This window comes from Melitaea cinxia, chromosome 2 (assembly GCF_905220565.1).
Source record: "Melitaea cinxia chromosome 2, ilMelCinx1.1, whole genome shotgun sequence".
Lineage (NCBI taxonomy): Eukaryota > Metazoa > Arthropoda > Insecta > Lepidoptera > Nymphalidae > Melitaea > Melitaea cinxia.
This window is the reverse complement of record NC_059395.1, coordinates 6271737-6482404: the sequence shown is the minus strand read 5'-3', so window position 1 is coordinate 6482404 and position 210668 is coordinate 6271737. Positions and strand designations below refer to the sequence as shown.

General features: G+C 32.9%; 3 protein-coding genes, 1 long non-coding RNA gene and 1 pseudogene across 4 annotated transcripts; 3 read left to right on the top strand and 2 right to left on the bottom strand.

Annotated features, from left to right (window-relative positions):
* Nucleotides 1-81069: 81069 nt before the first annotated feature.
* On the bottom strand, nt 81070-179740 carry LOC123659016 (division abnormally delayed protein). Its single transcript, XM_045594300.1, has 9 exons — nt 179566-179740; nt 123176-123319; nt 110516-110862; nt 110117-110328; nt 106780-106948; nt 82109-82356; nt 81848-81974; nt 81379-81544; nt 81070-81194 (listed from the first exon to the last, which is right to left on the bottom strand). Exons 1-9 carry the CDS (start codon nt 179738-179740, stop codon nt 81070-81072), a joined length of 1713 nt encoding a protein of 570 aa, XP_045450256.1.
* Nucleotides 179741-179768: 28 nt separating this feature from the next.
* LOC123659006 lies at nt 179769-185764 on the top strand. Its single transcript, XM_045594291.1, has 2 exons — nt 179769-181199; nt 185759-185764. The coding sequence occupies exons 1-2, from the start codon at nt 179769-179771 to the stop codon at nt 185762-185764; spliced, it is 1437 nt and encodes a 478-aa protein (XP_045450247.1).
* Nucleotides 185765-185896: 132 nt separating this feature from the next.
* LOC123659996 lies at nt 185897-186166 on the top strand. Its single transcript, XR_006744118.1, has 2 exons — nt 185897-186027; nt 186096-186166. It is a non-coding gene; the product is annotated as an uncharacterized LOC123659996 (long non-coding RNA).
* A 15-nt stretch (nt 186167-186181) lies between these two features.
* On the top strand, nt 186182-186959 carry LOC123658993 (putative nuclease HARBI1). The gene is made up of 3 exons (XM_045594281.1): nt 186182-186251; nt 186367-186523; nt 186619-186959. Exons 1-3 carry the CDS (start codon nt 186182-186184, stop codon nt 186884-186886), a joined length of 495 nt encoding a protein of 164 aa, XP_045450237.1. The 3' UTR covers nt 186887-186959.
* A 607-nt stretch (nt 186960-187566) lies between these two features.
* LOC123658982 lies at nt 187567-188864 on the bottom strand (annotated as a pseudogene).
* Between the last annotated feature and the right edge of the window lie 21804 nt (nt 188865-210668).

The window sequence follows — 210668 nt, the reverse complement described above, 5'->3', positions numbered from 1 at the left end:
GCCAAAAATAGCGTGAACTCATGTGTGTTGCCCATAGTCACCACAACGGGTTGGTGACGCTGTGCAGGCGGGTTGATGACCGCAGGGCTGGCTTTGTCGCACCGAAGACGCTGCTGCCCATCTTCAGCCTGTCCATTTCAAAGCCAGTAGTTGGATGGTTATCCCGCCATCGGTCGGCTTTATAAGTTCCAAAGTGGAACTGTGTTATCCCTTAGTCGCCTCTTACGACACCCACGGAAAGAGAGGGCGTGGCTATATTCTTTAATGGCGTAGCCACACAGCATTAAAACAAAAATTTGACAATTTTGACCATGTCCAATGCATTTTACAGGCTGAGTTACGATATATTATGTTATCTCAAGGTAATATTACATGTTTTTAGTAAGTTTTTCACTTTGTATAAGGACGGATATCTGAAATGTATGTGCGCGCGTAAATTTCGAACGAATCAAACTGAAAGAGTCTTTATTTTTGTATTCTTTATTGTCATGGCAATGTTTATATAAAAGATAATAAAAAAATGATGCGTTTACCATACCATACCCAGTACCTATAGTATACAATAATAATTATTAAAGTAAAGACAGACGCCTGTCAAAAATTAAATGCAAATATTTGTTGAGCTCGTATGCTGCATCGATTTACTATATTTTATTACTAGATGTGTCTGCGACTTCATTCGCGTGGAATTGAATAACAAAGCTATTGTTCGGTTCGTAGAGAAATAAATAAATTTCTAAAATAAAAGTAGCTTAAGTTACTCCTTACTACATCAGTTATCTGCCAGTGAAAGTCTGTCTCTTTGTCTGTTTGTCCCGGCTAATCTCTGAAACGGCTGGACCGATTTCGACGGGACTACGCTACGGGGAAGACGCTACTGCTCGTCTTCGGCCTGTGTATTTCAAAGCCAGCAGTTGGATGGTTATCCCGCCACCGGTCTGCTTTTTAAGTTCCAGGGTGGTAGCGGAACTGTGTTATCCCTTAGTCGCCTCTTACGACACCCACGGGAAGAGAGGGGGTGGCTATATTCTTTAGTACCGTAGCCACACAGTACCGTAGCCACACAGTACATAGATCATATACGTATCTCGTATATAGTTGCAGGTAATGTTAGCTGTAATGTTATCTGTTACTTGTAAAGTCTAAATATCTCTACCGAGTTAAACATTTTCACTTATAAGTAAGTATGTAAAAAATGTTACTCGTACATGTTGATGTTGTGATTAATTTATAATGACACATACATTTTTACTGAAAAACGTTAATTAGACATTAGAGCAACGTCAACGGTTTAACGTAGAAAATTAAGCGGTATTTAATTAACCCTCTTTCAGTACAATATGCTTAAATATTTGCCGTGGTACCAACATTAAATTAATTAAAACGAAGGTACAAATAGTTGATTACAACGTGATAATACCTGCTATGTGTGTGTGTGATGTGTTTTTAATTATATAAACATTTTATTAAAGGTAATTAATTAATTACCATAGTTAATAAAAGCTAATAAATGTTAATATGGGATAAATCCATGTATAGGGACAATGCCATAACTAAAGCTTACAAAATTCTGCTTACTTTCTTATTCATCTGATAGCATTTTCCAGGTGAATAAAAAAAGAAGGTTACATTTTAAAGATTAAAACCAAATTTAAAATTTACGGTTAGATATTAAGCTAATTTTCTTTACTAGCTGTACCCGTGCGAATAATTCGCACTAAATAAGTATAATAATTATCACTTTACAAATTTGCACAAAAGTATTTATACGTGAGCTGATTTGAAATTGAAAAAAAATACCGACCGTTAACCCTGGCAGCATTGCTGTATTGTGTCTCAATGTATTCTATATAATTTTAATAATTAATTAATTTACAAAAACAAAACTAATAATATTTTTTTTAGTTGTTGATGCCGGTAGAGATAGCAATTACTTATAAAATGATATATCTATAATTTATGTGGAGTAAATGTGAGGTTTTTTTCTAAAACGGGAGGCAAACATCTTAACCTTAGCGTATATCGAGTAGGTACAAGTAAGCAGAGTTTTTAGACCAATCCGGAAAATTACATGTCAATCCAGAAAAAGGAAAGGTTCTCAATCCTATTGTATTTTTAATGTATGTTATACCTCAGAAATTTTCCCTGGGTATAAGCTGATGCTTGTCATGTGGTCCCATTTAAATTTGATCGATACCTGAAGACTACTTTTTGAGTACCTAATCTTTGATAACGCGTATTTACTTGACTATTTTTCGCGTACCTACGTAGGTATGTACTCGGTGTATTACTTGTCGATGTAATTGAAATCGGTTTTTTTTCGTTTGCGAGAAAACCCAATTATTATTTATAATATTGTCTTGAATGTAACTCAAATAGAACATAATTGTCGTACATAATATTACTGTGAACAAAATTCTGCAGTCATGGACAAAGTTACATCTCGATGTACTCATTTGTCTTCAACTAGGTCATACAGCGTGTACATGTAGGAAATGGGATAAAAGCTGAAAAAAATTAATAATGAGATTCCTTAGCATGTTAATCTGCAAGTATGTAATGAATAAACTACGAAATTGCTATTCAGTGAACACTTTTGAGACTTCTAACAAAAATTACCTACTTTTTGTATTTTTAGTGTTGCGAACCTCAAAAGGAAAAAATGGAACCCTTATAGGATCACTTTGTTGTCCATTTGTCTGTCAAGTCCCTTTTTCTCAGGAACGCGTAGAGGTATCTAGCTGACTTCATATTAAATAAGTCTACTGTTACTTGAAGCTGTGAAAAAATCAAACTTATAAGCCAACGCAATCAAAAGATACAGCCTTCATTTATAGCCTTTATACATAATTTTGTAGTTACATAATATAATAAAAACATTTTCAGTAATTTTGTTTATCGGGACCCTCGGTGCGCGAGTCCGACTCGCACTTGGCCAGTTTTTTTATAAGTGTACGTATTTACCATAGGTTAAAATAAAAAATTAAAATTCTTGGCTTGTTTGTATTAATCATAATTAAAAACAAAACAATAAAAAAACAATATCATTAAAACCGCTGTTTACAACTCAAACTGTGAGTACCTATCTGAAATTTAGTCGAACGTTACTGGAACCATAGGTTAATAGTGTGTACTCTTCGTACACACGCTATAATTGCATTTACTTGCAAAAGCTGTAGTACAATTAAGCTGAGTGTGCATGTGCGATGCACTGCGACGGACAGGATGTCTGTCAGCAGCGCGGGTCGAAGCACACAACGCTTATATTATGTTGCGTTCATAATGTATTGCGAAATTAAGTGAGCGTGGTTCGTTGTTTGTAGTACATTGAAGAATATCTAATCTATACAAGAATATCTTACGAATTTTTGTTGGAGTTTACTCCTTAAGAAACGATATAAGGTCCGTGGTACGATAATATATAGAGAATGTAATCGTATGAAACAACTAATGTTGATGCTAAGCAACGCTGAGAGTGACTTTTAAAAGCATTTTAAGTTGTGTATGTAAGATACAGGTCTAACAGTATACCAGCATTGTGGTTACGGAAGTAAATAATATAGCCACCACCTTTCTTCCCGTAGGTGTCTTAAGAGGCGACTAAGGAATAACAAAGTTCAACTATCACCTTTGAACTTATAAAGCTGACCGATGGCGGAATAACCATCACACTGCTAGCTTTGAAATACACAGGCCGAAGACGGACAGCAGCGTCTTCGTTGCGACAAAGCCAGCCCTGCGATCACCAACCCGCCTGCCTAGCGTGGTGACAATGAGCAAAACACATTAGTTCGCCGATAATGTCCGGCGCGAGTGGGGAGGCCTTTGTGCAGCAGTGGACTGCGATAAGCTGTAGTGAGTATTTACTGTACCGATACGAATAGCAAGCGACAATTTTTATTTTATTTTAGTGTTCTAATATTTAAGTCTTATAATTTGATTAATAGAACAGTCGCGTACCGGCGTTGTCTTGACACTTCTGCTGTAGGACGGTCAATTAGGTAAAGTGATTGTAAAAGTTCCGTTACTTCTGTTCTTATTTGTTTTTAGACATGAGTCTTATCTCTAGGGTCCCCGTTTCAAAGCTTCCTTAAAGCCAAAACAAAACTTTGGGTTGGTGTTATGATAGAACTTATATTGATAATTATTTTATCGATAATAAATGAAACCTAGTGCATTATTCAGCTAGCAGCTTTCACTGTCCCAGATTTTCTGAATTAGACGGGTGTCTTAATCAGCGTAGTAACTACAACGGTGACAAAAATGCCCAGCTATAGGGAGTAAACCCTGAAGGGGCGCAGAAATAATGAGTCCAAGACTACTAAGAACAATTATTATATTTAGCAGATGCAGTGATAAATGCTTCACAATTTTTCTACACTTCTGTGTCTTACCAAGGGCTTGTTACATAAATATCCTTACTAGTTTCATATAAGCTTGAGTCATTTTTCTAACTTTCATCCACTAATTTTAACTTCCTTGCTTTAGAGATAACTATATGAGTTTGAGCTTAGTGCTGAACTGAGTAATTGTCAAACGATATTTAACCAACTAGTCCGATGTAGGTTAGTAATACGCCGGTACTGGTCATAAAATGTCTGGTAAATATTGTCACCCCTGGCAGAGTTAGGCAACATTGTAATTATATTATTGTTGTAAGCTTTTTTTTTAATACGAAAGAATTTGATCCGAGACTGTCTGATTTATTACCCCAAATATACCAATTTAAACACACGAATTAGGCCTATAGAGACCTTTGTAACTAATATACCCAAAAACCTAGGATTTTTGAAAATATTACCTCAAAAGTATTTAGCTAATTGTATGTACAAAAAAAGTCCATTACTTTTGTAATTTGAAAATATATTTAAAACTTCTTGATTACAAGTAATGGGTTATTAGAATATTAATTCATTCAACGAAGACAAGTGTAAATTGAAAAAATCTATAAAAAGAAAATTATTAGTAGTTACTATGCAATGGAAAGCAAACATCACACAAATGTCTTACTAATGTAGGTCTGTTTATGACGTCGATATTACAAAGATTTTGTGACAGTAGTTACTATAAAATAGTAGGTTGTACAACTCTATAACTTTCCCAAATCTATAGAAATAAATAAAATTGGTGTCTTTTTGTAATATTAAAATAACCGTTTTTAGGGTTCCGTACCAAAAGGTAAAAACGGGATCCTATTACTAAGCCGTCTGTCCGTCCCTCCGTCCGTCTGTCTGTCACCAGGCTATATCTCAAGAACCGCGCTAGACAGTTGAATTTTTCACAAATTATGTATTTCTGTTGCCGCTATAACAACAAATACTAAAAACAAAATAAAATTAAAAATTAAGGGGGGGGTTCCTATACAACAAACGCGATTTTTTGCTTATTTTTGTTCAAAATCAATAAAAGGTAACAAACAGGTAGGCACTTGAAATATTCACAAAATATTTAAGTGTATATTTTAATAATAAATAATAAAATTATAATAAAAAATATTGGGGGGGGGGGCTCTCATAAAAAAAATGGATTTTCTGCCGCTTTTATCTGATATTAAATTCAGCACTAGGTAAACGCTTGAAATATTCATAAAATATTAGTTTTATTTAACATTTAAATATTTTATAGAACATTTATTTATATTTAGTTTAGTCAATGGTATCTACGGAACCCTTCATGCACAAGTCCGACTTGCACTTAGAAAAGTTTTTACTAGATGCATATGGATGTATACATGATACATATTCCAAAATAACATTTTTTTTACAATTTTTGTCTGTCTGTCTGTTTGTTCCGGCTTATCTCTGAAACGGCTGGACCGATTTTGTTGGGACTTTCACTGGCATATAGCTGATATAGTAAAGAGTAAATTAGGCTTTATTTTAAAAATTTATTTATTTTAAAACTCTGCGGACTGAACAATTACTTTTTAGTTAAATTTCACGCGGACGAAGTCGCGGGCGCAGTTAGTACTTTATAAATTGGTTTTACTCATTGTTTCGGTTACTTGAACATGGAAGAAGGAAGAAAATATAGCTCATTCTACCTGGAATTTTCCATTCCATTCCATATCTGGAACAAAACGCACGAGGTAAAATTATTCAATTTTATTCAAATATGACCAATAGGCCAGGCCTATAATGTTGAAACGTTTAGCTCACAATCAACCTGGAACTATAAATTCACTGATTTTATTAAAACTCTATGAATTAATCATTTCCATTCCTAATTTTACTGGACTTGACTGGCGGTCGCGGGCTCGATCCCCGCTCACTACAAACATTTGTATTGGCTGTATAGATGTTTGTTGTGGTTTGTGCGTTTGTGCTTGTGTATTGTGTGTGTGTGTGTGGACCCCCGACACTGGAGAAAATCCTACTGAGGGCTGTTGAGTGTGAAGCGTTTATTTATTATTTTTATACTAATAAAAAAGTAAGTAACGTAAATATACCTCCTTCTCCTACATGGAGAAAGCGGCCCATGCCCAGCCGTGGGATGTTACAGGCTGAATTGTGATCGTGATCGCGAATAACAAGTTTTTTTTATTCAATATTTCTAACCGCTATGGAGGTAAATTTTATTTTAAGAGTGACGCAATTTTAATGCATACGCTGCCATTTTTGATTGATACGAGTACATTTGGTCATATATGTTATGTATACGTTCATATATGTATGTGCTTATGTATACGCTACCCGTATTCAGATGGAACACTTACGTAATAAAACGCGGATTTCGTTGTTTTTGTGCGAGGTCTGTAATAGGGATATTAAATTACATTTTATTGGCATTTTTATTAATTTTTATTGTGCTGCCCGCATGTCTGGCTAAAGAAATATGAAACGTGAGCTTAGTGGAGCTGTTTTAGTGGAAATAACAATAAAAATATTGTAATAAAAAAAAAATTAAAACGTAATGAGTCTGATAATATTGAATTGCTAGTAACATAATAATGTTAAATAATAGAAATTCCTGAGTTTATTAGATTTAAAGAAAGTTTTACAAGTATTACTTGTTTTGTGATGTGTGAGTGATTATTAAGATACCTAAGTTACCTTAAGTTCGCCGGGTCAGCTATTAGACAGAAAAGTATACGAAAGGAATTGAAGGAGATCACAAATAAAAAAAGAAGGGACTAATTAATCTTGACCATACTTTATTGTATAACAAAAATTACATTACGTGTTACTTAATCATAGTTAAAATCATACATAGATTAATTAGAGAAACAAAGCGGTGCAAGAACTAATTAACTGTAGGGTACTTACGGCCAGGTCTCCAAGGCTTGACCGCCTAATCTGATTAGAGCACCTCGGAGACTCCCATTGGTCTAATTTGAAGTCGGGAAACTAAGTGTGATCAAGTTTTGAATGTTTGGAATATAATGACAATCGTGAGTTAATTTACAGGTGAATAGTTTCTAAGTAAGAAGTTTCTAAGTAAATTTAGCTGTACTTTATATAGATATACATTGAGTTCATTGTGTTTTTAATATAGTTATTAAAGGATGAAAGTTGAGTAAAAAATGTAATGACAATTCGTAGTTATATACATACCTTTGTGTAGGATTTAGATTTTGTTGAAGGTAGTATGTTAAAGACCGGCAACGCGCCTGCAACTTCTCTGATGTTAGATTATGTTTGCGGGTAGCAGTAACCACTTAAAATCAGGTGGAGCTGTCTCCTATCTTGCTATTTTTTACATGTAAAAATAAATTAACCGAAGGCATTAGTGATTACTGAAAGTTGACTGGAAAAGTTACTGATTTACAAGCGTCAATTACAAAAAAAAAAAAAAAAAAAAAATAAGATCATCTTGCATATCAATATTTTTGTATAGCACATTTGGAATATTATTTTTAATATAAACTTGATCGCAAAGAAAAAGGGTCGGTTAGAAAATCTTCAACATCTTCAAAAGGATCTGACCTAGATTTATAGAATAAGGACTAAATTCAAGAATATTTAACACCACATACATTTTTTATTTATTTTTGATAATTGTATAAAAACTGGATATGTAGGTATAATAACGGTCGTTTTTCAATTTAGTAACAAAAACTACAAAGCAGTTGTTTTGCATTTGTTTTACTTTTGCAATAAAAAGTTATAAATATGCCTTATAAATTTTATTATTCTGAAGTCATCACGTCGCCAACGTCACAATGCCACAGTCGTAACCCTTGAAGTATGTACCAGGATCCTGACAATGCTTGATGATGGGCACAGTCAGCGAAATACAGCGAGGACTGTTGGTGTGATTCTTTCTATAATTCAGCGAGTACTCCAGTGTATATAATTATTTATTTTAATTGAGGATAAACACTTTCTCAATCAATAATTGTGTTTGCTCGCAAACGAAAAAAAAACCGACTTCAATTACATCGACACGTAATACAACGTAGATCGACGAAAAAATAATCAAGCAACTACGCGTTATCAAAGATTACTCAAAAAGTAGTTATCAGATCTCGATAAAATTTATATGTGACCACATGATAAACATCAGCTTTCGATTAAATTAAAAATTATCAAAATCGGTGCACCTATTAAAAAGTTATTGCGGATTTTCGAGAGTTTCCCTCGATTTCTCTAGGATCCCATCATCAGATCCTGGTTTCCTTATCATGGTACCAAACTAGGGATATCCTCTTTCTAACAAAAAAAGAATTATCAAAATCGGTACATCCAGTAGAAAGTTATGCAGTATAATACAACGTAGGTCGACGAAAAAAGCGTCAAGTAAAAACGCATTATTAGATATAACTCGAAAAGTAGTTGTTAGATCTCAAATAAATTTAAATGGGACCAATTGGCACACACCACCTATCGATTAAAACAAAATTTGTCGAAATCGGTCTACCCGGTCAAAAGTTCTGATGTAACATACATTTAAAAAAAAAAAAAAAATACAGTCGAATTGAGAACCTCCTCCTTTTTTGGAAGTCGGTTAAAAAGTGAGAATAAAGGTGAAAATAGCACATAAATGTAAAACAGTTCAGGCAAAGTACAACAGTTGTAGAATCGATAAGTGATTCGAGCTAAAACACAAGTTGGGAATTGCATGAGAAGTTAATGGGCAAGTCTAGTCAAAGTGCTATTTACACATCGGGACGTAATTGGCATCTTGTGAAGTTTCCTCTAAGGGAATGCTGTATAGATTCCATCGCGCAAACTCGTTTCGAAGTGTGAACCATAATATTATTATACTCCGTCTTGCAAATGTAACAAGGTGGCATGCATAAATCTTTAGCGATAATTTTTAAAATTTTATTAAGTGTAAAGTATATAGTAGTATATAGTAAAAGTCTTTTTATGGTTCTGTATCCCAAAATGAAAAAACGGAACCCAGGCTCACTATGTACATTCTAGGATAGTAGGAGTTTAATTCGTCTCATGGTTACATTTTGAGCTGGCGGATAATGTCGAGGTCCGTAACACACAATACAAAAGCAAAAAGCCACATATTCCATAAATATTTGTATAGCTTTTATAAACGCGGGGATCGAAACCGCGACCGCTAGGTAACGCATAAGACATTTATTCTGGTCAATGTCCAAACTCGTCAGCTAAATTCAAATATATATATATTTATCTCTAAATCTGCTTAGCATATTTATAAATTGAATTAGTAAATTTAAAAGATTTAATAAGTAAAACCTGACATCTATTTCTCCTAAGACGTAGCCGAATTTAAAATACTTCATCGACCCAAGTGTATAAAAGTATAGAACGGGAAAAGTAATACAGCTCGCTACTCGTTTATCACGAGTCACCTAATGCAGATAGAGGATCTTTCTTTAATATATGTGGTTTGTCAAGGGAATGAGATTTTCTTTTACGAAAAAGTCCGGTGCGAATAACTTGTGGAGTGTATTAAATGTAATGACGTAAATTACATTTTTTGTCGCTTATAAAACGGCTGCAAATTTTTTAATGTCAATACACGCGTAAATATACTTACTGCCAAGCAATTATTTCTGTTCTAATTAATTAATTTATAACATATTCGGCTTATTGAATGGCTATAATAAAATTATTATTGAATTTAACATTAATTGATATCCATGTTTCTAGTTAATTATAAATATTATTAAAACGATTATTGACACTATTATTATACGGATAATTATATTTTTTAAAATGAAGACTGCCTTTTAAATTTATTATATACATTTGTAAAATCATACAATGTTGCTCTGTCGGTCACGGGATTGAACCTCGCTCATGGCAACACTTTTTTTATGGTATCGCAGGGGAACCCATTTACGGGTGATATCCAGGACGCCCGGTTAAGCAGTCCTAGACCGTATCCTTTATCCTAGTCCTTTAGCACTTGGGGGTGCAATGCTGACCAAACACCTGCGGGAGCCTTCAGCCGCTTTAATTGGAGGGTTCCGGATCTGCAGGCAACAGGATCCCTCCAGCGACAGGCTGGCCTCGGCGAAAAAGCCAGACTCCTCCTCCATCGCTCATGGCTACAGGCCTTACAGGTGTTAGTTGTTTTTATGGACCCCCGATACAGGAGTAAATCCTAAATTCATGATTTCCACATAAAATAAGAAGGATATTCGTTGAAGTTAAAACGTAATAAATATATTTCTAGACAAAGGAAAGCCGTAATCTTAGAATTCTTAGTTTTCCTTCGAAATAGTTGGAAATTACCGATATCGTGGCAATGTCCTAAGCATATGGACTTTATACTTTTTATCTTCATCCTGAATATGTATTTACCTAATGATAGTACATGAAGTTAAGTTTGCACTATTTACAACGCTTTTATTAGGTTGGATTGTTTGATATATTAAATGTAACAATTATTAATAACTTAAATTTTATTATAATTTTATTTTGAAGTAATTAATTATGATTGATTGTTCGATCTTCTGTTACTGTAATATAAACTCTTTGTAATTAAAAATTATTTTTTGCTTTTTAGTTCGATTAGCTATAAACTTTCAGTTGGTTTTTCAGTTTTTTTTAACTATAATTTATTACTGAAGTCTTCTTACGAATAAAAGAAAATATCCATTTTAACATAAACTTCGCTTCGCTTAGTTGCCGTTTTATGTGAAATTAAAATAATTATGACAACATTAATGTATGTGTTAAGTGAAGTATACAAATATTGGACAAGTAAATAAATATTGTAACGTAGTTAATCTTTATCTGTAATTTTTTGTCAGGTGCTTCGTATACATATAAGACGGTTTACGGCAGATTTATCTAAGTTGATGACGGTTTCATTTGTTTCATGTCCAGAATCGGTAAAATATCGTTAATATGAAAATAAGCAGTACTATAGATACGATCTGTTACTGTAAAATAAGAATAAGACTAAAACTTTCCATCTTCATTAACTTATATCTCCCTCTAAACTTCCGTTGAACTCACCCGATCACACTTTTCCTAACGCATTCGTCACGCATTCACCGGCTTACTCCCCAAGTCAAAAAGTTTTCCTTAAAAAATATTCTTAAGCTGAAAAATAGGTCGTATATTTCTTGAATGGTAACTTTAGAATGTTATTGGGCTAATTAGAATTGTTTTTAGAGGTAAAAAATTTGTAATATCCTGGATTTCCGAATTCGTATCCGTATCCGCGAGTGTCCGACGAAATAGAATGATCTGTTGTCGTATTTCTAGGCGGATCTTATACGGATCTTTTGTAAAGAAAGTCAAAATAAAAATAATAATAAGTCTGATAAAATTAGTTTTTTTCTTCTATATTATATATTCTCGTATACCACTAGTCCAAACCATTACGCTACCATTGGAGCGGGAGAGTGAGATAAAAATATAAAGGAATATAAAATGGCGCAAGTCAATTAGTAAATATACAAGAATTCTTAAATAAATACCCGAAAAAATGTTTCTCAGTAACAAGAAAATTGTATTTGTCCTCAAATATCTTTATTGTGGTCTTGTTCAACAATTTTATCGTAACGATGCCGCCAGTCTCACGAGACCTCAGTTCTTTTACAATTAACTGACAAAATTCTCTTTGTATTTTTTTTTTTTGGTTTCTTATATATTTTTATCATTGTCAAATAATAAACACTAAAATTACATTGACAGAATAATAAATAAGAGAAAATACCCACACCAAGGATATTTTGTAAGTTGTTTGTTACAAGCAATACAAACTTTTTTTCGTTCGGCGCTTACTCCGTGAGTTTTTTAAAGGGCCCGCATTTCCTCATACCAAACGTACATAATTCGGCTCTATCAGTCAATAAATTCCTGCCCTGTGAACATCTCGACTCTCACTCGTGCATCAGTTGAGACTGCTCGTTGTATCGATAACAAGGCAATCACTCTATTACGCAAATTAGACCCTTTATTGCGTCTAATACGACAATTTCGTTTCTCGATATTAACGTTTTCTCATGCTGATTAATTTTGATGATTGCATGGTAATTGGATTTGTTTGGGAATAGTTACTGATGTAGTAAGAGGATAGGGATATCTATAGGTGAATAAATAGTAGAAAACTTGCGTTGATCTGTGTTTTATCAAACGTTAAAAAGGAAAGTGTATTAAATATATTGATATAATAATTACACTTAGACTGTCAAAATCATATATAAATAAAATTCATTATTAAATTCTAAAATGTATTTAGAATGCTCAATAAATATCATATTTAATTGAAATAAGTAATTTGCCAAATCTGCTAAATCTCACACCCATCTCCATAGGTGGTCTGAGAGGTACGTTAATGTTTCTTGTGCCATGTTACAAAAGACTAAATTCGCAATGTCAAAAGTTTGTTGACTCTTATTTTAAATTATTTGCAAAATAATAACCAAGTTTTTAAATCTTAATATAATACTATCTTGGGAAATGAATAGCTTATTAAATTGTACAGAAGTTACAAAGTTTAAAAATGTTTATAATTCAAAGGTCACACTGGTGTTGTTGATTTTAATATAATAAAAAAAATCTGGTTGTTATAAATAACTACCTTAGTTTTTCTATAAATAATTATTACGATTACAATTATAAGAAGCTTATATCATTGTACTAGGAAGGTGAAGGCAAGGGAACAGCTAGTATAACAACAGGAATAGCTATAAGCTTAAATACCTTTAGTAGCGACGCATGATTGGTTATTATTTGGATCGTATTTGAGTTTCGCAAATCCAAAAATATATCCGAATTTTTTACTGTTTGTTCAAGAGCTATTCATTTTGCCTCTACTGCAGTCTACACATTGTGTATTCTATAATCTAACTAGGTCTATACTTGAATAACAAATTTGAATTAATTGGATATTATAGTCCGGTATTACTATCGTTCGGGAGTCTAATGATTCGAAATCATATTTGCGTTGCAGGACTTGCAGGTATTATTATAATTAATTGATTGCCGGATTAGTTTATTACTTGTCCAATATAGAACATCAATAAAGTTTATTTTTGTGCTTATGTTCAGTCCACACTTTTTATAACGGTCGCTGCTTAGCCTTTTAGTGTTGTAACGAGATCGTTTGTTGTTCAGTAATATAAGATGTTAACTATTCATTAAATATTTTAAGATGTTTCTTTCTTCAGACAGTTAGAGCATAGTTAAGTAACTATACTAACCTTATACCCATTTTCCTTAAGGATTAAATATCGCCTTATGTTCAGAATGATCAGGATCACACAAACATAGATAGAATTAGGTGATGAGATAAAAAATTCCTTGTCGAATCAAAATGATGGGATTGAAACAAATCAAGAAATGATGCAGAAATTTGCAACTAGTCATCAGCGTCTTACATTTTAGCATCAATCGAACAATGTGATTGTGTGAACAACCTCGAGGCGTAAAAGTATATGGCGAATTTTGTTCTCAGATGAAATAAATTGACGTGAATTACATATTTTTTTATAATCACACGTTTTTTATAATATAAATATATTAATTATGTACAATAATATAACACATTTTTTTATATTTAAGCTTGTGTGTGATTTAGTAGTAATGAAATTCTTAAGTAAAATTAATACATTAAATTACTTAAGAATTTGAATACATTTACAACCTACGATTTAAGCTTTGAAGTGGGTTTCGAGTGCAATGCGGTATCCACGCTAGATTTATTTGCAACTCGTAACGGCTGGACCGGAAAATTGGCTTGAAAGGTTCACATGTGGTAATCAAATTGTTTTATTGATTAGAATAGTTGCAAAACTGATACAATTATGTCTATGAAACAGATAAGTTTTAGAATATTATTGGGATGTTTCCTATATAATATAGCTCCTATTGTCATCTTTAAGAGGAAAATAATTGTTGAAATCTATCCAGGGTTATTAGAATTTATGAATAAGAAGCAAAAGATTCATTTCATATTAGGGTTCCAAGTTGAATATGGAAATAAAGGGTAAAACACAAAAATAGCGGGCGGAACCATATTAGCCGAAAGGTAAAAAAAAAAACAAAAAAAAAAATCGAAATAACACAACTGTAAATTAGAGTACGTATACTTAATATTAATTTATTTCTAGCAAAAAGTAGTATGAATGTAATGGCGTGGAAACTGTCGTACATGAGAACAATTTCATTACAATATTAGTAAATATATATTAACATAGGCTTTAAATGTTTGTCATGTCTATGGGAGGCGAAATGGATGAGGCAAAATACATCAAGTTACCTACGTAATAAAAATGATGAACAATACACATAAGTAATTACATCGATTAGGATCGTGTCTCAAAGTTATCGGAAGTCAACAAAGGGAGTGGTCAATGAGATGGAGCTATATTCAACCGCTCAATACTTACTATTATTAACATTTATAATGATATTTATGACGAAAAAAAACGTTCCTATACTACATTTACTTTAAGAAAACATGAGTCATCGCTGTCACTAAGCTAAGCCAAGCCCCTTAACAAAGTAACTCGTAGCAAATTAGGACGTCTGTCTGAAGGGCTTACTATAAATTAAACACACTCTAACTTACAACGATTTAATTATTAAGGGACGTATCTTCGCAAGTGACAGCGATGAGTCACTGTTTTCTTAACGTGAATAGACTAAACTGTTAATTAGAATTGCCAAAAAAGTTTTAAAAACATATTATACCATGTACTGTGTGGCTACGGTACTAAAGAATTTAGCCACCCCGTCTCTTCCCGTGGGTGTCGTAAGAGGCGACTAAGGGACATCACAGTTTCACTACCACCTTGGAACTTAAAAAGCCGACCGGTGGCGGGATAACCATCCAACTGCTGGCTTTGAAATACACAGGCCGAAGACGGGCAGCAGCGTCTTCGGTGCGACAAAGCCAGTACTGCGGTCACCAACCCGCCTGCCCAGCGTGGTGACTATGGGCAAAACACATGAGTTCACGTTATTTTTGGCGTAAACTTGTGGAGGCCTATGTCCAGCAGTGGACTGTATAGGCTGTAATGAAGATTATACCATTTACATAATACCAGTTTATTTCGTTTTCATCATTATCTCAAAAGATATATTAGCGGATTTAAGTAAACATGTTGTTCATAATGTCTAACTTTAATCTAGGAAGCTTAATGATAGCGCTGCAGTGTCGTTCAGCGGTGCCACGCGGTGTTTGTAAGCAGATTTATTTGCGTGTTGTGCTGAACAGAATCTAGGACGGTTGGAAATATGTTAGCTACGGGAAGTGTAAAAAATGTTGTGAATTCTAAATTTGAATATAAGTTTTGAAATTAATATGTGATCATTACTGGCAGCTACATGTAAATAAATATAAATTCACACTTCATTAAGTTGAGATTAATACAAGTTTTAATCTGTATATCTATCTATAGTCTACGCCTGTTTGAAAAGCTTACTTTAATCGGTCGATTTAAACACAGCTTTCTAATTTCGCTTCAGCCTGTAATATCCCACTGCTGGGCATAGGCCTCTTTCCCCATCTAGTAGAAGGATCAGAGCTTAATTCAACACGCTGCTTCAATTCGGGTGGCGGATATATATATCCCTACTGTGATTAACTATCGCTATCAGGATCGCTTTCTATTTTACAAAATTTTATTAGTCAAGGGACTAAGCCAAGCAAAGTGACAGATATAAGTCAGAAGGCGCTATGTTACAAAAACAATATTATAGCATATCAAGGAAAATGAAATTAATAAAGTACAATGATTTAATTAATTTAAAAGTATAGGTATCATTTACCTTAAATAACAATATGGTTTCTTTAAATTAAACTTCTAAATCTAATTCATTATTCCTTTTTTTTAAAAACTATTAATTTATACGTATGGTAATATTACAAGGAACGAGAATTACATAACAAAAAACCTAAATCAAATATCTCGACGCATGATATGAATATTGTTGATAATTTATATCGCACCTTTAAAGTGAAACCGTTACTAAACGAAATTATGAAATTTTACAGGAGAGCGAATATTAGAATAAAGTCACTGTTTTTTCTCAATAGAGTCTGAGTTCGGGATTCTTTAAGATATTTAATGAGATCCTATGATAGATCTCTGTTTATATTATGACATGTGATTTAAAAAAGTATTTTTTTTTATTTACAGCATTATTTATTTTGATTTATATTATTATAGTAACACTTTACAATTAATTTTATTTGTTCATTATGGTATAATATTAAATAGCAACCACTCTGGTGTAGTGATGCGTGTAGTCGCCTAAAACACCGATGGTGTGCGGGTTCGATTCCCGCTCGGGATGGATGATTTGTACAAGCTGTTGGCATTAATGCGGTGTTATAATATTACTAAATAAATTTAAATAAAAACTAACATTTAATTAATAATGTTTTATTACAAAATAAAGAGAGATCCTGACAATCACTTGGAATAATAATATCAATCAGTATATATCCTTGGGATTGAGTCTATATGCTTTTTTATGCTTTTAATGATATCTAAGCTGACTTTGTTGTGTTTCCCATGTTTACCCCTTAGTTCTTCGTCAACTGTTCCCGATTGGTTTTTTTTGATATAACAGTTGCGATAGGTCGATTACTAATAGCCAATGTGTTTTTAAAGAAAGTTTTACATACACGGCGCTTACAATTATTGATCTGGAATGAAAATGAATGTTTAGGTCCTCTATTACTGTAATGAAGTTTTTACTGATATCTGGGTTTAATAACCTCAATACATTTTGCAATATAATTTCTTTGTCTAGATATGTCTCCCATTTTCCAAAAATTGTCAAAAATTATTTCTCGGTCTTCCTGTTTGATTATTTCGCTGCACTTTAATCTACATTTTTCCCTACATGGTGGTCCTATCTGCTTCTTTGGCATGACTTTTTTATACTTGGAAACTGAAGTATATTGCTGACCACTATTACGAAGTTTTTTAGCATCTTGCATCACTGATAGTTTTTTAAACCCTTTGCGACTTCGTTTTTTCGGAGTTCTGTTATCTTTTGGAGAACCCAAATTATCCTTTTTTTTCAACTAACAGTTGCATAGAAATACTACTTTGAGGTGTTGGGCTAAATGATATATGCCTAGGTGGGGTTGCCGGTACGTAATCAGGATCGCAATCTGCTTCATCAGCGGAGAAGTCCTTACCCGATTCAAATGAACTAGATGAAGATGATGAACTTGAACTTATTGATGATGAACTCGAAGATGATTCTGAGCTAGTTGAATGGGATCTTGTTCTACTGCTAGGACCTTGTACAATAAGATTTTCTTCTCGAGTATCGGATCGAGTATTGGATGAATTGCTTAAAAATAAAGGTAAACTGTGATTTTACAAACTGTAACATTTTATCAATGAAATTGAATTATTAATTGCGTAATTTTATAACACGAAAACTGTGTCTAAACAAATAAAAACACTATACCTATTTTAAAAAAATCCACAACTTACCTTTTTTGTGACTTGCAGCTGTGTTTATACAAATAATAGCACTGTTGTTTTAAAATTTCGTCGTCACTCGTCTACGATCGTGTTTTTACTGGTAAAGACACAATATTGTATTTAATGAGCCGATCATAGCTCGGTTTAGTAACGCTTTAATTTACCGCTAGATGACGTAAAATACGACATTTTTAAGAAAAGACAAGCTTATCTTGTAGTTTAAGTCTATTTTAGATAGATGGCATTGATAACTCAATTCATGAAAATTTTCGTTTAGTAACGGTTTCACTTTAAAGGTGCGATTATGGTCGATAAGACCGGGATAAGTAATCCGAGACTTGAACGGGACAGGTGTAACAGGTAGGTATACTTAAACATTATGATCTTATGACCGATATATTATGATCTCAGAATTTTACTACACATTTTGTATGTACATATACATTAAATAATATTAAAATTGGCAAATAAACTTTCTTATTTAGCAAGTCATTAACAAATGTAAACTTGTTTAATTAGTAACTTTCTTAAGACATAAATCGTGATTAGGTTTAATCAAGAAATTTCTAGACAGATTTAATAGAAAGGTCTCTAAACCTGAACTGAGATTAACGTAACACTCAAAAACTATATATCTTACTAGGAAAAGTTATTTTTTAAATAAGTTAATAATTTTACGTGCTGTGCCCTAATGTATTAGAGCTTGGAATTATGCAAAAAAAACTGTTTTTCCGTTAGTGCTAATAATACCAGAAGAATTTTTAATAGGACCTAAAATCCTGAGATTATATTTAAAGATAAAATCTGTTTCGAAATTTATCGTTTTATATAGACTTTAATTTAGTTCTTACTTTACCTTGTGATTCATCAGCAAAAAGAAAAATAAAAATTCGAAACCAAACACGAACAGACGTGTCTCGAAATAAGATTGACTCTTATAAAGGAAAAAGAATTAAATCGAATGTGCTCGATTTGAAACTAAATAAATCTCCGAATGCCACATTTGTACAACAGATAAAAAAAACCTGTATCTTTTAACTCTAAGGACGAAATATTTTGTTCTTTACAATTAAAAGCGAAGCAATCTGATGATAAGCAATTTAAAGTATAACAGGACCGGTACGTTTAAGATATATTGCAACATTTATTGTCAGAATTAATTAATACTGAAGCCAAAACTGTAGTTTTTAATTTTTTTTTTTAATTTTTTCTGTATTTTATCCGTGCATTATAGCGAAATTATTAAATGAAATTGAATGAAACAATAACATTGTGTAAGTCCACATTGTGAGCTAGGACATTGGATACTTTTTATTCAGAAATTATCGTTATACTTCTAGCAAGGAGATGCGAATGTTTAAGAGATGGCGAACGAATACGGAAGAGATCGCAAGAGAGGGTATAAACGTTGGATACAGCTAGTTAAAGTACAATAATTTGAATAGAAGGAGGTATATATATTTTAGCTAAACAATCCATCAAGCGCAAAATTAATACCAGGGCGCGATCTCTAACAAGCTCAATTATAAACGTCTAGACTTAATCAGTATAAATATATATAAGATTTATCTGAAATTCTTAATGAGCAGACGGTTTTATAGACGGGCGTGGGCAGCGGAAGCTTTTATGTTAAATACTTTTAAAATGACAAAATACTTCGTAACGAATCCGCATTGTATGGGCATGGACCAACATAGTACAGGTCAAACATAGCGTAATTTTTATTCGTTTAAAATTGTTTATCATATTTTTTAAGCGATTTAAATTCAAGTTTTGCTTACATCATTATATGTGTACGTAAGCTGGTATTGGAAAATAATCTTTTGGTATTAATTTATTTGAATACTTTCATATGTATAATATCATGTATTATAAGTAGTTTTAGTAGCTGTGCTAAGTATTTTACATTGTCAAAAATATATTAACACTTAGTGTTTTTAACGACATAATATATATATATATATATATATATATATATATATATATATATATATATATATATACATGGTCGAAAACAAACTTCTTTAGGTGGTCGAGTAATAGGTCGAGTAGTAGAAAAACCATCAATATTTAAAAAAAAATATTTTTCCGTCTATTTATTAATTAAATTTGTAAGTAACCTATACTTTTGTACGTTTGTACGTGTAATAAAAAAGTTGAACTGGTCCTGTTTGCAAATGAAAGATTACTATATTTAAAAATAATTATACAGTATGATATATATTAATCTTTGAGTATATAGACATGTCTGTTTATTTGCCCGCGGGTTGAGATGAAACTACCAGTTACCGAATTTATTTGTTTTTAAATTAAATTTATAACTTTAAACTATTAATCATGCTACGTTTTCCATTCATGAGTTATTTTCTTATAAAAATATTTAGACTTTGCTATTAATTGTCACAATTTATTTTTACTTATACGGGATTTACAATTCTCATTTTGAATCTGGGCGTTTCAAGGTTTAAAAATTTGTAATTTATTTTGTTACTAAATCATCTACTGAATCGTGCTAGCTGAAAATAATATTATTAATATATATACGCGTCTGTCCTTATGCTAGTATACGAGTATACGGCGAGTCAATGGCAAATGAAAATGATTTGAGCTTTTGATTAGTTACATAATTAGCTAACATAATTATACGGGTGCAAAAGCAACTTTATATAGATAACTCCGTTCGCTTGTAGACTAAAACATGAAGAGATTAAAATGAGGCTACTCTGGGTATATTAAAAATAATAATTATAGTTTTGACAAAAAAGTGTGTTATTAAGAATCATCTCGAAAAAAGTATACTTATTTTTTATATTGACCATTCCATGTACATTTTTTTATAATCGCTACATTAGATAGTTGTAGTTAATTAAAATATCCACTAAATTATATTAAAATTGACAAGATGATTTAAAATTAATTTAACTTTTTGTAATATTGAAACCAGATAAAGGTAGTTAGACTGTTTTTTCCTTTAATTAAATATTCCACACGCAGTTTGTTATTAATTTGCCAGTTCATTCCTTAATTGTTATTGTCTTAATTAAACCTGATACGATTGGATAGAAAGGTTCTGCATCAAATGCATGTATATAGTTTAGATGGACTGTTGTATATTTTTCACGCAATTTTCAATGTTTCACTTGCTATCTCATTCCAATACCGAGGCTATAGACTCGTTTTGTTTATAAAGCATCGTACTTATATTTATATTTAATTTGTCGAACTGAGTCAGTTAACTTTTACCTACACAGACGCAGATTATTCCATTTATTTGTACTGAATCAAGCGCTATAAAAATGCTCCTACTGTGACAAAAATTGAATAATTTAACGAAATAAATTTCTAGAATTTTTGTCAACATTTTCAAGCAAATTTAACAGTAAGATTTGAATTAGTATACATAATGGTGATTAATTTAAACAAAAAAATAAAAAATTAGCGTAACGTTATAAGTTATAGCTTAAGCGGTGATTTATACAATAATAATTACTGTATATTTCCAATTCGACTATAAATGACTACAATATTCACTGGTCTGTTTCACCTGATGACAGTATCCGACGGTAAAATGTTTTCGATTAATTATTGTTTTCTACCATCGAATTCTACTATATTTATGAAATATTTCTACAACTTAAAACTGCGGCATTTTTATTTAAAGACATACCTTCTTCCCTGTTAGGTACGCACGATAGTTTTACGCTAATACTTAATATTAAGTTTAAGTTAAGTAGATTGTTAAGAAATAATTTGTCATGTTTCAAATTAACCTATTTAAGGAGTAAGTAGGTGATTATAAATCCTTGCCGGTAATAAGAGTAAAAAAAGAATGTTCAAAATATTAGTAGTGTAAAAGGTAAACGGCTTATTACGTTTCGTAATTTTTACGAACAACTACTTACACTGCACACGGCCACACACAAAATTTGCTGATTTTGTTAAATCATTAAGTGGTTTTATTTCACATAAATTTAATGTGTGCATACAAACCTATTATTATACACCAAAATTGTAGAGTTTGTGTTGCAATGTGACATAGCAATCAGCGAAATTACAGATGTGAAATATAAGGGTATCTTTGATCTTGCTATTTATGTCATCATATCTATGTCTATGTATCAAATTTCATAGTAAAGTATAATAATAATACAGCACAAATTATAGTTTGTTTTGTAAAGTATGGTGACCCATTTGTACGTTTGCCTAGGTCGCTCTTAGACACTGCTCGACCTAAAAATACACATTTCGTAAAAAACTATTTCATATCGCTCGCTTTTATTACGCTTAAATCCTCTCTTTTCACATCGTATGGCGAATAAATCCGTTCTTGAGGACGATCGTATTACAATTTTAAATGACCCGTCTTCACGGATGCGTTGATACCTTTTTACGTTGACGCCGTTTTTGTTCGTAATAATAGTATTTCAAATATGAAATTCGAAATGTATTTTTTGTTGCCTATGAACATTTGCCCGCCTCGTTATTCCACGTGATAGCTGATAACTAGTTTCATAGTAAAGTTTCGAATACACTAGTCGTTCACCTTACTTCAAACTGACTACACTACTACAATCAGTGGTAGCAATAAAATATTGACTACGGGAGTTCTTTTGCTATAATTTTAAACACACGATGCTTATCGTTTTAAATTAATAGTTTTAATAGTTAAAACCCAGCCAAACTTTGCAATTACATTTTTAGTTTCATAATAACTCTAATGTAAGCTAGGCCTTAAATATAGTAAAAACCAGTTGCGATTCGCTTGTAACTTAACGACGTGGATCAGAACTAAGAAAGGCGTTACACTTCGTTATACTTTTGATTTATATAAATAGTTAGTGTAAAATAAGGTTTTCGCAAGTAAAGAGAACGTTTTCCTTTCCCATTTTAATCAATGAAAAGCAGTATCCATATCTATCGACAATTTTCTCACGATCTACTGGTTAGGAATGATAGAATGTTATTGCTGTGCAAATGATTCATTGAGTTACTAACTAAACAAAAAATTAGAAGTACTAGATAACTAATATTTTTAAAGTCGATAGTGTATTTATTAAGTCCATAGTAATTATTAAGTTACATTTCATTTAACCTAATAAAAGAAACTTGCTTGCCGGCTACAAAATGATTACATCTGTTTCCAGTTAGACTAAGTTAGTCTAGACTAAGTCAGTAAGTCAAAAGTTAGTTTATTCAAATAGGATAACTTGTAGTGTTTGTAATACAAAAATAATCTTTTACATAATGAACAACTTACACGGAATTTGTACTAAAAATGATATACCAAACATTATTTTGCTCCAGATGACTGACTATCATGGGAATATGACGTAGTTTGATAGCAGCAAAAGTATAAGAACTTCAAACCACCGAGGGCAATATTTAATACTGTCCAGCTTATATAATTATGAAGAAAAATAGTTTTTATTTCGCACTATACTTAATTATTTATTAAATTGAATTAGCAGTAATATCTTTAGATACAAAAAATGTAATTGATGACATAAAAACTTATATAATAATAACTTTGTTGTCTGGAAGAAATGGTGAAATGGCCATAAGTCTGTCCATTGTAGTCTTTAAGCTCTGTTTATAATATATTGGTGGTTTGCAATAAAGCAAAAATAAGGAAAATAAATTGTTATAGACCTACATTAGACCTAAAGATATCAAGATAAAATCTTATATTTATTTGAAAATCGTTAAATTACACATAATAGACATTTTGAGCAACTCAGTACGTAGAAAATGAATAGAGCAAGTCAATAACACTAAATGCTGCTTGTATGGAGCTAAGGGCTTTGATAAAGGGACGGAAATGGCCTTTTCAGAGGGTTGAAACGCACAGCCGAATTAATACGGGAAATAGGTAATCACGACCCCGCCATTTCTATTTCAACTCAAATGTGCTGTGGAATCTGTAATAAAAAGGTTATTGGAGAAATCGGATTCATTTTCCACATTCCATTTGTAATATCCGACGTTTCTTTTATTTGTCCGTCAATATATAAATGTTCAGTGCCATTACTTAGTTATTTTGCCTCATAAAATCAGAGAGCTTATTTTACGAAAGGTATAATAAACCATGATTTGTACCTTTTATTACATAAGAATTATAAGACTAGTTACTCCTCTCAGTTGCATCCACGTAATTTTCGATCCCGTGAGAACGTAGGGATACAAAGTTGCCTATGTGTTATTTTGGATTTCCAGCTGAGCAGACGGGTAGACAGGACGTAAGAGGCGACTAAGGGGTAACACAGTTCCACTACCACCATTGAACTGCTGGCTTTAAAATAAACAGGCCGAAGACGGGCAGCAGTGTCTTCGGTGCGACATAGCCAGCTCTGCGGTCACCAACTCGTTGTGGTGACTATGGGCAACACACATGAGTTCACGCCATTTTTGGTGCAAACTTGTGGAGGCCATGTCCAGCACTGGACTGCGATAGGCTGAATTGATGATTGATGAAGTTTCATAATAATCAATTCAGTAGTTTTCATGTGAAACACTAACAAACCTACATCCTTACAATCTTTCGCATTTGTGAGTAGCATTTTTGCTTATTTATTTGAAAGAATACTAATACAAGCAGCAGTATATATACAAACCGTTTGTGCACTAGCTCTTACTAACTGAGCTTGTTTCGCCTCGGTTCACTTGACTTGAGCCTTGCAAACGGCTGTCGAGTGCTACGTTTATATCTTTAAAATGTCTCAAATATTCCGCAAAGGACACAGATTAACCTGCTTTTTTAATTTTATACAAAACTAGAACCGGTGAAATTTGTAGCGACACTGTTTTGGTCCATATGTTTTTTGTTATTATTTATTTTATACAAACCTTGTGTTGACCATAGTAAAAAAATAAATAAAAAAGCAATTACCCAATTTGGCACAGTCGTTCGAAAGATTTGCGCGTACATATATTTCGGAGATTCGTTTTTATGTACGTTGCATTATCTTGATCCTTATTGGATGAAAATCACGTGGAATTTCGCATAATTTAATCTAACGAGCGACACGAATAGTGACACGAATATATCGATATCAGCTTATTTGGCGCCGTCTCAATAATCGCAAAAAGGAAGACTAAATGCCTTTTCGAGTTGAAATTCAAATCGATTTTATAAAATTCGGTCCGGTTCAGCACTCACAAAAACACTCATACCAATACATTCGACTGGAATTGAATCGACGAGGCTAATGACGTCCAGGTGCCATTTTTTAGCCATTATACGAGTTTCGGTGTACCTCAAAGATTATATCGAAAGGAATCTTGATATCGATATGTTGTATTATTATATGATCTCGTATTTTAAGCTGGCAATAAAAAAAAAACTGCACCTGCGTTTTGTTTTTAAATTTTAATCGATAAGTTACAAAACAGTCGATTAAAAATTAATACCCAAATAATAGTTTTTATTTAATTGAAATTTTCACCGACTTACAGTAATGTTAATTACTTTTGCTGTCAATTGGTGTATCCAATAAAAATAGATGTAAATAATTAGTTTCATGTTAATTTTAGTTAAATTGAATATTCAAAACACAATTAATATTAATACATTTTTTAGTTGCAATATTAATGAACTGTTGCTTGTCTGTCAATTGATGTTGCCAATATAAAAAATGAAATGTTTCAAAATATTAATACACTATATTTCTTTAATTAGTCTTAAGAGAGTACTAAAACTAACTACACTACGGCGCGGCATTAATAAGCCCACACTATCAATCTCCCACAGTTAAAGAGGAAGTCCCAAGTTAGTGTCATAGAATTAAAAAGATTGATAGTGCTCGTCGATAGTTGTGACAAAAAAGTTAAGATAAATACTAAACGAACTTCCTTATTAGCTGAATATGTTAATGTTTGTTATGAAATTGAGCCATTTCGATGTAAACTGCATTTTGTTATTACAACATTGATAAATTTAATCCAATTTATTCATTTCTGTAGCGTGGATCTCATTTTAAGTTTATAGTCTATTTATGTTAAGAATATGCCATATTCATATAAACCAAATGAAGCAAGCCGTTTAAGCAGGCGTTTTAATTTAGTGCGATTTAATTTATCCAGTGGTTTGGCTTAGGTGACTAACAGTGATGATAAACTATTTTCTTAGCGCGAATCGGGCATAATGTATAATATATATTGTGATAAAAATATTTTAAAAAATCGGAAAATTCTCATACGAATTATAATGTAAAATATATCATCAAATTTTTTTATTTGTAATTCACATATTGTCAAAGATATGCCCAACAAATAAGTATAACTTCCCTTACTTAAATGTAACTTAAGCACATGCTATCTTGGAAACCTTTTCTTTTTTTTTTTTTTTTTAAATATATAGACTAGCGCTTGACTGCGATCTCACCTGAAGTCAAGTGAAGATGCAGCCTAAGGTGGTGCGCGCTTGCCTAGAAGATGCCTATTCACTCTTGATTTAAAGATACCCAAGTTATAGTTCGTTGGAAAAACGGAAGCCGGAAGGGCATTCCAAATTTTTGCGGTGCGTATTAGGAACGAGGAAGCAAATCGTTTAGTGCGAGATCGTGGGATTTCAACCACATAGCGGTGCAGATTCATGCGATGCCTTGCGGTTCGGTGGTAGAAAGGTGATGGTGGAACCAAATTGTATAGTTCTAGAGCATTTCATACGATAAAATCGAATCTTACAACTTATACGTTTACTTCATTGCTATTTCCCACAGTTTCAAAGATTTTATTAACCCACTGGGAACTGTCGGGTGGAAATAGGTTGTATTATTTAATCCGGAAGCGATAAATGTTGTTTTATACGAATACCGTTGAAAGCAACATTTCCATTTTATTTATATTACTAAAACGAAATTTGCTTATAAAGCAGAATATCTTTTTAAACCTACTACTTCTTTTATCCCTAAGAAGCTGCATGCTAATAACCTTTTTATCATATACAAACTGCGCTTCGCGGTTTTTAACTGTCAATTCGACATATATATTTTTTATGTATGTTCGGGGATAACTTTATTGTTTATGAACCGATTTTGATCATTCTTTTTTTTTGGTGGAAGGGAGATATCCCAAGTGTCCCCATCATGATAAGGAAATCAGGATCTGACGATGGGATCCCAGAGAAATCGATGGAAATCCTCGAAAATCGTGGTGACGACTAGTGCCTGTGTTAATTTTTTTCGTCTACTTACATTGTATTACTTGTCGATGTAATTGAAGTCGACTTTTTTCGTTTGAGAGCAAACACAATTATTACGTAGTTGGGATAAAAAGTAGCACGTAATTTTGGATCTCTAACTATCACCATACCAAGTTTCATTACAATCTGTGAAGTAGTTTTTGCTTGAAAAAAAGCAACAAGCAACCAACCACCCTTACGAACTTTTGATTTTATAATATAATTAGGAGAATATAAATAGGAAAAGATTTATAGGAAAAAAATACTAGTAGGATGTATTTTACGTTAGAACGTAAAAACGTAAAGTCATACAAAAACAAATTAAAAACTAGAAAAAATGGAAAGTTTGTTTCTGAATGTTTTTTTTTTATTAAAAAAAATACTGGCCGTCAACATTTAAAAAAAAAATGGTACAGAAGAAAAATAATTATTTAATTTAATTAAGGCAACAATGCTGCTCTGAGGCAGTATATAGCCCCTCTCTTTCCGTGGGTGTCGTAAGAGGCGACTATGGGATAACACAGTTCCACTACCAGCTTGGAACTTAAAAAGCCGACCGATTGCGGGATAACCGTTCAACTGCTGGCTTTGAAATACACAGGCCGAAGACGAGCAGCAGCGTCTTCGGTGTGACAAAGCCAGCCCTGCGGTCATCAACCCGCCTGCCCAGTGTGGTGACTATGGGTAAAACACATGAGTTCACGTTATTTTTGGCGTGAGCTTGTGGAGGCCTATGTCCAGCAGTGGACTGCGTCATGCTGATGTGTGTGTAAGGCAATAATAAATTCAGGAACGAAAAATTAATATTATATGTAATATATTAAGAGCCATTTCACAAAAATCGGTAACAATCCGCGAAATTGTAATATTTTGACGTCGTTAATCTCAGTGTTCGATGCAATAATGTAATTTATATTCTTGAAATATAATAAAGCAACCTTTGTTGTAGTCCATAGTCGGATCAGAATTTTGATTTATATTATGTGTATAAAATTATTAACCTTTTCATCAGCCTCATCCCTAGGTAAACGGTCGCAATGTATACTTTGAAGTCCTACTTTTCAATAACCTCTACGTTGAAACCATTTTAAAAAAATATCATAATATGTGGAATATAATTTTGTTGCACACTATCATAGATTTTTATTCCATTTGTATCTCTATTAAACGATAAAAAAAAATTAAAGTTACGAATATTTTCCAAATAAGTACAATTTTAAAAGCGATATTTCTCTTAGAAAACTAAGAAATTTTAACGAACTATCTTCATCAAAGTAAACTTATATCATTAAGGAATACAGAAAAAATAATTAAAAGATGTAATTATTTTTAATACATTTTGTATTAAATAATAAAAAGATAGTATATATTACCACGCATCAAGCCCGGTAAATCAGTCGAGCGCTAGCGCTCTTAGAGGTAAGGTCCACGCCAAATTCTGCGCAGCCGTCTCTTTCGCTCACACGCGCCAAACGCCTGTTGTTATAGCGGATAAAACGCATTTGATACTTTCATAATAAAATATAAATAAAAAAAAACATATTACGAAAATGACTGTAAAATAATATAATGATAATTTCTGTAAACAAATGTATAATTTAATTTTCTTTTCTCACACTATCAATACAAATAGGCATTTCAATCTGTTTGTCTTGTTATTTGTTAATTAATATGCTTGTCGGTGTCGATGTCATAAAATGCTATTTTATTCATATCGCAAATATTAGATTCATTCGTAAACTGAAAAAACTAATTCAATTTTTAAAAAATTGTTTCATAAAATTGATTTTTTATTTTTATTTTAAATTTATTGACTGTTGTTATATAACATACTTGAAATTTTTAACAAATTAATTATGTAAAAAACATTTTATACCATAGTTATTAATTTTTATTATACATTAGACAATGATCACGATGGTCTATTGGTTGTCACACTATACTTACTAGCACAAAGATCGCGCGGCTCGTACGATTCGCGCGATGCAACCAAATTTACCTAAACTTGCAGAGCGTAAAATTGTGAAATGGCTCTTAAGTTATATTTCAAAATAATCTCCAAAATAACAAATTACATTTTATATACATTAAGCACTTTCTATCATATATCATCTACTCAAAGTCACTCTCAAAGACAAATCCTGTCAGTTACGAAAACCGTGGGTTAAGTTTCATTATCGGTAAGAAATGAGCTAAGACAATTATTCGTTGAGATTACCCATTGTTTATGGTGTCTGTTGATCATATTTGTGTGGGTGTGAACATTATGAGAAATCATCTTCAATGCATAGGAAGTCTTACTACCCACGTGCCATAAGAAATTATATATTCATGATCATTAAAATTGCATTTCCCTGTAGTGTAGCGCTCTTTAAGTATCAATTTGGTTTTCAAATCAAATTATCTGTAACCAAGTTTTGTACAATAGCTTGGTTATGAGTAAGAAATAGTTCTCATTGGTAATTTTTGTCGTCGTGTAAGTAAGTGGCTGGCTACGTTAATAATCTTTATTGGCTCGAAATCAAATCGTTTTACATTAAAAAAAAATATGTCCAAAGTTTCGAGTCAGTTAGTAATTTAGTCTTTGAAAAAGTTGTAATCTATACCCACATATAAAAAATGATAGGAAAGTCAAAACTGTACATTAATTTTTTTTTAAAAGAATACTTGGGGTGTGATGTACAATCGATACCGAAGAGAGGGGGTGGCTATATTCTTTAGTACCGTAACCACACAGTACACATACATACATATAATAAAATATGATCTATATTATATGGATATGATCTATACATACATGTAATAAAATGGTAGGAAAGTCAAAACTGCGCATTGAATATTTTTTTTAAAGAATACTTGGGGTGTGATCTACAATCGATACCGAAGCCAAAAATATAGTTTTTAAAATTTTTGTCTGTTTGTCTGTATGTATGTCAGGGATAAACTCAAAAAGTACCGCATGGATTTACTTCAAATTTGGCACGAATATTATTAAGAAGTCGGGTCAACACGTCAACACTGCAACACGCCAATGCGCCAACACGCCAACACGCCAATACGCCAACAATTCAACACGCCAATACGCCAACACCTCAACACCCCAACATGCCAAAACCCCAACACGCCAATATGCCAATGCGCCAACACGCCAACACGCTAATGTGCCAATACGCCAACAATCCAACACGCCAATACGCCAACACCCCAACACCCCAACATGCCAAAACCCCAACACGCCAACACGTCAACACGCCAACACGCCAACATGCCAATACACCAATGCGCCAACACGCCAACACGCCAACACGTCAACACTCCAACACGCCAACACGCCAACACGCCAACACGCCAACACGCCAATACGCCAACACGCCAATACGCCAATGCGCCAACACGCCAACACGCCAATGTGCCAATACGCCAACACCCCAAGACGCCAATACGCCAATACGCCAACACGTCAACACGTCAACACGCCAACACGCCAATACGCTAATGCGCCAACACGCCAACACGCCAATGTGCCAATACGCCTACATGCCAATGTAATAATACGCCAACACGCCAATACGCCAACACGCCAACACGCCAACACGTCAAAACTCCAATACGCCAACACGCCAATGCGCCAACACGCCAACACGCCAACACGCCAATACGCCAACACGCCAACACGCCAATACGCCAATGCGCCAACACCTCAACACGCCAATACGCCAACACGCCAATGTACCAATACGCCAACACGCCAATACGCCAACACGCCAATACGCCAACACGCTAATACGCCAACACGCCAATACGCCAACACGCCAACACCTCAAAACGCCAATAGGTCAACACGCCAATACGCCAATGTGCCAATACGCCAACACGCTAACACGCCAACAGTCCAACACGCCTACATGCCAACATGCCAATACGCCAACACGCCAACACGCCAATTCGCCAATACGCCAACACGCCAATGTGCCAATACGCCAACACGCCAATACGCCAACACACCAATGCGCCAACACGCCAACACGCCAATGTGCCAATACGCCAATACGCCAACACGCCAACACGCCAACACGTCAACACGCCAACACGCCAATGCGCCAACACGCCAATGTGCCAATACGCCAACACGCAAATACGCCAACACGCCAACACGCCAATGCGCCAATGCGCCAACACGCCAATGCGCCAACACGCCAATGCGCCAGCGTGCCAACGCGCCAATGCGCCAACACGACAGGACACCAACAAAAATAATAAACCTGTTTAATAACGAACCGTTATTTATGATATTATGTCTGTCCAGGTCCGGAAGAAGCCACTTCGCCATCTAAGGACATCGTGGCAAGTTTGCCGGGAAAACTTTTTGACTCACTGATTTAAACGCGGGCGAAGCCGCGGGCACAGCTATTTATGTTAATAACCATGCTATATAAGCTAGCTTCACATTATAAAAATCACGCAATATAAGTAACTAAGCCGATAAACATGATCAAATGAATATAAGTAGAGAAGACAATTTTAACGCAGCGCCATCTACGAGATTTTTCTGTAGATATGAAATGTAAAGAAGAAACGGGTAAATGAATTTTATTTTAAAAGGTATAACCGTAGGTATTTTTGTTGCTGCATAGCGTTTACGCAGACGACGTCGCGGGCAGCAGCTAGTTAAAAATATATATAGATCTACGTCCTGGCGGAGGTTTTTTAGCCGACTTCTAAAAAAGGAATATTTGTTTGTTTGTTTTTTTGTATTGTTACTGACAGCCGTAAAAGACGATGAAAATATTGAGAGAGAACGTGTACTACTGTTGTTCAGTGCAAACATGCTAGAGAATAGATTTGAGCGCTGCACTGATACTGTTAAGCTTACGCTTTTGAAAGCTCATTGTATTCGTGTAGTCTATGGGCTAACTATATCAAAAAGGCTTACAGTGCCCTACGTAGTCTATATAACAAAGCATTGAGGGCATTGTTGCGGCTGCAGCACTACTGAGGCGCATCCACGTTGTTTGCACTGGCAAGCGTGGATTTTTTGATACAATAATCCGGAAAAAACCGTGTCATTCCTAAACATAGTGCGTGGCAGCGGCCACAGTGTGCTGAATGAGATTGCCAACAGTGAAGACTGTCCGGTGATCCTCCTGCTTAGTTTCAAATTATTAAGTATTTAAGAAAACTAACTACTAACATAGATTTAAGTTTTTAATTATTTTTGGTTTCCTACTAACAATTTTTATGGATTCAAGTTTTCCAAAATAAACTATTTTTTTATGGTTGTTAAACTGGTGAAAGAATTTTGTAAATCGGTCCAATGAATTTGTCAATTACAAACAAACAAAAATCAAAACTTTCCTCAAATATAATAATATTACTATAATATATTATTATAAATATCATATATCAATTATAAATAATTTGAAGTAAATGACTTGGTAAACTAAAAGTACTGAAACTAGTTTTTTAATTGTTTTTATCTACACTAATGTTTTAACATTCTACTTATGTTTCCAATACTTGACTTATAATTACTACTGTTATAGCGCAGACAACAAAACACTCAATTTAAGCAATTTCACATGATGGTATAATATCCATATCGATATCGTAAAATCTCATTATAACATCGCGCGCATGCGCGCAGCTGCGCTTTCATTGGTTAGATTTTAATGGCGGCAAAATCACTGTGACAATACACGTACGCGTGAATTTAATTTAATAAATTAAAAGTTAAAAATGGATAGCGACGATGATACGCCTCCGGATATTCTAGAATTGGCAACAAAATTAACTCACAATCTTTTGCCAGAAAAATCTAGAAAATTATATGAAAAAGAATATAATAACTTATTCCGACTCCGTCTACGAGCTCTACTGCTTGCCCCGCGACCGCTACAGCTGCTGGATCAATAATTAACATTAACTTTCAAAATTGTACCATCCGAAATTTGAACAATTATTATAAATAAACTATTGTCAGCTTTTACTCTTGTTGTTTGATTAATTGCATTAGTGAAGATAAAGTAGTGTATGCAACTGCATATAACACGGGTATTAAAACACTCGTTACTATTATGAAACTCGCTGCGCTCGTTTCATAAACTCACACTCGTGTTTTAATACCCTTCATTATATGACAGTTGCATAAACTACTATTAAATATTTTACTAGCAAAAGTTACGGCAGCGAATTCTCAATTCGTTTGGGTGGAACTTATTTGCCGACTACCGGTCTAATCAATATGTGGGCGTCAAACTTTGTTTATCTATTGATGCCACTTATAAACATTATATAGATAGAAAGTTTTGACATCAATTAAAAAAGATATTGTGTTTAAGTTGTTTATCAGTATATAAGTGTATAATCTATGGTTGTTTAAAGAAACGTAGTTGTCATTTACTTTTTTGATATGAAAAATAATTATGTTTGCTCGCAAACGAAAAAAAAAACCGACTTCAATTACATCGACGAGTAATACAACGTAGATCGACGAAAAAATAGTCAAGTAACTACGCGTTATCAAAGATTACTCAAAAAGTAGTTATCAGATCTCAATAAAATTTATAGTGACCACATGACAAACATCAGCTTTCGATTAAATTAAAAATTATTAAAATCGGTACACCCAGTAAAAAGTTATTGCGGATTTTCAAGAGTTTCCCTCGATTTCTCTGGGATCCCATCATCAGATCCTGGTTTCCTTATCATGGTACTAAACTAGGGATATCTTCTTTCCAACAAAAAAAGAATTATCAAAATCGGTACATCCAGTAAAAAGTTATTGCGGATTTTCGAGAGTTTCCCTCGATTTCTCTGGAATCCCATCATCAGATCCTGGTTTCTTTATCACGATACTAAACTAGGGATATCTCCTTTCCAACAAAAAAAGAATTATCAAAATCGGTACATCCAGTAGAAAGTTATGCGGTATAATACAACGTAGGTCGACGAAAAAAGCGTCAAGTAAAAACGCATTAATAGATATTACTCGAAAATTAGTTGTTAGATCTCAAATAAATTTAAATGGGACCAATTAACACACACCACCCTTCGATTAAAAAAAATTGTCGATATTGGTCCACACGGTCAAAAGTTATGATGTAACATACATAAAAAAAAACCAGTCGAATTGAGAACCTCCTCCTTTTTTGGAAGTTGGTTAAAAAGAGATGCGTTTGCTGTTCTTTTAATTACATGAAGTCTATTTATACGCTCGGAAATTAATATTTTATTTTAAACTAGCATCCTGCCACGGCTTCGAACGGGTATTTAACAAAAAACTCAAAATATTTTTTCCCAAATTTTTCAAAAAATATAATATAGCCTATGTCACCTATGGATAATATAGCTGCCGAACAGTAAAAGAAATTTTTCAAATTGGTTCAGTAGTTTCGGAGTCTATTCAATGCAAATAAACAAACAATCAAATCTTTTCACTTTATAATATTAGATTTGGAAATATACAACATGTTTCTTAACCTTGTATTATACTTTAGGCAATTAATTATAGGGATTTCAACTACCTGATTTAATTTGTATTTTAGGGTTATTCACGATTCAGCCTTTGATATTCTACTGCTGGGCGGCCTATGCCCATGTAGGAGAATGATCGAAGCCTAATCTACCACGCTGTTCCACTGCGGGTTGGCAGATAAATAGACCCTAATGCTTACTAGAGCTCTATGCTCTAATATGACTAACGATTAGGTGTTTACGATAACAACTGGGACCGACACCTTAACGTGCTTTCCGAGGCACGGTGGGGAGACCCAGTAGGACTGACATCCAAACCGGATAGAAATATTTATACATATTCAAATATTCTTCTCGAGCGAAAATCGAACCCGCAAACCGTCCGTGTTTTAGGGTTGAGAGCTTTGTTATCGTTGTTAATTTAGAGAGATCAAGACAAATTCAAAGTTTAAATAATTTTGTACATTATTTACAACTTTTATAAATCAATTTTTCTTATTATATTTCTTCTTATAAACTCTTTTCATTTATTATTTACCCGTAAAACATTTCAATATTTAACAAAAATCACTGGATATGAATGTCAGTAATTCAAATGTAGACCGAGAATATGTAAAAATTTTAAATAATTCATATCAATAAATAAACTAGACATCTTATGAAATTCGCTGTCGAATTAAGTTACAAAATAATTATTCAAAATATAAAATATGTGTATTTCATTTGAATACAAACGTTCAAGATATCTGACAGTTTCTACAAAGTAATCGCTCGACCGGAACTGAGATAAGAAACTGTTAAATTTAATAGCATGTCATAATTTTCCAAATTATCTAAAATTTAAAACAAAAAATTGTTTTTTTTTTTACTTCGAATTTCATATGTCGATTTGCTATATTTTATTGTTTTAAGTAAAATTTAAAGTAATTTGAACATATTTTAATAAATAAAATAAACAAAGGAACGCTAGACTTCAGTCCGAAGTGAATCTTGTCTTGTACGTCCGGAAACACATAAACTCAAATTTCTTAGCAGTTTCTCTGTCTTCAGGTAAGACACAATAAGTCGGCGTTTATACGAGTATATATTATTTGATTATATTTTTTTGTACTAAGCCTACATCGTAGTAAAGATTTTTTTTAGCAAATTCGATTTAAGCTTGGCAGATTTTTATATTTTTAACTATGCTTTATTTATGTAAGACAATTTGCGTCTCGAATTACATTTATGCATAGTAATGTAGAAGCTAGCTTTTGTTTTGTTAGTTTTCGCTATCGTAAAGCGCCCGCGGATCTAGACAAAGTTACGTAACGTTGACGAGCTTATATACCTATATATATAACCTGTCCCTATGTCTGAGGCGTAGTCAAAGTCACGTAGATTACTTTGTCGACTAATTCATTTGCAGACGTGAGCAAGAAACGTGTTACATAGGTACGAATGAAAATAACATTATTACATAGTAAAACCGAGTAATTTTCGTCAATTTGGAAAATATAGGTTTATTAGTTTTAAATTTTTGTTACTTTTAAGAAAATCGTATTGTCTTCATAGTACAGCACTAAATCCTAATGTTTATATGGGAGAGTACCAATATTATTATATTTAAGTAAATAGGTAAATGTTGATTTTTACATTGATTACTCGTAGGTATACATACTTTTTTAACTCGGTTTCTTTTCCTAGCATAAAATAAAAATAAAATAAAATTATGTTACATAAAGTATTGGAAACCTCACGTGAAATAAGAACTGCATATAAATACCTGTTTTATCTTTAATATTATTTATTATAGAGATGACCCACGTTTTACATTCAATATGTCATTAAATGTAGGTCAAAAGGTTTCGTCGAGTTTGTTAAAAAAATTCTCTCAATGTTAGCGGCGAATAAGATACCCTGGGAAAACCTTGAAATCACGTAAATTTCGAGGGATGTTTAGACATATATGTCTCAGTGGTATTTACATATTTAAACATAATTATTTCTTACGTACGCACATGCTGTTACCTGTTTCAATTATATTTTTAATGGCGTTTAGTAATAAGATATTAATTTAATTATTTTAATAAATAAGTATATATAATCTACCTTTACTGATCCACCTTTCAATAGAATTTTGGAATAAGCCTCAAGTCCCAGTCTTACTCCTTAACACCTTTACTTAACAGTTGTTAACAAAATTTAATTTAGATATAAACCTCTTTTATATTTAACCTAGTCTAAAAGAATAAACTGTCTCTACGAATTAAATTTTATTCCTATATAATATTGTTATCTACGAAGTTCTTAGCAATGCGCAGACTGTTATGGCTCTAATTATAGTAGAGCGAGTTCAGTTTATTCGCAGTAAGCTGCGGACTATTGTTGATAACTGTTGCTATTGTAAAAAAATATAGTTTAATAAGTATATACTACAAATTCTTCTAAAACCGCTTGTGACTACTTTATAGTCAGGTCTTTAAATGGCCCCTACGTCTAATAAATATCCTTTGGTAGGCTTTTGGTGACCGCAGGGTTGGCTTTGTCGCACCTAAGACGCTGCTGCCCGTCTTCAATCAAATCAAAAAATCATTGTGAAAACAAAATCACCGCTTGTATCCTTAGTATATGGAAAAATAATCAATAAAAGACTGACTTTATTTTAGTTTTATTGGTTAATCTTATTCTTTATATATTTGCTTCTATATTTATGAATGAAAAGTAAATTTATTTATACTAAGATTAATTATTTTAGTATTCATGCCTTTTTCAATTGCCTTTTACAATTTGACCGCGTATTTAGCGTCGCGTATCTTTGCGTACCGTGAATGTAGGATCTAGCAGAAATTGTGAAATGAAGACCGTTGTGTTCGATGCTATAATGTCAGGTATCTGTGTAATTATCAACACAGGAATAAGAAGCAAGCAATTCATAATAAGGTTGTCGTTTACTATAATGTATCTCATTCTTCTTATTTCTTCTTTGAAGTAAACATGCCTCTCCTCATAGCTCCTACTTAATTAGGATCGAAAAAAGATATAAGAATCAGACTTGATGGTTTGAAAAAAGGTACCTAATTCCATTTTCCACTCATATGAAGACGCATGTAAAAACTAGTTCACGATCCCAGCGCGTTCTAGCTTTTAAAACGTTGCATACTTATAGCCCAGACGTCTGTTAACAAAACATGGCCCTTGAGTGCGGCGTCAGTCCACGAAGCTTTTACGCACTCAGTCTGACCACGGCATTAGCGACGGCAAATTTAATTAAAATACGTCTAAGACTAATGAGGACGTGTTAAATAATTTTTTTCATTGTTAATTACAACTAACATAAATCTTTCGAAAATATCAAATCACTCGAAATTCCACACTGGTACCTCAGTTAATTTTTTAATTAGCTTAGAATGTTCCTCAAATTACTCGTTCAATATATCCAACACAAATGAAATCTATTAAAATAGACTTACAGATTAATGTTGCTATAGAAATTGTATAAAAATAACTGTTTTATTTATTATTTGCACATTTGACAGCATGTATCTTTAACCGATTAAGTTGAAATTTTGTATACACTTTAGGTTTGGATGACGATATATGTTTAGCTATGTGACGTCATTCTAAATCCAACATGGCGTCCATAACCAAGATGGCGGAGTAGTTATTTTAATGCATTCCTACAATTTGGATATCAAATAAAAGAGCTTGGTAAGAATAGCTTGAAACATGCAGTGACGTTACTTTAAATATGACGGACTTTTAATGACTTTAAAGAAGATTAATATAGTATAAAAGCTTGTCACAAGTTAAGGTAAGATTTATATGGTATAAAAGCTGGGCGCAAAATTTACCTATGTAGATAAACAAGGAAATTAAGTAAAGTGACCTGATTGATTTTAACTTTTAATTTAAAAACACTTTCAATTTTCGTAATTTAAAAAGTATACAGATATTTATTTATCTTTTCATTGTCGATGCTAAAGCAAATACATTTATAAATTTACAATATTTTAATATTTTTAATTCAGTTAAATGGCTAATATTCCCTCGCTATTAACCTCGATCCCTGTAAACTTTGGAGTCAACAGTTTATATTTCAAAGCCTTTTATTATGGATAGTAATAGTGGGCCTGCTTTACCAGTTTCCTTTAAAATTATATGACGTATGACGGTACCGAACAAGTTTATGATGTATCAATATATTAATACGTGAATCTAAGACTTTGTAACCCTTTTTACGAAAATTGCGCAGACGAAGGAGTATGAAATTTCGCACACTTATTGTTTATATAGAGAAGAAGTGCAGAATTCAATATTTTTTTAATGTATGCCTAAAAAACATTACACACACTACCATGTATTTGACACACACACACTCATATATACTCTTTTGTTTATTATTATAGAAATGTAGTTTTTGACAACAGAACCTTAATAATGTCCAAACTTATAATTTAAATTAATTATGGTCGATTCTTTTTCGGCATCGAATTCCACTTTACTTACGGCGTATTTAAATTCGCTACCTGTGGATCTAAAATTGTAGTTTACTAATTGAAGTGAAATAGGCCGTATGTCTTTTTTTTTACCTATTGCTGTTAAAGCGTATGTGTAGCTTGGTGTCAGATAAAATTTACCAACAAGTGGTCAAACAGGTCCTAAGAGCGACCAAATCAAATAGCTTCTGATTGATCGTTATATACAGTAAAAACAGTTATGCTAATTTATCGATATTTTATAGACTTCGGTGCTTCGATGACAATGGATCGCTTACAAAAGTTGAGCCTATAAATGTAATATGTAGATATAATGCGAGCGCCTCACCTCAGGGTCACCGTTACTTTTCTTTTACAGGTCTAACTTTATGTTAATTGCCGCGAGGCGACATGCTTTTACGATACTAACAAAACATGCATTTGTACTTATTGACGGCCAAATAAATTTTTATTATTTACGTAAATTTACTTGTAATTTATTTGATAAGTTATGTCCGAGCTAAATTACTAAGGGCCTGATTTTCCAATTGTGGATAAAGTTTACAAATAAGTTACGATTATACTTTAACAGCAGGATGTAGAATAGGCCATAAGGACTTGTGTCTCCTCAATAAACTACAACTTTTAAATTAATATTATGAAAAGAAATATATTATAAATTTAGTGGAATTTGATAAAAAGAGATTAAAATATCAAAAACTTTCATCTGTTGGATATCGTCATCCGTCAAATCGCGTCATCCACAACCATTAAAATAGGCCCTAAGACTGAAGCTATTAGCACGGCTTGTCTAATAAGTTAATATTATAGTTCTTAGTTACCATAAATTGTTCTTCTATAACAAGTATATACTTAATGATCAACATTGATATTTTCGTAATTGTCGATCGGCGCTCGTGTTCGATTATGTTAATTGTAATCAATATATAACTACCGTTTTTAATGTTGCATTTATTATTAATAACTTCCTTTTTCCTTTAGTATAACGACTTTCAATAGTGCCAAGACTTCACAGATGATTTCGTCAATGTTACGTAGAATGGAGATTAGACGAAGGAGATTGTTCGGTGAGATTCAGGTAACAAACTTCGTTTAATTACAAATAATATGTATAAAAAATAGTAGCAAATTACTTAAAAGACCTCTACCCTCCTTCATCTAGAAAAACGCAGGAATTCAAATTAGTAATATAATTAATATGCACATATAATTTAAAACAATATATATACATTAATATTTTATCTGCGGAGTGTACATCTGATTACAGAGCAAAAGCCCTTATTCTTACCAAGAAAATCGGTTTCCGCTAATTCAAAGCTAATTTGACACGCTGCACAGTGCAGTGAAATGTATGGCGCGATGGACAAAAATCATAACACAGTTTTAATGCTGTAATAAACTATATTTCGTACATAATTTTGTTAATGTTGTCTAGTATAATAATTTTTAGCTTCTTTAATCTAATAACAATATTAAATATAAAATTATATTTTTTTAATTAAGGTAAAAAAACACAATATTCATTCTAACTTAATTCTCTACCAAAATAGCCAAACTAAATTATTTTAAATTAAATAATTATTTAAAATAATTTAAATTAAATTATTTTAAATTAATTAAAACTTTCTGGCAGGCGAATCTCCCATTGTAGCCAACCTCCGTGGCGTTGATAAAGTCTTTGGCGGCTACGACTAACTTTTTTCCACTTATTGCTCATATTTAAACAAAATAACCGACGAAAAGAGAACAAATTCTCTCAAATACAGCTGATTCTCGACCACTTTTTTCCGTTTCAAACCGTACTTCTACCAGATTAGCCGGAGTTTTTGATAGATTTCCTTCTCGCTGAAAAAGATATTATAAAAAAAAGTCGCAAATGGAAGCACTTAAACTGTACTGAAAATTAAAGTATACCAATGTAGTAATAATAAAATGTTACAAGTATGCAATGTTATGCAATGTTTTTTTTTAAACCTTCTTCAAAGTTTTAAAATGCACCAAGTTATACTTATTTTCAATAGCAACTTTGGATAGATTCATACATAGTTAAAGACAACGTATAGACTCAAAAACTATAATAATTTAAAGTACATACCTTGGCCTTTAATCTCCATAGCTGTTAGTTTATAAAAACGTTACACTTTCTTTTAACAATGCACTTTGCACAACAGACGATTTACGACTGATAAGGTAGTTAGCGGTATTCATTCAAAGTGAGACATTCAAAGTGTCATTATAAGCGAATAAAAACTATCCAGCTAATAAAAATTGGTGCTCGTTGTGTAGGAACTCATTATTTTTAAAACGGCAATACCGATTTGTAGGAAACCGAAATTTGTTTATTTCTTTTTTGTCCTAGACTCACAGCACTGTGCGCTGCTCCAATGCCATTAGGTGGAACGGCATACAATTAGCAAGTAATACATACATTGGTAAGTATCTCAATTATTTTTTAAAGAATCTTTAAAATATTAAAGTATATAACATATCTTCTTTAAGTTTGGCATATATTACATTGACGCGTTGTATCAAATTGAAAAAAAAAAAACGCAAAGAAGAAAAAACACAGACAAAAGTCTTAAATATTAATCCGTTCCGTAATTATAACAATTAAATGTAAATTGGTCATACCTTTACAAATAGATATACACATGTGTGATGAACGTGTCGAATTTGCTCCAAGGTTTTGCGGAGTCGGCTAATTGATTGAGCACTCGGGTTCATTGGCCTTTCAAAGTCATATCGATCAATTTCATGCCTAAACGATTGCGATGCGAACTTGATACTAGACTTGTATTGAATATATATCTTGTTACATCAAACGCTGTAATTTATTTTATTAAAAATAATGTCGATACCCAATATTTATTGCTCAATTTAATTTGCTTTGTTAAGTAATTATAGTTCTTGTCCAGGCAAAATAAATAAATCTCTTGTAGCAAAAACATTATTTAAAAGTAGCTGATCTGGTGACCTCGGTACCGCCATATTTTTTACTTAATAAATTGATTTTGTTTGTTTTCTTTGATACAAACATTGTCATAACAAACACGAACACAAAAAAAAAACTGTATACTGTATGTATTATCCTGTTTGAGCAGTTATTTATAAGGTTTGCGATACGTATCGGCGATTTAATTTTATTTATGTATATAAGTCTTTTGGCGACTATGTATTATACTCACTTTTCTGTATAATAACACAAATAAAGGTATATAAAACATTTGCATGTAAATATTATTTAAAAGGTTCTGTTCTTAGAGGGAGAACAAATTTTCTTGTTAAGTATATAATATTCATGAAAATTAAAAAATTTGCTTTAACCAATAATAAAGATCTGAAAATGGAAAGCATACGATTTTAAGTCTTAACATAATACAGGAAGATTCATTATTGTTTTTCATTTATTCATGTGTCGTGTCACTTCAATAACAATAAGTACAGTTCTATGTTGTATTGTGTCAGTTTGTCAGTTTTTGCTGTGGCGAAATTAATTGCCGTCTGTTACTCTACTTAAGCTTCGTTTAATACACTCCGTATAGAATTAAAATAAAATATTATAAGATAAAATATAGGTAATTCGGTGGTGGTATATAAATTATGTAAATTTATTCGTAGCTCCGCCAACCCGCAGTGGAGCAGTGTGGTGGATTAAGCTCCGACATTTATCCTACATGCGCTCCGCAAAGCAATGGGATGTTACAGGCTGCATTGTGATTGTAATACATAACTATTATTTCAAAGATGTATTTATCTGTATGTATTTATACATATAGCTTTGTTTCCATGTGTAATATCAATTCTCGATAGACCAGGAGATCCCGAGATGAGTACGTTCAGACAAACGACAAAAGACAAAAAAGCGACGCAGTTTTATAATTTTGATGTAAATTGTTGTATGCACACTTATAAAATATTTTCAAACATTAAGTGGTCAAAAAATAATATAAAATTTTCAGATGTAGACGGGTACACAAACTGTTGTCGGTTATAATTTTTTTTACCATGATAAGGAAACCAGGATCTGATGATGGGATCCCAGAGAAATCGAGGAAAACTCGAAAATCCGCCTCACTTATTACTGGGTGTACCGATTTTATTGATTTTTAATTTAATTGAAAGCCAATCTTTATCATGTGGACCCATTTAAATTTCATCGAGATCTGATTACAACTTTTGGAGTGATCATTGATAATGCGTATTTACTTGACTATTTTTTCGTCTACGTACGTTGTATTACTTGTCGATATAATTGAAGTCGGTTTTTTTCGTTTGCCTGCAAAAAAAAAAAACAGAAATTTTAAATATATGTATACAAATATTACATCCAGATCCAGGTAGGAATCGGACCCGCATGCATCCCGAGGAGCAGAAAGAAGGGCCAATATAAACTGCGCGAGTCAGTATTCTGATGTCAATTTTTAACAAATCGTTGAGGAAGGTCACTGCAGGAAATATCTGATAATTAAAGCGGCTGAAAGCTCCCGCAGAGGTTTTGGTCGGTAGTGCACCCCCAAGTGCGAAGCCGACATACGGTCTAGGAATGCCTACCCGGGCATCCTGGATATCACCCGTAAATGGGTTACCCTGCGATATCAAAAAAAAGGAAATATCTGATATTTATAATTGTGGTTTAAAATGGACGAATTAATAAACTACTTGAATTCAAAATATTAGAGTGACACATCATACACGTTTTCAATCATCCTAGTCGAGACTAGTTAAATTAACACTAACGCATTCGTTACAGACTATGATCATTTAGTTATTATAAATTTCACGGTATTGCATGTGTACTATTGTTCTACCAAATGCGTGCAAAATTGCATACAAAAATAAATACAAGCAATAGTTATTTACCAAAATGTAATGTTATTAAAATTTCGTCTCACTGATTCACGGCTACAAGTTATAACTACCTATTGTCAATCTTAAGTTAAAACAAAAATATCTATTAAACTGTTAGGTTGGATTATTATTTAACAATTTTTAATTGTAGTTTAATATTTTTCTTATAAATTTATTTACAAATAAGTTCATAATCTATATATGCTGTATGTGCATGATTTGACTTCTTTAAATTTAATGATTACATATAATGAAAAAAAAGAGTTCATATACTTGTTTAATTATTTCGTAATAAAATAACTTCATCGGTATACACTAAATATTGTCTAAGCTTTAATAATTCTGTTACAATAAAAAAAAGGCTTGATAACAAGATATATAAATAACAATAATAGTCACGAATCTCTGCGACTGCACGACTATTATTATGTTACAATCTAGAATAGTAAGTTTGAAATTCGGAATTTATATTTTTTTTATTGTTTTATAGTTTTTTTGTTAGCATATACTTACAATAATTATATTTCATGACAAAAATAACCTTTAACAATGTTTTCATTGAAATAGTTATATTTTAAATTAATAAGAATTTGCAAACATTTTGCAATTTAAACAAAAGTTTTAAAATAAATAATTACGCTCCATATTTTAAAAGACACTTCTAAAAGAAAAAAGTTCCGGAGAACAAATCTAGTCTTGACGTCCGTCCGATCGTTGACCCTAGACTGTGACTCTACTTCGGTTCCGCACTGCCCGCACTTCGTGCTAAGTTTGAAACGTGAATGCCATCGTCTAAATTTTCAGACAGACAAAAAGCTCTAAAACCCTGTAACATGTACTTTGAGGGAACCTGGGCCTTTGACCGTCATTATTTGATACATGCAAAATCAATGTATATGCATATTTAATAAATAATTGCTCATAGATTTTATGTAATCCCCAGGTGATCACCAGATATCCTGGGGATTGGGACTAATCTGTGGAAACTCGTTAATATGACTATCTATACTATTTTCGGGGGTCTTGGAATAATTTGTGAAAAGTTATTTCAGTCTGTTAAATAAATAAAATCAGGTGAAAAATATTTTTTCTCTTGCATGTAAAAAGTGTAGATATGGCTACAAATTCTAATATAAAAAATATGCAGTAACAGTCTTCTTCATCAAATATCGGGAGGTTCAAAATAAAAGTCTTGGCAAATTCAATATAAGTAAAAGCGGTGATAGCGGCCGTGAAAGCTTAAAAAAAGTATTCAGAATGTAAAGTTTTTTAAAAAGAGGTCAATTTGAATATTGCGGAAAAATAACTTTTTTTTTAAATATATGGTACTAATAAATTTATATATGATTTGAAAGCACTTATAGTAGATCCGAACTAAAGATGAACTCCACCCATTTAAAAATAATTTTATATTTATTTTAGTACATTAGAAAAATTCTTTAAACACATGATGCATTTTTAAACGCCCCGTGCATTTTTAAATAAAAATAAAATTATCAAGTTTAAATTAAATATAGCCTGACCGGGAATTTTTCAGCTAATCCCTTCGCCTTTATCTTTACTTATTATGGTTATTATTTAATTTTTATCCATTAAGCAGATGGGTGAAGATCGCGTCTAGTTCGGATCTTAGATTATTGATTGTAATTATGTTAACGCCATATACGTCACATATTTAAAAGAGTTAGTCGTATTTCTAGAGCTTGAATGGTAGCATTACGAGGTAATTGAAGTCTCAACTACAATAGCGCCGCTAATTACTGTCTACGAGCTTTCGTCACTTTTTCTTATTTGAGCTTTCGAGAGAATGCGAAGTGCGTCTAGTAAAACGCTTAGTCCATTGGCGCTAATTAATGTTAATGAGGGTAAATAGACGTTGAGCAATGCTTCACTGTTTAACAAATCAAGATATAAGTGATTGCTCACAGCACGAACTTCCATGTGTAAATACATTATTAATTTGTACGTGTAATATATGAATGTGTTGATAAGCAATTATTGATATTTATTTCTTTTAATATTATCTTTTGAGAGTAATTTATTTTAATAATTGTATTTTGATAAGATTGTATATTTCTAATTCTACATTTATCATTATTTTCTACGTTTGTTATACCTGTGTTTTGCGGTTATTTATTTTGATTGACTTACTTGTGTCTGGAGCAAAGCTCTGTAAACTTGTATGTATGAAATAAATAAATGAGAAATTAATTTAACGATTATCTACGAATACGAGTGCATCAAATTCGTTAATTCATTTTCTTTGTTTCCATTATTATTAGGAGAAGGTTTGTATAAATAAAAAGAAAAAAAATCGATACATTCTAGAAAAAAAAAATGGCAGTATAAATTTAATTATTTATTTTATATGTCAATAAATTTCACAGGTTTTTTGTTTAATGATTTGTCTGTGTTCTTATTCAGTTTGCATGATTCAGTTTACTAATATAATTATTTTAAATAAGATGTTAACTAAAAAAATATCAAAAAACTGTTTTTATTGCTATAGCAACACTTGCGTACAAATGTTGAAACTGCTTCATTAATTACTTATTTTAAATTTCAAGTAATAAACTTTATGGAGGCGTAAAAATCACTTACCTAAATATTTTACCTCCAATTCAGAAGTCTTGTTTATTTACATTTTAATGATTTTGTGAAGAATAAGTGACTTTAGGTAATATGAGATAAATTTACATTAAGTGTAGCTAGCATTAGGTGTGTCTTCTTAAGTGTATTTCAAACGATGAAACATTTTAAAGACAAGAGATTCTCAAAATCGTTGTTGTTTGCACTTAACGACAGCATAAAATCATTTCTGTTCCTTAACACAATGTTGTTTTGTCGTTGTGCAGTTTCATTGCTTTTTCATTTGAAGAAATGTTGTGTCAGGCGTCATGTTGCAATGCTAATTTGAAAATGTGTGTCAACAATATTTAATCTTTCATATCTTGAATGTAATATGAGCGGTTAGTAATTGTTTTCGATGCAACGAGACACTAGACTAACATTTTAACCTCGCAGCACTGCGAGAAGGAGAGTTAATTATGATATTTTTCAAGTATTTTGAGACGTTTCGGTGCTGGAATTTTACTTAAATTACTTACGATTTTCCATTCAATAACTGACCTGAATATAAATTATTTTCATAATAAGTTAAAAAATCGTTATAGCAATTGCAAAGGATTATTATGGCTATGTTGTACACTTATCAGTGATGTAGTTGATAATAACCATATCCATCATCCATTAGACCATACCTACTATTCGAAAATGAATGGCTCTTAATAAGATCAACTATTTTTTTAGTACTAAATGTTCTTAAGCAGGGTATTTAGACCATAAAAAAGAAAATATTCGTTACATATATAAATAAACGCTTCGCGAGAGAATATCATCACTATATAATAGCGATTGTTATTTATTTATATATGTCTACCTCAAAAACAAATTAATGATATCAAGTAAATAAATATATTGCTGTGTGGTTATGGTAGTAAAGAATATAGCTACCCCCTCTCTTCTTGTGGGGGTCGTAAGAGGCGACTAAGGGATAACACAGTTCCGCTACCACCTTGGAACTTAAAAAGCCGACCGATGGCAGGATAACCATCCAACTGCTGGTTTTGAAATACACAGGCCGAAGATGGGGAGAAGCGTCTCGGTGTGACAAAGCCAGCCCTGCGGTCACCAACCCATCTGCCCAGCGTGGTGACTGTGGGCAAAACACATGAGTTCGCGCCATTTTTGGCGCGAACTTGTGGAGGCCTATGTCTAGCACTGCGATAGGCTAAAGTGAGTGAAATAAATATACAAATGATAATCAGTTACTTAATAAAGGCAAAACAGAATATAGTTTGTATTCACGAACATGTCATTTTTTACTCGGCATATCTCTAATACGTTGTCTATTACGAAGGTGGTTAAAATTTTTAAAGTATTCTACAAATATTATAAAAAATATAATCTAAGAAGCGTTTAGTATGAAGATATCTTTACGTGGTTGTTATGTAGTATCATGTTACGAACACTTTCGCTTCCTCATTCAGATGATGGTCCTCAGCGGAGCTTTAGACGCTTAAATGATTGCTCATAACTTAACACTTGGTGCTACTCTCGGAATGTTAATTTTAATTATTCAAAGGCGACATTATGACGCGTCACGTTTCGTCACGTCAATATAGTCTAAGTTTATAGAATTTACTTCCTATTAAGAACGAAATTTCATTAACGTTGGAAAATTAATTTGATTACATATAATTAAAGTTTTAAAATGTGGTATGAAATGAACTTAATTCAAGATTCCATCCCTGTAACAGCCCTTTGCTATTTACATTAAATCATTATATAGAAATTAATATATTTTATTACAAATATTTAATTCTCGTTTTCTATCTACCAAAAAGCGAAAGGTACTTCGTTCAGACCGAGGGTCATTAGATCACTCACGCCAATTTTTTCTTTGTTTTGTAAAACATTCTTTAAAATAAATACTTCTAATTTATTTAGTCAATATCCTCAATAATCCTCAAATTATTCGTCGGTTTTAACATCGAACATTGGATAAGTCATTTTCATTGTTTAATTTTCGTTAGGAATGGCATGCCATGTTTATTTTACTTCATTTTTAACCGACTTCAAAAAAAGAGGTGGTTACTCAATTCGACCGTATATATATATATTTATGTTCGGGGATAAATTCGTCATTTATGAACCGATTTATATAATTCTTTTTTGTTGGAAAGGAGATATCTTAAGTGTGGTACCATGATAAGAAAACCAGAATCTGATAATGGGATCCCAGAAAAATCGAGGGAAACTCTAAAAAATCCGCATAACTTTTTACTGGGTATACCGATTTTGATGAATTTAATCGAAAGCCGATGTTTATCATGTGGTCACATTTAAATTTAATCGAGATCTGATTACAACTTTTAGAGTAATCTTTGATCATGAGTATTTACTTCACTATTTTATCATCTACCTACGTTGTATTTATTACTTGTCGATGTAATTGAAGTCGGTTTTTTTTTCGTTTGCGAACAAACACAATTATTATTTTTAAAAGTAATTATTGTACCTCTTTATTATTGCATTTTGTATGTGCACTTAAATGTCAAGTTAATTGTTAAATCTCAAAATTTTACTGAAGTAAATTTTACACAAGTATTTAAATTAGTTAAAATTAAAAAAAACATATATATTAAATTTCACTTTTTTAATAAATTATTATCTATACTTTATAACATACAAAATGAAACTATTTATTTTTTAAGAAAGCCATACATTGCTACGTAGGTGAAAAATGTAGTCTTTCAAGTTTTACAAGCAATCTAATGTTCAACTTTTCCTTATAAGACGAATATTTTTATAACTGTAGGCACTGCAACTATAACAGTTTGTATCTGTGGGCGAAAACCTCGTATTTTACAAGATAGCTTTTTTGGTAGGGCACAGCAGGAAATTTCCTGCTCGAAATACGGAGCAGTCTTATTGGGGTAGTACCTCGACTTTACAGGAGATCACAGCTAAATGTTGCACAGCTGTTTTCAAGCAGTGTTGTGTTCCTGATGGTGAGTAAGGTGACTAGAGCTCCGAGGGAGAATCGGGAATAAGGTCGGCAACGCGCTTGCGATGCTTGTGGTGTTGCAGATGTCTATAAGTTACGGTAATCGCTTACCATCAGGTGAGCCGTACGCTTTGTTTGTGGACCTAGTTATATATTATACATTATATTTATGTAAGCTTTTATGTATATATAAAAGCTTACATAAAAAATTAACGAATATCAAAAAACGATCTCCCGATATTCCCACTTTGAAGCCACGTATTTTATTCCACGCCATCCCGAACCCTACCCATCCTGACTCCCGAAATCCCCAGAAGTATAAAATCTCTGAACTATGGTTATGAATATTTAAATGTACCATACAATCTACATTTAGTCAAAATTTAAGTTTATCAACTATCGTTCGGAAGCATCTGATTTACATTTCAATATAGTTGCATATGCACGACAATATTATTCATCAAATGACGTATTGATCTGAGCGGTTCGGGCGGTGTCACGTCCAATTTCAATATGTAAAAGACCATTCAAGTTAAGACGATGGCACGTAGCCCACTTAGTGTGGTCCTATTGCAATGTAAATACGTAAGTCGTGTGATTTTGAACTTACGATTTGCTCTGCAACACGCATTTACGATAGAATTTATCGATAAACCGTCATCTGTGACGCTCGAACATAGTAGTGTGAATGACCGCTTTACACGTGAGCTACAACTCTACATGAATTATGACTAGATCAGAACTAGTGATTTCAATTACTGCTTTTATAGTTTCCAATATTTCGGTTAGAGATAAACGTGTCTGATAAATGTTGATTGTGATTTATTCCACTAGTAAATAATATTTTAAATTGCCATATTCATTTGTCTTTCCCTAATTGGTATATTTGATATGTTAATCTTATTTCTTATTTCTTTATTCTTATTATTGTACTGAAGAAGTATATTAACATATCAAGGGTTAGTAAGCAAGGGATAGTATATAGTTAAGACTATAAAATTTGGCCTTACGGTTATAAGAAGAATGACAATGTCGACATCCAACCTAGTCATATAGATAGTGTTGTATTTTAAAAATTCTTTCGGTAACTACACATGAAACACTATAATGAAAAACTTATTGGATTCCTCCCGTGACCATGGTTGCTATATAGTATCTGAAACGTCGGGCATTTAAAAAACTTAAGAAACCGCGATAAAATCCGTTTCTTTATAGTGAGTGAACTTCGCGTAAACATTAGAACACACATAAAACACATTAATTAAATACATAAAAAAATTCAACAAAGATTTGGCTTAAGCATTTGTTTCTTTTCTTTTCATTGTGGTAGGGCACATATGGAAAAAAAATTTTTTAATGGAAAGTTTCACATACAAATATTATGGTTTTCATGTAGTTATACTTTAGGGTGCGTTGTGACGATAGCGAGTTTGGTTCCGCAGTGCGGTTGTAATCTTCTTGGCTTGCAGGCGACCACAAACTATGACTATACTACAGGCAAACCTACAGGCTTAAAAATCTTAATTTTTATATCAATTTAGATTGTATACTGACTTCCTGTAACCTTAAGCAAGGAGGATACGGATAAAATTAAGCAACAACAGACATTTGACAACAGCACTATTAGCAAATTGGATTATTATTTTGAAAGAAACACACATTCGAAACATTCGAAATTAATAGAAAATATATCGCACAAAACTTTTATTGTATTTTATTCAACGCTATTCTTAGTGCGTGAGATCGCTAATCCCCTTATTCCACAGACGGCGCAAGGAATACTACTTGGAATGTAGGCTTACATCAATTTATTCTCGATCGGTAAGCCTTTGACAGGCTTGATTTATAAGGTGGCACATAGCAGCTGTACCTCCTGTGTCCAAGATATATGACAGAATTGGCAAGTCACGCACAACTAATTGTGAAGAATCGATATACAGTTACAGTCAGATCTACCTAAGGTATTAAAATAATTTTATGCGTATCCAAGTGTGTCAAATTATTCAATGTTTTTATACATATATAAAAAAAATGTTTTAAATTAAATTTTCAAAAATTCAGTTATTAGTGTAAGCTTATGATTTATCAAGCTATGATTATATTTATGGACACTTATGATTTATAATTATGTACTTATCATGTTAACCATTTTAAGTCATCGATATTTTGGCGCTATTGTAAGCGCCATGCGCCATGGGTGGACTCAGAGTGGCGGGTGAGCTCAAATTAACAGACAACAATCATGGAAACTACCCCATAAACGAAAGATGCAGCCTGTTTACATCCCACTGCTTGGCATAGGCCTCTGTCTTATCGCAGAAGAAAGATCGGTGCTTAATTCACACAATGCTTCAATGCGGGTTTGCGTATATGTATATAGGTGTCGGTAAAACTCTGTAAACCACTGTCAAGTATTAATATTTCTAAGATATCGGTTTTATATGTATCTTTAAAACAATTAAAGCTAATTTTATTATGCAACTCATTAAAATCGTGTCAGTAAAATAATAGGAAAACGTAATTACAAAGAAATATATTACCATACTACAAAACATTTTAGGTACTGTTGCATTTATATTTAAAATATATATAATATATAATATTATATTATATCATACTTGCTGACCTGGCGAACTTCGTATCACCTTATTTTTTTCTGAAATATAATAATAACATAATATATCAAAATAAAATATAGCCTATCTTTTAAGTTGGATCAAACTGCACACGGTGTGCAAATTTGACTAAAATCGGTTAAGTAGTTTAGGAGTCCATTGAGGACAAACATTGTGACACGAGATTTATATATATTAAGATTTATATTAAAAAAATTTTAACACTCCAAATAGGTTGTATTTGGAATAAATTGGTTTTTTAGGTTTGTATTTCCAAAACCATTTTTGCACAGTATTAATGATCTTTAAAAATTCTAGGTCGAGCATTGGATGAGCTACGATAACCTGTGTCAGTTTTTCACAAAATAACATACTTTTCGTATTTTCAGTAATCCATTTTGAGAAGTTTGCCAATATTTTTTGGCTCGCACGTTACTTTGCAGAACACTGAATACAGCGCGTTTTAATTAAAGTATTCAGTATTCGTGTTACGTATTTTTACATTCCCACCTGAATGTCGATTTAAATATTGAAATGCTCTGTGTTTATAACACATTTTTATATTTTATTTTTTATCTTGTTTTAAATAATCCATGGCTATCAATCCGTTGGATTTCAGATTAAGTATTATCAAAACGAGAAATATAAGGAGAACGAAACTGAAAGACGTTTTAATTTTTTTACATATGTTCATGTGAAGAAAGAAAGAAACATTTCCAGTATAATGTAAAGAACTATGTACAGGAGGTGGTCTTATCGCCAAACGGCGAAGTCTTCCAGGTAAATCAGCCTGAAAGAGATAAATATATTATACTCCTATTTAGCGACTTTAAACTTGTGGACCAATCCCTTCGTCAGTGTCAACATCTCAGCTCCGTATGTTAACACAGGCAGGACGCATTGTTCGAAGACTTTTGTCTTCAAGCATTGTGGAATCTTCGAAGTGAAGACTCGACGAAGCCTGCCAACGCCGCCCAGCCCAATCGAATCTTCCTATCGGCCTGCTTTTCGAAATTGTTGCAGCCGGCGTACTCACACCTCAAGTTTAAAGTCGCTCGACGTAATGGAACGGGCTATGCTTGGGGTTTCTCTCAAAGATAGGATTAGAAATGAGACTATCCGCGAGAGAACGAAAGTAACCGACATAGCCCACAGGATTAGCAAGTTGAAGTGGCAGTGGGATGGTCATTTGTGTCGCAGGACCGATGGCCGTTGGAGCAGACGGGTCCTGGAGTGAAGACCGCGTCTTGGCAAACGCAGTGTGGGACGTCCTCCAGCCCGTTAGACCGACGATCTAGGATTGCGGAAAACCGGGATGTCTGGCGCTAACTTGGGGATACTTACATCCAGCAGTGGACTGCAATAGGCTGACGGACTGATTACTAGCTGACTCAGCCACGCGTTGCTGTGGCTCAATAATTATAATTTATTAAAATATATCTAAATTCTATATTCAAATGCGCTATCTATAATCTAGAAATAGAAATACGGCGCCATCTACCGGATATCTGTGCAACTTAGATGTCAAACCGCCATCTATTAGGATTTTTTAGATAACCGAATAAATACACACTAAAGTCGTATAACAAACTTATATAATTTCCAATAACAAATATTGAGATCAATAATTGAGATAAAAACTACTCTGTCTGCCAAGTTGGACCAAATTAAAGATACTGACAATATTTGATAAAAATTGGTTCAATAGTTTCGGACTTTACCGCTAACATACATCGTGTCACGAAATATTTATATATATAGGTTTATATTTACATAGGAAAAAAATGTAACGTACATGGTGTTGGTTTCCTATGTGATAAAATAAAAAAGTAAAATAAAGTGATAATGTGAAAAAACGCGGAGATGGTTCTTGTTGTAACTATTACATTTCATTATACTTAATTTATTATATTCCTTTTTTTTAAACCCATTGTTTATCTTGTTATCTTTGAACAGTAGGCGCTTTTTTATGAAAGCTTTTAAATTACACATATTAATTTAAATAAGCGTTCATGCTCTCTTAAAAAGATATAACGAAATCACGGTATCAACACTTCCATAAATTAGCTGTAAGCCTATAACGACACTTCTTAAGTGTACGATAAAGTAGAATCAAATATTTAACGAAGTCCCTCTAGAATTTCGCCGTCAACAAGCGTCGTACGTCGATAGCGGCATCTTAAATTTATTGATAAAGTAACCCGGCACGAGCCTCATTAGATTAACAAAGGCATTAATCAGTTGCTTTCACACGAGGTTAACGTGAAACAAATTGTAGATCGGCACGTGGGCGGCTACGAGACATGTTTACGAGCCTGAAATCGTTCTTACGTTGAAACCTTGTACGTCAATTAACAGCTGAGAGGGCTAGTATTCGTCATGCGAGTACCCAGCTCCGCAACCCACGTTCTCCACGAAACCTTATTGATTTCACCGAAGATTAAGCGTTATCGTTTATTTATTCATATTACGTCAGCGAGAACGTTATTTTGTCTTATTTATTGTGGTGTCATCTTATATTTAAAAACTTTAAATTATCACCGTTTCGTCGTCTTTATAGAATCCATCAATCTTCCACTTAAGTTTGTTTAAGTTAGGGTATTAAGTGGCCTTTATATATGTGGAATGTAAGTGATTACAACTTGTTTATACGATGTAAATGATTAAGTTATAAATTATAATGCTTACGTTTTCTTGTTATTATTATAAGTAGTTTTAGTTTAATGACGAATAAAAGTCGTTTATATTTTGTACTACTTTAAAAAGTATACCTACTTGTCAAATGAGCTATGAATTCATTAAGAAGCACTTTGTTTATATTTTCTACTTCCTTTCGATTGAATAAAATAAAAGATATCATTAGAGAGTTGTAAATAACTGTACTTTACTAAGTATTGTATAGCGAAATATGTCGATTAAGGCCTGAAGGTACAGTAACTGGCAACATCCCAGGTCGCGTGGTGAATTCTAATGACAGAGTGCTCCGTGCACACGTCATAAATTATAACATACAACCTGGCTGCGTGCACTACCGGACTTTCTGTTAACCACAAACTAGAATTACCTACCTTTGATGTTAGTTTTTTTTTAATTATAATATACGGTGTAATCTTTTCGAGCACTGTTTTAGGAAACATTCATATTTGAAATTCTTACAATTAGGTACGTATATAAGACAAATACTTCGTTTTTATTAAACGGTTTTATTTAGCTCACCCCGTTTGTTTTATTTTTTATTCTTGGGTCAAATTTAGTAATTCAAATTTCACCCTCTTCCTGTCAACCGATTAATCTGAAATTTTGTATACACTTTGGATTTTGGTGACAATACAATTATGTTTATTCATTATCATTATAAATTCAAGATGGCCGCCGCTACAAAATGGCGGATAATTTATGTTTTATTAATCCCATCAATATGGGTATCAAATGAAAGGGCTCAACAAGCAGAATACAATATACTATAAAAAATTGAAATCCAAGATGGCGGCCGCTACAAAATGGCGGATAACGTAGGTTTTATCAATCCCATCAATATGGGTATCAAATGAAAGGGCTCAACAAGCAGAATACAATATACTATAAAAAATTGAAATACAAGATGGCGGCCGCTACAAAATGGCGGATAACGTAGGTTTTATCGATCCCATCAATATGGGTATCAAATGAAAGTGCTCAACCAGTATAATCAATGTACTATATAAAATTAAAATCCAAGATGGCGGCCTCTACAAAATGGCGGATAACTTAGGTTTTTATCAATCCCATCAACATGGGTATCAAATGAAAGGTCTCAACAAGTAGAATACAATTTACTATGCAAAATTGAAACCTAAGCTGGCCGCCGCTACCAAATGTCTGATAACAATTTTTTATCAATCCCACCAATATGGGTATCAAATAAAAGGGCTTGACAAGAAGAATACAGTGCACTATACAACCTCAATATTTAAGATGGGCCTTGCAATAATGAAGCACTAAATGAATTAAACAGAATGCGAAATAAAAACTAAAAACTAGAAAATAAAAATAGGTAAAAAAACTTTTTAAGTTGAACGGTTTTATGTTAAACATACATTGCAATGTTTAAGATAAATGTACTAAAAACCAAAAAATAATAAAATAGATACAGTCGTGGGAATTATAAACATATGCATAGACTAGACTAAAATAAAACCGTGGGGCACGTCAATTGTCTACAAATTATCGACTTAATGTGCGATAGAAGAAATTACTTACTATTTTCTTGCTCATGGAAATTCCAATAGTTATACACTCCATGTAAATAAAAGAGATGTTTCAACTAGTTTATCGTTGGACATTCACACTGCTGGCTGGCGAGGAATCGTTTCACTGCTCGTAGTTTGTCTTTAATCGACAAAACATATGATAAAAATACTACTCGCTCACCACTATGAAACCCTAAAACTCGCTTATAATCGAGCTTGCTAGCTTGTTTCCACATTCTAGCCCTACTTATCACACGTCCATCGTTGTCGGTTGAACAACTGCCTAATTATAGTGTAACATTACAAAACAAACATTTTAATCAACGATTGTAGACAATTGACGTGCCCCACGGTTTTATTTTAGTCTAGTCTATGCATATGTTTATAATTCCCACGACTGTATCTATTTTATTATTTTTTGGTTTTTAGTACATTTATCTTAAACATTGCAATGTATGTTTAACATAAAACCGTTTAACTTAAAAAGTTTTTTTACCTATTTTTATTACTAATGTCAAAATAGATTTAATTTAGTCGTTTGTGATATCGTGTGTTAGTATTAATTTTTAATTTTCATAAACCGTATAATAAATAATTGTCAATAATTATATATAATTTTCCAAACTTTAAACAGCCATTTCTAGTTTCAATTCTACGGGACTTACCGCGATTTTGTAATTCCTGATATTTCGCCGTCGTTGCAGGCGCTATTGTCGCGGGAAAGTCATCCATAGAATCAAGCCAATCTATGAATCAATTTTATAATGATTTAGTATGCGACTTTATCTACTCATCATTAGACATAAGTTGCGTATTTGTAACTTATTATTTACTATGAAAGTATCATGTTACCACACATATATTGTCACCTTTTAAATACATCTTCCATAGCATTTTTATTTCGTAATAATTTAGTTATAAATAACTTAATTACAAAACACCTATCGTTGAATCTCAGTCATAAATTAAATTAACCGAATTAATTGTCCAACATATACGATTCATTTGATAACGTATCAAGATTAAACGATAATCTCTTAGATAGATTTATATACCTACGTTTTAATATTACAAGGAAAATATTTCGTTATTGTGGACTTATAAAAATAGTTAGTATGCGAGGCGTTTAACCTCACGCCGTAAAGCGTAGGAGTCGATATGAAGTAAATGAATCCCGGTCATTATAACTAATGGCTTGATAAGCGTGCAAGACAATAGATTGCATCTCTCGTGGGTGGTTGGTACCAGTTAACGGTGACCTGGGTTGTAATTAATTTTGTTCTTTTATTGCTGTGGCTATATGATTACTTATAAGGTTTGGACTTTTGCTAAAGAAATAGTAATAGAAATAGTAGTAGTAGAAGTAGTAAGGTTAGCAACTTCATGCTTGTGTATACGTGACAATTAAATGTTATCTATACAAATAAATAAAATTGGAGTGTCTGTTTGTAATATTAAAATAACCGCTTGTTACTAAATTCATATGTATGTATACACGGTACATATAACAAAATAACATTTTTTATAAATTTTGTCTGTCTGTCTGTCTATGTTTGTTCCGGCTAATCTCTGAAACGGCTGAACCGATTTTGACGGGAATTTCGGCAAATAGCTGATGTAATAAGGAGTAACTTTGGCTACTTTACTTTTTGATTTTTGATTTTAAAAGTCTGCGAACTGAACAATAACTATTTTGTTAAATTCTACAAGGAAAAAGTCGCGGGCACAGCTCGTAGCTAAATATAGTTATAAAATTAAAGTAACTGTTGCCTAAAATACCTGCATGATCACAAACATCTCAAGCGCTCCTTACCTCACATTTGGTCTCCGTTCCTATTCGCATTCCGCAGTTAATAAATAACATCAACCCCAAGAGTTCAGATTTAGGTTAGGGACCTTAGGTTTTACAGGACATAAGTAAGGTAACTATAAGTATGAACAAATATATATTATACGTATTATAATATTGATTTAATACCATTTCTTGGTATAAATAAAGAAGGTAAATAATAAATAAGAAAAGTAACTGAACAATACATTGTTCAATCAGCATTCCTTTCGCTAAATCTAGTGACATTATAGATGGAACGTATAAGCACATATACATTCATACACAGGTAGATAATATTAATAAATACATAATTCAGTTCTATCGAGCTGATCTGATTGAGTTAAGTAGATTGTAAAGGGAATTCAAATCCAAATAAATTAGTACTTTATTTAAGATGGCATTGATGATTTATATGTCTAAATCATTGATGAAAAAATAATGAAATTATTGATTGACAGTACCAAATTGAAGGCACACTATATATGGGCCGATAATAATTCAATCGTGTTCTTGATAATTAAAAATATTTATTTTGTAGACTATTGGCAAAAAATCCACTAAACCAATTTCACTTTTCTCCATTCAAAAGTTATTACGAGTTAGTTGATCAGTTCAGGCGATTGCCGACTGAACTATTCCGTGGCTGTAAAAAGCAGGAGCTCCAATCCAGCCGTCATTCACAATAAATACATACGTAGGTGTTTGATAAGAAACATTTTAGATTACGAAACAATCTTTTCCTTCTTAAGATACTTATCACTTTTGTTAGAAAGCGTCTTAATGTTTTAACAAACATCGTTATGTTGATGTAGGCGTCTTAGTTTTTAGTGAGATTTATTTAATGGTACTTCAATGACGTAATAATGTGGCTATGAAACCGTAGGTTCTCTATTTTTATACAATTTAAAGTTTTAGTAATTATCAAATACAGTTTATCAAATAAAAATATTTTTTAATTATATGATCGTTGTCACATGTATTTTTGTAATAAATAATTTTGTATAAAACAGGCCCGCTAATAATGTCTTCTATTATAGTTCTAGTAGTTTCCATTTAACTGTTTCCAGACGATAATTTAACGCTTTACGTAAAATTTATATTTAAGTAAATATCTTTTAAAACACACACTCTATAGTCTGTTCTTAAGATAGGCAACTGCCAGTCATAGGTAACAGCTGACTGATAGATATAGCTAAATACTTTTTGTTAAATCTTATCTATAAATATATTACACCCAGACTTGATGCAAGAATTGAACCCACAATCTATAGTAATGAGCAGGGTCACTGCAAACTTCGGCGGCGGGCGAGTCAACATAGATTTCTTTGTATGAAGGGTTGATTCAAAGTTAATTGTAGAAACATCATTCAATTCAACAGTAAACAGTATCGTTACGTACGCTCGTAAATCATAATTTGGAGTAGTAAATCAATATAAATAATTAAAACAATTGCCATTGTTATTCGAAACGGAATGTTTGTTATTTAATAAATTCATATTTAACACATATGTAATTGATGGCGATCGTTGGTATAAATGAATTTGCCCTTCTCACACTATGTACTACTAAGGTTCGATACACATTAATGTTAAAATCGCGTAACTATTTGTTATAACTAACTAACCCGTCACATTGTGTCCGGTCAAATACACGCAGTTTACTCGTAATTGTTATGTTTTTGGAATTGTTCAGTTTTTTGAACAATTGCTTTTTTTTTTTGTAAGAAGTAAAAACTTTACTTACTTTCTTTACCCAAGGAATAAGATAATAGTTAGTTTGTTTAAAATAAAGAAAGTCGAATATAGACTAAATTATTTGACATTCATACATGATATAATTATATGTATAGGTAGAACAATTTACACATTCACAGTTCTAAGAAATATGCCGAACAGTGTTCTCAATAAAATATATATTTTTTGCTTTACAATCATTTTATTAAATCTAATTGTTTCTGCGTCAATGAAGCAGTTTTTAATATCTGTACTTTGATTAAGAATTGAACGTAATCAATGGAAATCGTATTACACTTGCATTTTAACTTATTTAAGAGCCTATGAATGGATTTACTGTGTAAGTTAAATTAAGCAACAATTCGATAAAAATACGGATAAAAATAACTTTCTGTCCGCGGCTTGATCCGCGAGCATTACGCGATTGTGGTAGTTCTATTCTTCTCTTGTTAAATATAGTCTGTTTTATTTGGTGATAGTGTAGATTTATATTGGTAAAAGAATTTTCAAAATGGGTCCGGCTGAGTTTTTTTTTTATTACAAACAAACAAAAAAACAAATCTTTCCTCTGTGTGACATAAGTATGACTTTAGCGAAATACAAATAACATATTGTTCAAATCGCACAAATTCAATTTGCGTTAGCGAAGTGATATGCGGCGACATTTAATTAATTGGCTATGGGTTGGCGTGTGTCATTGTTGTGAAATATTAAATAGTGAGTGTGAATATTTGCGTTACTTGATATAAATCCTGTATGTCTTATCCCGTATAAATTTATCATATCAAAGAAGAAAATATGAAATACACTATCGTCTACCCGACCCTAGCCTGCACTGGATTGATTATTGGATTTGTACGTATATCTTCTTTTTCGTCCCAAAGTACTCTGTCATAATAAGATATGGACAATGTCAACTTCTATTGAATCAGAAACGAGTTATCTTTACCTGACAAGTTTAAAAATCGTATTATCTAACCTTAAGATCATCGGTCATTGCACGACTGTTGCTCTCATTTATGTAAACCGATGACAAAATATTAAAAATGGTCATTCGTTTCCCTAATTACCTTATTTGATTTTATGTATTATCGATTCACAATGCTTTTGACATTCTCTTATCCGTCCTCATGTGTATCAATTTCTCACCCGATAACGTGAAATGATTTGACAGCTGTTGATTTAAACTGGTGGCGTATGTCAGTACTAAGAAAGAAATTTCGGCATAATAATACTAATAAATAATATTCACAATTTTTTTGTATTCTTTAATGCGGAATTCTTTTTCATACCTCTTCTCAGCGATTACTGACGACTTACAAAATGTGGGATTCATCGCAAATCAATATTGTTGATTCTACATTTATCGTAAAACTATTCTGTTCGTCATTACATTATATTCACATATATGTGTTTGTGTAACTGATTTGGTGATTTCTCATTTATGTTCTTCCATACACCATTTCATTAACACAAACCTTTCTTAAAGAATAGCAAAAAAAAAAGCATGTTTATATCTACTACTAGCTATAAGCATATGTTGTAACAATAGCATTTATTTTGTCGACCGAGAAGAGGACTTCAGTAATAGAACTGGAAGACTACAGAGGCTATATTTCTTTTATAAGTAAATCTATTCCAATATCCAGTATAGTCTCGTGTCCACGATTCTATTCGCATTGTCGTATATGGAACAAAAGAAATATTTATCGACTGCCTCTTGGCAATTCTTTTGTTTTCTTAGATAAAAAGAATTCTAGATAGAATCCGATAATTAATGTTAAAATATATTTATAGTATTGTTTAAAAGCAGTGTTTTCAAACCCTTTATTAACTTGTGAAGATCTGACGACCTTCTAAGACTAGGCTCAAAACTAAAGGTACGACATATTATGTCAGTGATTTTTAATTTTCTTGAGTTGACCTAAGAATAATTCGCATTTATCTGCGACCCTCTAAATAAGGTTTCGTAAACACGCCGGGGGAGTCGTGACTCACAGATTGAGAAACAGGGTTTTATAACACATAAATATAATATAAAAAACCCCATCAAAATGTCATATTTATGTATTTTAAATTTATAGTATTTTAAGTGATAAGCTAAAACGCATATAAGCTCATAGTAATATGAACTGAGCCTTATAATAGCCACGTGGGGTAACACTATTAATAATTGTTGGGCTGTATAAGTAGCTAGGTACTATAGCCATAAAAGGACAAATCATAAGCGAGTGTTATATGTTGTTACTAAATGTGCTTATGTTTATACATATATTGTTTTACATATTACGTACAAAAAGATGTTAACTCTTAACAGAGATAAGTCTAAAAAAATATGTTTGTGTCTTTCAATTCTTTTCTTTATTCTTAGATGTACTATTAGACTTTTCACTTACTAGACTTTTAAGATTACTGCTGAATTCTTGTAACTCACTCTGTGCTATTTTATATTTTTCTAAGCTAATTTCTTAGGAAATTAGTGACCTTAAGTAAATGATTAAACAAGTTCTTGGAAAAGTCCTCGTTAAAGATTCTTATAAAAATAAGATAATAAGGCAAAAACATTTGATACAGGGAGATATCTTTATTAGATAATCATAACAAATTAACTTCAAGAAGAGGCAAACTTTTGCAATTGTTACTTTGTTACTTTACTTAAAAAAATCTTCTGCAGAACAGATTATTGCGCTGAGTAGGAAAGTTCTGTGCTATAAATTTATTTTCATGTAAAAAGGGCATTTGCGAAACGTAATGCTTTATGCTTTTTAATTTAAAATAACGACTATTGCCTTTTACGAGTTTACGAGCAGCCCTCGAGTTGTTTAACCTTTAGAGTTATAAGGCGCAATGTATATATCTTCTGCTAAACTAAGTGTCAGAATTTTTTGCATAATTTATAAGTTCATGAAATCTTGCTTATTTATGGTATTTTCATTTTCATTACTGATGACCCAGAGTACATCGTCCAGTGATCGGAGTATGTTCTTCTCTGTCATTAAAATGTTATTTATTTAATTATATATTTAACAAACCTCGTGCTTACAATGCACACAAAAAAGGTTTATCCATTTTGATGTAGCTACTTGTTCAGAAAATCAGAACTTTTATGCGGACGTACATTTCGTGTATATGAAATCATAATACAGAAGTCATACCTATTAAGTGTTAACACCTAAACGATTTATTGATATTGATGAATTTCGTTTATAACTTCAATAATTAAATATACCTTAAACTTTTTTGCCGATCCTTCCTCCGCTAATAACACATCACGTTGGAGCTCTGACTACCTTACTCATCACAGGAATACACTACTCGAGAACAGCATTTATAACTTATTTTGTTATTTTTAACCGACTTCCAAAAAAGGAGGAAGTTCTCAATTCGAATGTATTTTTTTTTATGTATGTTACTTCAGAACTTTTGACTGGGTGGAACGATTTCGACAAAAAAATTTTTAATCGAAAGGTGGTGTGTGTCATTTGGTGCCATTTAAATTTATTTGAGATCTAACAACCACTTTTCGAGTTATATCTAATAATGCGTTTTTACTTCACTATTTTTTTGTCGACCTACGTTGTATTATACCGCATAACTTTTTACTGGATGTAGCGATGATGACGATTTTTAATTTAATCGAAACCTGATGTTTATCATGTGTCACGTTTAAATTTCATCGAGATCTGATAACTTCTTTTTGAATAATCTTTGATAACACGTATTTACTTGATTATTTTTTCGTCGACCTACGTTGTATTACTTGTAGATGTAATTAAAGTCGGTTTTTTTTTCGTTTGCGTGCATATACAATTTTTCTGTGATCTTTTGTACTCCCCCAATCTCCCCTGGTTAACGTGCATGTGCTCAACCAGCCTCACCTCTGTTTTTAAGCAAGATATTTCCTGCTGTTCGCTACTCATATTATATTAGGGTATTGGTTCAAATTTATATTGTTGTTTTTTTTTTGTTTAATATAACTAGGTCGGCAAACAAGAGTACGGCTCGCCTGATGGTAAGCAATGACCGTATCTTATAGACGTCTGCAACACCAGAAGCATCGTAAGCACGTTGCCGACCCTATCCTCAATTTCCCCAGGAGTTGTGTTCACCTTATTCATCAACAGGAACACAACAATGCTTGAAAACAGTATTATTTTGTTGTGATCTTCTGTAAGGTCGGGGTACTACCCCAGTCGGGCTGTTCCATATTTTGAGCAGGAAATTCTCTCATGTGACCTACTTCAGACCACAGTAAAACTACTCATGTATATACTCGTATAACGTCTTAAATCGCGTCTGTAAACCTCCTATTTTATTTTACATAATAACAACGTCAAATTGTGAATATTAAATTTCATATTACGATGGTACTTTTTACTAAAGCAGTTGTTAATAAATATACATATATCTGTATAGGCTTTTGCGAAATCATCGAGCACTCAGTTGTCTGCGGTTTTAATAAGCGCTGCTATTTGAGATAATGTTTTTGCATTAATTTCGTTTAGACATAAATTGTTTATTAATGTCTGACAATTAACTTGTTTCGACACTTACATTAACACAGAATTAATTACTATTGTTACTGGCAATGTAAGGTGTGGTGCAAAATATACGTTAACCCTTTTAAGTCACAAGGTAATGTTGATATTATAGAATTTATGATATTAATGAAATATAGTTACGGTCCTTCTTTCTGTGGCAGATGATTTATTTAGACAGCGTTGATGCTACGATGATGATGCACTGGACATATTTCAGAAAACATAGGGTTCCCCGAAACCTATATTACCGTCTTGATTTTCCTAGCAAAACGACCAAGAAAGACTAGTCTGTAGGTCAGACAACCATTTTCAAGCCCTTTTTTATACCTTACTGTTGGAGTTCCATACTGGGTGTAATTTCGAAGTTTCTTCATCTAGGTGCCGACCAGGGCTAATGACTCTCATAATACCTCACAAGTAATATCTGACTACTGAGGAAATATTATTTGGCTGATGTACGCAGCTCTACTCCTGCGTACTGCTCCTCTACTTCTCTACTGCCTATGAGCAATTCGTCTTAAAATATCTCCAGAGTCACTACATATAATAACTTTGTTAGAAAAAAAGTAATCACTGCTTCTTTATGCTTGTATTGATTAATATGTACTTAGCACATACCAATTTTAGGACCGATCTTTAAGATTTTTTTTATCTCAAGATTGACTTAACGTCTTCATCAAGTATTTGGTATAAAATAATAATAAAAATTGAGCTTTTAAAAGATACCATTTCCAATATCATTTCCTTCCAACATTATGACTACAATTTTATCTGTATCACCAGCATTGATACTATTATTAAAGTAGCCACACAGTAGCTACACTAGCTATAGTTTACGCATTGTGGTTTATACATATGTATATATACGTTCGTGTTACAACTCGTGGTAACATTTAATATTTCCGCGATTTATAAGCAACTTATTTGTAAACTAAGTTATAAACATAAATACAATGACATTTTCTTCGACTCCTCCTTTTTTCGAAGGCGGTTAAAAAATTTTGTTACATAGATATAGACTATGTAATAAAAATCATTGTTATTTTTTTATTGTATGTAATCTTTTACAATTGTTCTAGCTTTGGACAAAAATAATTTATTGAGTAAAAAAGTTCCTATCATTTATTGTTTTAAAAGTGAACGTAAAACATCTTTTCTTATGAAATATTTTTGTACCAATAACTGTGCGTCATAAAATACTTCTAGCTGAAATCGTAAATTTTACCATCTGGAAGTCAGTAGAAACTTTATTGGCTATTCGCTGCATTATCTGAACATTTCAAGAAATTTATAAGTTTTGATTTACTTCCTTGCGGACTATGTGTGTGGATAGCATGATAAAGAGTTTATAAACACGATAAAAGTTTAATTTTTCTAAAAAATGCTGTGTTTGATTATGGTACAGGTACAAACAACATTTATTGATGACTAGCAGACCCGAACAGACTTCGTTCTATCAGAAGTTATTAGTAATTTTTTTTTTGTGTATGAAAACCTTCCTTAAGGACCATACAAAAAATAAATTAGCCGAATTGGTCGAACTATTCTCATGTGCTTAGCAATATTATTTAAAAAAATATATATATATATTCTTGCTCAAAAATATCTCTCTTAGGATACTTTTCAGAAGTTTCACTTCTGCCCTGTGTGTTATTGCACACACACACATACACTTTCTTAATTCGTGACGCTATTTTATGTTGTTGATTTTGAGATAATATTTTTAGTCTTGCGGCTTATATTGCAATTATTTTTAATAACGAAACTTAATCACGCAAAATACCTTCAATAAAGAATTGAAAACTCGGATTCGGATTTTTTTTAACATCTGGCAAAGAGTTACTGAGAATACGTGTTTGTTAGGTTTCTTAACACTTTTATATGATTACTATTATAATATGTATGCGTTTGCAAAGAGATTTTATTTTTATATCTTTCTTGATCTGTTAAGACAACCGCTCTGGTGTAGTATGTTCCGTGTAGGCGCCTAAACAACGAATCGAAAACTAAGCGAATCAAACCAGTTCGTGCTCGAGATAAGTATTTGCGTTTGTACAAATTTTCTTTCGGACTCCTCACCGTGCCTGGGAGAAAAGGTAAACCCCTCGGTTTCAATTGGTATCATATAGATACATGTTAGTAATAAGCAAAATTGGTCTTGCTTTTCGCAAGCATTTGATATAAAAATGTAATCGTCTCTGATCTTAGGTAGGTATTTGTTAATTTAAAGTTAATGTAGTAATTTGAGATTTGCGAATAATTTACTTTTTAAACGATTATTACACGATTTACTGTTACATGGTTTAATAATATTTGAGTTGTTTATTGGGTGTAAACTGGAGTTAATAAACACTGACATTAATTACAAGTCCGTTAAGAAACTTGTTCCCTGAGATAAATAGCTGTAAGGTGGACTCTAAAATATTATGATTGAGAAATGAGGAATTAGATAAGTAAAGAGAGATAATTAAAATGAACTGTTTGTTTGATATATTTTTAAAATAAATATTTTTACTATTAGAATAGAATATATATTTATTTTTTGTTTTTTTACGATATGGAGGACTGGGATGGTTGAAATAGGGGCCGGTTGAAACAAAGTTATTTCTCCCAAACATTTGTTATTCTTTAAAAAGTATTTATATTTTGTGGACTAAAACTGTATATTGATTTTTTTTTTATTAACATATAAATTAAACAAAATATTACACTTGAATTTGGAATCTGTCATTCCAATATGATTGATTATTGTTTATTCTCATTTTCACGCCAATACATTGTAAAATATTTTGTGATATTAAAATCGAAGCGAATCGCTTTGATTGCATCACACAAAGTAGGTATGCAGCCAAATACAATTCTTAAAACACTCCACACGCTTGATATTAGTCAAATGTTTGTGTACCGACCTATTGATAGGTACAACAAGTAATAGTTTTAATGCTATGTGCAACAGAAAAAATGATTTTTCTTTGTAACTATATTTAGGGCAAGACTATGTAATGCTAAATTGCGAAAGAATAATTGTGTTTGCTCATGAACGAAAAAAAACCTACTTAAATTACATTGACAAGTACAACATAGGAAGACGAAGAAATAGTCAATACGCGTTATCAAAGAGCGCTCAAAATATGGGCATCAAATCTCGATCAAATTTAAATGGGACTACAAGACAAGTATCTGGTTTTGATTGAAATAAAAATAATCAAAATCGGTATATCCAATGAAAAGTTATGGGGTATAATATAACGTTAGATGACGAAAAAATAGTTAAGTGAATACGTATTATCAGATATAACTCCAAAAGCACTTGTAAGATCTCAATTAAATTTAAATTGGACCAAATGACACGCACTACCTTTTGATTAAAAATATCGGTCCACCCAGTGAAAAGTTCTGGGGTAACATACAATTTAAAAAAAAAAACGAATTGAGAACTTTCTCCTTTTTTGGAAGTCGGTTAAAAAGCAAAGTGCACAAACAGGCTGCCTCGATTTCAATAAAGATTTCTTCCAGATAACCTTCATAATTTTCATCATTATCATTTCAGCCTATTGCAGTCCACTGCTGGACATAGGCCTCCACAAGTTCGCGCCAAAGATGGTGTGAACTCATGTGTGTTGCCCATAGTCACCACGCTGGGCAGGCGGTTGGTGATCGCAGGGCTGCCTTTGTCGCACCGAAGACGTTGCTGGAATAGGCAGAATAACCTTAGGGTTGGAAAAAAACTAGTTAATTGTCGATGTAAGTCTTACAAATTTGCGTAGTAAATGCTTTATTTAAATTTAAATGATTTATTTTTACATTAAGCTTTGATTTGTTGTCTAAAAATAATTAGATAATTTACTGTCGGTTCATTAGTTCACTTTCAAACATTTTAAAGTGTGTTGAACAATGTTACTTATGAGTTGATCAATATCACGATATCATGATTTCTATAAGGCTGTACGCACAATATGTTGGCGTAGATAATACTTAGTACCTGCGTGACAGAGCTTAGCTCGGCTTTAGTAAATCGTGCTTTTTGAAATCATATTTAAATACGAATTACATATTGATAAATTATGAATAATATTTTCCGATTTTACCGACATAATAATAAAAAATATGAACTGGTTATTTAAATAAAAAAATTATGAATGCAATTAGAAAAAAGGAACAATAATCGATCTGGAGAAATGGGGATTTGAACCGTGGTCTTCTCGGTCGATCCCGACCAGCCGATTTCCCACCTGAGCTATTTACAACTTTATTGACAAATGAGAAATTTAGATTCGTATTCTAACGATATTGTAGAACCATTTCTTCATTGCCTTAAAACAGGGATAACTTTTTAAAAATAAATCCTAGCTATATCGATTTATTGGCCCCGAAATCCCCTGCAAACTAAATTTCATGAAAATCATTGGAGCCGTTTCAGAGATTTTGATTATATATATACATACATATATAATTTGGCTAACTCGCCTGGTGTCGCGAATGCCAGGAACCTTACTTCCCGTACATGAGTTTAAGGTTCGGTTCCCGCACCGAATCTGTTAGCAATAAATTAACAAAAGTATTTGTGTTAAGCATTTTTCAAAAATTTATTAATTATGACAATTTCAACGTTTTAAAATATATTTTCACTACATTATATTCTATAGAACAATAATTAATAAAAATATAATAATGCGTCTCTTTCACCTATAACCCTCAGACATTCACTTACTACAGTGAAATCGTTAGAAAATAAAAGTTGATAAATAAAAACAGTTTATATAATTATATTTTTACGAAAGGAATACTTGCCTAAGTGAAAAGTCCAAAAGACTTTTCTAAAGTACGCTTTAGTATATCTGTAAATATACATACAAAAATGAAATATACGCTGATATTTGTGTATTATTTATTGCCGTCATTTTGTAACACACCAAAAGGGTGTTGTGTCGCATTTTTCACAAGAATGCGAAGTACATATATTAATGTAATATTATATTTTATTATTATTTCCTTTCTTTTATTTTCGACATTTTAGACGCTATAGAGTTCAACAGTACATGCATGTTTTATACAACCACCTGGATGGTAAGTGGTTACCGTAGCTTATAAATGCTTGCAACACCAGAAATATCGGAAGCGCGTGGCCGACCCTGCCTCTGACCCTCCTCAGGAGTTCTGGCCATCTTACTTACCACAGGAACACAACACTATTTGAAATCAGTATTATTTAGCTGTTATCTTCTGTAAGGTTGAGGTGTTTCTCCAGAAAAGTGCGAAAAATAAGAAGAAACAAGTGACTTATACAGCCACCTGTTATTATTTTCGACAAAAAAACTAAACAACTTTACGACTAATATAAAAAGTTAAAAAAAATATAGTTTTTGTTTCAAATTTTTGTGATTATAATAGTTTGAATGTATAAACGTCGTAAAGATAACTCCAGTATACCTAATTACACTATAATGGGAAAAAGCTTCATTTTCAAGTAGTACATCTTTGTTTTTTGGCATCATTAAAAGCTATTAAATTAAATGAACAAATTAACGGTTCTATCTGGATTCAGGATTTTTTTTAGCAAACAAGCGTATGGTTTACCCGATGGTTAGCGGATACCGTAGCCGATGGACGCCTGCAACACCAGCACCATTGCAAGCATGTTGACGATTCTATCCCCGATCCATCCTAAGCGCTGTGGGTATCTTATTCACTATAATAACACAACACTATGACCCGTATCTACTATTGGCGATAATTTGCTGTAAGTTAAAATTCTTTAGTTAAAATTCTTAGTTTAATATTCTATGTCAAAGTGTATTGTAGTTTTATACAATACAATAAATATATTAAGTTATTATTCATCACACAATTGTAGATAACTAAGTGTGTACACAGCTCAGTCTCGACATAAATAATTCGTATGTCACGAAGGTGACACGACTTGACACGGTGACCCTACCAGAGTATTCAGTTCACATCCCCGCGTATTGAATTGTAATTTTTAAAAGACACGATAGAAGCAGATATGTGCACGTGAGATTAATTTCTAAAACGATTATATATTTACTATTTCTTTTTTATTTACTAGTTTACAAGATTGGTGTTGTCACGTCTTAAGAACTGTCAAACGGGTAAAGTTGAAATAACCGTTACATTTTCTGAAAATTTCCAACTTACTTTTTCTAGATCAAGGCACATTTGATCACATTTTTTTCTCATGCCCAAAAAACCGGTTTTTTTTTCGATTATCTCCCTCCATCGATTCCCCGACCTATCGAAATTCTCGTGTCATAATATTTCTCATGTACTATACTCCTCCGAAACGGCTTTTTATGAAATTTTGTGTGCATATCGGGTAGATCTGTGAATCGCCCAACATCAATTTTTCATACCCCTAAGTTATGGTAGTAAGGTGGATTAAGGGGGTTAATAACATTTATGGCAAAAAAACGTATGCTGGGTCAACTAGTATTTTAGTACATTAATACTTTTAGAATTATCAAAAAAGGAACATGAAAATATTCGTGTATGAATATCTATATATCTAATATATGTAGATCTCTTGAAAAAAATCTATAACTATTGTTACCAACCACTAACACTTACCTATAGTTTCAAATATTATCTGTACTCATGTCAAATATAGCTACGTGCTCTTCATTTCGCACGGTGTGTGGCGGAGCCGGAAGCCAACTTCCCCCTCTTTCTCCATGCTTCGCCCTTACATCCCTATAGCCAGTAACACATTTGTGGCTGCTCTGGAGCATCAAGTATTCATGAATGACCGTGATTGTGGCGTATTAGGTAATCTGTCTTTCCGGTTACTGGTTACTTCCATAAAAATGTGCAAATTGTTTTTTAATACAGTTGCTCAAAAAGTGGCGTATTGCAGGGACGTATAGCGTTCGGGATGTGGGCTATTACATACTCGTGCTTTTTTTTTACCTTTCCCGAACTCGTGCGTTCTCTTTCCCAACTGTCAAAATAATGTCTATTAAAAAGAAAAACCAACCATGAAGTTTTTACTAAAAAAATTCATAGAAATTTTTATGATTCATGCAAATACGTATATTTCTAAAAAGAAGCTACTCATTTGTTTCAATATCAGATTTAATGATTTGATTGAATGAGTTTGGTTAGGTTTCATTTCATTTCATCTCATTAAATTTCATTTTCATTTCATATCAATATAAAACTTCTACTGAAGACTTGGCTGTATGGGCATAGTTCCTTTTGCCTACCCAAATGGGTGAAGAAAAAAAAACTCTGCTTATATTCTACGGTTACTACATTTTTCAGACCGACCAATCCCCAATCCCCCCCGGAGCTCTGATCACCTTACTCACAAACAGGAACACAATACTGCTTGAAAACAGTATTATTTTGCTGTAATCTTCTGTAACGTCGAGGTACTACCCCAGTCGGGCTGCTCCATATTTTGAGCAGGAAATTCCTGCTGTGCCCTACCTCAGTAAAGATCTCTTTTTATTATTTTATTAAATTGCTTCATTTTTTCGCAACTGTATTAAAAATAGTCGTTCAGTACACGTGCGGAACCGTCATTGCAACTTGTTCCGACTGTCAACCCTCGCCTTCGGCTGCGCCTCGGCTCGGGTAGACATTTGTCGGAACTTTTTGCAATGACAGCCTTTCCACACTTGTAATGAAATATACTATTCCTAATTTTGTTTTCTTTAACTACAGTTAAAAATATAAATTTGGATGTGATGTAAAATAATGAGAATAAATGATATGATACAAATGTTTTTGTTATGTGTGTGTTAAAGTTTGAGTACTAATGTAAAAAAACTTCAATGAACGAAGCTTGCGGTCCGTTGACCTCAGATTTGTTCTTATAATGTCACTTGTCATTAGGGATGTAGTTTTATAAAAATAGTTATTTGGAAAAGTTCAGTTTTTTATACAATTATCAAAAATAAATAAAAATGTTTTATACATTGTTTTATGTAGACTTAAATATTCTTTAATTTAGTTTTTACTTCATAAAGCTAAGTCGGGTACTTTTGAAGATATTGAAGATTTTCTAACCGACCCTTTTTCTTTGCGGTTCAATTTATTTAAAGTCTCGAATTTAGTTTCATCTTTTTGAAGTGATTGCCCGTGAAGTCTCTATTATTGTTTTTAGTAAATTAAGATGAACGCTAACAACCATATTACACTACAGTTAGTAATTTTTATTAATAATTAGTAAAGTTACACGTTTGAACATTGAAACACTATAGCATCATAAATGATTGAACAAAAATTTCCATATTAATTAACTAATTTGATATCTATTAATTATATTTCATTAATTAAATATTAAAAGTTGGCAGTATATATTGGCATGAATAAATTGTTATTAATTAATATAAACAAATAGATTAGCTGTTGATTAATGTGGACATTGTACCTATACGCTGTGTGGAAACTCGAACATAATACGATTCGACACGCTGACCCTAGTTCTATTGACTCTAATTCGTGTGGAATAAACATATACAAATAGTAAACTGTTTCTTAATATTAAAACAAGTTTTATTGTATTTAATATTAGACTTGCGACCTCTGTCCGTCCATATGTTTATGCGATAAGTAATCATTAACTTATGCTACATCTCATGATATAACTATTATTCCGATCGGTTCAGTAGTTTTCGCAGTATAATTAAAAAAACCGGCACTCCATTTATTACTATACAGTACCTGGGTGACCGAGTTAGCTCGGTATTTTTAATAAATCGTGTTTTTTGGGAATCATATTTAAATACGAATTACATATTTATAAAATATGAATAATATTTTTTTTACCGACAATAATAAAAAATATGTATAATCAAAATAAAAATAAAAAACAATTCGAGATTCAGACTCTCTATATATATTATATACAAGAATTGACCGTTTAATAGTGTTAGATTTTATAGTTTTGATTTAATTTTACCTAAAAACAGTAATTTATTAATTTGTGGATTAAAAAACACACTTTTGCGGTATGGCATCTTTTTTTTAAATATTAACTACATTAAAAATAGTAGATAAAGTGGATTTTTATAATATAACAAAAAAATACATATTATAAACTTTTATCTCGTGGTTATCATTATATTTCAGATCATCATCATCATCATTATCATTACAGCCTATACAGTCCACAGCTGGACATAGGCCTCCACAAGTTTACGCCAAAAATAACGTGAACTCATGTGTTTTGCCCATAGTCAACACGCTGGGCAGGCGGGTTGGTGACCGCAGTACTGGCTTTGTCGCACCGAAGACGCTGCTGCCCGTCTTCGGTCTGTGTATTTCAAAGCCAGCAGTTAGATGGTTATCCCGCCATCGGTCGGCTTTTTTAAGTTCCAAGGTGGTAGTGGAACTGTGTTATCCCTTATCCCTCCCTCGCCTCTTACGACACCCACGGGAAGAGAGGGGGTGGCTATATTTCAGATAACTAAATGGAACAACCTATTTATTACCGGTTTTGATTACTATATTTACCATTACGACACAATAAATATTACCTACAATTTAAAGTTAGAATTTTGTCAAGAAAACCATCCATTTTAAAGATAAAAATATCAAAAAACGCAACAGTTTTAATTAAAACAAACAATATTAACTTTATTAACATAACATGTGTAATTAATTTTTATTTCGTATCGTTTATTCGATATAACTTTGCAATCAAGCCTCGTGTATGTTACTAGTTAGTTTAATTGGTGTATTAAGATCATAGTGTATAATTCTAGACATTTATCCATACTAAAATTACCAACTAAACTCTTAATCCGATAATATTTACACAAACTAAGTAAGCAACAATTATAGATAAGTAAAGTTATTTTATCTGTGCAATGTAGTAATTTGAGTTATATTTAGTGCAAATTGTAAGTATAGTTTGAAATATCATTTATATTAATAAAGGCAGTTATCCGAATAGTGAGTTTGCGAACAAAAGTCATCAAGAAGTCCACTGTAATTTTGCCGAACGCCAATCAATTCCAACTTTGGAAATCAAAGTTGGCGAGTTTGACTTACTAAATAAATTGTTTGCTCTTGAGAATATGGTTAAATATAAAATATTTACATTTATTATTGAAGTAGTCAACTGTTGCGGTTTTAACTGTTTCGAAATTAAAGATATTAATAAAATTATAAATAATAATCATATTATTGGCTACATATTTTACAAAAATCAATTTAGTATTTATGTATATGTATTATATTTATTATTTTATACCTTTAAAAATACCGTGTAATACAAATAAATAGAGGAATGGTCTTGGTTACAATAGCACAAATATTCTACCTACCAATAACGTTTCAATGTACGTAATAGGTTCCACTATGATTTTGTCATCCACATACGTGCGTGATGCTGCACAACATTTTATATCTTTTTTAACTTTTGGTTTCAATAATATTTACATATACTGGCGAGCAATAATAACAGTAAAGTTAGATAACTAGATTATTTAACACAGACTACTAGAGTTATTATTTATTGACCCGTGCGTTGCGTGTCTAATCGCGAAACTAGGGTTCACACGCAATATCGGTTTTCAAAAAGGTTTTACTTTAAAGAAATCGTAAAGGAAAGTACGATGGTATGCAGTATCATGTAAGCAATTGTATTAATTGGAACGATTGTGGGTAGACGGAGCCAATGGCGCGTGAAACGGTCTCCTGATACGGACCCGCCTAAGTGTAATCTTTAGCTCAATTGCTGGATACAACTAAACTAGTTACCCCTCGTGGTTGCGTTCGTAACATTATTATTTATTTTTTTATATTTTAAATGTATTTTTAAAAATTATAATTCACCATAAGCTAAAATTAGTAAATTTATCGTGACTATTTATTTATATGTAAATTATTTTAAATAATGATAGATTACAAACAACGCGTTGGCGCAGTGTAGGGTCGGCCTTGTTGTGAGCGAGACCACCCCACCATTGTGCCGGGGCCCGGAGGCTTTGTCCGGGCCTACCGCCGGGGCGAGGTGGCGAATGCTAGCGCGACCCCATCTCGCCCTACCCAGGCGGACCACTGCTCACACGTGGTGGTTTTTTTTGTCAGTAGGAGTCTGAAATAACCCTCTGGCGCCCTCGTGCTGGAGGGTTCCCATGATGGATTTTCTCCACGTAAAAAAAGTGGTCAAAGAAAATAACCGATGTGCCCGTTGGTTTGATTTCCGAGTAGTGCATTTGAAGGTCATACAAAAGTTAATAGGGTTGTTGTCTGTTGTCCGATCTCCGATACAAGATCCTCATCTTATTGGGAGCCGTTAAGTGTAAGGCGTCATTTATTTACTACATAGGTATTTAATACACTCTCTTGCTACCAATGCGATGGTTTCCTGGTTTACAAAAGATGCGTCTATTGTAACAAAGTATAATAAAAATATTTTGGTACTTTAAATATTAATTATCTTTGTAACATTAACGGTGAAGAAATTTTAAAAGTATATGAGCAGGATATCGATATCTTTATTGAGATGTTTGTCAACTTTATTAGCCCCCTGGAGGCTTTACGGTAGAATGTCCGACCGACTTCAATTATGTATATCGACAAGTAATACAACGTAGGTAGACGAAAAATTAGTCAAGTAAATACGCATTATCAAAGATTACTATAAAAGTTGTAATCAGATCTCAATGAAATTTAAATGTGACATGATAAATATCGCCTTTCGATTAAAATAAAAATTATCAAAATCGGTACACCCAGTAAAAAGTTATGCGGATTTTCGAGTTTCCCTCGATTTCTCTGGGATCCCATCATCAGATTCTGGGTTCCTTATCATGGTGCTACTACACCAGGAATATCTCCTTTCCAACAAAAAAAAGGAATTATCAAAATCAGTTCATAAGCGACGAAGTTATCCACGAACATACATATATATATATATATACGGTCGAATTTAGTAACCTCCTCATTTTTTGAAGTCTGTAAAAAAATTAAAGGTTGTAATTAAAAGTTTATCATTATTTATTTATGTGTATATATTATTTGTATTAAACCAATCATTTTAATTTATTTAATTTAGAATATAACATATGTTTGCAAGGCAAAATTTGAAAACAAAGTATTTAAAAATAATCACTGGTCCTCGTCTCCAAATGCCTAGAATAGTGTCAATATTGCGACTGTATTTCCCTGTTGAAACGCAAGTCCTATTTTCTGAATGAAAGTGCACCAGCTCTGAGGGTGCAGCTTTTCGGTCATTAGCGGAGGCCATGAGTCAATTCTTTTAAAGACTTTTGTGAGCTGTTACTGTAATAGCAACACGTTTTGATTGAGAACGGCATAAAAGTAATTTGATAACGATGCGATTTTTAGAATTAATTAGTTTATATAGGTACACACAAATTTCAGCGAAAATATAAGTTGATCTCATTTTATAGGATGCAGGCCCGAAATTGAAGAAAATGTTATTTCAATATTTTTTAATTTAAAAGTGAAGCACTATCATACCTCTGTAAACTTCCTTTCTAATTATTTGATACTTTATTATAAATGGCTTCTGTGTGAAATATTATCCTCTTAATTCTAATAGTTAAGCGTGTTCGTGTTACTCTGAGTTGGAACTTATTCAGTTAATATTTTGTTAGTTTATCACATAGTCATTAAATTAGATTGTATTAATGTATTTAATTAAAGAGACATATTCAACAAATAAGGTAAGGTAGGTAAGCAAAGGTCTTCTGAATCTTTATGCCTATAAAGATTCAGATTTATCTACCAGTTAGTCCATGGACTAGCAAGTTTTACAGTAGGTAATCAAGCGAGAGCAAATATATATTTTAAGGAAAGATTTTTAACCGACGTCCAAAAAAGGAGGAGGTTCTCAATTCGACTGTATTTTTTTTTATGTATGTTACATCAGAACTTTTGACCGGGTAGACCGATTTCGACAAATTTTGTTTTAATCGAAAGGTGGTGTGTGCCAATTGGTCCCATTTCAATTTATTTGAGATCTAACAACTACTTTTCGAGTTATATCTAATAATGCGTTTTTACTTGACGCTTTTTTCGTCGACCTACGTTGTATTATACCGCATAACTTTCTACTGGATGTACCGATTTTGATAATTCTTTTTTTGTTGGAAAGGAGATATCCCAGATTTAGTACCATGATAAGGAAACCAGGTTTCGATGATGGGATCCCAGAGAAATCGAGGGAAACTCTTGAAAATCCGTAATAACTTTTTACTGGGTATACCGATTTTGATAATTCTTTTTTTGTTGGAAAGAAGATATCCTTAGTTTAGTACCATGATAAGGAAACCAGGATCTGATGATGGGATCCCAGAGAAATCGACGGAACTTCTTGTAAATCCGCAATAACTTTTTACTGGGTGTACCGATTTTTATAATTTTTAATTTAATCGAAAGCTGATGTTTGTCATGTGGTCACATATAAATTTTATCGAAATCTGATAACTACTTTTTGAGTAATCTTTGATAACGCGCAGTTACTTGAGTATTTTTTCGTCGATCTACGTTGTATTACTCGTCGATGTAATTGAAGTCGGTTTTTTTTATGTTTACGAGCAAACACAATTATTTCCTAATATCTTGAAAATTTTAAATATACAAAAGTGTTTACGAAATGTTGAAACATGGTGTTCTAGGAATCACTGACTAAGAAGATTTTGAATTGTTTTTAAATTGAAAATTGATAAGTGAGACTTAAATAAAGATACTTGCCTTATGGGTATATAGTTATAAACTCATTATGAAGACTTCTTAAAACGTCAATTTATGTTCAATACACAACTGTGCGCAGCTAAGTCATATTCAAAAAATAAGTTACGTCTTATATAGACAAAAATGAGATGTTACTTTTTGTTTTCATTATTTTCATATTCATTTATTAACTAAAATTTCGTCTGTTATAACGTTTATGGCTATTAATGAGAAGTTCCAAAATTCTAGAGTAAATATTATTTAAGTTTGAATAAAAGATTCACAGAACAGACGGAACTTCTGTCGCTAAATGTGTACTTTGCAAATTGTGAGATGAAAGCCAACATAATTATGTAGAGTAAAAACATTAATATAATATTTTTTACATTAAAAGGAACGAGAGTTCATACAATGTGTCGTATGAATAATATATCCTGAAAGGAGGTCGCGCACCTTTGTCATATCTTTATAAAACCTATCATACAAAACAAAAGGTGAAGCACGAGATATTTTTCCATATAAATTTTTTTTAAAGAAGAACACTCGAATTCTTATGAATACTCTTTTTGAAACGCTATGAATTCTGTCTATCGTATTATATCATTCATTTTTATACTCTGCTACCTGCGTCTTCGCTTGCGTGGACTACACAATATATACTATTCCGTTTGACTAGCTGTCTTAATGATGAAATTTTTTTCAAATCAGCACTGAAGTTTATCCATTACAAAAACAAACAAAAAATTAATATTTCCTTTTTGTTTTATTAGTAGGTGTTGATTTATTATAAAGGAAAGTATTAAAATTGAAATAAAACCAATAATGTATTGTACAGAGTTTATTTTCATAATATAAACACACTATCTGACCAATATGTACAAAAACCAGGGATCAATTTCTTGTTACCACGGATTCAACTGTCGTTTTAGCAAATATACATTTAATAGATAAAGCACTTTATGCCTTAAATTGAGGAAATAAAGTGTTATTTCATGTGGCTTGAGTTAATGTACAATTTGTCAAGCGGCTAGTAGGTAAGGGTAACATTGAAATGTAAAAGATTCCTTGCATGGTCCTCACGCATCTTCAACAATTTTTATAATTTACAACGCATTCAAAATATCTCTTAGATCACCATTATATGGCGATCTTAAAGCACAGTCAATATTAATATGACTTTCTAATATTTACGTATTTTTATTGCAATAAGTCGGAATTTTAATTAAATTAAACTCACTCTAAGTTGTCTACTAACAAAGAGTTGTAACGAAAAAGTAATTACGTTATGCGTGATGCAAATCACTAACACATAAGTAAAAAAAATGAAAAGTAAAATAGAAGTATCGGTAGTCTATAATTATTTTCAAAAAAAAAAAAATATCATATCAAATAAAGTAAATATTTATCAACTTATCATTCAAAGGTAATTTCTTTTTTTGAAATATACACGTAATGACTTTTGACTATTTTTATACATGTAAGAAAGCAGATAAAATAGTACACAAAGCCGGACTTAAAATGCTAATTCTCTAAACTACTTTAAGCTTTCAATTTCCGAACGAGAATCCAATTACGAATTTCCAACTCCTTTAAATATGTCTTTGAAGTAGGCCATTCTAATTCACAATTACATCTATTTCTACAATATTTCCAGTATTCGATTTATACTTTATTTGTATGCACATTTTATCCGAAATTATATAAATAATGAAATATTTCGCGATAACTTAAGCCTAATAAATCTGTATCACATAATATTAGATTAATTTATGACTTAATGATATTAATTATAAATAATAATATTCGTAACATTAATATGGCAACAAAACATGTTACTACCTAAGCGTCAAAACCAGAAGGTTTTTATGTATTTACATGTCTGTACAATTGTTTCTATATATTTTTTTATCACTTTTGTCTAATCGTTATACTTTTCTAATATATTTATTGCCAATCAGCTAGTTTTAACAATAATATGAGATTCTTTTTTTAATTATATTATCGTGTTTAATGTTACACGTGTAATAAACAGTGCTAATATAAATAACACAATATTAAAGACACAGTTCAAACATTTTACATGGACACAAAAACATTTTGTTCCTAGTAGATATGTTTTATCATCTTTGCTTATACCTATAATTTTAACATTTGAAAAATGTTTCGAAAATGAAAAATCACGATGACTTTCGCTTTTTATACTAAAAATTTATCCCAATCGCGACAGAAAAAAGTACATTTCAATATGATTTTAATAAATCTAATACATCCCGAATATATTTACAAAACGAGTAAACATTTTGATATGCTCTGTACATTACGTTTTAAAATGATATATTTTAAATGCATATTGTATCAATAAACTATTCACCGTAACTCCGATACTATTATACTTTGTAGTTAATTTGGAAACTTGTATTAACCATTAGTTTGAGACTAGCTACACAGGACACTTACAAATTACTAAACAATAATTTATTTATATTTTTATTTAAATAATACCAATTTCTCGTATCATTAATTGTCTTTTTAATATTAACCGACTACTCTTTAATAAGCAATGTAAACATACAAAAGAATAGTCTCATTAAATCTGCTGCTACAGAATAGCACGCGAGAGATTCGCCTCAGATAATATATCATAACATGCATATAATATATCATACATACATATGCATCAATCAGGAAAAGTAGGTAATCGTAGTAAGATTACGTTATCAAGGCTTATTTGCCTTACTTTATCGCAAGCTGATTAGGGACACATTATTAACAATTTAAGTAGTAAAGAATTCTTTAACTTTAACGATAAATCAAACCACTTGTGCATATCAAGTTATTACTAACTTTTCTTTAGCCAAGTGAGAATCCTGATAACATACATTTCAGTCGGGTGTTTATAACAGGTCCCTAATAGCAAAATATAGCTAAACCTCATTACGAATCCTGTAATATCCACTACTATGTAGCTTGAGTCTAATCGTTCGCACCTCACACACCACTGCACATAAATGATATGAGTACGCTAATGTTCACTGAACTCTGGAATTAATTCATGTTCGGACTAGTTTAGGTGAAATGGAGGTTAGCGCTGATCATCGCAAGACCGATGAGGGTTATGAATGGCCTGAATGCTGTAGCGGAACTCGTTTTTGGTGGTGATGAATATGTCGTCTCTTCATACGCTCTGCTTCCTGTTGGAAAAGATATATAAAGTTTTATTACGTTGAAAAGAAGAACTTTTGCAATTGTTATAGGTAAATCTTTGTAAAATAATAATACTGAAATAATAATTTTTTAAATTGTAGATGTTAAACGATTTCAAGATATTATAGTCTCAATGGCGGTTTGTAAAATTTAAAGAATATTCTATTTTACCTAAGCCTTCTACTCCAGAGCCTTCCTCGCCAGAGCCTTCTGCGTCATAAGCTGCGTCATCATCAGTGTAACTTCTGCCTGATCCTGATCCTTCATCACCTGCTTCATCTCCTTGCATGAAAGCCTCGGCTGCTGGAGTCGATCCCCAAGAATGGGATACTAGCAACTGTTATAAAAACAGAAAAAAAATTCAGACAGCAAATTCGTTTTCCGTTTTATTCGTAACGAATCCGCAAATTTGTATTTTAAAAGCTATAAAAAGTCTTTTGATGTCGAAATCATAATTGCAATAAGAAAATTAATCTTTGAAGTCTTTCTCGGAAGTTCGCGTCATGATACAGTTGAAATATTAATGTCCACAAAGTTTTGTAACACAAAAACTCGTACGGTTTTCACTCAAAACACTCATTTATGAAGTGTAAAAAAAGGGTAAATGATAGTGATATCTAAATCTGGATAAGTCATTCACCTGTCTAGCTTGTCGCAACCTGTCGCCTAGAGCCGCCACTCTTGAGTCTTGAATAGAGGTCGCCGTTATCTCTGGATTATATTTTTGGTCACTTAGCGACGCCGAGGCGACGAGGGCTTTCGTGTACCTTAATTAAATTTTACATTTAATTACACACTCATTATTTATTTACTTGTATATTAATATAATTAGAGATATAATTTGGAACCTTATCGTAGAATGAAAAATGGCTTTCTTATTATGTAGTATCAATGTACTCACTCTCCAATTGTTTCTCCATTCCAGCAACGATCATTTCCTTCATTCGCAAAGTCAGGTTCATCGCACAGTCGATCAGATATACCACTGAATAATTTCTTGCTGTCGGCAAGGGTTGCCGCGAACTGGAGCAGTTCCGTATCTGGTGGAGGAGCACGGAGAGCATCTCTCCTCGTCGCACCGGGAGTCGGTCGTGGGGAAGTCAAGTTGGGAATATCTAATGTGGAAGGTGGACCACATTCTTGTCGAACCTGGGGCAAAAATAGAAATTTGTTACTTTTGTCCGAGTTATGATAATAGCGTGTTTGGTTTATTACCTGTCGCATAGTAATAATAAATATACGATTGTAACAAATAGACTAAACCTTTTAATACAAAGGCATTACTTTATTAATGTTATTATAATCAATATAATAACTTAAGGAGGTGGTAAAAGTATTTGCTTTATGCTTTGTGGCTACGGCATTAAAGAATATAGCCACCCCCTCTCTTCCCGTGGGTGTCGTAAAAGGCGACTAACGGCCGAACCCAATATTCAATCTAAAGATAGAGATAGGTAGTTATCATCGACTGCTAATAACTAACTATCTATCTTTTGTAGTTGTCCCAATAATTCGCATAGGGGACTACTATCTCCAGTTAACTGTAGATAGACCGGCTACCTGAGCTCTTCCTTACATTCCAGTATACACAGCGTCACAGACGGCCTCAGTTATGTTACACAGATGTTTTATAGTATTTAAATTTGTCATACAAATTTTATTCATATTAAAGTAATCTTGTTTTATAAAAATATGGACAAATTAATTTTTACATAGACTTTTTAATTTATAATAAATGATATTATTTTAATATGGAATCCATGGTAAATCTAGTAACGGAACGTTTTAACACGACACGAAAAGACGCTACGACACCATTACGCTTTATTGAATCGTCGTTTCGTTTGTATTTTTTTTTTACAAATCAAAATTCAAATTATACAAATCATTGCAAATTATACAATCATTCACCAAATTTTTTGTTTTATTCACAAGATGAGTAAAGTAAGTATTATTTCACAAGAAACTTATTATTTTTATTCAATTAATTGTTGCAAAAGAGCAATATCACTTGAACTACTACTAAAACTTGAGTCTGCCATTATTTTTCAATCGAAATTAATTTTATTTTAAACAAAGAAAATACTTTTTCAATTAATAAATCTTAGTTATCCCCCGAAAACTATAGATCGGATATTGTTGTTACTAAAGATAACCAACGCTACTGACAGATAGAACTCTATTATTATTGGGACGCTTACACTGTCATTTTCATACGATCCTCTATCATCATATCTCTGGTAAGCTATCCTCCCTCTCGTCGATAGACAGCTTTGAAGGATAGGATTGCCTATCGTCGACAAGTTTATTGAGTCAGTAAAATGAATGATAGATAGATATTTCTGTCTCTAGTAGGACATAACCAGAGATAGATTGAATATTGGGTTCGGCCGTAAGGGATAACACAGTTCCAATATCACCTTGGAACTTAAAAAGCCGACCGATGGCAGGATAACCATCCAACTGCTGGCTTTGAAATACACAGGCCGAAGACGGGCAGCAGCGTCTTAGGTGCGACAAAGCCAGCCCTGCGGTCACCAACCTGTATGCCCAGCGTGGTGACTATGGGCATAACACATGACTTCGCGCCGTTTTTGGTGCGAACTTGTGGAGGCCTATGTCCAGCAGTGGACTGCAATAGGCTGAAATGATGATGATGATGAAAAATATTTTATAAATCTACTTAAGAAATAATTTTAAATATTTATTTTTATGTTACTTTTTAAAACTGCGGCGATATTAAAATAGTTCGCAGTAAATTGGCACAATTTACCTTATAGCGAGCCTACAATTAAACGTACACACTAGAAGAAACTCTCTTGGGATTTTATGTTAATTACAGTAGCAGTCGAGTCAACTCGCGTTCTGTAAGTAAAAATACGTGCCTGTGTTGTAAAAAGCTAAATATATCGAATTATGAGCGCAATAAAAAACTCTAATTACTTTTGCTAGAAGGCTTGCATTTCTAATTAGGGTTTTGCGTAGCGTTTGCGTTGATATTGTTTTATGTTTCATATTTTCGTAATAATGAGATTTATATTTCATAGGGATACGCCGATGCAAATCTGTCATTTTTTATGGATGTAAAATTACATCCTGAAAACTTATAATTATAATTTTATAAAAGATGAACTTTATATTTTTATTCACATTTTTGCAAAAGTTACATACGATTTTGTTTGTCCTTGGAAAACCATATATTAACCTTTTTAATTTTTTAATAAAAATGATTGGTTCAGCCTTTTATTTTAATTTTATAAAAAAAGTAGATATCTATACTTTTTAAGCATTTAATATATTAAGTTATTAACTAAGCTTTACAAATCCGTTACCTTTGTAATACGTGTTAAGTAGTGAATATATTTCATCTAAGTACATGATATTATCGAATGAGTATGAAGACGAATTACGTTTATCGATATTCATATCATTTGTCAGTTCGCAATGCGAATATCTCTGACGGCACTCGTGCGGAAATAGAAGTCGTGTGAACGCCCTAACCGACGCGCGACAAACGCAAATAAACTACGACGGACCTCTGCACCGCAAATAGTCGCATAGCTACAACAATCTGTTTATTGCTATCTAAAAACTGCACAAAATTGTGCATAATGAACTCGTACGCGGTTTAGAATTGCACGATTCTGCGGACAAGGAGATGGTAATCGTATACCGATGTCACGTTCCAAACAGTAAAATTGTTCAATATGCACAACAGATAAGCAAAATAGCTTATTACTTAAGATTTAACATATTTTTAAATATTACGTTGCAGCTATTATTAATTAATTTATTTTTGGTTGTTCATTACTTTGTTAATTTTGTCTTTAAAATGTGTTCATAATAGTATAGTCAAAATAAGAGAGGGGTATTTGTAAGATGCCATTAAAATGCTTTCTTCTTAACGTAGTAAGGAAGTGTATAACAGATTACAAAACCGTATAAGTAGGTAAAAGTTTATTACAAATAAAAGTTTTTAAACTTCCGCTTTTTTCGATAGCGACTTTCCAGATAATTCTTTGCATTAAAAAGTAGTTAGTAATAAACATATATTTGAAAATTATCTGTAATTTTATTAAAGTAAAAAGTTAACATTTAAAATTTGTTCAAGAAAATAGTTTTGATTATCTCATGTGTAGATATGAGAGTTTTTGTGAAGACGTGTCTCAAACAGTATACTAATAATATTTTTTAGAGCATTCTAACGAATGAAGAGCGAGACGCTAAAACCAAATATAATATTTATAAGAGCTTTTATTTTCTTCTACTTTTGTCTGCTGGTAGTGTTAAAATATTAATAAAAAAGGAACGAAAGCGACCTTTGTGTTCCTCGTATTTTCAATATTTATTAGACATTCAAGATGCCTTTACTTATTCATATGAATTGCATATTATATTATGTACTTAATTCATTTTTAATATAACATAAAATAGAAGTTAAGGTTCATATAAAAAAAAAAAAACTTACTTTTATATTACATCGCACACACAAATACATACATTTTAAAATTCACATATTGCAGTTTGTTAATAATTTATACTTTAAGTCAACTCAAGTTAAATTATAAATAGATTACTATACTTTATTTCCTAATTAATTTTCTCATATATTATTACACGTCTTACAAACGGGATGAAATTGCCTTACGATTATTACTGTGCAGTCAGCGTGCAGGATAAAAATGATTACTCGGCCGTATAATGAGACTACGGGCTACTCGTTAGCACGAAAGCAAATCTTACGCTCAACGTGTTATTGTATTGTCCTTGATGGCTGTCGGAGGTTAAATGGCAATTGCTGTGCGTGAAAAAAGTGATAAAATGTCGTCCGTCTATTCAAACATTTGTATAGTTGTTATGTCATTAGTTAAGTTATGATTATTTAGTTATTTATACTTTATTCATCATTGTCATCATCATTCCAGCCTATTTGCAGTCCACTGCTGGACATAGGCCTCCACAAGTTCGCGCCAAAAATGCGTGAACTCATGTGTGTTGCCCATAGTCACCACGCTGGGCAGGCGGGTTGGTGACCTATACTTTATTATATACCATAAATAGATTTTCAATAAAGCTAAGAACTATTTATTGTACAAAGCTCAGACTTATGTATATTTAACCATTTTTTTCCAGACGAACCAAATAATAATAATTATATTAAATTATCCTTAAAAATGCTACTTTTGTAACTTTTGTTTATCTTTATATATTGAAATATTTTACATGAAAAATATGATTAGAAAAAAACGTACAAAAAAAGATCGATGTGAAGTGAAAATGATTATTTTATTACATACTATTCCGAACTCAGAGCGCATATTATAAAACCCATAATACAATATATTATTGTCCTCATTGCAATGCGGCCCTTAACACATATTTATATTTCATATTGTGTATTATAACATACATATACATATGTATACGCTTACTACAGTTGGGTCTTTTCATATTCCAAAGCGTTTCATTTAAATATCTTGAATTAATTTTGCTGTACTTTTTTTATAAGTTGAAGCAATTTTTGGAGTTATGTCGTAAACTTAAAATAAATTATCATCAAAATACAATTATTCTTTATAGCCAATAATATAATTTATATTATGACTTAAAAAAAATTGTGAATTAAACAATAATTAAACTACAAGATAAAAAAAGAATAAAAATTAAAAAAAAATCTATTTCACTTATCATGTTAATTTTTTTAGCAATGACAATCAAAACAGCTTCATGCAAAAAAAAATAGTTTAAATAAAATATACTAGCAATACCCTTGCGAATAATTCGCACTAAATAAGTAAAAAAATTACCGACCGTCAGTCGTGTTGACGTTGTTTCAAAATTAAAGCCGTTATATATAATTTTAATAAATAACTAATTTACAAATATATAAGCAATAATTATTCTTTGACGGTTCGCAGTTTATGTCCACTTTCCTGCGAACCGTCAAAGAATACTTATAACAAATGGACACAACGATAAATAATAAGACATAATATTTTTTTTGTTGTTGATGCCGGTAGAGCAAGCAGTAGTCTATAAAATGATATATAATTATGTGGAATAATTGTGAGATTTTTTCTAAAAAGGGAGGCAAACATGTTATAACCTTAGCGTATTATAATATATGTATATGATAAAATATATTACGTTGATGTCATCTTCGTGTTATGTAATATTTGATAACTTCATAACTTAAGGTCTGTGCTTGTAGGAATATCAATTCAATGAGATATCCTTTCAAGGGAATCGTGACTAACCTCATTGTTCCAATGTTTAATTATAATAATTGTAACACCAGGCGTCTTTGTGCGTCTTTATACTGACTCATGCATGCATTCATTAAGACAGCGTTTGGAATGGATTTACTGAAGAATACATAATGCATATAATACTACAAAAAAATAGTTAGGAAGAAAATAATTTTGTATTGAGTTAAAGTCAGAGACATTAACGTGTGTTACTGTAAGTTGATTAAAAATATCTATTTAGCTAAAGTTCTTTAGAACTGTACATCTAAATGCTTAAAAATATAGACTTTTTTTCTGTTTTATACTATTGAGTTTACAAATAAGCGTATCGTCCGTCTGGAAAGCTGTTATCTATAATCTATCTATAATATATATAAACGCGAAAGGTCATTCATCACGAAATCTCCGAAACTATAAAACCTAGAAACTTAAAATTTGGCAGGTAGGCTCCTTATAGGACGTAGGCATCCGCTAAGAACGGATTTTACGAAACTCGACCCCTAAGGGGGTAAAACGGGGGTTGGAAGTTTGTATGAAAGTCCTATGTGTTTGAAGTACGAGACTTGAAATTTAAAATGTATGGTTTATAGATGGTGAGATGGTGTCCAAATAATGTATCTTTAGAAACCAACTCCCTTTTGGGGTTAAAACGGGAGATGGTAGGTTGACTCACTCATCACGAAATCTCCGAAACTATAACACCTACATACTTGAAATTTAGCAAGTAGGTTTTGTATAGGACAAAAACTCGACACCTAAGAGGATAAAACGGGGATCGGAAGTTTGTATGAAAGGCCTATGTTTTTAAAGTAAGAGACGAAATTTAAAATGTATGCTCTATAGATGGTGAAAAGGAGTGCAAATAATGCATCGTAATCTATATATATATAAGTGAAAGGTCACTGACTCACTCATCACGAGAGCTCAAAAACCGCTGGCTGGTCCATCCATCCAGGATGGACAAAGATGAAATTTAGCAGGGAGGTAGATTATAGTTAGTAAACGTCCGCTAAGAACGGATTTTTTGATATTCCACTGCTAAGGGCGTTTGATTGGGGTTGATAGTTTGTATGAAACATATACAGCAGCTATAAGTTTGCCTGCTAGGTTATTTACACTGCAGCCTGAAAATAAAACTAAAAATGTGGTATAGAGAGGTTTTATAAAAATAACTAATAAATTATACTAAATTGTGCCTTCTAAAAAATTACTCAGCGTGATAAGCATTTCAAGTGACTGAAATAAAAAAATAATTTGCTTAAACATCTTTATAGTAATGCATATCTTCATAACCACGCGAACGTAGTCGCGGGCAACAGTTAGTGTATTATAACAATAAATCCCCAAAAATGTATGTGATCGATTCCCTCAAAATTTACTGAACGGCTTTTCATGCGGTTTTATCAATGGAGAGAGGGCTTCAAGAGGAAGGTTTACGGAACGACTAAGCCGATTTTGATGAGATTTTGAGTTTCACTGAAAGTTTGCCGGGAAAACTTTGTGACTCACTGATTTAAACGCGGGCGAAGCCGCGGGCACAGCTAGTAATTATATATAAATATATTGTTATATTGCGGAAAACCGGGATGTCTTGCGCGAACTGAGTGAGGCCTTTGTCCAGCAGTGGACTGACTGACTGACTTGATATAACTCTTAAACAGATAGTCGATTCCGTGTTCATCATCATCATCATCTTCACTTTAGCTTGATACAGTCTACTGCTGGACATAGGCCTCCGCAAGTTCGAGCTCCTCATGTGTGTTTACCATAGTCACCACGGTGGGCAAGCGGATTGGTGACCGCAGGGCTGGCTTTGTCGCACCGAAGACGCTGCTGTCCGTCTTCAGCCTGTGTATTTCAAATCCAGCAGTTGGATGGTTATCCCGCCACCGGTCGGCTTTTTAAGTTCCAAGGTGGTAGTGGAACTATGTTATCTCTTAGTCGCCTCTTACGACACCCACGGGAAGATAGGGGGCGGCTATATATTTTATTGCCGTAACAACACAGATATTTTGTCCAAATGAAAGTCCAGTAATAAAATAAAAAATAAATAAAACAACTACCGCAGGTTAGCTGGAAGAGACTTCTTCTAGAGTTATCTCTACCGGCTTTCTACATATAAATTATATAATGTGTATAACGCCTGACTGAGCGCAGTAGTCAGTGGTCGTCGTCCGGGCTACATCTGACGCCCGTTAGCAATAGTTTTCATTCATTAGTTTTGATGCATATTGGAAAATTACTAAAATCGGAAACATCGACATTTTTTTTATTGTCCGCTAAACTTAAACACGCCAATACGCCAACACGCCAAAATACCATAACTCCAACACGCAAACACGCCAACACGCCAACACGCCAACATGCCAACACGCCAATACGCCAACACGCCAACACGCCAATACGCATATACGCCAATGCGCCAATACGCCAACACGCCAATACGCCAATACGCCAACACGCCACACGCCAACACGTCAACACGCCAATACGCCAATACGCCAACACGCCAACGCGCCAACACGCCAACATGCCAACACGCCAATACGCCAACACGCCAATACGCCAACACGCCAACACGCCAATACGCCAATACGCCAACACGGCAACACGCCAATACGCCAATGCGCCAACACGCCAATACGCCAATGTCCAATACGCCAACACGCCAACACGCCAATACGCCAACACGCCAATGTGCCAATACGCCAACACGCCAACACGCTAATACGCCAACACGCCAACACGCCAACACGCCAACACGCCAATACGCCAATACGCCAACTCGCCAATACGCCAATGCGCCAATACGCCAACACCCCAATGTGCCAATACGCCAACACGCCAAAACGCCAAAACGCCAAAACGCCAATACGCCAACACGCCAACACGCCAACACGCCAACACGCCAAAACGCCAAAACGCCAACACGCCAACACGCCAACACGCCAACACGCCAACACGCCAACACGCCAACACGCCAACACGCCAACACGCCAACACGCCAACACGCCAACACGCCAACACGCCAACACGCCAACACGCCAACACACCAACACGCCAACACGCCAACACACCAACACGCCAATGCGCCAACACGCCAACACGCCAATGCGCCAACGTGCCAACGCGCCAATGCGCCAACACGACAGGACGCCAACAAAAACACCTGATGGTAAGCGATTACCAGAAGCATTGCAAGCGTGTTGCCGACCTTACCCCAAATCTCCCCGAGGAGCTCTGGTCACCTTACTCACCACAGAAACACAACAATCATTTATTTATACTAACCTATATAACCATTTATCCATTCCGTACTCTCATTTATTTTATGATATTGAAAAATTAAAACGAAAAAGGTCCAAAGAAAAAAAAAAAAATACATTTAAGTTGTTACATAGCGAGCAATGAACACTTTGTGACCGTCACAAACAAAAAAAAACTGTGTATTTATTATTTTATTTATTTATTGACAATTGACTTATATATAAAATTCTCGTGTCGCGGTGTTTGTAGTTAAACTCCTCCGAAACGGCTTGACCGATTCTCATGAAATTTTGTGTGCATATTGGGTAGGTCTGAGAATCGAACAACATCTATTTTTCATACCACTAAGTTAAAAGGGGGGGATTAAGGGGGTTAATAAAATATATGGCAAAACAACGTTTGCGGGGTCAGCTAGTAATATATATAAACGCGAAAGGTCATTCATCACGAAATCTCCGAAACTATAACACCTACAAACTTGAAATTTGGCAAGTAGGCTCCTTATAGGACTTAGACATCCGCTAAGAACGGATTTTACGAAACTCAACCCCTAAGGGGGTAAAATGGGGGTTGGAAGTTTGTATGAGAGTCCCATGTTTTTGACGTAAGAGACTTGAAATTTAAAATGTAAGCTCTATAGATAGATGGTGAAAAGGTGTCCAAATAATGTATCTTTAGAAATCAACCCCTTTTTGGGTTAAAACGGGGGATAGTAGGTCGGCTCACTGATCACGAAATCTCCGAAACTATAACAGCTACAAATTTGAAAATTGGCAAGTAGGTTCCTTATAGGGCATATACGTTTGCTAAGAACGGATTTTTTGAAACTCGACCCCTAAGGTGATAAAACGGGGGTTGGAAGTTTGTATGAAAGTCCTATGTTTTTGAAGTAAGAGACTTGAAATTTAAAATGTATGCTCTATAGATGTTGAGAAGATGTTCAAATAATGTATCTTTAGAAATCAACTCCCTTTTGGGGTTAAAATGGGGTATGGTAGGTTGACTCACTCATCACGAAATCTCTGAAACTATAACAGCTACAAATTTGAAATTTTGCAGATAGGTTCCTTATAGGGCGTAAACATCCGCTGAGAACGGATTTTACGAAACTCGATCCATAAGGGGATAAAACGGGGGTTGGAAGTTTATATGAAAGTCATATGTTATTAAGGTAAGAGACTTGAAATTTAAAATGTATGCTCTATAGATGGCGAGGAAGTGTCCAAATAATACATCGTAATCTATATATATAAAAGAGAAAGGTCACTGATTGACATCACGAGAACTCAAAACCGCTGGATGGTCCATCCATCCAAGATGGACAAAGATAAAATTTGGCAGGGAGGTAGATTATAGTTAGTAGACGTCCGCTAAGAACGGATTTTGCGATATTCCATCGCTAAGGGGGTTTAATTGGGGTCGATAGTTTGTATGAAACATATACAGTAGCAACAAGTTCGCCTGATAGGTTATTCATACTGCAGCCTGAAAATAAAACTAAAAATGTGGTGTATAGAGAGGTTTTATAAAAATAACTATTAAATTATACTAAATTGTGCCTTTGAAAAAGTTACTCAGAGTGATAAGCATTTCAAGTGACTGAATAAAAAAATTATTTGCGTTAAGCATCTTAATAGTAATGCATATCTTCATAACCACGCGGACGTAGTCGCGGGCAACAGTTAGTGTATTATAAAACAAAGTTCCCAAAAGCGTATGTGACCGATTCCCTCAAAATCTACTTAACGGATTTTCATGCGGTTTCACAAATGGATAGAGGGCTTCAAGAGGAAGGTTTACGGAACGGCGAAGCCGATTTTGATGAGAGTTTCACTGGAAGTTTGCCGGGAAAACTTTGTGACAAACTGATTTCAACGCGGGCGAAGCCGCGGGCACAGCTAGTATTATATAAGAACGCCAGCAGCTTCGGACTAACATTATCACGTTGCCGATCTTATTCTAACAGTTTTATTTGATTTTGATCCTTTGCAAGACTCCAGTGTGGCTGATATGAATTATGAGCAACATATTTCTGTTATACCCTAAAAGGTTCGGTTTGCACAGTTTTGGTACGTACGTATTTAATTTTGTATTTTAGTTTATGTAAAAGCTTAATAAAATTATAGATCTACACTATTGATAAGTGAGTTGGACTCCATTTCATGTTAATCTCTTGATAATGATGCAGTGGGATTATTCGTAAGTAGCTCGTTTACTTAATTTTTTATGAGCAATAACGTAGTCATTAAAGACGGTTCTTTTCAAATGTAATAAAACGTCATGGATGAATTTACGATTTAATAGTTAATTTGATGACAATGTTTCCGAAGATTACCAAATCTTTTAATTAGAAAAAAATACTTATACAAGGTACGTTAATTTGAGATATTATATTTATACATTATTATTGATACATGTATCAAATACGCAAGACGTTTGCCTAGTAAGATATTCCATAGTTAATATTTCAGATTCGATGAGGATGTCAAAAATATGTTTTTATATTTTGTTGAACGCATATCAAGAGTTACGTGTTGGTGGTCAATAGAGAAAATATGTGGAGGAAAAATAACAAACTTTTGACTCTTTTTAATTTTTAAATGACTGCTTTAGTCCGTGTTATGTTATTTTGTAAGAAATATAATGTGTTATGTTTTATTTTCGACCGTTTTTAGCCTCTAGACTAATAATTATTGTAGGCACCTAGCATATTTATTGACCCCACTTGTATAAAGTACAAATATTTATCATAATCAAGTTTTCGATACAGTAACAAAGTAATTGGTCATCTATAAATGATGTTAGTAGATTGAATTAACTGATTTAAAACAAATATCGGTCGCGTGGGCGTACGATATATAATTAAAACGACCGTATGTATTGTATATACAGTTGCGTCCGGCGTTGCGTCAGATCGATCAAATGATGTGACAAAAAATATAACTGAACTTATTAATGGACTGTCGGATATTCCGTTTATATTGGCTTCGTATTTTTAATGACGCGCAGTCTAGATAAAACTTTATTTCTGCTTCGATTTTGAAGACAGTTTAAAACTAACAAAAAAAAAATAATAATAATAAAAGCCTTCTCCATTTCGAACCGACTTCAAAAAAGGAGGAGGTAAATGGTTCGATAGTATTTTTTTTTCTTTGTTATGTACATTACCTTAGAGCTTTTTACTGGGTGAACCGATTTTGATGATTCTTTTTTTTAATCAAAAGGTGGTGCGCGTCATTTGGACCCGTTTAAATATACTACAGATCTTACAAGCGCTTTTCGCGTCATATCTGATAATGCGTATTTACTTGACTATTATTTCGTCTACCTACGTATTGCTACTGGTCGATGTAATTGAAGTAGTTTTTTTGCTTGACGTTAATTCGTAATATTAGACATTTCTATCGTAACGGCAGTAAAAATAAAAGATAGTATTCGTAGTAAGAATCTCAAGTCAAATGTATATACCTATGTGATGTGCTTTGCCACGTTTAGTTTATAAACTACCAAAAGAATTTATCGTTTTATTTTCTTTGTTTTTTAACCGACTTCCAAAAAAGGAGGAGGTTCTCAATTCAACTGTATTTTTTTTTAATGTATGTTATATCAGAACTTTTGACCGGGTAGACCGATTTCGACAAATTTTGTTTTAATCGAAAGGTGGTGTGTGCCAATTGGTCCCATTTAAATTTATTTGAGATCTAACAACTACTTTTCGAGTTATATCTAATAATGCGTTTTTACTTGACGCTTTTTTCGTTGACCTACGTTGTATTATACCGCATAACTTTCTACTGGATGTACCGATTTTGATAATTCTTTTTTTGTTGGAACGGAGATATCCCTAATTTAGTACCGTGATAAGGAAACCAGGATCTGATGATAGGATCCCAGAGAAATCGAAGGAAACTCTTGAAAACCCGCAATAACTTTTTACTGGGTGTACCGATTTTGATAATTTTTAATTTAATCGAAAGCTGATGTTTATCATGTGGTCACATATAAATTTTATCGAGATCTGATTACTACTTTTTGAGTAATCTTTGATAACGCGTAGTTGCTTGACTATTTTTTCGTCGATCTACGTTGTATTACTTGTCGCTGTAATTGAAGTCGGTTTTTTTTTTCGTTTGCGAGCAAACACAATTATTTAATCAACAGTATGTTTGACGTCGACCTTATCCAGAATTATTATTAACATAATAATAGCAACAAAAAAATAACTATATTAATATTCTAAATATGGAGTTAAAAAGATAATATAGTGAATAACGAGGTTCGATGTCTGATGATCGGATTATACCTCCTGCTCAGTCGATTCATCACGACTAATACCGCCAATAAGCGCATCCGCTGTGGAACACCAAATATATTAGTTTAAGCCAGATTCGTGATTCATAATATTATTGGTGGCATTATCAATTAGTCTATCGCCAGATTGTGTGAATTGAAATCGATGATGTATATCTCTATATTAAATCGGAAAATGAAATGATATTTACGATTGGATTTCAATGATATGTAGTTTTTATTTTTTATATTTCATCAATATTTTCATTGATTTAAATTTACTTTTGGCTTATTTCATGTCGTAAATTTTTTGCTTTATCACGAACATTTATTATGAAATATACTGTATATCAACAAAGTTTAGACGAAATTAATAAATTTATAAGTAATGTTTTTCGATAAAAATAACTATTACTTTTGAAGCCTACAAGTAAATAAGATTAACTCTTGTAGTTGGTGTTTCTTTACATTGTTCGTAGACAGTAATGACATTAGCTTACTTACTGTTCGTGGTGAAACTGCAATATAAGATAGCTGTAGCTGTATTAATACCTGTAGTTTAATGATGTTTTTAGCTAATATTACATAGGATGGAGAATACAAGAAGAAGATTAACAAAAAACACTAATGAACGAACATTAACTTGAAAACTACCAGTAAAATACCGATATAATAACTAATATCCGCTAACTTTCACCTTTGATCCGAACTGGAGAATAAAAAACCGGTCATTTTAAAATCAGTAGTGGGCTGAAGTTATCATGGCCATAAAGAAACTATCGAACGTTAATAAATACGTGTGATGCGGCCGTACATCAATAAATTGCGCGTCGGTTTCGTCAAGCCCGGCGCCTACGCATCTCATGACCCAAGGCACGAGCTTAAAGCACGTACATCATTCATAATTTATTTAATCACGTTAGTCTCGAATTCTATTTTCGAATATATTTTCATTCGCATCTAATTTAATAAAAGGATTAATTGTTGTTTTGATGTTGAATTTTAATTTTATTTCAGTCTGGTTTTGTTAATTAATACTTAAAAGTAAAATACAGTCGAATCTCGTTAGTTCGAAACTCAGGGGACTCGAAAAATATTACGAATTATCGAGTGTTCGAAATATCAAATGGTTCGAAATTTTTGAGATAAAATAAATAAAACTTCGAATTATTAAGTGTTGATCAATTATTACATACAAATTTATTAACTGCTATTCTTTAACAATGACAAAAGTCAACTTTCTTCTCACCTCCCTCTACTTTTTAGATTTACTTCTTATTTTCAGCAATCGTCAAGCATTTATACTTTTTAGGACTCATAACTAACACAAAATTTTAATCTGTATACAAACGAAAGAGTAACAGTAACTGGAACATAAGTAAACAAACCAATTCGTGCGGAAGTGTGTATCAAACTAATCATAATAAAAAAAAGACTCGTGTACGACTATACAAGTATTAACAAGTTTGAACTTGTCTCGAAATGTGCCTACTTACAAGCTTTCTGTTTTTTTCTTTCTGCAACTTTGAATTGCCGAGTGCTTGACGCCGATGACGTCGTTTTGTTACGTGGCAATGTTTTTTTTTGTTCAAATTACCAAGTGTATAAAAATGTATTGATTTATTTCGAAATATCAAGAGATTTTATAGGGAACTCGTGATGACTTTAAATTATCGAGAGGTTCGTATTATCGCAGGTTTGAATTAACGAGAGTCGACTGTATATTGTTAGGAAAGGAAAGCTGAAAACTATAACAAAGGATATACAATAATATATATATTTTTTTCTTATCGTGCATGGTAACTCACATTATAACTTAAATATTAATAGTTGCATTGAATCCGATTTGCCTATAACTCGGTTGCGGTATTGTATATAGAAAGTTAGCACGTGGGCGGGCGCTGGCGCTACAAACTTGCCTGACGCCGCAGTGCCGGAGCCCTGATTGCTTTTTAACTTGTACGTCGCACGGACAGTGTCAACGACTTTTTAATATCATTTTACAAAATTTAGCATATTTCTTCTCTATAATATTTTGATAAGTTTATTTTTCATTCAATATAAAGATTAAATGTGAATCTGTTTGACCCTCGCTATCGAATGTCAGAACATTAAAACTTATCGTGACATATTGGATTTCAATAATCAATTTGTTATGGTTTAACGGTCAGTGGGATGAAGTATTTTTATTGGCAATAAAAACTGAACTAACGGTTATAATAAAGATAACATTCAATGGATAGTACCTATTATTGTTATTATTTTATATGCAATCTCTATTGAAATTATTGACTACTAGTGGTCGCCCAGTGGTCGATTTTCTACCATAATTAATTTAAATTATAAGTCTGACCATTATTAACCCGAGTAGAAATTTTTTCGTGTTCCTTAGAAGGACCGGACCGGGCATGCCTGATATGGACCGGATATGGTATGTAACGCAGAATATTTGTCTGGACCTGATCAGAATGAGATGAAATTGCCTGATCGGGTCTAGATCAGAAAATCTCATTTCATCCTGATCAGCCGGTTCGGTTCGGTCCGGTTTTAAAAAACACGAATGTATATTCTTGAAAAAATTGTTTAATAAAAAAAAGCGAATTGATATTATAAAGATGTTACTTAATATAATCATTATGATATTTATTTCCGTTTATTATTTCCAATGTATTATTTATTTATGTTCTTACTTTAAATATCAATTATTTTAATTTAATTCTATATTATTAATTAATTATTTAATTTATTAATTAAATTTTATTTATTATCTTCTAATAATTAACTACTAATTAACTATTTCCTATTACTTACGACTGCTCCACTTAGTAGAAATGGACATCCTGCTAAACTGTTCTGATAACTGTATATATACTAAGTGCGTTTAAAAACACTGATAGCGCGATTCAGGCTCAGTTCGCGTAATTTCTTTCAGGCTATCCTGATCTGGACCGGACCGGGTCCTGATCCAGTATGCCTTACCATACTTGATTATATTTTACATCAGGCTGTTCTTATCTGGACCTAATAGAGCTTGCCGGATCTGGCATGCCGAATTATATCCTGATCCGGTCCAGATACATGATCTGATTGAGCCTGACCTTTTTTCTAGTCGGGAAGGTTTTGTAGTCAAAGACTATACTTCTATAATAATAAATAAGAGAATATATGTGCGTATGTGTGTGTGTGTGTGTGTGTGTGTGTGTGTGTGTGTGTGTTTGTGTGTGTGTGTCAAATACATAGTAGTGTCTGTAATGTATTTTATTGATTTAATATATCTTTATGCATAATTTAAAAAAGTATAAGCATTCTGCACTGCTTGTCTATATAAACTATAAGTATGCGAAATTTCATACTTCTTTGTCCGCGCAGTTTTCATAAAAAAGGGTTACAAAGTTTTTGCTTCACGTATATAGAAGATTCCAAACGATTGTGTCATATACTACAATTTTATTAGTTTTATTCCACGAAATAGAAATGATGTTTTATCTAAAAATCTAAGTAATGCACGTTACAAGAAAATAAGACAAAAATTTGTTTCGTTAATTGCGATATAAAATTTTTTGGTCATTTAATAAATTACAAATTCGGTACTAACAGTAAGCACATGGTACCTTGATAGCATTATATTAAGTATGGAACTCTCATTATACATTCGTCGGTAGTAAGTTCATCGTTAATCACCTTGTGGTAAGCGATTGCGTCCTTTGTCAAACGGTTGATCAAACATTGTGATAGTATTGGACGTTTGATTGACGTGTTTCTGTAACATTCTACCTTTTCGACGTGTTGATGGAAAAGTTGTTTGATGGTATGTATGACAGTTTCGTCTTAGAAGGCAGTCAAGTCAAACAAGAACTCAGTTGCTAAATACACGACATTAAGAATAAACAAACAAAATACATGTTCGTCAAATTTGATTGATCTTGCTTGATCAGTTACAACGTTGATCAAATCGTAAAGTCAGTAAATGTATTCCACAATTTGATCGTTCTTAAAAGAGTGACTGCGGGGTTTCTTGTTATTTCTTCTATACTGAATCTATATTCGGTGGTTACTTCACATTAACTGCAATCAATCAATGACGATTAAAAAAAAAGTCTGAAGTCTACTTGAAGTATTCTTTTTTTTTTAATTATACAGACATGACTAAACGTTATACTGACTATTACAACTATTGCTATAGTTTTAGTATAAAGCTATATAACTAGCACAAGCCTATCAAACACAACCTCTACACTGACTTGTGTGACGTGTAAAATGAATTTCTTGTCTACTGTAAGATTCGTTTTTGCAACTGCATAAAACTTACCACATTTGAAAATTGCGGTTAAACTGTTAAAACTTAACTCAGACTTTAAATAAAGTTTAACTGTCTACGCTTTAGTAATGTAGAGGCGTGGGGACACAAAATAAATTATTGTTACAAACTATGAATGCTTATGGGACTTAATAGTTTTAAGTGGAATGTTTGAATTATTTTAATGTTTACTTTTTAGCAAATTAAACAAGTAAATGTGTAATTAATTTACTTATGTTCAGATTTTTTTTTAAGATGTGTTGTGTGTTTCTGATGTATGAGTAATTGGAGTTTGTGTCTGTACTGTATTTACGTACGTGATGTCTATTAGAATGAAAATCCTGTAAATAATATTAACACATATTACATCAGTTATATTTAGTCACAAAAAGAACAGTATGTCTCTGGTTCCCACACTAGGATTCCCTGTGTCGTGGGGTCCAGTCCCTTCCATTAGCTTAATACGATTCCGTTAGTTTAAACAAAAACAAGGCATTTAAAGTTTATAATTTAAAAAAAAATGTATCTCTAATACATTGAGTAATAATACGTATTAATAATACGTTGAGTGTTAAGTGTTTATTTATTTATTTATTATTATACTAGCTGCCCGGACAGATTTCGTTCTGTCAAAAGTTAATAGTAAAAAGTATTTTTGTATAAAAAACCTTCCGTGGGCCTTAGGGAACATACAAACAAATAAATTTACCGAATTGGTCGAGATATTCTCGAGCTATGCGCTTAGCAACATTCATTTTTATTTATATAGATTATATATTATGCCTACTTATAGAAAAAAAACATAAATGCTAGTGGAAGACTATACATATGATATTTTTTGTATTTATTACATATTATATCGTATAGTAGTAGTATAAATACAGTAACGATAATAAGAATATTTTAGAGCATAAAAAGGCAAATCATAAACAAAGCATCTTTTACATTAATTATGATAAATTCAATAATAATAATTCATAACGTATATGTAGTGCCGTCAACGATGATTCATAGCAACATATTTTTTGAACTACAGACAGATTACAAAACAGGTAGCTTAAATATTCGATTAAGAATAAATTAGCAAGTTATTATCGTGTACGCTAAGCTCCATACAAATCACGTTTTGATTCTCTACTAGTATACAAATAACTTTACATGTTTATTGTGGGCGTGCAAGATTATAATTATTTGATTCTAAAAGTAGTTCTAAAGCATTTCTTTTTCACTCTTTCAAACGCGTGCTCAATGACATTTTCCAAAAGTTTTATTTTAGGACTTATGATTATCAATGGATCACTGATTTAGGAATGACTGCCATTGCCATTTTTATTCGTTAGTAACACATAATTATTAAAATTTTATTTCTAATTACGTATAAATAATTTCTATAAATAAATACTAATCGTCGAAATTTATTTATGCATATCTATATATCGAACGACTACAAAATTTTGTTAATTTTTCTTTTTTTAATAATGATAATAACAAAAAAAAAAAAAAAACGACAAGAAATCCAGAATTAAGGTTGCAGAAATACAGACAATAAATGTTTTAATTTAACGGACTTTAAACGAAAAATGTGCTTTAGACCACACGACTGAAGTAAAACTTCTTTAGCTCCTACAGTAATAAACGAATTACGAAACGAAGCACAAAGCGTCCGTAAAGAAGTTTAGCTTTAAAAATGTATGGAAAATATTTTTAACGGAAATTATACTTTTGATAATACACGACAATTACATACTGAAAAGTTATAACATATATCAAGTTTAAAATAAATACAATATAAAATGAAAGCAGCTGAATCCACAGGGAAAGAACCTGAACCGAAGCTATTACCATGAAAATTGAAAGTCAACATTTCACCGAGACTTCGAGCCTTTTATAATAAAAGCTTTTCTGAGCTCGTAAAACTGCTTTGTGATATAAAACTCATTTCTATAACCCTGGTTTTATATCACATAGATCTGGTTTTATGTTATGGTATTATTTAATTGAATTATTGAAATGGACCATTTCAGTAAAGTTTGTTGAACACATCACATCCTACTCATAAAGGCATTATATAATGAATTTATTGATAAATATACAGCTGGTTCTTTTTAATAAAACTTAAAAAGACAGTTCAAAACTGAACTTTTATAAGCGCTTGTAACATATTTAACACACTCCCTTTTCTGTGACTCCGAAAGTCCTGATTTTTCTTATATAACAAGAAAAACTTTACATTATTCTTACACTCTTCTTATCTAAGAATAAATACAATCTTTAAAAGAAATTAAGTAAGGATTGTCACTAATATTACATCTGTGCAATAAATACAAGATAATAATAATTGATTTTGACATCTCTACTATTTTACTAATTCCGTTGAATAATCAGAACAGAATGTCCTTCATAGAACTAATAATAAGTAACATTATTGGTACATTTTGCACGTTTAGAAAACAATACGTTTTCTTACAACCAGGTCGGCAAACAAGTTTAAGGGTAGCTTATAGACGCCTGCAACACCAGGAACATCACAGACGCCTTGCCGACCCTATCCTCATCACCCCAGCTCTGGCCACCTTACTCACACAGGAATACAATACTGCTTGAAAGCATTGTTAGTTAGCTGTGATCTTCTGTGAGGTCGAGGTACTTCCCCAGTCGGGCTGCTCTTAATTTTGAGCAGGATATTTCCCGCTGTGCTCTACCTCAGTTAACTGTTACTGAATAAATATCACTATATCAAAACTGAACATTATGAAGTATGCAAATCTGTTTTCAAAGAAAAGAATATAATAGCAGAATTCGGACTAACAGATTACTCATTAAAATAAGTTACTTTATATCTTAGAAATATACGATTATATACAGATACAAAACCGTAGTGTATACCTATAACGGTTTCTATTTTTGCCCAAACCAGTAGCAGCGATAACAAAATGGATGGAAGATGATCGTGGGTCATGTCGCAACGTGTTTAATTTTTATAACTCTATTCTTGGCTATTGTGCATGAATCATAAAAATAGCGTTCCTTTATAGCGTAAACTTGTTGAAGTTGTGCAAAATGCATCAATCTTTGTTTCTTGTTAATTCTACGTGACTAGTGACCGTGACCAGTAAAAGCCATTATATGCTAAATTATATAAACGAAAATAAGACCCCGAAATGCATAGCCTTCGAAATTATATAGCACCAAATTGTTATTGTAAGATTTATAAAAGAAAGAAAAAAATATCTATATATTCAGGAGAAAAATGGCGGTACAAAGTTCGCAGGGTCAACTAGTTATTAACAAAAATTCTTTTGTATGAATGTTGATGAGTGTTATTATAGGAAGTTGTGACGAATAAATGGTGCCCCGGAATTGGTGTCCTTGTTAAATAACATAACCGTAATGACGTGTCAACTGATGGCTGTGTTTTGTCTGCACCGTCGCTAATATGACACCATTGTCTTGGGCATTTGATCTAGGGCATTGTTAGTTCCAATTTTTTATTCATTCGTTATTTGCCAAGTTATGTTCAAAGTTATATTTTTGTTTCAGTATATTCATATTACAAAAATATTTAAGATACCATACATATATTAAGTATATATTTTTTATATTGTTTGTGTAGTGCAAAATACTACACCTATATATCATTTGCTTGTTTAACAAAATAAATTTGTACTTTTAATCTAAAATCACGTATTTCACACTATTAAAGTTGAAAATAATAAATGTCTTTTTGAATCAATGGAAAGGAACACATCTTACTCAATTTTTCATATTTTATTTAATGACTAGCTGTGCCCGCGACTTTGTCCGCGTGGAATTTAACAAAAAAGTTATTGTTCGTTATAAAACTAAAAAATTTCTAAAATAAAGTAGCCTGAGTTACTTCTTATTACATCAGCTATCTGCCAGTGAAAGTCCCGTCAAAATCAGTACAGTCGTTAAGGAGATGAGAGGGAAAAACAGACAGATAAACAAAAATTGTAAAAAAAATGTTATTTTGGTATATGTACCGTGTATAGATCCATATGCATTTAGTAAAAAGCGGTTATTTTAATATTACAAACAGACACATCAATTTTATTTATTTGTATAGAATACTTATAGTCAATTTATATCAATAAAGGTTTTAATAACACTTCTTCAGCAATAATATAACACCATACTATTTTTATTTATTTAACAAAAAATTAAAGTTGAGATGTAAACACGTTTTTCCCTTTTAATTATTATTCTTTTGTCACGTTAGTAACTGAATTATAGGTGAGAAGTTGAAAGCTGCGTCAAACAAGTAGATGATGTAATTCCTCAATGAAATGCTTGTATAAGGAATTAGTATAGAACTAAGGCGACAGAATGGCTACGTAATACCGATATGAATGAACGACTTGAATGACTGAGCGAACAATGAGTAAGTAACATTATTAGAGGTCGTTTCAGTTTGAGACAATATGTCGCTATCGTTCTCCTTTGTAGATGACGAATGTTTCCTTTTGAAATAATTTATTGCCTAAGTTTATATTTAAATTTTGTGTATTTCCGTCGTCTTTGCGTCTGCTGTTTTGAAAATGTGCATTATTGCAATGTTACATGGAAATTTTAAAGTCTAGTAATTGAAGTAGTGGTGAGTAGGATCATAAATATCGCTTCTAAGAAAGCCTGTAAAGATCCACTTTTGCAAAGATTTTGTTTTCCTATAAAGGAGAGAAGATTAGATTCTAAGCTATCCTACTCCACTGCATGTTGACGGATAATTTTGGCTACCAGAAGAAATGAGTGTTTTTATGACCTGATACTGTTAACTTGCACTGGGACATAGGGGAGAGACTCTCCACGATAAACACCCAAACCAGCAATAAATATTAGTACCATGACCATCAGTGCAATAGAATTTTCAGGACTGTACTAGAACAGTAAATTCGAATATATCTTTTTTCTTTGTTTAACCTAAATCAAGAAAAAAAGAGAATGTATTCGTTTGTAACATTGAGATTTTTCGTATTTTGTCAAACATCTATAGAATATTTCGTTATAATGTTCGTCTTTAAAGCCACATTAATTCCGAACAATAGATTATAATACGAATTTTACAACTAGGATTATACCTTCTTTTAAAATCTTCAAGTATGCAGTACGAGTATATGGGCTCGGTCGACCCGCGCCCACGTTGACCCGCCTCGCCTACGACGATTCATGCCATCTTTATGGTCTCATAACATCGCGTAAACTTAATCTAAAGAAAGATTCTAAGTTTTACGACCGCACGATGAACTGTTCTAGCTTATAAAATGGCATTTCTGTACCGATGCGCTTTATTGTCTGACAATACAATCGATGATCGTGACATAGAAACGTTGGAATGCGATAAAGTAGTCGGTAGAGCTATCTTTATTCGTGTGTATTCTAAAAACGGTTGACAACTTTATAGCATCTACAGTGATAAGCTTACAATAATTTCATTTTAATGCTACCTTTTAATACCCAATAGTTCCCTTTTTTTTCTCTAATAAGGTCCAGTTTAAATTTAATAAATTAAATCCTAAAAGATTCAAACCGAAGGCTTGAGAGTTTCATAGTCACGAATAAGAACACTCGTATGTAGTTCGAGTGGACTTTAAGCGTTAACTTTAAAATAATTGAAATGTTCGGTTGAACGGAATTCTCTTTCTATGTGGCGACCTGCCAAGTTCTGGAAAGGCAACAGTGTGAAACGCTTGATAATTTTACTGCGGACACAGGTCGATGGTGCCACATTTTTGGAGAATGACTTCTATGCAATCGTAACAAGCACCACCACAACTCGTGTCTAGTCGTTGCAATTTCACGCTAAAATAGCGTGCAAAATATGGCACTCCTATTAGTTTCCGTTGGAAAGGTATATCGAGTGAAATTATAGTGAGGATCATATTTTATCGTGAATAAAATTATCTCATTCAACACGAACGAAATATACTTCTAAACATTAATGTACCGAGTTCGGAAAGTTTATTTCTCATTGTTGCAACGTAATTAACAACCGCAAATGAATTTAGTTGAAAACTAAACTTAGTAAGTTGGAATAGCAGTTTGTTACTAAACTACAATTTATAAATTCTAGCAAGAACGTTTAATTAATTGTTTAAATTTGTTTTAAATGTAATCTTTAAAATTAGATACCATTGTAAAGCACTCTACAGAATTACAATTTTTAAATTAAATAAATAAAATATTTAAACTTAATAGTAGAGGCTAATTATCATACAAAAGGATCTAAAATAATAATTTTGATTACGTGGTAAGAGTTTTGTTACTAAAACGTGAGTAACGTAACACTTGGAAACATGTCGAGCATTTGCAAATGTATGTGAGAAGTGGTGCATAAATTAAAAGTTCCAAGTTGTTTCAAGATCCAACGCTGACTCTGACTACACTACAAACGTGTTTTGCGTCTCAACGAGACATTCTGAGAAAAGTTTCGACGACAATTAGCCACTTTCTAGAACAATCATTTAACAAGTAATTCTCTTAAATTTCTACATAAGAAGGGTTTTTCAAAGTGAAGTTATTTCTTGTTGGAATTCTACTCTTTTCTTTAATGATTTGACAATGTTGTGAAACATTTGAAAACGATGCATGTATTTCAAGTCAACGATGCCGAATATTTTATGGTCATTATTTGTAATGAAAATAAGAGTGACAAAAAATTATGGTACTAATTTATTAATAATAGTAAATATTGCTAAATACTTTATCATATTAGATAAAGATATTGGTTCGTAGAAAAACTTTTTTTGTGTTTTATATAGAAATTCAAGGTTAAAATTTATATTAAATTTATTTAGATTAATTTATATGTACCATTTTATTTGATAGCTTGCCGGCACGTAGGTAGTGTCAAGACTTCGTTTTTATAGAAATTTTGAGACTTCTCATTAAAAAACCGCGAAAAGTAGTTTTGACAAGCCTCTCTTGATGTTAACTTTACACTACCTAAAGAATTCTGAAGAGAACGAAATAGATGGAAATCTGAGTCTAGAAATCTCTTTAAAAATATTATTACGTCTTAAGAATCTCAAATAAGTACACGGTCCAATAGATTTCTTTCAGTGAGTTCATGTGGCACCCATATTTTGTTGTATAGCCAATTTTAAAATGTACCGAATTTCTTCATTGGATTCACCCATTTTGGGGGACAACAAATCAAATGAAAAGTGGCTGGAAACTGTTTTTTACTTTTTAAGTCCATTTTTAAAATGTCACTTTTTCATGGAATCAAAACCAGCAAGTTACAAACAATACAACCAAAAAGATTCTATTGCAAGTTTTTAGCAGAAAATAAGAAAATACTTTTTCCTCGACCTATTTATTACGTAAACATTTGTCTTGCTTATATCATATTATGAACAGAGCGTAAAAGAACGAGGTCAGCATTTTACCGAAATAGTTTATAGGCAGAAATTTATTGAATAAAGCAAGTTATGTCATGAATTATTTACTAACCTTTTTCTCCAATATCACGTGGTTTTCTAACGCGTGCATGATGGCTTCTGAAACTCTTGCGTCAAGGGCTCTCAGTGCAGCATCAGCGTCAGCCCTCGCCAGCCGCTCCACACCCTCAACGTAACCGGCCCAAGGTGCGTCCAGTTCAACCACTAATGAACCTATGCACCTATTAACAAATAGCCAAAAAAAAAATCAAACAATGTTTTGTGACGACTTTTGACAAGTTATTTTTATTTAGTACTAAGGAATATTTTAACTTGTAAGTTGCCTCTGGGAAAATCGGTACAGATACAAGGGAAAAAGGTATACCTACTAAACTAGAAAAGTGTACGAGCGATACATATAAAAGGTAAAGGTACCGTCCGAGAACGTCATCTTTATTATTTTATGGAATTGATTGAAAATTTGATCAAAATATTCACAAAAAATTGGTTTGTAAAGACTTTTAACTGCTTTTTTCGTTCGATATATTTTTACATTACTCGGTAAAAATTCTACACAAATATTACACAATACAATATAAAAATAAAACGTAGCTTGCGAAGGCTTTATACCAGGCTTTAAAGATAATCTCACAGTTTTATAAAAATTAGTCTAGCTTTTCCGGGATTAATACTTACGTACCAATTAAGTATAGCGGTAAAATTAAAAAAATGGTATTTACTTAAGTACTTGAAGCTTAAATATATCTTTATTATTTTATGAGTGCTAATTGACACCCGTTAAAATTTTCCACAATTCATTAATGCTGACTTATGAAAATATGAAATGTAAGTCATAATGTAGTAATAATAAAATACAATAACGAAGTTACGTTACGGAACTGCGCAACGGATTTTGATGCGGTTTTCTTTAGTAAATAGAGTGGTTCCAGAGGAAGGTTTATATCTATAATACATGTATAATATAGAAGAGGAATACTGATAGTTCTTGCACCCAGGCGAAGCCGGGGCGGGTCGCGAGTACAAAATATTACACAATTAAGATACAAAATAACGTATATCAAAACCTGATTATTTAAGTAAGTAACAAGCTAAAAACGAACATAATGTTCTTGGGTTATTGTTTTTGATACAAGTGCTCAAGTTAAAGAAAGTCAAAGTAAATAAATATATGTACTAAAAACAAAACAAAAATCATAACAATTATAATGATTTACATGCTTTTACATAAACACACACATACACACACTTCAGCCTAATACAGTCCACTGCTAGACATAGGCCTCGACAAGTTCACGCTAAAAATGGAGTGAACTCATCACATAGTGATCAATAAATATTATGATGAAAACCTTTCAATTAAGAAAAATATAAATAAACGTAAAACATAAATATTGATACTACGAAAAAACGCTTCTGAAATATTTCGTTATGTATATGGATAAGCTGTAAGCAATATTGAAAGTAGGTAAGATGCATTTCCATCTCATTGGAAAATAAGCATCTCGAAAATACGTTCTCGTTTCAATGTTCATGTTTAAACATGTTTTAATACTATTTTATAGTCTTGTGCGAGTAAAAGAGTTCAATTACTTTTTAATTATTATTTTAGTTGATCAGAACTTAAACACTTAAATACTTTATAACTACATCTATACATCTATATCTAAAGAAATAAATAAAATTGAAGTGTCTGTTTGTAATATTAAAATAACTACTTTTTACTAAATGCATATGGATGTATACTCGGTACATATAACAAAATATTTTTTTACAATTTGTGTCCGTCTATCTGTCTGTTTGTTCCGGCTATCTTTGAAACAGCTAGACCGACTTTGACGGGACATTCACAGATATATAGCTGATGTAATAAGGAGTAGCTTAGGCTACTTTTATTTTAGAAATTTATTTATTTTATAATACTGCAAACTGAACAATATAGCTTTTTGTAAAATTCCACGCGGACGAAGTCGCGGGCACAGCTAGTTATAAATATGCATATCAAACGGCTGTTACCTAAAACATTGGCATTACGAATACATATTTAAAAATATATATATAATTATAAAAAAAATAAAACACGAAACATACGCTTAACACTTAACGGTCCCAAGTAGGATATACTTCTGTTTCAGGGTCCGAAATAAAAAAATATTAACAAAAAATAGTTAGTGCTGATTGATTAAAAGCAGCTCTCTCTTTGAATATGTGTTTGTCATTAAAAATATTAAAAAAAAAAAAAAAAAAAAAAACGGAAAAGTGTAGGATTACGATCAGACATAACTCAAGATCTTCCAATCAAATTTTAATCCCGAGTCTGCCGTGGTTTAATGCTTAGATATCGAGAGAATTTTTCTTACCATCAAACGATTTTCCGTCCCAATAATATTGCGATTTTGTATATACTTTTAATAATTGTGTTTGCTAGCAAATAAATAAAAACCGACTTCAATTACAACAACAAGCAATACAACATAATTAGACGGAAAAAAAAGTTAACAAACGCACTAGTCGACAATACGATTTTCGAAAGTTTCCCTCGATTACTCCGGAATTCCATCATCAGATCCTGGCTTCCTTATCATGGTACCGTCCTTCGGATATTTCCTTTCCAACAAAAAAACAATTATCAAAATCGGTTCATAAACGACGAAGTTATCCTCGAACATACATAATATATATATACGGTCGAATTGAGTATCCTCCTCTTTTTTGAAGTCGGTTAAAAACACGTATAAAATTAAACGATAGTACAAGTGCTTTAATAATACAAAAATGAATTCTTTTAAGAAGTTGTTAAATTACTTGTCTCTAAATTTTAGCAATTGATTAAATACAAAATAAATAAATAAATAAATAAATAAATAAATAAATAAAAATAATAAAATAATTGATTTTAGGATTCTGTTAATAAAAAACGATTTCTTTAACTTGCAATACACCGTAGTTTACTTTAAGGAGTACAGATGTTTGTTTTGAACATAGAACAAAATACCCATTGCCCTAAAAGTTGAAACAATGAAAATATCGAAATAACCCTTCTAAAGAACACTCAAAGCTTTAGAACACTTATTCACTAGCTGAGAGCACGCTACTCTTACCAGTTACAGTAACGAATGAACCACTTTCATTCAGTATCTACTATATACTTTTTTTTTCATAAAAAACCTCATCTAAGATTTCCTTACCAGCAATTTTATAAAGTACAATTGGAACAAGCATATGTATTAAGTATATGTATCTTGTCCTTTTACATTTTTCTGTCCTTTAAAATCTTAACCGTACTTGGTGATTAAAACACCAATTTTGAACTTATCCCTCTTAAGTGTCATTCATCAAAAGCAGCATTTTAATTATTTTCAAACGATTTTTTAAGTTTTAAAGGTCCTTACCCTCTAGCGATGTTCAGGCAGTAGTTCCTGCACGGGCTGACATCGTGACCCTTGCAACGAGAACAGCCGCCCAACCGTAGCAGTTTAGCAGAGCACTCTTCGATAGATTTAGAGAGCACTTGCTCGCTCGCTGCAAGCGCGCCCGCCCCCACCGCCAGTACTTGAAGCAGCGCACGTGCCGCTTCCAATGACCGTGACAATGATGCCCCTAGCTGTTTGAATTATATGGATTTCATTAAATATCACCATATATAATTTATTTTTCATATATAAAATTATTTTGAACAGCTTGCTGAATAAGTACCTTAGAAAAGGATTGACTTTGGTAATTTCGTTTGTATCCCTGGTTGGAAAAAAAGGAAAATACTATAATTTTATAAATATGTGTTTTGAATTTACCTGCTGTGGTACTTCTCCAAAAGGTTGAACAGCGTCGTACGCGTCTTTTAGGCAAGCTTCGTATTCTGGGGTGAATTGTTTTGTATCTAATCTGAGCACGTTTTGGTAAGCAACAGGGAACACTTCTTGAAAGAATTTCTTTGAGCTCACTGACATATCTTTAGGAGGTATTGAGCTTAAATCATCTCCACTACTGCCGTCTTCTGTACCTGGCTTTAATAAAGTTCTTATGTCGTCATAAAGGGCACTAAGAGACGCATGGGTTCGCGTTGCGTGACTTCGGTACAACTGCGTAAAAAAAAGTGCTGTTTTGTTCTGCGATTGATAAGAAAGCGCCGTCAAATGCTCTGAGGACAAAAATAAAGTAAAATTAGTACTTGAACAAATAACGAGACGTATTTTAATGTAAACACGAAAATATACACATAATTTAATAACTTAGTCCCAACAAACTTTGTCGCGTTCAACAAACAGAGACTGTTCCTACAGAACTGTGGTTTCAAATAAACCTAATGTAAATAGTCGTTAGGAAACATCCTTTGGTATTTGATTATGCGACACCAGGTGTCCTAGCGTAATACTGTGTTATCTTGTTGGAATGCAGGAGCGGGACTAAGGGATCAACGCCTCGCCACATTCCTACGTCGAGATACAAAATTCATTTCAAACACTTAAAAGGACCTTATCCAGCCCACCGACGAATAGAAAGCCACCTAATTAACCCCACCGGCTTATTCTATTAAATTAAATAGTCTTATATGATCTTCTGCCTTAATGCGTGGCAGATAAAGACTGCGTGAAGGCAGTGGTATTTCAAAACATTTAGAGGGTTTGAAAGCTTTGAAGTCTGTATCTAACGGGTTCTTTGAGAGGGCGCGTTTATGATCATTTTACAGTGAACAATTAAACCCGTGAGATCAAACTCACGAGTGTATGCCACCAACCACGTCAATAAAAAGTTATTAAGATATATCATCCTTGCTGCATATCCATATGTGTATATGTACATTTTTTGTGTATATACAGATACTATGTAGATTTTTTTCATTATTATTTTGAATGTGTTGTGATTAATCTCACCGCTTAGTGATAAAATTCAAATAGTAATCTGGAACAAGACTGCGATAGGCTGAAGTGATGATGGTGATTTTTTTCTAGCGCATTTCTATTACATCTATCCCCAAACCATTGAAACCAAAAGTTGTAGTTAATTAGTTGATGTAAGGACAACTGGTAAAACTGGCCTTCTTGTAACTCAGCGACGAAAACTTCTCAAATTCTCAACAAAAATATTTATAACATGTCCGCATTTCTTTGCCCATGTTTTTATAGTGCTCAGCATTAATCTTAGCACGCATTTCAATCCACGTATTCTCTGTGACACGAGAATAAACTTCTACATTTTGTTTTACGACAGGCGGTTCGATAAATAACAAGTGTCATTCGTCTTTTCATGCGAGACCTCCAGACGCCCTTCGCCGAACGAATTTTGTTTCAATATAAGGGTTTGGCATATAAAACGTGCTGTTTTTAGACATTGTATTACATAAGAGAATGTATCGTCTTATATACGTACAATTGTTACACAGTACAAATTAAATTGTCATGTAAATTCCTCGTTGAAGACAAATCACAGTTCTAATTTACGAGTACGTACCTATATTACCAGCAAAGAGTGTAATTTTTTACTTTTCCTAGACATTTATTATTTATGGTTACATATGTAGATTGCTTAATCATTCATTAGTCATCATTCAGAGTCATTCAAGTATTACATAAGCATCGACAGGTCTTAGGGGGGTCTTTGTTTTGTTAATTTTTGATGATGGTAGTTATGTCAGTAATATTTCTTTATTATTTCCAGTTGCCACACCATTCAATTTAGGCTGACACAATTTCGAGACGGAAGCTGATATGAAGATTCGGTTAGGCTGGGCGGCGTTTGACAGGCTTAGTCGAGTTTCCAATTCGATGACTCCGCAATGCTTGAAGGCAAAGTTCTGCCTGTGTTAACATGTGGAGCGGTGACATGGACACTGACGAAGGGACTGGTCCACAAGTTTAAAGTCGCTCAACATGCAACGGAACTATGCTTGGGGTTTCTCGCAAAGATAGGATCAGAGCTAAAACTATCTTCGAAAGAACGAAAGTAACCGACATAGTCCACAGAATTAGCAAGATGGAAGTAGCAGTGGACTGGTCACTTGTGTTGCAGGACCGAGGATTGCTGGAGCACCTCCTGGAGTGGAGACCGCATCTTGGCAAACGCAGTGTGGGACGCCCACTACGTAAGATTGCCGGTGGTCGCTGGATGAGGATTGCGGAAAACCGTGATGTTTGGTGCGAACTTGGAGAGACCTATGTCCCAGAAGTGGACTGCGATAGGCTGAAGTAGATTTTAATTCAAGCAAATATGGCTGCATAGATACAAGATAAAGAACTATTGGAGTGGCTGCTGGTCGTGCTAAGGAATTTATGTACAAAATACAAACTTCAGACGTACATTCAGATGTAAAATGATTTGAAAAGAATGATATCGATATCCTGAAAGAACATGAAAGTGAACATACACACAATAAAGAACCGAAAACATCTAAAGTCTTCAAAAAATCGGAGTCATAGATTCAAACGCCATGGACAGAGAACAATTAATTTTGATCCATTAAATAGAAAAAAAATTCGTGCGTGCAAAGTACACATGTCAGAAGTGAAACTTCTTTGGCAGACTAATTTTTAAGTTTCGTTTATATTTATACAAATCTAAATCTTTAGATTTCCTTTCCAGCGCCATCGACAAAAACGTTGCCGTTTCACCAAAACGTTGCCGTTTCATCCGTAAAAATTTTACCCTCATGCGCCTAAAGAATCATCATCATCATCATCATTCCAGCCTATTGCAGTCCACTGCTGGACATAGGCCTCCACAAGTTAGCACCGAAAACGGCGCGAACTCATGTGTTATACCTATAGTAACCACGCTAAGCATACGGGTTGGTGACCGCAGGGCTGGCTTTGTCACACCTAAGACCCTGCTGCCCATCTTCGGCCTGTGTGTTTCAAAGCCAGCGGTTAGATAGTTATCCCGCCATCGGTCGGCTTCTTAAGTTTCAAGGTGCGCTTAAAGAAGTTTCACTTCAAAAAAATTATCGTTTATATATTAAAAATCCTATGTTTTACTGACTTTTGCTGAGAAGGTGTAGGAGGGGGTAAAAGATTACTAAAATTCTGCTTACGAATACTTGAATGACGCCGCAGATGAAGTACGAAATGTATAATTTTAAATTTTTCCATCATCTGTTTTTTCCATAAATGCGCTTATCTCCGAAAAATATCTAAATAGCTTTAATTCAATTGCATCATAATTTTAGTCGTGTAAACTAAACGAAGTAATACTTTCCAATATAGACTAGAAAATAAAAATATATTTTGGGTTTCAGTTTGTATCATAAGAGTACCCACTAAAAATAAATTTTAAAATATCTACAGCATACAAAGTAACAGGATCATTAATGTTTTATCTTAAGTATAAATTTGCATACTCTAACATTTTTAATCCGCGCGGGTATTGTAAACAAAAGTGCTTAAAAATAAATCCGAAGTGGTGTTCATAAAACATGGCGTTTGCGTTATAATTTTATTAATGTAATATTTACGAAGGTTGGAAGAAAACGAGATAGGGAGCGTATTTCAAATATTTTAACTTTACGAGCAAAAATATCTTGAAGTTGAATAATTGTACAAAATAATGAAATTTTGGAGACAAACGAGAATTCTTAATCATTTGTCTGCATATATATCAATATTATAAAGAAAAATATTTCATTTTGTTTGTTATGGATAACCTGAAAAAGTACTGGAAATTTTTAGGGATCATATCCAAATTATAAAATCGACACTACCGATAAATACTGCTTATAATACACCATTTCGATTCGTCGTATTTTACAGATATGAGCTTGTCACAAAAAAGTCTATAATAAATAATTAATCGACGACGCATTGGCGCAACGGTTACAGCACTGGTTTGTGAATGTTGCGCTGGTTGGTTCAATCCCAGCACATGGTAAACGTTTGTATTGGCCATGCATTGATTAATTATAACCAAATACACATTTACTTTCATTCTCTCTCAAAAAATAACTGAGTAAAACTTTAGAATATAAAGTACCAAGTGTCCCAGCACGTAGTATGAAATCAAATTATGTCCAGTTGCATTTCAATTTATTACACAGACTGACAGACAAAAATAAAAAATATCCTTCAGCATCCGAATTATGACATAGAATGTCCTCAAACATTTTCAAAATGTCTTCAATGCGCAGAACACACGTCAAGTGTTTCAGATATATTATAAGTGTAGATGTGACAGCGATTATTTTAAAAGATATGTCAACAGTCTGTCTCTACGTTGAATATGAAGAGTTCTTTGATGAATAGTCATGTAAAGGGCTGTATTTTAGCGTAACTTGTCAGTAGCGACACAAAGGTGAAATTACTCTTGCGTCGTAATGAGGCACTGATGGTACTTTGCTTCGTCCCCACACAATACTTGTTCCACGCTCCTACCTTGTTAATAATATTTGTGTTTCTACTTATCGAATAAATCCAGACACTTAAGTGCGCTTGATCCGTTTTCGTACTGGCATAAATATAATTATCATTATATCTTCTGTGTGAAAAAAAATCGGATTTTTTATTGCAATATTTTTAAAATATGTATGGATTTACACTTGAAAATAATTTTGCTGAGAAGCATAGATGATGCTCAAGTTCGCTTGACTTGAAATGCCTATTCAGTATTCTCTTGAAGGTCAACTTATTATTATATCTATATTAATTTTTAATTAAATATTAACTTATATAAGGGGTCATTTATTAATTACGTAAGGTTGATTTTGGCAATTTTTGATCCCGTATCGCGTAAATTCTTATGTAAGATTCCATTTCGTTATTCAAAATAATAAAATGTTGTTAGAAAAGGATGAATTACGCTAAAACTCCCAGTTTATTTTTCAACATATAAGTTATATTTGTTTCTTATTATATTACACACACACACACACACACACACACTTCAGCCTATCAGTCCACTGCTGGACATAGGCCTTCCCAAATATGACGCAAACTCAAGTTTTTTGCCCATAGTCACCACGCAGGGCAGGCGGGTTGGTGACCGCAGGGTTGAATTTATCGCACCGAAACGCTGCTGCCCGTCTTCGGCCTGCGTATTTGAAAGCCAACAGTTGGATGATTATCCCGTCATCGGCCGGCTTTTTAAGTTCCAATGTGATAGTGGAACTATATGTTATCCCTGAGTCGCCTGTTACAACACCCATTGGGAAGTGGGGTGGCTGTACTGCCGTAACCACACAGATATAAAATATTATCAGATAAATATCTAGTCTTTGTAATACCAATTATCAGTAGTTAAAAGTAAGTTTTTAAATAATCTTAAACAAAAATTAGTTACAAAAAATTAATTAAAACAAAACTAAACAGTTAAAAGATCAATTATACATCACGTAAGAAATAGTTTGATCAAAGTAAGTCAGGGTGTGTAGAGATTTTTCCACCCCTCTCCCCCTCTGAACCCTTACGTAATTAATGAATGACCCCTAGGACAAATGAAAGGACAAATTAATCTTACCATTTCATTGCTATATTTCTCATACGAGAGAATGCTTCTACAATAATACTTTCTCAATTTCTTTTTTCTTAAAACCATCAACCGGTATACCCACTGGAATTAGTTGTTACTAATGGTTACTAGTAATTGTTATTACTTAATTAATGATTCAATAATTGTGTTACAATTATTTATTTATTAATATTTTTGGGTGAGCTTAAAAAAATCAGCCACTTAAAGTTATTAAGTAATTGAAATCAAAATTTAGATATTTTATATTATTTTACTACTCTTAAATAAATTATATCTCTAACGTATTACGTTTTATAAATTTATAATTTCAATCTGACAACACATGTACATACTAGAAATAAACTACAAATGATTTATATAAAACGCACATGTGTGAATCGTAAATGCTTGAACCACTACAATTAAAAATCGTAAACAATAGTTGAAGCATTTTATCTACAACTTGAACACTATCAAGCTGATTTATCGGTTGGCGCGAAACAGCGCGAGCGTGGATTTGAAAGGGCTCACCACTTATTTCCTCTTACTCTAACCGAGGGTGAGCTCGTATTGTTCTGTACCTGCTCATTATAGAGGTCGTTGCACTTGCTAATGTTGTGTCGTCAAAGACGAAATGGACCTATTGCTAAATTGTAGCAATTGAAATTGTTTTTCTTTACTTTTCTAAATTATTATTATGTTAGTGTTAACATTACGTTAGCACTATTGTTTTTTATTATGTACAAATTGATCTAGTTGGTAAAAATAATATTTTGAGTTAATAACAATTTCTAAGCAAAAGCTTTTGAAAATCTTTAAACTACTGCTTCATATCAATACTTTTTTATCTAATTTACTTGAGATTATAAAAATACGAAGACACTAAATTGAATTTAAATAACTGATTTTTGGCTGGTAAATAAGTTTTAGTCTTGACAAGTATTTATTAAAATGCCGGCATTAGATATTTCGTATCGTTAAAAATATTTAGCTTTGTAAATAAATTCTTAGTTTAGTTTAATAAATCATCAGCTTAAAACTAAAACAAACATTTCATTATTAATATAAATAGTGTTACCGTTTAATAATATACAACGGGTATCATGTTTTATTTCATTTTCTTTTTTTTTTTTTATTCACGAATCTCTTTGTAAAACACAAGAACAAACAATAAGAGGCATTTGATAGCTTAACGACACTGAACTAAGTCGTTGACGAGTTAATAGCTTCAGCCATTAAATTTTATGGTATAGGTATATAAATTCTGTAAATAAAACTGATTTGTTATAGGCGGAGGAGCTTCGCATGCCCCCATATTTAATAACATGGCAATAAATTACATTTATGCGAAATCGTTTACATTTTCCGCATTCTAACGCATAAGAAGAAAATAAAAATTGAAAATGTATTAAATATGCTCTTATCTTTATGAATTTATATCGAGTAAGTTTTGTAATGGAGTGAAAGATATTTGGGTGGTTTTATTTAAGTGAAAATATTATTATTGCTTGTGATATCAGCTTATTTATATTAACAGTAGCTGTGAACAGCGGTTTCGCCCGCGTTAATTTGAGGAAAAAATGTACTAAAATATTTTTAAAACCTTGCTGTGCAACGCGGTTACGGTGCGACGCGGTGACGTTTCATTTGATTTTACATAATCTCTTAAATTATGCGTCCAATTAAATGTTATAAAAGACAAATTTTATCTTCACAAAATTGCGTTCGCGCCATTTTTGGCGCGAACTTGTGGAGGCCTATGTCCAGTAGTGACTGTGATAGGCTGATGTGTTTGTGCGATGTGTGAATAAAGTATTTAGTATATCGAGTCTATTAAAACACCTTCGCAAATAGTGCATTATTTTAGGACAAACTTAATTACCATAAAAAGGTTATAATGAGTTAACCTTAAGAGACATATTATGTTGTCATGGACTTTTTTAGAACTTTTAATATCGGCTAATTCCGTCATACATAGTTTTTGGGTAGGTTTAACCGTTAAAGCAGCGTATCTACCGCTCGCAAAAAGGACATTTCTCATGAAAACTCAGCTCCTATTGGTCGTAGAGTAATGCTATTAAGCCTATAGTCTTCCTCGATAAATGGACTATTCAAGAAATTTTTTTTTAATTCCAACCAGCGGTTCCTGAGATCGGCTCGTTTAAACAAACAAACAAACTCATCACCTTTATAGTATTAGTATACATTTGTTTAATGATTCTTTCTTTTACTTTTTTTATATTTAAATATTAAATTAAAATGAGTCGAAGGCCAATCTTTGTTTCAAAACAAAATTATAACTGAATCTTCAGGTTATCTTAATATGGTTAATTGTTATTTTTTATTATATTTTGTAAACACATTAAAGAATTATTCATTTCTATTAAAACTGTTATTAAATATTTGTGTGTGTATGATATACACACACAAATATTTTATGTGAATTATATTATTGCAGATAAATTGCGAACACTTTTAGAACTTCGTCAGAATTTTAGTTTCAAATAAATGTCACTTAACCATTACGCTTTACCAATAACGAGCGTGTAGTACTTTTTGTACATATAATAAAGAAATGACTTTATACCTTTATCAATAAACACAGGTCTGTGTGAAGCCGAGCAAAATAAGTTATAGGCATGTATAACGACCCCCATAGCCTAATATTTACAATAGTAGAACGGTGTCGCAGTACACAGAACGCCCAATTTACCGACGCTCCAAGTGTTTGGTAAACAAGTATCGTTACGTCCATCCCGGCTCAACTATTTATTGTTCTTTCATCCCTTACAACTCTATGATATTGTACACGGAAATATAGCCACTATTACGTACACAAAGGTCATACATTACCGTTGTAATATTTTGTCTTCATTAATCTACGTCGTCGGCGCTGTACGTTATTGCGGTAGGGTTGGTCTGATCCGTAACATTTGGTTATTGCTTGCAGCGATCGCTTGTTATTCAAAAACAAACAGAGTAAGTTTAATTGAAAATTATTGTATGATGTTATAATTACTTCTATTTCGAAACTTACTTACACACGCTTGCGTGTTTAAGTTTTCCGTCAACATCTGTTTAAAACTACTGAAAATAGTATAAACTATGGTTACTTATGGGTTGAGTGTTTTAAATAAATAGATAGAAATAATACCTCTTAGGAATGAATAATTTTGTGGTTGGCTTGCTTGTACTGTAGAAGATGTTATAAATTATTAAGGATTCTCAAATAAATACAACGTTATTAAATAATATATTGAACAGAAATCCATTTGTACTTTTAAGTTAATGTAATTAATAATAAACAATAATAGTATACATGGAGAAACACCAAAGAAATACGCCTATGCTTTGATGTGGGATGCTACAGGCTGAATCGTATCGTATCCTAATAATATATAAATATTAGTTTTTGAAAGAAATTTTTTTTTATTTCGAATTCCATTGCTTAAAAACTTAATATTTTGTTACATAATTTAATAATAACATTTAAATAAAATATTAAAAATTCATAAACAGAGCGCCTCAATTTGAATATTTTGGAGCAAAAACTAATTTTCATTTTATTTTAAAGAAATCTTTCTCGTGTACCAAAATCTGTTGTTAAAATATTTGCTGCGCCCGAATTTCATTAAGCCGCGCTGAGCTAGCGCTAGGGGTTTTATATTTTATCAACGTATTATAATACACTGTTAAATTTTATCGTATATTAAAATAGAAAATTTACATAAAAATAGTCTAAAATACACAATAACAAACTACATCAAGACAACACGAAATCATTTTAAATAAGTTAAAAAAAAAAACACAACATCTTTTAGTATTAATTATTTTGTCAGTCCAATTTTTATTTGTATCGTGGATGAACGGAATACCGAAATTTGCATGTTTTAGTAAAGTATAAAAATTGTGTGAAAGATTTAAATTGGGTCAATTTGTCTCTATATACAATTTTTTTTAATATAAATAAACAATTTTAATAAAATATTTCTTATGTATGTTCGGGGATAACATTGTCGTTTATAAACGGATTTTGATAATTGTTTTTTTTTTTTTTTATTAGAAAGAAGATATCCCAAGTGTGGTACCATGATAAGGAAACCAGGATCTGATGTCTGATGATCTGATTCTTTTTGAGGAAGTAATAAATAATTTTTTTCGTTTTCTACTTTTTTCCATTTTTTCTAGAGAGTAATTGGAAATTGTGTTATTTTGACCCTCGATTACTTATTGGTATTTAATTTAAACCCTCGCATGAGACTTGCTCCGATTTCCCCTTGTGATACAGTGGTGAGAACTCAAACGTCAATTAAACTATTATGCAATTTTGTGTCACCAGTTCGAAATTTAAAATAAACCTTAAAATATCTTCTACACGGTGAAACATTCCTATGCCAAGCGTAGAGTATTACAGGCTGAATAAAAATTCCATGTAAATAAATATACTTACGTGTTAAATTACTTTGGGTATAAAATTAATTTGTAAATATATTTTATGATTTTTCACAAAAAAGTACATATACAGATTAATAAAAATGTTTGGGTACGTAAATTGTATTTTAAAGTTTTTGTTTTTCTATTTTAAAGGTTCGCCTACAAATAGCTGCTACCTGTACTTCTACAATTTCCAAATTGTAACATCAAATGCTGTTCAATTATCCACATTTTGCGTTTCATAATGTGAAAATAATTGTGCAATTTCACTAAGTAAAAATAGTAAAAAAAAAAAATTGTAAAGTATTGTTTGGCAGGCTTCGTCGAGTCTTCACTTCGAAGATTTCGCAATGCTTGAAGACTAATAATGCGTCAATGTGTCCTGCTTCTGTTAACATACGGAGGCGAGACGTGGACACTGACGAAGGGACTGGTCCACAAGTTTAAAGTCGCTCAACGTGCAATGGAACTATGCTTGGGGTTTCTCGCAAAGATAGGATCAGAGATAAAACTATCTTCGACAGAACGAAAGTAACCGACATAGCCCACAGAATTAGCAAGATGGAAGTAGCAGTAGGCTGGTCACTTGTGTCGCAAGACCGAGGATTGCTGGAGCACCTCCTTGAGTGGAGAACGCGTCTTGGCAAACGCAGTGTGGGACGCCCACTACGTAAGATTGCCGGTGGTCGCTGGATGAGGATTGCGAAAAAACGTGATGTTTGGTGCGAACTTGGAGAGACCTAAGATTTTAATTCAAGCAAATATGGCTACATAGAAACAAGATTAAGAACTATTGGAGTGGCTGCTCGGCTCGGCTCGGGAAGTAATTTTATACGCCTTTGATACCTGGTATCTGCCAAAGTAACCACGAGCTAAACTTCATATTTGGCCATTACTTCTATAGGTGTTGGGAGCATGCAGAGAGATTTTCAGCTTTTGTGAAATCACGAAAGTCTGGTCCTCCTGGGCTCTCGGTCTATAAACAAAACAGCACGATACATAGCGGTTAGTCGCATAATATCGACAGACAATACCTAAGTTTATAGAAGAAAAGTTATGATTAAATTTTGATCCCTCTGTATAAGATGTCCTTTTTCCCGACCGTATTGATCTTTGTAATTTGCGAGATGGGTAAAGTTAAGAAATTTCTACGTCCATACTCTATAAAAAGCCTTAGGATACAATGAAGTTATTATCTTCATGACTGTAAACGTGTCATTTTATTTAACAACAGTTTACGACAAGACGGCTAATGTATTTTCGAGTAGTAGTTTTGAAGTATGAGACGTCCATTACACTTTGTTATTATGAATTTTAAATAACTAATTTTCATAAAGTTACTGGCTGAAGATATTCCATAATTTTAGCAATTTCATTTTTATATTTTTCAATTAAATTATTTATTTATAATATCTTTACATTTCATAGTATTTGAAATCTTTTTGTTTTAAAACAATATTGGCATATCTTTATATTTTACACAGTAAAACTATGTATATATAATATTTATCATATCTGCATGTGACGCTATCGTCCACGATACGACAGAAATGTTAAAAATACGGTCATGGATTTCAGTCGCTGATTGGTTTTGACATCAAGCTTGTTTTTAAACGCTTCGTAGAATCCAAGCCTTTATTCGATAAAGGAAAAATTCTCTGGAATATTTTGTTCCAACAATATCCGAGCAATATTTTTTTTATACATTACGTAAAAAAAAATAGGTGCGGCATTATCATAAAAGCTTAATTAATAAGAGTGCACTCAATATAAGATAATATTTTTAAGCCGTTATTCTTTCTATTGCCGTTATTTTCTAAAAACGGTAAAATCTTTAAGCGCAAGTAAAGTTTATTAGGCAAATTATTTATTGTTCATCATCATCATCATCATCACTTCAGCCTATGGCAATGCTGGATGCCAAAAAAAAAATAGTTTCGTTTTTTTAACCCTTTCTTTATAATATAGGGCAAAAAGGGTTTTAAAAAAAAAGCGCAGTCGGACTTTATTCATACTATATTATTAAAATATTTTTATATTTTTATTATTTACAAATCGTCTACTTTTTCAAAATCACTTACTTGTACGCTTAAAAAGAAGAAATAACTGTCATTCAATACGATTTGTCATCCCAAATTACTTTTAAGCATAAAATATGAGAATATTTTTCGTAATAGTTTTTATTCCTGTCGTAGTTATTATACTAAACTATTTTCTGATTTTAAAATAATGAAATAAAAAATTTCTACGTGACATTGTAAAGAACGCAATCTGCCATTTTGATTTATTAAATTCTTAATCTACAAGTAGCCAGTGACAATCTCGTTTCCAAGGCGAATCTAACAAGAATTTAGTCACAAAAGAATTTTTCATAAATTTAAAGAAAAAGAAAATAATGAAAACAATTAGGAAGTATTTAATAACACATTCTTTACAACTGGGGTGGGCTAAACTGGGTACTCAATTTTTACTCTAATCTGATTTGATATCATAGCTAGTTGATGCGACTTTGTATAATAAATAGGATGAAATCTAAGTTTCAGAATGTACATATATACTTATAAGTATACAAAACAACGCCCAGTTACCTTGAAGCGTCCTCTTCGTTGCCAATAACAGATCTGTGATAGGCCTGGTGGCGCTTAATACACGCAGCGTTGCGGTTTTCTTGAGGACAAGCTGTGTATTTGTTTCTCGACCCCTTCCGCAGCACTGCCCACCACAAATTGAACCTGAAAATAAAATAAATCTTACTAAATATAAGAACGGTGTATTACTATCCACCCACTTTAACTAATATGATCTCAAAAAAAAAAAAAATTGCATGAAAAAAGAATCCGTGAGTCAAGCATTAATGATTCAGATTTTCTATATTTTTACGATCTGAATTATATTTGTCGCTTAATTTCTGTAACTACCAGATTATTCAAAGAATCCATTTTATAAATTTAGGATTTACATTATAGTTTTACTAAACATAAACTTTTACGACTCAATCTAAAATTTCTAAGAGGTCCCAAAATCGTGATTGCTCTGTCTAAGAAGGTCATAAAGGATTAGGAATGAGAGGGTTCTATAATAAGTATAATAACAGTGAAGGCACGTATAAATATGGCCAAGTGGTTCGTATAAGTTCTGTGACAGGTGTTGCTGACGGGGGTTAGCACTAAAAACCTTCGAAAACTGCCCTTAATCACTTTCACCCTTGACTTTCGATGATTTTATGATTGAATTCTTAAAGTACTAATAATTTTTATATTATTAAAAGAGAACACATAACTTCAGCCTATCGCAGTCCACTGATGGACACAGGCCTCCCCAAGTTCAAAGAATACAAACGAAATATATATTGAAGAAAAAAACTAAAAAAAATAGATCTGCGTTAATATGCTTTTGGATTTTGATTAATATCCAATAGTAAATAAATTATACGATTATTTTTCATGAATCACAAAACGAAAAGACATTTGATAATAAAATAGTATAGAAACGTTGAAATTGCACGCTCTACGAAGTATGAGATGGCCGAGAATTATTTATTTGAGTATTTTGGAATTCGGCCAAGAGTAATCAGTGTTGAGAGACAAGTGATTTTTATCCGTACAAGCCGCAGTTAGCCGCAACAATGGACGTCAGAACAGTGAAATTCATTTGTACATATAGTAATATATCATAATTTTAACAACAAGAATAGGTATACTTTTGTTAAAAAAATGTTTAAATTTTACGCATATCCTGGTCCCTAAATCAATAAACTTAGTACCTAACCGTTGTTCTACTGTCCATATTAAATCGTTTTAAAAAATAAAATCACTTGTATAATAAATTTAAACATAGCTACATTTATATCGACATAAAATACTATTAATATATTACTAATTTACTCTTTAATGTTTAGAGATTTGGCACATTGTCACCGCTGTGAATGCCCGCCCTGGTTCAAGGCTAAGCATTTGTTATATAAATCACTTATTTTTTACGATTTTAAACTTTATTACTCAGTTATAAAGTCTAAGCTTATCTTATTTTTTATCAACTTGAATCGTGTCTATAGACTTCTGTCTGTAGTATTATAGCTTAGTGACCATGCAAAAAATATCTTAATATACCTATTACTTCAATTCAATTAACATACATTTTGACAAGTTCGAAGCGAGTTGTATTATTCACTTAAACAAATTTTATTATTGCCAGTGTGGCGTACTAATTTACTTGTTTAACTGACTTCAAAATAAGGATGAGGTTGTAAATTCGACTGTATTGTTTTTTTAAATATATGTTACCTCAGAAGTTTTGGACCAATTTCGATGTTTTTTTTTTTTTATCGAAGATGGTGCGTGTCATATGGTCCCATTTAAACTTAATTGATATCTAACGAGTATTTTTTACGTTATCGCTAATTATGCGTATTTACCTGACTATTTTCAAAAAAATCAATAACACCTTCACTACAGCCAGTTATAAAGTTAAATTTTATTGTATTTATTTTAAAAGTGTAATCATATATAAATTATTTTAGCTGTTACTTTCTTTTTTACTTATTTTCTGCTATATACATACATACGTTATATTTTTACGAAACGATTCAGTATCAGAAAAGCTGTGCCACAGCAGGAAATATCCTACTCAAAATATGGAGCAGCCCGACTGGGGTAGTGCCTCGACCTTACAGAAGATCACAGCTAAATAATACCGTTTTCAGGTCCTGTGGGTGAGTAAAACGACCAGAGCTCCTTGAGAATTGGGCATAAGATCGGCAACGCGCTTGCGATGCTTTTGGTGTCGCAGACGTCTATAAGATACGGTAGTCGCTTACCATCAAGTGAGCTGTACGCTTTGCTGACCCAGTCATATAGAAAAAAGCATAAGTTTTACTAAGAAGTAATTACACTTTCGTGTTTGTACGCCACGCTGCGATGGAATATAAGTATACATGTCTTTTTTTTTAAATTACTTTTTTAACTTTCAGTTGCATAAAAATTATTTCACTCACTATTTGTAATTATAAAGCTTAGGACAACCTTTAATTAAAATAATAAAATGACCACAATTGTACAATTTTAAAGTAAGATCGCATGTCTATGCTTGTTTTTATAATTATTTCACTTTTATATGTCATTTGTACCACGCAAATTTATTCGCACTGCAGTTTTAAAATAATTTTAGATCAGTAAAATGTTTCTTACCATTGCGTAAGTCGCGGAAGTGGAGTCATATTGGCATTTAGTTACAAAACTTTTAGAATAAATAATGTTGAATAATGACATTTCAAAGTAATAAGATATATAAAAATTTGACATCCCTATCTAACTGATGCTAAATGAGAAGCTCCAGCCTCAGATATGAAGTACGAAAAAAAACGTACCTTCTATTTATGTAGGGTACGTCAGCCCTTGACATTTATATTACGTGCCCTTAAAACGTTTTTATTAAAGTCTGTATGATAGGTGTCTGTGTCGGTAACCTGCGCCAAGGTCGCTATCGTAGACTGAACGGTGCCCGTTCTCTACACGACTTGCTTTTATAAAGCAAGTTAAATATAGGTAGTAACTTTGGCAATAAATGTAGATCATCTCCACACAACCCTCTACTCTACCTGTCTTTTTCTTTCTTTTTTTATTTCTCTCTCACTTTATCTATGCGGTAATATTTAAATTGATCCAAGATCAATGGAATAAAATCAACAACACTGTTTTTAAAGTCTAAATTGAAGAGCTACTTGGTATACAAATAATTTAAATTTTAATAAATGTTAACGCTTTCAAATTCGTATTCAAGTATTTTAAGTTAACGTTTACTACTACTAACTATGTCAAAAGAAAAAAATATAATTTAAGAAACTTTCCGAGCCTTTTATGCGTAGGTACTTAAAAATTTCCAAACTAGAATTTAGGGTTGAAAATGCTAAAATAAATACCACGTGTATAATGGACGATACATGTATAAGTATATAGTTCAGTTACATAATTATGTAATTAGCGGTAAAATGTGATTTAAACTTACATGATACTCGATATAAACAAAAAAAAAATACAAATTCGTAGTTCAATAAAAATAATTGTTGATAATTATTTATTTATTACTTTTATTTTATATTTTTATTTTTAATTAAACATCAAATCTTTAAAAAAGCAATGCAAAAAAATATGTAAAAAACCAACTTTTTCCAAAGTAGCGATTTTATATTACGATCATAATGTTGAATACATTTTATTAAAATCGATTAACATTCAGTCGAAAGTCAAGATTACTTTATTATACACTCAAAAAGGCTTTAATAGAAGTAGGATTCGTGGCAATAAAACTTAATTCAGAAATGTGATTCATATCAAACGACATCAAGACAAATGCTCGAGCATGCTTATTTACGCCAACGCAGTGATTAAAATAATTTACTGTGTTCAGAGAGCGATCTAGGATTGAAACCGGTAAAGTGGGAGAGTCTAGAAGTGTTCCTTTATTTATCTGTAATTGTCCCTTCATGTTGATAAATTGAATCGTTTCAGAGAAAATACGCAAAACAGTCTCAAACGGCAATTAAAAAGCACTTAAATATTAATATCTTGTAGGAAAATATGTAGATTTAAGTTTCTGCGCAGTTCATTGATTTTGAATATTCAAATACCTATATAATAAATTCTGACTTTCTACATTAGAAATATATATTAAATTAACGGTTATTTTATTATTCAATTAATGATTTTGTATTGAACTCCAAATTGTATTGTAAACGTGGATGGTTTTAGCCTTTAGAATGTTTAGAAAATAATTTTATTGATCACATCCAAACAGCGATAAGAACAAAATTTACTATCAACAGCATACTTAAAGTTTTACGATTATTCAAAAGCCCACCAACGCGTGGCCCTAATGTGAATTTTGGTGAACATCCATAAAACTGTGGTTAACATAGTTTTTACTACTCAAGGTATCTTGAGTAGAAACAATTCACGATATTGATTATGTATTCACGTTTCAATAGACTGAACTGAATCTAATTTACTTCGTCATAAAAAGAATGTAAATACAGATAATAAACGGAAATCTTGAAATAATAATGAATAAAAACGGTGATAAATACTTTAGTTAGTCATCTATTTTTTAGACTTGCTGAAATATAATTGTGTTTGCTCACAAACGAAAAAAACCGACTTCAATTACATCGACGAGTAATACAACGTAGATCGACGAAAAAATAGTCAAGTAACTACGCGGTCGAATTGAGAAATCCTCTACTTTTTTGAAGTATGTTAAAAAAGTGTCTGTGCTAGCTTTGAGGCGCGAGTTGAGTCAACTCCCTAAAAAGGTTACCGTGATATTTATAAATTAAAACGTTTTATTAAATTAATCAACATCTAATTAATTATAATTGTGTTTGCATCCAAACGAAAAAAAACCGACTTCAATTATATCGACAAGTAATACAACGTAGGTAGATGAAAAAATAGTCAAGTAAATACGCATTATCAAAGATTACTCCAAAAGTAGTTATCAGATCTCGATAAAATTTAAATGTGACCACATGAGCTTTCGATTAAATTAAAAATTATCAAAATCGGTACACCCAGTAAAATGTTATTGCGGATTTTCAGGAGTTTCCCTCGATTTTTCTGGGATCCTATCATCAAATCCTGGTTTCCTTATCATGGTACCAAACTAGGGATATCTCCTTTCCACCAAAAAAAGAATTATCAAAATCGATAAATCCAGTAAAAAGTTATGAGGTATATATAATACAACGTAGGTCGACGAGAAAAGCGTCAAGTAAAAACGCATTATTAGATATAACTCAAAAAGTAGTAGTTAGATCTTAAATAAATTTAAATTTGACCAAATGACACACACCACGGTTCGATTTAAAAAAAAAATGTCGAAATCGGTCTACCCAGTCAAAAGTTCTGAAATAACATACATAAAAAAAAATACAGTCGAATTGAGAACCTTTTCCTTTTTTGGAAGTCGGTTAAAAGCCGAACAAAAGAAATTCGTAGTGTTATTTCGTTAAAAACAACTGAATCTAAAATTAATTGTTTTAGTCTATTTAAATGTTTTAATAATAAACGATAATAACAAAACCCTTAAAAATCATGCAATATAAAGAATTAATACATTATCTTTTATTAACGTATCTACTAATACGTTACGTAAATAATAGTACAATTATTGTATCCGGAATAACTGAAAATGTGACGTCACTAGAATCCAATATGGAGAACGATATAGTCAACTAATAAAGTCTGATTTTATAATCAAATCAATATTAAATCATAGTAGTCAATATTAGTACGTAACACGTAACTGAGTAGGCACTACTTTATTTTGTTACAATAATTCTATTTATTCTCTATGATCCTTCTCCTTCATGGAGAAAGAGGTCTATCCCTAGCACTGGACTTACAGACTGAATCGTTATTCTATTTAATTAAAATTTAAGGCATTAAAACTCTTTTCAATAACATTAAAATAATTCTAACTTCACACTCCACTAGTGACTAATGAGAAATAGTAAACATTTCTGGTTATACGAATAAACGTGCAGTACTAAATACAGTGCATGTTTAGTCTCTCGACTGCATTTACTTGTAAACCACGAATGAACCTGAGCACTCTATTTGCGTGTAAGGGGAATTTTATTTATTATTCAACATAGCTGTTTACGGAAAATGTATTATTTTGTACGTTTTAACTGGGCTGAACAGGTTACATATTCAAGTTACATATTCAAGTTACATATTCAAAATTCAGCTGTGTATATTCATTCAGATTAAAATACATCTATATGTTAATTGAAAATAAAAATATTTTCGTTTCAATAATAGACTAGAATTGATAGTGTATGTGTTTGCCTATTCATATAAGCTGAAACAACAGAAGGCAGAGACGTAAAAGCGTACTGCGTTGTATTATATCAAAATGTTATGGATTTAAAATATGTGTTTCAGTTATGACAAATAATGCATTCGAATGGAAAATTTGCAAAAGCATGTTAATTTTAAAATCAGAATACGTTTCCGAACGTGCATCTCAAACCTAGTATCTAAAAGCGATTAAAACCATGTTAATGTGTACCCTCACGATTAGCGATTGCAAATAATTATTGCGAAGGTTTAAATCATTGGCGCGAATGCGGAATGCGGATATGTGTGAAATATCAATGCGGATTTCCACACCGACCCCAATTTCACTTCAGCGGCTATCTGCGTTCCTATGTAGAATAGGAATATTCTGCTTTCCTATTTTATCTCCAGCAGCGTCGGAGAAACAACAAAACCACTTTTGGCTCAGAAAATACGGCATTTTTGGTGCCAATGTTTGTCTCGTGATAAAAAATTACTCAAGATTTTTTATTGTGTATATATTTTGCAAGTGATAAATTTATATTAATCAAACGTACGATGACTATCATTATACTAGATACATCTATCCAAATAAATAAAATTGGAGTGTCTGTTTGTAATATTAAAATAACCGCTTTTTACTAAATGCATATGGATGTATACATGAAACATATAAGTACCAAAATAACATTTTTTACAATTTTTATCTGTCTGTCTGTTTGTTCCGGCTAATCTCTGAATCAGCTGGACCGATTTCGACGGCCCTTAATAGGCAGATAGCTTATGTAATAAGGAGCAACTTAAGCTACTTTTATTTTCGAAAAAAAATTATTTTATAACTCTGCGAATTGAACAATTTTTTTTTTTTTTTTGTTAAATTCCACGAGGACGAAGTTGCGGGCACAGCTAGTTGCGCATAAGAAAATGGTACTTCACTACATCTTATTACATATGGGTAGTTTTTTAAGGATTGTGTAGGCAAAAAATACTTGAAATAATTTATGTGTTAACTCTAATAAACTAATAAACTCTATCGAGCAATTTGTATTTATTTCGACTTTATAACGTCTTTACATGTGTCATTATTACGGTAGGCATATTAAAGATTAATGCGATTCAATTTTTTTAAAGCTTTTTCGCCTAAAATTCTTTTAGTAGTTAACTGAACACAATTAGGTACTGCTGAAACAAAACAGTACCCTTTCAATTCCATCGGTCGTAAACAACATGAACCTTTTTCAATCAATGCCTCTGTTTTTTGCTTTAATAGATACTATACATATAGTATCGGTACTTTTATATATTTATAAGGTATTTCTTTAAAAATAGAATAATAGTGTTGCTCTGAAAATAGAGTCTTTATTTCGTTAAATTTTAATTTACATTGTAAGAAAAATCACTTAAATCTATATAGACACTCTCACCTTAAAATAGAAAAACAACAATTGTTTATTATTTCTAACTCTTAGTTTATTAATTCTATTTTATTATTATTATCCGTCTTTATTAATTCTATTTTATTATTATTATCCGTCTTCATCAGCCACCATATTTTTTTATATTTAGTTTAATTATTTTTCTATGTCATCTGACAATGACACTTCAAAACACTAAATGTACATAAATATTTAAAGAAAGTATACTCTTCATATATTTTTAAAATTACAAACTTTACCTACAGTTCAATCCGCTTAGATTAGATTAGATCCAATACAAACTTAACAATTATAAACTATAAAATTTATGAAGCACGCACACGATCGGAACAGGTCAACTTACAAGCTATTAGAAGTACATATCTTATATGTAAATCCAGGTCTTAAACTACCTGCAAACTTGTTTATACTAGAAATGGTTTGGTGATTTTAGAATTAAAGTTTAACAAAAGTATATCTGTCTCGCGGTTTCACGTGCGTATTTCCGATCTCATGGAAATGTCGGAATAAAAAGTACTTGTGTTTTTAGGATTTCCAGCTATACTTACCCGATTTCATTACAATAAATTCAAATATTTTTGCGTGAAAAAGTTTCCTTCCATCCATCCATCCTCATAAACTTTCACCTTAATAATATCAGTACATATTAAAGGTAAAGGCGTGATAAATAAATAGCTCAATATATCTAGCGCGTCGACGTGAGATCACGGACGTTTCCTCTCGACTCGAACGAGATGAGACCTAGATAAACTCGAATAAAATCATATTTCTATTATGTGTTCCGAACGTAAATTTATTATTTATTATATGATTCTAACGTTTATTTGACGTGTAATGCTAAGTTAACATAAACTGTGACTTTATGAGATTTTCGTAAGTATAAGTCTTATTGGAACCCATTTTGACTGTATTAGTATAATTTTTTTTTGTTTTCGAAAGAATATAAATAAAATCAAAGTAACGTCCGAAAAACATTATTTCATTAGCGTTAGGTTTCGTCCTTGCAAGTTTGTCTAATAAGAAAACGATTAATGATTTTAGGAGAAAGGGTTGATTATTCAATATTAACCCTTTTAGTTGTAAAGTTTTAAGCAGGATTTCTAATCCCATAAAAACCAATGTTAATTACTAAAAATAATTAAAATTCATATTTATATGCAATATCAGATAATCAGGATCATTCGAAAGTGAATTTCACTATTCCACAATTCCACGCGAGTGGAATTTTGAGTGTTAGAGTAGGTTTTTTTTTCAATAGAGGTAAAATTAAAATTATCTTTACGGAATTAAGATAATTTTAAGTAAATATATTAGATTGAGTTATGTTAGATTCAATTTTAAAGAATTCGCTCTTTAGCGCAAAAAATCGCCTTGGTTCCTCTTTATTCTGTATCTTTCCTTTGTGTCTGTATATCATTATATTTTTTCAAAAAAAAAAATTTTTTTAAATCGTACATAATAAGATAAATAAAAAAAAAAGTTAATAATTAAAGGAATTAAATCAATTCCAGTTTTCAGTACAAGCATGTTAATTTTTTTTTTCAGTTTTTTAATTTCGAGATGACTACTTTTGAAAATTAATTTGGATAGTTAGTGTTAAGTAGTTCTATATTAATTACAAAACACGTATTTAGTTCACGATAACACGTGAGTTAAACGTCTTAACGTTTCGTAATCGTTTCAGGTAAATATTTGTCAGATGTTGCATAGGAAGTACGAAGCGATGCAGTCGAGCTACGAGTACCTCGGTGCTAACTACTGCAATTTATACGCGTTAAAAAAATAGTGACACATCGCTTTGACTCAACTTGACCAATTAAATCGTAGTAAATTAGAACGTCGTAACGTAAAATCTTCAGACTGACGCTAATTTATTACTAATATATAAAAATATAATAACATAAAATATAAAAAAACCAATCAAAACTTTTTTACCAAACTCTCATAGACTCTTTTTTTAATTAACCAGTAAATACACATAATACTTTATATTGCTCTATTACAACACATATGTATGCATTACAGTCTGACACGAATATTTATCTAGCGTACCATATAAGCGAGTGCTAACCACGTGATACAGATAATTGATTAATTACCGCTACATATGTAAACTGCCGTTTACTAATGCACTATATATCATTATGTAATTAAATTCGCAACTAACCATAAATAGTGTGTACGTATTACGAGGTTAATGTTTATAAATAACATAAATTTAATTACAAATTGGGGCAACATGAAAATAAAATGAATACAACTTTTGAAGTCTACTTGAACGATGAAAAAAGATTTTAGATATTTTTCTTAAGAAAGGAATTTACACATTTAACACTAAACATGCTTTTTATTACTGTTTTGTTGAATAGGTAACGTTACTTGTAAATGTCAAAAACAGTACCTCTTTGGCTGAAGAAACATGGGTGTGCTTAGATTAAGACTCTCTTCAACTGCCCCAAACTACTCCATCCTATCTATGACATCCTTCCCTGTGAAATTCCTCGTCCTATCAATGTTAAATGTTGGTTAATGTTTGTGTTTAGTCCCTTTTGTACATTTTTGTGTATATATATAAACATATATATAGAAATTAACAAAATTAAGTTATAGGTAGACTATGTGAACGTCCTGTTTTCCTTTTCCTAGTATATATAATATAATTAAAACATTAGATTTACTTTTAATGTTATTGTTTGTTGTTTCAGGTTGTGGTTTAACAACGAAAGCCTGACTATTTTTTTTGACTGTAATAATCAAAATAGCTTACAATCTCAAACACAATGACCATTCTTCTTCGTGTGTTTTCTATCCCACGTGACATTCGTGAAATCGATGATGGCACAGCTGAAAGCCACTAAAGCCCAAAAATTAATTAATTAGATTAAGACTCACAAATTGCGTTGGCGGATACACTGTGTATTTATTTAACATCTAGAATTCTAGAATATATTAGAGTTGTATAATAAACAATTTTCAAATCAACCATTTATTTTCGAAACTAAAATACACTTTCCGAATTGTGTAATTACTTGTTTATTTATTTTAGCTCTTATTTATTTAACATGTATTTTAGTTTCAAATATAATCTCGAAACACTTTATTAGACAACTCAATTATATTCTGGACGCTAGGAAGCAGGTGATATCAGCTACAGGTAGAAATTGTTTATCAATTGACAATTCAAACAAACAAACAATTAAAGTTGCTTTTAGTCGAATTTTTAGGTACTATACAAACTAAAATTAGTTTGTTTGCTTGTTCATCCTAATTTAACAATAATAAAACAACGGAATATCATCACACAGGTATTTATGAGGGAGAGAAAAGTACATATAGTATGGTTAACGTCACGGATATTGAGCGCTGACCTACAACTTTATTTCATCATTCTATAGATATTTAATAAGAACTAAATAGTTTTAAATTTTATTTATTATAGTAACTAAACGTAACTAAAGTAGAGCAAAACTATTTTGTACAACCTATACACGATGCGCAAAGTGACCGCCACACTCTTGCAGAGCGCTGAAAATCCGTGCCGATACCTATACCTAACTTTAAATTTTGACGAAAATAAGTACCATGCTATTAAATATAACCTTCGATTTTATATAACGTCAGCATTCAAAAGATTAAGCGGAAAAATACAAGGCAAGGTCAAGTTTCAAGCTGTGCATTTCCGTCCTTGAGACCTAAAGTTCAAATGTCAGTCGTGCCTTCATCACACTTAAGCTCTGCTAAGAACCGACAATAGGCCATCATGTAAATGGAGTGGAGTTGACAATCGATATACATAATTGTTATGTAATTTACTGGTACCTTACTGGTCTTGTGCTACTATTTTAAAATTGACATAATAAATAATAAAAAATAAAAATAAATTTATTTCTATTTTTTTTTGTGAAACATAAATGCTATATATTATATAAGTTTAACTAATTTGAAGATTATGAAAAATAACAATTCTTTTTTTCTAAAGAATGGTTATGAAAACGATAATGTGAAAACGATCAAGCGGAACTCTCTCGAGTTTCATTTTTTACACGAATGTATTGACTCACTGAAATATTTCAAATTGCGTTCACTATTAACTTCTCTATTCTTCTATTCTATTACCACGAAGACAAAATATTTGTGTGTTCGTCAATATTCTCAATAGACAAAGGAGTTTTTTGTAGCATTTACATTTTTTACATTAATCATCAACTATTTATTTTGACTAAATTTTATAAAGACTGTAATAACGTAATATAAAAACATTATTTATATTATTTATAGGAGCCGACCTGAAATGTTAATCAATCTGACAGATGTCAAAACTAACCACAGATGAGAACGTGATGGAATTCTAGTAATATACAGAAAAAAAACCTTTTTCTTTATTGTTTTCTAATGTTAACTTTCTCTTTATGTGCTTTTACCAACCTGAGAATTTATTTGAATATTAATAAAATAATAAGAAAATATGTCAATCTCAGATTTTACCAGTTTCAATGTAATTTTTACTTTACACTGTTGTTTATCGAGACAAGTTATGGACGTTAAAATTTTATACGACATGAAAGGAACGAAGCAATAACCATAAAATCAAGTAAAACGGCGCGGGTCGTTTAGTACTCTTGTAATTTTAATATTAGTTACGTCTACCTAAATATTTTAAACCTTTTAGATGATTATTCCTTAAAGACGCACTTTGTTATCAAATAACTAGATTCTGAGACTTTAATTACTATTTCAAATGAAGGCAATTTTACTATTGTCAATTAATGAAACGTAATTAAAACCAAAAACGGAGTAACGGAGAGACTTAATAAATATACTTTATCGTATCATGATAAACTATACATAAAATGTATTATTTTAATTAATTAGATGTTGATTAATTTAATAAAACGTTGCAATTTATAAATATCACGGTAACCTTTTTAAGGAGTTAACTCAAGTCGCGCCTCAAAGCTAGCACAGACACTTTTTTAACCGACTTCAAAAAGGAGGGGAGGGGGGATTTCTCAATTCGACTGTATATATTTTTTATTGTTCACGGATAACTTCGTCGTTTATGAATCGATTTTGATGATTTGTTTTCGTTGGAAAGGAGATATCCCCAGGGTGGTACCATGATAAGGAAACCAGGATCTGATCATGGCATCGCAGTTAAATCGAGGTAAATGTTCGAAAATCCTAGTGGGGACTAGTGCGTTTGTTATTATTTTTTTTTTCGTCTACTTACGTTGTATTACTTTTCCGTGTAATTGAAGTCGGTTTTTTTCGTTTGCTAGCAAACGCAATTATTAGATTTATCAAGACAAGAACAGAAGCAAAGAAATAATAATTAAGTTTTCTTGCCAACGAAAAAACCGATTTTGTTTACATCGATAAATAAAACAACGTAGGTAGTCCAACAATAATTAATTAAATGCACATTTTTACGGAAAACTATAAAAGTACATATGGTAAGCACCAGCTTTTAATTAAAAGCGACACACATAACAAAGAATTACAGTCGAACTGAGAACCTACTCCTTTTTATGAAGTCGGTTAAAAGTAAAAAATAAGAGTATGATGAGAGGTTAAAATTATCCTATTTGATACTGTCACTATACATACATATTACATCATACACTGTACCCCTTTTAACTCAATTACCCCATGTATGCATCAATATTCATTAGAATATTATCAATCAAGTCAATCATGAACTCAAGTTGATCGGTAGTACATTGAAACAAGTTGAAATTATTACGTAAAGGCATTATACAGTATATAGAGTTATATACTGCACAAATATATGAAGTTTTCATTTTATTAATTGCAACCTAAATAGTTACAAAGTAATTAATTACATATGTGAGTCCTAATATTATGCGTATGAAATAAATGAACACTAATCTATACAAATAAATAAAATTGGAGTGTCTGTTTGTAATATTAAAATAACCGCTTTTTACTAAATGCATATGGATGCATACATGAAACATATACCAAAATAACATTTTTACAATTTTCGTCTGTCTGTCTATTTGTATCGCCTAATCTCTGAAACGGCTGGACAGATTTTGACGAGACTTTCACTGGCAGATAGATGATGTAGTAAAGAGTAACTTAGGCTACTTTTGTCATAGAAATTTATTTATTTTATAACTCTGCGACCAGAACAATAACTTTTTTGTTAATTTCACGAGGACGGAGTCGCGGGCACAGCTAGTAATTATATAATATTTTTATTATTATCTATTATAATACATCATGTTAGGCTTCGATCTATTTAGCATAATTAATTTTATACATACTACAGTTGCCCATTTATAAGGCTTCTAAAAAAATATTTTTGATTAAAATGCCAATATAATCCTCAACTTTGGTATTACGAAAAATTATTTATAAGAGACATAGGGCATGTCACTTGAACATCCTCCATAAAGTCCAAGGATCTCGCATATGATTATTTAGCTCCTTCTAACGCATTTTACAAAATTTACAGACATATATAAATAATCTTTAAATATTCATAAATGCTAATACTAAATAGAAAAAAACCGGTGTGCCTTAGACCACACGACTGTAGTGTAACGTAAACTCAACTCTAAAAACGTAACTCTCTCTCTTTCTATCTTCACTAACTTATATCTCCCTTTCAACTTCCATTCGCCTAGCCAGGTCACACTTTTCGTAACCTCTCGTCACGAATTCACCAGATAACTACTTTTACCCTGAGGTTGTCTGGAAGAGATTGCTTAAAGTAATAAGACCGCCTTTGCATGCTGTCATTGTAACAACTTTTTGTTTAATTTTATTTCTGTTCTGTTTTTTTTTTTTCTTTTTTTTTTAACTACGTAAAAGTGATTATATGTATGCAAGAAGTAATAAATAAATAAATAACTCTCCAAGTCAAGAGTGAAACTTCTTTTTACTTCAAAAAGATTTACTTGTTGGTAATAAAGCAACAAACTGTTATACAAATTACAATAATTATTTCAGCTTTAGTTAGCAACATTATTGAAAAGAAATATTGGCTATAAAATATTATAATATGACCTATGTTATTAATAACAGCCATGTAAACGCTAATGAAATACCGAGAGGTCTATTAAAATGTTTACATATTGATAGCATATATACGCAACGATAACGCAATTCTTGTAACTTATAACGATGGCTCTAGGTAAGGTTTAACAAACAAGCTCCTAATGCACGTTTTACAAGGCTCACGAACACATTGTAACCCTACACTTAAAATGGGAACAAATTGCAGCCAGCTTGTGCGTCGCAACAATATATTATATCGTTGCGAATAGGGTAAGCAGAAATTTACTTCTGGACTACGTAAAAAAATATATCAGAATTTAAAAAAAAATTAATCCTAACCAAATTATAGTAGAAACTAATATGTCTAATGCTTGAGAAAATAACGTTTTAAAAGTTTAACAATTTCCCATTAAAATGTTTTTTTTTTTTTTTTTTTTTTTGTAAAAAAGTAATTAGTCTATAATTGCAGTATGCGACGCATTTGCATTTCAATCCCACTCCCTAGGAAACTGTACAGAATTTAAATATCAAATATACTTACCTAGTTCACCAGCTCGCAGTGTGTAAAACATACCAAGTTTCATTGAAATACATTCAGTTGTTTCCGAATGTTGTATGGCTATAGGACAGACTAACAGATATACCTACAAATATAAAATAAAATGAAAATACAAAAGACTTTTGTCTGAAAGTATTACAAATTATATAATGCTCTTATATATAAAAAAGATCAGTATTGAGGTAGTTTGATTTAGTTTATTTTACGATTTTATGCCTGACATACTTCATTCAACCCTAAAATGTTATGTTACTTTAAATATTATGCAATAATTTAAATGTAAATCTCGTTCACAGTCTTAATAATAAAAAAGATTTTCGGTTACCCTACTCGCTTTGTGAAGTAGCATCTAAGTCAATGTATGTTAAACACGTAATTTAAAGGCAACATTAACACTTAGCTCGGGATAACAGCCCGTTCTAGCCTCGTAACCATTCATTAGCATAGCAGATTTTATCCTGTGGCTTAATAGCGAATTTAAGAATAAAAATATGAAGATAAATAGTAGTAGTGCAAAAAAAAAATCACAATATATTTCGTATATCAAAATATGGGTTAGATTTAATAAATGTAAGTTATATTTACGTTTTAAAAATACTAAGCTAAAAATTCAGGTAACTATAAGTGCCATTGTAAGTCTCATATTATAATTATAAAATAAAATAAAATGTTGTTCTACTTTTAAATATTCAACACAAAAAATAAATCTTCTTAAGCGTTTCATTTAGTAAAACAACATATTAAATTGTAAACCTACACATACACGCAAATCTACGCTAAAATAATTAAAAACTTTATAATATCATACGTTGAATCCATACGGGCTTGAATAAATAATGTTGAGATATTCATTTCGAGGATAATGAAGCCCTCAGCGGCGACGGGTTAAAAGAGTTATTATGAAAGTATCATATGATCCTTTGACAAAGCATTAAGGATGATTCACACTATACTTTAGGGCCAGGCAGAAAAAAATACCCACAGATATTTTATCGACTCGATGACGTCAATACAAATTTATTTTACAAAAAAGTCTTTTGTACATGTTTGGTCGTGCCCCAGGCGTCTCTAGGGCAATTCAGTGTAATGTGAATCATCCTTTACGTATGTGCGAAACCTGAGACGCTTTCTCGGGGCATTGTATGTCAAAGTACAAAGAAAATGCAAACCCTTGCAAATATTTTGTACATGCGTTACTGGCTTAGGATATCACTATGTACGCATTTTAGGTTTATTGCACTTAAAAAATATCGATTCAATAATAATTAAAAATATATATTAAGAGAAATTTTTGATTACTTTCGTCTGTCTATCAGTCGTAAGACTCAGTCGATTCATAATGTAACTACCGAATGCCGATATATGCGTTGCTGTAGGCTACGAAGGGTCTTAGGCCGATCGATTGTATCCTTGCATTCCTTGATGAGGCGGCAAGTAAACGAACGGTCTTCAATCAGAGAGGCAGGCAAATATGTTATTTTTATATCATATGTATATAAAATAATAGCATAGGATAAGTATAGGATAAGGATAGGCTAAGGACATACAATTAAGATCGAATGTTAAATAGTATATATAAGAGAGAATTGGAAGAAATATTAAGTTGTAAGAAACATGTTAAAGATAAAATACGTCTAAATTTTTAGTAAGTGAATATAGAATAATGAACCTATTAATGTAAGAAAATAAGAATAAAACCATGTCAACCATACAGTAAACCTAGTGTTAGTAATTAAGAATCAAACTATGTCAAAGTAGATTAAGACCCTCTATAGTAGTAACTACGAAACAAAAGTTTTATTAAAATAAAATGGAAAATTGTCATAATGATAATAAATATCATTATTAATAATTAGCAATAAGTATTAGAAACAAGGAAAAAACAAAACCTGTAAAACAAAAAGCTATAATCCCAAATGTGCAAATTTATTTACCCCCTTATATCACATAAGCTAAGTTAAGGTAGCCAAAGTAGACAATTAGGACGTAAATAGAGGGAACCCACCCTGTGCGAGAAAGGTGATGGATGTAAGAAAGATCAAGTATGAGGCATGAAAGTACGAGAGGCATAAAAGCGAGAACTGGTATGAAAGAGTAGATAGCAAACAAAGCCTCCGACCCCTATATCGGAGGGTTAGAATATAAAAAAAAAAGATATATGCGATCTCCTTAACTTAAATATATACTAAAGTCTATCTACTCGTATGTAGGGTAAAATCGGGATAGATCTCACTTTTTGATATAGCCACCTAATTTTAAAAATATGATTTTTATACGAATAATTTTTATCAATGTAGCTAGCTCAATCCTTTATGTTGAATTATGACTACTTTTTTTCAACCTAGCCAATGCAGATTAAGCAGAAATTAGCTTTTCGTGAACCCTTTTTTTTGAGGATAGATGCCTACCTATATGGATAGTTGCCTCACCATGAAAATAGTGAGTAGGATAGATGCCCTTTAAACCGTGTAAACGAAAAACCAAAAACCAAATGTTAGGTTAGGCTACTCCTAAAACACCGATTGTCTCCAAGAAACATGGGCCATAGCAATGACAAAATTTTTGTGTTTTTTTATATCTTTTAATTGTTATAATTAGAATATAATTTTTATATCACACAGATTACTATATATATATAAATTTAATTAAATTTTAAACAAAAGTATAATTTCTTAATTGTTGGTCTAAAATATTCATATCAAGTATCAACATGCACATTGCACAATCATACTTTCTCATCGAAAGCTGACTGTAGGTTTTCTATAGTCCAAGAACATACTCGAGCTCGCATTTCTTCCTTTCTTTTATATTTTCGTGGCATAGTTCTGCTAGAATCAGTAAAACATCCAAACATAAATATACCTAAATACATAAAAAATATAACAGACACAAAAAAAATTATACATATAAACTTACTCTGTATATGGTGAATGAAGGGATAGATGCCCCTAACCTAACCTAACCTATACCTCAAAAAATCAGGGCAACTATCCTTTGTGATTGGGATAGATGCCCACGTATTTTTTAAATAAATTATAAACAAAATAGCATCTATTTACAACTATATGCAGACTCAATGACCCAGTATATAGACGTGATAAAAAATATAACGGAATTTATTACTATTTATAAAATTATACAACCTTAAATACTAAGCTTTAAAACTTTGACGTGTTTGTAAATTTCGCCACGGAGAAAATTACACACACGATCCAAACGCGTCCTTGCCACACGAATATCTGTGGATATCTGAGGTACGGGGTGTCTTCGACTCCTACTTATGCGATTAATTTTTATTTGTGAGTTCGGGATGTTAGGTTTTTAGAACATGAGGCATCTATCCCACTGCGGCATCTCTCCCGGTTTTACCATATATATCAAAATGGTGAAGGCTTAAGATTAAGGGCTCGAGTTTTTTTTTCATGCAATGATGCGTTTATATATATATATATATATATATATATATATATATATATATATATATATATAATCTGAATCTCGGAAATGGATAGGATGGGTATAAGACTACTGAATTGACTGTAACGAAACTGTATGTAGGCTATTTTTTCTGACGAAATCATAACTAAAACTTTTACGCACGCTTGACTTGCAGAGTAAGCTGGTGAATGCGTGATGAGAGCGTTACGATCGAAAGTGCGATCGGGCAAGGCGAACGGAAGTTGAGAGGGAGATATAAGTTAGTGAAGATGGAAAGAGAGAGAGTTACGTTTTTACGAAGTTTCACTTCTCTCGTGTGGTCTAAAGCACACTCATTTTTTTCCGGTTTGGATGTTTGTCCTTGTGGAACTCCCTACCGTGTCTCGGTGAACACGTCAAGCTTCCGTTGCCAGTTGTTATCATGAATACCTAATAGCGATCGTTACTCATAGTAGAGAATGTATACGCTAACTCGCAGTGGAGCAGCGTGGTAAACTAAGCTCCGATCCTTCTCCTGCATTGAGAAAGAGGTCTAAGCCCAGCAGTGGGATGTTACAGGCTGATTTATGAATCACTACTTCCCTTGTCACGCCATAACTTGTGAATGAGATTACTGATTTCCTCCATCTTTTTTTTTTCAAATTTAAAAATACGTAGTATTTAGTTTTAAAAATTAATAACAATGATTAAAGAATTATAATAAAAGGTAATTTGATTCTGTATTGTTTTGTTACGTTTATTTCGAATCGAGTAACAACTGCGGTGTCAATGAACTAACAATGCAAGTTAGCGTTTTTTAAGCCATGTGCGTATGTAACATCAGTAGGTATTTTCCATTCATTTCAAAACAATATTTTGTGGAGGATAAAAAAAAATATTATTCTCAAGTTACTAGTTCATTGACTACATTCCTAAATAAAATTCACTAGCGGTGTTAATATTAGAAAAGCAGAATTCAAAACTTATAAATGCCAGATTTACGTCATAATTTAAATGTTACCTTTACAAGAAAATTTAAATAAGTATTTTAGGTTCAATAGATTCCACGCTAAAATCGTGGTGCTTCGTAACAATTTTGTCTCAAAATATGTCACAATGTTGAAAATAGGAATACTTTTATTATATTTTAGTAGAAGACGGTATAATAATAATAATAAATACTCTTTATTGTACACCACAAAGAAACATTACAAAAAAGTGATACATGTAAAGAAAGATGTACAAAGGCGGTCTTATCGCTAAGAGCGATTTCTTCCAGACAACCTTTGGGCATAGGACATAGCGAAGAAAAAGAGAAGCGGTAGGGAAGTATAGAAACAGTTGATAAAGAATTGGCGTATAGTTAACAAGCAGTATGATATTAACAGAAGTAAATATACATATACACATACATATACACACAATATACATACACATACATATATACAAATAAATATATACATATATACTACATAAACAAATACTACATAATATATATATTTATCTTTTTACTCTCCTCATCTTAGGCTTACACTAAATATAACTTCATGTCATGACATTTCTTCGTGTGTTTACTTTTGTTTGAACGTATTTTTTTTTCTCTTTTTTTTATATATTTTGTTTGTAGTATGTATATATGTATATATATAAGTATATTTATGTATTTATATGCGTATGTTTATTTTGCTTGTATTGTTTTATAATCCTACTTCAACACTTACTTTTACTATATTTTACGCCTTAAGGTTGACTGGTAGATAAGGCTGTACGGCCTTAAGTCCGCCTTTTGCGCAACGTGTTATCTTGATGTGTTGTTATGTTGTTTTTTTTTTTGGAGTTGTGTAATAAAGTTTAAATAAATAAATAAATAAATATTTATGGTATACAAACTAATTATAATATAGCTGAAGCTAAACTTCTTTACGCACGCTTGACTTGAGGAATAAGCTGGTGATTGAATGTCGAGAGAATAGAGTTAGTGAAGTAGGAAGAAAGAGAGTTACATTTCGTAAATCTGAATCACTGAAAGGTATTTGGGCATATTCCAACTAAGTGTATATAACAGAAAATGTTCCATCAAAGTACTAAATAAGAATTGATGAGATAGCAGATTACCGACATTCGATACGGGTAATAAAATTGATGAACGAACATGACTGTTTCAGAAATATGATAATAATAACAAGGGTGGGTAAGGTGCTTCGCGTTTATTACGTGAACGTAAATACAAAATAACCGTAAACTGATGAAACAATGTACAAGCGAATCAACTATTTCATGTCAAGGGTAAATGTAGAACTGCAGTTGAGTTATTGTCAATTACAAATATTAGTTAAGTTCTTGTCTCTCGTTTATAATAATAAGTTTTAGATATATTTCTAATTTTTTTTTTTTTTTTTGATATCGCAGGGTAACCCATTTACGGGTGATATCCAGGATGCCCGGGTAGGCATTCCTAGACCGTATGTCGGCTTAGCACTTGGGGGTGCACTACCGACCAAAACCCCTGCGGGAGCCTTCAGCCGCTTTAATTGGAGGGTCCCGGATCTGCAGGCAACAGGATCCCTCCAGCGACAGGCTGGCCTCGGCGAAAAGACCAGACTTCTCCTCCATGGGACTGTCCGGCTCACCTCTGAACAATCCCGACGACGCCATGTCTAGCAGGACCGGGTTCCCATCCCGGCCCGACATGGGCACAGGGGCGTTACTGGAAACGCATTAAGTAGCGCCTCCTACACACCCCCGTTCGTCGCCTGCGGACGGAGGCCTCGTCGGCGGCCCCCTCTCTCATCCGCTCGTCGTTCTCCTTCTGGGACATTACTGTCTCGCAGAAGGAGACCATCGCCTTCCAGGACTCGTCGTCGCCGAGCATCGCGGTGATAACGCTCGGCAGTGACAAGTCCCCTCCGAGGACTGTCGTCAGATCGCGACGTAGCGCCGCCCATCTCGGGCACACCTCGAGGGTGTGCTGGGCAGAGTCCACCGCTGCGCCACAATCGTGACATTCAGTCGTCGGCTCCCTTTGGGTCGTCCGACACAAGTATTCACCAAAGCAGCCGTGCCCGGTGAGAACCTGCGTCAGACGGAAGGTGAGGGGTTTGCGCTTACGGCGCATCCACCGCTCAAGGACCGGGCGCAAGGCAGCCGTTACGCGTGTGCCATACGGCTGCTCCGCCAGGTCCTCCCCCCACCTCCGCATTAGTGCTTCTTGCCCCATCCGGCGCACCCGTAGGATCCCGTCCAACGTGGGGTTCTCACCGAGAGCCCTCCTACCCGAGACGTATGAGTAGGTCTCGGCAAGGACCTCCGCCACGAGTTCCCACGGGGGATCGCCGGCTAGAGCAGTAGCTGCAGCCCACGATACCGAACGGTACCCCCGGATCACCCTCACCGCGATGATCCTCTGCGCAGACCGCAGCGCGGCCTTATTCCTCGCAGTGAGGCGATCCGCCCAAACCGGGGCACCGTACGTCGCCATACTCCGGCAGACTCCGGAATATAGCTGCCTGCAGGCGGCGCTGGGTCCTCCGAGGTTCGGGAGGAGTCTGCCCAGTGCACTCGCCACCTTCACGACCTTCGGTCCCACCATAGCGAAGTGTGGGCCGAAGGTCCACCCTCCGTCAAGGATGAGCCCCAGATATTTGATTTGGGAGCTCATCCTGACCCTCCCCTCTCCGATCTGCAGAGTAGCCCCCGGTGGGGGTCCCTTACGTCCGGTCCCGCGAAAGAGGAGGGCTTCGGTCTTGTCAATTCTGACCCGAAGCCCCAAACTCTTTATGCGGCTGATCACGAGGTCGAGTCCGACCTCGGCCAGCCGCGCCGCCTCCTTGTAGTCTCGTCCCCGAGAGTAAACGAGGGTGTCATCCGCATAGCAGATGACACCCATCCCGGGGAGGAGACGACCTCGCAGGACCCAGTCGTAACCAATGTCCCACAAGATCGGGCCCAGCACCGATCCTTGCGGGACACCACAGCCGACTCGCCGCCACTCCACGGACCCCGACCGATTCTCGAGGCCTACTTTCCGATCGAAGAGGTACGCCTCCAACAGCCTCCCTAGATACGGAGGCACTCCGAAGAATTTCAGTGCCTCCCGTATCACTGCGTGCGGGAGGCTGTTGAAGGCGTTCGCGATGTCCAACGACACCGCGACCACCACCTCCCTCCTATGTTCCGCCTCACCCGTCACCGCCCGCAGGCGTTTGAGGGCATCGATTGTCGACCGGCGTGCTCGAAACCCGAATTGAGATAGATATATTTCTAATTACTTTAAAATTGCTCAGGCGTTTTATTAGCATTTGAGCTAAAGTTGTCAGTTTTAATAAAAATTTATCTATGACACGATAGTTTGACGATATCCCTTACCTTTAAAAAAGCTTTGTACTAGAAACTATACAAGTTTATAATTCAAATAAATAAATGAAATAAATGAACTAAATCTATAAATTAAGTTTTGATAGGTTCTTTCGAGTTATACAAACATTGTTATATTTTAAATAACAAATTCCCAACAAATTTCCTTTCATTCAGCATACTTTTGTATCCCGGAAGTGTGTTTGGGTATAAAATTATTATTGGAGCTAGTTATTTTAAAATAGAATATAATAAATTGGGAATGTGATTGATAAGAAACTTACTTGTGGTTACGTGTGGTAACTTTTACAAACAAAACTTTCCTAATTAAAGCTTAAAGCTCATTTCATTTAATTTCCAAAAAAAGACTACATTATTAAACGACAATGACGACATGATCACATCATTATAAAAAGAGTTTCGTTGTAAGAGTAGAGTCCATATTTTGTATATTTTAATAAAGATCGGCGGTATTCGTAATTTTTTATGTTCAAAATAGAATCTTAAAAAGTATTTTAAAATTACGTGACGATCTAAGAAGTTATTTAATATCTTTATATAAATATATAAAATCTTTAAAATAATACTTTAATTTACCCGTTGACACATTAATACATTAAACCACGGGGACATTTAATAAAATGTCACTATGATGATAATAATGTTACAATTTATTTAAATTAAAATTTTATATTAAATATTAAAACGTCTAAAATGTAACGGAAAACACAAGAACTGCGATAAAATAAATAACGAAAATTTAATGACCGCTATTATCAATGTTGCAGCGGTGATCCGCCCACGAGAGATCAAAACATTAAATCCCATCTAATTTATACGATAGCTATCGATTTCAAGTGATAAAACCATGACATAAGGTTTAGTTTTGTCCAACTTCTGGATCAAAATTAACATTTCTAGATAAAATTAAAACAATAGAAATAACTTAACGGCTTTTTTTGAATTTCATTATCTCATATTTAATTTTTTATAACAGTAGACGAAATTGAATGTTTTATGTATATTTATGGGGTCAGCCGCTCGAGTGTAGGATATAATAAATAGCCCTGCAGTAATAAACGATTGTATCAGCGTCGGGAATATTAAAGAAAAGCTCTTAGCCCATTCCTTGCAGCTGTACTGTTTCTCGGACATCGTATAAGAGTTATTTATTTAAGGAAAATTATTTTGTTTTTATTCTTTTATCTTTTTACTCAGATTTTTAATAAAATGTTACGTTACTCAAAAAATTCTAGAAAAAATAGTAAGTAGATAATATTTCATAAGCATAGTTTTTAGCGCCAGTTTTATTGTTTATCTTGTCAACCATAATTTGTACAAAAAAAATGTGCCTGGTACAGAAGTATAATTTAAAAACAAATACAATAAAAATAAGTTATTTATAAATATATACACAAGTATAAAATCTTTTACCTTTGAAGTTTTATGGAGTAAGTTCAAACCTTTGAGTATTTTGATTTTCATGTCGTGTTTGTGTTAGTCGATAACTTTACTTCGAATATAAAATACGTTGTGACGAATTCGTGATTTGCGTATTAAAGTGTATAGGTACAAATATATAAAAATTTACATTAGAATCGCATTCTAATAAAAACAAGCAAAAATATTTTTAAGTTAAAAAATAGTTTACAAATATTTACGTATATCTACGAGAATTTATAAATTTGTTCATGTTAAGTTCTTTTATTTCATTTACGATCAGACAAAAAAGTCGTTAAAGCTGTCCAAAACTGCGCACTATCTTCAGGATTCTGACAGAGAGGATTTATAGCATCATTAAGTTCTTATATTACCTACAGATTGAAGTAGATCAAATTACTTGTAACACTATACAAAATACAGTATTTATATAACAGTTCTACGATTAATTTTTGTATAGTAGTATCACCTTGATAATTAATATATCTATGTAGTTTATTTTTTATGAAGCAAACTTCTTAATTTGCATTTTAAAATCCATGCATACGATGCCAATTTGTGTTACTAGGTTTGTGATAGCTTATCTAATTGTAGGTAAATGAGGTTATAGATGTCTAAATCACTTCAATAATAAAACGAACAAAATCATTTAAGTTTTTTAGATATAATGTTTGCCAATAAAATGATAAGTTTAATTATTAAATAATCTTTTCCAGTAATTTTACTACATTGGCTGCAGAAATTGGCGCGTAATTGGAAACAACTTTATCGGCCATCGCCATCTTGTTTTATCAGAGCCGGTTTTGATCAGGGTGTGCATTATTTTATTAGGTGTTAAATACGATGATTACAGCGTCTCAACTAACTCATTAGGGTATTTATAAGCAAAAATGAAAGCTGCTTCATTGCTGCCCTTAAAATCCTAAGGATCAAGTTAGATAAACATTTTAGGATGTTGAAATGGTAACTTAACTTAAATGTTTAAAAAAAATTATTAATAGAACAATAAGTAACCAACAAGAGATCGTTACTCATAGTAGGGAACATATCCGCCAACCCGCAGCGGAGCAGCGTGGTGGATTAAGCTCCAATTCTTATCCTACGTGGAAAAGAGGCTTATGACCAGTAGTTGGATGATACAGACTGAGTGCATAACATTCTGTAGAATTAATGATATTAAAAAGAACATAAAATTTTTATAACGAAAAATACGTTAGAGGACAATATAGCTATTGTATAGTCAATAACAGAGTAATATACTATTAAGGAAAAATTTCTTGATTACTATTTTTCGTTAGAAAAAACAAGTACGGTCACGCCAAACCGTCGTCAATAGTACTTATATGGTAAAACACTTAAATAATTAACAAAAAAGTATTAACAATTTTCTCAACCTCTCAGAATCAAAGCTTTTGACGTTATCCCAGTTCCCGCACATTTCATAAAACTTTAAATGCGAATAATGTTAAAATTCTTAACTCGAGGCTTCTCATACCTCACGTGTCCGATGTAAGTAGTGACAATAAACCGTGTACAAACTATGCCGACGAACGTTCCATCACATCATATTCCTCAAGGAAGTGTTGTTATTGCTTTCGTCAATGACTTGTAAAATATCATATGTGACAATATCTATAACGTTTTTTATGAAGATGACATTGATAAAACATGACATTTTATTTGCTTGCATGAAAGCTACTTCAGATTTAGTTCAAAAATAAAATCTAATTAAGCTTTCAAAAAATAAAAATCAATATTTCAAGATACCTTCATTTCAACAGTGTAAGTTAAGCCAACCATTATTTCCAAAGTAAAGCCTTCTGCATCATATAAATTGCTCTCGAACGTAAACTGAAACTTCGTACACTTTTCGCAGAATTTAATGAAAACCCTCACGCAACATTGATCATACCATTATTATGGTAAAACAGCAAACAAACAACTCACTACTACAGTTGAAATACTTGTTTCAATATAACAATTAAAGTATGTTTTCAACTATGAAAATGACATAGTACCTACACATCTGTTCGACGAAAGTTCGTTGTCTATTCAATTTTTGATTACATGGCTTTTTAACTGACTTCTTGTTGTTTATGTTCGTCTTACTACGAGTAAATTTGAGTCTTCAAGAACGGTGTTTTTACAAATAGTGTAAATCAAGTTGTTGAAATGCCATTATATCTAAACACAAACTTTGACTTTATTATTAAAATGAGTTTCTTTATAAGACTATTTTGTAGTCTCCAAATAATAATTGCTAGGTGTTGGAATAGTAGTTAATTTTATAATAGAAACGTGATGTTAATACATGACATAGAATAGCTTAACTTAGGTAAGCGTTTTACATAATAGACTTTAGTTACATAATTCTTCTTACATAGGTATTCACGGTCTTCATTATTAATATTAAGTAAAAGATTAGTAAGGAAATATTTAAAAGTATCTGCTGCTGATAAATACTGCTAACATTCCGAATAGATATCAGTAATGTTAAATTGCGATAGAATTTCTCAAATGAGAATTAATGTTAAGCTGTTGTAGAGGCGGAATCGATCGGGCAGCGCCACGGGCGCTTCCAACCCATTATTCATGCAAGCCCGGGGTAAGAGAACAGCTACGCTGCCTAAATAAATCATTTCAGCTTTTAACGCGACCTCCTTTTAGATTTTTGATGTCCTTTAATTGTCAAAGACATGATGGACCCGTGAATAACACCGATAAATTTTGACTAACATCATACTTTTACTGTCTTGATATTAAACAATTTACTAAATAAATATCCCTAAAATGGAAGGCAGCGTCACTGTCAAACATAGAAATGATCCAGTCAGTTTAATTTATTTTAATACAATGAAGCAAACAAACTTTCTTGTAACGATTAACTTCAAATCACTAACACACATATATTACCACCCATTACTTTAATTGAAATTCACGATAATCACGCATTCCATATACACAAAACAGCAATAAATATTACTTATACAACTCAAAGCGGTTAAACCGTATATCGTACTGGCGATTATTTAAAATAAGTGCGAAAAACTCAGCAGGTGCTGCACTAAAACGGCGCTCACCATGTATAGCCCGCGGAATGCCTGTTACATGACAGACACCCACCGAGACAGACACAACTTCGCGATACAAGTGCGGCTTTATTACATCTTACTTGACTTTACCCATTCGAAATGCGGAAAGTACTTTACATTAGGTACAGTCTGCCTCGGAATGAGGTTTACGGTGATTAAGAGTGTGTCTTCATGTTTGAAGAAACTTTGTACATTACAGAATGGGATCTTTTTTGAACGATGAATAAGAACATTCAATACATATATGTGTAACATATATGTCAGAAAAAACAACTTTTCACACTAACAAAAATATTTCTTGATAAGTCTTTCGTTTTTAGCGAATAGTATCAAATTATCTAACGGAAAAAAATACTTACGCGGAGTTAGAACTTTGAAGATAATTTTGATCATCAGCCTATACAGTCCACTGCTGGACATAGGCCTCCACAAGTTTACGCCAAAAATAACGTGAACTCATGTGTTTTGCCCATAGTCACCACGCTGGGCAGGCGGCTTGGTGACCGCAGTACTGGCTTTGTCGCACCGAAGACGCTGCTGCCCGTCTTCGGCCTGTGTATTTCAAAGCCAACAGTTGGATGGTTATCCCGCCATCGGTCGGCTTCTTTAGTTCCAAGGTGGTTGTGGAACCTTGTTATCCCTTAGTGGCCTCTTACGACACCCACGGGAAGAGAGGGGGTGGCTAAATTCTTTAGTGCCGTAGCCACACAGCACATAATTTTGATAATATAATTTAATTATAAAGGCATTCGCCACCTCTATCTAATAGTACCAGGCTATTCCTAATCCGCAATAAGACAGTTTTTATCACAATAAATATTATTTTGACAAATTAGCAGTAATTAATTTGGCATCATGTAACAATATACAAACTGGTTTGTATATAAATACTACAACTACAAAACCTCATTCTTAAACTATAAATCAAACCTGTCTGAACAATCATTCATCCGCATGACGTTTGCTAGTACCTGAAAATAAAAAATAAAAATACTGATTAATTACATAATGATAGTTAACAACCAATCTATAATATAAAAATGAGTCGCTGAATGTGTTGCTAAGCGCAAAACTCGAGAACGGTTGGACCGATTTTGCTAATTCTTTTTTAAAAATATTCCTTGAAGTACGAGGATGGTTCTTACGAAGAGAAAAATTCTAAAAAAAAAAAAAATTTAAATTTCCTGAAAAAGTCTAAAAACAACACTTTTCTATACTCCCATACAAAAGATTTGTGATAATACTTAAAACTCAATTTGAACTTTAATACCATACGATAAAGTTTGTGTTAGGCGATACGAAGTTCGCCGGGTCAGCTAGTAAAATAATATATGTACATTATTTTTAAGTTAAATCATTTTTATAATACTAAATTTATTTATCTTTAATAAATTTTCTCATTATTTACATTTAGGCTGAACAATTTGTTTATATCTCGGGGTCGTTATCTCTTAATCTCGAAATCCCAGCATCAAAATAATGGTCGGGAATTATATTTCATTGTGATTATGACTCACCTTTTTAAGCAAACAGTAGAGACTGCGTGTCGAACGCGAGCCATAAGGCTATCAATTCATCTGACACATAGCTCTAAGCTGTAATCGCGTTGACGAGAAATATATCCCTTTCAAATTGTTATTTATTATCCATCTCGTTCATTCCATCAGATTAAATCACTGGAGTGAAGGAAACAGCGTTTGGGCGTCTAGTTAAAACGAGATGCATAAAAAATTCATTCGTTACGAATACAGTAGACGATCGGTCTAATTCTAATTCCGTCTCTTGGGCGTGCATATTTGCAACTCCCTCGTGTCATTACCCTGGGACTTATTTCTAGAATATATCATTTGTGTTTACACCGCAAATATTAACTTACCTACTGTTTTCTTTTTAGTTTTTTTTTTTACTTCATTGTACCTCTAAAGATAGTATACAAATTAAGTAGTACGATCGGGTTGGGAATGTTACATCACTTTCAGATAGCTAAAAATTAAAATAATTGTTATATTCATGGCCAGTTAGGCAGCTAGTTTTGATTTTATATATAATATTAACAATGACAGATAACAATACAAATGTCAACAATATAAAATAAGTCATGTTTAAATATATTCGTAAAATATTTCGAAAAATTTTTGAGCGGTGCGAATTAATTTGTCACATGTCATGTCATTAAAGCCCAATAAATTATGAATGGTTTGTGTATTCTAGCAATCGATAACATACCTGGTAGCATATTGTACAAATAGCCCCAATTATCGTAGAATAGATGTAATATAAATAAATTTATTAAAAAAGTATCTCTAGAATTTTTATGAACTTTTTGCTTTCTTATAAAAGTCAATTTTAATGATAAACTTTCTTTACAGTAAGTTTTTTGATAACACTCAAACTAATATTTTTTACGTTGCGTTAAGGCAGAAAGCAATTGGGTAGAATAAATTAATTTCGGAAACAGAAACAACCGTTAATTTTCTGTATATTTTATATTACCCCAATTATGTTGACGCGAAGTTTTAAATTTGAATATACATTTCAGATTTTGTTTAAATATTATTATAGGCTATTTATTATATATACTTATTTATACGTCGATATTATAATTACGTCGTCGATTATTCTGGAAGTAATGGACATAGAGAAATGTAAAGAAGTAATTCTTAATTAAAACATAAGATTCACGCAATTTTTAAAAAAAAAAGAATATCTATGTTTGAGCCCTTATTTAATTATCTCTATGATATACTAGTAGCGTTCATCGGCGTTAAAAAAACATGCAATTCTAAACTCTCAACAGAAATGAAATTCTCTTTTTGTGAATTACTGAACAACCGGACCGAGACTGGACACCGGATCGACTCATTCGATACAAGTCGGCGGCCCTTTTCGATGATCGAACACTGCGCAAAAAGTCCGTAAAGCGACACAAAGGCATTAGCAAAGGAGCAACAAGAGAGAGGACGAGCAGACAAGAAACGAGTTTCGTGCGTGAGAATGCACGCTAATGTATGCGCCATAGGACAATGCGTCTACCGCCGCGCCCGCAGCGTCGCCGCCTCTAGTGACTTATGAGTCTTTACAACCGTCATACAAGAATTCAGAGCCTATACTTAGTATACCATTCAATTTCGCAATCATTTAAATACCGAACACTCCTATAATGTTTACTCGAAAACAATAGACTACTTAAGAGCGAACGACAGCTGCGCGTCGAGCCGTGTGTAACAAGACCTCGCTTCGTTAGAGTTGCAGATTAAAATAAAACTTCGCAGTGAAAACAAAAAGAGACTCTTATGCGGTACGGAGTACGCTTGACCTGCAAATTGAAAGGCCATGACTGCAATATGCAAGTTCGCCAAAATGGGCGCTCCGTCGCAGCTGGAGGTATTCATTTAGCATACGACGACACTCTATTTTGCATCTATTTCTCCTCCGCCGACCTGATGTTTCATTTCAATTGTCTCTGCGGGTGCCCTACTTCGAGAGCGAATCGAATTGTTTACCGGTTCGATGCTTCACATTGGCTCCATTGAACTTATTGAAGTAAAACTTCTTCACGCATACTTGACTTGGGGAGTAAGCTGATGAACGCGTGACGAGAGCGTTTAGAAAAATGTGATCGGGTGAGTCGAACGGAAGTTGTGAGGGAGATATAAGTTAGATGTAACTAAAGAAGTTTTACTTCAGTCGTGTGATATAAAGCACACTCGTTTTTTTTCGATTGTTAAAAGTGTTGAAATTGAAATTAATTTTTGGGAATAGGTCTCCTTCTCTATTTAGGAAAAGGTTTGGAACTTAATCCGCCACTGCTCTATCGCAGGTTGTCGGATATATTACCTATAATGCATAACCATCGCTATCAGTTGTCTATGATAATAAAAGTGACCGACAGCTTAACGTGCTCTCCAAGGCACGTTGGAACCACCAAAGGGACATATCTAAACCGGTAAGAAATATTTTTATGAATACAAATATCCATCCCAAGCGGGAATCGAACCCGTAAACTATCGGTGTATTAGACACGTACCCGGTACACACATTATTACACCAGAGAGGTTGTTATTATAATAAATAAATAATTCGCATTAAATTATTTTAATATTTCTGGCTATGAATTTTCCACGCAACACTTTCTCGATTTATCTTTAATATTCTAAAGTAGAAATAAAATATTTTTTATGCATTAAGCAGATGGGTGAAGATCGTGACGAAAGTGAAAAAGTAAATGTCTCTCTCAAACAAAGAAGATGTCTAAATAGAGGAGAGGAGGACTAACTTTAGAATTGAAACTGTTAACTTTTATATTACAAAGATATCTTCATTTAAAACTATAAATGAACAATGAAATGTCTTGGCATTTCTCTATCCCGGCCATTAATCAAAGTCGCAGCTTGTACGACCGTAGATTATCAGAACTAAACGTTCACAACTTAATTGTGACCTTGTGACCTATTTCCCACTCATTGAAATTTATTGTTATAAGACAAAATTAAAGCAAACTTAATAAACGTTAATCGTATAAAAAGTCGTCTGTCTGATCGTTGATGAAAATTAGGTTTGATTGTGTATCAAGTTACTCCGACGATCGCCATTTTCAACTCAATTGGTAAGATTTGACGGTAACAGTTAATAAAAATAGTCTCATTTCAAAAATATTTTAATTACGTTTTACGACTACTTTGCGCTGTTTTTTTAATGCTTGTGATCTATGTTAGTTTAAGCTGCGTAAGTTTCTATTCATAAAATTAATTTACGTATATATTAAATACTATATTTAATTTTATTTATTGTTTATTTAACTATTATAAATTATTATTTATCTTTTCATATACAATTTGTGTTAGAGATAAAAGATCGTGCGATAGAAGACATTAAAAGAAATAAAGAACAAAGTGACGAAATAGGAGATACATTAAAAATATATTATTACATGTCGCCTAAAAGCAATTTTAATTCGAATAGATTCTTATAAAGTAACACAAATGGCTTTAAATCAGTACATTGAAATGAGCTCACGCCCGAGCGAATTGTTTCCATAAAGCAGTATAATTAAAAACAAACAACTCTGAACGAACAACGAATTTATTTCAGCGTTTAATTCGCTATGCTAATGACTTATCAGCAGATTTCGTCCTTATTATATTTTATTAAAAATGATATTCACGGTAAAATTCACGTAGTATAGAAAAGAAATTACAGGTCTGAGATGTACACTAAGAAAACTTTTAAATAGACAATCTTTATTGTACTTATACTTGATGCAGAAATTGATATACAAATTTAGATAGTGGTGGACTTATCTCCGGAAGAGATCTCTTCTGGCTAACCCGTGGTAGTTTAACTAATTTTAAAAAGCAAACCTGGTGTTGTAGATATTATAATGATGATCAATATACTGATACTGTGCACACATATACTTAGTACTTCTTACATAGCAATCATATAAGTAAATATATTTTTAAATTATCCAATCATTTTTAAACAATCGAATGAATTTTAACGTTGACTAAAGTATTACAAATCAGTGAACGCTTTTCTCTGACCATTAATTATTTTTTGTTAACTTCCTTAAATTTATTTTCGTTGCAACGTAAAACGTCAAAACAAAAATGCAAATAGTTTTCATGACACCGTTAACGAACCGCTTATTTCAACTCGGATAGTTCGAATACCTTTCGTGTCTCGGGATATTTAATAAATCTTCAAGCAAAACAGCTCTTAAGAACAATTTCATAAAAGTTAAAATTGCTTGAATGTAATTACTTTATTGAAAGACATTCGTTTCTTCGACAGAACCTGAACTAATCATGCAATGACTTCAAGAGACTGTCTGGTCGCACCCAGAATACATTTTATTTGCAACGAGTCGATATTATACGCTAAATTATAAGAAATTGCTGTTTCGCTTGGAACTTGTACTACTTACCCTAGATCTGCCTCCTTATCTTAAAAATTCTTATGCCAAATAAGGAGTTGACGGTTTAAATTAAATTTTCGGTTCTTGCTTTCACCGAATAATATTTGAAGTGATATGAATGACAGTTTTAAGTAAATAGAATTTATTTATAGATTAACAATTGATCAATAAGCCTGATACCTATTTTTGAAACCTCAGATATATCAGCTAGGGTGCAGACGCCAATAGTCACAGATTAGTCGACGTCGTCGAAATATCGGGACTTTCAAAATGACAATCGCGGAAAGATGAGCTTAGAATCTTAAAAATACTACTACTTACTGAAAGCAATGTTTTGACACTTATAATTTCACGTTGAAATATACATGAAGTTAAAATATAAGGTACCACTTCGGTTAAATACAACAAACTTAGCCCATAAAGTGAATTTTTTATGTGGTTGGAAGACGGCAGATGGTGAGAATCGATTTGCAATTAGGGGCAACCGTACTACATCTATAATTTTGCTTTTCATTAAAATTTCAATCTTATTCAATTTGTTTGACCTATTTATGTAATAACCACGTAGGCACCTTGTGGTATGAAAGTTCTAGTTTTACGTCTAAGCAAATTATTTTTAATACATGTAAATTACAATAATAGTGTCTTGCAAATGCGTAAAAGTAACATAGAGAACGTTTATATCTTATTAACGTATAAAATACGAAGTGTATTTGTATCATAAAATGTAATAAGTCTGACTTACACGCCGAGGTGTAATCTCCTTTAATTTTACCGTATGTCTCAGAGCTAGGTCATTTCAAATGTCTAGATGGTGTCGTAAAGGTTTATTAAATCTTAGCGACGGCCGGCATAATGCGGCGGCCGCAGCGCAATAACATCACCGTTAGGGTATTAACTGGAAGATGAATGGAGACTTCGAATATACTACATAATTCGAAAACAATTGAAAATTTGTATTTCATCAAATATTTATGTTGTACTTTATATTAGTATTTTTATAATACTCGTGGTCGCCCAGTCATCGAAATTTGACCACAATTAATTTGAATTATAAGTTTGAACATTATTAATGTTCTGTTGTCAAAGACTATATTTCTATAATAATAAACAAGAGTATTTGCGTGTGTGTGTTAAATACATGGTAGTGTGTGTTTTTTTATTGATTTAATGTATTTTTAAGCATAATTTTTAAAAAATATTAGCATTCTGCACTCCTTCTCTATATAAACTATAAGTGTGCGAAATTTCATACTCCTCCGTCCGCGTAATTTTCGTAAGAAGGGGTTCAAAGTTTTTGCATCACGCATCTTATTAGTATAATGTACTCGACCGTTATTAAAAACCAATGAACTGAACTTAATCAACCCAAAAAAGTCCCACTTCCGCTACATTAATTAAAAAAAGACAATATTTATGATTTTATTAAACTAACCCGACCGACGTTGTCTTGTCTTGCAAAATGTCAAACTTATTTATTTTCTAATTTTCGGATCATTATTCTTTATTTATTATTTCACAAGAATCTTCTGTAAACTCACAAAAAAGTAGCTGAATTGATCATTTAACGATTATTAATATCAAATCCCACTCTCTTCCTCGTACGCAAATGCATCAAAAGATATCAAAGTTACATATATACCTACATACACAATTACACACATTTATCTATAACAAATAATCAAACCGCGGTCTTTACAGGTGCTCTATCAGTTAAATGCTATCCACAACTCAAATATTCTAATTATACTTCCTTAATGCAAGGGCTTTTGTTTAATTTGTACAATACATAACCCTCTTGGGTTGGACAAACAGCCCGACTAAATTATATAAGGGCCCATTAGGGGCTACGCCACTGTTGTTTAAAATTTTACGTTTTAATTCTCATTAATCTTTATTATGTGATAACTTCATAATGTAATTAAAATATTTCTTCATCCATTAATACAATTCTTTACTTAAAAATAAATTTAAACGTCCATTGTAAATTTACAAAAATTAGTCGTTTTTTCTTATTAGAATTAAAATAAAATACTTAAATCTTTCTTAGCTTATTTCTATTTTTAAAATTAATAATAAATACTAATAATAAAATAATAATAAAACAATTATTATTATATATATTATAATAATAAAATAATTTTAAAATTATTACATAGGTACACACAAGGTCTCTTGTTCGTAAGGTACGCAATTTAATGTCTGTGTTTATTTGCCAATTTTGTATTAAATGTATAAAAATAAAATATATCATACACTAGCTGCGACTTGGTCTGCGAAGGATTAATAAGTATTTCGAGTAGCTTATTCTCTTCTCAATATCTATCTTTATACCAAAATTCATCAAAATTGGTTCTGTGACATAAAAATCAATTTGTTACCAAATGTGCACTAGAAATATATTATCAATTTTTATTGTATTTATGGTTCACTGTTTTTATGCTGTCTCGGACTTTTTTGTAGTACTAATGAAGATAAACATTTCTCTAATACATTATATACGTGTAAACTCTACAGTTTTTGCAGCGTACGCCAGAATAGCTCGCAGGTGGAAGTTTTTTTGCCGACTTACTTGACAATTATCGTTAGCTTTTGGACAATTCACGTACTATATTAAAAAATTATAGACTATATTATTGTAAACTTTCGATAAAATCCATTCGGTAGTTTTTGCGTAAAAAAGGAACAAAGAAGGAGGATGGATATATCCATACATCCATACATACAAAGTTTCCCGTTTATAGTATTTATATTAGTAGGATATATAAGTAAATATATGATACACCCAAACTCCGGGCGAGTATCGAGTCCAGAACTCCTAGAACAGAAAGCCGATGTGCTAGCAAAAAAAATGTCTATAAAAACCTTGTCATTTAAAAAACTAAACACCATTTTTAACTCGAAGAGTGATAAATGCTCTACAGGTATTATGGAATACTGATTTAACTTGACGTTAAAACGAAGCTAATAATATTCATCGCGTATGAATTATTTAACACCATTTGCGAAAACGAGGTTTACTTAAGCGTGTAATTTTAAAAGGTTAGATTATTCGTTAAAATTTTACTTAAATAATCTACTTTAATTCGATTTAGGTTGATATTTATAAAATGAAATGTTAATACGTTATTTCATGAATAGGTTAATCTATTGCGTAAGCTGTTTTTCTTTAATCTTTAATTTATCGAACTTCATGATTTAATGAGATTTGATAGGACCCTGACAAAATACATTTTTATAAAGTCCAACGTAAAATTTATATATTAATACGTGAATCAAAAACTTTGTACCCCTTTTTAGGAAAATTACGCGGACGGAGGAGTATGAAATTTCGCACACTTATAGTTTATATAGAGGAGTCCAGAATGCTGATATTTTTTTATTATGCATAAAAAATACATTGAATCAATTTAAAAAAAAAACATGACACACACCGCCATTTATTTAACACACACACACGCTTATATACTATTTTGTTTATTATTATAGTCTTTGACAACAGAACCTTAATAATGTTTAAAATTATAATTCAAATTAATTATGGTCGAATTTCGACCACTGAGTGACCACTAGTACATATAATTACGTAAACTATACTTTATATTTAGCAAAACGCATTGAAAATTTAAGAAAATGTATACACTTTCGCTAATTATCTAAATTTGATGAAGATCATAATAAAAACGTATTTACGTATTCTCAGACATCACAAATGATCTTGTAATACTCGATACTACTTACAAATTGACCACATACTCGTATAGCGGTGACCACAAAACATCTTACATATCATCTACCACTATTTGTTTACATAAACAGGACATTAATGTTCTAACCATCTCCATTATTTACTTTCTGTTTAAGTAATACGATAAATAACGAAAACGTGCAACGCAATTGAAAACTTGCAAGAAGTTTAAGAAGCGCGGGCAATATTTTTGCTTAAAGCGGTATTTAATTTTGCAGCTCGACTTCTTGAGTCGAAAATTTATTTACGTCAGCTTCAGACAATGGCACATTACGTTGAAAAAGCATTTGGATATTATTTATCTTGGGAAATAGCAAACGTTTAGTTTTCCGAAGGTTTCGCTTGTGAGTTGACGTGAGCTGTTTTTGCTTAACGTTCTTCACTGCAACTAAGAGTCTTTTGCAAGGTGATTTCCGAAATGGTACAGCACAAAAATAAACTCAATCAAATACCTTTTTGAAGTGCAAACTTCTTTTAGTGCACCGCACACACATTTTTTCGTAGGTAAGCTATGCTGATCCGTCACGCTCTGAGGTGAAAGGCTCGATCAGGTGAACTCGGGACTTATTGGTTATTGCTTGATTGCGGTTGCCGATGAATTTTTCATCTCTGCCGTGCGATCTTAAGCAAACACTATTTTTTTAACCTGATATCTCCGTTTATATTAGGGAGACTAACAATACTCGCCAACCAGAAAATAAATATATATATTTGTTAAAATACAAATATCAGTTATAAGCGAAGACTTTACTTGTGACCGTCGGCATTTCTAGAACTGTCATAACCATTGCGCTATGTCATACTTACTTACTGCCATTATCATACAAATATGTTTCTGATTCATAAAAATTACTTAATATTTTGTATGTGTTTTAGCAGTATTTAAAATCATTATTAAATTTAATATCGTTATACGGTAGACAGAAGACTCATTAGGATGCAGCGCATGTCTTCAGCTGTGCAACGCAGCAATCGGTGCTTTGTGCCAAGGAAATTGTGCATGAAGTGGCATTTCAAAAGATCGCAATCAACGATAAAATGTATGCATGACGCCGTGGAACAAAGCTCGCCTATATGTATTTACGTCAAAAATTATTTTTAAACGTATATACTAACTAGTTGCGTCTCGTGGTGTCACCTGCGTGATTGTATCGTATATAATAATGATATATATTATATTTTCAATAATTCCTGTGGGAATTTCTGGATAAAATGTGTCTTATCCAGAAATTTTATCTTATAAACTTTGTAATGCTTACTTAAATTTAAGAGGATTATTTTTTAATATTTTTTTTATAATTCACTACTAATGTTATTATGTTCTAATATTTATTTTGCAAGCACTTCGATATTTAATCAAGTCTGCCTGAAACGTCAATAAATATTATCTAATATATAAAATTCTCGTGTCACAGTTTTCGTTGCCATACTCCTCCGAAACGGCTTGACCGATTTTGATGAAATTTTTTGTGCTTATCCGGTATCTATGAGAATCGGCCAACATCTATTTTTCATCCCCCTAAGTAATAGGGAAGGGGGGGGGTTAAGGGGGTTAATAACATATATCGCAAAACAACGTTTGCGGGGTCAGCTAGTTAAATGTATAAACACTACACAGTTTTAAATACTTATTCACTTTTTCGTACTTTAATGGTTCTTGGAACTCTATTACTACAACTTAGCTGTCTGTCCATCTATTCGAGGACCCTGAGAATATAAATTTCTGATTACATATTAGATTATATCAAAGACTGATATAATTATAATAATATAATTGTTTTTGTTCTCAACCAAAAAAAAAACGACTTCAACTGCATTGACAAGTATAGTATAATGCACATTTTAGAATCATCAAAATCGATACACCCAGAAAAAGGTTGTAAGCTAACAAACGTTAAACACAGTCAAATTGTAAACACTTCTATTATGAAAAGTATAAGTAAGAAAAAAAGTGGTGAGAACGAAAATATAATGAATTAGCCGAAATGTCATCACTCTACAAATTTTCACTAGATCAAAAATATGACTACGACTCGCTGTCTGTGAAAGAAACATTTTATTAATGAACGGAAAGTTCCTTCGCTATTCGAAGTGTAAACATATAATGATATATTAGTAATAATAATTTGTTTATGCTGCACCCACCGGCGAGTACCACCGGTCAACAAATAATGTAACAATACACTTCACACTTCAGACTATCGCAGTCCACTGCTGGACATAGGCCTCCCTAAGTTCATGCCTAAAACGGCGTGAACTCATATGTTTTGCCCATAGTCACCACGCTGAGCAGGCGGGTTGGTGACCGCAGGGCTGGTTATGTCGCACCGAAGACGCTGCTGCCCGTTTTCAGCCTGTGTATTTCAAAGCCAGTAATTGGATGGTTATCCCGCCATCAGCCGACTTTTTAAGTTCCAAGGTGATAGTAGAAGTTTGTTATCCCTTAGTCGCCTCTTACGACACCCACGGGAATAGATGAGGTGGCTGTATTCTTTACTGCCGTAACCACATAGTAAAATATAACATATTTATAATATAACTATAAATAATAACAATATATAGTACAACTAAGACATCTATAAAATATTGTTTTAGTAATGGGGAAAATCAATAAAAGAAAAACATGAGATCTCATCTGTTTATATTATCTCATTTTATTTGCTCCCGGAAGTCAATAAGCTACGCAGAATATATATTTTACATTGAAAGAAAAATAAGTTCTATTGATAGTAAGTAAACACCGTTGATGATGAACCATAAGTTTAAGCATTTGTACCAGACAATCTGATATTATGACTGTGTTTATTAATGTATTTTGTCGTCTACTATAAAGTGTAAATGAATATATATTCTTTATCCTACGAAATTTTAATTTTTTTTCACGCGGAACGTGATATATTACACCTACAGAACCCATATTTGGAGGAACGTAGTTAGAAGTTGAACAACCTATATATTATTGTTTTCTAATTACTTTCAGAATCCAGGTTGTTAAATAAAAAATATAATATATAAATAAATAAAACATAAAAATAAAAAAAAATCATAATTTAAGCTTCAGAAATGACATTAATAAAAATTTCTATATATAAAATACTTTGAAAGCGGTGCTATAAATAAAAAAATATCTAAAAGTGTAAGTAATTCCTAAGTCGTAAAATAATGATTCTAAATATTATTTATTCTATATAACCCTTGATGCAGTACACAAGCGTAGAACACGTCAGTCGCTTAGTAAGCCAGATTTTCGAAACCCGCAACCCGCGTTTCCAAACCAAAACATTCAGTCCTAGGACCACCGTTATAAAGTTACAAGCGAAATATGTCAAGGGCCAAGCTCAAAGGGTTCATGAAATCGCTCTTACATTCAGAAGTGAAGGCGTGCCATTCAGCTTTGTGAGAGTCATCAAAGAAATGACATCTACATAATGAAGGATGGTGGCGTCTTATCTGTTTATACTATGTTCTTATAATATGAAAACAACAAAAAGTAGATGAAAATTCCTAATAATATTCTTTGACGGTTAGCAGGAAAGTGGACATAAGGTGCCAATCAAACCACCAATTGCAAATTCATGCGACGTTTCGATCCTTTATTGGACCATCATCAGGCATCTACAAAATACAAACATTGAAGAAAGTTGTACAACCAATTAATCCATAACAACAACAAAACAAAAAGAACCACATCATCCTACATCCATTCCTAATAATTATAACCTTCAATTTCATTTATAGTGTAAACTTAATTACACCTTCTTTTAGTTTTCAATGCTGGGTAGTTTAGGTAATTTGGCTAATGTCACATAGAATGCAGTGTAGTAGAATAATCAGTGCTTTCTAGGTTATACTCTTCTAAAATCAAAAAATGCAATAGACAATATTGATTATTTAGTTGAAAACCTTTCGCTCAACTCTCTTTCAACTACCAACGTATCTTCCGGTTGCATTATTTTGAAAAAACAAATATTTATTCGATTTTTACATTTTGGCAAATATTTTCACGCGTAAAGTAGACAAGATTGATACGAAAACATATACAGACGTATAACTGTTAATGAAACTTTTTAATTAATAAATCATTTAAATGCCAAAATACAATTTCATTGCATTGCTAGATCAAGTCAATTTAGTTACGACGCTTAGGTATTATCTAACAGGCGTAATCATGAAACACAATGATACCAACTATTAAGCAAACAAATTATTTCGAACTGGTTGATAGGCGATGCCAAGTAATAATTGAATATTAATTGAACACTCAACTATGTAATTGTTACGTTGTCACCGACAAATGATTGATAGCATCCTGTGTCACATCAAGCTTAGGCTAACGTAATAAACGAATTTTGATGTATCGTCTGATTATACTTTACAATTAATATCTTAATTATGCAGATGTGTCACGGATAAAGATGCACAGGCTGCGTTGGTTAGGCCTGCCATTGATAATAATGATTATGATATGCATATTCATATTTCATGTCTTTGTTATTCTCCTTTGATGTGTTTCAACGAGCGAGACAAAATGTAAATGGTTCAAATAATAAATTGGTTATGTTATTATAATACCTTGAGAAATATTGTTTATATGTATTTATGTAGTCTCTATATTTACTAAATCTGTTCAGTACATCAAAGAAATAGGCAGTCAGCTGGAAGCTCGATCGATTTTATCTTAAAATATAAAATAGCATTGTATACTTTCTCTCAAGTGTGAGAGTGATATTTGTGCAATATTCAATTAAAGTTTGTAATAAATTTATCATGTGTACAGTATTCTAAATGTACAAATTATACATACAATTTTGCATAATTATATCATTTCTATTTTCACACTTCACTGTAACAGTTCGTTGCGGAATTTTTTAATTCAAAATGTAAGAACTTAAAGAACGCGGAAACAGGGTCCCGTGTACTCTTATTATTTCGCTCAAAGCAAGACATGCTGCATTTTGCTCAAGACACTTGACATGCAGCGAAAAGCTAAAAACGCCTCTTAGAAAAGGACTCGACGAGGCGGTCTTACAATAAAATAATAAAAAGAAACCCTTTTAACACACTACGAGACTACGACACCTACTTTGTTCTTGTAAAAAATGTTACTTTGTAAATATTTAATACAAAATTGAATAAAAATGTGATACGTTGACTTAGCTTTAGACTATTAATTCGCGGTTTTGTAATTTTGAAAAGAAGGAATATTACGTTACATAATTGAGTTTAAGACCTACCGAGCCCAACTAATTGGCAATCAAAATTACTCAAGTTAGAGAAAATCAGAAATAATTAATTATTATCTGTCTAGAACTGTTCTAAACATAATCGGGTGCTAGGATTATTTTTTTTATTTTTAAAATTTATGATATAAAAAATAGGTTCTATATAAGGTTTTGACTATTTTCAAACAAATATGCTTATAAACAGTAAATCATCATCATCATCATTACAGCCTATACAGTCCACTGCTGGACATAGGCCTCCACAAGTTAACGCCAAAAATAACGTGAACTCATGTGTTTTGCCCATAGTCACCACGCTGGGCAGGCGGGTTGGTGACCGCAGGGTTGGCTTTGTCGCACCGAAGACGCTGCTGCCCGTCTTCGGCCTGTGTTTTTCAAAGCCAGCAGTTGGATGGTTATCCCGTCACCGGTCGGCCCTTTAAGTTCCAAGGTGGTAGCGGAACTGTGTTATCCCTTAGTCGCCTCTTACGACACCCACGGGAAGAGAGGGGGTGGCCATATTCTTTAGTACCGTAGCCACACAGTACTATAAACAGTAAGATTTATTAGCAATTTTGTTTACTTTTACATTAAATACCTACTGGTTGTTTTTTATTAATGGCAATTTACTGTATCCTAAAATCAGTACCAGAAGGCTAATTTACGCTATCATATAATCAACACCAGATATATATACAAGAGGTGTTTTCGAACTGAGGACTTAAAGTTATAGTATGGTATAAGCACGTATAGTGCGCGGGCGCTTCGACTGCATCAACGACGACCTTAGCATACATTCCCTATGTCATGCCTCTGTCATTCATCGCATTGCATATTAAATAGTTTCTTTGAAGACATCTCCTGTTCTCGCAACCTTCTTGTAGAGACCAAGGGCCAACTGAGACTTATGTGTTTCCCGTGGAAAACGTATTCGGACTTTTAAGAAGGTATTCTCGCAATTTTTACTCTTTGATGTCTCTATAGAAATATTTATAAATTATATGCAATACGAATCAAATAAAAAAGCTACTTTTAAATAATAAGTAACTTATAAAAACGTGAGTATCTCAATCAGAAACGATTTTACGATATTTTTATAATGTAATTCTAAATTTTTTTTCCTTACGAATATATTAAAATACGTCAAATAAAAATACCTCTGGACCGAGGTTCTATATTAATATTTTTTGTGAATGCATTATATTTTAATAGTGCCTTGTACATACCCACGTTCATGACGTCACCGTTGTAATTAAGAGTTCCGCGAAACAAGATCGACATCTCTATTACAATCGCCAGTTTTCCTGTCACGCTCTGCATAGAGTCCAATTAGCCACTGTTACGAACAATAGGTACACATACCTAAACATAAAACATAAAATGAAATGAAAAATTACAATATCTATTATTTATACGATAAAACTACGTTTTATACGTTTTTAGTACGTTAGTAGTTATTTTTAGTACGTTTTGTGTTGGTTGTGTCCCTAATATTTCGGCACTATTGCAAGCGCTATTGTCATGGGTGTACTCGCACCGTGTGCAAAATTGCTCAACAGAAACAAAAGTTTAAAAACATATGTATTTAAAAGGTGTATTATTTTAAAGTTTGTGTGAGTTATTATTAGTCACTTTGAGTTTTTGACATTTCAGCATTGTGGCAAGCGCCATGGACACCTGTGGTGCACATAAAATGCCAAACAAAACATAATCAATATATAATATATTGACTATGTTTTGTTTAAAATTTTACGTATAAAACATATAGTTAATGCTCAGGATAGCTGAAAACTTATATTTTAGGCTGTACTATAAAGTCATGAGTTTCTTGGGGTTTATAGTTTAGTCTCCGTGTCATAATTGTTATTAATAATGACCAATAGCTCTAATGAGCCAAGATGGTAAAGATTTCATCCACATCAATACCAGAACAGATTTTGCCAATGTCACGTGGAATGGAGAAGACACAAAGAAAATTTATCGATATTTAAAGTTACAAACTCAACAGAATTTTGAAGACCATTTTCATCAAAGTGTGAGTCATAGGGTCGGAACGGTCATCACAAATGCAAACTCAGGCAAAACTCAGGTAGAATCAGGATTCCCCCAGGGGGTAGTTACAAAAATATTTCGTTTTGCTATTGTTTTCATCCAAAATTTTTGTCGTCGCTTTGACAATAGTTGACTCGAAAGTGAAATTAAAAATAATTAACTGGAATTCTTTTTATAACGTTAAAAGTACAGGAAATCTTTAAGAAGACGAGACAACAATAATATTAAGTCTATAGAGAAGGATTTTCTTATAAAGTGAAGAAACAAAGGAGTTTTTGACATATTATTGTTTAGTTAATTATTACAAAACACGTTAAAGACGCGATAGCGCAGCGGTAATAGCAATGGGTGTTGCGCTGGCGGTCGTGGGTTCGATTCCCGCTCACGATAGACATATGTATCGATCATATAGATGTTAGTCGTGGTCTGGGCGTTGTGTTTGTGTATTGTATGTTTCCGGACCCCCAACACAGGAGAAAATCTTACTGGGGGATCCGTTGAATGTGAAGCGTTTATTAATTCTTAATTCTTAACATGTAAAGTGGATAATAATATAAAAAGGTAAAACTTATTTTTTATTTATTTAAAGTAAATACTCCCACTAAGATTATTATGGTGTTAGCAAAAAAAACCACCTCTATTTTTGCGTCTCGTCTTAATTAATTAAGTGGACGATACGATAAAATTTTATCATACCTAATCCTTAAATCGAATGTAACTTAGGCGCCACTGTCGTAACATCACAAAATGCCCTGTTACTCACACTTAATGCTCTGGTACCTGTGAGAAATTTAAACAAAAAACCTAAAAACGATCACAAGAGGACCTATTTGCATAAAATTCCAGCAAAATGGAAAGAACGCGAGGTATATGTATGCACTCCTCTGAGCGTCGGCGACGGCAGATATCAGATTAAACGTATATATGAAGTATGTGCAGATGACGAGGGTCCTTTATTTAATTCAAAGGCTAAGCCGCCGCGAATAAGAAAATAAATCGTTCGCAGATAATGACGAGTGATAATTCACGCCCGGACCGGACCGGGCCGGGCTCGGTGAACATGTCCTACCTTATAAAGTAATCATTATTACGCCGGAGGCACCGAGATTGTTATGAACTTGTTTTCGTAATATTAAAATTAATAACATATATTCTATAATAGACGTTGATGTAAACATTACGCTTCGATTAGAATGATAATGGTAAGGAAACTTTTTAATAACAGTAATTATTGGGTTTTAATATTCTTACAAACACACGTGTGCTTATTTGATTTGTTACATAAAATTGATAAGTTAGAAAGTTTTCATTTGAAACAATTTTTAAATATTGTAAATGAATAGGAACTAAATAAATAGCTATTTTAACTAAAAATACACTTACTAAAGATATTGAATCAAATTCCAATACATCAACATCGCTTATTTTAATCTTATATCACATCACAGTTTTAACATTAAAATAAAATAAAATGTTTTAATAGAATCGACACAGTTAACTATATATTGATACTTTAAATTGATAGTATCGTATTTATTTGTAGCAAAACTTGTTAAGCACAGCAGTCAAATCTTGTTCAAAATTTTGAAGCAGCCCGACCAGGGAAGTACCTCAACCTTACAGAAGACGACGTCCAAGGAATACTGTTTCCATGTATTGTTTTATTCCTTTGGTGAGTAAGGTTATGGCTATACCTCTTGAGTAGGGTCGGAAGTAGAGTCGACAACCCGTATACAATGATCCTGGTGTTACGGGCGTCGTAGCTGCGGTATCCGCTTACCTTCAGACTGTCCGTAAGCTTTTTTTTTGCACTAGTAGTATAAACAATATATCTTTTCATTACGTATCGTAAACTATCCTTGAATCGATAAACAAAATATAAACCTTCATATCGACGCAAAATGCATATGCCTTTTTTTTTTCGTTACATGAACATGCTTCAGTTAAGTACGCAAACTAAACTGTCTCGACTTAATGCGGAAACCGACAATGCAATGTAGCAATAAACATAACAACAGATTAAAAAAGGTTAATTAGGGTTTCGGCTGATGAGGCCCGCGGCCCTGCGATGATTAAGTCGATAATGTCAGGAGGGTCGTTGCACTCGTGTGGGAGGAACTAAGCCACTATCTAATGATCGGCAACCAAATGAAGTCGTAAAGGTAAATTATGAGGTATAATAGGTCACCTAGAGAACTATAAACATATAAGCGGATTATTTGTCTGCGTGTGGGCTCCATGGACAAAGGGTTATTGTTTGAAAGCTGGGATGTGCTTGCAAATTTCGTAGAGTTGCTCTCTACTTATACATATAACTTACACTATTATATGCTTAAGTAATAACTATAATATACGAATACTTGTGTGTATTTTGAATATGACTTTTCGTTAGGGCTAAACAGTAATTTAAATTTTTGTCCGTTTATTCATCTTATGGTATTGAATTTTAACATCTTTAACTATTATATATATATATATATATATATATTTGTTTACTTATATATAAGCAAACAAATTAATACGAATAAGCAAATTTTAAAATGTACTTTACCGACTTTAATGCAACTAATTGTGAGTATAATCACAAGTAAAAACTTGCTTTTGTATTAGGCTATGAATCACAAGCAGATTATGTGTAAAATAAACAGATGAAATCAGCATAGTATATATTTCTAAGTACAAACTTGTTTTAACTAAACCCCATTATTTGTAAAACGATGTCAAAACGCTTTAAGCGACTTCCAGTAACACTTACTTATTTTAATTGAAATTGCACAGTTGTAGTATAATGACGATTATTAGAAATTGGAGAATAGCAATTTTAAATATTATAGATCTCGCATTTCAGTTATTCTGAGAATAAACTTCGGATTTTTGCTAGATGGTTAAACAAGAATTTTGTATTGACGAACATTTTTTATGATAATATTGCATTCGCGAACAACGAAACAAATTAATATATTCAATCAAATCAAATATAATAATAATAATAGAAACTATGGCAAATAAATAAGAATATATACGCAGGTTTTACGAGGTGAAGAATAGTGTGCAATTTCTTTAACACTATTTTGTAACCTATCTATTAGAATAAGGTTACATTAGATGTAAGTAGTTTATTTTAATTGTCAAAATTCTATTTGTAAGATGTTAGTTCCGATAGCATTCTTAAAAGTAAAATATATACAAATAGAATAGTCATAGAACTCTAGCACATGTTTAGTATTCGGACCTAGTTACTGCAATAAATAGGACAACGTGATCACAGAAATGAGAGCATTCATTGAAGTAATGCAAGACAACGATGCGTCTTAATACAGGAGTATCTTATTAATTTTGTAGTGGATAGGATACCTACTTTATTTTGCACTAAAGATCTATTTTATCTGTTGCTGATAAAGATACGTGACGTATGATACTGGTATCCAATAGATAACGTTTTATGTTATATTTTTTTTCTTTTTCACCATTAAACGGCATCTCTAACAGATATGTCTATTCGCAACGATTTCATTTAAGAATTTAAAATTTTCAGTTTATCAATTGAAGTCACAGACCACAAGCTCCTGTTTCACCACCTGATAAAGTATGAGTATATCAGAAATGTATATGCAATATAAAGTCTAAACAGCCCTTAATTTTAATTTCTATTCGTCAATTTGTTTTGTTAAAAAATAATTTTCCATTTAAGCATCAGTTAATAAACAACTAACCAATTAATATTCGAAGATAAAAGCCTTTTTGTCCCTCAAATATTTGTATGTAACATACATCCATATACATATATTGACCTTGCAAGTTCAATCAAATAAGTAACTACCTTTAAATTGAACTAAAAATAATCAAGATCACCTTAAACGTCTAGAAGGAAAGCAATTTTTGCTTTAATCCCGGAATCGACCAAACACGTCCACTTGAAAAATTCTCTCAATATTTCAGTGAACGTGAGACTCTTCTTATAGTCCTTAAATCAGACTGTTTGTCATGCGTCTTTATCCTTTCTACGTTTTGCTTGCCTTCTGGTTTACAATTGTACACAAGTTCCTTGGCATAGTCCCTTTATACAAAACGTCCCTAAGGCGATTCGTGTTTACATGTGGGACTTTGGATCGTTTGCCTATTGTAAACCCTTGTTATACAATTACAGAATCTATGTTGATTGTGTTATTCTTATGTCTGTATTAATAGTATTAAAAAAAATGACATGTGTACCTATCAAAAGAACCTTAAATCTATATAACTCTATTATACTAATTTAATTTCATTATCAATAATTTATTATTATAAAAACCTCATTGACTCTCAACTCGTTATATATACGTATTTATATCAAATGTCTTAGACATTATTCTCCAAAGTGGAATTGAGCATGTTTAATACTTTTAGACACGTTAATATCGTATACAAAAGAAACAATAACATCTTAAAAATTTATATTGAAATTCACCATTTTGTACCTTTTTAAGATTTTTACTTAAACCAAGCGCTCTTGTAAGAATTGGGTGAGAGCCTGAGGCCAACAAAAAAACGAAGCCGTGCCCGAGTAATTAACAACCTAACATAAAGAGTCATGAACGTAGAACTCATTTCAAGCAAGTGAATATAAAGTAGCATACCGCATCATATATAGATATATATGTTTACTGTGCCCGCGACATCGTCTGCATGGAATTTAACAAAAAAGGTATTTGTTCAGTTCGCAGGTTATAAAATAAATTTTATAAAATAAAAGTAGCCTAAGCTACTCCTTGCTACACAAGCTAGCTGCCAGTGAAAGTCCCGCTAAAATCGGTCCAGCCGTTTCAGAGATTAGCCGAAACCAACACATAGACAGACAGACAGATAAAAATTGTAATTTTTTTTTGTATATGTACCGTGTCTATATGTATTATTTTGTATATGTACGGTCTCGTGTATCCATATTCATTTTGTAAAAAGCGGTTATTCTATTATTACAAACAGACACTCCAATTTTATTTATTTGTATAAAGTACAGATAGTCTTAGAACTTTCAGAATGCAGACTACTAAACAGCCAACGCACTAACCTAAATTCAGTTTTCAGGCAGACGCTTTTATGTCCGCGGTACGGATAAGCGAACATTATTATAGTTTCCGTGATAAAACGTGAATTATTACAACTACATTGCGATCTCCACACAAAAGAGCAGAACCATTGCGGAAAGCGCGTTTTCATCGCTTCAGAAAAATATTCAAGTGCTTTATTAGCTTAAATGTTTATTCAGAAAATCGCAAAATGCAATTAAGCCGCTTTTATGATAACTGTTTTAACGTAGATTATAATGGTTGTTGAATTATTAAATATAAATCTGTTAACTGAATCTCAATTTGTAAAAATTTAAAATATGTTTAAAGATTTTATAATTTTAGCGAACTATTTTAGTTTAACCTACATTTGGTTTAGTACTTTAATTATAACTCGTAGATTTAAAATTTAAAAGAGACTGCTAAAAAAGTAGCATGATTTACTTGTTCTAACAAATATTTTTAACGAATTCACTAAAATATTTATACATAGATACAGTTTTAGGAGCTGTATCTAAACTTTAAACTAACAACCGAAGCCGGTACAAAAGCAATATGGATATAAGGTGCAAATTATGGTGTTATGTGCTAATGATATGACACGCTATAATATCAGACTCGATACGTTATCAATGCAAATTAATATATAGAAACAATGTCCCCGCATAATGAGCGCGATGTTCAAACGAAAACAGATTACAATAAAATGTTAACGCATCATGAGCGCCATTGTTCCGCGGCTTATGTTCGCGAAACACGATGAATATTAACACTTATGTAAGTCGAACTCAACTATCATTTAAATACAACTAAAACAAAGCCATTAAATAATTATTACAAAATTTTAGATAAACCACATCAAAATGGTATTATGGTGGCTTATCTACTCTAATGTCCTTGTCATCCTTGACTATGATGAAGTTAAATTTAAAAATGGGCCAAATTTTTTTTTAAGTGGAACGTGATCTAGTGAATATCGAACAGACTTTATAATTTTATAACGTATCGCTTCAGCCTGTAATATCGCACTGCTGGGTATAGGCTTCTTTCCCCGTGTAGGAGAAGGATCAGAGCTTAATCCACCACGCTGCTCCAATGCGGGTTATACTCGTATGTGGGATAACGTATATTTTGAGAAAATTGTGCAATTATTATATGTTATTTTTGTGTGTAGACAGTGAATGAAATGTATGTATTCTATTCTCCAGCGGTCATATCTGTGTGAATTAAAAGATTTTGACTGCTAAGTTTTTTCCATATATCCTCAGTGTTAACATAGCTTTTCAACAAGTAAAAGAATTTTTAAAATAATTCTTGTAGTCTATAAGGTTATCCACTATAAACAAACAAAAAATCAAATATTTTTTCTTTATAATATTAATATATCTTTAGCAAAACATACTAGTGAGTTAAGAAGTCGCATATGTATTTTCAGTTCTAAATGCTCCATACCGAAGATGTCGGCTGTATTTAAAATTGGCCAGGTTCCATCATCACGAACAGTTCTTACGAAAGGTCATCGGCTTGTGTTAATAGTCAATAGTTTTGTAAAGATATAGAACGGTGACGAACTGGCCACGTCTATACCTGCATACCTTTAATATAATTATAACTATTTCTTTTTTTACCGGTATAGGTTGGATGAGGATTGCGCAAAACCGGGATGTCTGGAGAGAACTTGGGGAGGCCTATGTCCAGCAGTGGACTGCAATAGGCTGAAATGACTGACTGACTGACTTTTTTTACAATTTTATAATAATAAAGTTTTGTTGGTTTACGAGTTACAAATATTTGAAAACACCAATTTCGTAAAACTACGTTAAAATATCACAATAAGGAGTCGTTGTCTTTACCCACTTTTTAACTAACTTCACAGAAAGGAGGAGATTCTCAATTCGACAGTAATTTTTATGGGTGTTACCTTATAACTTCTTACTGGGTGGACCGATTTCAATGATTCTTTTTTTTAATCAAAACATTACGTGTCATGTGGGCACATTTAAATTTCATCGATATGTGACAAGTACTTTATCTCTAATATAGCGCATTATTTGATTATTTTTAGTCTACCTTCATTGTATGATTTAAATTAATGTTTTAAACACTTTCGTCCTTTTCATAAATATTTACTATATATTATAATAATAATTAATATTATTTATTTCTCTGACACTAATATATATTAAATAAATATATAATAATTTTTTAATAAATATATAATAAATTCTTAATAAATATATAATAAATTCTATAAAATAAATTCTTTTAAAAATAAATTTAAAGCCAAGAAGAACCACTTCTCTTAGATCATTGACATTCATACAGACAGATCTCAAGAAAACGTATTTTTAAAATGGAACTGTAAAAGCTATTAGGTATTCATTATCACACTTTCAATCCATACAAGTAATATTTACTTATGTCACTCGAAGTGACATGGTTAAAATGGAAAAAAAATGTTCTCACAGATACAAAAAACTCATAGATACATATTTGAGCGCCAACGAAATCGAGGCCGTAAGTAATCCATCCATATAAAGGCAAGGTGCGTAGGCGCAAGCCATGTGGGAGATCAAATTGTAACAATTTCGTATAACCGACGGATAAAAAAGCGTAAATACTTTTTTGTGTACACTTAAGCGTCTAATGCATTTATTAATTATATAAAACTTGCTTACCAGGAGAACTTCGCAATAATTATTTGTTAAATCGGTTTTATATCACATGGGACGGAGAAAAAATAGAGATTCGGTGCGGTTGAGAATTCTGTTTTAATTCGTTTTTTTAGGCATTAAGTAGTGGGAATTTCATTGTTTGATAGAGACTTCGTACTTTAATATTATTGCTTAAGATCCTCATTAAACATAATTAAGGTTTAATGTGTGATGAACTTATATTGTCATGATTAATTCAATTGCCACCGAATTATGTGAAAAAGTTTTTGCTAGAAGTGACTTCGAAACATAACAAAATTTTCACAAACGGTGGTGGGGTCAATAATATCAACTGTCAAGCAATTTAACAAGTATTAAAACCAGTAAGATAAAACATTAATCCTTAATGTCATTACAATACTTATTAGTTATCGCCCACGCGCTTTATTTTATTACTTCATATTAGCATAACTGTATAATACAAAGTTGTTTTTTTTACTTCGATAATATGACTTTTTATTTAACACTTTTTAGATATCATGTGACTTTATTATAAACTTTATCATAATTAGTACAATTACAATAAATAAATATTTGTTTTTTCATATTACTACAGTATAGACGCTGAACCTTTCACTATAGGCAGATAAAAGCCTCCTTGGCATAATGATAGCCTCCATAGTAGTACTAATAAAGGAATTAATACTTTTCTTTCAATAAAAGCGGATCGAGTACCTTTATCTAGAATTGTATATGATTGCTTTAATCCTTATTACTATTATCTATAGTAGGCACAGTAACAGTATACCTACTGTTGAAGTTTGTAAGTGTTCAACTGCAAATGAGATTATTTACCTTCTACTACAGAGGAGAACAGTTGAGCTAAACACGCTATGCTGTTCAATTATTTGTTACCGAATATACGTCTTAGAATTTCAGTATTGGACCATCTTTAAAAATGTATTGTTTTTTCAATTTTTTTTTTTTGGTCATACCAACTCAGAAACCTTTGTAGGCTCATGCACAACTTATTAATGAAGAACATGACATGATCAAATGCATAGCTTACGATTCTATAAATGATAAAAACATTCATTTTTATATATTACTAGCTGACTCGGCAAACGTTGTCTTGCCGCTAAACGCTATTTAAAAATAGGGGTTGGTGGTAGAAGGGTGAAAATTTTGGGTTGTATGTATTTTTCAACGCCAAATCACAATAAAATAAAGAATTAACAATTTATCTTAAAATTAAAAAAAAATTTAGAAGTGGACTACCCTTTACATTATTATTATATATACTTTATTGCACTCACAAAAAATACATGTAAAACAACATTAATAAGGTTTATGGCAAAGGTGCACTTATCTCTGAAAGAAATTTCTTCCAGTCAATCCATAGTCATGAGTAAGTGTTTTTAAAGCGAGGCAAACAGTGCAAGAAGCATTTACTAAGAACAACAAAAATAAAGTAAAATAAGAAAAAATAAAAGATGATAAATTTATACTACATACTAACAAATACATATAAAGATAAATACAAAAATACACTTGTACACATACATAAACACATATATACTCACTACAATACATACGTAAATACAAACATATTCTATACAGATGATTACACATTAGCTAGTGAAAGCAAGTGTTTCTTTAATTTATATTTAACATTTAGGGGGATGAAAAATAGATGTTGTTCGATTCTCAGACCTACTCGATATGCACACAAAATTTCATGAGAATCGGTCAAGCCATATCGGAGGAGTTTAACTACAAACACCGCGACACGAGAATTTTATATATTAGATATGGATTTAGAACAGAAAACTCAGTAGTACTTTACCGGAATGAACTTGTATTTTCTTTCAACACAAACGATTAAAATTCATTATTGCCACAAAAATTTACTATTTTTTAATTTTAGTTCAAATGTTTTTTTTTTTCAGTATCTGTATCTCACTCAAAAGTTAAGTGACCTGGCTCCTCTTAAACTTTTTAATGGCAAAGTTTCCCAGCGCAAGCTTCGATTGTTAAAACTCGAATGCTACAGTAGACTTGACGATTCTATGCATTCCTAATTGACATACAAATGTACAATCACATGTACATATTTAATTTATATTTGTTTAAACTTCAAGTACAGCTATTTATTTAGTGCCGTGAGATCAAAAAGATATTTTCGTTTGGTAAAAAAATATGGTTAGTGATAGGTGTTTGAGGTTACAATAATTAAAAAATGGGTAACTAAAACTTCGTCATGTGTTTTTTAGCATTACTGATGAGGATTCTGATCAGTCACGTGAGTAATAAAATTATTTGAAATAAATAAAAAATTAAGTATTATTTAGCCATAGGGATTATTGTTATAATAGTTAGAACCCTTTTTATTTCAAAGTTCACAATATTATAAATAAGCAATATCCTCGAACGAAATAATACTTATCGTTAGTTAAAGATGAGATCACCGACATCGTCCGTAATCTAGCAATCAAATGTAATCGTTGATATCTAGAGTCTCATCTGGTCGCTATTCAACCGCGGAGTTACGTTTTTTGTGCCACATAAAGAACATTTATTATTACATTTAAATGTCTCTAGAGCAACATACTTGTAAAAAAGCAGCTTATTTTTCGCTGCCACACGGCGTCTCGTATTCGGCATTTGGCGATCATTGACACAATCTGAATTGCCTACTTAGACTTTTCTGTAAGGGAATATTTATAATAGTGCGCAACGTTTTATATAAATAATAAAAATATATGCGTTTATAATAATTTGCAGCGAACTTTATTTTCCTTTATTATATAATACTAAGTACATTCACTCCAGTTATCTTTTATTTTTAGATATTTATTTTTTTTTATTCAAATTTAAAGATATAGGTTTTAGGACTTTATCGAAACGTCTCGCATATACCTAATTATATACGCGTACGACTGATGATCTTTGAGGACGTTAATTTAGATTTTTTGACATAAGTACCTGCCAACTTAAATAATATTAGGAAAAAAAAATAATAAAAATTAAACATAAAGACCATTCACAAAGTTTAGCATGTCCTTTATAGGTTGACATGAAATAAATCATCATTACAGCCTATACAGTCCACTGCTGGACATAGGCCTCCACAAGTTTAAGCCAAAAATAACCTGAACTCATGTGTTTTGCCCATAGTCACCACGCTGGGCAGGCGGGTTGGTGACCGCAGTACTGGCTTTGTCGCACCGAAGACGCTGCTGCCCGTCTTCGGCCTGTGTATTTCAAAGCCAGCAGTTGGATGGTTATCCCGCCATCGGTCGGCTTTTTAAGTTCCAAGGTGGTAGCGGAACTGTGTTATCCCTTAGTCGCCTCTTACGACACCCACGGGAAGAGAGGGGGCACTAAAGAATTTAGCCATGAAATAAATAAATAAAAACTAAAAACTATTTTCTTCTTATTGAACTTGAATAAAACTTCAAAGGTATTTCTTATAAGAGAAATGAAAGTAATATTTTCTAAACGTCGATAAAACGCGTGTGACACCTTGATATCACTAAAGATATACCAACTAAAGACAACTAAGTATACCAATATAAGTAAAGAAAGCGATAAATATTTATGGTAGCAAACCCTTCAAAAAAACATTGACATTCTGAATTTATACACTGTGGCCCTAAGCGTATGACTGATCACTCGTTGTGAATATTAAAGTGATTTCACATATAATTTTATATAAATAGAAATACATTATATCATAAGGACATACTGAGTATTTGGGGGTCGAAGTTACTCGCGTCCGTAGGATGTACCAAGTCAGGTCTTAACCCTCTTTACCCTACACGTGACCCCTGGGTGGTGCAAAACGAGTAACATACATAGGTGGTAGGCTTCGGCCGTGGCTAGTGTGACCACCCATCGAGCAAAGACGCGCCGCCAAGTGACGCGTCTTACGACACGACTTGTCGTGCCGTGAGGCGCCTCGCGTTCCGGAACGATGCTCGTAATAGCCAATCATAGGGGTATGGGTATGTACAGTTGCGCTGCGTCTAGTGACAGGATCCTGATCTGCGTAGTCACTGCGCCGGACGTCTCGACCTGGAGGGTAGCGGGATCCGAAGCACGGTGCACCGCTGGCCGACCGCAGGCAGTAGGGGGCCCAACTAGTAGGTTCGCCACCTATGAAAGGCTGCCCCGCCACCTAGCGAAAAATCCAGGGATGGCTTCCATCGTGCCGGTTGGCGACCGGTGAGAGGACCCGATGGCGATTTCCTGGGGGGTTCGGGCGTCCCCGCAGTCTCCAGTCGAGTCTTCTTTAGTGTGGTTTCTGCAAAAATCGTGGAGTCTATAGACGCAGCGCCTCGTACAACTACCATTTCCCCTCCTATTCACCCCTTGACCACAATGAAGAACAAGAAAAAAAGTAAGGTTAAACAGCGGCTGCACCTCCTCTCTCTCAAAGTGCACCTCACCAACATACGAGGATTGCACTCAAATCTCGTTGCAGTCCACCACCACCTGGAGACTGAGAGGCCGCATTTACTTTTTCTTACGGAGACGCAAATTGGTAGCCCAGCAGATGTAACGTACCTGCAGTACCCTGGGTATTCGCTCGAACATAATTTTAAATCTCACGCTGGAGTCTGTATGTTTGCTCGTGATGATGTTTGCTGCCGGCGTCTACGTAACTTGGAGATACCTAACCTTTCCATCATGTGGGGTTTATTGGATACGGGCATGGAGCAGATTGTGTATGCCTGTACCTATCGGTCGCATAGTGGTGATCGGGAGACGACTCGGATGTTCGACTATCTCAGTGAGACGGCTGACATGGTCCAACGTCGGTATCCTGCTGCCCAAATGGTATTTCTGGGGGATTTTAACGCTCACCACCAGGACTGGCTGTTCCCATACCAGAATACCGACCACGCCGGGAGAGAGGCGCTCAAATTTGCTCTGTCGCTAGATCTTACCCAGCTAGTCCAAGAAGCAACACGAGTACCCGACGTTGACGACCATACACCTAATTGTTTGGACCTTCTGTTGACAACTGACCCTGACCGGTCCTCGGTATCAGTTGCAGCTCCCCTGGGCACATCTGATCACTGTGTGGTAAAGTCAGTATCTAACTTTCACCCTCTGGATACAGGTCCTACCGGAACCAGACGTGTGTGGCGATATAAGTCGGCAGATTGGGATGAGATGCGACACTTTTTTGCATCCTACCCTTGGCGGCAGACTTGCTTCTCTTCCAGTGATCCGTCGAGTTGCGAACAAGAAATATCGGAAGTGATACGTCAGGGGATGGAGTACTTCATTCCATTTGCTGATGTATCACTAAATGGCAAGATCCCTAGGTGGTATAATGCAGAATGTGCCGAAGCTGCAGCCCGTAAGGACTCAGCGTTTGCAGCGTGGGCTGAAGCCCGTACCCTTAAATCTCCGGATATAACTACGAGGAAGAGAGCGTTCAACTCTGCTGCCAAGTCCTACAAAAGGGTTCTTAAAAAAGCTCGTTTCAACCGTATTAAACGCATCGGAGCCCAACTAGCTTCCCATCCGCGCGGTAGTAGAGCATTTTGGTCACTCTCCAAGTCGGTTGAAATGAGCTTCTGCCGTCCCTCGCTGCCTCCTCTGCTTAAACCAGATGGATCGCTGGCCTTTACTGCGACAGAAAAGGCTAACCTTTTAGCGAATCTGTTTGCAGAAAATTCGCTCCTTGATGCAGGTAGTGCCTCACCGCCCAGACATCCACCTTGCGACTCTGTTATGTCAGAACTACGCATTCGCCAAACTGAGGTTTTGAAAGTACTCCGTAACTTGGACGTGAATAAGGCTAGTGGTCCTGACGGGATACCAGCAAGAGTACTTAAACACTGTGCTCCTGAGTTGTCTCCTATTCTCACGCGCTTGTACCGCCTCTCTCTAAAATCTGCTCAAGTCCCTAAAGCATGGAAGATTGCCAACGTACAACCTGTACCTAAAAAAGGTAGTCGTGCCGACCCGGCTAACTATAGACCTATCGCGATCACCTCCATACTGAGTAAAAGTTTGGAGCGTATACTGAATCAAAAGCTCCTAGCATACCTCGAGTTGAATGACCTCCTGTCGGACCAGCAATACGGTTTCCGCCGTAACAGGTCCACGGGGGATCTTTTAGTGTACGCCTCGCACATCTGGGGCGAAGCCTTGGACAAGCACGGAGAAGCGCTAGCTGTCTCACTTGATGTATCGAAGGCATTTGACCGGGTCTGGCATGAGAGCCTATTGAGCAAGCTTTCAGCTTACGGAATACCCCCGAGCTTGTGTGACTGGATATCAGATTTCCTGAGTGGACGATCATTTCGGGTGGTCTTAGATGGCTCCTCGTCTGAGTTGATGGCGGTTAATGCCGGTGTCCCTCAGGGATCAGTTCTCTCTGCAACCCTCTTCTTGATTCACATAAATGACCTCCTCAGGCCCGGTATCTTTGGATACGCGGATGACAGCACTGTTACGGAGAGATACGTGTCCGGTCCCCGAGCTGGTGGGGCTGAAACTCATGAGCATAGAGAGGCCCTGGTTGAACGCATGAATTTGGCTTTGAAAGAGGTATCCGATTGGGGTGACGCCAACCTAGTCAAATTTAATGCTTCCAAAACACAAGCGTGTCTTTTCACTGCTAAACGGAGTCCATTCACATTAGCCCCAACTTTCCGGGGTGTATCTGTTCCGATCACCGATAGTATTGATCTTCTAGGCATAAATATTTCGTCTAATATGAACTTCGGACAATGCATAGAATCCAAGGCAAAAATTGCTGGTAAGAAACTTGGTATCCTCAATAAAGTCAGGCAGTACTTCACACCGGAACAGCTTCTTACTCTCTACCAAGCACAAGTTCGATCGTGTATGGAGTACTGCAGCCACTTATGGGATGGCTCTGCCAAGTACCAGCTCGCTGCTTTGGATTCTGTGGATCGACGCGCCAGAAGACTCATCGGTGACAAATCGCTGGTTCGCTCTAGACTTCAAAGTCTCGAACATCGGCGCAAGGTTGCCTGTTTGTCGGTATTTTACAGGTTATATTTCGGAGAGTGTGCTCTAGAACTATACAATTTGGTTCCACCATCACCTTTCTACCACCGAACCGCAAGGCATCGCATGAATCTGCACCGCTATGTGGTTGAAATCCCACGATCTCGCACTAAACGATTTGCTTCCTCGTTCCTAATTCGCACCGCTAAAATTTGGAATGCCCTACCGGCTTCCGTTTTTCCAACGAACTATAACTTGGGTATCTTTAAATCAAGAGTGAATAGGCATCTTCTAGGCAAGCGCGCACCACCTTAGGCTGCATCTTCACTTGACTTCAGGTGAGATCGCAGTCAAGCGCTAGTCTATATATTTAAAAAAAAAAAAAAAAAAAAAAAAAAAAAAAGTATTCAATCAACACTATTCATTATCAATAAATGAATAGTGTTGATTGAATACTGACAGCACGCTTATCATTATAATATTAATTTTCATAAATAAAAAAACCATTAATTAGATTTACTAGACACTGTGAGAAACTTCTTTTTAACCGACTTCCAAAAAAGGAGGAGGTTCTCAATTCGACTGTTTTTTTTTTTTTTTTTTTATGTATGTTACATCAGAACTTTTGACCGGGTAGACCGATTTCGACAAATTTTGTTTTAATCGAAAGGTTTTGTGTGCCAATTGGTCCCATTTAAATTTATTTGAGATCTAACAACTACTTTTCGAGTTATATCTAATAATGCGTTTTTACTTGACGCTTTTTTCGTCGACCTACGTTGTATTATACCACATAACTTTCTACTGGATGTATCGATTTTGATAATTCTTTTTTTGTTGGAAAGGGGATATCCTTTGTTTGATATCATGATAAGGAAACCAGGATCTGATGATGGAATCCTAGACAAATCGAGGGAAACTCTCGAAAATCCGCAATAACTTTTTACTGGGTGTACCGATTTTGATAATTTTTAATTTAATTGAAAGCTGGTGTTTATCATGTGGTTACATACAAATTTTATCGAGATCTGATAACTACTTTTTGAGTAATCTTTGATAACGCGTAGTTGCTTGACTATTTTTTCGTCGATCTACGTTGTATTACTTGTCGATGTAATTGAAGTCGGTTTTTTTTTCGTTTGCGAGCAAACACAATTATTACATTCTTAGTTTGAATATTTTTAAGTTTCGAAAAAAAGAAATTTAAAATTCGATTTCTAAAAAAATATATAAGTCTATACGATCTAAAGACTGCTTTTAATCGAATACAAATAATATACAGAAAAAAATTAAATAACTAACATTAGCCAGTTTAAAAATAATTAAGTCATAGGGCCAATAGTAATAGAATTTACTGAACAAACAGGCAGTAAATTATTGCTGCAACTAGCCAGTCTATATTTCAGTCTGCCCGGACTTGCACCCGAGACGTGTCAGGAATGCGATAGCTATGTCGCAATATACCGAGGGCTGGATCGCCCACGCTGAACTTGTACTGAAACACGAAACATCGTATTTGAAGATTCCTAAATAACACGAAAATGTGTTTAGAACAGATAGACCTGGATTTTAATATTAAATTAAGTCAACAAAGTGTAGCTAAAAAATATGATACAGTTAATCTTGTAAACAATGTTAAAGTAAAAAATATTTTCAGTAATATATTCCCTACCTATGAAAACACTAACGTTATTTGACTCAATAAAAAATTAAACCATTAAAATACTCGCACAAATAATGTCCCAATTATACACAAATAATATAAAATAAATATTAAAATGTTCAAAAAGACAAATGAATAATTTCTAAATCGTACGCAGTGAACACAGGTACGCGCTATATCCCCGACCCTCCGAGCGGCCGGCGCGCTCTAGTTTCGACCACATCACGCGTGTCAATTTTATAAATGAGTTTCGTCCCTCGCTCTGACAGCCGTGGGAGCGGTGGAGCAACCTTGCCGGACATGGTATTTTAACTACTTTTACGTGCGATTTACTTTATATAAGCTTCAAATTATTCATTTTTTGAAGTGAAAACTTATTTTGGCGCACCGCACACATATTTTTTCGTAGGTAGTAAGTTAGGCTGATCCGTCACGTTCTGAGATCAAAGTCTCGACCGGGTGAACTCGGCACCGCCGAGAATACCCGAGCGAGAAAGATACAGTCAGCTGATATTCGCTGTTGCGTCGCTGTGTTTAGTATATTCACAATGAAGTTTTCGCTACTGCCGCGCGGTCTTAAGCACACACTCTATTTTTTTTTATAAGGACAAATGAACGGACAGTCCTAACGTGCCCGTGCGGATGCGTTGCCGAACTTTAGAGAAAGGTAACATCTTGACAAAGATTAAATATTGGTTATCTTACTCTACCAGTCAATGTCATTCACTCCTCAGTCATTGTTCTCTATAAAATTGTAAATACCATATCTGAAGTTTATTTTGCATAATTAAAGCTTATAATATTAAAATATTTTGACCTCCTAATAACTATAGAGAAACAATACAAATAAAACCAAAGTCGTAGCTTATAAATAACAAGTCCAATATCGTTGGTCCTCGCAAACAATCTTAAACAAGATTGCATGACCGTATCTGATTGATATTGATAGCGGAAGACTCAAACAACCGACTAACGGCCGATTCCAATAAACGATCTCAAACCATTTTTACTGATCTGAGTTTAAGTTTGCAATCTAAATTTTAGAGAAACCGTTTCAATAACTGAACCATAGATTGATTATGCAATCCAAAACTGCAAGCGATCCGTCAGAGGCACCAATCCGGATTCGAACGGTTTTCGGATCGTCCTCCGTTTGAAAATGGCAGTTGATGGGTTTCAATAACCAATCTTTTGACTTTGACAAATCTTATTTGACTTATCTGTGATCCAAATTTGCAATCCCTAACATTTGGTGGTTTCCGTTGCGATCTTTTTTTCTTTATTACTTTTCATCAATTAGGTACTTCACCTTTTTAAATTTTATCACCTTATTTACTATAATCACCTTAATACCAATCCGGCATTCAATTGTAAAAAATGTACAGTGATAGTGAAAGTGACTTGGAGTTGGAAGTGCTAGAACAGCTTTCAGATTGGGATGATGACGAACTTCTTCCGGCGCCTCGTAAAAGTTTTACGCGGATCAACCACTTGCGCTTACTAAATGAAGCTGAATTTACATTTAGATTTAGAATTAATAAAACTGCGGTAGAGTTACTATTATCAGAAATTATGCCATTTATAAAAGTAACCTCAAAGCGGTAAGTAAACAATGTCTCAATATCTACTGTTGTCCTTTGTGCGTTGTACTATTGCCAGTTATCAATAATACATTTATGAGGATTTATCATAAAACAATATTTATTGTTTCCAGAAATAATGGGGTTTCACCGCTTCACCAGTTATTGCTGACTCTTCGATTCTATGCATTAGGCACAATGCTTATTGCTGTAGGAGACTTTGTAGGGGTGTCAAAGTCAACAGCATGCAGAATTGTGCAAAATATATCGAAATCAATTGCAAAGTTATATAACAAGTACATTTATATGCACCAAAACAGTGTTAATAAGTTTTACCAAATAGCCCATTTCCCACGTGTTCTTGGTGCAATAGATGGTACTCATATACGTATACAGTCTCCAAGTTAGTAAATATATTTATAATTTAAAAAAGGTACTTTTTTACAAAAGATTTATAAGTTTGTTTTTCAGTGCAAGCAATCGGTGAAGAATTTAGGAATAGAAAAGGTTACTTTTCTTTAAACGTTCAGGCTGTATGTGATGCAGATTTGAGACTGATGAATGTAGTAGCTCGTTGGCCTGGTTCTGCACATGATGCTACTATCTTTAACAATTCTGTTTTGAGAGGCAAGTAACAATTAAATATTGGATTCTAGTTTTAAAATTCATAGCCTTGCGATAATTCCAAATACATACATATGTACATGGATTTTTATCTCGCCTACATATTTATTCTTTACAGCTCAGTGTGACATTGGGACCTTTGGCAACCGCTGGTTACTTGGTGATAGTGCCTATCCCAATAGAGCATATTTACTAACACCAGTTTTAAATCCAAGTAATAGCTCAGAACAAAAATACAATGAAGCTCATATTGCAACAAGGAATCTAATTGAACGGTACTACAAATACTTTTTTATTTTCTACCTACACTTCTATAAAAATCAAATATAAGTTGTTGTTAATGTTATACTAATAAAAAACTTATTTTCAGTACTTTTGGTGTTTGGAAGCGTCGTTTCCCAGTTATTTTTTTGCCTCTGCGCTTGTCACTTGCAAATGTTCAAGCAGTTATAATAGCAACAGCAGTTCTACACAATATCTGTAGAAAATACAACATGCAAGAAATGCCTTCAGAAGTAGAGTTGCCAGCAAGCCTAGTAACAGATCCTTCTGTTGCAGACACTCAATCTCAAGCTCTGGGATTGCAAGATATTGTTGAAAGGAATGAGCTTATAAATGGATATTTTTCGACTTTATAAGAGGAATTCAATATAATTGATGAATTTTTAGTTTCTAATGTATAAATAAAGTAAATAGTATAAATTATTTTAATGTTATTAGTATTATTTTCTAATTAATAAAATTTAATTTCCTAAGTTGTCAGTAATATTTAGCTGTTATTATTTTAATAAACTAATTTTTATTTGTAAGCTTAGTTGTTAAGCATTGTATTTTTTTTTAGAATTTTTTAATATTATTAATGTTATTTTTATATGTTTTACTAGTTATGTGGTGACTATGGGCAAAACACATGAGTCCACGTTATTTTTGGCGTAAACTCGTGGAGGCCTATGTCCAGCAGTGGACTGTATAGGCTGTAATGATGTAATGATGATTAATGTTATTTTGCCATTTCATATACTATATTAAGGTACTTTCTCTGTTTTGTTTGTATGTTATGTGTTTAGTATGTACTTTGTTGGTGCTCAAATAAATAAATATTTTCTTTACTTAAAATACTGTTTATTTTTTCATTAAAACAAGCAGGTATTATCAAATATATTTATTACATAGAAATATAACACAAAATACATATCAAAAAAGGAATACATAAAACAAACATTTTTACACTCGCAACTTATTATTATTCTACAAAATTAAATCAAAATACAAAATATAATTTAACGAATTAAAATAAAAATAACAATAAATATTTAATTTAACTTTTATCTTTTTGTAAATTATCTATCTCTAGTTGTAGTTTTTTTTTTCTAATATCACCTTTTCTAAGTTCTCTTCTAATAACTTAGTTTTAGCTATAAAATAATTTGCTATTGCTTGATTCCTGGCAGAACGGTTTTCATCACCCTTGGTGAAGAGTTTTCTTTTGGAACCTGTAGGAGTTCAGAGATTTGGTATCTTTATGAATTGCTAATGACTTACAGTCTACCACTCTAACTTTATGTAAACATCTAACATAATGGGTTAGCAAAAACCTCTATTACAGCCCCCTAAGTCCAAGATTGCAATAAAAGTTAAGAGCAAATATCATGCAAACCATCTAGCTTACTACTTGTTCTGCTTGCCATCCGATCATAGTTATTAAAAAAAGTTGAGTTGTCGGGTCTGCACCAGCAGTAGTAAGTAAAGTTGTCTATAAAGGTTTAACTGAAAATTATACTATAATATAAAAAAAGCAGATAATAGTTGTTGAGGTGTACGGTGGCATGATGTAACAACTGCATTAAATTGGTCGGCGATGCGTTTCCATTCCTCCGTTTTCATTTTGTTGGTGGTAGCATTGGTAGCTTTATTGTATATTATTTTGCTGCTTTCTATAAAAGACAGCAAAGTCTTTGATTCATCCCTCGTTAGGGGTTTCGTTGAAACCTTAAACAGAAAAAAAATAGGCGCGAAATGTAGCGTCTTCACAGCGGGTGGTCGGGAATGCTCTGTTCGACCAACATAATATGTACTATAAATCTTAATATATTTTGTTATCACTCACCTGTCCACTTTCCATTTTAAATGAATAAACAAAGGTACCAGTAGATATCCAAACACAATAAAACAAGCAAAGAGCGCGGTGTAGTACGGAGAGTTCTTTCGATTGAGCTTTGAAGTTGACAATTGACAACTTCACAGTCTTCACGTACGTTACGTTCCGATCTCAATCTTAGTAAGTTTTAAGGTGTGTTATTTCATAAAATGTAACATTATATTTAGAAAATTATAATATAATCTGGTGTTTAAAGAATATTAAATGGAAATATCAATATAAATAAATGAAAAAAGTTATCAAATGCTCTCAAATCTAGAATATGAGTAAAACGCAGTCACATAAATACTGATTAGAATGGAACGCACGGGAGGGTACGGATTGATCTCCAAACGCTCGTCGAATCTCGATCGGCGTTTGAAGATCGTTGTATTGAAACGCAGATCGAGGATCGATCGAGAGAAAGAATTCTATCTTGGATTGCAACGATCTCTAGATCGAAGTTTGAATATTGGAATCGGCCGTAAATGGAGAAGCCCCTAATCGAATACGCCCTAAGCGTGACTCTACATTGTAAGAAAGTTTGGTTAAGAATTTTACGCCCATCGGAAGAGGTATTATACACGTCTTAAATATTCTACATATTATTGCATGTTAATACAAAATTTTCGAATTGAAGCAAATCGAATCGAAATCTAAGTGCTATCGCATATTTGAGGAATATTTTTTAAATATTTAACGACAATAGGATAATATAACGTGCATATGTTTTAGGTACACAGACAACATCCCGCAATTTTTTCCTAAATGTAACTAGATCGGCAAACCAGCGTACGGCTCACCTGATGGTAAGTTTGCAACACCAGAAGCATTCCAGTTACCCCCAGGAGCTTTGGTCACGTTACTCACCAACAGGAACACAACATTGCTTGTAAACAGTGTTATTTAGCTGTGATCTTCTGTAAGGTCGAGGTACTACCCCAGTCGGGCTGCTCTAATATTTTGAGCAGGAAATTTCCTGCGGTACCCTACCTCAGTTAAAATATTTTCAATTATCAGGTGTTTTATGTTAATAATCGGAACCATTGGTTTTACGATCTCTAGAGTACCGTAGAGTGTCGCTGCGTTGGCGCAACGGTCACAGCCATGGATTGTACCTGTTGCGCTGGCGGTTGCGGTACGATCCCCGCACATGACAAACATTTGTATTGGCCATACAGGTGTTTGCCGTGGTCTGGATGTTTGTGCAGTCCTTGTGGGTCTCCCCACCGTGCCTCGGAGAGCACGTTAAGCCGTCGGTCCCGGTTGTTATCAAGTACACCTGATAGCGATCGTTACTCATAGTAGGGAATATATCCGCCAACCCGCATTGGAGCAGCGTGGTGGATTAAGCTCTGATCCTTCTCCTACATGGGGAAAGAGGCCTATGCCCAGGAGTGGGATATTACAGGCTGAAGCGTTAGAGTACGGTGAAAAATACGCAATACAAAAACAAATATATGTACCAATACAAACTTCTGCTGCGGATATCGAACCCTAAACCGTCGGCGTTAATGAAATTTTTGACATCAACACCATCACCGCGAGAAAGATCCTCGAGTATTTGCATTTATAAGTATTATTATTAAGGGTACCATTAATATTAAAATTTGTTATATTAGTGATTTATTTATACTTTCTGAATACTAGTGCCAGAGTAACAAAAATTGTAATTATAATAACTAAATTATAATGATATATCAGTCTTAACAGGCAACCCTATGGCTAACAGCAATTTCTTGAAGAGATAATATTTATCTGTAAAATCTAAATTGAAACATTTTACAATGAACGGTCACATTAAGCTGTCATACGACACCCGAAATTCGTGTCATGACATTCTTTCTAATTAAATTTATACACAGTTGACACTAAATGTTTATTCATGTACGCTTTACAAATTTGTTTTACAATCAATGCAAATGGATGTTATTTGCATGTGCAATTTGCATAAAATAGATCACTTTAGTATATTGCCCTATACCTATTTCATGTGTTGAACTCAAAGCGTTACCTTCATTCGACAACACATTCCAAGATAACAATTGAATGTTTTAACTACAAAACAATAACTCTTACATTTAATCGTAGTTTGGTATTGATTGTCTGGAAGAGATCGTTATAAAGCGATAAGAGTGCCAGTTGTTCTACTTTTGTATACTGCTATATTTTTCGTGTATTCGATTTTCGCTTGGAGTAGACATTTGTTTTATACAAATATCTATTTCTAGTCTGTGTCTTGAGTATCTTTGTGAGCCTGCCCATCGTGCCTCGGAGAACACGTAAGTATATTAGACACCAGGTACTGAACTACTGATCGTTACTAGCGGTGAGATAATTAACCAAGTAGTAATCGCCTATTAATTCCACTCTTCTCCTATAGAAGAGGTCTACCAGTGCAAAACTTACAGACTGAACCAGTTCGATCGGTTAATATCGTGTAGCACAAACTACGTAATAAGGTTAAATAAATAAATTGTATTGATGTTATTTATAATAAATTACATTAACAATGAAAATCTTTATCATTATAACTAGCAACCCGCCCTGGCTTCGCTACGGTGTAAAAACTATCAGTGTTACTCTACTATATTATGCACGTATTATACATATGAACCTTCCTCTGGAATCACTCTATTTACTAAAGAAAACCGCATCAAAATCCCCTGCGTAGTTTTAAAGATCTAAGCATACAGACAGCGGGAAGCGACTTTATTTTATACTACGTAATGATAAATGAACCTGTGCTAAATATATGTGACACTAGTTCGACTATTAAAGCTTGAATATATTTTAACTAGTGCAAATACTACGCAAATCCGATAACAGTTAAATAAACATGACAAAATAAACGTCTCTAAACGAGGTTGCCGGTGGACTTGAGCTAAGAAAATGCAATATAATACTAACAAAACACTGTTTCACAATAGTGGATATTAGTCTACCATAATTATAACTTGTTTATATTTTAGGTCACAAAAACGACTCGTTCTATATTTACGTATAAAGTGGTAATTTCAATTTATCATCATTACATAGTATAAAACAAAGTCACTTCAATTGTCTGTATACTAGGATCTTTAAAACTATGACACGGATTTTGATGTGGTTTTCTTTAGTAAATAGAGTGATTCCAGAGGAAGGTTTATATGTATAATACATGCATAATATAGTAGAAGAACACTGATAGTTTTAGAGGTTTCTAATGTAATGTCGTAAATAAACATATTTTTTACGCTTACATTGCGAATATTTATTTTACATTTTATATTTAGTATCAGCATTGCATAGGGTTGCCAACCATACTTTATAATAAAGTATTCTACTTTATTTTTGGTAAATATACTTTATACTTTTGCATACAAATAAAGTATATGAAAATACTTTATTTTCAATCTTTACTGTGATGCGTGAAACTAAATACTCATTATGGGTACTTAACTATTTAACGGTACACATAAGGTAAAAGGGATGATGGAAAGGATTTAAAATTACTGATTAGATGTCGTCCAGGTGACGGCGACACCTGACACGGGACGGTGACGGGGCAGGTGACAATCTGACATTTGTCACAGATGTCACTACTCACTATCAACGATATTGTAGAAAAATTGACCGTTGGCTTTGTTTATGTGTAGTTAAGGAATCAATGGTTGGAAAAATGGTTTGACCTTAGCGAAGATAACTGGCTTTCAATACTTCCTAACGTGTCATTAAAAAATGCGGTTAAATTTTAACATTTTGAAATGATAATTATAAAAACTAAATTACAAGACGGATTAAATATTAAGATGCAGGATATATATTCCGAATGTATAAGACAAAAACAAAATCACTAATGATGATAAAGAATTTTCAGTGAAAAGTACAGTTGAAAAATGGCAATATATACTCAAAAATGCACCTGATAGCTTACCAAATATAAAAAAAAAATTTCTTACTTACTCTCTGTTCCCACTACTTAAGCTTTTACTGAAAGGGTTTTTTTAGTAATGAATCTAAAGTAGCGAGAAGAGAGAAATATAGCGTCAATAAATATAATTAGAAACGAATTTTTATTTATATAAATTTAAATATTGATTGTTAAACAAGTTTGAAACATTTAAATATAACAAAAAAATTTTAGCATGTGCTAAAGGCACACAAAAATACGTTTTTAAAACAATAAAAACATAAAATTTGAAAAATACTTTTTTTTTCTTCCAAATACTTTATTTTTTCCTATCCAAACCATTTTATACGTTTTTTTTTTGTCAAAAAAAGTTGGCAACCCTAGCATTGCACCTGTGCAAAGCTGGGGCGGGTAGTTTATATAACTATAACTTTTAAAAGCTACAGTAAATTGTAACTTTTGTAAATTTTATTTACTTAAATTATCAATTTGCAATTAAAATTGACTAAATAATCACTTTTAAATATTCTTATTCGTCGCAACACTGTTCCTTGGTAAGAATAAATTAAATAATTTTGAAGTTTTACTTCTTAATAGGTAGTTAAATGTTTAACTTCCTAGAAAAAAAAGAAAAGAAAGAAGAAAAAAATCAGTACGACAGTTTTGTAGTCTAGATCGCTGTAATGTCTCCGTCTGGCGAACTTTCACAAATATTCGAACAAAAGTAAAACGAACCTTTTCGACTCGTATGGATGTCCCGAAAACTGACATGTCCGCTACTAACGGTCGGGACACTTAAAAACCGTTCAAAACTTGGCGCAAAACTGTAATTAAAACTTTGACGGCTACGAAGCGACAAGACGATATTGCACTCCTATTCTCTTAAAAATTTATGCATGCCATGTCATAGCAAGCAATATGTGTTGCAGTTTATATTGCAGTTAGTTTGTATGCACCCATCAACAGACACTTCATAATACCAACACGCTTCCTTTTAAACGATATTTTATTTATCAAACACTCCGAATATAATCTTCCACTTGATGTGTATCGAGTTCTTCGTTAACATTTCCCTGTTTCACTGAAGTCATTACCTGAAACAAAATAATTGAAAGGTTATAATTTTATTATTATACGATAGCATAATAAATATTATTATTATTATTATTATTATATTATTTGAATTGTGTTTAGGTATTTTGATAAAGAGCCAATACAGTGAGTGAGCAGAAAGGTACAGGCTACTTTTTGTTGCAATGTGGGATAAGATCCTACAAAACTGTATGATACAGAATGACTTTAAACGAAAGAAATAATCAACTGCAATATTTTATAAACCAAACTTAGTTACGTTAGCCAGTCATAAATATAACAAAACTATGTGAACTTTGTTAATATTAATACAATTGTATGTAAGTGTCTCGGCAATCTTTTCCCGCATAATGTTAGTTGAAGCGGAGCACGATTGAATTGAATTAATTATTCGGGCCGAGGGGCAAGCGAGCGGTATCCTGGGGCGTAATTAATCGCACGAGCACTCAGTACGAATTGTTTAGTGCCTCACATTCTAATCGATATAAACAAGAGGACCTGAAACTATGGAGAATGTACTCAAATATCTTCACTTCGCGAATACTTAACATTTATCTTGAATACTGTAATACTGCAAATTTCCTTATTTTATTTTATACAAACAAAACTTATGATATATATATATATATATATATATATATATATATATATATATAATATTTTTTTATAATTTTAATTTTCTCAGATCTCTCATTACATCGACAAAATCTTGGAAAACAATTTAGCGTCACTCGCATAGAAACAATTATAATTGTGTTTGCTCGCAAACGAAAAAAAAAACCGACTTCAATTACATCGACAAGTAATACAACGTAGATCGACGAAAAAATAGTCAAGCAACTACGCGTTATCAAAGATTACTCAAAAAGTAGTTATCAGATCTCGATAAAATTTATATGTGACCATATGATAAACATCAGCTTTCGATTAAATTAAAAATCATCATAATCGGTACACCCAGTAAAAAGTTATTACGGATTTTCGAGAGTTTCCCTCGATTTCTCTGGGATCCTATCATCAGATCCTGGTTTCCTTATCACGGTACCAAACTAGGGATATCCCCTTTCCAACAAAAAAAGAATTATGAAAATCACTACATCCAGTAGAAAGTTATGCGGTATAATACAACGTAGGTCGACGAAAAAAGCGTCAAGTAAAAACGCATTATTAGATATAACTCGAAAAGTAGTTGTTAGATCTCAAATAAATTTAAATGGGACCAATTGGCACACACCACCTTTCGATTAAAACAAAATTTGTTGAAATCGGTCAACCCGGTCAAAAGTTCTGATGTAACATACATAAAAAAAAAAAAAAATACAGTCGAATTGAGAATCCTCCTTTTTCCTCCTCCTTTTTTGGAAGTCGGTTAAAAATATAGATAAAGAGAACCAAAGCTGTAATTTAAAAAGGTCCTAAAACTAAAATCGGAATAAAATAGTCCAAATAAATGCTTACATTGTCACTCAGGTTGCACCTTCGACAATAGCAGCGCAAAGGGCTTTGTTAAGACGGAATGTCTCATTATGACTGGAAGATAATTCAAGAAGCACTTTGCTCTACCGCAAACTCGAGCTCACTTTTTAAAATTGGTTATTGTTTCCATTCGATTGTTTCCATTCGATTGTTACAAACGCTTTTATTTTGATTTTTAATAATTGCTTGTCACTAGATAAAATTAAAAAAAAAAACTGAGTTTTTCAATGAAAATGTGTTTCATTTAAGATATTAATAAATAAAAATATTAATGGTTTCATTAATGCTAGATACTAAAAGTATTAAAGCTTAGTAACGTAACGTAAAACTAATTCATTTTATAAAATGAAATTAACCCTAAAATTGCTAACCTTATTTTGTGATCACGCTTTTATAGTATGACAATAAACATACATAAAACAAAGAAAATATCGAGGTTCGACTTTCAAAATCTGATATAAATTTGTTTAAGAATGTATCTTGTTCTCAAAAGTGAAAAAAAAAAAACATTGAAAGAAAAACGATATGTTTCGAAATTTCAAACATGTACCTTGTACATGCTCGTCAATTTACGGTAGTTTTAACATGACTGATTAATCCACTATAACAGGAAAACATCCATCTGCCTCAACCAGCTCGGCAATGGTACATTTACAGGCTTTTACAGTGGGCTATAACTATAAAAGTCGTAGTTTGCGCATCCGCCCTTTCATCTCAGCTTCTCTAGCTGAAGTACAGAGTTTCGCCAAACGCCGGCCAAGGCCATGAACCTAAGGAAACGAGACTTCTATTAACTTGAGTGCCGAAAACCTTATTACATTGAATAGGGAATGAAATGGAATATATCTAATAATACTACAATAAAGGAAAACAATAAATTGTACATATATCTTAATATATATAAATCTCGTGTCACAATGTTTGTCCTCAATGGACTCCTAAACCACTTAACCGATTATAATAAAATTCGCACACCATGTTCAGTTCGATCCAACTTAAAAGATAGGCTATATTTTATTTTGATATATTATGTTATTATTATATTTCAGAAAAAAATAAGGTGATACGAAGTTCGCCAGGTCAGCTAGTATATATATATATATATATACGCTATTGTGGCAGTCGCTATTTATGTTGCGACAATTTTAAATCTACATCATAATTTGGTTCTGTCAATGATATACAGTTTTTTTCCTAAGCGTACCGTGTTAGATGAAGTCAAATTCGTACTAAAGTTTACAATTATAAAACCAAATCCATAATTATTTTTACGTCAACATTAACACTTTATGATAGTTATTAAAAACCTATATTATTATGGTAATGTATTAATCTCACAGTAAAACTACGTGACAATTTTATTTGCAAACCTGAAACTTGTTACTATTTTACGTCTCTCAAAAGTTAGTCGTATGTTGTACAAACTCTACTAACTACTGTTTCAAATATATAATTTATCTAAACATATCCCTCAAAACCTCTACGAAAAACAAATACTACTTCAACATATTAATATATCTAAATTAAATATACTTTTAAAGACCACATCGCTTTATTTCAATAACGAACCGCGTATGAGAAAAACGTGAATAATGTCCTAAAGATCATTCTCCCGAATTTAAATATAAGATCGGGCGTTTTCAGTCGAATTCTTGATGATAACGAGAGACTGTACGAGATTCGGAACCGGCAGGAAGAGGGCCATTTCACTGTCACGGATAAATTGATTTAATCTAATCAAGCGATAAATTGCCTCCGACTCCGAGAACACGTCATATCTCACAGGCGTTTCACGTTTCGTTCTTACGTTCTGAGATACTTAAAGTTGTACTTCATTTTCCTCTTTTGTTATATTGAGAGCTGTTTCTTGTCTTCTTTTGTAAGAAAAGTATGAAACAAGCTGTAATATCTCTTTATACAATCGTTTGTTTGTATAGTATTATTTTGTATTTGTATTTTGTTTTACGTTAAAGGTCATCTAGGCGATTCTTTCTTGAAACGTATAATTATGCAAATTTTTAATTATGATCTGGATATTTTTTCTTGTCTGTCTCTCTACAGTACCTTTGAAGGGCACATTATGTTATTGGTCCTGATTGTTACATCAAATACCCAATTAAGGTAGGTATACCCACAATTGGTTAGAGATTTCCGCCAAGGTCGATTAGACGAATGTGACAGATTAAGTCCAAACTACTACAAGTAAATTTTGTCCAGCAGTGAACTGTGGGAGTGGTCACTTCAGTTCAATTTCAGCAACAATTATTTTTAGATCCTTGGTACAGAGTCCGTATTTGCGTTTTCACCCGTCCCCATTCGTAACCGACATTATTAGTTGCACGGTGGGACCATAAAATATATTTAGCACATCCTGTGACGTCACCGCCTACAGAACCACATGTTAGCACGCGCTTGTATATTTCTTAATTTGGATTTTAAAACAGAGAACTATAAAAGGATAAAGAAAAGAAACAAGGGAAACATTTCGTCACAATCATTTTTTTTTTTCGACGCTCTCTGCTTTGTATCGACGTATCTATCCATACAAATAAAAATAAATCGCCAAAATGTATGAACTATACTATTATTTGTATACTTTGTATGTGCTATTTATTTATTTTTGTGCGCGTTATTATCGAGACAAAAACGTTACAACTAAAAAAAACGAATGTGCTTTAGACTGAAGTAAAACTTCTTTAGCCCCATCTAACTTATATCTCCCTCTCAACTTCCGTTCGCCTCGCCCGATCACAATTTTCGTAACGCTTTCGTTACAAATTCACCAGCTTACTCCCCAAGTAAAGCGTATGTAAAGAGCTTTTACTTCAAAAATTAATTATTCACTTAAAAAAGATGGTACGATCGTCAGCTAGTTAAGAATATAATTATTTTTGATAGAAATCGATTTACAAGTATACATTCTTTAAAGAAAACCTTTATACACGAAACAAGATATGCAAAGAAAAAAAGGGTATATGTTTAACATGTGGAATTGGGTTGAATATTTTTATAGGAAGGATCATTTCCCCAAGGAAATGCTACTCGAAGCAGGTGACATTTTCCGGACAATTTACTTTTAGAGGGTTACCAGTTTCGTTAAATATAACAACTTTGTCTTTGTACGTGTCTCTACATGCATTTATTAGCTTTCTATAGCTTCGCCCTGCGTGTAATCACATGATGATTCGACTTTTCTGTTCTCCCGTTAAAATATCATCTATGTCACTCAGTGATAACGAAGCATTTTCTTGGTATCTCAATTTTTAAAATCTATCCAGTAGATTTTGAGTTATTCATTATGAACAAACAAAATTTATAATATTGATTCCTATTTATGATGCTGATATATACACTTATTGAGCTTATGATAGGTACGGAACAGGTAGATTTACTCAAATAAACCGTAGGTAGAGGCCGCTAGACAATATCCCGCATAATTAATTCCAATACAGACAGACAATACGTTCCAGAGTGTTCTGACAATATACGATAACGCTTACCTAAATGCTGGACGAGACTATTGCACACTATATTTCATTAATGATCATTATGGTGATATTCCTAAATATATAGATTGTACAATTAGTAACTTTATTATAAAAAAATATGGATGAACACAGCGTACTCAAAATCACATTTCATTGTTTTTTCACATATTAAAAAATTATGATAGCTATAAAAACGTAATTATATAAAATATAAATAAAAACGCCACCTGGCAATCTAGGTAAAAAAAAATCACAAAAAGTAATGTATTTTTAAAGATTTTTGAGTAATATTTACATTAGATCATATGCTATTAGATCATACGTAACGTTTCAAAACGATCAATGCAATCATACAAAACACTAATATAAATATGCACTTATGTCATATTCATATACATATACAACTAACATTGTATCCAATAAATAAAGACATAAATACTTTAAAATAACCACAATTAAACTAATAATCAATACCCCAAAAATAAAAAGCCCCAAAACGTCCTAATCACATAAACCACGAAACGAACCCTACTATCAATGTAGTCTGACACGATTGACTCGTGCCGTGACTCACTCCAAGGTAACTCGATCGGGAAGCCCGACGGATGAAACCGATACACCACCACCTGTTCTGGTCGATGTGACGACCACTAATAGCTGTGGTTCTATGTTCAATACAGAGTACTTTTAACATAATACTTTTATGCTAAATTGACCTTCTTGTTATAAACGTTTAAACATTATAATCAATAGATTTTTATTGGCAAGTATGATTTCTGAACGATTCTATTTATAATTTTAGCGATCAAACACACGTAAACTTTAGATTAATTAACTATCAAGTAAAAATGAGAAGTACGCCAAGCAAAGAAACAAACGAAACGACACACTTTTAACAAAATTTCCATAGAAAATAGCAGTTAAATGTTTTCGATTAAATTCCATAAAACATTCCAGCAAAAATTGTCCTAAAAATTACGAAGATAAAAAGAGTACGAACATACAAATTAGTAATATCGACCAAACATGTATGTCTCAGTGGCAAATGATTTTTAATCACATAACTGTACTCGTATAACACTTTTCTACGTCACAATTTAAAAAAAAAAACCTACTCTTCAAAACATTGCCTTAACATACAAATAAAACAAGAAAAAATACTGATAAAGTCGAGTCACAGCCGTATCCGCACGTCCAAATCCTTACAAGTCGTAATAAGAAAATTTGATAAACGTCGAGTTCTCTGAACGTAATAATTTTTTTATTAACGGTGTCGCCGGCAGGTAGCGCACCCGTCGCCTCCCGGGGCAAATCTAAATCCCTACTTCGTTATACTACCTCATGACCTGCTTTGCTGAGATAACTTTTTATCTATTAGAATAAATACGTTTGGAAGCGAATTTGTAACGTGTACAGTTAAGTCAAAGTTAAAGCCAGCAATGTCTGATCTGCCATTAATATGCATTCGTAACTTAACACTTTTTAAATCACTTTTAAATAAAAATAAGTGCATGTAAAGAAAAACATTTAAATAAAGATAAATGAAGAAGGAAATGCTCGGCTTTATGAGATAGGTGTGATAATATCCTGTTAATAGATTTTATGAAATTATCTAATACACATTTCTTATGTTATCTATCTACTAATATATAATAAATGGATAGCCTTTTTTTTGTTCGATTATACTGCAAAAACTACCAGTACTAACCGATCGAAATAATAACCATACTTATAAGATGTAGCGTGTTTCGGAGAAGGTTTTACTATATGATATGTTGGTGATTATTTATCATGCAAAAAAAGTATGGGCGGAGGAGGTACACTAGCGAGTGTTAGATATTCAGCCTATCGCAGTCCACAGCTGAACATAGGCCTCCATAAGTTCGCGCCAAAAATGGCGTGAACTCATGTATTTTGCCTATAGTCACCACGCTGGGCAGGCGGATTGGTGACGCTGGGCAGGGCTGGCTTTGTCGCATGGAAGATACTGCTGCCCGTCTTCGGCCTGTGTATTTCAAAGTTAGCAGTTGGATGGTTACCCCGCCATCGATCGGGTTTTTAAGTTCCAAGGTGGCAATGGAACTGTGTTATTCCTTAGTCGCCACTTACGACTCCCATGGGAAGAGAGGGGGAGGCTATATTCTTTACTGTCGTAGCCACACAGATAAATAAGTGTTAGATATAGTGAATTATATTAATAACGATGACGCGTTGGCGCAACGGTCACAGTTGCAACGCACTGGTTTGTGACTGTTGCTCTAGCGGTTGCGGGTTCGATCCCCGCACATGACATATATTTGTATTGGCTGTGCACATGTTTACCGTGGGTGTTTATGTTGACCTTGTGGGTCTCGCTACGTGCCACGGAGAACACGTTAAGCACTTCCTCCCGGTTGTTATCATGTACACCTGATAGCGATCGTTACTCATAGTAGGGAATATACCCGCCAACCCGCATTGGAGCAGCGTGGTGGATTAAGCTCCGATCCTTCTCCTACATGGGAAAAGAGGCCTATGCCCAGCAGTGGGATTTTACAGGCTGAAGCGAGCGAGCGATTAATATTAATAATAAAATTTCAGTATCAGTATTTTAAGCTAAAAATACTAACTTTTGTTATCATAAAGATATTTTTTCTTAGTGTGAAATATTTTTATTCATTAATTATTATGTGGCTCGAGATAACTTCTCGGTGGCCCCTGGCCCGGAGCAACCCAAAACCGAACGACTCCTTGGATAATTATATCGTAGTCTTATCTTCATTAATTAATTTCTCACTAGAACGATCAAAACGTAGGTTGAAATATATGTACCTACATTATATCACATATTTATGAATTTAACCGTAGACCAGAACATTCGATTTTACTAATAAAATAATGTGTCGTTTACGAAATTGAAAATCAAAAATTTTCTCTAACGATAGACTTACCTACAGTCAGTATATCTACAGTAGTAAGTAGCCCACTCCAAGGCAAAAATACGTCATATTTTAGGGTAAGATAAGGTAAGGTTTTGTAAGGTCTCAAATCCGAATAGACAAATGTACATCTCTTAGAATACATTCTCGATCCATACAGTAATTCCTTATAATGCTTTCTAACTCCGTTGATCAAAAATTATTTTAATAAATGGTGCACCAATATCTAAAAACTCTCCCATTCTACACAAGTCTTGAATTTATAAACATTTCAAAAACAAGCGAAATCTATGTGTCTTCACCTACTAGGTCAACTTGACACAAAAGCTAAGCAAACTTTTATATTCCCTTCCCTCCTACATATCGATTGTAATATGACGTCAAAACACAAAGTAATCTTTCACGGCAACGACGCCTGAAAACGATGTCACATTTAAAAGTTGTCGCCACTAAAAGCACTCGCGAGCAGCGAAAGTTTAAAAATAATCGCTATTTAGAAACGTTCAAAGCTAAATAAAGGAAAAAGAATAATGGAAAGGAATTAGCTGAATTATCTCCTTTGTGAATATTCAAAAGCTAAAATGAGACTGAGTGATGAACTTTTCAAGGGTTCTTACAAATTAGCGACGCTATTTGTTATCAATGTTCTTAAAACTGACTTGACTTATAATGATTAATATTTTAGATCGTGCCTTCTAAACTACGATAACAACACCTAATTTGTCCAACATTCAAATGTATTTCACAACACTTATTGAAGAATTTTTTTTTTTGGAATGTCTACTTCTGGTTGGCCCTTGCGGCCTTGACAGCGTCACCGGGTGGGCTGGCCGGATACTAAGACCCAACCGTGAAAGACTTTTTTTTAAGAACAGTATTAGCCTCTTTAACTGTAACTACTTTTCACCATGTTCATATATTTTTAACCGACTTCAAAAACTGGAAGAGGTTCTCAACTCTACTGTATTTTTTAGGTGTGTTACCTCAGAAATTTTTACTGGGTGGACATAGATCTACCCAGTAAAAATTCGCAATAAATTTTGATCAGTCTTTTTTTAATCGAAAGATGGTGCTTCTCCACAGTCTCATTTAAATTTAATCAAGATCTAACAAATACTTTTTGAGTAATCTCTAATAATGCTTATTCAAGTGAATACTGGTGACTGTTTTTCGTCTACCAACTTTGTATTACTGGGCGATGTCATTAAAGTCGGTTATTCAGTTTACGACAAACTAGTCTCTTTCTTAGTTATTCTAGTTATCATTTAACGTCTAATTTAATACAAACAAGCACCATTCACACGAGGATAACATTATTAATTTAAGCGTTAGAACCTTTTATCATCACTACACCTGCTTCAGCGGTAGTAACGCCCCTTGAAGATATTAAAATTATAATATTTAGTAAAGTTAAACCATCTATCAGCAGGAAACGCTAACGAAGAAATACCTCAGGACTTCCTTTTGTAATTATCTTACTATAAGGTACATTAATTTCGCTGTTACATACTCACTCAGGGGTGAATTTTACTTAATGAGCAATTAAAATATTATAATACAATATTTAAAAATGAATGTCTTTAAAAAAAATGAATGATTCACTAGACTTATTTACGATATGGTTCGTGATAAAATATATTTGTGACTTAAATAATATTGTAATTTCTTAATTGATAAAGTATCTTTAAATGATATTAAACGGTTCAAATACTTCGTGAGAGTACAGCTCTGACAATTTATTTTCTCGCCTTACTCAGACCTTTGTATTTAAATGAGACTTTCCTCTTTTATGATTTCTATGTTCCCACTTCAACCTGATTGCTATTACGTAATCAAAACACGGAGTAAAAGCTACGTGTTGTGCAAAAAAAACGTGAAAATTCGTTTCAGAAGCACCGCGATTTATTTTAGCTTGTGCAAACGTTTTGTAAATCCACTGTATATCGAATGAGCGTCGATCGCTATGGTTTTTTTACGGGCTCTAAGTATACACCCAAATAAATAAAATATAAGTAACAAAAAGCGCTACGTGCCTTTTTTAGAGCTTGAAAATATATAATATTATTATAAAAAGAAAATATCTATATAAATAAAAATGAATGTTACTAAGCGCATTACTCGAGAACGGCTTGACCAATTCGTCTAATTTATTTTTTGTATGTTCCGTAAGTCCAACGGAAAGTTTTCATACTAAAAAAAATAAAAAAACATGTACTATTTACTTTTGACAGAACGAAGTCTGTCCGGGCAGTTAATAGAAAATAAATTCAAAGACTTGACAACTTGTATGCAAATTAACAGGGAACACCGTACCCAATCAGCGCATACTTAGTCATGCCACCCTTGACGAAGACAAGGCTTTGCAACTTCTAAGCATTTGTCAAAATATATAAACAAAAATTTCGGGCAGCGATACCTGCGCCGGCGCAGGTAAAACGGGCACAATGGCATTCCGAGCATCTAAAATTATAATTTTAATGATATCTTGTATGAACATTGAACACGTCATTATTAGTTTGAAAAAATAATTCTCATTGACGTTTAATCGATATATACTTATGACTGGACAAATACGAGTATAACTTACATTTGATATGAACTTGGTGTATCGTAAATTTCAATTATTAAAAAAAAAATATTATACGTTTAGTTTTATAACAATTACATTTTACGATAGTATAATTATATGCACGGCACATATCTTCGACATATAAAAAAAAATAATCGCATGTTTCACATTCATCAAGGCTAAGTAGAAGAATCTCGCTGTTTTGCGCTACAGGTCCAATGAATAACTACTTTGGTCCCAATGGTAAGTCATAAAAATACCATTTGAACCGACTTTAGAAAAATGGAGGAGGTTCTCAATTCGATTGTATTTTTCATTTAAGTTAACTGAGAAGTTTTGACTAAGTGGGCCGATTTCGATGTTTTTTTTTTTTTGTTGTTTTTTAGTAAGGTGGTGTGTGTCGCGTGGTGCCATTTTAATTTAATTTAGATCTGGCAGTAGTTTTCGATATATCTAATAATGCGTATTAACTTGACTATATTTTTGTCAACCTATGTTGTATTATACCATATAACTTTTCACTGGGTGTACCGATTTTGATGATTCTTGTTTAATTGAAAGCTTATGCTTATATTGTAGTCTTGAATTTGATCGAGATCTGATGACTACTTTTTGAGTAATGTCTGATAACGCGTTTTTACGTGTCTATTTTGTTGTATTATTAGTCGTTGTAATTGAATTCCGTTTTTTTTTCGTTTGCTGGCAAACACAATTATATATTTATTTTTAAGGGATGATTTTATGATGTCGTAGGTGAAATTTGTCGCTGGATTTTATTTATGACCAGCTACTATTTAGTTCGCTGCTTAAAATTATTTTTATGTGTGTAAAGTTTTGATATGTCATTAAAATATTAACGGAATTACGGATTTTTCTTTGACAAAAACTCATAAGTGAAAATATAACTGCTATACATTGTGCGAGGCATGGGTTGTATCCCAATGAAATAAGGTGATGTCGTTGACATACAAATTAAAAATATAACAATCAAAGTGAAAATGACACAATATAAATAACTGCTTAACAAGCGTTCTCTGAAGCCTAAATTTAATTTGTCTATTGATTCTGTAACTTTACCGATTGAGGCTTTTTATCGATATTTCAATTTGCCCGATTTTCCCTAAAATGTCATTTACGGACGGCGAACTTGCTTATTGGAGGTAGCCAACAAGTCTTCCCCACTTAAACGACTGGTTTTATTATTTGTACGTGGAGCGGCGACCTCCCGCGCCGAAAGGAACAATGAAAGTGAGAGAGGGCTGGAATGCGTGCAGGACGTCGCGCGGGGCGGCGGTAGCGGTGCGGGGAGGCGCCTGTTCCCGGTTCCCAGGCGAGGAATGCCAGCGCGAGCAACAAAGCCTACTCGCCGCCATTCACCCCGCACCCCTTCCTCGCTAGCGGCTCTACTTTGACTCGTAATTTTTCGTGACTTTCCCCTAGAAACGGTTTCCGATCGGTAACTGATTCATTCTAATAGTCACATGTTCATTTCTGACATTCGCTTTTGAATAAATCATATAGTTAAAAATAATATTCCCTCTATATCAATATAAACTACCCGTTGTTTCTGTTTTAAGTGGCTCAGTGGCTATGTAGCGCAAAAATAATGTGCGTTCGCTCCATTCAAGAGCGCAAAGTTCAGGGTCGGGTGTCAAGTCACGCCAGCTGACATCACCTATCGCATTTTACTTACATACATTACACCATTTACCAAGTCCAATAATGGTACAATGACTCTGTTTTTACACAATTAATCTTATCAAAGTGTAGTTAAACCGTGTGTTAAGTTGTAGTTGCAAGGTATACTTGCATCTACGAACATATTCTTACTTACATATAAAACAACACATGATAAAAGAAAGAGTGGTCTGGACAAGTCTATTCAAGCATATTATTATAAGCTAAGTAAATTACGGTATTTATATATATGCATATTAAATATATAAATATATATACTTAACCAAACAATTATCTCTCACTTGCTAAATTGCACGCCACGCTTTATGCTCAGCTGTTGATGACTATTCGAAATACGTTCAAGAATATTACATTTCAAAGAGTAAATTTTAAAACGAAAAGTAATTGAATGGCAAACATCATTACCATATTGGAATACAGAATTAGCAGATGTAATTCGCGTCTCGAATGTTTTTACATTACATGTTTAATCACTGAGCGCCACGCCGGCTGCCGGCGCCGACTGTAACATCAAACTCGCATTACGACGGCATTATGGATTTTTATATACATTATATTTTCTTACTAGTTAATGTGATTTCAGTTTGAGCGTACAATACGTTAAGGTTAATAAGATCTCAGTATTTATCCTCAAAAAGAAAACTGATGCGGCAAAATTTACTCAATTTAGTGACTGATCCAATCTGTATTAAGAAAGGACTTTTTTTATCAAAATATGGTAGAAATCGCAGATTAAGTTGTTAGTAAGTGTAAACTCTTTACATTGATTATAGTTTAATATACGATAGATAATAAAATATATTAATATACTAGCTGACCCGCAGACGTTGTCCTGTCTTGCTAACTGAACTGAAAAATGTAGTATCATACGAATCGCAAAAACACAAGAATATAAAATCAAAATATAACGTTGCTCAATCAGCCTTTCACGTAACTGCTTATCGAGGCATAAAAATAAAAAGTGTATCAATAATAATCTCGTGTCTAAAATGTCACGTCAATATAATATCAGCGTGAAGAGCCGGCTAATAGCTATTATATTTACGTGTAGCTCTCTATCAATTTTAACTGTCAAACTACATCCCTAGGCGGTGGGCTCCGCTGCATGTCGGTATATCCGCGCAAACACGCGAACTAGACGCGATTGATAGCTTATTACTGTCACATAATAATACCCCGTATGACACTATTCGACTCGTTAGATAAATATAGGTTTTGTGTCAATGCAGCCATCAAAGAAGTAAAAAATAGACGTCCATTATTTAAAGGTGTCCGTCTCTTCTGTTTTCTCTTTTTTATCTAATTGTAGCTTATTCGGTGAACTTGGTACCGCAGTTTTATTCATGAACATGTATAAAAAATAATAATATTGTATGCAGAACCTTATCAATAATGAATATGAAAGGAAAATTAATCAACTTAGTGCTGTCGTTCGGAAATTACACGATCTTAGACATTTTTAACCGACGTCCAAAAAAGGAGGAGGTTCTCAATTCGACTGTATTTTTTTTTATGTATGTTACATCAGAACTTTTGACCGGGTGGACCGATTTCGACAAATTTTGTTTTAATCGAAAGGTGGTGTGTGTCAATTGGTCCCATTTAAATTTATTTGAGATCTAACAGCTACTTTTCGAGTTATATCTAATAATGCGTTTTTACTTGACGCTTTTTTCCTCGACCTACGTTGTATTATACCGCATAACTTCCTACTGGATGTACCGATTTTGATAATTCTTTTTGTTGGAAAGAGGATATCCCTAGTTTGGTACCATGATAAGGAAACCAGGATATGATGATGGGGTCCCAGAGAAATCGAGGGAAACTCTCGAAAATCCGCAATAACTTTTTACTGGGTATACCTATTTTGATAATTTTTGATTTAATCGAAAGCTGATGTTTATCATGTGGTCACATATAAATTTTATCAAGATCTGATAACTACTTTTTGAGTAATCTTTGATAACGCGTAGTTACTTGACTATTTTTTCGACTATTGACGATCTACGTTGTATTACTCGTCGATGTAATTGAAGTCGGTTTTTTTTTCGTTTGCGAGCAAACACAATTATTTGAGTATTTTGTTTGGCAGATTATGTGACAAAATGATGATCGCTTGCGACGGTCACAGCACTATCGGTTATTCGATACCTCTGTGTGTGTAAACTACTCTCTCCTAATAACAATCAATTAACCTCTTGACACCTACAATATTTGTGGAAAAAATACAGTTCCATTTCTCTTTAATACAACCGTTTATTATTAAATAATGCGAATTATGTAAAATATTCCTACACTGGTATAGTTTATGTATATCAAAGAATATATAAATAATACTTTGTTACAATGTACTCTGAAGTCGTGTGGACATTTCCATAATTTCTAGTTAATGTCTTAAATTGATAAATGTTTTGATTTATTACGTCTGTTCAATATGTTTACATATTTACTCGTAGGATAACTTATTGTAATTATTTAAAATTACATATACATATTATATTATATTACATTATAAAACAACATGTTTTATAAAAAAACACATTCTTATTAAAGAAACACATATGTACAAAATATAGTTATTCTTTTTTTAATCATGATTTATCCTTAGTTCTTTCTTAGTTGTATAAAAAATACTCGACACTGTGTCTACAACTGTTGGTAGACCTGTTTTCATCACTTTCCATATCATATAATCCTTTGGTAATATTCGCACCTGGTTCATTTTGGTTATCAGCTGATATATTGTGCCTCGCGAAGAACTCCTCAGAGGGGGCACAAGAGGCCACTGCAGCGGACGCGGACCCAGCACAGGCCGCAACAAATAAAATCACCACTAAATACTTCATGGTCACTGCCAACACTTATAAAAATAGTTTAAATTATCAAACGCGTTTGTTTTTATTCGCAAATACAACACACGCGTTCGCGAAGTTCTCTACGGTCCCGCGGCGCGCGTGCGACCACATCGGAGCGCCTTCTACGACTGGACACGGTGTAGGAGAGCCGTCGCTACCACAAACTGCATCGTTATAAATTAGGAACAGAAATAAAATAACCCGAATATGCTAAAACTTTACTAAGAATTTTTTTTATCGTTAATGTTGTATATATATTTTAGTATCGTTATTTATAAAAAAAAATTTTTTAATTGTGACTGGTAAATAAAATTGGTCCGATCTGATAACGAAGCAACTATTTTTTCTTTACTTTTGCAATTTTTTTATTTATAAATTTTATCGTTTATAATGAAGTTTAAAAATCTCATCCTTATTAAAAAAGTAAACATTTCAGGGCCTAATAGAGCAAGTAGAGCAACATGCAGTATACAATTTTGTCTCTATAATCGGAATTATAATATCGTAGAGATTATACTGGTAAATTAAAAGTAGATAACGAAATAGCGTGCATTCTATAAATAAGGCTGTCGTCGTACTAGGTACGTAATGCCCCTCGCGGCTAGTGTATGCGGCGTCGATGCGCGCGCACTGATATCGAACCGAATGCCAACTTCACTGCCGGCTGCCGGCTGCCGACACCTCAGAGCACAGAACTGCCATTAAAATAAGAAGAAGTGCCAATAAATGTGACGGAAACGTAAACTTTATAACCATATTACTGTAATATTATAATAGTAAAAGTGCGCTATCACGGCTCTTGATCATTGATTTTTATTTATCAATGACTAGATGATTTCAATATAAAAACCGATTACACAATTTTATAAAATTTCTGGCCCATTTCTAAACGGCTTTGTGTTCTTAGGGTGGCCTTTAACAAAAATTTTGCAAACCACAATCAACACGCGAAATTGCGCTAGTTATACGCTGCACAGTGAACCTAGTATTACGAATACGCCAACTTATACCGTAGTTAAAATAATCCGACTAATATTATAACAGCGATCAGAACGTGCTAAAAATTATTTCACCCGCTTCACTGACTTTGGTATGAAACCAAAATTAGAATACAAGACAAATATTTTTATGAAACACACGATTTTGGACATAGCCGTTTGTTGTGGTCAAATTTGTCAAAATTAGTCGAGACAACCAACTTTTTTGGTTTTATACCTTGACAAAGCTTACCCTCAGTTCAACTAAGCAATTAAAAAAATGGATCTATCACTAACTATAAGGTACTAATTTTTTTATATTGGTACACAACAGCTTAACTCCCATAAAATTTTAGACATTTCGTATGAACGTCAGAATATTTTTGTGCAGACGTTTGATTGAAATAATACGAGTACATCCTTCTGTTTTCCCCTTTCATGTTAATCAATCTACTACGTTCGTCACGGTCTTCCTTGTCATGTCTAGATATTTTCACTTTGTTATTTTTATTGGATTTTATGGACATACCTACATGACAAGAGACCGGCCGTAAATGTGACAACAGTTTTTTTTTATTTATCTGTTACCTTCTTAGATTAAGGCGTTTAAACAAACCGATAAGCGTATTTTTTAGGTAAATTTATTGGGATTAAGACAAGACTTTCTTTTTTTGTTAAGTTACACTTTTATTAGATACATAAATATAGAATACGCTTAAAAAAACATTTAAAAAAAACATAGATACAATTTTAACATTGGAATAATGAGTAAATAAAATATAAAATTGTTTATAATATCAAGTAGAGACACTAATTAAACTACAATTTTATAAAATTAAGTTGAACACGTCTCAGTCAGCGCATTATTAACAGAACGATATGCTAACTGTCAGAAACCGGTGAACACTTCAGCTCAATTCCATATTGAGTCGCCCGCAAAACTAAAATTCGATGGAAATTGCACTCCAACGCACCGAGCAACTTTTAAATTATTTTAACGGGCTTGTCATTTCGTACTCACGAGCTCTACTGAATGTTTTAACCCAAATTTTAAAATTCAAACCGGAGCGTTTCTCGGTAGTACGACAGAAACAATTGGTGTCGAGAAGCATACAAAACACTTAGTATTTTTTTTTTGAACAATAGCTCTCTAGCGTTCGAAATGACCCATTGGGATGATGAATGCCGTTGAAACGCCATATTTTTAATTTATCACTCGATAGATAATCCAGGTAGGTTGGTTCATTGAGGCTCTTTGGGTCGCTCACCGCCCGCCGCGACGCTATTGTTGCCTCCGATAGGCGGCTTCTAACGGTGG

Coding starts and splice junctions, on each gene's coding strand:
- LOC123659016 (XM_045594300.1), bottom strand. CDS start 179,740: ATGGTAGTTGTACGAGGCGCTGCGTCTATAGACTCCACGATTTTTGCA. Junction 106,949..110,116: donor TGCCTGAACATCGCTAGAGG/GTAAGGACCTTT, acceptor ATTTGTTAATAG/GTGCATAGGTTCATTAGTGG. Junction 81,545..81,847: donor GGTTGCGACAAGCTAGACAG/GTGAATGACTTA, acceptor TTTTTATAACAG/TTGCTAGTATCCCATTCTTG.
- LOC123659006 (XM_045594291.1), top strand. CDS start 179,769: ATGAAGAACAAGAAAAAAAGTAAGGTTAAACAGCGGCTGCACCTCCTC.
- LOC123658993 (XM_045594281.1), top strand. CDS start 186,182: ATGAATGTAGTAGCTCGTTGGCCTGGTTCTGCACATGATGCTACTATC. Junction 186,252..186,366: donor TAACAATTCTGTTTTGAGAG/GCAAGTAACAAT, acceptor TATTCTTTACAG/CTCAGTGTGACATTGGGACC. Junction 186,524..186,618: donor ACAAGGAATCTAATTGAACG/GTACTACAAATA, acceptor ACTTATTTTCAG/TACTTTTGGTGTTTGGAAGC.